At 51.3% G+C, this 282,692-nt stretch overlaps 4 protein-coding genes across 12 annotated transcripts; 2 read left to right on the top strand and 2 right to left on the bottom strand.

The window, feature by feature from the left end:
• The first annotated feature begins 50,111 nt into the window (after nt 1–50,111).
• On the top strand, nt 50,112–60,692 carry CFAP161 (cilia and flagella associated protein 161). 2 transcript variants are annotated; one of them, XM_008275291.5, is made up of 7 exons: nt 50,112–50,275; nt 50,848–50,937; nt 52,404–52,636; nt 54,275–54,359; nt 57,528–57,686; nt 58,755–58,828; nt 60,116–60,690. In XM_008275291.5, exons 1-7 carry the CDS (start codon nt 50,207–50,209, stop codon nt 60,309–60,311), a joined length of 906 nt encoding a protein of 301 aa, XP_008273513.2. In that variant the 5' UTR covers nt 50,112–50,206; the 3' UTR covers nt 60,312–60,690. The 2 variants fall into 2 exon arrangements, with proteins under 2 accessions (XP_008273513.2, XP_089165644.1); XM_089309518.1 differs by lacking the exon at nt 50,112–50,275 and adding an exon at nt 50,306–50,543 and having other exon boundaries at nt 60,116–60,692.
• A 25,666-nt stretch (nt 60,693–86,358) lies between these two features.
• On the top strand, nt 86,359–216,135 carry IL16 (interleukin 16). 8 transcript variants are annotated; one of them, XR_016217648.1, is made up of 20 exons: nt 86,359–86,433; nt 86,842–86,950; nt 117,684–118,096; nt 172,618–172,723; nt 177,915–178,057; nt 180,100–180,210; nt 182,323–182,437; nt 186,166–186,239; nt 186,900–187,119; nt 188,242–188,359; nt 188,972–189,104; nt 193,559–193,646; nt 196,149–196,636; nt 201,544–201,756; nt 204,462–205,539; nt 206,963–207,128; nt 210,349–210,450; nt 213,098–213,356; nt 213,590–213,715; nt 215,684–216,135. XR_016217648.1 is itself a non-coding variant. In XM_008275284.5 (19 exons), the coding sequence occupies exons 1-19, from the start codon at nt 86,911–86,913 to the stop codon at nt 215,872–215,874; spliced, it is 4,122 nt and encodes a 1,373-aa protein (XP_008273506.4). In that variant the 5' UTR covers nt 86,530–86,910; the 3' UTR covers nt 215,875–216,135. The 8 variants fall into 8 exon arrangements, 7 of the variants coding, with proteins under 7 accessions (XP_008273506.4, XP_089165649.1, XP_089165648.1 ...); XM_008275284.5 differs by lacking the exon at nt 86,359–86,433 and having other exon boundaries at nt 86,530–86,950; nt 201,544–201,694; XM_089309524.1 differs by lacking the exons at nt 86,359–86,433; nt 86,842–86,950 and adding an exon at nt 101,891–102,038 and having other exon boundaries at nt 201,544–201,694.
• Nucleotides 214,026–228,108, bottom strand: STARD5 (StAR related lipid transfer domain containing 5). Its single transcript, XM_008275283.5, has 6 exons — nt 227,892–228,108; nt 227,264–227,313; nt 226,525–226,657; nt 223,277–223,394; nt 222,558–222,651; nt 214,026–218,530 (listed from the first exon to the last, which is right to left on the bottom strand). The coding sequence occupies exons 1-6, from the start codon at nt 227,988–227,990 to the stop codon at nt 218,383–218,385; spliced, it is 642 nt and encodes a 213-aa protein (XP_008273505.4). The 5' UTR covers nt 227,991–228,108; the 3' UTR covers nt 214,026–218,382.
• Nucleotides 228,109–239,063: 10,955 nt separating this feature from the next.
• On the bottom strand, nt 239,064–282,397 carry TMC3 (transmembrane channel like 3). Its single transcript, XM_002721468.5, has 22 exons — nt 282,153–282,397; nt 280,782–280,928; nt 276,754–276,829; nt 272,502–272,583; nt 268,502–268,608; nt 267,716–267,814; nt 267,463–267,605; nt 266,151–266,298; nt 265,357–265,400; nt 264,450–264,597; nt 261,660–261,769; nt 259,123–259,201; nt 257,557–257,802; nt 256,819–256,947; nt 255,558–255,625; nt 253,679–253,807; nt 250,421–250,531; nt 248,962–249,087; nt 248,487–248,565; nt 247,115–247,157; nt 244,190–244,445; nt 239,064–241,814 (listed from the first exon to the last, which is right to left on the bottom strand). The coding sequence occupies exons 1-22, from the start codon at nt 282,239–282,241 to the stop codon at nt 240,989–240,991; spliced, it is 3,285 nt and encodes a 1,094-aa protein (XP_002721514.3). The 5' UTR covers nt 282,242–282,397; the 3' UTR covers nt 239,064–240,988.
• Nucleotides 282,398–282,692: the final 295 nt, after the last annotated feature.

Here is a 282,692-nt window from a genome sequence, read left to right as displayed (position 1 = left end):
AGCTGGATTGGAAGAGGAGCAGCCGGGACTAGAACTGGGGCCCATATGGGATGCTGGTGCCGCAAGTGGAGGATTAATCTACTGCACCACAGCGCTGGCCCCAAAAAGATCATTTTTTTTAAAAGAGAGATTTGTTTTATTTATTTGAAAGGTAGAGTGACAGAAAGGGACAGAGAGAGAGAGAGATCGATCTGCCATCCACTGGTTGACCCCTCAAATTACTACAACAGCTGGAGCTGTGCCAGGCTGAAGCCAGGATCCTGGAACTTCATGAAGGTCTCTCACATGGGTGTCAGGGGCCCAGGTATTTGGACCACCTCCTGCTGCTTTCCCAGGCACATTAGCAGAGAGCGGGTTTGGAAGTGGAGCACCTGGGGCTTGAACCAGAGCTCTGGAATGGGAAGCTGGCATTGTGCTCGGTGGCTTAACCCACTGAGTTGCAACACTGGTCATAAAAAGACTGTTCTTTTCCTATTGGATTATCTTGGCACTTTTGTCAAAAATCAACAGATCTCAAGTATGAGGGTTTATTTCTGGACCCTTGATTCTGTCTCCTGGGTTTTATGTCTCCTTCTGCCAGTACCAGAGTCTTGCTTACTTTTTTTTGTGTGTGTGTGGTAAATTTCAAAATCTGGGCATGTGAGTCCTCCAACTTTGTTTTCCTTTTCAAATTTGTTTTGGCTGCGTTAGGTCCATTGCATTTCCTCACGGCTTTTAGAATCAGCATGTTGATTTCTGTGGGGGGGGGGTCATCTGAGATTTTGATAGAGATTGCACTGAATCTGTAGGCTGATTTGGGAATACTGCTATTTTCACATATGAAGTTTCCAATCCATGAACATGGGATGCCTTTTCATGAATTATGTGTTGACATTTTTTTCAATGATGTTTTGTAGTTTTCAGTGTACAATGTTGGACTTCCTTTGCAAAGTGTGTTGCTAAGTGTGTTATTTCTCTGATTGTTGTGGCTAATTTTTTTAGTTGATTTTCTAATGTTCTTTTTTTAAAGATTTATTTATTTATTTGAAAGGTAAAGTTACAGAGAGGCAGAGGTAGAGAAAAAGAGAGAGAGGTCTTCCATCCATTGGTTCACTCCCTAATTGGCCATGACAGTTGGAGCTGAGCCAGACAGAAGTCAGGAGCCAGGAGCTTCTTCTGGGTCTCCCATGCAGGTGCAGGGTCCCAAGGACTTGGGCCATCTTTTACTGCTTTCCCAGGTCATTAGCAGAGAGCTGGATCAGAAGAGGAGCAGCCAGGATTTGAACCGGCGCCCATATGGATGTCAGCACTGCAGGCAGCCACTTTACCCGCTATGCCACAGCGCCGGCCCCATGACTCATTTCTTCAAAGAACAATCCACTCATTCCAGAGGTTTGGGTGGGAATGATCCACACCCTCCTGGAATGACCTTTGACCCAAGCTTAGCCCGTCAGGGTTCCAAGTTCTCTCTGGATTGTTTCGGGGATGTGCATCTGTCCCGAGCAGAGCCCGGGAGGACCCACCTTGGAATTTTACTACTGCTATGTGGGGAGAAATGGTCTTTCTTTTTCTTTCTGCTCACCAGCTGTGTGTGTGAATTAAGCCAGAGCGTCTCCATCATGTTTCTGTGCTGTTCGGAGAGAGCCATCTGCACTTGGAAGAATGAGGCCAACGTTAGGCTAGTCAGCACTGACCTCCTTACACGTTGGTTTCCAGCCAGGTCTAAAGCAAAGATTCAACTTTTCAGATGTGGGTCAGCGAGTTGAGTTTTATTTCTCATAATCAGAAGTCCTCAGAGGTTTGGGAAAACAAAGCATTTCTACTGCATTGAGGGTGGACAGAAGCTATCCTGTTTGGTTTGATTGTTCTAGAAACGGAGAAAACTCACTGGAGTGTGTGAAGTGCCTGCCAGCGTCTTCGTATGCTTTCTCTCCTCTGATTTGTTGACATGATGTGTTGTATTAATAGATTGCCTTGTACTGAGGGGTATTAAAATAAAAAAAATTACTTTCATTTTATTTGAGAGGCAGAGAGATGGAGAGAGAGAGAGAGAGAGAGAGAGAGCCAGGAAAAGCGAGAGAGAGAGATACAGAGATACAGAGATTTTTATCTGCCAGCTCACTCTCCAAATGCCCATATACCCACAACCAGGGCTGGGCCAGGACAAAGCCAGGAACCTGGAAGTCAATCCAGGTCTCCCACATAGGGACCCTAGTACTTGAGCCATCCTATGATGCACATTAGCAGGAAGCTGGGTTGGAATTGGAGGAGCTGGCACGTGAACCAGGCACTCCAATATGAGATGTGGTAATCCCAATCGGCCACTTGGCCACTGTGCCCAAATGCCTGCCCCTGGCCTACAGAGATGGGTCTCACTGAGTCATTGTGATTCTTCTTCTAATCGACTGCTGAAACTTATTTTCTGACTTTTAAGAAAAGATTCTGGAGCCGGCGCCGTGGCTCAATAGGCTAATCCTCCACCTTGCGGCGCCGGCACACCGGGTTCTAGTCCCGGTTGGGGCGCCGGATTCTGTCCCGGTTGCCCCTCTTCCAGGCCAGCTCTCTGCTATGGCCAGGGAGTGCAGTGGAGGATGGCCCAGGTGCTTGGGCCCTGCACCCCATGGGAGACCAGGAAAAGCACCTGGATCCTGGCTCCTGCCAGGATCAGCGCGGTGCGCCGGCTGCAGCGGCGGCCATTGGAGGGTGAACCAGCGGCAAAAAGGAAGACCTTTCTCTCTCTGTCTCTCTCTCACTGTCCACTCTGCCTGTCAAAAAAAAAAAAAAAAAAAAAAAAAAAAAAAAAAAAAAAAAAGATTCTGGGTCAATATTATGTGAGTTTAATTTTTCAATGGGAAGGTGTCAGAAATTGATGGATCATGGGCCACGTTCTGTTGGCTGAAACTTTGTGTTTTGCCCACGAATGTTTCAAAATTGGGGCATTAACCACAGACATTCAGATTCATGGCTTTCCTTGAACATCCACGTTGGTTCTGTGGGCCCCAATGGCTGGGGGAGGGCAGTGGTCTACTCAGACCATGTGTGATCTTCAGTCTTCCCAGAACCCACCAAGCTCAAATGTGCCCTCACCTACTTTTGGTTGGTTGGTGTCACACATCTGAGTCACCTGCCCTGCTTGTGAAGTGATTCAAACCTGTGACTCCTCTAAGTTCTCTCTGTAGATATTCATGGCTCTGGGGCAGGTTCATGAGCCACAGGATGAGGTGTTCTTGGGGAAGCAGGAAGATTTCACCCATGGAAATATCCCGGCTTGGTGCTGATTCATTCTGCTTCTTCCAGGACTCTTTTCTCCCTGACTTGTCTGAGCCTGCTGGCCGTCCATGCACAGCCACAGCCTTGAGAATGGGCTCCAGGGTCCTCTACCTGCCCATGGCCTGAGGGTAGGGGATGGGGAGGCAGGGATACCAGGGACTTTGTGGGCAGCCCCACTCAAATACCTCCACTTGGCTGTGACCTGAAGTGTGGCTTAAGGAAGCATTGCAGAGTACGACTTGTCTTTGACCTTGACCTTCATGTGTCATCCCTCCAACTCAGCTCTGAGCTCTGGAGGGTGTCTTGACAGCTGTTCCACGGGCTGCCCGCTCACTGAGACTGGCACACACCCACACCCAAACCTGGGAGCCAGGAACCCCATCTGGGTCTCCCACATGGGTGGCAGGAACCCAAGAACTTGGGGCTATCGTTTGCTGCCTCCCAGGCGCATGAGCAGGAAGCTGGATTGGAAGCGTGGAGTAGCTAGGACGTGAGCCAGGTACTCGGATATGGGGTGCAAGTGTCCCAGGCATCGCAAGTGGCAGCTTAGCCTGCTGCAGCACAGCGCCCACCCCCAGCAGTCTGCGTTTGTGGAAGTCAGTGTCGGGCAGCACATCATACGTGTTTTTCATGGTGGGATACTCTGAGTCGGTCCCTCTCGCTGGAGTGACTCTCACTTCCCATTGTGGGGAGCAACTCGGACTAGACTAAGTTACTGGAATTAAGACTTATTCTATGCATCTGCTCTCCCACAATATGGCGCTGGGAGAGGAGAAAACAGCTTCTACACAGCTGCCTCCAGTTCAACCAATAAACTGTAGGACCTGCTCCTGATTGGAGGAGGGCAGCGTACTCGGCGTGTGGGTAGCCGAGTTGGGATTGGTGGAAGAGGACTATAAAGGAGGAGAGAGACAACATGCACCAGGAACATCTAAGGGGAACACCTGAGGAACATCTGAGCAGCCCCCGAGAGAGCCGACCGGCGGTGTGCCGTTCCCCCGCGGAAGTGGGGAAAGTGGCAGGGGGAACCGCCCTTCCACGGAGGTGGAAGGGTCAGTAGCCAACCCGGGAAGAACCAGCAGCAAACCCGGGGAGGGCCGAGCAGACAGAAGAACAATGCGGGGTCCTGTGTCGTTCCTCCACGAAGACGGGGAGCGACATCCCATGCCCTCCCCTTTCCTTCACCGCCCCTAACCCCTTCTAGTAGAACTGTTGGGCATTTTCTTTTTTTTTCTTTTTTTTTTTTTTTGACAGGCAGAGTGGACAGTGAGAGAGAGAGACAGAGAGAAAGGTCTTCCTTTTGCCGTTGGTTCACCCTCCAATGGCCGCCGCAGCCGGCACACCGCGCTGATCTGAAGCCAGGAGCCAGGTGCTTCTCCTGGTCTCCCATGGGGTGCAGGGCCCAAAGACTTGGGCCATCCTCCACTGCACTCCCTGGCCACAGCAGAGAGCTGGCCTGGAAGAGGGGCAACCGGGACAGAATCCGGTGCCCCGACCAGGACTAGAACCCGGTGTGCCAGCGCTGCAAGGTGGAGGATTAGCCTAGTGAGCCACGGCGCCAGCCGGGCATTTTCATCTGTCTTTGTTCGTTGGCGTCAGGTCCGTGAGAGCAAGGGCTGGTTTTTGCTTTCTGTTCTATTGCTGCCACCTGAACTGGTGCCTGTTCAATGACTGTTTGCAGAATGAATGAGAATAAATATCATGCCTCACTTCTTTTTCTAACACAAGAAATTCGATGGGAAAATAAGGCGAACAAAACAAAATGAAGCTGTGTACCCAGTTAGCACCCAGAGTTTATATATATTGCTAGATGGGTTAAATGCAAATCTGGATTTTAGCTTTTAGCAACCAGTGTGGAAAAGGAAAGCAGCTTAATTGTAGAATTCATTGTCCATTAAAAAAGTAAAAGTGTGGTGTAGTTGTTTGGGCCATTAAGAGCCCTCATCCATGTCCTGGCTCTTGGCTGGGTACCTGACCCTGGCTCCTGACTTCAGCTTTCTGCCAATGTGCACCCTGAGGGGCAGTGCTATGGCTCAAACAGTTAGGTTCCTGCCACCCACCTGGGAGACCTGAATTGAGTTCACGGTCCTAGGTTTGATCTGGCTTCCTCTATCATAGCCATTTAGAAGGTGACCCAGAAGATGGGAGATCTCTCTCTGTCTCATTCTGATTTTCAAATAAACTAAACAAACAAACAAAAAAAGGCACTCATGTGAGTGAAACAAAATTATTTCTAATATACATATATATTAAAGATTTATCTATTTATTTGAAAGTTAGAGTTACACAGAGAGATAAAGAGAGGCAGGCAGACAGAGAGAGAGAGAAAGAGAGAGAGAGAGAGAGAGAGGTCTTATATCCACTGGTTCATTCCCCAATTGCCTGCAATGGCCGGAGCTGTGCTGATTTGAAGCCAGGTGCCAGGAACTTCTTCTGGGTCTCCCATGTGGGTGCAGGGGCCCAAGGACTTGGGCCATCTTCCACTGCTTTCTCAGGCCATAGCAGAGAGCTGGATTGGAAGTGGAGCAGCAGGGACTCGAACTGGCACCCGTATGGTTTGTCAGCACTTCAGGCAGTGGCTTTACCAGCTATGCCACAGCTCTGGCCCCTCTAATATATATTTTTTTTTTTGACAGGCAGAGTGGACAGTGAGAGAGAGAGACAGAGGGAAAGGTCTTCCTTTGCTGTTGGTTCACCCTCCAATGGCCACTGCGGCTGGTGCACCGTGCTCATCCGATGGCAGGATGCCAGGTGCTTCTCCTGGTCTCCCATGGGGTGCAGGGCCCAAGCACTTGGGCCATCCTCCCCTGCCTTCCCGGGCCACAGCAGAGAGCTGGCCTGGAAGAGGGGCAACTGGGACAGAATCCGGCGCCCCGACCGGGACTAGAACCTGGTGTGCCGGCGCCGCAGGCGGAGGATTAGCCTAGTGAGCCGCGGCGCCGGCTTCCCTCTAATATATTTTTGAAGATTCATTTATCTGAAAGAACAACAAAGATGGGAGAGAGAGAGAGAGAGAGAGATCTTCCATCTGGGTCTCCCACGCGGGTGCAGGGGCCCCAGCACTTGGACCATCTCCCGCTGCTTTTCCAGGCCATCAGGAGGGAGCTGGATCAGAAATGGAGCAGCTGGGGCTCGAACCTGCAGCTACATGGGCTGTCAGCGTCATAGGCAGCCACTTAACCCACTGCACCATCGCGCCAGCCTCTACGTCTAAGGTAACAAAGCACGTGATAAGTTTAATCATCATTAGAGTGCGACGCTGTGAGAAAGTGAACAACAGCCCTACGATAAACACTGAATTGCAGAGTTCTCCCATCCCTGGAGGCCGGGCTGGTTGTGTAATGGGAATGCTCTAGTTTGCTTCTGCCAGTGTCTGAAAATTTACATGAGACCTTTAGCTAGATAAAACAGCATTTTCACAATTCCCCTGGCCTCCAGGCCTTTGCACACTTGGTCAGCAAGCCCTCAGGACAGGAGAGGGGACACTCAATATAACTGTCAAAGGATTTCAGCTCCTCTGCAGGGGGTCACCAATGTCCCGGTTTTCCCAGGACACACAGGACTGCCTGTGCCAAATCCAGGGCAGACCGGGTTAAGTGGAGCAGGCTGGTCACCTGCCTGCTTGTCTCTGGCTTGTTGGTCGCCCTTGCCGTCTCGCGAGGTGTGTGGAGTTGAGACCGGGAGGTTTCGCGTCTCTGGGGTCAGTAGCACGCCGTCTAGGCACACTGGGCTCTTGTCTTGTTCTGGTTCACATTTGGATAAAAGGAGCCGAATTTAAAGGTGCAGAGCCCAAGAGCAGGAGGAATGAGCTGGCAGGGTTGAAATGCACAGGCCTGGAGTCGGGCTTAGGGAAGCCAGGCAGCACGCGGTGAGAGCAGGCCGGGCTCCAGGGGGCCCAGGAAGAAGAGGCGGCAGGCAGGAGAGCGAGAGGGAAGGGAGCATGCGTCTGATGGCAGATGCCGCCTTCCTCCCAGCTCTGAACAGCGGCTGCTTAGCACAGGCCCGTTCTACACCTCTGAGATCTGTCCTGAGGGGTAGGCGTTTGCATCAGCAGTGACCACGCTGACGGCACAGCCCATATCCAGGGTTGGACTCTGGGCTCTGCTTCTGATTCCAGCTTCCTGCCAAGACACGTCCCAGGAGGTAGCAGGTGACGGCTCAAGATGCTGAGTCCCTGCCACCCACAGGGGTGACCTGCACTGTGGCCACAGCTCCTGGCGTCAGTGCCAGCCCCGCCCTGGCCATTGTGGGCATTTGGGGAATGGACTGACATAAGGGAGCTCTCTTTATCTGTCTGTTTGTGTCTCTGTCTCCCTAATAAATCATTGATTCAGTGATGTCTGTATTTGCCTCGTTAGAGCCCCACAGAGGATGAGCTCAGGCCGTCACAGCTCAGCTCCATGAATTCCAGTGTCAGGTTCTTTCCCGCGACTCCCAGAAAAGCCTGGGGATCAGCAAATTGTCCAAGGCAGGGCTCTTCCCTCTGCAGTTCACTTATAGACTTTCTAAAAATACCTGTGTGGTTACACAGAGCAGGCCAGATTCAATACCTTGCAATTTCCACAAAGCTGGAGGTGGTGTTAATAATGTAGTAGGTCTTCTGGTTTTGCACATGCATTTATTTGCGAGGCTGCTCCTAAAAGCTCATGGGAAAGGAGAATTAAGGATTTTCTTGGTTGCAAAAAAATTTTGAAAAGCATACATAGGTGTTCAGAATATGCATTTCCTTGGAACTTTTTTCTTTCTTTCTTTCTTTTTTTTTTTTTTTCTTTTTTGACAGGCAGAGTTAGACAGTGAGAGAGAGGGACAGAGAGAAAGGTCTTCCTTCTGTTGGTTCAGCCCCAAGTGGCCGCTACGGCCAACATGCTGCGCTGATCCAAAGCCAGGAGCCAGGTGCTTCCTCCTGGTCTCCCATGCGGGTGCAGGGCCCAAGCACTTGGGCCATCCTCCACTGCCTTCCCGGGCTACAGCAGAGAGCTGGACTGGAAGAGGAGCAACCGGGACAGAATCCGGCGCCCCGACCGGGACTAGAACCCGGAGTGCTGGCGCTGCAGGCAGAGGATTAACCTAGTGAGCCATCGCACCGGCCAGAACTTTTTTTCTTACATTCAGATTTTAATAAACTAGAATGACAGTCTGTAAAACAAGCATGCTAGCCTATAACGGATATAGTATACACTCCTTGAAACTTCTGAAGCTGTCCCCAAAATGCTTTCTAAGCATAAAGTATGCACAGAGATTCACAAAATTACAAGGCTGTTGTACACCTAGCCGAGTATTCTGCTTCCCATATGTTGTTGCTTGCCAACATTGCATCCTATTATTCTTAAATATGTTGGAAATATACTGCTTTTAGTGCATGATATGGCTTCACGTCGATGTGCAATGAGCTCAATGTTTAAGCGTTCCTTTTGGGGATTTCATCACTTGCTCATTTTTTTTTTTAAAGATTTATCTTATTTATTTGAAGGGCAGCATTATAGAGAGGGAGAGGGGGCAGGGAGAGAGAGAGAGAGAGAGAGAGAGAGAGAGAGAGTCTTCCATCTGCTGGTTCACTCCCCAGAAAGCTGCAAAAGCTGGGTCTGTGCCAGGCTGAAGCCAGGAGCAAGAAGCTTCTGGGTCTCCCACGTGGGTGCAGGGGCCCAAGCACTTGGGCCATCTTCTGCTGCTTTCCCAGGTGCATCAGCAGGGAGCCGGATTGGAAATGAGGCAGCCGGAACTCGAACCGGTGCCCATATGCGGTGCCAGTGTTGCATGCAACTGCTTAACCCGCTGCACCACAGTGCCTTATGTGTTGATTTAAATGCAGTGCTGGAGGGCTTTCTTCAAGACACCTTTGCCTGCCTCTCCAGGGCTTGCTGAGTTTCCACAAGTGGGTGAGGGACGACACACACATAGAGGCTGTCGACACATTAGGGGACAGCTGGCTGCCTGTTCAATGAGTAGGCTGTTGTGGCCGTCTACGGAGTGAACCAGTGGATAGAAGATTCTCTCTCTCTCTCTCTCTATTGATTCAACCTCCTAATTCTTTTTTAATGCAGATTTATTTATTTAGTTTTATTAGTTAAAGGCAGAGGAGAGAGAGAGCTCTCATTTGCTAGTTTACTTCCTAAATGCATGTTGCATTCAGAGCTGGTCCAGGCAGAGGCCAGGAGCCAGGAACTGCACCTGGGTCTCCCACGTGGCTGACAGGGGCCTGAGTACTTGGGCCTCATCTTTGCCTTCCCAGGTGCATGAGCAGGGAGCTGACTTGGAAGTGGAGCAGCCGGGACGTGAAACAGTCACTTTGATATCAGGTGCAGGCATGCCAAGTGCTGGCTGAAGCCCCTTGGTCACAATTCCCACCTCAACCTTCCAATTCTCTTAAAAAATTACTTCTTTATTGGAAAGGCAGAGAGAGAGAGAGAGAGAGAGAGAGAGAGAGAGAGAGAGAGAGATCCTACTTGCTGGCTCACTGCCTCAAAGGCCCACACATAGCTCATGTTGGCCAGGCCTGGCAGGGCCCAGGTTGGGATCAAAGCTGGGCCTGGAGCTTGGACTTGGAACCCAATCCAGGTCTCTCAGTCACTGGGCCTTCACTGCTGCCTCCTCTGGTCCGTGTTCGAAGGAAGCTGAGGTCAGCCAGGGCTGGGTCTGAAGTGGGAGGTGGGTGTCGGACCACAAAGCCGAATGCCTGCTCCTAACCTAATTCTTGCCAGAGTTATACACGTTATCTTAAGAGAATATGTGCCAAGTTGATGAGTTAAATAGGATATTTTAATCTACATTTCTTTAATTAATCATGGCTTGATTTTTAAATATTTGTTCTTATTCTTCTGTGAATAACTCTTTTATTTTTGTCCATTGTTTTTTCTAAGTAGACTAGTGATTTCTTTAATTAGCACTTTATGAATTATGAATATGAAACTCTTTGTTGTTTTGTTGTATGGTTGCTATTAAATCCAGAATGTTTTTTTTTAAAGATTTATTTATTTCACTTGAAAGTCAGAGTTACAGAGAGGCAGAGAGAGAGAGAGAGAGAGAGAGACATAGAGGGAGATCTTCCATCTGCTGGTTCACTCTATGATTGGCTGCAACGGCTGGAGCTGAGCCGATCCGAAGCCAGGAGCCAGGCACTTCTTCCAGGTCTCCCACGCAGGTGCAGGGGCCCTAACACTTGGGCCATCTTCTACTGCTTTCCCAGGCCATAGGAGAGAGCTGGATCGGAAGAGGAACAGGCGGGACTAGAACTGGCGCCCATATGGGATGCCGGTGCTTCAGGTCAGGGTGTTAACCTGCTGTGCCACAGCGCCAGGCCCCGATTTACGTATTTTTAAAAAAGGAACAGATCCTTTCTTAGTGTATGCCTTCTGCAACTCTCCCCACCAACACCCCCCCCTTTTTTTTTACGCTCAGACGGGATGTTTGAGATTTATCCATTTGGATACTTCGATGTAGTTTATCTGTTGTTGGGTGAGAACCCAGTGAATGAATACAGCCCACGTTCCCAGTCTGATTCCCTGCGGGAGCGCCTGGGGGGCACCCTGAGCCCTGACCTTCATCTGCCCCCTCCACCTACCCTACACTCAGAACAACTGCTCCCACGGGGGCTGCCAGTCCAGACTTGTGGGGGGTGGGCTCTGGGCTGGAGACCGGCAGGCAGTGAGTTTCCTGAGGGCATTCTCTTGGGACTGACACTGGTGGGAGACATGGGACGGAAGCAGGATAGGAAAAGGGGGAGAATCCGAGCTTTGATAGAGCCCCGGGAAGCTGCAGTGAACCCCACCTTGGGCTCTGGAGCTGGATGCACTTCAGAGTCCGCAGGAAGAGGCGTGTGCCTCTGGTCTTAGACCCCGTCACTAACGGTTCCTGGATGTGAGCCGCCCTTGGCGGGGCAGTGGCCTTGGACAGCGCAGCTGAGCGTCCTTGCAAAGGCAAAGGGCTTGACCAATGCTGGCAGCCCGTCCAGCTGCTGTGGGGGGGACCTGAGCAGCGCATCTTGGTCCCACTGCTGTGGGCTCCTCCGAGCAGGTGCTTCCTGCGATTGTTCCGTGCGTCTTCAAAGTTTCCAAGGGAAACCTGCCGACGGCTTCTCCTCCAGCTCCTGCTGACCCAGGCCGGGGAGGATTCGGGGACCTGCTGCAGGTTTTAATCGCTTACCACTCAGGAGTGTCTTCTCCCTGATATGTCCCTGTCTGTACTGAGTCTTCCCAGAGAAAAAGTCTGCAGTCATTGGCATGTAGATAAACTGAGCAAATCATTCATTCATTCACAAATATTCATTCACAAATATTCATTCATTCACAAATATTTACTCATTCACAAATATTCAATGAGCATCTGTTTCAGGGGTTGGAGACATAGTAGTCAGAATTTATATTTTACTGGGAAAAACAGATAGCAAATAAACATACACATAATTTAATGACAGATAAAGATGAGCTTGGGGCTGTCGCCATGGTGTAGCAGGTTAAGCTGCAGCCTGTAGTGCCGGCATCCTATGTGGGCACCGGTTTGAGTCCCGGTTGCTCCAGTTCTGATCCAGCTCTCTGCTGATGCACCTGGGAAAGCAGCAGAGGATGGCCAAAGTGCTTGGGCCCCTGGACCCATGTGGGAGACCCAGAAGGAGCTCCTGGCTTCAGTCTGGCCCAGCCCTGGCCATTGTGGCCATTTGGGGAGTGAACCAGCAAATGGAAGACCTCTCTCTCCGCCTCTGCATTTCCCTTTCTGTAACTCTACCTTTCAAACAAACAAATAAACAAACAAATCTTTAAAAAATGTTAAGTTTTTCAGTGCTGGGCCCACTTTCTTATTTAAAAAAAATGCTGGTGCCAGTGTTGTGGCATAGTGGGTTAAGCCACTGCCTGCAACGCCGGCATCTGTTATGGGCACAGGTTTGGGTCCCAGTTGTTCTACTTCTGATCCAGCTCCCTGCTAATGGCTTGGGAAAAGCAGCAGAGGATGGCCCAAGTGGTTGGGCTCCTGCACTGCACGGGAGATGGAGAAGAAGCTCCTGGCTTGAGCCTGGTGTAGCCTTGGCTGTTGTGGCCATCTAGGGAGTGAACCAGTGGATAGAAGATTCTATCTATTTCTCTCTCCATCTCTATCTATTTCTGTGTCTCTCCTCTCTCTGTGTAACTCTGCCTTTCCAATAAATAAATACACCTTACAAGAAAAAGCATATGCCAAGTGAAATAAAACTAGGTAAAGGGGGCAGAAAATGGGGGGTAGTGGGGATGCTCTTTTAAATAGGGACTTTGGAAGGGTTTTCTGACAAGGTGCTACCTGAGCAGAGACCAGAAGGAAGTGAGGAAGTGACAGGTGTGAGTATCTGGGAGATGAATGTTCTAGGCAGAGGGTGCAGCCAAGGTCCTGGGGCAGGAGAGAGATCCTGGAGAGGCAAGGGCCATCAGAAGGGTCCCTGTGGGCAGCGTGGAGAAGTCAGGGAGCTGTGGAAGGGGTGAGGCCACAGAGGTAGCTGGAGCCGCGTGCCCACTGGCAGGATTTCTGTGTATTAGTCCGGTTCTTGTTAGTTTAGCTAAAATGCCCGGGGAGGGGAAGGTTCGTCTTGGCTCACGGTTGGAGGTCGCAGGGTCAGCAGGCCCCCATGGAGCTGGCCTGGGAGGTGCAGAAGGGACCTGTCACAAGGTGAGGCAGGGAGCAGAGTGAGCACCTGGGCTGAGTTCAAACAGGCAAACCTCTGGGGAGAGCAGCTCTCCAAGGACACGCCCCGCCACGGCCCAAAGACCGCCCCCACTTCTCAGGGGCCAAGGTTAGACCCAACCTCCACCCTTCATCCATTCACTACTAGCACAAAGACGTCAGAGTTTCCACAGCCGTGCGTGTGAGTTTTGGGGTGACGAATCCTGCCGTCACCTTAAGAGGAGGCAGTGACAGGATCTCACCGAGTTTCACAAACAGCACTCTGGCAGCTGGGGTTGGGGGAGAAGGGAAGGCAGAGGGCGAGAGTGAGAGCAGGCACTAACATGCACTGGACAGATGTGGCTTGGGGCCCGGGGTCTAAACAAGCTCCACCAGGGCTGGGTCCCGCGTCCCCCTGGCACGCAGCAATCAGGAAGAGAGGCCAAGGGCGAGCGGTCCTCCTTAAGAGGGGCATTCGACCGCCGGCGCCGCGGCTCACTAGGCTAATCCTCCGCCTAGCGGCGCCGGCACACCGGGTTCTAGTCCCGGTTGGGGCGCCGGATTCTGTCCCGGTTGCCCCTCTTCCAGGCCAGCTCTCTGCTGTGGCCAGGGAGTGCAGTGGAGGATGGCCCAGGTGCTTGGGCCCTGCACCCCATGGGAGACCAGGAAAAGCACCTGGCTCCTGGCTCCTGCCATCGGATCAGCGCGGTGCGCCGGCCGCAGCGCGCTGGCCGCGGCGGCCATTGGAGGGTGAACCAACGGCAAAGGAAGACCTTTCTCTCTGTCTCTCTCTCTCACTGTCCACTCTAACTGTTAAAAAAAAAAAAAAAAAAAAAGAGGGGCATTCGGGAGGAAGCATGCGGGCACAGGGAGCTCCCTCCAGCCCACATGGTTTTTTTTTTTTTTTCTTTATTGAAACGCAGTCTCATCAAGTTTTTGGCGGGACCCCTGGGCCTCTATTTCTTGGCAGTGATGTTGTCTGATGAAGCAAAGGGGGAAAGAAGTCAGAGCTCTTCACATGGGCTCCAAAGCCGATGCTCGCTGGGGCCTCTCTTGCTGCCTTTTCAAAAATGGTGCATGCCTTTCGAAGTTATTTTCCTGCACCTAAATATACTGAGCTTTTAATTCTGTTTTCTTGTGAGCTTTCCTCTTAAAAAAAAAGATTTCTTTATCTGGAAGGCAGAGAGTGAGAAAGAGAGAGAGAGATCTTCCATCTGCTTGTTCCCTCCCCAAATGACTGCAATGGCCAGAGCTGGGCCAGGCTGAAGCCAGGAGCCAGGAGCTTCCTCCAGTCCTCCCATGTGTGGGTGGCAGGAGACCAGGCCCTTGGGCCATCTTCAGCTGCTTTCCCAGGCGCTTTAGCAGGGAGCTCAACTGGAAGGGGAGCAGCCGGGGCTTGATCCAGCACTCATGTGGGATGCTGGCATAGCAAATGGTGACTTAACCCACTGCACGACGATGCCAGTCCTTTTTGTGAACTTTTTCAAGTCTCCTGATATTTGGAACTGTCTGTTTATTTTATTTTATTTTTTTGAAGATTTATTTATTTGAAAGAGTTACAGAGAGAAGCAGAGACAGAGAGAGAGGTCTTTAATCTGCTGGTTCACCCCCAAGATGGCTGCATCGGCTGGAGCTGTGCCAATCTGAAGCCAGGAGCCAGGTGCTTCTCCTGGTCTCCCATGGGGTGCAGGGCCCAAGCACCTGGGCCATCCTCCACTGCACTCCTGGGCCACAGCAGAGAGCTGGACTGGAAGAGGGGCAACCGGGACAGAATCCGGTGCTTCAGGCCAGGGATTTAACCTGCTGCACCGCAGTGCCAGCCCCCATCTGTTTCTTTTTGTTTGGGAGACATAAGCAGCCTAACCTTTCTAGGGCTCAGAGTCAAGCTCCCCCAAACCACCGCCTCCTCCAAGCCTCCTTCCTGGAGCAGACGTGAGCCCTGTGTTCCTGCTAGTGCTGGCGGGCTCACATGCCACAGTGCCCTTGCTTGTGTGTTAACAGAAGGTGAGACACGGCCTCGGAATGTGGGAAAAGGATAACATCACACTTTGGGAGAGAGATGGAGGGCCTCTGTGGATGCACGATTTCGGGTATTTTGTGATCAAGCTCACCTCGTGTCTTCAAACCCTCCCATCAGCTCACGTGGGCTGCCAAGGTCCCAGTCAATTAGAAAACGCTTTGTCCATCTGAGATGAAAGGTGTCTGGGTTCACTTTTGCTTTCCGGGAGAGCTGGGGAATTTCCTAAGGAGCGGTGACTCTCGGTGCAGGAAACACCTTGGAGAGAGGCGTTTGATGAGGACAACGCCCTCTGAGCTGAGCCAGCAGGATCGGGTCCAAGGAAGCATGAGGCTGCCCGGCACCATCTTGCTGGAGAAGTTTGAGTTTGCTGGTGGTGGTGGTGGGGGGCTCCAGAACTCCAGAGGGAAGCATGCAGGAAGCCGACAGGTGCTCAAGAGCAGACACTGGCCGAGCCGGGTGACTCATGTTCCTCTGCCCCATCGTCAAACGGTCGCCAACAAACTTGGCCCGGACTCCACGTGGCTTCTTCTCGTGGATCTCTCAGGAGGGAGGCAGGTGATCCAGCCAGCAAGAAATGAGGCTGATGGTTATTTGCATGTGGAGAGAGAGCCACCTTGGGGCATTTTGACAGCTACGTGGAGTCGGGGGAGTGAGACAGGGAAGAAAACCAAAGGTGCTTTAGCAAGCCAGCTGCCATCAAGGGTAACTATAGCTTCATCCAGCAGAGGGAGCTCTGGAGCCAACGTGAAGGCACAGCTCAGAGTGGGCCGCTCCCCAGGGGCAAAGGCACTGGGGCATTTGTGCTCTGGTTCCATCAGGCATTGGTTGGGGGCTGCTCTCGGGTGCAGGTGAGGGTGAGCATCATTTGCTGGTTTTCTGTCTTGTTGCAGTGGTGGCCAAGAAGGTTTGCAGGAACCAGAGAAAGCCTCCAGTCAAAAACCACGGGGGCTGGCATTTGGAAGTCAGCAGGTGTTGACGTGGTTAGGGTGCGCGTACCACAAACAATCAACTCTGCTGCTCCACACACGGGGGAGCCCGGCAGCCTCTGCAGAGCCTCAGAGGATCTTGGGTCACAGGGTGGGAGGGATTGCAGTCTCTTGATCGCTTCTCACTCTGGATTCCCGCCCGTGGGATTTTTCCTTGTGACACTTGCCAGTTTCCAAGCGCTGTGTTTTGCAATGGCTGTTTTTACTTTGCGTCATTAAAAGCGTGGCCCAGCGCCTTCCCTGGCATGCTCAAAGCACTGATAACACCTGTGTTTGCAAGGAAGCTTGGCTACAGATCTGGGCTTCTTAGGAGGGGCTTAAAGAATAGCCCAGAAGAGGCAAAAACTAGCGGCCCCTGGCCCAGACCTCCTCATGAGGTTCTGCTTTCTGGACCCTGCACTGCTATCGTGTAGCTGGGTCATTCTCTGCAGGGGACATGTCTCTGTCCGTCCTCTTCATCAAGGCTTGGGGACCCCACAGCCCGTTTCTCTCCATCGTGAGGAAGCGATTCCCAAATTCCCGTTCGTCTGCTCTGCAATTCACTTTCTATTTATGTCTGCCACTCCTAGCTGAAGAGAATCCACCAGTGTTAAACAGAATCATTTCTCCGTCAACCAACAAACGGGAGCGACTCCAGTGGTAGCCAGCTTTGAAGCACAAATTTCGCTTCCCTGTGACAAATGGCTAAAGAGGCATTGCAGAGTGCATTTTGTCAGTGGTTCTAATGCTGCCCCTGGCCAACTACACCCACAACGAGAGACGTCCTTTTTTTTTTTTTTAATTTTCTGTTCCCAGGTGTTCTTTTTTTTATTTTTTATTTTTATTTTTTGACAGGCAGAGTGGACAGTGAGAGAGAGAGACAGAGAGAAAGGTCTTCCTTTGCCATTGGTTCACCCTCCAATGGCTACCACGGCCGGTGTGCTGCGGCCGGCGCACCGCGCTGATCCGAAGGCAGGAGCCAGGTGCTTCTCCTGGTCTCCCATGGGGTGCAGGGCCCAAGCACTTGGACCATCCTCCACTGCACTCCCTGGCCACAGCAGAGAGCTGGCCTGGAAGAGGAGCAACCGGGACAGAATCCGGCGCCCCGACCGGGACTAGAACGTGGTGTGCCGGTGCCGCAAGGCGGAGGATTAGCCTAGTGAGCTGTGGCGCCAGCCTCCCAGGTGTTACTTCTGTGTTGAAGGCCAAGTGGGGGCTTACCACTTACAGTTTCTGATTGCATGATACACAAGTTTTTTTTTTTAAATATTTATTCATTTATTTGAAAGTCAGAGTTACACAGAAAGAGAAGGAGAGGCAGAGAGAGAGAGAGAGAGAGAGAGAGAGAGAGAGATAGGTCTTCCATCTGTTGGTTCACTCCCCAATTGGCCGCAATGGCCAGAGCTGAGCTGATTCGAAGCCAGGAGCCAGGAGTTTCCTCTGGGTCTCCCACACGGGTGCAGGGACCCAAGGACTTGGGCCATCTTCTACTGCTTTCACAGGCCATAGCAGAGAGCTGGATCAGAAGCAGAGCAGCCAGGACTCGAACTGGCACCCATGGGGGTGCCGGCACCACAGGCGGTGGCTTTACCTGCTCAACAGTGCCGGCCCTGGTACACAGTTTTTATTCACGTTCATTTGACACCTTCTGGGCTCCCATGCCAGGGCCAGTAACAGGTGCTGGGAAGGCAAGTGTGGAAAGATGGTGTCACTGTCCTTCAGAGCTACTGAACAGAAAAGGGGACACAAAATACTTATGACTGCTAAAGCTGACATAAGCACAAAACTCGCTTGGGATCAGGAGACCTGGGTTTGAGACCTAGGTCTGCCTCTTGCTAATCTAGAAACCCTAGAAATCAATTAAAGGCCTTGCAATCAGCATCACATTTGTTGGGTTTCTTATCTCCAACACATCACACAGAGTGCTTGAGACGCAGGAAGGCAGGACCCAGAAAGGTAACCGTCGACACCTTGACTCCCAGCAGGGTAGGACCTGGAGCCCCCACGTGCCGGTGGACCATTAATGTCCCTTTCACTGGGGCTTACGCCTTCGCGCCCCTTAGATGGCCAAGCGAATTCCAAAAGCAGAAAAATCGTTGGCAATCTGACCTTGTCCTTACACTGGCAAGGCTTATATATCATCAAAGTTCAACACACCCATTTCTTTTTAAGCATTGTTTTTTCCTGCCTACCCCTCTGATGAATAAAACAGAGATTTGGGGACCAACACTTTTCCACTCGCTGGGGGAAATCATTAGACTGAGGGCAAGAGTGGCAGCTTCGTGCCAGCCCAGCTGTGGGCTGTGCCTGAGAGCAGAGACAGCACTGCTACATTGTAGCTTTTCAATCCCTTTTCGTTCTCCAGGCTTATTATGGATACTTTATGGATCAGACGAAACTTGTTCTTGGAGTTTTTCTTTTTTAAATTTTCTTTTTTACCTTCAACCACATATGGGAAATCTCTCGTTGTTTTCCCTCTGTGGCATTTCAGGCAAATCTGACGCCTCAGTTTAAACTCCAGAATCTCATTGATTTCGACACTTGCTTCCTCCTTCCTGAGCCTGGCTGCAGCCTACGGGACCTGAGATGCACAGGCCTGGGCTTCTCCTCTGAGTCACTTCTCCTCCGTTGTGCTGGGGATTGGCAGTGCTACAGTCTTGTCTCTGCTGATGGCTGCATCTTCCCCGTCATGACCATCTGGGTCGCAGCTGTTCAGACGGTGACACCGCTGGGGGACCCACATGCGAGTCTCGTAGAAGGCCCTTTGGGAAGTGGCCTCTGATCTGCACCCTCTCCTGATGTGGGAGATCCATTCTGTCCTCGCCTGACCTCTCTCGACCCCAACCAACTTCCACCTGCAGGTGCATTCCAGAGCTACCCGTGCTGAGGCTGCCTCATCCGCTGGCCATGCCCCCAGCAGCAAACCAGCTACAAGTCTCTACCCTGGGATACTTTCGTGCCCATCACTGCATGGGACACCCACATACACTTGGCCTTTCAAGTTGTGGGAAGTCAGACTGCCACCGACGGCTCCATTTGCCCCTCCCATTCCTCTCCATTTCTTTCCTTCTTTGCTCTGGTTGGCATGGAAGCAGCTCACCACTTAAGAACCACTCAACCAGGAGTAAGCTTAGTTTGCCCTTCTATCTTTCTTGTGTTTGTTAGAGCATTTAATTTATTTTTTTCAAAGGCAGAGTGACAGAGGTAGGAAGAGTGGAGAGAGAGGGAGAGAGAGAGAGAGAGAGAGATCTTCTATTCGCTGGGCCCTAAATGGCCACAATGGCCAGGGCTGGGCTGGGCCAAAGCCAAGAGCTTCTTCCAGGTCTCCCATGTAGGTGGCAGGGGCCCAAGGACCTGGGCCATCTTCCACTGTTTTCCCAGGCACATTAGCAGGGAGCTGGATTGCAAGTGGAGCAGCCGGGACTTGAACCTGCGCCCATATGGGATGCCGGCACTGCAGGCAGCAGCTTAACTCACTGTGCTGTGATCCTGGCCCTAGTTTCCCCTTCTTTGAAGCCACATAGTCACTTGGCAATAGGAAGGGAACCCCCCCCCCACCAAACTTCCTAAATGTTTCAATATCTTTTGATTCCAGTGATCAACATTTCCTCCCCTGCCCTGCCCCCATTGTTGTCTATAGAATACTGATGCTCCTTGACTTATGGTGTCCCAATGAATCCACCCTAAGCTGAAAATATCCAAAGCAAAAAGTGCATTTAGGGGGAGGCATTGTGGTGCAGTGGGTTGAGCCTGGGATCCAGTCCCACCTCCGCTTCCGGTCCATCTTCCTGCTAACGCACGCCCTGCGAGGCAGCAGATGATGGTTTAAGTACTTGAGTCCCTGCCACCCAGGTGGGAGACCCACACGGAGTTCCAGACTCTTGGCTTTGATTGAGCCCAGCCCCTATTGTTGCACAGTTGTAGGATGGAAAAATCTCTCTCTCTCTCTTTCACTCTGCTTTTCAAATAAATAAACTTCTATAGAAATACATTTTACACACCCAGCCCACCCAGTATCATAGACGAGCACCACATTACCCTGTAGACTGTCTGCATGTACCCAGTAGGGCTGCAGCTCCCAGCCCCCTGCCCAGCATCACGAGACAGTAACCACACAGGCTGGCCTGGGAAGACATCACGTTCTAAGTGTTCTTTTTATTGGGTGCATGCTGCTATCAAACCCTCGTAATGTTGGGAACCCATCACGTTGGGGAGGTGGGGACCGTCTGTATAGACCAGAGGGGAGGGTGGGCTGATGGGTGGGGCTCCACTTCCCTCAGTCATCTCTAGGTGGGACATGAATGATAGTGACTCGGGTTCAAAAACCTGTTCTCAGGGCTGGCACTGTGGAGCATCAGGTTAAAGCCAGCCTGCAGTGCCAGCATCCCATATGGATGCCAGTTCGAGTCCCGGCTGCTCCTCTTCCAATACAGCTGTCTCTGCTATGGCCTGGGAAAGCAGTAGAAGATGGCCCAAGTCGTTGAGCTCCTGCACCCACGTGGAAGACCCAGAAGAAGCTCCTGGCTCCTGGCTTTGGATCAGCCCAGCTCTGGCTGTTGTGGTCATTTGGGGAGTGAACCAGCGGAGTGGAAGACCTCTCTCTCTCTGGTTCTACCTCTCTCTGTAACTCTTTCAAATAAATAAAATAAATCTTTAAAAAAAAACCCTGTTCTTAGTGTGATTTCTCCAGTTGCAATTAAAAAACATGTTCATACAACACCCTGTTATAATTAAGGCAATTAAAAATTCTCACTACATAGGAGCAGGCGTCTCGCCTAGCGGTTAGGATTCCAGCCCAGATTCGCACGTTGCATTTTCGAATGCCTGGATTCCGAGCCTGGCTCTGGCTTTTGGCTCAGCTGCTAATGTGCAGTCTTGAAGCAGTAGCGATGGGTTCAAGTAATTGGATTCTGGCTCCCAGCTTTCACTGCTGGGAGGGGGGGAGTGAACCAATGGGTCAGAGCTCTTTCCCTAGCTCACTGCCCCTGTCTTTAAGTAAATAAATACAGAAAAAATTCTCACTGTATCAAGTCACCATATGAATTAATTCAAAATGATACACAGATGAAGAGAACGAAGCTTAGGCCTCAGGCGGCTGTGATATAAACTCAAGGAATCTCTCCAAACGAGGAAAATATATTTTTTTAAAGATTTATTTATTTATTTGAAAGTCACAGTTACACAGAGAGGCAGAGAGAGAGAGAGAGAGAGAGAGAGAGAGGTCCTTCATCCACTGATTCACTCCCCAAACCGCTGCAATGGCTGGAACTGCACCGATCTGAAGCCAGGAGCCAGGAGCTTCTTCCAGGTCTCCCATGTGGGTGCAGGGGCCCAAGCACTTGGGCCATCTTCTGCTGCTTTCCCAGGCCACAGCAGAGAGCTGGATCGGAAGTGGAGCAGCCGGGACTCGAACTGGTATCCATATGGGATGCTGGCACTGCAGGTGGCAGCTTTACCCGCTACACCACAGCACCGGCCCCCAAATAAGGAAAATAAGTCTTGGTTGCAGTTTATGACACAAGTAGCATTGACTCACAAAGAGGACTTTTGTCTTCTCAGGAAAATTGACAGTTTCTCAAATTTGCCAATTTCCAACTTTGATGTGATATTGATCATGGTGAGCTGTGAAGCTGAAGGAAGCCTTTAGAAGCTCTGAATTATAATAAACAAATTGTGATCAGTCACACCGGAGGAGAGTCTGGGTTTGCTTTCTGGTCTTTTGTGGGGAAAATGATAGTGAATGGCATGATCATATGAAAAGGAGGCCCATGAGTAGGCAGCCAGAATGTGGGGGAAGCCTGGTAGAGGCCCACCCAGCACTTAATTTATAAAAACTGTGAGTTCAGGGCTGGCACTGTGGCATAGTAGGTTAAGCCACTGCCTACGGTGCCGATTTATGTCCCGGCTGCTCAGCTTCTGATCCAGCTCTCTGCTAAGGCCTGGGAAAGCAGTGGAGGATGGCCCAAATGCTTGGGCCCCTGCACCTGTGTGGGAGACCAGAAGAAGCTCCTGGCTCCTGGCTTCAGATTGGCCCAGCTCCAGCCATTTGGGGAGTGAACCAGCAATGGAAGACCTGTCTCTCCGTCTCTCTCTCTCTCATTGTATAACTGCCTTTTAAATAAATAAATAAATAAAATACGTTTTAAAAAATTGTGATTTTCTTCCCTCCAATCTGGTGAATTTATGACATTTGTGGCTTTTTAAACATTTGTGATTGGTTTGTATTTTCCCCCCTCATCCACAAAAGTCACTCTGGGATCTGCTTTTGTCTGGGTGATTTTCTGTTATTTTTCTTGAAGACAGCTGCTTAGCTGCTTAAGTTTCAGGTCGCATCAGCCTGGGCCGGCGCTGGTCCTCTGATGTGGATTTGGTGGAATGAGGTGTCGTTGGAGATGCCGGAGTTGCTGACTGCATGCAAAAGTTTTTTTTTTGTGTGTGTTTTTTTTTAAAATATTTATTCTATTTTTATGTGAAAGAATAAGAGAGAGAGAGAGAGAGAGAGAGAGAGAGAGAGAGAGAGGTCTTCCGTCCGTTGCTTCACTCCCCAAATGGCTGCAACGGCTGGAGCTGAGCCTATCCGAAGCCAGGAGCCAGGAGCTTCCTCTGGGTCTCCCACGCAGGTGCAGGGGCCCAAGGACTTGGGCCATCTTCTACTGCTTTCCCAGGCCACAGCAGAGAGCTGGATCAGAAGTGGAGCAGCCGGGACTTGAACCAGTGGCTGTATGGGGTGCTGGCAACTCAGGTGGTGGCTTAACCTGTTACGCCACAGCGCTGGTCCCTTCACGTAAGCTTCACAGTCTCATGAGAACAGTAGCTCTTCCCCGTGGAGGAGTGCTGTAACGAAGCCGCTGCCTTCCCATGCTCTCCCACACCTTGCTGCTGGTGTGCTACGTGGCCCAGGGAGTGTCACTGGCTGGAACTTTCTAGGGTTTGACAAGACGCATCAGGAGCCAAAAACAGTGTCTGACCCTTGATGGCACTCCTGAGAATTTAGCCTAAGCAAACAATTCATAAGAAGAAAAAGTTCTAACCAGGGTCGCTTAAAATGCAGTGAGGCTGCTTAGACAACCCAACCCGCAGGGCACCATTCGGGAGATGAGGCTGTCTCCATTGCCACCAAGGTGGAGACACGCTCGTGAGATCAGATGGCGTGAGCAGACGGTGGAGGGATGGCACACAGTCACGGCGGCCTGCCAACAGCACCTGCATTCGGGCAGTGACCGGGTGGGAGCATGGGGGGTGTGCAAGGCAAGTGAGAGGACGCAGGAAGATTTGAGTTTCTGTTTTTGCTGTCCGCAAAGGGCGCAGCATCCAAACCCTGCCTCCACTCTATCTTTCCTTCTGCACATTCTGATATCCCTGATCCGTGCACACAGGGGCACAGGCGCATGCACACTGACACGCTGTTACACACACACACATGTGTCATACCTCCACGCTCACACTCACACACGTTCCTGCACACCCGCTCGCACCTGCAGAACCTAGCAACTCCGCTCTCCCTGGTCTCTGACATCTGCAGTGTTTGCCCCAGAAACAAAACGGGACAGCCCAAGACCCAGGCATCCAGCCCTGCCAGGGCCGAGTTTTCCGGCCCGAGCTGAGCCATGGGCTTCTGGGTGTTCGACTGCCCTTGGAGGAGCTGCCTGAGTCCATCACTGTTCTGTGAGGAATCTCTGGCTGTCTCTGACTCCCTCCTGGCCCGTGCGATACCTGCATACAGCAGATCTGCAAGGGCACGTCTGTTTCTGGACGTGTCCGGAAGATTCCGTTCAACTCTCCAGGCTAACTACAACAGTTCACCAGGCACCGCTTCCTTAAATGACGGCTTTGTGGCTGTCATCTTTCCGCCAAGTGCGTACGGTGCTGATTGCTTGCTGTGAGACCCGGGTAAGCCACCTTCTCTCGGGTTCTTGTTTTAAGGAACAGGAGTTGCACCTGCAGGCTTGGGCTAGCCTCTGCCTCTGAGTCCATGAGTTAGACCCTTGCATTAGTCCTGTGTTGCCGTCTGCTGGCTGACGCTGCCCAGGGGGAAGCTTTTAGGAGTGGTTGGTCAGGCGACAGCTGAGGGACTTTGGGGGGGGCGCGGCGAGGGTGTGAGTCCCTGCCTCGTGAGGTCTAGGGCTCTAGGTCAGCCGTGTTCGGTACAAAGGGTGCTTGTTCATTTTGGCTTTTGAGTGTACAGCAACCTCACGAGGCTGAAAATCTGCTAGTGGATACAAATCTTCCCTGAAGCGGAAGAACTTAGGAGCTCTTGTGATGAGGGGGCCAGACTTCCAGCATGGAGCCATGGAAGTGAGACAAGCAGAGGAAGCTTCGTCCTCCCACCCAAGGCGACGAAGGGAACCGGAAGCATGGCCTCTGGGGGGTGGGCGTCTCAGGGAAAGCGGGCCGGGGGGAGGAGGGGAGGAGGAAGGCTCAGTGAGACGTGTGCTTTGCTGATGGGACTATGGCTGAAGAATGCGACATAAAGAAAATGGGAGACTTCCTGTAGGGGCCTCAGTATCCCTTTCTCTTGTGTTAAGTACAGTCCAGCGAATTGGATGTTCAAAGTGCTTCTCTGGCCGAGACAAGGGACAAGGAGCGGAGAGGGGACTTGTGGAGGCAGCCAGATGAGATGATGGGGTGGCGGGGCAGTCTGCGACAGAGAGCAGGTCCATGACCTTGGAGGGGTCAGGGTTGTGGCGCAGAGGTTTAAGCCACCTCCTGTGATGCCGCCATCCCATGTGAGCACCGGTTCGAGTTCCGGCTGTTCCACTTCCCATCCAGCTCCCTGCTAATGTGCCTTTGAACCCTGCATCCACGTGGGAGACCCGGATGGAGGTTTTTTTTTTTTTTTTTTTTTTTTTGACAGGCAGAGTGGACAGTGAGAGAGAGAGACAGAGAGAAAGGTCTTCCTTTTACTGTTGGTTCACCCTCCAATGACTGCCACGGCCGGCGCACCGCGCTGATCCGAAGGCAGGAGCCAGGTCCTTCTCCTGGTCTCCCATGGGGTGCAGGGCCCAAGCACTTGGGCCATCATCCACTGCACTCCCAGCCACAGCAGAGAGCTGGCCTGGAAGGGGGACAACCTGGACAGAATCCGGCGCCCCGAGTGACCGGGACTAGAACCCAGTGTGCCGGCTCCGCAAGGCGGAGGATTAGCCTAGTGAGCCACGGCGACGGCCCCGGATGGAGTTCTTGGCTCCTGGTTTCCTCCTGGCTTAGCACTGGCTGTTGTGTAAGGGGAGAGAACCAGCAGATCTCTTTCTTCTCTCTCTGTGACTCTGCCATTCAAATAAAATAAGCGAATTGTTAACAAAATGATTTTGGAACAATTCAGTGGATGCACTTTCCTCTGATGCTCTATCTCTCGTCCTGGGGCCCAGATTTACCAAGGATAAGACAGGCTGTGGTCGTGGAGCCATCAGAGAACCTGCAGGGGCCCAGGACCAGGAAGGAAACATCCTGGTGTGTGGGGAAGGAGGGGCCAATGCTTCTGGGGACTCTCTCTTATTCATGCCCAGTCTGAGTCACTGCAGTTCATCGATTAACTAATTGGTTATTTTTAACTGGGAATTTTATTTCATTTTATTACTTAAGAAAGAGGAAGACTCCTATACAGTGGTATACTCCCCAAAATACCCACAATGGCCAAGGCTGGGGCAAAATGCAGGCGCTCAGAGCTCAATCCAATGGGGGCTTGGGCGGTAGGAACCCAAGCAGTCAAGCAGGAGCCAGAGTTAGGACTCGAACCCAGGCACTCCGCCAAAAGCCCTCTTCTATTCATTTACTTATTAATCTTTATCGAGCCAGGGCTTAAGCTGGATGTTAGGGCTATAGTGTTGCTGCGTCTTTCAAAAAGCTCTTGAGAGCTTCTTTGAGAAGTTCTGTGACCTCCCAGCACGAGGTCCATGCAGGACAGGCAGAGGCACAGTTCACTGGTCCCTCAGGGGAGCTCTGTGCACAGGCGCCCCAGGCGAGGACACCCCCCGAGGGGACACAGCTTGCTAACACACTCACACTCTCCAGCCAGGACAATGAATCTGCCGAGGACACACAATGACAAGGCTCAAAAGCTCATTCGCGCTCCACTCAGAGTGTGGAGGTTGTGACAGAAGCCCGTGTTCCATGTCGACCCTTTCAGAACTGGGCCAGACAGCCCCCGCGTCGGGGGACCACACAGCGGAATAGGAGCCCTGTTCTTGTTGAACCATTGACCAACCGCTGGCGGCCTCGCTGGGGGGAACGGTGAAGACGTTGGCTCGCGTTGTAATGAACAAGAATTCAGAGTCCTTGTAGCAGGACTCATCCTCACGCAGTCGCTAAAGGGTCTGCTGGCCGTTTCAGAGAGGCAGCGAGTTGGCATAAGGAACGCCACGGCAGGAAGCTGGATTGAGGAGCTTCTGCTTGGACAGTGTAACAGGGATCTCCATGGCCTTGTTTGAAATCTTCTGTGCCAATGGGCGTAGGGACAAAGACCCAGAATAAAGGCTTCTTCCTGCTCAACTTAGCTCGAAGGGGCTTGGACAAGAGAAACGTACCTGGGACCACCTGGGGCCTGCAAGCCCTTGAGGATTAGAGTCTTGTCCATGTCCCGGAAGCCATGATTCCACTTACCTGAAGCTAAGAACTAGCAAAATGAATTTTTTAAAGAAGATTTGTTTATGCATTTATTTCAAAGATAGTTACAGAGAGAGAGAGAGATGGAGTCTTCCGTCTGCTGATTCCTTCCCCCACTTTTTATCTTGATTTCCAGAACTTATCAAATCACAGACATGGTGCACTTCCCTGCACATAAATTGAACCTCATTAACATATAGAAAGAGTAGGGGACATGTAGGAATATTTCCAAATGGTCCATACTTCAAGAAGGAAATCATATATCTGTATTAGCTTTTTTTTTTTGTTTGTTTTTTTTTGTTTTGTTTTGTTTTTTTTTGACAGGCAGAGTGGACAGTGAGAGAGAGAGACAGAGAGAAAGGTCTTCCTTTGCCGTTGGTTCACCCTCCAATGGCCGCCGCGGCCGGCGCGCTGCGGCCGGCGCACCGCGCTGATCCGATGGCAGGAGCCAGGAGCCAGGTGCTTTTCCTGGTCTCCCATGGGGTGCAGGGCCCAAGCACTTGGGCCATCCTCCACTGCACTCCCTGGCCACAGCAGAGGGCTGGCCTGGAAGAGGGGCAACCGGGACAGAATCCGGCGCCCCGACCGGGACTAGAACCCGGTGTGCCGGCGCCGCTAGGCGGAGGATTAGCCTAGTGAGCCGAGGCGCCGGCTGTATTAGCTTTTCATTGCTACAGTAAATACCCGAGGAAATTAAGTTTGTAAAGAGAAAAGGTTTGGAAAGTTCAAGTCCAAGACCAAGGGGCCCCACTAGGTTTGTGGAGGAAGGGCCATGTGATGTGAGCTGGGAAGCAGAGAAAGAGGCTGGGCCCCCATTCAGGCTTCATACCTAACCCCCTCCTGAGAGCTGCCTCCCAAGACCCTAAGGACCTCCCACAAGGCTCACTCCCTCAACACCATAACTGGATTAAGCCCCTCCCTCTCACCCAGATACCATTTACTTAGGAGTTTGGAGGGCAAATTATATGCATTCATTCATTTATTTAAAGATTTGTTTATTTTTGCCGTGCTGTGGCTCACTTGGATAATCCTCCGCCTGCGGCGCCGGCATCCCATATGGGCACCAGATTCTGTCCCGGCTGCTCCTCTTCCAGCGCAGCTCTCTGCTGTGGCTCAGGAGGGCAGTGGAGGATGGCCCAAGTGCTTGGGCCCCTGCACCCGCATGGGAGACCAGGAGGAAACACCTGGCTCCCAGCTTCGGATCAGTGAGGCACGCCGGCTGTAACGGCCATTTGGGGGTGAACCAATGGAAGGAAGACCTTTCTGTCTCTCTCTCTCACTGTCTAACTCTGCCTGTCAATTAAAAAAAAAGATGTGTTTATTTTTGAAAGGTAGAGCTAGAGCGAGAGCGAGAGAGAGAGAATCTTGCATCTGCTGGTTCACATCCCAGATGACTGCAATGTCCAGGGCTGGGCCAGACCAAAGCTAGGCTCCAGGAATTTCTTCTGGGTCTCCCATGTCGGGTCAGGGGCCCAAGACTTGGGGCATCTTCTGCTGCTTCTCCCAGGCCATCAGCAGGGAGCTGGATTGGAAGTGGAGCAGCTGAGATACAAACCGGTGCCCACATGGGATGCTGGCATGGCAGGTGGCGGGTTTACCTTCTACGTCACAATGCTGGGCCCTGGAATTAAATTCAAGCTATAGCAACATCCTCAGGGTACGGCCCTAAACTTTGATGGTGAGCTCACAGGGACCATGGGAGACGAGGTGTCGGAAGCTCTGCCGGCCTTGTGTGTGGAATTGTCTGGTCCCCTTTATCCGCAAGTGAGGGGAGATGTGCAAGGAGACTGTTGAACTCCGGAAGTCGTGTCCCCACTTTCCAAGACTGAGACTGCACCAGATGACCCAGAGGCGTGACCTCACTGGGCGATTCTTGTGATCTGAATCTCTTCCACATGTCTGACGTCATCCCCAGGCAGGCAGCAGGAGAGCACCGGCAATCTGATACCTCCAGGAAGTCCGCTGCTTCGCAGGCGCAGTCGTTGCTAAAATTAGAACCAGGCTGCAGCTTAGATCAAGGCTGTGGCTTCCCCTGCCCTGCCTCTCGGTGAGCTAACTCCTCTCCCCCACCCTGCACCGTGCAAATGTGCCGGTAATTATAGCAACGTGCAGGCCAGAGGATCTCCAGACAGAGAGCAGAAACAAGGACACAAGAGCATGAGAAAGGAGGAAAAAAAAGAAAAACAAAACAGGAGAAGGAAGAAGTGAAAAGAAGGCAGAAGCAGGGACGGGCATTCCCTCTGCAGTCTGCAAGAGGACGTGGCTGGACACCCAGGTCGTCTGTACTTTCTTTTGCTGCTGTCCCCAGACGGAGCAGCCGCCAACCCACAACAACCCAAAGTGTCCCCCAAATGAACTTCCCATGGTGACTCTGGGGGCTGGACCTCAGTAGCCTGCCAGCCGGGAGCAGGGGCCAGAGCCGGGTTTGGATCCTGGCTTTGTTACAGATCAGCCGCACTGCTGAGCAGTTTCCCCAGTCCTCTGCAAACAGCTCAGCAGAGAGCTCTCCCCCACAGCGCAGTGTGCAGAGGAAGGGTGGGGGGAATGTGTGAGAGGCGTCCAGGCAGGTGGGCCCCACCTCGCTTCAGCTGAAAATGTTTACAAGAGACTTCCCAGTCTGGGTGGTCTTTGATTCTGCGTTGGAGCTGAGGCTCGCAGGAGCAGAGCGAGACTCCGGGTGCACCTGGCCCCGCCCTCTCCTTTCTGATTGACAGTGGAGCCTGGGCCGTGCTGCCCAATCTCCCAGTGCCATTTCTCCCACTGTGAGAGGGGCGGGATCTGCCCTGTGGGGCCGCTGCAGAGACCAGATAGATGCCGGATCAGATGTGCTGTGCCCCTCACCGTGGTGCACAGAGTGGCTGAGTGGGACGAGTAACCCAGAGATTTTTAAAAAATTGTTTCTTTATTTGTTAGTTTGTTTGCTGCCCTGGACATTTCAGCAGAAGAAGGACATCATTTTCTCAACCATCCCGGGCCCTCCGGTGGTCGTGCCCTGTGTCCATGAGCCCTGCATGTCCCTTTCCCATTCTCAGCCCCGCCCCCCCTCTGCCCAGCTTGGCCCCTAATTGCCAGTATTCTGTGCCCAAGGGCTTCCGGCCATTTGGGGCCCACGCTGTCCCCTCCCGGCTGGAAGTTTCAACCCAAGACTGACAAGTGTTGGGGCCTCAATGCCCCGGCTCCCTCCCCGGGTGGGAACAAGCTGGGGTTCGTGTGCTGTGCTGTCTCCTGGTGTAGCCCAGGGTGGGCAGGATCCTGGTCAGGTGTCCTCTGGAGACATTTTCCAATCCCTGGCTCCCTCCCGGCTCTCCTATGGGATGCCCTGGGGTTGACGTGGTGGGGTGGAATGACACATGCTTATTGCAGGCTCTTGTCACCTACGAAGACACATATAAAGTCGATCTTATGCAGAAGATGGAAAAGCCAACACACACACACACATACACACACACACAGAGGGATCTGTCACGAGTGGGCAGTAGTCCTAAGGGTTGGTGGTGGCCCCAGGTGACCATGGAGCATCCCACCTGGAGTGGGATGTGTTGAGGACTGGCCTTTCTTCCTAGCCGGGGACAATTTCAGAAGAAAGGGCCAGGCTTTGGAGTCACTGAGCGAGAGGGACCGAGCCAACCTTTCAAAGCAATAAACACCAGAAAGGACTGCCCAGAGAGAGACACTCCTTCTAGACGTAGAATCTCGTGTTGAAAACCCGGGGACACCTTGGCAGCCGGTCCCCTGGTCCCAGAAGGCTAAGAGCATTCCCGTCCGTGCAGGCACAAGCAGCTGCCTCCGAACTGGAGATGGAGCGAATTTATCGGCAGCAGCCACAGAGGCGAGTCCTTGGGTGTGCTTCTCTCTCTGTGGACTTCCACTCCTCCTGCCACCAAGTAGGGAGGCCACTGGAGACGGTCACACCCACCTGTCTGTCCTGCCTCTGAATCTCACAGATGGACAGCCCAGGGCTCAGCCCCACTGGAAGCAGGGAGTAGGCATCCTTGTCTTCCATCTTGGTTGGTCCCTGGGCCCTGGTATTGTCATCCTCAACTGTGTCACCCACCCCCCGATCTCCCACTGCCCTCCGTGACATCTGTGAGGCCTCGCTGCTTCCTTGAGACTCCTTTGAGGCCTGCACATGCCCTCCTGATGTCACCTGGAGCAGGCTCCGCGGAGAGACCGACACCAGCTATTGTGGGCGCAGACCCCTGCCTGCCTTGGCGGGCCCCTCTCAGATCTGCTCTTGGCAGAGCTGGTCCTTGTCTCGCTCCCGGCTCTGCCTGCCTGGGGTTGTTGCCGGCAGATCACCGGGATCCCTACAGATCACCGGGATCCCTACAGATCGCTAGGATCCCTACAGATCGCTAGGATCCCTAGGGGGAAATCTAGAGGTGGATATTGAGGACTTAGGAAACAGACTTAGGCCAGCTTTTCTTTCTGATGGGTTCGCAGGCACAGGGAAAAGCCCTGGATGGGAGCCACATTGTATCCTTTGCCTGCAGAAGGGGGGTTGGGGGGGGTCTGTCAGCCACCGTGAAACACAGGGATTGTTCGTCTGCAGTCTGTCTCCTTTCCCACAACCCCTCCCGTGTTTGGCAATGCCAGGACGCGCTTGATACATTTCTCCTTGAACACGGTGCCAGGAAACAATGCCTCCTTCCCATCTGATTCCAAAGTTATTGTGCAGTGAGGAGCGCGTGTGCCAGCGGGTTCCCCTTGCATCCGGGACACACAGAGGTGAACCCAGCCGTCAGCCATAGTCAGCGTCTCATCCTGGGCGCCTGGGCACACAGCGTCATTTTATTCCCACAAGTTCCTCTCTGAGCTGTGTTCTGCTCTTAATTTGTCCTTGGTGGGGAAGAAGGAGGTGTGAATTTTCCCCCACGTAAATCCATGCATACAAACGCATGCACTCTGCGGCTCCTTTCTCACCATCACCACGGCCATGGCTAAACAGCAGACACTGGGAGCATTGCCATAAGTCACTCTTGGCAGGTCTCCCGGGGCGGGGGTGGGGACAGGCTTGTGGACAAAGAACTTGACTCCCAGGTGGAATAGGGTTGGTGTTGAACCTGGGGGACAGGGATAACGTGAAAGCGTTCGGAAGAGGGGTTGATTCTGGAAAGAGAGCTCCTGGATGGGGGAAGGCTAGGAAGGGGATTTTACCTTGCCTGGGAGGGAAGAAGATGGTTCTGAAGGCAGAGATGGGGGAGGGAATATGTCTCTGACCGAGGGCACAGTTTGAACAAAGACTTGAGCGGGACAAGATCTATGAAGTCCCATATTGGACAAAAAGCTGCAGAGCTGAGTTTAGCTGACATGTAAGAGACAGGATGGGGGCCAGTGGGGGCTCAGGATCACCCACTTTGCAACTGATAAACAGAATTTGGTTTGGACGCATCCTTTTTACCAGCAGCCCTGTGAGGTAGGCAGGGGAGAGACTTCCTTGTAGGGGTCGGGTCTCCAGGTTAAAGAGCAGGTAAGGGAACTCCTTCTCAGATACAAAGTCTGGGAGTGAGAAAAATCCAGTCCTCTCCCCCTGCCTCTACTGCGTTAAATTTTATCCCTGGAAAGATCGGAGGATGGGGTTTGCCGGGCCACGACGCTGAAGCTTACCTAGTAAATAAGCATATTTTCCCTCCTAAGAGCTGGGTGGGGAGGAAAGGCAGGAGGCCCTGAGTGTAATTTCAGCACACGCTCAGATGGACGAACTTCCGAAAGGTCTGCCTCCCTCTTCCTTTCCTGTCCCCTTCTGAACAATGAGGGAGTGAGGGATACGTGGTGATGTTTATCTTTCCAGCTCTGAACTTGTAAATGCTGGAATCTCCCGGGCGGCATTGGGGAAGGGTGGGAAGAGGCACTTCCTACCACCGCCCAGGGATGGGAGATGCCACAGCTCCCATTTGGGTGGGGTGTATGTGTGTGTGTGTGTGTTGTGAGGGGGGTGACTTCCTCCCTAAAAGGAAGTGTCTGTCCTGAGTGGGAGGCCACAGAGAACCATCAAGGACTTATCTCCAGCAGCAGACACTGGAGAGGGGCCCTGCCCAATCCTTTACCTCTAAGGGGAGGCGCGGGCTGGAGGAGGAAGACGGTCACAGCCGAGAGGCAGCCACTTTGTGTCCATGAAAACCTGTCCCTGCACCTGGGTGCGCTGCCCCAGGGTCCCGGGAGCTCCTCCCAGGGCACGGATGGAGAGCAAAGTGGAACTTTTGGTCCAGGCGTGGATGGAGCACAGAATTCTGGGAGGAACATCTCAGCTCTTGCCCACGTCGCTTTGGGCTTTCCCAGGCTCCACAGGAGGTCCCCGACCGACAGGGCTGTTCGCTTAGACGAAGCATCCCTTTCCACGCCTGTGATGGGGCGACAGGAAGGAAGTCCCGGCCCCTTTTCACAGAGAGGCTCAAATAGCCGCAAGGTTCCTTCCAAACGTTTGTGGGAAAATGGAATTAAAAGAGACATTTATTTCAGGGCAGCAAGTTTAGAAACTCCTGGCTGCACAGGAGCTTCCAAAAGTTCACAGAATCCACGTGTTATGAAAATGCTACAGATTCGTGCTCCTCTCTCCGAGGAAGAAGGCTGGCTGAGCAAGTCAGTGTTCCATACTTCAGTGCTTCGGCTTGGTTGGTTTTAAAGTAGGAAATTGGAAACATCCCTAAATCTGTACATTTGTTTTTTTTTTTTGCTGCTGCTGCTTCCCTGGGGCCGAAGTTCCTTCATGTAGTTTCTGGCCAGTCCAGCCTTGCTTCTGTGAGTGGGTACACACAGGGTTGGTAACCCAACTAGGTAACCGCATGGCCTGGCTGATCGGGAAGGGGACCCTGCCGGGCCGTGGACTCTGTTGTCAGATGATGGTGGTGGTGGTGGTTGGGGGTGATGGCTGGGTGATCTACCAAGGAGAGGCTAGGGAGGTGGCTGTGGCACAGGGCCTCTGCATGTATGCTAACCGTAGTGGGAACGTGGCGGTGTGTGCACAGTGGAAGCTGCCCCCTGCTGGCTCTCTTGGTGCCTCTGCTTGGTCTCCACCTTTCAGGCAGGGATGCGTTGATTGGGAATGGCATTTGCCTCTTCTCAGGACAACGACAATGACAGGACATTCTCCAGGAATCCAAGCTTGTGCCTGACCCGCTGGCCTCACCATGTAATTACGGACCGTGCCTTGGCTCCCTCTCGGGACAGCAGGTGCTGCCGTGAGGCTATGCTCATGGATGGCAGTACTGAGCTGAGCTTGGCGTTTGATTGTTGCTGCATCTCACCCTACTCTAGAACCGAGCCAAAGAGTGGCTCCTTCACACAGCGGGCAAACTGCTGGGAGGACGGTGCCAGGGAGCACAGATTCGTTCAGCTCTGAATATTCTCACACAGGGAGAGGGACTGGGAACACAGCGGCTCTGATCTTAGTATCTGAGCTGCTGGGTGAGGGCTGGGTCTGCGAAGGTGTTGGGACTAGGCCAAGTTCGAGGTTTTTTAGGTCACTCCCTGCACAAGATCTCTTGCAAGAAACTCAAGGGGAAGTGGCATAGAAACCTATTCACAGAATTGGGTCGTAGGAATTTTTATAGGTGTTAGAACTGCCGCTGGAGAGGGTGGACTGGTGTCCTTGACCCACTAACCCAGAAGGGCGTTTGGTATAGTTCACTGACTATGATCGGTGATCCACCAAGATCCAAGGCACGGATGCCGGGAGCCGTGATGGCGTAAGAGACGTAGTTGCTGTTGGATCTTTAGATTGCTCGTTAGTTTGTAAGGGGAGAGTCTGACCTATGGTGTTGAATACTAACAGGAGATTCTGTAGGCCTGGAACCTCCTGAAGGTTGAGACTAAAGGCTTATTGGGACTTTGCCAAATGGGCTCTTGGGGAGGGGCCAGGCTGAAAGGTCAGATAGCCCAACGTCATTACAGGAAGTGCGTTCCGAGGGCGCACGCTGTGATGGTGATGGTGGGGGTGTCTTCCTGAGCGCCTGGTGACTCTGGTGCTGCTCTAATGGATTATCTGTATCAACCACTCCACTAGTTGCACGAATGGACAAAGCAGGTAGTCCTTCCATCTCCATTTTATAGATGAGAACATAGAGGCACAGCAAGGAGGGGGAAAATCCACGCACCGCCACTCAGAAGCTAGTACATGGGAGAGCTGGTTGTCAAGTTCTTTTCTACTAGGAAGGAGTGGGCAGGCTGGAGTGAGTGCACGGCCGACAAAGCGGCAGGATTGAGCATGAAAATCAGGCCTTGGGGCCGGCGCTGTGGCGTAGTGGGTAAAGCTGCCACCTGCAGTGTCTGCATCCCATATGGGTGCTGGTTCGAGTCCCAGCTGCTCCACTTCTGATCCAGCTCTCTGCTATGGCCTGGGAAAGCAGTGGAAGATGGCCCAAGTCCTTGGGCCCCTGCACCTGTGTGGGAAGAACAGAGGAAGTTTCTGGCTCCTGGTTTCAGATTAGCTCAGCTCCGACCACTGAGGCCAATTGGGGAGTGAAACAGCGGATGGAAGACATCTCTCTCTCTACCTCTCTGTAGCTCTCTCTACCTCTCCCTCTCTCTCTGTGTAACTCTGACCTTAAAATAAATAAAATAAATCTTAAAAAAAGAAAGAAAATCAGGCCGTGGCTCCATCAAATGCCGCCAGGAGGCAACAACTCAGAAACTTCTAGCCGTGTTGCTCCAACACTTCTCCACTCTCCCACGGGGGCAGTGAAGCTGGTGGGAGGCAGAAAGCCATGGCAGCCTGCACGGGCTGCGAGATGGCTCCTAGACTTTCCCCAGCCTTGCTGGCGGATGCAGAGGCTACGGAACCGACGCCACAGGAAGTGCGGCAGCTCCATGTGCGTCCACGGGGCCTCAGACCCTTAGTGGAGGAGGCTGAGTACAGATGAAGTCCAAGGTCACCCCCACAGTTAGCAGCAGGGGAGGGCAAGTTGAGGCCTTGCAGCGGAGACAAGGTGTGCCTTTCCAAAAAGGGTTTTGGATCGGAGACTCCGGCCAGGGTCACCCTCTAGTAGGTCCAGCTGTGCTCAGTTGCTCCAGGCAACTGCTCCCAGAGAGGCTGCTTTGAGGACCCAAGCCTGCCCCTCTTAAGTTGGCAAGATTGAAGGCAAAGAACCCACTGTGTCACAATGCTGGCCCTGCTAGGACACCCCTAAGAAGCAAATGTTTTATCTTGGTTTTTTAAGATGTATTTATATTTTTATTTGAAAGTCAGAGTTAGAGAGAGAGAGAGATATCTCTCTGCTGGTTCATTCCCCAAATGACCACAATGGCCGGGGCTGGGCCACTCTGTCACTTAACAGGTGTCTGTACAGCAACCACGAGTGTTAATACAGAACCTTTTCCCTGGGTAAACATGCAGGCTTTTCTTGAGTTCAGCAGTGGGTCTGCGTGTTGCACTGGGTTTCCCTCTGCTTGGGAGCCGTGTGCATGCAGGGGGCAGGGCCACACACGCTTCAGGGCCCATCTGTGCTGGCGCTGCAGTCACAGTGCAGGAAGGTCGCTAAAGACAGCAGTCCAGGGCCGCCCTGGCATCCCGGATTGGAGCGCAGGTTTGATTTCTGGCTGCTCTGCTTCTGATCCAGCTCCCTACTAACGTGCCTGCAAAAGCAGTGGGAGATGACCCCGGTACTTGGACCTCTGCCACCCACCTGGGAGACCCAGAGGGAGTTCCAGGCTCTCGGTTTTGGCTCTTCCTCTGCCCCCACTGTGCCTTTTCGATAAAGAAAATAAATCTTTAAAAAAGCATTTTGATCCTCTTAGGATGTAAGGCGAAACAGTAGTATTCACAGGCGCAGACCTGAACGTTACAAGTAGACAGGGACTAAATAGGCTTTTGCCATCTGACCAGCTCTGGAACTCACTGTTTGTTGTGGCGAGGGGGGACTCACTGTCAGCTGGGGACTGGCTCCAGAGACTTGATTGTCACTGCGGGCTTTTGCTGGCACAGATAAGACGCTGTGCCCATGACCTGCCACACGAGGGCGCAATTGCCCACTCATGGAGTCAAACTGGGTCTTCCCAGGAAAAGTCACGGAAGCCCTCGCCCGTCTTTCTGATCACTCCTGGGGGGTGGGGGCGGGGGGAGACATGATCAGTGCGTGTGAGGAAGACTCCCGAGTGAGTCTGAAGATTGCACACTGCTGCCGACCCAGGCGCCTGGAGAAAACTGAGCAGAGGCGCTGGCGCTGTGCTGTAGTGGGTGAAGCTACACCTGCGATGCTGGAATTCTCTGAGCGCTGGTTCGAGTCCCGGCTGCTCCACTTCTGATCCTGCTCCCTGCTAATGGCCTGGGAAAGCAGCAGCAGATGGCCCAAGTGCTTGGACTCCCCCACCCACCCACCCACCCATGTGGAACATCTAGATGAAGCTCCTGGCTTCAGACCGCACCAGCTCTGGTTGGTGCAGCCATCTGGGGAATGAGCCAGGGGATAGAAGACCTCTATCTCTCCCCATCCCCTATAATTCTGACTTTCAAATAAATAAAGAAATCTTTTAAAAAAAAGAGAGAGAATCAAGCAGGAAGCCAGCTCCTGGTCTTGGGCTGATGGAGAAGCGACATCCACTGAGTGCCGAGCCGGTCCCGAGCACCGTACCACCCCAGCCTGTTAAATATCACGGCAACAGCTGTGTGGCCGACCAGGAGGTGGGTGTCAGAGCTTCTTCATTTTCTCAGAGAGGTTGTGAGATTGCCCGAGGGTCACACAGCAGTCGAGTGAGTGTGGCACACATACCAGGGGAGTCCTCACCTCGTGGAGGACTTGCTGATCGACTGCTCAGAGTGGTCAGACTCGAAGACAAGGCTGTGCGTGGCCACTGTCTGGGCCAGGAAGACTGGGAAAACTCAAGGCCCTGGGTTTGAGGTCTTGTGCTAGGTTTGAGGTCTTGTGCTGGGTTTTGGGGTCTTGTGCTGGGTTTTGGGGTCTTGTGCTGCGGCTCCTGTGCTAACTTGGGCATGTCCCCTAATTGCTCCGTGCTTGTTTCAATGTCTGTGAAAGGACGATACACCGTCTCTCCCCAGCCTCTGAAAGGGAGCTGGAAAAGCTGACGTTCTGGGGGAAACGTGCTTTTGTGTCGCTATCCTCCTGTGTGCATTTGCCCCGGATCTCCGAGTTCCTGGAACCCAGCCGTACCTTACTTTGCCCTGTCGTGTGGTGTTTCTATGATGCTATCCCTGCCAGAAGGCTTGCATTACTGGCTCTTAAATTGCAAAAATAAAAAAAAATTCAAAAAAATTAAAAAATTAAATTTAAAAAGGCAGGAATGGACTCAAACAGGTTCATTCTTGCTACATTCTGAATCTTGTGTCCACAAAATCCTCCTATTTATATTTTTGAGCAGCCTTGAAGACAGCTGTAATGTATTTTAATTAATTAATTTGCATACTGGCCATGGGGAAAAGGAGAATGGGTCGCTGGGAAATGGATGAGGGGTCTGCAGTGGGGGCCAGGTGAGGGCTGGGGAGTTGTGGAAGCCCCCCCGCTGAGCACCAGGTGCCGTTCATCTGGTCGCCGGGTGGGCTGGGGGCCCTGGGTTATTTGGCCCCTCGTTTTGTTTTGCAGGTTCCGAGGGTCCCTCCCAGGGCCAGGGTGGGAGTTTGGGGCCCACTATTTAAGTCAATCCTGGGACCACCGCCGTTCTAATCTAACCTGTTCCATGAGGTTGCTTTGTTGGAAGGGGCTCCCCCACCCCGTTTTAGAAAAGGAAGACACAGCTTGAGAGAGAGTTCTGGTTATTTGAGAAGAGAATTTCTAGGGTCCTGCACTGAGTCCCAGCAGGCTAAGCCTCCACTTACGGCACCAGCATCCCGTATCGGAGCGCAAGTTCAAGTTCCAGTTGTTCTGCTAGTGCACCTGGGAAAATAGTGGAGGATGGCCCTGGTGCCTGGGCCTCTGCATCCATGTGGGGGACCTGGAAGAAGCTCCTGGCTCCTGGTTTCAACCATTGAGGCCATTTGGGGAAAGATACTTTCCCTCTCCCTCTCCCTCTCCCTCTCCCTCTCCCTCTCCCTCTCCCTCTGTCTCTCTCTCAAATAAGTGGATATATCCTTAAAGAACATTAAAAATAAATAAACCTTTAACAAATTAAAAAAAATAATACCTTGGGGTAGGCATTTGGAGCAGCAGGTTCAGCCGCCATTTAGAATGCCCGAGTCCCATATCCTCTACCCCATACCCCGTGTCAGAGTCAGTTGTCCTCTCCGGGTTCTTCCTCCTGTTTCAGCTCCCTGCATTTGCACAGCTCAAGTACTTGGGTCCCTGCCACCATCCTAGGAGGCCGGATGGAGTTCCCGGCTCCTGGCTTTGGCCTGACCGTGCCCTGGCCACTGTGGGCATTGGAGGAGCGAACCAGCAGGTGGCACTGTTCTCTCTCCTTCTGCCTTTCAAACAAACCGGAATATCCCCTTGGAACCAAAAACATCCTCCTTAAAAACCTTGGATATCAGGACTCCCTGCTTTTTGCAAAGACGGCTTGAAGCCCAGCATTCATGGTAGCAGGATCCCAGTGCCTGCAGGGTATCTGGGTGTCCCAGGGGGGCTTCTGTTCCCCAGGGGCCCCCGGCCTCTGGGCTCTTGCTTTTCCTGAATGTTCCATGCCTACGGGAAACTCACCTTCTGTGCCCTCTCAGGCAGCATCATGTGGCTCTTCCAGTTCCTGTAGCCGCATCCTGCTCCGAGCTCCACCTTGGCATTTCTAAGCCCACCACCATCTGCTTCTTCTATATTTTCTATTTTAAAGATTTGAGGCCCTCCATTAGGTGCAGCAAGTTAAGCCATAGCCTGTGATACTTGCATCCCATGTGAATGCTGGTTTGAGTCCTGGCTGCTCCACTTGCAATCCAGCTTCCTGTTAATGTGCCTGGGAAAGCAGCAGAAGATGGCCCAAGTGCTCAGGCCCCTGCCACACATGTGGGAGACCTGGTTGGAGTTCCAGGTTCCTGACTTCAACATGGCCCAGCCCTGGCCCTAGTGGCCATTTGGGGAATAAACCAGTGATGGAAGATGCCATTCTCTCTCTCTCTCTCTCTCTCTCTCTCTCTTTCTGTGTCAATCCACTTTTCAAGCAAACACAGTAAGCCTTTTTTTATATGCTAGCCCCAATTAATCTTTTTTTAAAAATGGTTTGGGCTGGCGCCGCGGCTCAATAGGCTAATCCTCCGCCTTGTGGCGCCGGCACACCGGGTTCTAGTCCCGGTCGGGGCGACGGATTCTGTCCCGGTAGCCCCTCTTCCAGGCCAGCTCTCTGCTGTGGCCCGGGAAGGCAGTGGAGGATGGCCCAGGTCCTTGGGTCCTGCACCCACATGGGAGCCCAGGAGAAGCACCTGGCTCCTGGCTTCGGATCAGCACAGCGCACCGGCCGTAGCGGCCATTTGGGGGGTGAACCAAGGGAAGGAAGACCTTTCTCTCTGTCTCTCTCACTGTCTAACTCTGCCTGTCAAAAAATGTTTTATTTGAAATATAGAGAAAGAGAAGCAGTGACAGAAAGAGTTCTTCCATCTACTGGTTCTCCTTATGAATGGCCACAATGACTGGAGCAGGGCGAGGGTGAGGTCAGGAGCCAGGAACTCCATCGGGGTCTCCCAAGTGGGTGACAGGGGCCCAAACACTTGGGCCATCTTCTTCCACTGCGCATTAGCAGGGAGCTGGATCAGAAGAAGAACAGGTGGGACTCGAACCAGGGCTCCAATAAGGGATGCTGGCTCTGCAAGCATCAGCTTAGCCCACTGCACCACAATGCCGGCCCCCACCCACATCTTGCCCAGAACAAAAGAGCTTCCTCTGAACAGGGTGCCCCATCTTTGGAGGTCAGAGAAGAGTAGTAAGTCAATTTCTCCCGCTATTAGTACTGGTAGATGCATGTGAGCGTATCTCTCATGTTGTTGGCTGTCACTGGCCGGGGACTACACGTGTCAAAGGCATTTAAAAGGGACACTCAGCAAAACAAGCCCCTGGGAGTGAGTGCTGGGCTCTGGAAGAAGGGGTGCTGCTGGGGACGGCTTCCTCTCCTGCAGGGGTCAGGTGCAGGCAGAAGGGAGAAGCAGCTGGAGGTAGGAACGACCGGGAGGAGACGCCTTTCTGTCCAGACAACAACCTGCCTGCTTCGGTGAGACAGAAGCAGATGTCCCTGATTGAGGAGACATTTAGCAAAGGATTCTGGGGTCCCGTTGGGCCACGCTGCCCGCTCTCTCGGAGGGCAGCTATTGAAGGGGACAACGTGTGCCAGCTTCCTTCGGGAGAAGCCTTCCCTGTGCCATCCCTCTGACGTCACTTCCTCCTGACCTCCATAAAGGCAGCCACCACGCCTTGCTCTCTATCCTGAGCTTGGACCTTGGCCCACAGGGAATCGTGGCTGCACAAACAGTTGAATAGGTTCCTCCATTGCTTCGGTTTTTCCAAGACCTGACACTAGGGATGTTGATTTCTCTCTCATTCACTTCCGCCTCTCCATCCCCACTGGAGCTGCATCAAACACTCAGCAGTGCTTCTCCTAGCTGGCTTCTTGCCCCCATGCCCCGCTCCAGCCTGCGAGTCGCAGATCCACGCAGCTGCCTCCAGCCCCAGCAAACCTCCAAGGAAATGGGAAATGATCCAAGTCTCTCCCCTGCTTAGGGAGGAAACGCATGGCTCTCACCTGGATGCCAGAGCCCCATCCCAGCCTCCCCACTCTCTTTTCCTGGCCCCCTGCTCCTTGCTGGTCTTTTCTTCCTTTGTGTCTGTGCTTGCCTCACTCTGCTTTCTCTGCCTGGGGAGTGGGTACCGCTGTTCTTTTACATGCATGTCCAGACCCTACTCACGTTCCATATTCCTATGCCAGTTAAGTCTCATAGAATCTCTGAGCCTGCATTCCTTAAAATATGGGTCTTATAAGATGATTCTTCCAAGTGTTTTTGAATATTTATTTTTTATTTATTTGAAAAGCAGTGTTACAGGAAGAGAGAGAGAGAGAGAGAGAGAGAGAGAGTCTTCCATCCACTAGTTCACTTCCCAAATGGTTGCAATGGCCATGGCTGGGCCAGGCCAAAGCCAAGAGCCAGGGCCACTTGGGCCATCCTCCACTGCTTCCCCAGACACATTAGCAGGGAGCTGGATCAGAAGTAGAGTGGCTGGGGCTTGAACAGGCACCCGTATGAGGTGGTGGTGTTGAAGGTGGCGGCTACACCTGCCACGCCACGGCGCTGGCCCCCAGGATGATCCTTTAGAGAGAATTCCGTGTTGAGACAGACTGGAGAGGCCCATTGTGCAGACCCACAGCAGACGCCATTGCATTCAGGGCTCCGAGCATGCCTGCACCAGGGGGCTGACTCAACTAAGCGTTTCCCGTATTTCTTCAACAACGACCTCCTTTGGAGCTCTGAAGGCATTTCCAAAAGCTTGTGGGAGATAGAAGTAAAAGATAAGGTTATTCTGGTGCAAAGAATTTGTGAAATCTATGCTTTTTTTCATAATACACATTTTCTGTGAGTTTTTTAAAAGATTTATTTATTTATTTGAAAGGCAGAGTTTTAGAGAGGCAGAGAGAGAGAGAGAGAGAGAGAGAGAGAGAGAGAGAGAGGTCCGTCTTTCAAAAATCTGCTGGTTCACTCCAGATGGCTGCAATGGCTGGAGCTGCACCAATCCAAAGCCAGGAGCCAGCAGCTTCCTCTGGGTCTTCCATGTGGGTGCAGGGGCCCAAGGACCTGGGCCATCTTCTACTGCTTTCCAAGGCCATAGCAGAGAGCTGGATCGGAAGAGGAGCAGCCATATGGGATGCCGGCACAGCAGGGGGGACAGCTTTACCCAGTACACCACAGTGCCAGCCCCTCCACTGCTCTTTTCTAAAAGTGAGTATTTCCAAGTATTTCTTTGGATTTTTCTTTTCCTGCCAGATGTTTTACAAGTAACAAAAGGCCCCAAATTAAAAATTTTCTAAGAGCCTCATCCAATAATTATAAGAGTACAAAATAAGCTTTCTAGTATGTAGCTGATTTATGCTAAAATCATAACAACTGGAAAGTGAAGGAGGCTGGTGTTGTGGTGTCACAGGTTAAGCTGCCACCTGCAGCACCACATCCCATACTGGAGCACTGGTGGACGCCAGCCGTCCACATGGAGACCTGGATGGAGCTCCAAGCTCCTGGCTGCGGCCTGGCCCAGCCAAGCCATTGTAGCCATTTGGGGAGTGAACTAACAGTTTGAAAATCACTTTTGTTTAAACTCTCTTTCTCTCTCTGTCTTTCTGCCTTCAAATAAATAATAAATAAATATTTTTTAAGAAAAAATGTGGAAGAAGCCGTGTGGCCCGATTTTAAGGAAGTACTTACTGCTCAGTGAGGACTGAGTACATTACACAGAGGCAGCAAAAACACAAGAGTGTATTGGTGGGGCCGTCGCTGTGGCATAGCTGTAAAGCCACCACCTGCAGTGCCGGCATCCCATACAGGTGCCGGTTCGAGTCCTGGCTGCTCCTCTTCCAATCCAGCTCTCTGCTGTGGCCTGGGAAAGCAGTAGAAGATGGCCCAAGTTTTTGGGACCCTGTACCCATGTGAGAGACCTGGAAGAAGCTCCTGGCTCTTGGCTTCCAATCTGTGCAGTTCCAGCCATCACGGCCAATTTAGGAGTGAACCAGCAGATGGAAGACCTTTCTCTCTCTGCCTCTCCTCTCTCTATGTAACTCTGACCTTCAAAAAATAAATAAATAAAAAAAAAGAGTATATTGCTGTTTGAATCTTGGCTTTGAGGGTTTTTGAGGCATGGAAAATAAAAACTTTGCATAATAATATATAAAATAACTATCATAATTTAAAAAGGCAAAAAATCATAAGTTAAAAACCTTCTTGCATATTCCTTTATCATTTTTTTAAATTTGACAGAGTTAGACAGTGAGAAAGAGAGACAGAGAGAAAGGTCTTCCTTCCGTTGGTTCACCCCCCAAATGGCTGCTACCATTGGAGCTACACCAATCCGAAGCCAGGTGCTTCCTCCTGGTCTCCCATGCGGGTGCAGGGCCCAAGCACTTGGGCCATCCTCCACTGCACTCCTGGGCCACAGCAGAGAGCTGGACTGGAAGAGGAGCAACCGGGACTAGAACCCGGCGCCCATATGGGATGCCAGCACCGTAGAGGGAGGATTAACCAAGTGAGCCACGGTGCTGGCCCCATTTCCTTTATAATTTTATGAACCATCTGGCTTTCAACTTGGCTGCATGATGAGCAGTGAGCTGCTTCCTTCCGTCACTTTAACACATCCAGATTCTCTGGGAGGCTCAGGGCCACGCCCACTGATACATGACATTGGATTCTGCACACCGTGCAAGCACACACCTCAGCAAACTCATCCAGCTGGCAGAGCATGTGGCAAGCCCCAGCCCCACCTATCAGTTAGCAGGCTGAAAAAAAAAAAACCCAAGAGCCAAGGTTGACTGCTACCCATGCTATCCTCATCATATTGCATTAGCATAGTAAAAATCACTCCGCCTCCTGCCATGACAGTTTATTATTGCCATGACTACCTATGGAAATAACCACAGAAGGAAAGAGGTGGATCCTTAATTCCTGGAAGTCGCTGTCCCTTTTTTAGACAAAAGGATGACCTGCTCTGCCCAGACACTAGCATTTCCTGGCCCCTGGAAAGGTGGGAGTCCACCTGCACACAGGGCTCTGCCTTCACCTTGCTTCTCTGTGGCTCATGGCTGTCTCTCCTCCTGGGGCCCTGCTGTCCTGTATCAGAGCTGAGACCACTGAGGTGCTTTCCGACCGCAACAATTCTCCGCATGAGGTGTCCCCAAATACCACTCAGTCTGACGCTGCCTGGGGTTAGTGTCCCAGTCCACCAAGGGAAGGGCTCACTCCCACTGGACCACCTGCGTTTTGGACACTGGAGGCCAGCCCTGGGCTCCCCATGCTGCTGACTGAGAAGCCATGGATCCCAGGCTCATGCGCCTCCCCGCCTCAAATTTGATAACTTGACTCTCAGAACACAGGAAACCCTTCACCTACACCTACACCTCTGGATTTATCACAGAGGATACAGATCTGGAATAACCACAGATAGGCAGTGCAGGCGTTAAGGGGCCCAGAGCTCCCTGCCTTTCTTATTTTAAAGATTTTATTGTTTATTTGAAAGGCAGAGTTAGAGACAGAGAGAGAGATATTCTTGCATCTGCTGGTTCATTCCCCAAATGGCTGCAATGGCCGGAGCTGCACCTATCCAAAGCCAGGAGCCAGGAGCTTCTTCCGGGTCTCTCACATAGATGCAGGGGCCCAAGGACTTGGGCCATCCTCCACTGCTTACCCAGGCCATTAGCATGGAGCTGGATTGGAAGTGGAGTAGCTGGGACTCAAACCAGCACCCATATGGGATGCTGGAGGTTTAATCTTCTATGCCATAGGGCTGGCTCCACTTCCTGCCTTTTCCAGCTCTGCCACCTCTCTCTACCTTGATGTCTTTGCCAACCTGGAAGCACATCAAATATCACTGTTCAAAATGTTTATGGATCCAAGATCTCCAGCCTCCCCCACCTTTCCTGGAGGTCAGCGAGTGGGGCTGAAGTCTAACCTTCTAATCACTTGGTCTTTCTGATAACCAGCCCCATTCTGAAGCTGTCCAGGGAGTCCACACTCAGTCGCCTCATTAGCATAAACCCAAGTGTGATTAACAAATTCTGCTCCTGGTGCTCAGGAAATCCCAAAGACTTCAGGAGCTCCGTACCAGGGACCAAGACAAAACATTGATTTCTTATCATTCCACAGTCACTGGACAAATGCACAAGTAAACAAACCAACCATAGCCAGCACTCAGAGTTGAGAATCAGTTCGTAGAGTTGCTATAATATATTATTGAAAATTTCCAGTTTTCAACAGGAAATTATAAGACCCGAAACAAAATAGGAAAGTGTGACCCGTATGTAGGGAAAACAAAGCTAAACACAAACAAGGCAACAGAAACATCCTTGAGAGAGCCCAAATGTTGAACTTAGAAGACAAAGCCTTCAAAGCAGCTGTTACAAACATGTTCAAAGAACCAAGGGAAGTCGTGATGAAAGAATTAATTAAAGGAAGGTATGCAGGCAATATCTCATCACATATTGAATATCAATAAAAGATAGGAGTTAGAAAAGAGAATATATAAATCCTGGAGATAAAAACATAATAACCAATAAAATGAAAAATTCATTACATGGCTGGAATATATATATGTTTAATTTATATGTATTATTTATAATGTATCTGAAAGGCAGAGTGTCAGAGGAGGAAAAGACAGAGAAAGATCTTCCATCTGCTGGTTCACTTCTCAAATGGCTGGGACTGTCAAGGTTGGGTCAGCCTAAGTCCGGGAGCCTGGAGCTCCATCCTAGTCTCCCACGTGGGTGGCAGGAGCCCATGCACTTGACCCATCTTCTGCTGCTTTCTCTGGCGCTTTAGTAGAGAGCTGGGTCTGAAGTGGAGCAGCCAGGACTTGAGCCAGTGCTCCAGTATGGGAGGTGGTGTTGCAGGCAGCGGCTTAACTGGTTGCACTACAATATGAGCCTCCCCTACTTTTCAATTGTTATGATGTTAGCATAAACCAGCCAGATACTAGAAGGCTTATTTGTATTATTATTATTGTTGTTGTTGTTATTGTTATTGTTATTATTATTACTTGATGGCAGGGGTCCAAGTACTTGGGCCATCTTTCACTGCTTTCCCAGGTGCATTAGCAGGGAGGTGGAGCAGAAGTGGAGCAGCTGGGCCTGGGAGCAGCTGGGACTTGAACCAGCGCTCTGATATGGGACGTGGCATTGCACGTGGCAGCTTCAGCAGCTGTGTCACAACGTGACATACATTTGAACTGGAAAAGAAAAAAAAATTTCCACAAATTGGAAGATAAATCAATAAAAATGATGCAACCTGAAGAACACAAGAAAAAAAAAGACAAAATGAATGATGGTCTCAGAGAAAGGTGGACTATCATTGTGTGCACCAACACACAGGCCAGGGAAGGCTCACAGAGACAAGAGAGAGGGAAAGGAGCAGGAAAGACTGTAAAACAGCAGCTGAAAACTTCCCAGACATGGTGAAAAGAACGTTAACCCATGTCTCCAGGAAGTGTAACAAGTTCCGTGTTGCATAAAAGTCAAGAGATCAACACCCAGACACATCACAGTCAAAATGTTCAAGGACAGAGAAAATCCAGAAAGCAGCCAGCAAAGCCCAGTAACAATACCTGACTTAAACAGTAGGCAGTAGGTGGCATGTTTATTTTTAAACATTATTTATTTTTTTTTATTAGAGAGATAGACAGATGGAGAGGGTTACAGAGGAGAGACCCTCTATCTGCTGATTTACTCCCCAGATTCCCACAATGGCTGGAGCGTGGCCACGCAGAAGCCAGGAACTAGGAACTCAGTCCAGTTCTCACACATGGGAGGCACGAACCCAAGTACTTGAGCCGTAACCTGCTGCCTTCCTACGTTGGCAGGAAGCTGGAGTTGGGAGCTGAAGTCAGAGAGTGAACCTGAGAGAGCGTGTAGCAAGCGCCAGCTGCACCCACCAGTTAGAGAGAGAAAAACAGGATTCCAGCCAGGGAACTGTTTCAAATCAGTTGAAACCAGCATGATCTCCCCAGAACCGCTACTTGACCTCCTTCATGCAAAAGTGTAGTAAAAGTCACTGCCCCTTGGTACCCTGATGCTTTATAGTTGCCATGACAACTCACAGCTGTGACCATGCAAGGAGAGAAAAGAGGTGGGTCCCTGATTCCAGGAATTCACGCCCCCCTTCTCCAGAAGTAAGAAGACCACCATTCTGTGCAGATGCTAACACTTCTTGGACCCTGGAAATGCAGACCCCCCCGCCCCCATCCACGCATGGGGCCCCTCTGTCCACGGAGCAGCTTGCTCTTTGCTGCTGCCTTTAGTAAAACTCTCTTATCACCTTGCAACCTTGTGATTGATTTAGGTCTCTCACTGAAGCCAAGGACCCACACAGGGGTCTCCAGCTGTCCTGTATCGAACCCATGGACCCAAGTATGGACCTTAGGTGTCTTAACCAGCATCTTACCAGCTGGAGCAAACACCTGCCCTTGGAAGCATGTTCCAAGGACTGACACAGGGGTGGCTATTTAGCCCAGAGGCTAACATCCCACATCAGAGCTCTTAGGCATCATACCTGGCTCTAGCTCCTGGCTACCAGCTTCCCTGAGGGGCAGCAGTGATGGCTCAATGATTGGGAGACCTGGATTGAGTTCTGGGCTTCTCGGGCTGTAATCTTGGCCAGTGGTTGTTGTAGCCATTCAGGGAATGAACCTGCTAATGGAGCTCTCTCTCAAAAATAACTAAATAAAAAAGGCAAAGGATTGAAAGACAGAAACCTATCAACCTGGAGTTGTGTGTCTAAAGAAGCTAGCTCTCTGGAAAAAATGAAATAAACAGGTAAGCAAATACTCCAGAGTGTGTTGCTAGCACACCTGAGTTAGAAGCAATGCTAAAGGAAGACCCAGTGGCACCAGCAGCAATTTGAGCAATGAGCAACCAGTGAAGGTAAATTACACAGGTGATTACGAGAATGTAATTACACACTTTTTCTGAATGATTAAAAAGCCACTGTGTGAAACAATGTGTAGGTAATGTTGGGTTTATAATCCACAGAAATTGACATGTATGTGTCAAAAATAGCCCAAGGGAAGTAGGTGAGAGTAAGACTCACTGAGTAAACAGGACCTTATCCAACCCTGTGGAGAGGGCTGGACTTTTGTCCTGGCTGTTGGATGCCTGTGTCTCATATCAGAGCCTGGGTTTGAGTCCTGGCTGTGGTCCTAACTCCAGCTTCCTGCTAACGTGGACCCTGGGAGGTAGCCAGGTGTGACTCCAATAGCTGGGTCCCTGCCCTCCATGGCGGAGACCTGCATGGAGTTGCCAGCGCCCAGTTTTGATCTTTAACCCTTTGGGAAGTGAACCAGCAACTGGGTACTCTAAAATAAAATAACTGGCTGGCTCTAAAATAAACAAATGAAGATGAAAAATAACTCAATAATATGGAGATCAGAGTCAATTTCACAGGAACTATGAACATACTTAAAAAAAAAAAAACAAACAAACCATGGACCGTGAAGTCGGGAAATCTGGGTTGAGTCCTTGCTTTGGGATACAGCCATGCAATGCCTGACCAAGGGGGTCCACTCTGAGAAATGTGATTTCATCCCTAGGCAGAACTCAGAGTGTCTGGTCTTCAGTCTGGGTCACAAGACATCTTCTCCCCGTATGTGAACCGGGCCGCCTGCGGGTTTCTGATAGCGTCACTGCCTTCGGTGAAACCCATCCTTGAACGGCGTCTGTCACTTTGTCCTTGTTCATCAAGTTCACACCGTGGCTCTGCGGGAACAGGACATCCCTCACCGGCAAGCAAGAGCCACTGCTGATTTTTCTGCCTGTGTCATCCGTAATCACTGGTGATGCTGTGTCCAGGGCAATCACTGGGTGGGGCACCTCGCTGGCAACTTTAGCGATGGACTTTGTACATGTGGGGGCCCTGGCACAAGGGAAAATAATGTACCGAAGAGGCAAGATCTGTGAGACTGCTTCCTGCCTATCCTGTCTTACAATAAACTATTCTTGATTCAACAGAAGGAAGACACTGGAAGACAACACCAATATAGTATAGTTAATGCACAAACTGCTGACATGGCTGCTTAACCCTTATTGAGTATTATGTATTACACTTAATTGTGCATGCTATACTTTCATAGGTGGTGTGCAGTAGGCTTGTAGGGTCAGCTCTAGTTTCTTTGAGCCTCATTTTCTTACTCGATCCAGTGCAGGGAGTGGTGTGGTTTCTGACCTCACCTCCTTTGTCCGATTCATTCCGTGCACTTGTAGCCAGAGCTTGGGGAGTCACAAGTATGTGCAAATATCTGTTAGTCTCCCAGGCTGCAGCGTGCCAGCTCGAATCCACCCGAGTTCAGCTCCAAAGCTCTCCCCAAACCCGGACCGCCCCCTCCCACCAGACCAGCCAAAGGCCACCAGGTGCCCATTCTCACTGTCCTCCAAGACAAAACCAACCCTTCCATAAACTGCCCGGGCCCTTCAGGGGTGCATCCTACATTGCACTTAGGACAACTCCCCTGAATTATCTTCTCTCTAGTACACTGGCAGCTGAAGGGAGGGAAGGTATTTCCCATTCACAGAACCCATTCAATATGCAAATGCCCCACAGCAACTGTCAGTCCTGGCTCATAACATCTCGTCCGGTTTAAGATGCGTTACTTAGGGCGTATTTCCGCCTTGTCAAGAGTTCTTGGAAATCTCGGGGGTGACGAGGAGACGGAGGAGGGCTGCTGCATAGCCCATAAAAACGCGGACGACTTCGGAAACATTGGAAACACCAATAGGATCTGTTTCTTACTTTCAAGGCCATGCGGTTTTAAGCAACTCCCCTCCTCTTTCTGCTGTGTCGTTTTGATTTTCCCATTTCTACCCCGAGCATGGAAATTGCTTGCTGATTATAAAAACAGGCTACAGGCAAGCTCCGCTCCCATTTAAAATCTCCCTGCTGCCTCATTTGAATCCTTTCTTGATTCTTCTTCGGACAAAGAAAGTGTTTCTGTTCTCTCTGGGGAGCCTGTAGGACAGGGAGGCCTGCCCCTTTGATGTTCACTCAGGCTTGCCTTGCCGGGATCTCAGAGGTGGAAGGCAGGCTGGCCGCACGGACCGCCCACCGGCCGGAGGAACTGACCAATCACCCCACCCCGCGGCGTCGCCATGGCGACAGGGCACGCTAACGCCAGCGCTGTACCAGGCAGGCCGGCTCGCTGGGCAGCTGGAGACCATGGCGCAGAATCTGTACGGCCCCCGAGTGCGGATGGGCAACTGGAACGAGGACGTCTACCTGGAGGAGGTACGGAGGGCGCCGCCCGGCCGCCCCGGGGGGCTCTGAGCGCAGCCTCCGCTCCTGCTCTGCACCCATGCAGCCCCCTGACCCAGCGCACACCTGCCGCCCCGGGATCCCAGCTTTCCCTGCGCGCCCAGGTGCCTTGGCTCTCAGTCCCTTGGCCTGCGGACCCCCGCTGCGTCTACAGTCCCACTCGGTCCCCTCTGCTCTTGGTCTTCCGGTCCGGAGGCTGCAGAACTCTGCTCCGTGCACCCCGCAGCCAGCCCTGCCTCGCGTGCGCCCCCGGGTGTCGCCTTCACTGTGTCTGATCCTCTGCCTTGTGTGGTCCCGAGCTGGTGTCGCTTGGGCCCCGCGTGCACCTGTCTGCGTGGCGCGGGGGTGGGGGTGGGGGTGGCCTGGCTGTGACAATCTCTGGGGACAGTAGGAGGTCGTGTTCCGTCTGTACTAAAGCAATGCTCCCGGAGTCGCTGCCAGCCCCGTGCTGCTCAACTTCCCTTTTCTGTTCTCAATTTTTACTTTTTCAACGTCGGGCCCGAGAGCTTGAAGCCCGGGGTGTCATTTGCCTTCTCTTCCACCAGGAGCGCATGAAAGACTTCCTGGAGAAGAGGGCCAAGGGGCAACTCCTCATCCAGAGAAACAGACGGCTCAAGAGGAATCTTCTGAGACCGGTACCTTTAAGTCCTTTAATTCCAACGTGCTTTTTTTTTTTTTTCTTAAGATTTATTTATTTTATTTGGAAGAGTCACATAGAGAGAGGAGAAGCAGAGAGAGAGAGAGAGAGAGAGAGACAGAGAGAGAGAAGTCTTCCATCCGATGGTTCACTCCCCAGATGCTGCAACGGCCGGAGGTGGGCCGATCCAAAGCCAGGAGCCAGGAGCCTCCTCCAGATCTCTCATGTGGGTGCAGGGGCCCAAGGACTTGGGCCATCTTCTACTGCTTTCCCAGGCCATAGCAGAGAGCTGGATCGGAAGTGGAGCAGCTGTGTCTTGAACCGGCGCCCATATGGGATGCCGGCGCCTCAGGCCAAGGCATTAACCCTAACGTCCTTTTCAAAGGCCTGGTGAATTAAGTGCACATAGATGTTAAATGGGGGAAAAAAATCCATAAATGAATCACCATTTAGAAGATAAAGTAAAATATAAAAAATAGAGTTCTTTTTTAAAATCTGAAAGCCACAGTGTTTAAAATTCTATAAGATTTTTTTTTTAATAAAAAAAATTGTATTTACTTAGAAGCATTCAGAATGTCAACAAAACAGCTGCAACTTTTTTTTTTTTTGCAATTACAGAGTGGTATTCAGTTAACAGAACAACAATTATTTCGTATAAGCTGCATCAGAGACAACTGAAGATGAAAAAACTACCGTCCCCATATATAACTAATTTGTGCTGTGCACCAACAAGAACCTGCTTTAAATTTCCATGCCAATTTACAACCCCCATACTGTAAAATTCTATAAGATTTTAGAAACATACAGAAGCCCGCTCTTAACCCATTGGGTCCTATGTTTTCTTTTTTTTTTTCTTTTTTCTTTCTTTTCTTTTCTTTTCTTTTCTTTTTTTTTTTTTTTGACAGGCAGAGTGGACAGTGAAAGAGAGACAGAGAGAAAGGTCTTCCTTTTGTCGTTGGTTCACCCTCCAATGGCCACCGCGGCCGGCACGCTGCGGCTGGCGCACTGCACTGATCCGATGGCAGGAGCCAGGTGCTTCTCCTGGTCTCCCATGGGGTGCAGGGCCCAAGCACCTGGGCCATCCTCCACTGCACTCCCTGGCCACAGCAGAGAGCTGGCCTGGAAGAGGGGCAACCGGGACAGAACCGGCGCCCCGACCGGGACTAGAACCCGGTGTGCCGGCGCCGAAAGGTGGAGGATTAGCCTAGTGAGCCGCGGTGCCGGCCGGGTCCTGTGTTTTCAATTCTGCAAATATTTCAATGACATAATATTTATTTCAGAGTGACCCTAAGTGGTAGATTTATTGCTCAAATGAACTTTTTTAAAGATGTATTAATTTGAAAGGCAGAGAATTGGAGACAGTGGGAGAGACAGAAAGAGAGAGGGAAAGGGAGAGGGAGAAGGTGAGGAGAGGAAGAGAAGGACTTGCACAGTTGGTTTGAAAAGTTCCCATTAAAATTGTAGATGCAGCTCTCCGTGTCTGAAGACGGGTACATCCATTTTGGTGACAACGTGATGCTTGTCAATCCCGACCATCCCGAGATGGAAGCCGAGCTGGTGCTGGCCGGCGACCTGAGCCTGTGCATGACCCCAGATGAGATCAGAGCCCACCTGAGTGATGAGCTGGAGGTGCCGTGTGGCCTGAGTGCAGCTCAAACCAGGACCCCGGTAGGCAGGAACACCTTTGCTATTCTAAGGTAGAGTGACCTTGACGTTCAGCCCGTTTTCATCATGAATATCCAATTTCACTTTAATGTAAGAATGCCCTTGGGTTGGAACAGTGCCCTGGGCTGGGTAATTTGTGCCCCACGTTTCTCTCTCACTCACTTACTTGGAGAAGTGTTGTCAAGGGACCCCTATAAATCTTTTCACTTTAGACAGCAAGAGTAGTGATCATTTCTGTACAATTCAAAATGCTTAATTCATAAGTGTTAGATGTATTAGAATTAAGTGAATTTGCTGCCTGGAAGCCAAACGGGTTTTCCAAATATCATCCTGGGATGCTTTGAGCTCATTTGAGTGTTTTCGTGGTTTTTGCTTTGCCATGCTATGTTCTCACAATAGTAGGCAGTTTCATATGAGGTGGCATTGGAGGAGACCTGCTGTTTTAAAATGAGTTGTCCATTAAAAATATGCTCAAGGGAGTTTTGAAAATGGACAATTAAATCCTTAGAGGTACAGATACATTAATGCAATAAAATGTTGCTTTCACTTTTCAATGTATGTAGTGTAGCAATGTTTACAGGCATACAGCCCCAGTGCCTGAAGTCCTTCTGTTAGATTTTTTTTAAATAAAAAGGTTTATTTTATTTACTTGAGAGGTAGAGTTACAGAGAGAGAGAGAGGGAGGGAGACACAGAGAGAAAGGTCTTCTATCCATTGGTTCATTCCCCAAATGGTTCCAACAGCTGGAGCTGGGCCCATTAAAAGCCAGGAGCTTCTTCCCAATGTCCCATGTGGGTGCAGGGGCTCAAGGACTTAGGCCATCTTCCACTGCTTTCCCAGGCCACAGCAGAGAGCTGGATCAGAAGTGGAGCAGCCAGGACTTGAACCGGTGCCCCTATGGATTGCCGGTGTTGCAGGCGGCGGCTGTACCCGCTACACCACAGCGCTGGCCCCTTAGATTTCTTTTGAATACAGATGACTGGCATGAAGATAACTAGAAAGGGGTCACAACTCCTGTTCCCTGGAGGCCTAAAGGGCAGACTCTATGGCATGGCTGCAGATGCGCTACGTTAGCTGTCTCTGAAGGTGTTGGTGTCCTGGAAGGGAACTGCTTCCTGTCCATTGGCTGAAGCCACTCTAGTCAAAGGCTGCCCCAGAGAGGGTGCTCCGTGTCCTGTTCAGGGCAGGGATTATTTTTTTAAAGATTTATTTTACTTATTTGAAAGAGTTACAGAGAGAGGGAGAGACAGAGAGATAGGGGCCTTCCATCTGCTGGTTCACTCCCCAAATGGCTGCAATGGCCGGAGCTGAGCCAATCTGAAGCCAGGAGCCAGGTGCTTCTTCTGGGTCTCCCATGCGGGTGCAGGGGCCCAAGGACTTGGACCATCTTCCACTGCTTTCCCAGGCCACAGCAGAGAGCTGGATCAGAAGTGGAACAGCTGGGTCTTGAACCGGCACCCATATGGGATGCCGGCACTGCAGGCCAGGGCTTTAACCCGCTGCGCCACAGCACCAGCCCCCAGGGCAGGGATTTTAAAGGCATGCTGTCACGGTGTGTGAACACACACTGTCGAGAAAATTGATGGTAAACAAAATTGCCCGCGTGAAAACCAGAGCTGCGCGCTGATTCTGACGCCGGGGCTGACGCTGCTTCTGTTCTGCACTCACAGCGCAGGTGGAGACGCCGCAGGTCAAGTCCTTCGCTACGGGCAGGACTTCTGCCTCGGGATGGCAGGGGGGTTTGACAACACGATGGTGAGTCGCCACTCGGCAGGGCCACGTTGGGCCAGTTGCTTTGGTTTCCAAAAAGGGGATGACAGCCACTAGCGGCGGGCAGGAGCTCCGTGCACCTGGGTGCCGTCCCTGGCTTCTTCCTGGCTTCAGCCCCAGGTTTTCCAGGGCAGTCGTGAGCCAGTTATCACCCCCCCCCCACTTTGACAATTATAGAACATACACCCTTAAGACCTCAAGACTAAGGGAGGGGGGCAATTTTTTTTTTAAAGATTTATTTATTTATTTGAAAGTCAGAGTTACACAGAGAGAGAGGAGAGGCAGAGAGAGTTAGAGAAAGAGAGAGAGAGAGAGAGAGAGAGAGAAAGGTCTTCCATCTGCTGGTTCACTCCCCAATTGGCCGCAATGGCTGGAGCTGTGCTGATCCGAAGCCAGGAGCCAGGAGCTTCTTTTAGGTCTCCCACGCAGGTGCAGGGGCCCAAGCACTTGGGCCATCTTCTGCTGCTTTACCAGGCCATAGGAGAGAGCTGGATCGGAAGTGGAGCAGCTGGATCTCAAACCGGTGCCCATATGAGATGCTGGCACTGCAGGCTGCGGCTCTACCTGCTACGCCACCGGCCCCTGTTCCATGTATTTTTTTTTTTTTAAAAGATTTTTTTATTTTGAAAGAGTGATAGAGAGAGAGAGAGAGAGAGAGAGAGAGAGAGAGAAAGATCTGTCTGCTGGTTCACTTCCCAAATGGCTGCAATAACCAGGACTGGGCCAGGCTGAAGCCAGGATCCTGGAACTCCATCTGGGTCTCCCATATGAGTGGCAGGGGCCCAAGCACTTGGGCCATCAACTACTTTCCCAGGTGCACTAGCAGGGAGCTGGATCAGAAGTGGAGCAACTGGGACTAGAACCAGTGCCCATATGGGATGCCAGTGCTGCAGGCGGAGGATTAACCTACTGCACCACAGTGCCGGCCCCTAAATTTGGGTTTGAATTCCAGATGCATACCCATGGGATGGAAATTTGAACAAATTATTTAACCTTTTTGAGTCTGTTTCTCATCTATAAAATGGGAAGTCTCTCAGCTACTTACTTTGAGGGTGCTTAAATATGTGGGGAAACTAAAAGCCAGTGATCATTGTCCATGAATGCAATGCTATGAAGACCCTTCTTTTTTTAAATAATTATTTTATTTATTTGAAAGACACATTTATAGAGAGAGGTAGAGCCAGAGAGAGAGAGAGAGGTCTTTCATTCTGCTGGTTTATTTTCCAAATGACTGCAACGGTGGGAGCTGCACTGATCTGAAGTCAGGAGCCAGAAGCTTCTTCTGGGTCTTCCACATGTGTGCAGGGACCCAAGCACTTGGGCCATCTTCCACTGCTTTCCCAGGTCATAGCAGAGAGCTGGATCCGAAATGGAGCAGCTGGGGCTTGAACCGGTGCCCACATGGGATGCTGGCACTGCAGATTGGAGCTTTAACCCTCTGCACCACATCACCGGCCCCATGAAGACCCTTTTTACAGAACAACGCAGTGTTGTTCAGGCTCCACACATGCGACTCCCATAGACCTCTCACCAGTTCTATTGGCTGGGGACTACTTTGTCTCTGTTGTCCTGACGGGGACACTGAGGCACATAGCAGGTCAGTGATGCTGCCCCCGGCCCTCCACCAGTAAGTTCTCTGCATACCATTTTTCGTTGACTTGAAGGTTCCCTTACTGCATGATGTAGTTTGCAAGTGGAACTGTGACAGCTCATGATGGCGAGCCACAGCCTGACTGTAAATGCAGCACCAAGGGGCCAGCACTGGGGAGTGGCCGGTTAAGCCGCAGCTTGTGACACCAGCATTCCATATCCGAGCGCTAGCTCCCATTCCAGCTGCTCTGTTTCCCATCCAGCTTCCTGCCACCACACCTGGGAAGGCAGCAGGTGATGGCCAGAGTACCTGAGCCCTTGCCAGCCAACTGGGAAACCTGGATGGAGTTCCTGGTTCCTGGCTTCTGCCTGACCCAGCCCCAGCTGCTGTGGCCATTTGGGGAGCGAACCAGCGGGTAGAAGATCTCTTTCTCATTCTGTCTCTCTGCCACTCTGCCTTTCAAATAAATAAAATAAATCCTAAAAAAGAAATGCCAATACTGAATCATTGAAAGAAGGAAGTGAATGGCCATTGTGTTTTCTGGAGTTGATCGCTCTGCTAACATTTTCCCTTACTGCGCATTTGTCTTTCTCTATATTTTTATTTATTTATTTATTTATTTATTTATTTATTTATTTTTACAGGCAAAGTGGACAGTGAGAGAGACAGAGAGAAAGGTCTTCCTTTGCCTTTGGTTCACCCTCCAATGGCCGCCGTGGCCGGTGCGCCACGCTGATCCGATGGCAGGAGCCAGGTGCTTCTCCTGGTCTCCCATGGGGTGCAGGGCCCAAGCACTTGGGTCATCCTCCACTGCACTCCCTGGCCACAGCAGAGAGCTGGCCTGGAAGAGGGGCAACCAGAACAGAATCCGGCACCCCAATTGGGACTAGAATCCGGTGTGCCGGTGCCGCAAGGTGGAGGATTAGCCTAGTGAGCCGCGGCGCCGGCCTTCTCTATATTATTTTAAAAAACGTAGCGTGTGATCACAGCGAGTATCCAGATAGGTTATGTGTTTCTCAAGGTTCTTTGTGAGAGGAACGTTCAGTGAACGCATGGCAGAATCCTATTTGCCAGGCGTTAGAGACTCTATCCTGATGACAGATCTTATTTGGCATAGAATTGCTGAGTCAAGGAATTTTATGGATGAGGATATATGTAAAAGAATTGACACACATATCAACATTATTTGTAATGGTGCCATTTTGTACTCTTAGGTAGGATAGATAAGAATAACCACCTACTGCTTCATTAATCATATTACATAGCATAATCAAAACTATTCTAATTTGATTAAAAATATAGAGAGTTGATATACTTCAAAAAATTTGTGGAGAAGCAGAATTAAAAGATGCTTATTTTGGTGTAAAAAGTTTGAAACCCATGCGTAGCTTTCAGTAATACCCAATTTCCATGAACTTTTGGAAGACCCCTTTCAACATTTTTTTGTACCAAAGTAAACTTGGTTTTTAATCTAATTTTCCCTGAGTTTCTGGAAGTACCGCGTATTTCCCCAGGCCTTGGAGTGGCTGGGGCTCAGTTCACCCGAGCGCTGTCATTTCCAGTTGTATTTATCAAGTGACCACAGGACCCTTCTGAAGTCATCCAAGAGGTCCTGGCTGCAGGAGGTGACACTGACCGATGACGTCTCGCACCTGAACTGCTGGCAGGCCACCTTCCTGGACCCCCAGCTGCGCCTGGAGTACGAGGGCTTCCCCATCCCGGTGAGCACAGCCTCGGGAGGACGCGGGTGCTGAGCCTGTGGAGAGCACGCCGCTTACCACACCTGTCCAATGGGGGTTTCTCGTAGCTCACAGGCCGCAGGTGTGTTCCCTCCTCTGGGTGCAGGTGAGAATCACCCAGCCTCTGACATCAGCTTGTCACCCCTGCCAGAGGGGTCAGAATGGCTGCCACACTGCTTGTGCGCACACGGTTTTCATTCAGGCCTCTCAGGAGCTTCCTCTGGGTCTCCCATGCGGGTGCAGAGGCCCAGGCACTTGGGCCATCTTCTACTGCTTTCCTAGGCCACAGCAGAGAGCTGGATCGGAAGTGGAGCAGCCGGGACTTGAACCGGCGCTCATGTGGGGTTCTGACACTGCACCGCAGGCAGTGGCTTTTACCTGTTATGTTAAAGCACTGGCCCCCACTAGGGGGCGTTTATCAGAACCCCGGCCTCTTCTGGGTCAACCTGTTGGGCAAAAGCACAGGACGGGACTTGCTCCCTCTCCAGCAAGGGGCTTGGCAGTTCCTGAGGGCTCAAGCAGGTGGAGAGTGAGGGCTTGTGGGAGGAAGTCACCGGGCCGGCGTGGGATTGACAGGAGTCACAGAGCTGGCTGGCTGAGCTGGCCTCCCACGGCCACCACTCCCTGTCCATCACCCTGGATCTGCCACTCCCAGAGGACCTGCTCACGAGCCCTGCCGGAGGGTGCTGGTGGCATATGGTTCTTTCTCATAGCTTGGAGGACATTTTTAATTGTGCCTATACATACACACACACACAGAGGGAGACTTCACAACATTCCTGGGCAGTGGAATTAAAAGTTTATCAGTTTTTGCACCTGAGGGGTCTTCAAACACTTCTTAGAAAATGTGTCTTATGAGAAATATGTAGACAGGGGTATTTTGAAGTTTTTGCATTTCCCAGGAAGGTTGGGTGTGCCCCTGTAAGCACCTCCCTCCGGCTCCTTCCCCTTTATAAATGGGAATGAATGTAAAGTGTGTTTCCCAAGTTTTGCCTTTAGGGAGCGGCAGGCCTTAGGTCAGAGACTGACCGCAGTTCCCTTTATCCGAAGGCCAACACAAGGATCCTCATCATTCACCGCCACACCAACCGGGCTCTGGCCGCCCACCGGCATCTGTTTTTAAGGTAGGGCATCGCGGAGCGGGGACAGGGCTGGGAACGAGCTGTGGGCGTAAGATGCAGAGTTCACTTTATTCGCTTATTGGTTTAAAGATGTATTGATTTATTTATCTGAAAGGCAGAGTGAGAGGGAGGCAGAGAGAGAAAGAATGAGGGAGAGAGGATCTTCTGTCTGCTGGTTCACTCCCCAAATGCCCATAACAGCTGGGACTGGGCCAGGCAGGAGCCAGGAACTCCATCCGGATCTACCATGTGGGTGGCAGGAGCCCAAGTACTTGAACCATTTTCCACTGCCTTTGCAGGTGCATGAGCAGGAAGCTGGATCGGAAATGGAGTAGCTGGGACTTGAACTGGCGCTCTGATATGGGACGCAAACATCCCAAACTTGCTGTACCACGATGCCCATTCCAGGAATTTGATTAAAAAGAAAAAGATTGATTTATTTATTTGAAAGGCAGAGTTACAGAGAAAGGGAGAGACAGAGAGAGAGAGAGAGATCTCCCATCTGCTGGTTCATTCCCAGATGGCCGCAATGGCCAGGGCTGGGCCAGGCCAAAGCCAGGAGCCAGGAGCTTCTTCCAGGGCTCCAATGTGGGCAGCAGGGACCGAAGCCTTAGGCCATCTTCCACTGCTTTTCCCAGCCCATTAGTAGGGAGCTGGATTGGAAGTAGAGCAGCCAGGACTCGGACTGGAACCCCTATGGGATGCTGGGGCTGCACACGGCGGCTTAACCCACCATGCCACGGCTCTGGCTCCAAAGGGATTCAATTTAAAGAATATGGCCAGACATCCAAAAAAAGTCCTTGAATGATGAAATATTGTTACATGGAATATTTACAGTGAGAAAAATCCTATTGGAGCCCTATTCATCTGTTTATTTGAGAGGCAGAGAGAGAGAGAGAGAGCATTTCCCTTTGTTGGTTCACTCGTCCAATGCCTGCAACAGCCAGGACTCAGCTGGGCCCTAGTTGAGAGCCAGAAACTCCCTCCAGGTCTCCCCCGTGGGTGGCAGGGAGCCCAGTACCTGAGCCACCTCTGCTGCCTCCCAGGGTCTGCATAAGCAGGGAGCTGAAGCTGCGTGTGCAGCCAGGTACCCTGATGGGGGACATGGCGTCTTAACTCCCAGAGTCCCCCTCTTTATCGCAAGTCAATCATGAGAAGCCCTCCCCCTCTCCCCCCACCTGTTCTCTGCCCAGAGCAGGTGCGATTTCCCCCTCCCCCAGCTCTCTGCCTCATTAGGTGTTGCTGGATGCCGCACTCGGTTTCCAACCAGAATTCACTCTCCCACTCCAGCACCTACTTTGGAAGGGAGGCCGAGGTCGTGGCTCACACGTACCTGGATTCGCACAGAGTGGAAAAACCGAAGAACCACTGGATGCTGGTGACCGGGAACCCCAGGAATGCCTCGTCCACCATGCTGGATCTGCCCCAGCCACCAGCCGAGGACACGCGGGCCATGGAGCAGACCATGGGCCTCACCACACAGTAACACACCAGGCACACGCGTGTTCTCTCGGGCCCTGCTCGCGTCACACTTAGCTTTAATGGAAATAAACAGGCTTGGCCGTGCCTCGAGGTATCTTTAAGTGAGGCAGAGAGCTCTGATCACTCTATTGCAACAAAGCTGTGTTAGGATTATGGACACAGCCGCAGGTGCCTGGGACACACAACAGAACTGCTCTGGGAAACGTAGTCAGGTTTCTGCCCCTGGCCAGGAACCTGTGGTTTTGTACTGATTTTCAAGCTACAGAATCCTTCCATCTCTGTCTTCTCTTTGAAACTTGGTCTATCAGGTGTGGCCCCCATGAAGCTCCTGGCAGAGGAAATGAAATAAAAACTCTTCCATCTATCTGCCCAAGTGCTCGTTCGTCCTCGAGAGCCTATGATGTGGGAGGTATCCTACCCAGTCTTGTGGGCACAGGAGGGCAGGGAGGCTGATTCAGAAACAAACACAGGTGCTCAATGATGCGTGTGTGTTTTAACCAGGAGCAGCGACTGCTCCGCCATTGCCCGTTCCTGGGATCTGTGCTGGGGGAACCCTGACAACTGCTGATGCCTGAGTCCCAGCCCAGAGATCCGGAGATGCGGGAATGTGGGGTGTGGCGCTGGGCGCTGGTTCTGGTGTGCGGCCCAGCCGGAGGCCTGCTGCACGGGCAGGTGGAGGAAGGAGCCGGTTTTCCTGGCGGTACATCAGAATCCCCTGGAGAACCGTGGCACAGCCCATGTGCAGCCTTCTCGCGGGACCATCCTGGAGTAGGGCTGCACGACACACAGGTGCGCGCACTCATCTCCAGGGAGCCTTGGCTCACGGTTTGGAGCACAGTTCAGGTAACGGATTATGGCGTTCCGATTTGGGGTGCGGGTATTCAAGCAGCAGCTAAACCCTCTGCCACAGCGCCAGTGCCCTAATGCTTATTCCCATAGTCTCACCTGCTGCCTCGTGTCTTCTGAGACATCCACGCTGAATGGACAAATAGGTGGGGACCTCCCTTTTCAGAGGAGGTGAGGAGTGAGGAGAAGGGGCGTGAGTTGGGCCAGGTCTCAGGGCACCAGCAGCAGATCTGGGCCAGGACCGTGTCTGGTTCTCCAGCTTTCCTCTAGGCCCCGGACTCCTGATTGCGGCTTTTTTTTTTTTAATCTAGCTAATTCCAGTTGTGAGGATGTCCTGTGCATTGTAAGATATTTGTCACTGTGGCATAGCAGATAAAGCCACCTCTTGTGACGCTGGCATCCCATGTGGGTGCCGGTTTGAGTCCCAGCCGCTCCGCTTCGGATCCAACTCCCTACTAAATGGCCTGGCCAAGCAGTGGAAGATGGCCCAGGTCCTTGGGCCCCTGCACCCACGTGGGAGACCCAGAAGAAGCTCCTGGCTCCTGGCTTCAGCCTGGCCCAGCCCTGGCCATTGCGGCCATCTGGGAAGTGAACCAGCAGATGGAAGACCTCTCTCTCTCTCTCTCTCTCTCTCTCTCTCTCTCTCTCTCTCTTTCTCTCTCCCCTGCCCCCACTCCATCACTCTGACTTTGAAAATAAATAAATCTTAAAAAAAAGATGTTTGTTGGCATCCCGAGACTGCACCCAGTGGGGGATAGACTCGCTCCCCCACTTGCCCGTCCAAATCTCTGGACACTGCTCCGTGTCCCCTGGGGAAATCTGCCACTGATTGCCACCGGCTCCGACCTTCCAGATCTTTCTTTGCCATTTGCAGGGGATGCCATCATGGGCTCTCTTTCGTCTTTCTTTTTTGGCCCCATAGAGGTTAGAATGTGTGGTGCGTAAGACGGGTTCCAGGTAGGTTAATGGGCTGATCTGAGTCTCCAGGCTGCGCTTTGATGGAAACCTAGAATCCTGGGAGGTGTGGACCTGTGTGCAGAGTGGCACCCAGCACCTCAGCAGGGACCCCTGGGATGGCCCCGTTGAGACATGGGAAAACCTTAGACCCTGTGCTGACATCATTGTTTTATACTTTACAATGCATTAACATGCGTGCACATACTATTCAAAGTATTATTTTATATGCTTAAGATTTTAACCTAATAGGCACATGTAAAATTGATCATAAGAACATGCACATATGGTGTGCATGTGTGCTGTGTGTGCACGTGTGCTGTGTGTGCACGTGTGCTGTGTGTGCATGTGTGAGGTGTGTGCACATGCGCTGTGTGTGCATGTGTGCTGTGTGTGCATGTGTGTGTGTACATGTGTGAGGTGTGTGCACGTGTGCTGTGTGTGCATGTATGGTCTCTGTGCATGTGGTGTGTGTGCATGTATGGTGTGTGTGTGGTCTCTGTGTACATGCATGTGTGTGCATGTGGTGTGAGTGCATGTGTGGTCTCTGTGTACATGGTGTGCATGTGGTGTGAGTGCATATGTGGTGTGTGTATGTATGTGGTCTCTATGCATGTGTGTGTACATGTACATGTGTGGTGCGCGTGCATGTGTGGTCTCTGTGTACACGCATGTGTGTGCATGTGGTATGTGTGGTGTGTGGTCTCTGTGTACGTGTGCATGTGGTGTGTGTGCATGTGTGGTCTCTGTGTACACGCATGTGTGTGCATGTGCTGTGTGTGCATGTGTGGTGCGTGTGTACGTGTGTGGTCTCTGTGTGCATGTGTGTGTGTGGCGAATGCTCAGAATCTGCAGGGGGTGTGCGCAGTCACAGATTGTGGAGACCGTTCCAGGCGCTGGGGTTTCTACTGCGAGGGCTGCGTGGCTTTGTCTTGAGTCTCGGGCAGCTGGCTCTTCCGGCTCTGTGGTTCACTTTCATCCAGGGGTCTCCACGGTTTCCTGGGGCTGGTGCTCTTGCTGGGGTGGTGGAGACAGTGAGGAGCCAGGACCTGGGAAGTGGGCGAGAGGGGAGAAGAAGAGCAGGGTGAGGTACACAGGGCTGGCGGAAGCAGGAGGGGGAGCGGAGAGGGCGGCCCACCCCTGGCCCCTGAGCTGGCAAAGGCCTGAGCCTGCCAGGCATAGGAGGTGAATCTGCCAAGGCCTCGATCATGTCCCCGGGGTGCAGGGATAGGCAAGCTCAGAATGGGCTGTGTGCAGAGCCAATTGTCACCGCTTCACCCAACAGGCAGTGCTGGCTGTCACAATACTGGTTGACAGATAGCAAGGCCCCAGGTGCCCCCTGTAGCTCCTCCCTGGTGACCCCTGCACTTCCCTGCAGGCCAGCAACTTCAGAGTTAACGTCCAACCCCGCAGGGAGCCCGTGCTGTGGACAGAGCTCCTCTTCTTTGGCTGCTGTCCAGTGATACGTGTGTCACGGTGTTGAACTTGAGCTTTGCCTCGAGTGTGATGGGCAGCCTTGGAAAGACTCCGAGGAGGAGAGTGGCGCGATTTTGCTTTAGCAAGTGTAGGAGAGAGGCTCTGGTGGAAGGCGGTGTCCGCAGGGCTTGGGCTCACTCCAGGAACTGGTAGATGCAAGACCAGGAGAAGCCGTGGTGGTGGACGCTCAGGTTGGAGGTGTGTGCCCGTCCCCTGGGAGCAGGTCGGGGCTGATTGTCCTGAAAATCCTCCAAGGACTGGGAGAGGGGAACCGGGTGACTACAATTCCTGCAGGTTTTGAAGTCTGGAAGGGGAAGGTGTTTCTTGCCTGACGTTCGGATGTTGCAATTCTGCTAAATGGCCACAAGGTGTCAGTGTTATCAACACCAGCAAATCAACGCTTGCTGTCACTCAAGGGTTGAGCCTTAATTATTTGTTGAACAGTATTGTTGGAGGTGCGTTAAGCCTGTGATTATAGAGCAGGTTGAAATTACATTTTTGCAAAAATTAAAGAAAAAAAAGGAAGCAGGAAGGAAGGCGGTTGGTGGAGGGAGGGGAGAAGGAAATATGGTTATCTTCCTAGAATTATATAAATGAAATCTGGTCCCTTTATATTAATAAAAAGCTTAACAAATAAAATGAAATAAAATTTTGAAAATAAAACAGGAGCTTCCGGTTTAGAGGAGAAAAACTGTAAAGGTACTGTGGTCAGGGCATTATTATTATTATTATTATTTTTTAATAAAAAGAGTGTTGGGGCCGGCATTCTCCCGGGGCAGTGGTACCCTGAGCCTGCAAGACCCGAAGTGGCCTTTGTGCTCCTGACCAGCCTCGGCTGAGTCCCCTGTCCTCGTCCAGCCCCTGTTTTCTGTCCGGGCTCAGAGCTTCCCCCCGGGGCTGTTGAGAAGAGTAACTGATGTGGGATGATCCATGAGAGAGAGAGGCAGGCGGAGGTCGGGAGTCAGACCCCGCGGTGTGGACGTGCATCGCTGCCCTTGCGAGACCATCACACCTGCTAGCGCCTCATTCACTCATAGGCCAGCAGAGAAAAGCACTCAGATGCTGCCCATCTCGTAGGCTGGCTGTAAAGACCAAGTGGGATTATGTAAGTAAGCACTCCACGTCCAGTGTAGACCTGGCTCACAACCCTAAGACTTTGCTTTACTACTTGGGTCCCTAGTGCGCGTCTCTCCACTTCACTTGCATTGCACATTCCAATTTGTAAATCTTCTCCTCCCCATCACCATAAAAGCCCCTGAAATGGGGCTGCTGCCCGGGTACATACATGAGTTTCATCACTTTAGCTTCCATGTCCATCACAGGGCTTGGCTCACATCCACAATTGCTAGTGCTTTCTTCTCCATCCTTGGGAGAACCCCACCAGCAGGGAAGAGGAGGAGGCAGCGCTGGGAGGTGTGAGGGGACCCTCTGGGGTGGCAGGGAGCCGCGGATGGGGCCGTGGAGAAGGACCGAGAGCCACCCCTGCCGTCAGTCTGTGGCGGGACAGCAGGCATTTGCATCAGCTTGGACCAAGCTGAGGACGTCATGCTAAGAGGAATAAGCCAGACACAGGCAGACAGACGCTGTGTGAGCTCAGGGACTCGTGCAGTCTGAACAAAGGGAGCTCGTGGAAGTGGAGAGGTAAAGGGGCCCACCGGGGGCAGGGAGGCTGGGAAATGGGGGGTGGGCACTGGCCTGAGGCTTCTCACTTGCAGCTTCAAGATGAGTGGGTTCTGGGGTGTCAGGCACAGCGTGTGCCAGGCTGGCCCATGGCTTGCCTTCATTAACTACCATCTGCATCTGTCAGCTGATAGTTTAGCAAATGCCAAGAAAAATAAAGTGGCACCCGGTTTCCTGGGGACCCCTGAAGCAGCCCCTGCTTACCCGGGACCTCAGGGGCTCCCTGGTTTGGTGCACAACACAAGGGCTCTGTCTCATACAGCAGCTCTGACCATGAGCTGAGCGGGTCTCAGTGCAAGATGCCCCCATGTGTCCAGGAGGGCACCATGGGCCACATGTCAGCCAGGCCCACCCAAGGGAACACCCAGGTTCCCATGGCTTCCCCAGGTCTCCCCCGGGGGAGCCAGGCTGCCTGGCACTCGGCTGTAGGCTGTATCCTGAGACCTGAACACAGCAGGCTGCCCGGGGCCATCAGGGCTCCTCCCTGGAACCCTGGCACTGCGCGTCCCGGGCTCTAGCTCATGGCATACGAATCACACACTGGTTCCCCTCCTGCCCCGCCCCAGCCCAGAGGGGCCGGAGCCCGGGTCTCCGATGGCCGTCCCCAGCTGCTGGGCAAATCTCCTCCCTTCCTCCTCCCCCGCTTTGTCTCTGAGCTGTGTTGTTGTTGGCTGATGGGAGAGGATTGAACATCTGCCAAACATCTGCTCATGTCTCCGTAGCAGCCGGGCAGGAAGCAGCACCGCCCTTGAGCCGCACTGCCAGGGCCTGGGGCTGCCACACCAGGACACCGGGACTGGAGATCCCCTGAGAGGAGACCGGGCCTCTTGCTTGGGTGGGAGGGAGCTGTGGACTGGCAGGTGGGGCCGCGTGGCTCTGCCTTTTCCCGGAGGATGGTGCTGTGGGTTAGTGACACTCCACAGGGCTGGGAAGAAGGCAAGTTAGAGTCCCTCTGGAGACCAGGGAGGGAGGAAGTGGCCTTGACTCCTGGGTGGACATGGGCAGGAGACCAGGGTGTGAGTGCAGGCAGCTTTTGAGGGAGGTAACGAGCTAGGGAAGAGAGGGACGTGGGTGCAGGTGACACTGGCAGCAACCGTGACTCCACCCTATTGTGCTTCAGCCCCTGGAATGAGCCTGGAGCCAGAGCTGTCCCGGCCTGAGGGCCCCAGGCATGGTGCCTCTGCCAGCTCCCTGCAGAGAACGCCATCAGGTGGGGGTCACAGGGGCGTTTGGGCACAGTCTGCCCTGCCCCAGTGACAAGGGGAAGTGAAGATAAAAGGCAAAGAACAGCAGGAAGCCAGGCCTGGGGCTTAGTTCCTGCTCACTCTCTTCCCACACCCTGGTCTCCCCCTCCCCCTCCCCCTCCCTCTCTCCCTCCCTCCCCCTCTCCCCTTGGGACCTGTCCACCTGACCCCGCCTGCTCCCAGCAGCCTCTCTCCTGTGCCCTCTCCCCTCTCTCCAGTCTCCCTTCGGCCTCTCACCTTCTCTGCTTCTGCTGGCCTCTCTTCCTTATGTTGCCTGGAATAGACCTGAGAGTGACTTCCCTCCTGTCTCCCGAGGAGGGCCCTTGAGTCCCGTTCTAAGGTGCTGGCTCCTGCCTGTGCCCTGGAGGAGCACTGAGACCTGGGCCCACCTTAACAGCACAGCCCCAGGAGAGCTGGGCACCTGCCCTTCCCTCCCTGTTGGAGCTGGAGTGGGGACACAGCTCCCTGCCACTTTTCTCCGGGTGACTTCATGTCATCTCTAGCTGCTGACTTTTTCCAACCTCTCTAAGAGCAGCAGGAGTGGGTTTGGGTCCCTTCTTTTGTAAATGCTTCCAAGGGAGGGTGATAGCATACAGCTCTATCCAAACTTACTTTTGTTAAAGAAAGATTTATTTATTTGAAAAGTAGAGTACCAGAGAGAGAGAGAGAGAGAGAGAGAGAGAAACAGGGACACCAAAAGAATGAGCTTGTCCATCAATTGCTTCACTCCCCAAATGCCTGCAACAGCCAGGGCTGGGCCAGGCTGTTGGACAGGGGCCAGGAGCTTCATCTGGGTCTCCCACGTGGGTGGAAGGGCCCCCAGGACTTGAGCCATCATTCACCGTCCTCAATGCGTCAAGTACATTGGCAGGAAGCTGGACCATAACTGGCACTCATCTGGGCTGTGGCAAGCAGGAGCCTACTGTGCCACAAGGCTGACCCCTACCCAAGCTTATTGGATCAGAGTCCTGCTGGCATCATGCCAACATCTGGGACCTGAGTGGTGTGCAGGGCTCCTGGGATGGCTGCTGTCCCCCCAGGTCTCACCCGACTTGATGACTCATCCATCAAGGCTCAACCCAGTCACCCCGTCTTCTAGGGAGCTCCCCATTGACTTCTTCCAGTAGAAGGCACCGCCTTCTCCAAGTTCCTGCCGTGTCCCCTCATCCCACGACAGGAGCTCCAGGGCACGGGGCTTCTTGCTGCCTGTGCAGAGGGCTGGATGGCTGGTCCTGGCAGGACGGGGCCTGTAAGGCCCCCACGTGGGACATTGGGCCTTGTGGTCAGCGGCTCTGCTTCCCCTTGAGCCGTGGAGAGGACAGAAGCGCTGACCTGCAGGGCGAAGGCTCCCATGTGGCTTGCCGTCACTGATTTGGAGTGCTGGGATCCCCAGGGGCTCGTTCTCCTCCCTCTTCACTCAGTGCAGGGCTCATTGGAAACACATTTCCTGATTGTGTCCTTGTTGCCAGGTCTTCCGTCAACCCCCCAAGCTTTCTGGTCCCTGTTCTCCAAGCTTACAAAGTAGATGCACTTTAAAGAAAAACCTGTTCATAAAGGAGTGTTGATCTGATGGATTGGCCACAACCTTGATCTTGACCGTGATTTCCATCATCTCTAACTATGCAGGAAACAGGGTGGTCCAGGGGAAGGTGTTGGAAATAAAGTACGATGGGAACCCGACCGAGTGGTATCCACATAGTTAGAAAATTGAGGGGAGATCTAAACATCCCACATCCGCATCGGAAGCTGAACAACCTGCTTTGCCCCCTGATTTTACCCATCTCTATCTCTGCCTCTCTTCCTCCCTACAGGCAGATAAGCCTCAGGCTGTCTAAGGAAAGGATGGAAAGAGGAGTGCCACAGAGAAAACACGTCAATAGATTTTAAAATAACAGACGGTATCCAGATGCTGAAATTGCCCAATAGTAGTTGTGGCGCAGTGAGCTAAGCTGCCAACTCCCAGCTGCTCCACTTCCAATTCAGTTCCTTGTTAATGCTCCTGGGAAGGCAGTAGAAGGCGGCCCATGTACTCAGGACCCTGCCACCCATGTGGGAGACCCGGAGGGAATTTGGGGCTCTCGGGCTTAGCCTGGACCAATCCTGTCTGTTGGGGCCATTTGGTCATGAATCAGTGGATGAAAGATCTCTCTCTCTCTCTCTCTCTCTCTCTCTCTTTCTCTCTCTTTCTTTCTCTGCCTTTAAAATGAATAAATAAATCTTTAAAAAATTATTCAATGGCCGTGCGGGCAATCATAAGAGGGAGAGACCCAAGGATATTCTGGGAATCTGTGAAGACCATTCCAGGGTGCAGAAGGGCCCACACAAGCATTGCAATCATTTTCAAAATATTTATTGATTTTGCAGACAGAGAAAGAGACCCAGAGAGATATACACAGACAGAGTCAGAGACCTCCATCTGCTGCTTCTCTCTCCAGTGCCTGCAAAGCTGAGGCTGGGCTGGGCCCAAGACCGAAGCTGAGGACTCCATCCATGTCTGTCATGAGGGTGGCAGGGACTCAGCAGCCTAAGCCATCACTTGTGGCCTCCCAGCGTGCGAGGAGCAGGCAACTGGATCAGAAGCAGAGTCAGGATTCACACTCGGGTCTCCAGGGCGGGCTGCTGGTGTCGTGCGTGGCATCCTAACCCTATGACAAACACCCACCCCACAGTTCTGTGGTCCTGCAGGCTTGCTTGCAGACTGTGGATTCTTGAGGACGAATTAGTTGAATTGTTCAGAACCGTCCCCCTCAAACAATGGAATCCCCCGGTGACCTCAGCATTTGGAGTTTTCTTCTGGGTAAAAAGGGACAAATGCTCATTGTGGAAGCAGAGATAACTATTGCTAACTTTCAGGGGTCTCCTTAAAGTATATATTCTCTATGCCATCAAGAGCGTGAGCCAGCAAGCAACTTCTGTGAAGCCGCCGGCTGAGGGATTACTCTGCACTTGCTGTGGTTTGAACGTGGCGTCGCCCCAACACGCAGCTGAGATTGGATGCCACATGCTGCAGTGTTGAGGGGTGTGTGTGTGTGTGTGTGTTGGGGGAGCTTCCGAGGCATCTGGGACACTCAGGATGATCTCCCAGGGCTGGGGGGGGGGGAGCTCTGGCGGGAGTGAGCGAGGTCTTCCTCTCGCGGGGCTGGGTTAGTTACCTTGGGAGCAGGGGGCTGCCCTTGTGTGCTCCGTCTTCCTCTGCTTTAGTCTTCCTGCTGAGAGTGGAGGCAGCACAAAGCCCTCACAAGGCCTCCAGAACCCCGAGCCCAGGCAAATCTCTGTTCTATTTTTTAATGTGTACTTACTTATTTTCATCTACTTGGAGAGAGGGGGAGGGGAGAGAGAGAGAGAGAGAATCTTCCTCCCACTGGTTCCAAATGGCTGCAACACCCACCCCAGGGCTGGGTCAGGCTGAAACCAGGAGCCAGGCTCTCCCTCCTGGTCTTCCACGTGGATTGCCGAGGCCCAAGCACTTGGGCCGTCTTCTGTTGCCTTCCTAGGTGCATTAGCAGGGAGCTGGATCAGAAGCTGATCCGTTGCTCTGATCTGGGATGTCAACATCTCAAGCAGTGGCTCAACCTGCTGTGTCACAACTCCCATCCCTAAACTTGTATTTGCCATGAATCATCCAGTCTCAGGTATTCTATGGTGGAAAGAGGAAACGGGGCTAAGACAGCGACCATGATATGTTCTGGTTTGTTCCATAATGCATTGGGTAGTAGAAGTGGATGATACTGTGGCAGAAAACTAAGGTGTATGGTACTGGCAGGAAAACAGCAGCAAGGAAACAGAATACAGACCAGAAAACTGGCAGCTCCCATCACCTATCCGTGAAATACTCATGTTTGGAAATTAAATAACTTTTGAGGTATGGGAGAGAAAGAGAGAGAGGACAAGCAAATTCCCATCTGCTGATTCCCTCCTGGAATCAGCCTGGATTCCAGCTGGACCAGGCTGAAACCGGGAGGCTTGAACTCAATCCAGGTCTCCCATGGGGGTGGCAGGGAGCCAAGGACTTGAGCCTTTGCAGCTGCCTCCCGGGGTCTGCAGTAGCAGGGAGCTGGAGTTAGGAGCCGGAGCCAGGAACCAAACCCAGGCACTCCCACGTGGGACATGGAAATCTTAACTGCGTGCTGAGCCCCTGCCTCTTGTAAACTATTTATAAGACCAGCCTGCAATGACTTGGGGCCATTTGCTTCTGGACGATGAGGAGACGTGGTTAGAAAAGACTGCTGTTTGTATGTGCTGGTTACTGCTGGTTCTGAGATGGTCCAAAGATGAGACGAACAGAAAACATAATTGATTCGACTGGCAGAGTAATGAAAGGAACAGAGAACAGCTAGAAATAACAGCAATGCAAAATGGTGAGATAGAGGACTAAGGCTTTGAGTGGCCAAGGGAAAAAATCTCAGATGTACTGCCCAGGTAAAATCAGGTTAAAAACCAAGCTAAGGGTGTGGCTCTCTCACCTATTATTAGCATTTTGCTCTGTCTTAGAGAAATAGGAAGATGATGGGGCTGTGGTTTAGCTGGTGGAGCCGCTGCCTGCAGTGCCAGCATCCCGGTTCGAGTCCCCGCTGCTCCACTTCTGATCCAGCTCCCTGCTGATGTGCCTGGGAAAGCAGCAGAGGACGGTCCAAGTGCTTGGGCCCCTGCACCTGCGTGGGAGACTTGGAAGAGGCTCCTGGCTCCTGGCTTCGGATGGGCGCAGATCTGGCCATTGTGGCCATTGGGGAGTGAACCAGCAGAATGGAAGACCTCTCTCTGTGTGTCTCTCTGCTTCTACCTCAAGAACTCTGCCTTTAAAAAAAAAGAAGAAGAAGAAGAATATGAGATGAAGGCTGAGGCCTTTGCCCCTAACTGCCCCAGATTGCTAGAGGAAAGGCACCATCATACAGAGTGAATGTAGAGTGTGGGCAGAGAAAAGAGAAATAAAGCAGCCCTGGGACCCACGTCTGCAAAGGACAATGGCTGTGGCTGCAAGAGGAGCTGACCACTGATCTTTGAGAGTCACCGCCAGCCCCGCAAAGCAGCGGTCCCCACCCCAGCCCCTGGGATTCTGACCTCACAGAGCCAGTAGCGACTTGGAGCTTAGAGACTCTTACCATCCATGGGCTGCAGAGAGGCTGAGAAAGCTGCAGCCCCCAAGCCAGTCGCGGTGTTTTCAAGGCCCAGGGAGGAGATGGAAAAGGAAGAAACTTCTGCAGCGTGTTCTCTAAGAGCAGCAAGCAAAGGCGTGCCTTCCAGCCAGCAGGATGAAGGAGTAACCAGGGGACACCCACCTCCCTGCAGTAGGGTGTCACAGACCCTGGGGGTCTCCGTTCTCCTCTTTGAATGGGAGGGTTTGTAATCACCACTGCCCTGCACCTGTTCCATCTCCGAGCCCCGGGGATGCAGAACGCAGGTGATGTGGATTTCCAAAGCAGCAGCCTGCCCATGGCCAACTGGAGCCCGCTTTGTGGATCAAATTGCCCAGAGCACCGTTGAGTGCACCATTTTCAGGCTGTCTCTGGCTGCTTTCTGTACTTTGACGGCAGAATTGAGTGTTGTGATGGATCTTCTGGTCCGCAAGTCTGTTTGCTTCCTGACCCTTTAAGAGAAAGTTTGCTGGGAGGGGGCATTGGGGTAGAACAGGGGTTAAGCCACATGCTTGGCACGCCCACAATGCATGCGGGGATATCGGTTCGAGTCCCGGCTCCTCTGCTTCTGACCCAGCTTCCTGCTAATATGCCTGGGAGACACCAGAGGATGTTGCAAGCACTTGGATCCCTGCCACCCACGTGGGAGACCTGGATCGAGTTTCCTGGCTTCTGCCTTTAGCATGACTCAGCCTGGCTTTTATGAGCATTTGCTTGCGCGCACGCTCTTTCTCTCTGTCAGATAAATCATCTTTCTTTTTTTTTAAGTTTCCCAATCCTTGTTCTAGACTAATAATCCTCTGGCCCTAGAGGAGCCAGAGTCGACCATGCAGTAGATTCTGATCTGTCAAACTGGGTGCTTTGATTGGAGTGAAATGGAGACTTTTGTTTGTTTGTTTCTGGTTTTGTTGTTTGTTTATTCATTTAGGTGGACCAGACAATCGTTGAGATATTGAATGTTCATTGAATATCCGTGTGCTCTTGTAATTGGACACAATCAGAAGAGAAGTTCTTTTATGTGAATTTTAAAAAAAGATTTGTTTATTATTTATTTGAAAGTCAGAGTTACACAGAGAGAGGAGAGGTGGTGAGAAAGAGAGAGGTCTTCGATCTGCTGGGTCACTCCCCAGTTGGCTGCAACGGCCAGAGCTGCGCCCATTTAAAGCCAGGAGCCAGGAGCTTCTTCTGGGTCTCCCATATGGGTGCAGAGGCCCAAGCACTTGGGCCATCTTCCACTGCTTTCCCAGGCCATACCAGAGAGCTGGATCGGAAGTGGAGCAGCCGGGTCTCGAACCAGCTCCCATATGGGATGCCAGCGCTTCAGGCCAGGGCGTTAACCCACTGTGCCACAGCACCGGCCCCATGTGTGAATGTTTAAATTCACTTATTCTATTTGTTTGCAAGGCATAGAGACAGAGACAGAGAGAAGGAGATGATCTCCCACGTGGTGGCAGGGACCCAGCCCAGGGTGCATGTCAGCAAGAAGCCAGGATGGGCAGCATAGCTGGGATGCAAACCCAGGCACCCACATATGGGATCCGGGCTTCCCAAGGGATATCTCAGCTCCTGTGCTAAATGCCATCCTCCCCCGCCCCAAAAAAGCCATGGAAAATGACACTTTTTTTTTTGACAGGCAGAGTGGACAGTGAGAGAGAGAGACAGAGAGAAAGGTCTTCCTTTTGCTGTTGGTTCACCCTCCAATGGCCGACGCGGCCGGCGCACCGCGCTGATCCTAAGGCAGGATCCAGGTGCTTTTCCTGGTCTCCCATGGGGTGCAGGGCCCAAGCACTTGGGTCATCCTCCACTGCCTTCTCGGGCCACAACAGAGAGATGGCCTAGAAGAGGGGCAACCGGGACAGAATCTGGTGCTCCAACCGGGACTAGAACCCGGTGTGCCAGCGCCGCTAGGCAGAGGATTAGCCTGTTGAGCCACGGTGCCAGCCATGAGTCACTTCTGACCCAAGACTCTAGAAAGCCCTGGTGTAATTCCTCTTGTTCTTGCCCTCTGTCGTGTGGCTCGGGAGCATTAGGCCGGGGCGGGGGCAACAGAAGATGGGGAGTCCCCGCACTTCTGTCACCCTCTAAGTAAACTGATTGTATGCTTGGGCTCCATCTATATTCAGCAGTGCAATTTTATATTTACATTATTCAGTTTCCCATACTGTGTAAACTGGTCCTAGAGAACACTGCTTTCCATAACCTTATAATAGTCCACTGGAATATCTCCTTGTAATGTTATTTTGTAAAAGATGTATTTATTTATTTGAAAGTCAGAGTTACACAGAGAGAGAAGAAGAGGCAGACAGAGAGAGAGAGAGGTCTTCCATCCGTTGGTTCACTCCCTAGTTGGCTGCGACCACCAGAGCTACACCGATCCAGAGCCAGGAGCCAGGAGCTTCTTCTGGGTCTCCTATGTGGGTGCAGGGGCCGAAGGACCTGGGCCATCTTCTACTGCTTTCCCAGGCCATAGCAGAGAGCTGGATCAGAAAAGGAGCAGCCGGGACTAGAACCGGCGCCCATATGGGATGCCAGTACTACAGGCGGCGGCTTTACCTGCTATGCCACAGCGCTGGCCCCTTGATAATATTCTCTGCTTGGCCAGATCTGGTGAGATAAACAAATTCATTCGCAGCATAGGAAGATATTTTGGCACCTTTTTTTTCTGAAATGCAAGCTAACAAAATGTTTATCCTTTTTCATCTAGTCTTTGGATTTCTGGAAATTTATTCTCAGAAAATAAAAGATCTGGGCAAAGGTTTCTTGACAGAGATTGTTATTTCAGCTTTATTTGTGATTTCAGGATTGGAAATAACCTAAATGTCCACCAGCAGCCAGCCAGTTACATAAATGACAACGCATTTCCAGGCATTGCCTGCTTGGTGATGTGGCTTGCTTAGCACCAAGTGCCTGGAGCTGGGGACACAGAACACGGATCTGATCCAACCGCTGGTAGATTACCTCTGTCTTTCACACTGGTTCCCTGCTGGCTGCCCTGGATTACGGACGGGGCTGGCCGAGGCTTTCCTCTTCTGAATTTTCTTGGCAACGCGCGGCTGCTGGCTGCAAAGACTTCAGATGGTCTCTCGGACATCAAACAGCCACAGCCCCACATTTGGTTACATAAAGTGCACATGAATCATAAACATGAGGATCGTGTTTCCGTTCAAATACACAGGGATTTCAAATGATGGGAAGTGGACGACGCGCTGTACAAATTGGCACTGGGTCTGGGGAGCTGACGGGACTGGGCAACAGCCTTTGCTTTAATCGGTTCCTCTCCCTGTGCCCCAGGCCTCTCTAGAAACGACAACCAGGACTGCCGAGAGCCAGTCACTCCTCCAAGAGAGAGCACTGGGGCCACGTGCATTGGCTGAAGGATCCCACGACGCGTTTGTTTTATCTCAGAGCTAGGAACGTCTAAGCGACGTGCGGGACGGGTCTTCCCTCCCCGTCGGCTTCTGTGTTGGAACTGACTTCATTTTTGTCTGTCTTGGGTCTCTGTCTTGAGGTTGTATTGTTTCTTCTACTGCTTGCCTATTAAGGGCTGGGTCTAAGGCGCCGGGTTACTTTTTGCCCCAGTATTTGGCTGCAGCTACTTCCTGTAGGCTGATGGCACTCAGATTTCTGTCCCCAGCCCAGATCTCTCTCCCAACCTCTAGTTCCTGCCTCTGTACGCCCACTGAGAACCGCAAAGGCCCCACACTCTCCACGTCCAAACTGAACTCATCATCTTCTTCCTCAGTCCCGCTGTTCTCCCAGCGTCCACAGTGTTAGTAGCTGGAAGAATGAATTTTTCAATCAGTGCCATGCTTTGGATGTGGTTTGTCGCACCCAGGCTCCATGTATTGGGAGTTCAGTCTCCAGGGTGGCACTGCTGGGAGGTGTTGGAAGGTACAACTGGAGACAGGCTCTTGGCAGGGAAGAAGGTGTCTCTTGTGGGACCCTACTTGGTTTTTTGTGAAAGCCTTCTCTCAAAAGCCAGAGCCTGGCATTACATGGTCGCCTTTGCTATCCACTGTAAGGCAGTGTAGCCAAGAAGGTGTCTACACTATAGCCTGCACCACTTTGGAATTTCACGCTCTTTCAGCCTCAAACCTGAGAACTACATAGACCTCTTTTCTCTAGAATTAGCCTGCCACAGGTATACTGTCATAGTCACAAAGAGCTGACCGTCATCTGTCATCGTTTAATTAGCTCAGAGAATTCTGAGTTCTCACAGTATGCTAGACACTGAGTTAGACACGAGGCTACACACATAAATGAGACCTAGCTCTTGGCCTCGATGCGCTTGGAGCCTAGTGGACAAGATGGACACAGAAATGAGAAAGTGCAAGAGAAGCAGCCATGAATCACATTGGCTGTGGGGGCGTTCAAAGGAGGGTTCGCAAGAGTCCTCCCTGAGCTGCAAATCAAGAGGTGAACTGGGGAGAGGAGGAAGGAGTGGGCCGTGCGTGGAGCGTGGAGGTGAGAAGCAGCAGCGTGGGAGTGGACAGCCCGACTTCAGATTTGCTGGGCCACTGCGTTTGGGGCAGGTGAGGAATGCGTTGTGGCTGGAGGAGTGCACGGGGCCCAGCTTCCCTCGGTGGGAAGCTTGGGACAGTGTCAGATAGTCAACGAGGAAGCTCAGAGGAGTTGAGGAGCAAAGAGAAAGGGGAGACGCTGCGTGCGGACTTGGACTGAGAGCAGAGATAAGGAAGAGGGCGGGGAAGAGCATGGGTGGTGGGAATTGTGACGGTGCTGCCACGGAACGCAGAGGCCGGCTCGGCAACGTTCCCCGCGGGGCCGGGCGGGGGGGGCTTGTGGCTCCAGTTTCACGACCCTGTGTCCTGAGGCATCCTCGTTCCTGGGGCTCGAGCTTGCTCACCCCACCCCCTTCCCCATCCGGCTGACTCACCTGACCACTGATAGGGTGGGTGGGTCCATCGGAGCCTCCATGACCACACTCACTGGAGTCCATGTCCCACTGGTAGGCTGTAGCCCCCAGACTACCCTATCACAATGTGCCTGCCTCTGTCCCCTCCCCCATTCCCTGAATAGAAGCTTCCAGAAGAGAGCTGTGCAATTGCTCTCTGCGTCACAGGGAGAAACGCAGGTCATTCTTGCTGGTTACGGCATCAGAGTCCCATGCATGCAAGAAACAAGGATGATAGAGAGGGAAGCCAACCCTTGACCGTTCGCTGGTTGTCACCAGCGTGGTGTCAGGGGAAGAGGCGGGGTCAGGGAGGTGGGCGGCATGGGCTGCGGCTGTCTAATGCCATGACTTAGAGCCAGGGCCTCTTCTCTGGCACAGCACAGGGAGCACTAGTGGTCTCAGCTGGGAGAACGGGGCCGGTGGTGGGGAACGCAAGGTGGCAGCAGGGAGCCAGAATGAGAGGAGCTCACTTTAGGCAGGACTTTAGGTGAGTCACAAAGTCCAAGTTCAGAGTCAGGAGCAGGCAGAGGCTGGAGCAGGGGCAGGAAGAGGAGAGGAGAGCAAGGCCTCTAGGTCCACAGCATGGAGACGGCCACCCAAGTGGGCACCACGTCTACAGCGGGGGTGACACTGGGCCTGGCAGCCTCACCGTGAGAGCTGCTGACTCTGTGACCAGGGCCGAGGAAGGGGGAGTGTGAGGCGGCCCTGGAGACAGCTGGGACGCGGCCTCGGGTGCCTTCAAGCCTCAGCTTCAGCCATCTGATTTCTCAACGTTGGACTTCCTGTGTCTTTTGGAGCTCACCCTGACCCCTGAGGCCTCCAATCCACCCCCACACTCTGCTCTCAGCTCCTGATGCTCTCTCTGCTGGTCCTTCCAACACAGGGCTGAGGTCCAGTCTTTATAACTTGGTTCTTGGCCCCCCTTGGGAACTAAGTGCTGGCCTTTTGTGCCAAGTCTCTTTTTTTCTCAAATTGCCTTAGAGAGGAGAGCTGGCCTTGGGAGGGACCATTGGCCTCCCCCAGTGGGCATCCATCCCAGCACATCCAGTTACCCCTAGAGGTGGGATTTGGACAGTGGTCCTTTGTCTTCCTGGACACATCCCTCTCAGGATTCCTGGCCTCTGCCTCCTCCAGCTTCCCTTAGATGGACCCCTGAGTAATCCTCCAAGACCAAACTGCTTAAGACAAGGAGAGCAGAACCCGCTGCACCCTCCAAGTGCTAACCCTGTTACACATCTCCCCTCCTCGGGAAGAGAAGACAGGATGTCCTGGGACTTCTGTGCTGGTTCCGGTTCCCTGGCACTCTCGAGACCCACCTGCTACTCCGCAGGCCCCAAGTTGCTTCCCAGGCTCATACTGGACTGACTCCAGCCTCACTGTACGTCTTGTACTCTTTACCGTGATTGATAGTCTGGCTGCACCTGCGCGGTCTGTCGGTCAGTCAGAGGGCAGCCACCAGTGTCGGTGGACAGACTGTGAGTTCCTTATCTGCCTTCTTGTTTAGACTGGGGGGGGCAACCAAGCTGTGGTGACAAATGTGAAGCATTAGCTGTGCGGCTGGTCCTGAAAGTAATCACTTGGGAAATGGTCTTTGTTGTCACCATCATCACCACCACCACCACCACCATCATCACTACCACCATCATCACCATCACCACCACCATCATCATCACTACTACCACCATAATCACCACCACCACCATCATCACTACCATCACCACCACTACCACCACCACCATCACCATCACTACCACCATCATCATCACCACCACCATCATCATCACTACTACCACCATCATCATCACCACCACCATCATCACTACCACCATCATCACCATCACCACCACCATCATCATCACTACTACTATCATCATCACCACCACCACCATCATCATCATCACTACCACCATCATCACCACCACCACCACCATCATCACTACCATCACCACCACTACCACCACCACCATCACCATCACTACTACTATCATCATCACCACCACCACCATCATCATCATCACTACCACCATCATCACCACCACCACTACCATCATCACTACCATCACCACCACTACCACCACCACCATCACCATCACTACCACCATCATCACCACCACCATCATCATCACCACCACCATCATCACTACCACCACCACCATCATCACCACTACTACCACCATCATCATCACCACCACCATCATCACTACCACCATCATCACCACCATCACCACCACTACCACCACCACCATCACCATCACTACCATCACCATCACTACCATCATTATCACCACCACCATCATCACCACCATTACCACTGCTATCATGGCCACCACCACCATCATCTCCACCATTACCATTGCCATTGTTCATACAATCTCCTGTATAGGACTTCTCCATCTCTTAGTGTCCAGGCCCAATCTTGACTGTCACATCCTCTTATAAAACTCAGGGCAGCTGGTACCCTAACTCAAAGAGTCTGCTTCATCCCTCGAGACAGAGGAACTAGAGCCCAAGGAGGAAGGTCCTGGAGTCTAGGGGTCCCTGGGTCCTGTCCATCGATGCTCAATTTTGAAATGGGAAGAAGATGGAGAAAAACAGTAGGGCTGGGGCCACAGGGGCAGAGCTAACAGGGAGCAGCTGGAGCAGTCGACAAAGGGCTGGCAAATGCTGGTGTCCTGTTCTACCTCTGAGGACACATTGCTGGTGCACAGGCATAGGGACTGTCCACCCTGGTAACCCCACAGCATGGCTCCTGGCTCAGTGCAAGCGCCTAAGAAATCTCGGCTGCACTGGACCGACTTCCTGATGCCACACGTGACCGTGTGTCGCTCCCCTGTGACCCGTGCTTGCTGCTGGGAATGCATCTATAGTCAACTCAGCATTTGTGGGATTTCTCCATTGGCCCTAGAGAAAGAGGAATAAAATCTATGTCTATGCATGAGAACAATAAAAGGCTTCCAGAATGCAAGGCGACATTTTTATCTGGGGGTCTGCAGAAAATATTGATGATAAATTAAAAACACAAGATGAGATAAGGCATGCATGAAGGTGCTTTCAGAGTACAAAGCGGATGAGAGATTGATGGAGCAAGTTTCACCCTGCCCTGGAATTTGCTATGTCTCCTTGCCTGGGAGCCCCTGTGGGCCAAGGGGACCCCACCCCAGTCCCACTCTGGGCTCTGCTTTCCAGGCTTGGCAGGCAGCAGAATGATCACAGCGGAAGTGCTTTCGACTTCTCTGCCATCGGCCGGCAGGTGAGTTGGAACCCTAGTGGCAGAGGTGTGGTTGGTGTGGGTGATCTTCCAAACCCTCACTAGTTCTGTCACTCTTTGCCCTAGGGCGACTCATGCTAGACCTCTGCATTCCCAGGTGCATGGTGGCAGGGCTGATTTAGGGCAAGGATTTCCATGAAGGGCTCAGCTGAGCTCCGGGGGCCTGGGCTGGAGGGGGAAAGGGGAGGCCAGGGGCCATGGCGACAGACTGGTCACCTGCTTTCAGCCAGGGTGAGATGTCTCATTTATCTGGCACTTTTCTGGTCTTTACATGAGAATTTGGGGGCATAAATCCTGCCCCTGTCAGTTCTCAGCTCTGAGACGTTGGGCAATCCCCCAACCCCTCTGAGCCTCTGTTTCTACATCTGGGAAATGGGGAGATGACAGGATCGAGCGACGATGTGGGTCATAGGGCAGTTCTTGGTAACAGGCAGCACGTAGGCGTATTGACCGTCCTTGCTAAGCAGTTAACAGTTAAGCAGGTGTCGTGGCTTCCAGCACATTCCAGATGACCTGAGGGCATCTCTGGATTTGCCGCTGAGATCTGGGATTGCCAAATCTCCCACGTTAGAGGGGGTAGACTGGACATTTTTGTTTTTGGCCCTCCCTTGAACATTGCACAGGGCTCCGTCCATCCTTAACGTGAATGTTGAAAAATCGGTAAAGCGTTTGCAGCATTGTCCATTGGTATCAGAAGCTGTCTGTATAATTTTGCGAAGGCAAAAGATAAGTGACGGAGGCAGTGACGATTTGAAAATGAATGAGCATTGGCTTTTGTAGGTGCATTTGCCATCTGCAGAGTTGGAGGTGTCTGGGTTAATGGTTATACGGTAGACTGAAAAGTGGCTCACGGCTTTCCCTGAACTAGCCGGAGAGGGTCAAGGTTCCCACAAGCCCTCACGTGTCATGCCATGTGGTGTGGCTCTGTCTGTGCGTGTGCTGATGTCTCTGGCTACAGAGCTTGCAGGGTGCTGCAGGCCAGCTGCTGTACGGGGAGGCCGGAGGATGAAGAAGGGAGGACTTAGAGCTTGGTGACCTTGGGGTGAGACGTGGGCACACAGTGGCTCCACGCTCTCTGAGGTGTTAAGTGTGAATTGACATCAGCTGGGACCTCAGAGATCCTGCAAGGGGACCTGGGAGGAAGCTGGCTGTGAGAACATCTCCTGAGGCTGCTGTAGGCCTGGCCCTCAGAGAACACCCTGGGACGTTGTATAACAGGGTGTGGAGTGGCTGGGTTCCATGTGGGCTGTGTGCCCTGGGAAGTAGTGGGATTGGAATCAGAAGGGCAGCAGCCCGTGGATTTGGGAGAAGGGAGCAGGGGCGGGGTGCACGGGCCGGTCTCCACGCCAGAGGCCGCCAAACCAGACAGAATGTGCAGCCCAAACAGGGATCAGGGCAGGTCCTCAGGGCATGGACAGGCCGGTCAGCGAAAGTGAGAGGCAGGCTTGGCCCACACACGGAGCCTGCGTGGCCTCCAAGCATGGCAGATTTTTTGCCCACAGCCGTGGGGGTCCCTGTGGGCCTCTCCGGCCCAGCTCTCTTGGCTCTCCTGGCTGCCTGGTCAGGATTGGCCTAGGGCTGGGTAGGGACCAGCCTGCAGCTGGAAGTGGCCATAGCCCCTGAGCGGCTGGAGCGGGAGTGGCTACAAGGACCAGCCAAGGAAGCGTAGCTGTTCTCAAGTGAGCTCAGCCCAGGGTCCTCCTGAGTAGATGGGGACCTCAGCAAGTTCATGGTCTCAGGGTGATAGCCCTGGATGGCCAGTAGGGGGTGCTGCTGGGTGAGGCACAGTCAGCAGCCAGGAGGAGGACTGAGAGTGGCAGGGTGGGTGGTTGAACCCAGGTGGGTTCACCCATGAGAGATGGGACCTCTCTTTGTGTAACCTCCTGGGTGGCTGTGACCCAAAGATGCAGGCTCTGTCGCTTGGGTGCAGAGAAAGGGTGGCAAAGATTCAGATTTGTGGCTGGGAACAGGTCACAGAGAAAGAATGGGGAAGTGGACCAAAGGCTCCCACACTCTAGCTCTTCCCTTAGGATCTGTGATGGGAATCCAGAGGGTGCCACGTGACCCCACCCCCACTCCCTTCACTCGCGTTGGGGCCACATTTTAATAGGCAGGAGTTGTGCAAGGAAGCATGGTGCTTGGGGAGGGAAGAGGGGGCTTCTGCTTGGAGCTGGTGGTGGCCAGAATCTGAGAAGTCGGTGCCAAGGGTCTTCCATCTCAGACACATGTGCACGGGACCCTCTAACCGAGGGACCAAGAGCCCTGTGCTTGCAGCTCTGTCCTAAGTTCACTGCTGCGACAAACCTCGGAAATGTCAGCTTCAAAGGACATGGTGTTGGGCTCCCAGGGCAGCATCCCTAACGCCCCACCAGATTCCTCGAGCACTCAGGATGGATGAAGACCTCACCAATGCCAAAGTCTGGGCTTTCCATCATCTTAAAGGCGTGCGCATTGGTGGACGAAACCATTGTGCAAATATTTTTTGAGTATCTGCCATGTGCCACGTTCTAGGCACTTGGGATAAATCAGGGGACGAAGCAAAGATCTCTTGCCCATTGGGAATTCAGCATCTTCCTCTACGCATAGATTTGATCTCCCAAGGACTATAGCTCCCTATTTATTTAAATATTTCCTCCTCCTTCCCCCGCCTCTCTCACCTCCCACAAGATAAAGCAGAATCTATTCCTTTTGGAGCAGCCACCTCGGGTAGTTCAGAGAAGAAGCACCGGCACTCATCGCCTTGCCAGCCAGAGAGAACCTCTGTTCACACTTCGGTGTGTTTACAGAGACCACGTCTGAAGGTGCAGCCTATTCTATTTCTCTTTACTTGAACTTCGGACAGGCAGTGTGAGAGAGACAGAGAGAAAGGTCTTCCTTTTTCGTTGGTTCACCCCTCAAAATGGCTGCTACGGCCAGCGCGCTGCGCTGGTCCCAAGCCAGGAGCCAGGTGCTTCCTCCTGGTCTCCCATGCAGGTGCAGGGCCCAAGCACTTGGGCCATCCTCCACTGCCTTCCTGGGCCACAGCAGAGAGCTGGACTGGAAGAGGAGCAACCGGGACAGAATTCGGTGCCCCAGCCGGGACTAGAACCTGGGGTGCAGAGGATTAGCCTAGTGAGCCGTGGTGCTGGCTCTGTACTTGAACTTAACACAGATTCTCCCCACCCCCATTTCTGGAGAATACGGAAAATTAACTCTGTCAATTCAAAGCAAGTTTAGTCACTCCTGATTCAAAACCCAGTATTCCCCCGTAGGCATCCTATCAGCTCAGGACTCGCCCTGCCTTGGAGCGATGGAAGATGGTGGCATTGGGCAGGGGCGTGTGGCTCCTGGGGGACCTCTTTGCTGGAACTCTCTGCAGATGGAATTGGAACTGTCCCCAGCCTCTCCTGTGTTCTGGGAGGGTCCATTCTTGTCACAAACTCTGTGTGGATGCTGACCCACCAGCTCTGAGTACCCCTGTGAGGCACAGGAGACCCTCAGCGGCTCTCCTACCCCTGAGGGCATCCCAGTTTGTCCAAACATCCCAGGGGGACGCCTCACTCCTGATGGACCCATGCCACTCAGATGAGGCTCTTTTCTCCCAGGACCTCGGGCAGGAAGTGGGACACGGTTTTCTGATTCCCAGCTCCTGTCTTCACTGTCCACCAGAGCCCCAGCCTGTATGTAGGCTGTGAACCCTGTCCTCCTCCAGTTGGGTAGGCTTTTAACTCCCTTTGAACGAGCAAAGCACATTTCGGATATTAGCCCGCAGCCTTCCAAAATCTGTATGTTATGATATCAATTCTGTGCTTTGAGTCCTTCGGGCTTTTGTCTTCATGATGAAAGCCAAGGTTTTGACATCAAAGAAACAAGCAAAATAAGAGCCCGGGACAGTGGTGGAGCAGGTAAAGCCAATGCCTGTGATGCCAGCATCCCACATGGGCTCTGGTTCAAGTCCTGGCTGCTCCACTTCTGATCTAGCTCCCTGCTAATGCACCTGGGAAGGCAGTGGAAAGTGGCCCACGTGCCTGGGCCCCTGCCATCCATGTGGGAGACCAGGAAGGAACTCCTGGCTTCCGCCTGGCTCAGCCCTGGCTGTTGGGGGCCACTTGGGGAGTGAACCAGCAGATGGAAAATCTCTCTCTCTTCTCTTTTCTCTGCCTCTCCCCCTTTCTCTGTAACTCTGACTTTCAAATAAATGAATAAGTAAATATTTAAAAAACAAGCAAGCAAAATAAAAAACAAATTCAAGTGTATTCACCACCAGTGTTGCTGCTTCAAACGACAAGGCGTTGTGTCACAGTTGGGTGGATCAGAAATCTACGTGTTGGGGGCAGGTGCTCCTCCCCGGGGGCCTCCTGCGTTCCACTGCTTGCAGCCTCTTCTCAATCTGTAAAGCCAGTGTCAGCATCGCATCTTCACGTCTCTCTCTCAGCTCTTCTGCCTCCCTCTTCAGGACTCTTGTGAGCACATTGGGCCCATCTGGATGACCAAGTTAATCCCTTTCCTCTGAGGTCACATCCTTAACTCTAACTGCAATCTTCCCTCCCCAGCATGTGACACAGTCACGGGACCCTGGGATCAGGATGTGGACATCTCTGGATAGACCATGACTCCGCCCACCACTCCCAGCAGCCACTCCCTTGTCAAAGGCTCCTTCTTAGGATCAAAGCCATGGCTTTCAACATTGCCATTTTCACTACTGATTTAACAAAGTCGGCTTCAGAATTCACAGCCCACGAGTTGACTTGATATTTTTTTTTTGGACAACCCTTAGGCAATTTATTTTTTTAAAAGATTTACTTATTTATTTAAAGGCAGAGTGAGAGTGAGAACGAGAGCAGAGCTTCCATTCACCGGGTCACTCCTGAAATGCCCACAAACAGCCAGTGCTAGGCCAGGCTGAAGCCAGGGCCCAGGGACCCCATCTGGGTCTCCCATGTGGGTGCTGAGGCCCAAGCAGTTGGGCCAACTTCTACTCTCTTCTCAGGTGCATTAGCAGGGAGCTGGATCAGAAGCAGAGTAGCCAGGCCTGGAACAGGTGCTCCGACACAGGATGCTGGCATCACGGGCAGCAGCTTAATTCTCAGGACCACAATACTGGCTGCATTTTTTTTTTTTAATTTAAAAACACATCTGTTAGGGTTGGCATTGTAGTGCATCGGGTTAAGGTGCTACTTGCGACACCAGCATCCCTTCCAACTCAGCTCTCTGCTAACGCGCCTGGTAAAGGAGTGGAAGACAGACCAAGAGCTTGGGTCCCTGTGCCTACATGGGAGGCCTGTTGAAGCTCCTGGCTCCTGGCTTTGGCTTGGCTGAGCCCCAGTCATTGTGGCCATTTGGGGAGTGAACCCATGGTGCTCTCTCTCTCTCTCTCTAACTCTGCCTTTCAAATAAATAAAAATATCTTTAAAAAATGTTATCATCTTAAAAATGGCACGAGTTGGGAACTATTGCTATCCCTTGAATTGTGAGGGTAACAGGATGATCGTGGGAACCCCAAAGGACACCGGGAAGCTCGTGATGCAGATAAAAACAAAAAAACCAGCTGCTCCACTGAACCAATCCAGTTTTCTCTCTGCTGGTGCACCATGCTGTACACCTGTTTTGTAAGCTGTTCTATTCATCTACAAGAGAACACAGGCAGCTTCCTGCGACAGTTAGTCTTCCTCTATGATTTTGTCTCAGTTTCTGCCACTCATGGCCTGTTCCTCCAGCTTATTTCCTAGTGTTGCTGCAGCTGGGGGTGACCGAATCCCAGGGCAGAGTCTGGTTCTTGTGCTCAGGGCACAGCCATGGCACCTGCTGTCGCATAGCCTGGGCTGGCACCAGGAAGCCCTCGCTCGGCACCCATCGCTGCCCTGGAGTGAGGGCCACTCTCGGGGAGTGTTCCAGCACCCTCATTACTTACCGCAGGTCTATTTGGGGACAGGGACAGTCACTGTGTGGCCCTGAGTGACAGAGTGACATCAGTCAGACAAGTTTCCACCCAAGAAGACCTGGGGCTCTTGGCAGGGACAGATGACCCAGGAACAAAGTCAGGGTTGCTGTCACTGGCTTCCCTAGTGAGTTTTTTTTTTCCTTTCTGTCTCCGCCCAAAGAGAGGCTCTCTCTTTCAGCCAATGTCCCACCACCATGTCCAGAAAGCCCCAGCACCCTTGTCACAGCACGGCTGTCACTCTTGCCTGGGTTCCAGCTCTGCCTGCCCACTCCTTCAGGCTTCTCCCGGTCTTTTCAGATTTATTGAACCCAGCAGCCCAATCGACCGTTTCAAATACTAGTGCTTCTTGTCCAAAAATAAAGTTTGCTGGAAGCAGAGGGCAGGCAGGGGGAAAGTGGGCAAAGCATGTCACAGCAGCGTCCGTCCGTCCATCCGTCCCCTCTCCTGGCCTCCCCTGCGCGCCCTGGCGAGGGGGTGGGGGCCCAGGCGCCTTCTGTGTGTCTGGCCCAAAGTCAGCCTCCACCTCCCACTGCCCTTCTCGGGACACAGGCTGCATTCACCAGCCGTCGCCCCGTCCACGCCCCAGGAAGATTTTATGAAAAGCGTGTTCACTCGGACTCCACAGGGGCTGTGTTTGTGTGTGGTGTGTGCGAGGGAGAGGATGAATCACTTCGATTCTGGGCAAGCAGCGGAGGTGTTGTGTTTGTCCCCTGCCATCGCAGAAACACCCCAGGATGCAGTTAAAAAAAAAAAAAAGGCAACACGTAGGGGTGGGGGGTGCCGAGACGGAGGGCTTGGCAGGGGTGGGACCAGGGAGTGGAAGGATGTCCACACAGAGCTCCGCGTCCCAGGGAAAGTCTGAGGTTTTGCATTTCTGTTTGTGGTGCAGGGAAGGGCTTGAGCCAGTGAAATAGCATCGCCTTTATACATATTGGCTTCCCAAGACGGGCAGGAGCTGGAAGCGGCCGTTGTGAAACGTTAAAGATTTTCTGGCAGAGAGAGAGGATTTTTTTTTTCTCCCTCTCTCCCTGCTGGGGAAAAACAGTTCTAACGAGGAGTTACTTTGTAGTTTTAAGTCATATTCAAATCCACCCCGTGCTAGGGGCTGCTGGGGATCCCCCCACGGCAGCTGGATCCTGGAGTGCGGGGACTGGACCGTGCCCGGCTGGGCATGAGTCTGCAGCGGAGGGTCTTCCCGAGAAGGGAGAACGGTAAGAACCGGGCGGGGAGGGGGCCCGGGGAGGTGGGACGCGGGGGTGGTGGTGGGGGCTCGCCTTGCCTCTCTGACCTCCTAACACAGGGGCGGGAGCCTGGCTTGCGGTGACCCCGTGGCGGGTGAGTGTGTGTGCGCACGTGTGAGTACGCGTGTGCACACGTGTGAGCCTGGGCGTGCACACGTGGGCGGTGCAGCAGGACCCGGCGGGCGGTGCGCGGAGGGCTGAGGAGCGCTCACCGCACAGGGTGGGGGGCAGTGGGGCCAAGGATCGGCACGGAGATGGGACAGCTTTCTAAGTGCCCTCACGTCCTCTTTGAGGGTGGCTGGCCACGCCCAGGGCCAGGGGAGACTCTTAATGATAGAGTTCTTGGGGTCCCCACCGGCTGAGCTCCGGTCAGTTGGAGGGGGGCTGTTCGGCTCCTGGAGGGGACAGAGTCGCGGAGCAGAGCTGGTGGTGGTGGGGGGAGCCCCTGGCTTCCAGCAGGTACGGACTGATAGATGAGGTCATTTCTCAGAACAGCCCCCTCCCACCGCCGCCACCACCACCAGCAGTCTTTCATTTTCGCTGGGAAACGTAAGCAGACATCAGGGCGAAGGATTTTAACCCTTTGGCGCAAGCTTTCAAGTCCACCCTGGCAAGACTTCAGTGCTGCTGTAACTTTGGCAATCGGGAATAAACACATGGTTTTCTTTAACAAGGAGAGAGAGGCAGAGTCAAAGGCACAGCCTGGCTTTCCAATCCAGGCAGATGCGGCGGGGGGCCACGGCGATCTGGGCCAGTGTCCAGCGGAGCCCCCCTGCGAACTGGGACGGGAGGCCGGCGAGGGGAGGGGGTGGCGCAGGGGACCCGGCTCTGGGACCCGCTGGCCGCTTCCTCTCGGGAGAGGAATTCAACCTCTCTGCGGCCACCATACATTCCCACCTGCCGGGAAGTCAGGAGCTGAAGGAACTGGTTTTTAGTTTTATTTATTTGAAAGGTAGAGGGATAGAAAGAGAGAGAGAGAGAGAAGAGAGAGGAGAGAGAGAGAGAATCTTTCACCCACTGGTTCACTCCCCAAGTGCCATCAACAGCCAAAGCCGGGAGCCAGGGACTCCATCTGGATCTCCCACGTGGGCAGCAGGAACCCAAATGCTTCAGCCCTTGCCTGCTGCCTCCCAGGGTGTGCATCAGCAGGGAGCTGGATCGGAAGCAGAGCCGATGACGTGGGAGGCGGGCGTCCCACGCGGCAGCTTAGCCCCTGCAGCACAGTGCTGTGAGCTCTCTTTCATGCCCAGGGAGGCCCTACAGGCCCTGAGCAGGTTTCCCAGATAGCAGGCAGGTGTGTGCATGGGGATTTCCCCGGAGGGTGCCAGCAAGGGGAGGGAGGCAGCACTGGACACGGGCAGTGGATCCAGCCAGCCCACGGGGCTCTGTGCCCCTGTGCCCGGGGGCTGGGGCTGAGGACGGTTCCTGGAGAGGTACTTGGTTTGGAGCTGTCCAGGGAGCCCTGGTGTCAGCTGTGGGAACCAGTGCCTTACCTAGTGCCTAGTGAGGTGGGCTCCCCTGGGCGCCCCCCTTCCAAATCCCACTCAATGCATTTCATCAGTGGGGTGGTGTGTTAGGTCACTGGCATTCCCCATGGACCCTGATTCGAGTCCCAGCTGCTCCGCTTTCTGATCTAATGCACCTGAGAAGGCAGCAGATGATGGCCCAAGTCCTTGGGCCCCTGGACCTGCGTGGGAGCCCTGGATGGAGTATTGAACTCCTGGCTTCAGTGTGGTCCAGCCCCTGGGTTGTGGCCATTTGGGTTGTGAACCACTTGATAGGCAACCTCTCTCTCTTCTCTTTTTCTCTCTCCCTCCTTTCCACCCTTTCTCTGTAACTGCCTTTCAAATAAATAAGTAAATATTGAAAAAAATGAATTTCACTGAATGCCTTCTTCTCTCTGAGTTCAGCTGTCAGGAGATCGGGCGTTAAATGTTTGGATAGACACCCGTCTGGTTAAACTGTTAGGCAGTTCCATGACCTTGGATATGCCGCCTCCCTAGGACTCAGCGTGCCCATCTGTAAAGTGGGTGGAAGCAGGGTGAACTGGAGATGCCTCCCGAACCCCTCCCGCTCTGCCATCGCACATGTGCAGGTTCTGAGCACTTGACCCTGGGACTGGGCGCGCCCCCCCAAAGGTCACAGGGCCACCAGTGCCACGGTTCCTGCCTCTGGGGGACCTTGTGACAGGGGCCAGCTGTCAGCAGGGAGGGGCTGGGCCTGTGGGAAGCAGAGGGAGGCCGTGCCTGGGGCTGGGCAGTGGGGAGGGGACTTTGAGGAGTGGGCTGATGCTCGCCGCTCCTCTACCCTGACATTCCTCTCCTGGCAAAGGTGACCCCCCACCCCCGAGACACCGCCATGTGTCTCTGATCCTTCAGACCCGTACGATGCCGTAGGATGCCGCTCAGGGCAAACACGGATGTGGCTGCGTTTCACTCCCCTCCTCCCCGACCCGTACGGGTTTCTCTTTATTTTTCCATGCGCAAAGGATGAAGTCACTTTCTCGGTCACTTGGAATTCATTTTCAACAGATTGTTTGTTGAGAGCATTCTGTGCTGCAGGCGCTGGGCTGGGCTCTAACGGGACACATTGAGCCGACAGGGGCACGCACATCGACACAGCGGCCGGGAGGGTTCCGAGCTGTGGACGGCTCTGCTGGGGGAACTGAGCTGGTCTGGTGGATCATGGTGGACTTCCTGGAGGAGGTGCTGTTGGGGAAGGGTTCTGAAGGCGGAGTGGGAGCTAGGTTGGGGCAGGGGTGGAGAATTCACCAAGCAAATCTAGAAGTGGGATGAACAGGGCTTATTCTGTGCGTTCTGTCAATCTTCTTCCATTCGGTCTGTTTTACTAGCAGCGTCTTTTATGAAAATAACCACAGTGATTTCTTAGCTTGGGAGACAAGAGCTTCTTGCTGGTAGGACAAGGTTCTCTCTGTGCCCCAATGTGCTGCCTCCGTTCCCACACCTGGAGGCAGGCCCCCAATTGCACGTCCCTGGTTGCAACCCCAGGAAAGCCCCCTGCCCCACCGGCAGCTCTGCCTGAAGCAGGTGGTGACGGGCAGGGCTGAGAGTTGAACCCATTCTGCTCCATTCTTTTTTTTTTTTTTGACAGGCAGAGTGGATGGTGAGAGAGAGAGACAGAGAGGTCTTCCTTTGCCGTTGGTTTACCCTCCAATGGCTGCTGTGGCCGGCGCACTGCGCTGATCCGATGGCAGGAGCCAGGTGCTTCTCCTGGTCTCCCATGGGGTGCAGGGCCCAAGCACTTGGGCCATCCTCCACTGCACTCCTGGGCCACAGCAGAGAGCTGGCCTGGAAGAGGGGCAACCGGGATAGAATCCGGCACCCTGACCGGGACTAGAACCCGGTGTGCCGGCGCTGCAAGGCGGAGGATTAGCCTAGTGAGCCGTCATGGCCATTGCTCCATTCTTAAGGCCGTGCTCTTCGTATGCAAGGCTGGTGTCACACAGATGCACGGAAAGCCACAGTGGCACCTCCGCGTGCACATCCTACCCTGCAGGCTGCTGTCCCCACTGAGACTTGAGCTCCGGTAACTTCTCGGTGGCTCCCAAGTTCTCAGGAGCCACCGTTCCATAATTGACTGAACTGTCACCTGCTTTAGAGCCTCCTTAGTGTCCCTTTGACTTTACTGTGTCCAAAATATTATAAAAAACTCCGAACAGAAATGTGGAAAGCCAGCAATGCAGTCGGCTTGCATAGCTGGGCTCGCTGGATTTTCACAGGTGACGTTTACTGTATATATCCAGATCTCTATCCCGCCTCCACTTTATTTATTATTTATTTTGATGCATTTCCAGCTAAGTTTCAGCCATCAGCTTATGATGAACTCGAGTTCAATATTTGTTCACTGTTCTACTTGTAGGTAAGATTCACATACAATGAAATGCACCTACCTCCCACAAGCCATTTGGCTGAACCATATACTCCTGTGTAAGGCAAATGCCTAGCAAAATGTAAAACATCACCATCACCCAGGAAATTTCTCTCAGACCCCTTCTCAGTTGAGCTCAGGACTTCCTGCTGGCATGCAATGTGTCGCTGAATCGAAAGGCCTGCTTCAACAAGGCCTAGTGCCTGCTTTGTCTTCCCAAGGCCGTGAAGGCCCCAGCTGTGGTGCGCAGGCCTCACGATGGGTTCAAGGGCAGACTTTGACTGGAGCCTGGGCTAGGGGAGCGGCAGCACCAGCAGGCAGTAGGTTGTTCTGAGACAAAGGCTAAAGGCAAGCAAAGCTGGGTGTTATCGTACAGCAGGTTAAACTGCAGCTAGTGCCTGGGAGGGAGTCCCCTGTCAGCCTCCAATCCAGCTCCCTGCCAGTGCACCTGAGAGGCAGCAGGAGGTATACCAAGTTCTTGGCCACCCATGTGGGAGAACTGGATGGAGTTCCTGGATCCTGGATCTGACCTGGCCCAGTTTTGGCTATTGAGGGTATTGAAGAGAGAACCAGTGGATGGAAGATCTCTCTCTCTCTCTTTTCACCTCTCCCTCTCTCTCCTCTCTCTCTGTCACTCTGCCTTTTAAGTAAACAAATAAGACATTTAAAACAAAGTGGTGGTGGTGGGAGGTGGGGAGCAAGATAGAGCAGTGCAGATTCTCACTGGCATGGGGGCAGGGTTGCAGCTCCAGGTTCTGACAGTGGGGTTGAGAACAGGCTGGGCAGAGGGAAAGAACAGGTGCCGCGTCAAAAGAACCAGACCCCTCGTGATGAGAATGGTCCAAGGCTCTGGGTACACTCATGTGTCCTGGCAGCCTTCTGTGGGTCCCTGTGGATCCTGAGACAGGTGATGGTCGCCAAGATGCCCCCTCCAGGGCTGCTCTTGCACTTCCTGCCACGGTTCAGGCTGGCCCTGGGGTCTGGAGACAGTGAGTGTACCTCTTCTTGGCCTTTTGGCTAAGATCGAGTGTGGAGGCAATCGGTCCCATCTCCCACTGGTGAGAGGCAGTGAACACTGGGTTGTAGATGTGTAGGGTGGCTTTGATGCTAGGGCACTAAGATGGAGGGGTCCACGGGCTCCTTGCTCCATGCCTCACTGTGTTCTACTTCCCCACGCAGAGAGCTTACAGGGGGCACTGCAGGGGTGGGGAGGGGGAGGCAGAGCGGGTACTTGCTGAACCACCACTGTGTGATGGCAGCCAGAGCTGCCAGCATGTATTTAAGTCTTGTAATAACCCCCTGTCCAGATGAGAAGCTTGACGCTTTTCCCAGGACACACAGCAGCTCAGGCCGCTGGACTCCTGGACCGGCGCTGTGTTCAGTGTGTGCCTTGCTCTCGTACTGGGTTGTGCACGCGCCCACTACAGCGAGCTGGATTCCTGTCCACAGGAATCCCTGCACCATGATGTTCATAAAAAACAGGATTGAAAGACAAGTGTATTTGGGGGCAAATAGTTTTTTTAGTAAAATATTTATTTTACAGGGAAGGTTATGGAGAGAGGTAGAGACGAGAGAGAGAGAGAGAGAGAGAGAGATTCACTGTTGCACTCTGCAAATGGCCAGGCCAAAACCAGGAGTCGGGAACTCCATCTGGGTTTCCCATGTGGGTGCAGGGGCCCTGCGGGCACGGGCTGCACCCACTGCACAATGACACCAGCCTCTGTGTGCAAATAATTCTTGAAGTCTGTGCATGGGAGGCTGCCTTCCAAAAGTTCATGAGAAGCATACATTACTGAAAACAATACACGGTTTTCAACATTGTCTGCACGCGGACTTAACCTTTCGTTCTATTTCCTACGCGCTGTTGAAAGACCCACCTGATATGGGTACATCGTCTGGGTGTGTGCAGCGGGCACGCAGACACCCCCCCCCCTTTTGTGTCTTTTGTGCCTCTCCCTCCTCCCCGTCTCTTCCCTTCCCCCAACAGCTATGTAGCACACACATGCCCAGGCTGACTGGGACGTGAGACCCGGTTCTAGGCCTCCAGAGCTCACAGTGGCAAGGTGAGGCAGCCTCATAGATGAGAGAACTCAGCCCCAAAGGGGCAGCTCCCAAGTGAAACTGTGAGTTGGGTGGGGCTATCTGGGAAGGCTTCCTGGAAGAGGTGACTGGGGGGGGGCTTGAAACACGTGACAGCCAGCTAGGAAGCAGGGGCAGAGCGCTCTGACCTGCGGAGACAGAGAAAGTGCAGGCACGGGAGAGATAGGCCCGTGACCTTGGGGTGGGATTGCACATTTCTGCCTACTGAGTCAGCGTTGTCATGAGAATAACAAATTAAGGAAAGAAAGGAGAGATTTCTTAACCTTGAAAAATGTGGCTTCCAGAGGCAGGGCAGGACACAGCATTGCCCAGATGCTTGTGTGGGTAGAAAGACAAGAGGGCCCAGGAGCTGCCTGGCACGGCCTGGCCCGGCCACCGCGGCTTCTGCCCTTGGCTGCTCTGCAAACACACGGGAGGGGCTGGGCCCACGGCTGGGGCATCTGTGGCATCCCGGCAGGGCTGGCAGAGATGAGGGGCTTGGCTGCTCCCCACAGCCTTGTAAAAGGCAGGGCCCTGAGCAGAGCACACGGGTCCCACCGCTGCCCTGCAGGGTGGAGACACCCCTCACCCCCGCCCCGAGTCTCCCCTGGGTGTGCCCTGCATCAGTCCCCACCCCCTCCGTGTCAGCAGGTGCTGGTGCCACATGACCCATCCTAACCTTGGCCTTGACATAGCAGCAGCCGAGCTCCGGCCACTCCCTGCAGCTTGGGTGTTTAGCCCTTGCTGAGCCCACGTGTGTGGTGGGCAGGGGGAGCCGTCCCCCAGTGCCCAGCTTGGGTGTGTTTACGAGGGGCCTTCATAACACTCATGGAATATGTGTGATGGAGAGAAGGTACCGGAGTTTCAAAACATTTTTTAAAGGTTTTTCTCAGGGTCGGTGCCATGGTGCAGTAGGTTAAACCTCCGCCTGCAGTGCCGGCATCCCTTATGGGCGCCGGTTCTAGTCCCAGCTGTTCCTCTTCCGATCCAGCTCTCTGCTATGGCCTGGGAAAGCAGTAGAAGATGGCCCAAGTGCTTGGGACCCTGCACCTGTGTGGGAGACCCAGAAGAAGCTCCTGGCTCCTGGCTTCAGATCAGCACAGCTCCGGCCGCTGTGGCCAACTGGGGAGTGAACCAGCGGATGGAGACCTCTCTCTCTCTCTCTGCCTCTCCTCTCTCTGTGTGTAATTCTGACTTAAATAATAAATAAATAAATAAATAAATCTTTTAAATTGAATTATTTTAAAAGGCAACCAGATGACAGAGAGTGAGCCCCCCGCTGCTGATTCACTCCTCAACTGCCCACAACAGCCCCGTGTTGGGCTGAAGCCAGGAGCCAGGAACTCCATCCAGGTCTCTCACACTGGTGGTAGGGACCCATGCGCTTGGGCCATCCTCTGCTGCCTCCCAGGGTGTAACGTTAGCAGCAAGGTGGAATCAAGCAGAGCAGAGACTTGAATCCCAGCCCTCTGATACGGGACGCGGCTGTGCTGTGAGCTCCCTGAAGTCCCCGTATGACTCAGCTCTGTTGGAAGGACCAGGAGTGCCTGGGCTTGGTCTTCAGATACACTTGGGCTCCCCTCCTGCCTCTGTGTCTTGGGAAAGTTGTTCCTCTTCTTCTGTCTTCGTCATGCAGATAACGATGGCATCAACCTTGCAGGTTTCCTGTGGGGACATCGGGTCAGGCCCCCAGCGGGGGCTGCACAAGTGGCTCTTGTTTCTGTGGGTCAGCCAGAGCTGTGTGTCTCCAGCAGCATTCCTCTCGTCCCATAGCTGGGGCTTGGCCACGGGACTGCGTGTGTCCCTTCCATACGGTCATCAACGCTCTTGGTGCCTAACTCTGTTTCCCCCCTGTCTCTTCTGTGGCCACAGGGAATTATAGGACTGAGAGTGCTTTTTAAAGATTTATTTATTTATTTGAAGGGAGGAGTTACAGAAAGCAGAGGGGGGGGGGAGAGAGAGAGAGAGAGAGAGAGAGAGAGAGAGAGAGAGATCCATTGGTTCACTCCCCAGAGCCAGGAGCTTCCTCCATGTCTCACACGGGTGCAGGGGTCCAAACACTTGGGCCATCTTCTACTGCTTTCCCAGTCCATAGCAGAGACCTGGATTGCAAGTGGAGCAGCCGGGTCTCGAACCAGCACCCATATGGGATGCAGGCACTGCAGGCAGTGGCTTTATCCGCTATGCCATGGCACCGGTCCCATGGATGCGCTTTTAAAGCTCCATTTAAACCCGAGCCTGCTCACATAAATGAGTCAAAGGAGATGTGTGCAAGAGCTCTTTGTAAACTCTGAAACACAAACAAACGCAGCAAGCCGTGACCGGGCCCTGGTCATTTATTTATTCCTTCAGTTATGGGTTGATTCATTCACTCACTGTTTATGGGACCTTTCGGGGCCAGGCACTGCTGGGGACGCTGCAGTGGGCGAGACTTGGAGGTCCCTCTTTGGGGAGCTCATATCGATGGTACATGCAGACCAGCAAGACACTGGCAAAGGGGGAGGCGATAGGGAGTGCATGGGGCTGGTGTGGCCCGGGTGGCCTGTGTATGTCCCATGTAGGACACAGAGGCAGGAAGGAGCCAGGCACGGAGAGGTCTGGGACCCGAAATGTCCTGGAGGAGGCAGCAACCAAGCCGTGGGGTGCCATGCACTTGGCTGTTTCAGGAATGAGCTCGCGGGGGCCGGTGTGGAGGCACGGCCGGTTAAGCTGCTGCCTGCAACCACTGGAGCACCGATTGGGGTCCCAGCTGCTCTGTCTCCCACCCTGCTTCTTGCCGGCGTGCCAGGGAAGGCAGTGGAGGATGGCCCAAGTACTGGGGCCCCTGCCAGGCACAAGGAAGACCCCTAAGGAGTTCCTGGCTCCTGGCTGCATCCTGGCCCAGCCCTGGCCGTTGTGACCATTTGGGAAGTGAACCAGTGAATGAGAGATTCTCTTTCACTCTCTCTGTCACTCTACCTTTCAAATAAATAAATATTTTTTAAAGAAAGAAGGAAAAGCACATATGGAATAAGGCTCTGGGAGGGCCAAGCTTTTCTAATTCTGTTTCCTCCCTGCCTCCTCTATGTTACTCCCAGTGACTTTGGGTGGTTGCACCCCCAAAAGAGACTTCACCTTCTCCCTACTGTGGCCTCCACAGGCAACCAGGTGGATCTCTTGAAATGCAAATGGCATAGAACCGCTGTCCTGTGGCCAAGTCTCAGGGCCCCTCATTGCTGTTCAAGATTCTCTTGAGGGGCTAGTGCCATGGCTCACTTGGTTAATCCTCTGCCTGCGGCGCCGGCATCCCATATGTGCACCGGGTTCTAGTCCCGGTTGCTCCTCTTCCAGTGCAGCTCTCTGCTGTGGCCTGGGAGTGCAGTGGAGGATGGCCCAAGTGCTTGGGCCCTGCACCTGCATGGGAGACCAGGAGGAAGCACCTGGCTCCTGGCTTCGGATTGGCGCAGCGCCGGCCACGGTGGCCGTCTGGGGAGTGAGCCAATGGAAGGAAGACCTTTCTCTCTCTCTCTCTCTCTGTAACTCTACCTGTCAATAAAAATAAAAATAAAAAAAATAAAGAAAGAAAAGGTTCTCCTGAAATGCTGAGTCCATGTGACTTTTCAGAGCAGATTCAGGTTTCCAGAAAAGTGGTTCCGAAAGCCCTCACTTTCCAGGCAGCCCCTCCCCACCCCCACACCAGATGTCCCCTCCGCCATCCTCTGGCTTTAGCAGGGTCATGAGCTGCTGTGAGACATGGTCGCTTTCTGGGGCTCAGGCTTCCGTGACAGTTCCTTCTCTGTGCTCTGCATTCCAAGGCTTTGCAAAGTGCCCCGTGCAACGTGTGCCCTGTGCGTTGTACACGACAGAGCCTGTTGATGGCCAGGCGATGCCCTGGGCTCTGCCTCCACGGCCCTTACCCCAGACTTTGCATTGCTTTTTTCAGATAACGCCCACCTGCCTCGCCACACTCTTTTTCTCTCCTTACCCTGGCCTTCTGGCTCTTTAATTAATTAATTAATTTGAAAAGCAGAATGACACTCCCCAAATGGTCCCAACAGCCGGGTTTGGTCCAGGCTGATGCCAGGAGCCAGGAGCCAGGAATTCCATCTGGGTCTCTCATGTGGGTGGCAGGGACTCCAAGCACTTGGGCTATCTGCTACCGCTTTCCCAGGTGCATTAGCAGGGAGCTGGATTGGAAGCGGAGCAGCTGGGAATCGAACTGGTGCTCTGATATGGGATGCCGGTGCTGCAGGCAGTGGCTTAACCCACTGCACCACAATGCCAGCTAAGAACTTTACAGGGTGACCTTACTTAACCTAACAGCTGCTCTTGCAAGGTTAGGTGCTCACGCGGTAACCATCCTGTCCCTGAGAAAGCCACAGGGAGGCACCACTTCATCTGCCTGTGCTGTGCTCCTGGCCTGGGACAAGCCTGCGTGAGGATGCCAGGAATTCTGGCTTCCAAACCCATGTCTTAATTCCTTGACTTTTTTTTTTTTTTTCTGGCTTGGGCAGTTGGTGGGTGTCTGTGACAATCACCAAAACATGGACGTTTGGGAAAGAAAGACGTTTTGCTTCAGGGGAAATCAAGTGTGACTGTGGAAGATAGTGAGTGAGTGGTAGGGAAAAAGAGTTAGAGTTCAGGAAGATGCCCATGCAGGGCTGGGATGGGAATTCGGGAGTCGTTGGCAGGTGCATGGCGTGCCCACCTGTGGGGCTGCCTGCAGGGGCTTGATGTTCCTGTACCGTACTGGGAAGGCAAATGACTCTGCAAGGAAGCAGGCTAGGAGGGGGCAAGTTGGAAGAAGAGAAGCCAGCAAGATGGCGGCATGGCTGAGATGGAGGTGTCCTTGTGCCGCTGAGCCCCGAGCATGGTGGCATGGGGGCAGGGGGAGGGAAAGAGCCCTGGAGGGGGCACTCCAGCTGCATGACCTTGAACATGCACGACCCTCGAGGCCCAGCCTCAGCCAGCTCTGCGAGCTGAACCTGCTAAGTGGTTAGCGAATGTATCCTTATGCCAAGACATTACATTTCTGATCGAAATGGTTACATTTTATTCTGCATTATGGCAACACACATGGGGTCCTCAGGTTCACAACATAAAGAATTGCCCGGGATGTTTAAAGCACTCCGAAGACTTCCTGCTTAGACCACCGAATCGCCTGGTCAGATTGCTGGGGGATTGTCCATTGTGTGGACCTGGAGACTGAGGCTCCGAAAGCTAACAGGGCCTGCTGAAGCGCACAGAGACGGTGGCAGGAGTGGACACTCGACGCTGCTGTGAGCGCAGGCTCCCTCGTGGCTCCTGCTTGATCAAAATGGGCCAGGACCCCACTGTGTTGTCTTAAAAAAGGACACACTTTTCCCATTGCTGTCTGAGAACTGTCACTGGCTACAAGTGTGTATTGCTTCTATAATTAGAAAGGGGAGGGGAGGAGAGGTGTTGGCCTAGGAGTTGAGACACTGGTATAGCTGCCATCTAAAAACCCAAATCCCGAGTTGGCTCACCTGTTCCCAACTCTAGCTTCCTGCTAATGCTGGCCGGGGGAGGCGGGGCCGATGACTCAGTACCTGGATCTCCTGGAGACCTGGATTGGGTTGCTGGCTCCTGGCTTTGGCTGGGCTGTTGAGAGCATTTGGGAAGTCCAACCAGCAAATGGGAACTTTCTCTGTCTCTCTGCCTCTCAATTACATAATTAATTAAAAAAGAATAAAATAAGGGGAGGGTATCATTTAAAAACCGCAAGGGTGTTTCAAAAGCCCGTGGAAAGTATATATTAAGAAAAACTTAGGCACGCATTTAAAAAATTTTGGCACCAAAAGAAGCTTATGTTTCAATTCTCTTTCCCCACCAATTTCTGAAGTCCCCTGCTGTCGTGTGATGGTTATAAAGCTTCATCAAGCATCAGAGTCACCGCCGAAGAGATTTCCAAAGCTCCATGGGCTAGAGCGGCCAACAGGGAGCCGCCTTCCCTGGGATGTCCCCTCTTCCCAGGCCTCCCGGGCAGCATTGCCCGAGACAAAGTCAGCACTCAGCTCTGATGCAGGCACACAGACGGGTTTCACTTGCTGCTCTGCCTCTCAGCAGCCATGTGCCCCAGAGAGGTAAGCTGCTTGTTCTCTGGGCCTTGCTCTTTCCACCTGTGAAATGGGTGTCAACTCAGAACCTGCCTGGCTCATGGTGTTGCTGAGAGGTTAAGAGGAGAGGAAGTGCTCCCCATCTGCCAGTGGTCACCATCCTTCCGGGATTGGAAGCTGAGCTGTGTCCCGGCACGAGTACCATTAGGGATGGCCACGTGGAGGCAAATTTTGATTGATTTTCACAGTGAGGAAAAATTGCAATCGTGAATGGAATGCTTGGATATATATATATATATATATATATATATATATATAGACAGGCAGAGTGGACAGTGAGAGAGAGAGACAGAGAGAAAGGTCTTCCTTTTGCCGTTGGTTCACCCTCCAATGGCCGCCGTGATAGGCGCGCTGCAGCCAGTGCACCGCGCTGATCCGATGGCAGGAGCCAGGTGCTTCTCCTGGTCTCCCATGGGGTGCAGGGCCCAAGCACTTGGGCCATCCTCCACTGCACTCCCTGGCCACAGCAGAGAGCTGGCCTGGAAGAGGGGCAACCGGGACAGAATCCGGCGCCCCAACCGGGACTAGAACCTGGAGTGCCGGCGCCACAAGGTGGAGGATTAGCCTACTGAGCTGTGGCGCCGGCCGGTTATGTTTTTTAATAAAAGATTTATTTATTTGAAAAGCAGAATTAGAGAGAGAGAGAGAGAGAGAGAGAGAGAGATCTTCCATTTGCTGATTTACTCCCCAAATAACCACAACAGCCAGATCTATGCCATTCCAAAGCCAGGAGCTTCTTCTAGGTCTCCCATGTGGGTGCAGGGGCCCAAGCATTTGGGTCATCTTCCACTGCTTCCCCAGGCACATTAGCAGGGAGCTGGATCGGAAGTGGAGCAGCCGGGACTTGAACCGGCACCTATGTGGGGATGCTGGTGTCTCAAGCAGTGGCTTTACCTGCTATGCCACGGCACCGGCCCCCACGCAGTTGTTTCTAACAATTGGGGGTGGGGACTTCCTCCTCTAGTCTGTCTATCAAGGACACTGCGGGAGGAGATTTCTGGTGTAGTCTGGCAGGTGCACAAGCTAAAGCTGCAGTGTGATAAGCTGGTGCAGAAGACACTTGACTGTACCCCTAGTGGCACTGGGATGCCCAGCTCTAACTGAGGAGGGGTGCTCCTGGCTGTGTCTTCCCCCCCTTTCTTCGGGCCAGCAGCCAGCTGGCCTCGGGGTGCTGGGCATGGGGGAGACTCCCTTCCTTTCCTGCAGGAGGTCCTGGAAGGCACAGGTGCGACAGAATTCCACCTCCAGCTGCACATCAGCCTGGTTCTCGGAGGGAGAGGTTGGGGCAGGGGCTCAGCCACACTTTGGAACAAAGTCATCTTCGGAGAGTAAGAAAGGACACAGGCGTTGCGCGCCAGTGGAGGGAGAGGAGAGGCAGGCGCTGGATTCAGGTACAAGTGACACGAGGTGGGGGGCTGTGGGACCTGCCTAGACCTCATGATTCAGGAAGGTTGGGGCTGGCCTCCCCAGGCCTGGGGCACCCCATCACCCCTCTACCAGCCCAAGACAGCCGTAGGGATGGCGAGAGAGGCGGGGGGTGTGGGCCGACACTGCCATCCCGTGCTCTGCACTTGAGAAATTCCTGGCCCACAGTCCCGATTCCGCCCTGTTATGGGGCACTGTCCTTCCAGACCTGCGGACAAAGGTGGCTTTATCCTCCTTCCTCGCCCCCAGGCCTCGCTTGTGACCTCGGCCTGGGGTCCTACAGAGGTTGGTTCTCCCAGCCTCAGCGGCATTTCAGGGCTTCCTACGGGCTGCACCTACACCCTCATTATGCATCCCCTCCCCTGCCAGGTAGCGCCGAATGCCAGGAAACACAGCCCCCGTAAAGAGAGAGTCCTAGAGGCTGTGCTCAGGAGAGACATGTGGGAGGCTCTCTGGGGGCAGCTGGGTTAGATGTCACCCTGACATACGGCCCTCTCAGGGGCCCGTGGGTGGGGGAAAGGCACTCTGAGGCCAGGACAGCAATTCCAGTGGGACCCACGATCCCAAGGGGACGTACCCAAGTGTGTCCTCTCTGGGCACTGCTGTTCTCAACACATTTGGAACGAGTTAGGTCTTGAGCACGCACCAGGGGCACCGGGAGGGCCTGTGAAGACAGCGCGGGGCCCGAGAATCTGCATTTTCAGCAAATGCTGGCTTGATGCGCAGCCTTGAGGACTGCTGGGTTCCACACACTCTCGAGAGCCGCTCTGGTGTTGTGAGACCGAGAGACCAGGGCTGTGGAGCCAGAGGGCCGTTGCTGGCTGTGTGGCCTTAAGAAAGTTGCCTGACTTTGCTGAGCCAGTGACTGGCCACGACCAAGGTCACCCATCACGGTGCGTGGTAAGCAGGCGCTCAGCGAAATTTGGTGCAGCAATATCTTTGACTGTAAAATGGACATGGCAGCTCCGGCTGCACCGATGGTGGTGGTGTTGGGGGTGACGGTTATGAAATAGCTGGGCACACTGCAACCCTGAGAGCAGTGCTTGTTCCCTTGTTGCCTTTCCAGTGGCTTCCATGTTGCCCACGGAAGGCCAAGCGGCTTGGAGCTGGCCCAGCGCTTCAGTGTGGCTCCGCGGCTCCGGGCTGGGGCTGGCTCCCCGGGGTACTCTGCGGTGCGGCAGATGGTGGCTGTGTTCCGAGGCCGACCTTGCCAGCGCCGGCAGCCCCCGTTTGGACGGATCCTTCTCACGTGGAGGAGTCAGATGGCTCCGGTGGGGAGTCTCCGAGCAAGTCCATGCCAGCTTGGACACGTTTGCTCCGAGTCACCGGTGCAGAGCAGGTGGGGAGGGCAGAGAGGAGCGCAGAGTTGCCGCCGTGAGAGCTGGGTCTGACTCCGAGGCTTGCCTTTGAGAGCCGAGCTGGCATTTCTCATTCTTGGGCCTCCAGCGGCAGGATCGATGGTGCTGCGGTCCCTGCTGGGCCACTGGCGGGAGAAGCGAGGGAGGAGGCAGTCCCGGGGGGCTGTGCGTGGGGAGGTAGGTGGGCAGCAGGTGAGTGGATGTCCCCGGGGTGGCTGGCCTCTCCGAGGTGAATGAGGAGGGTCTTGGTTGCTAGGACTTGCTTTCGTATTTGGGAGCTATACTGGATAGGGGCAGGAGCAGATGCCAGGGGCGCTAGGGCACGGATTGCTGTGCCACCGCGTGTGACCCCGAGGTGCAGAAGAAAGCCCCATCTGGAGGTGGGGGCGGGCAGAGAGGTGCCATCTGCCCTGCACCTGTAGCGCTGGAGGGTGCGACCCCAGGATTTTGACTTTGCAGCCTGCTTTCCTCCCTGGCCCTGGGCATGTGGAAGGAGGTGGAAGAGAGGCGGGCAGAGGGAGGCCCAGGGCAGCGAGCACTGTGGGGAGCAGCCCCGATGCCTCTGCCCGCGGTGTCCTCCCTGCCTGTCAGTCACTTGGCAGTCGGTACCCTCCCTGATTGCTGCGCTGCGTCAGGCCTGGGGTGGGTGAGGGTTTGGTCCCGAAGTCTGTTGGCTTCCTGCTCTTGGAGGACAAGATCACCGAGCTGAAAGCCCAGATGTGTTCCCTGGGGACACAGAGAAGCACCTGCTCCTCTGTCAGGCGGAATCTTTCCGTTTCCTGCTGATCCATCCCCAGGGCCCCCCAGTTCAAACTCCCATGGGACTTCCCTAAGCAGCTGTGCAAGCTGCTGTCTCTGGGGCTCCCCTTCCTCCTGCTCCAAGCTCCCTAGTGCAGGGCTTTGTCCCCTTTGCCCCTTCCTCTCTGTCCTGCAGTTAAGGGGCATCCACATTTCTGAGCACAGCTGGCCACAGGGACAGGAGAGGGGCAGGAGGCTCTCCGCGTGGGTCGGTGGTTGGCCTCTGGTCTGTTCAACCCCCAGTGAGGCTTAGGAATGACACTTGGAGCCCCGCTGCTTCCTGAGCCCCGCCGTGTCCCAGGCACCTGCGGAACCCTGACAGGCACCACCCCAGTGAAGCCCTGTGAGAGCCCTGATTTCGGTGGAGCCTCCCCCCAAAGCCCGAGTGACAAGACCTGCCCAGATCACCCAGCCAGCAGGAGCATAAACTCCAGCCTGTCTGACGCCTAACTCCGTGCCCAGCAGCCATTTGTTTCCTGGATACAACGATGGCCACGCATCCACAGGGCTGCGGAGGAATCCCTGTTGGGTTGCAGTGACCTGTCAGCCCTCTGTTCTAATTCTTTTTATCCATGGAAACCATGCTGGATTCCAATCTTCATATAGGGGAGTTAAGATGACTCTTGCTCCTCTGCTTCCAGCTCCAGCCTCCTGCTAATGCGCACCCTGGGAGGCAGCAGGTGGTGGCTCAAGGACTTGGGTCCCTGCCACTCGTGTGGGAGACCCGGATGGAGCTTCCAGCTTCAGCCTGGCCCAGCCCCAGCTGCTGGGGGCATTTGGGGAGTAGGGGATAGATCTCTGTCTGTCTGTCTCTCTTTGTCTTTCAAATAAAACAAATTGTTAATCTTTCATGAAAACCCACATAGAAGGTGTTAGGGCAGAATTGTTCCAGCAGAAGGCAGCCAGGAGGGTAAGCCTTCCCCGCCTTCTGGGGTCTCGGCACGGCCCATGGGTGAGCAGCAGGGAGATGCACCTGGAGCTGGAGAGGGTGCTCATTCCCTAGGGGCCCCGAGGGTCCTCCGTGACTGCTCATCAGCCAGACTCGCTGCTCCGCTGCCCCAACAGGTCTGCTCTGACCTGAGACTGAAGGTCTCCCTGCCCCCCCCCCCCCCAAGCCCCTCACACATCCTTTGTGCCTCAGCTCATGGTTTGGTTCCTGGGTAAGGCCATCTACAAAGTCACTTCAGTCTGTGGCACTTGACTCAGTCTTCTATTGATTTATTTGTTTTAAGCATTTGTTTTATTTATTTGACAGGCAGAGAGAGGAGAGAGAGAGACCTTCCATCTTCCAAATGCCCACAGTGGCTAGGACTGGGCCAGGCTAAAGCCAGGTGCCTGGAACTCCATCTGGGTCTCCCACTTGGGTGCAGGGGCCCAAGCACTTGGGCCATCTTCTGCTGCCTTCCCAGGCCACAGCAGAGAGCTGGATGGAAAGTGGAGCAGCCGGGACTCGAACAGGTGCTTATATGGGATAGCAGTGCCACCGGCAGTGGGCTTAACCTGCTGTAGCATAATGCTGGCCTTTCAAACTTTTATTTATTAAAAACTTTAAAATACATTTATTTGAGAAGAGAGAGGAGAGTGAGAGAGAGCAGAGAGAGAGAGAGAGAGAGAGAGAGAGAAGAGAGAGGGAGGTTGTTCCTAACTGCTGGTTTACTCCCCAGATTTTCTCTCCAGTGGCTGGGGCTGGGCCAGGTTGAAGCTGAGAGCCCAGGAACTCAGTCCGGGTGTCCCACATGGGGGTGGCAGGGACCCTAGGACGTGAGCCATCACCGCTGCCTCCCAGGGTCTGCAGGGGCAGGAAGCTGGCGTCAGGGGCTGGAGCCAGGCATTCAACCGCGGCTCCCTGAAGCCGGCTGTCGGTGTCTCACTCACTGGAGGAAACACCCACCCCTCAGACCTTTATCGTGGACCATGCCACACTAGGGATGGTTCCCTTCACACATCGTCTTCTCCAGTAGATACAGGGGACCACGTCTGCATCCCTGACACCGCAGTGCCCCACCCCCACAATGAATCTCAAGAAATGTCCACTGCAGAAGGGAGTGATGGCAGCAAGAGTTCTAAGGATAACAGTAACTCCTGTGTCTGCATTGTCTGGGCTGGCAGTACGCTTTTACATGTAAGACATATTTAGTTACATTTAAGATTTTCCATCGACATAGCACAACTGTGCAGATTTATGGGGTACTGTGTGATAATTTGATACCTGCATATGAGGTTTAATGATTGAATGAGGGTATAAGCATGTCCGTCTCCTTAACTGTCTATTTGTGTGTGTTGGGAAGATTCGAACACCTGTTTCCAGCTCTTTATTAGATATAAACGAGATCTTCAAAAAGTTCATGGGAAATGCGCATTAGAAAACCTACTTGTGGATCTCAAGAAAACCTTGGCATCAAAATAAACCTGCCTTTTTGTTCCATGAACTTTTTCCATGAACTTTCTCCAGTACTTCTGTATGCTACATTGTTGCGTGCTGTTCCCACTCTGTGTAGAATGTGTTAAGTCTTCAGGTATTTTTTGATTGCAACCCAATTTGCTGTGACTAGCCACACACTCCTCTACCTGGGAAGAAATCATCTACGGATGTGCAATAAGTACGTAGTTCAGGGGCTGGGGGTTAGAGTGAGGAAAACAGCTAGAATCCAGACACGGTCTTCCTCCTGAACCCAGGGCAATTTCGTGTCAACCTTGTAAGCCAGGCCAGGCTGCCCAGCGCGTGCCAGAACCGCACAGCGCTCTCTGCATGAAAGAGCACGGAGCAGATGGAGGAGCCGAGCACAGCTTGCGGACCAGCCCGCCGCCTGGGCGGGGGGCAGGGCCCGCGGGAGCCTCGCTGCTCGCCTCGCTCCGAGAGGCGGGGTTGAGAGGTTTGCGTGGGCTGCGAGCAGAGCAGCTCCTAGGGCTGGGCGTACCTCCGTGTGGTCCCTCGGAGGCCAGGGAACCCGCAGAGCAGAGATGGCATAGGTCTCGTCTCTGGCTTAGCCCTGGCATGCGTTGTTGGGCCAGAAATGTCCCTATGGTGAGGGGCAGCGACAGCAGCTGGGACAGAGTGGCCGCTACCCGCGTGCTCTTCAGCCTCCCCTGGACTGGCGGCGCTCGGCGACTCTGGCTGGCAGGGGGAAGCTGGAGCGGCCGAGCCCTGCACTCAGTCTCTGCAGGTGCAGGATTCTCGCGGCTTCCAGGGCCCATGCCCGCCCCCAAGAAAAAAACCAGGGACACCGATGAGCTTCAGCGGCTCTGAGCAAGGGAACTAGGTGAGGAATCGAGGCAAATATCTGATGAGATTCCTGCCAGAAGTCAGGGGAATCGTTCAAACTGCAGTTTTCCAACATGCCCCCAGTGGGCTGCCAGCCGATGTAGTAGGTCAAGACCAGCATTTTTAAAATAAAAGCAGAACAGGGTACGGCAAAATGCATGGGATTTTTAGAAAAACCATGTGTTACTTTTCCCCATATTTTTATTATACCATAGTAAGGGTATTGTTTCATGGGATTTTGGTTATAATTATATATATTTATGTTTCTAAATATATATTTTATTATAGCATAATGTAGATATAATGTATACTTCCCTTCATGTAGCAAATATTTTATATATTGTATAAATATTTTTATACAAGGGTACTGTAAAATGTTTGTGGAAAATGGAATTAAAAGGGAAGTTTAATTTGGTGCCAAAGAGCTTGAAACACACACACGTTTGCCTGTGAACATTCATATGCGTGTACATTCCGTGTGGGTTTATGTGGCCCGAGAAACGAATTCTCACTGTCAGCGCGGAGTTGGAACGTTTCGGAAGCAGTCCCGTGGGATGCTGGTAGCGTTTGGAGTGATGGAGGTGTGGAAGGAGAACGTTTTAGGCTGGAAAAGTCTCCCGTCTTCTCCCTGCCATCCGAGGGAGGCGCCTTCCACCAGGTCAGCGGGAGCCCGAGTTCTCTTCCGCTGCCCTCATTCCTTTGTAACTGAGTGGGGGACGCTGTGAGCCATGGGAAGAGTTGGAGGAAGCAAAAGGCAACACGTGAGAAGGAAGACACGTCCACGAAATGTGCACTAAGGTCCCACACTCAAAAGAAGACTTGTAAGATGGGGAGACACAGAACCCTTGAAGAAATAAACCCTCCCAATCCAGTTCTATCCCACCGCGCCCCCAGACACGTGCTGAAAACGAAATCACACAAAGTGAAAAACAAAGCGATGACAAACACAGATTCCAGGAACAACTGGTCACAGTGAATTTTGCAAGACAAAATAACAATTAAGTAGACCGCGAAGGTACTGCTTACAAAATGCTAGGAAGAAAATACAACGAGGATATAAAACCCAGAAGACTTTAGGCACCCAGTAAGTGTATTGAAATACATAAAACAAGAATGGTTTGGGATTTCCGCAACTGTGTGGTGTCAGATTTCAATATAGACAGCTATGCTTCAGAAGAGCTAAAATGTACATAAAGAGTTTGAGGTTTTTAATTTTTGTGCCTTACAAAGTTGCATGTGTGTTTACCTATGTGTGTGATAGCACGTTGGAATATACACACATTTAAAGCAGCAAACTATTCTCTCATAGTCGCCCTTTTCAAACACACACAGAGCCCTTAAAATACCCAGGCCCATCTTACACTGGCGTGCAAAGTAAACCTCAACAGATTCCAGCAAATAAAAATTGTCCACGACACATCCTGTGGCCACAATGCAATTAAACTGGAATTTTCTAATAAAAAGTTGCAAAGGCAACAAGCCTTGCAATCCTGGAAACACAACCAAATGAAATGAACGACGGCCCCGGCAGTGTCCTAAATAACGCAGCTTCAACTGGAGTCAGAGCTGCCAATACAGACCGTTACTAAAATAACAGCAGTTAGGACATCATCCTTCAGGATTCAGGGGCTGTGACCACAGGGGTAGTTAGAGGAGACTTTGAACCACAGTGACAGCGGTGATGACAATGGTGACGATGGTGCCTTCCAATGCATTGTGCTAAGAGATTGACATTCCCGACCTCAACTGCTGATCGCAAGATTGCTGTGAGGTGGCTGCTAGAATCATACCCATTATACAGAGGGCAAAACTGAGTCACAAAAAGGGTTGAGAGATTTGCAAGGTCAGGCGCCATAAAGATTGGAGCCCAGGGGTGCTTGGGTTCTAAAATCAGAACACGCAACTGATACCTGGTGTACTGTCGTTTCTAAAATGGAAAGACTGCGCTTGAGGGAAGTAGATTCTGAATGTTGGAAGGCAGGAGAAAAGGAACAAAACCAATCTAAAGAAAATATGCAGGAAGGCCGGCGCCATGGCTCACTAGGCTAATCCTCTGCCTTGCGGCGCCGGCACACCAAGTTCTAGTCCCGGTCGGGGCGCCGGATTCTGTCCCGGTTGCCCCTCTTCCAGGCCAGCTCTCTGCTGTGGCCAGGGAGTGCAGTGGAGGATGGTCCGAGTGATTGGGCCCTGCATGGGAGACCAGGAGGACGCATCTGGCTCCTGGCTTTGGATCAACACGGTGTGCCGGCCGCAGCGGCCATTGTGGGGTGAATCAATGGAAAAGGAAGACCTTTCTCTCTGTCTCTCTCTCTCTCACTGTCCACTCTGCCTGTCAAAAAAAAAATAAAAATAAAAATAAAAAGATGGTCCCATTATTATTATTATTTTAAATGAAGAGAACAATAACAAAGGAAACAGTGGGAAAGCTTTTTTTTTTTTTTTCAAAGAACTACCTAGAAGTGATGCCAGATCTTACAGAAAAATTCTTTCAAGTCTTTATGGATGAGATGTACGAGAATATTTCAAGAATTTGTAGAACATGGAATTAAAAGAGCAGTTGGCTTAGGTGTGACACCTTTGCAATACATGCATTTCTTCATGAACTTTTTAAAGACTGCTCATAGGCATGTATTTCAGAATATTTTTGCATGAAAATATACTGATCTTTTATTTTAAAAAAAGATTCTTATTTATTTGTTTGAGAGGTAGAGTTACAGAGAGAGGGAGAGACAGAGAGAGAGGTCTTCCATCCGCTGGTTCACTCCCCAATGGCCAAAACGGCTGGAGCTGAGCCGATCCAAAGCCAGGAGCCAGGAGCTTCTCCCAGGTCTCCCATGCAGGTGCAGGGGCCCAAGGGACTTGGGCCATCTTCTGCTGCTTTCCTAGCAGGGAGTTGGATCGGAAGTGGAGCAGCCAGGACTGGAACCAGTGTCCATGTGGGATGCCGCCAGAAGCTGAGGCTTAGCCTATGATGTCACAGCACTGGCCCCTAAACGGATCTTTTAATTCCATGCCCTTGAACATATTGAAGCAACGTCATATTCTAAGCGGCTTGTTTCACCAAGCAGAAAGAAATGCCCAAGCTGGCTTTTTTTTTTTTTACATGAAGGTAACCCAGAAGGAGATGATGGATCATTTCTATGTGGGACTAGAGATGCAAGAATCCTAGACAGCGTGTTGGCAAACTGAACCCAGGTATCATTAACCGGAGTGCACCTTGCGATCGAGGGGGACTTGATGACAACTCGCAGGGGGCTCAGCCTTCAGAAAGCCGTTCATGTGTTTCTTCAGTTTGACAAATCAGTAGAGGAAAGATACATGATCATGCCCAAGAGCTAAAAAAAAAAAACACTTAACAAACAACAACCTATTCTTGATGGACATGCTTCCAAGTCACAATTAGGAAACCATAGTTCCTTAATGTGATAACAAGGAATGTCTCAGCATCGCCGTGCACATCCCACTTGCCAGAAGATGCTAAAGAAGCTTCCATTAATGTCGGAGAGAGACACGGAAACCCTGTACTGCCTTCGGCACTTACTAATGTTCTGGAAAACTTGAATACAATGAAGTCAGGGAGATGGATATTTTTAAATGAAGCAAGGTTATTGGCATCCAGACGTCCCATGGCTAAAAACTCCAGGTAGCCATGGAACAGTTACTAGAATGTAAGAGGGCTGTAATATTGCCAGTTAGGGAATGAACACGAAAATATAAAATATGCAGATCATAAACAAGTAGAAAATATAGATTGGAAATGATTCAATTCAAGATGTAAATAAAAATGTTCAGGAACAGATGTAATTAGAGATGTTTAGAACCCATGTGAAAAGAATATGGTATTTGATTGAAAGGAAAATCTTTTTTTTTTTTTTTGACAGTCAGAGTGGACAGTGAGAGAGAGACAGAGAGAAAGGTCTTCCTTTGCCATTGGTTCACCCTCCAATGGCCACCGTGGCCGGCGCACTGCGGCCGGCGCACCGCGCTGATCCGAAGCCAGGAGCCAGGTGCTTCTCCTGGTCTCCCATGGGGTGCAGGGCCCAAGCACTTGGGCCATCCTCCACTGCACTCCCTGGCCACAGCAGAGAGCTGGCCTGGAAGAGGGACAACTGGGACAGAATCCGGCGCCCCGACCGGGGCTAGAACCCGGTGTGCCGGCGCCGCAAGGCGGAGGATTAGCCTAGTGAGCTGCGGCGCCAGCCATGAAAGGAAAATCTGAACACATATAAAAATATTTGGATGGGACATTTGCTCCCTAAGTTTGTCTATCAATCAATCCAAGCCTATCCCAATCGAAATCTCAGATGTGCTAGAATCTAAGCAACTTAACACCAGTTGATAAAAATTAGCCATATATTTGCATTTTGTTTTGCCAAATACAAAAGTCTCTATTTTTTTCTGATTGCAATTATTATGTGCAGAGTACACAAATGTAGGAAATTGTGCAGTTGACAGAAAGGGCTTGCTGTAAGGATCATTCCCCCAGCACCTTGCTGTTCCACAAAATTACTCATGGTTTAGTGTTTATTTCTGCAAGTGCAATTTTTTTGTTAATTAAATTATTTCAGTGTACTCATCATAACAGTATATGCACACCTCTGATTCTTATTGATGGCTGCATAGTATTCCATTGTACAAATGTCCTGGGTTCTACTGAATGAAATCTCCCATTGAGGTGCAGGTAGGTTGTTCCCACTCTTATTTTAGTCTGTGCCAGGCAATAAGCTAAGCCCCGCTCAGAATTCTCTTTGTCAGTCCTCAGGTTGTTATGTCCGTGTCACGGATGATGAACTAAGCCTAGAAAGTTTTACACACTCCACCTGAGACTGGACGGGTGCTAAGTGGCAGGTCTGGCAAACAGATCAAGGTCGCATGCAGAGTTGGAGCCCTTAACCGTGTGTCTGTACTCCTCTTGAGTCTACGCAGTGCTGTGTGGCCATCTCGGGGGCTGGCTTTGTGCATTTGACTTCTCTGGTTACTGGGTGTCTGGGCTGTGTGAAGCCTGCGCTGGGCCCTGCAGCATTGCGAGTCCTCCAGAACAGCGCGGGGCGGGCGGGTGTGCGTGTGTGTGCGTGCGCCTGTGCTGACTTGATCCTGATCCCGCTGGAGGCTCTTTGACCAGCTGGAAGTCGTGCATGTGAGGGGGCCAGTCCTGACTGACCTGGGTCCTGGGTCTTGTTTCAAGGGCACCCTGATGGCCCCGCCGTGCTGGGCATTGAGGGATCAGAACCACGGTCAGGGTCACGTTCCACGTGCTAAAGGCCAGTGGCCAGCGTGAGGGGCTCCTCTGGAGGTCTCGAGGGCTTCTCCAAGGAGCAGCTTCCAGATCATCCCTCCTGGTGGCTCTGACTGGTCTTCTGCTGTGAGGTCGCGGTCACCTGTTTCCCTGCGGTCCTTTGTTCTGTGGTCCTAAATGGGACAGCGGCAGGTGGGAGGGGGCCCTGAGAGACTCGCCCCCTGCCATTCATCTAAGCTGCGAAGGTGCAAAGCCCCTTCTCTGTGCTGAGCCCCTGCAAACTCTGGGGATACAAAATGAATGAGACGCAGTCTCTCCCCTTTGGAAGGTTCACAGGTACAAAACTTCTACACAGTCTGCTCATGTGTCCAGCTGGGACACCGAGGCCAGGGGCGCTGTGCCACAGGTCTTTGTCATCCTGAGCCCAGTGGGGAGAGACAGACACAGAGACAGTCCCAGCTGCAGGTCCCCGTGGGCGCCTATCCAAGGGACTCTTTTAGAGAGAGAAAGGACCATCCTTTCTTCCCTTCATTTCTTATCACTGAGTCATTCTTCAGCAGGAGACAAAAGCTCCCCCCCTGGGTGGCAGTGACCACACTTGAAAACCTGCCTTTGCTGTAGGACGTGGCTGGAGAATGCAGAAATGGGAAATGCGTTATAGCCACTGTTCCCTCTCTCCATCTGGCGATTTCTCCTCTCCACGTCCTGTCCTCCCGCAAGTTAAGTGCCGCCACCACACCTCCAGCAGGGCAGCCTTGACCTTGACCATAAGGACTGTCCCACAGGAGCTCCCCAACAAGTGCTTGCAAATGTGCAAATGAAGCAACTCAGGAGAAGGCGGTGGAGGGAGGGAGGGAGGGAGAGGGGGCGCTTGTCACGCTGCACCTGTCTGTGTGTGTGTGCGGTCACAGCTAGTGTAGTAGGGAGGAAGGAAGTGAAAAGGGAGGGATGGGAGTGATTAAGAAGGAAGGGAAGGAGGAGGGAGGGGAGGGGAGGGGAAGGGTGGGAGGGAGGGGAGGGGAGGGGAGGTTTTCCTGTGCGCCCCAGCACAGTCTGGAACTCCCTATCGCTTTGCCGTTCAACTCCATCCTTTTGGCTATGAGCTGTCAGCCCTGCAGCCATCACAGTCCACTGAGTGTCCCTGAGCCAGTCCTCTCCCCTCTGTTCCCAGTCTCTCCAGCATGATGGGATGGGGAGACCCTTCCCACCCCAGCGTTCTATAGGAGACACAGCCACAGGGCAGATCCTATCTGGCTTTGGGTAGGAGAGATCCTTTGGGTTTTTCTACATGGAAGCGGAAGCAGCGAGTCCCCTGAGCTTGGCCATGCTGGGAACCTTCTGGGTGCCTCGGGGAGGACCCAGGAGCAGACCCCTGGGCAGGTGCCACCAGGAGCAGAGTGGGAGTCTGGCAGTGCCTCCTCTGCCCGGGGCAAAGTTCAGGGCCTGTCCTCTCTCAGGAAGCTGGAAGGGAGGAGTGGGGGTGGGGGGCAGGGGGCGGGGGTGTGGCTTCCGGCTCTGCCCACAGACCCGAGTTCCTTCAGGGAGCAGCAGCTGTCCGGCTGTCCTGAGCACATAGCCCAGGCTAAGCCGAGCCGCGTGACTGTGGTGCACAGGGTGTTTCCAGTTCTCTCTCTTCTTTCTGTCTCTCTGTGCCAGGCCCGGAAGGGAAGATGCTGTCTCCTGCAGGAGTCCAATTCTGGCTTCCCCTCTGCAGCCCTTTTGCAATTGATCTCTTCCATTTGTACATTTGCTGCGATGGCAAGGCTCTTTAAAAAAAAAGATGTATTTATTTGAAAGGCTGAGTGACAGAGAGAGAGAGAGAGGGAGAGAAGACGGTGGAGAGAGAGAAGGAGAAACAGAGAGAGAGAGAGAGAGAGAGAGAGAGAGAGAGAAAGAGAGAGAGGTCTTCCATCTGCTGGTTCACTCCCCAAATGGCCACAGTGGCCGGGGTTGGGCCAGGCTGCACCCAGGAGCCTGGAAGGCGGTTTGTGGTGGGCTGGGATCAGCACGGTTTTCACCAGGGGATTTGATCCCTCTGCTCCCCCAGACGCTGGATGCAGGCAACTCCCCACTGAGTGAAGCCTGCAGCTGACACCTGGCCCAGGGGCCCCCAAATGTTATTTACCCTGCAAAATGCCCAGCGGGTGACCTTGCCATTCCTGAGCCAACCCCTGTACATGTGCACATGAACTTCCAATATGCATCCAAAGAAACTTGGCTTTTTTTTTTAAGATTTATTTATTATTTGAAAGACAGATTACAGGGAGAGAGGAAGAGATAGATTGATCTTTCGTCTGTTCATGGAGTCTGCAGAAGTTGCAATGGTCGGGGCTGGGCCAGGCTGAGGCCAGCTGCCTGGAGCTCCATCCAGGTCTCCCACGTGGGTACAGGGGCCCAAACACTCGGGCCATCTTCTGCTGCGTTGCCAGGTGCGTGAGCAGGAAGCTGGGTTGGAAGCCGAGCAGCCACTAGTGCCCATACGGGAAGCCCGTGTCACAAGCAGTGGTTTAACCTGCTGGGCCATGACACGGCTCCCCAAATCTTATCTTTTAATTTCATTTTTCCATGAAATGTTTGGAGTCCCCTCATAGGTTGGGAAAAGATATGGAGGAGAAAGAGAGGTGGGTTTGCATCCCAGGAATCTGGACGGCACCTGACCCCAGTCCCTCCCAGACCTATGAAACTCAGTGGTTTCCGGTCTATGTGTTCCTCCCTCCTCTCCATCACCACCTCTATGAATTCTGCCCCTTTAGCCCTTGTCACAGGGTGACCCCAGCAACTCCACCCTCCTAAGCCTCCCTGTTATCACCGGCAAAAGTCTAGAACGATCTTAATACAAAACTGATCATCTTTCAAGTTTCCAAAGGCTCAGTGGACTGGTGCTAGCCATGACCAACACACACACGCACTTCCTGCCCCATGAGCTGCAGGTGTGCTGCCCGCGGTGCTGTCAGAGGCTCGGGTGTGTTCGTGCCTGACCTGGCACTGGTGTCGGCACAGGTTCTGAGAAACTGAACTGGCAGAATGCCAAGGGACACCCATATTGGGGGTTGGTGGCAGATGACCATTGATAGTTTGCATTTGGTAAATGGCACCTGGAGCTAAAGGCACGCAAACTGCTCTGAAACTTGAACCCTGCACCCTTCAGCCAAGACATTGAAGCATTGAGTTACTAGGGACGAGTCTCAAGGTGTAGCAGGTCCGACCTCTGCTTGGGACTCCCACATCTCCTATCAGAGTGCTGTTTTGGGTCCTAGCTACTCCACTTCTTATTCTTCTTTTTTAAAAAATATTTTATTTATTTATTTGAGAGGTAGGATTATAGACAATGAGAGGGAGAGACAGAGAGAAAGGTCTTCCTTCGGCTGGTTCACTCCCCAAATGGCCGCAACGGCCAGAGCTGCACCAATCTGAAGACAGGAGCCAGGAGCTTCCTCCAGGTCTCCCACATGGGTGCAGGGGCCCAAGGACTTGGGCCATCTTCTACTGCTTTCCCAGGCCATAGCAGAGAGCTGGATCAGAAGAGGAGCAGGTGGGACTAGAACCAGAGCCCATATAGGATGCCGGTGCCACGGGCAGAGGATTAACCCATTGCACTGTAGCACCAGCCCCTACTCCATTTCTGATCCAGCTCCCTGCTAAAGCACCTGGGAGGCAGCAAATAATGGCTCAAAGGCTTGTGCCCCTGCCACTCATATAAGAGACCAGGATGGAGTTCCAGGCTCCTGGCTTTGGCCTGGCCATGCTCTGGCCAAGCCTTCGAGGAGTGAGCCAGCAGACAGAAGGTCTTTCTGCCCCTCTGTCTTAAAGTAAACGAAAATATATAAATATCTTTAAAAAATGCAGCAGATTTTAACTAAACAGGCCACACCCCCTATCTCCAGACCTGAGTTTCATAGGTCTGGAGCCAGAGCTGCAGAACTGAACAAATAGAATTCCAGGGGTTGTAGGGGAAGGAAGCTGACTCTGGGCTGAGATGGGGAGAGAAGAGAAAGTAGAGTGTGTGGAATATTCAAGAAGATTCAAAAGACATGGACAGACGGTCAGTCACAAGGGAAGGGCATGGAGCCAACATGCGGTTTCTATTATTTATTTTTAAAGATGTGTTTATTTATTTGAATGGCAGAGTTACAGAGAGAGGGAGAGACAGGGAGAGATCTTTGATCCTCTGGTTCATTTCTCCAAATGTCTGCAATGGTCAGGGTTGGGCCAGACCAAAGCCAAGAGCCTGAAACTCCATCCTGGGTCTCCCACGTGGTTACAGGGACCCAAGTACTTGGCCTGTATTCCACCGATTTTCTAGGTGCATTAGCAGGGAGCTGGATGGGAAGTGGAGCAGCCGGGACTCAAATCTGAGCTCATATGTGTCACTGGTGACACAGGTCTTGTTTTAACCTTGCTGTGCCACAGTGCTGGTCCCAACACATGGTTTTTAAAAGATAAAAATCATTTGAGGGGCCGGTGCTGTGGCGCAACTGGTTAAAGCTCTGGCCTGAAGCGCCAGCATCCCATAAGGGCACCGGTTCTGGTCCCAGCTGCTCCACTTCTGATCCAGCTCTCTGCTATGGCCCGGGAAAGCAGTGGAGGATGGCTCAAGTCCTTGGGCCCCTGCACCCATGTGGGAGATCCAGAGGAAGCTCCTGGTTCTTGGCTTTGGATCGGCGCAGCTCCAGCCGTGTGGCCATCTGGGGAGTGAACCAGCAGATGGAAGACCTCTCTCTCTGTCTCTACCTCTCTCTGTAACTCTTTCAAATAAATAAAATAAATCTTAAAAAAAAAATTTGAGTGTGTTCGCCTGCCAGGGATAAGCCTAGCACAGAGGGACAGACTGCTGCTAGAGCCGAGGCGTGATCGTAAGTGGCCATGTGCAGCCGGGGTAAAGGTGCCAGTGTTGGACCGTGTGGCTGACTTTCCAATTTCACCAAGTCCCAGCCGTGCTGTGTGATCCAGACAAACTTTCTCAACCTCTCTGTGCCTCAGCCAACTCGTCTAATAAGACGGGGTTATTGACAGCCTGCCATGGCCACCATGAGGACTCAGTGGGAAAGTGGAGCCATGCCTAATCCCCTGCAGTGGCTGGTGGTTGGGAAGGTAGGATGGGGCTAGCCGTGCGTGCAGCTCCCCCGTGGGCTGCAGCTGGAAGCCCGCCTGGTGTCCAGGACTGTTCGTGGTGGTGAGAATCCGCTCAGGAGTGAGCGTGGCTCCTGCAGGGCTTGGAAACCTGGGACCAAGCGTGGAAGTCAGGAGAGAGCTGGATCCACCTGTGGCTGGCGTCTTTCTGTCGTTAGCGATAGGGAGACGCGGCGTGCGGGGATATCGGCGAGAGGGCGCTTGATGAATCGGCCTCACCTGAGCTGATTTGCACAAAAGCAGCTGGCACTTGCCTGCTAGGTGCTGGGATTTCAGACACTGCCTCCTTTTAATTTGTCGCTCATCGGTACTAGGGACGGTTGGTAGCTGTGCTTACAAAGTCGGAGGGCTAATACAGAGAGAAGTATTACATCTGTACAGCTTACGGGATGAAGCCCAGTGTCATTTCAAGAAGACTTTCTCTTTGGGCTACACCAAAGGGCTCCTGGGCAGTCTGAGCTGCACAAGCAGAGGTACCAGTGGGCCAGGAGCATCTCACCATTGGTTACCCTGGCAACAGACTCTGCCTTGTGGCTTGGGCCTGAGTCAGAACGGCCTGGCGCACAGCCTCAAGGCCCCTTATGCCACCTGCTTCATGGATGCTGAGTCCCTGGGAGGTGCCTCTTGGCGTGGCCACGTTGGAAGAGGCCGTGCCGAGCTGTGCTCTGGCCTCCATATGCGAAGGCAGGCTTTCCCCCATCAGAGGGGGAGTGTTTGGCCCAGTGGAGATAGGAGACTGAGCTGGGGTCCCTGGGATCCGCTAGGGCAGTAGGGAGGCCTGGCTTTGGGCCCAGGGCTGGCCCACGTGCTTGCCCAGGGCCTGTTAGGTGGCGAGCCCTCTTGAACTTTCCCTTCCACTCACATGCACCTGGCAGGTGGGTATTGGGGAAGACACCCAGCCTTTCCGGTCTGTGACTGGAGGACGGGAGACCTCAGTGGGCTTCTGCGGGGGCTCCCTGGGTTCTGCTCCCCAGGGCAGTCACCGGGCACCCAGCAGGGGGAGCTTCGTCCTTCTGTGTCCCCTCCTTGGTCTGCGTGAGTTTCCTGTAAGCTTTTGTTTGAATGGCTCCCAAGTTCAAGAACCCTACAAAGCACTGGTCTCTGTGGGCCCTGAGCTCTCTCTGAGCGCTGGCTCTTTCACCAGCCCCGGCGTTCACACACCTGTCTCGGAGCCCCAGTTGACAAGCTCTGGGACCAGGTCTCCACGAGGCTGGGAGTGGAAGGGGCGTCAACCACCTGGGCTAACCCGAGTCTTGGCAAACCGGAAGAGCCAATGACCCTGCAGCACCATTGGCCCGTCTGCGCTGCTTCCCCAGGCCCCCTGGTCCCCGGCCCTGGCGGCTCAGTTCCAGGACCATGTGCCAGCTGCCAGTCATCACATTGCCTCTTCACGTTTCCTCTTTTCCTCCAGGCATTCATGAAGTGGCTGCTAAGCCCAGTGCGCTCGCCACCCGTCAGCCCCGGGCCCGGGAGCAGGAGAGGAAGAAGGGCAGCTTCACCTCCTCTCTGAGGATGGAGCCACGCGGCCGTTCCGGGAAGAGCAGAAAGTCCGCAAAATTCCGCTCCATTTCCCGGTCCCTGATCCTCTGTAATGCTAAGACCAGTGATGATGGCTCTAGCCCTGATGAGAGATATCCTGACCCCTTTGAGTTGTCGCTGGGCCAGGGCGAGGAGGGGATTTTCCACTCATCCGTGCAGCTGGCAGACACGACGGAAGCCGGGCCCAGCAGCTTTCCTGATCTAGCGCTGGCCTCCGAGGCTGCTCCACTGGCAGCAGCTGGGAGCGATCGAGGCAAAGCCTGTAGGAAGATGCTCTTCACGAAGGTATGCCTAGTATTTGTGGGGCTGAGACAGCCTGGCGGTTGGTTTGTGGTGCTGTGAACCAAAGCCTTAAACCCATTTAGTCTTTATAAAACGCAGGAAGCCAAAGAGTTCGGATTCTGACCAACAGCAAGGAGAAGGTTGAGGCAGCTTGGAACTGTAGCAGTGAGCATGGGAGGACAGGGAATCAGGCTCAGTAGACGCTCTTGCTTGAGGGACTCAGGGTGATGCAGTATCAAAGGAACACTGAGCCTAGATCCCTTATGGAAAGTGTCAGGTGTAAAAGCCAGTACATTGAGATGTTCTCGTCTCGAGATAGGCGACCGTGGGTACACCATGGGCAATGTCGTAGAGACCTACAGAGATGGGTGCACCAGGGACTGGCATTGTGGTGCAGCGGGTAGAGCCGCCGCCTGCAACACCAGTATCTCACATGTGTCCCGGCTGCTCCACTTCTGATGCAGCTCCAAGCTAACACGCATGGGAAAAATCAGCAGAAGGTAGCCCAGGTGTTTGGGGCCCTGCTACCCACACGGGAGACCCAGATGAAGCTCCAGGCTCCTGGCTTCAGCCTGGCCCAGTGCTGGTCATTGCAGCCATCTGGGGAGTAAACCAGCGGATGGCAGAGCTCTCGCTCTCGCTCTCGCTCTCTTGCTCTCTCTCTCTCTCTTTCAAAGTAAACAATTAAGTCTTTTCTAAAAAGAAAAGAAAAAGGAAATGGGTGTTCAGGGCCCTTGTAGAGGAGGGGGGATCTCAGGGCAAGACGGGTGGGAAGCAGAGGATGAGCGAGCTCGCTACCGAGTGCTGACCGTGACCATAGCCGGTTACCCCTCGGCCAGTTTCAACGTGGGCGTGGGTGCTGAGGTCAGCAACACAAGCCGGAAGTCGTACAGGGGGAACTGCTGGGATCTGGGAGGCTTCCTTTCGGTCAGGCCCTATTACAAGTGCTTTCATTGTTGTGGTGAGATGGAAACGGCAAGGAGCTAGGAGACGCAGGCTGACCTAAGGATCTGACCCTCCAATGACCCTCCCAGCAAGCACTCGCCTCGGTGCCTTCTAGAAAAAAAGGGATTTCTCCAGGGTCCCCAGGAATTTCTCCAGGGTCCCCATGGCCTGGAGCTTGGGGTCAGTGCTGCTCGCTCGGTGACGGCCCACGTGGCTGAGGAGTTCCAGTGCCTTCGGAACACCTCCAGCATCTTTGTACATCTTCGGCGGGAAAAGCACTGTCTAACCCTATATAAGAACCCCGAGTGGAACTCCGTGTGCCAACGGGGACAGCCCCAGTGGCCTCCAGACGACTCCTGATGCCCCAGCGGCTCCCCCACCCACGACTGGCCCCCTACTGGCCAGTGCTGAGCTCACGCGATCACAGCCAACCTGGTGGGTCTGGGGGAGGCTGGCCAGGCTCCCAGGCTGCCCTGGGTGTTGTGGAAATGTATAGCCTTGTACATAGTTGGGTTTATCAAGTACACCCTGAAGTGAGCCAGGTTTGAGCTCAGCCGCTTAAAACTCAGCAGTCTCTCCACGATCCCGACCCTGGCAGATGCCTGCAAGATTGTTTTTTTTTTTTAAATTTTTTTTTTTTTGACAGGTAGAGTCATAAACAGTGAGAGAGAGAGACAGAGAGAAAGGTCTTCCTTCCGTTGGTTCACCCCCCAAACAGCCAGTATGGACGGTGCGCTGCGCCAATCTGAAGCCAGGAGCCAGGTGCTTCCTCCTGGTCTCCCATGGGGTGCAGGGCCCAAGCACTTGGGCCATCCTCCACTGCCCTCTCGGGCCACAGCAGAGAGCTGGACTGGACGAGGAGCAACCGGGACTAGAACCAGCGCCCCTATGGGATGCCGGCGCCGCAGGCGGGGGATTAACCAAGTGATCCACGGCGCTGGCCCCGACCCCAAGATTGGTTTTAACCACTCAATTGTTTTCTGAGCACCTGCCTGGGGCAGGTGCTGCTGCAGGGAGGGGGCAAAGCAGCCTGGGCTCCTGCCCTCACACAGCTTTTATTCTGGTTTGGGGACACAGATATCGGCTACACATGGAAGGATGTTAAATAGCGAGACTTCTGAAGAAGTTGCAAGCAGGATAAGGGGAGAGAGAGAGAGAGAGCAATGTGGTCGCACGGGTCGGCACGGAGACGCCTCCGAAACGCAGCCTCTGAGCAACAGCCTGCGTGAAGCAGAGGAGTGAGCCGTGGTGCCCCAGTGGGAAGGGCGTCGCAGCAGAGGGAACAGCATGTGCAAAGGCAGGAAGGGAACAGTGTGTGTGAGGAGCATGGAGGAGACAGCATGCGTGGAAAAAGGGGGCGGAGGGGCAGGAGACGGAGTCATGGCTGCAGCCAGGAGCAGGGGCAAGGACTGTGGCAAGGACCTGGAGTCTTATTCTAAGAAGGCTGGGGAGCAGAGGAGGATCGGATTTACTGCTTAGAGGGGCACTCGGGCAGCTAAGCCGAGGTCGGGGCACACTGGGAAGCTGTTGGGGGGCTGTGGCGTAACTTCAGGTCAGCAAGGACGGAGCTGGGGTCCGGGATAGGGGGAGGTGTTGGACACCCCGAGAACCATCAGGGTGGGGGCTTATTTTCTGGGAGAAGCCGACAGGACTTGCCGATGGAAGGAAGTTGTGTTCTGAGTACCCTGGAAGGAAAGAGGTACCAGTGTCCAAGCATGGGCCCTAGCAGGGGCTGGGACAAGTGACCAGGCAAAGATGGGAAATGTGGGCTGTTTCCTGAAAGACCCAGGCTTTTCCTCGGTGGGGGTGGGTGGGCAAGAACTCCCACCGGAGGCATTCTGCACAAGCAGAGACGTGTGCTCGCCACGGCACACGTGAGCAGGTGTGAAACTCCGGTCCCTGCAGCCGCAGAGAGAAGCCGGGTCCCTGCAGGAAGCCAGAGGGCAGCGGGTAGGCGAGGGCATGTGGGGAGGCACCTGGGGGGGCCAAGGACAAAGTCCTCCTTTTTTATGTCTCTTTGTGACCCACACATACACTCTGGTCCATTTACAAAGTGCTTTTTGTCATCGGTCCCCTTCCTACCATTCCCGGGAGGGCTGTGGTCACAGCAGCAGCATTATCTCTGGGGACCACATGGCCCCAGGCATGGGGCTTGGGGGGTTCAGTCTGACTGCCCGGTGTGGACCTCAGACTTCTGGGTGGCCTTGGGGACCATTCCCTTTGCCTCTGGATGCCTCCATTTCTTCCCTGTTACATGGAGAAATGTTACTGATACCCTTCAGTCCCTAGGGGTTGGATGAAGGTCTAGTTCTAAGCATTTACATGGAAAAATCCACTTTTAGCAGTACAGGGCATACAGTAAGTGCTCAATAAATATCATTAGCTTCCTATTCTAGTACGAGGACGCTGATTCTGAGTGACGAAGGAATTAACAGGACCAATACCATTTTATGAACTGCTCTCAGTGTTTCTAAGAGTCATGGCTTTGGAGGCTTAAAGACGTGCCAAGGAGATGGTGGTGCCGATCAGCCTGGTTTGATGAGATAAGCTGAACACCTGTGTGGACTTAGCGTCCTGGGCCCCATACCTAGGCACGATTATTTCATGCTAAGCAAAAATTCAGTAAGAAGGTAGATTAATAAAACGAGAAACGGAGCTGTTAGCTTTAACAAAGGCTCAGAGCTCACGAGGGAGATTGGAACAAACCAGGTCATTGGGATTTCAGAGGTGGTCAGAGCATGGGTGCAGATGCGCCAGGGAGCGCACAGGTGCACCGAGGCAGGGCGGGGCCAACTCGGTTTGGGGAGGGGCGTCCTGGAGGAGGCTGACTAGGGAAAGCAGGATATTCCATCCAGGAGAGAAGTCCAGGTCCTAGTGAGAGGTAGGAAAGCACACAGGCGTGAACAGGGGCTCGAGGGCTGGGAATGGTTTTGTGGAGGAGGAAGGGGTGGTGTCACAGGTGAGCTGGGTTTGAGGCAAGGATGAACAGGGACGGAAGAGAGGCGAGGTGTTCGGCCCTGAACCCCAGATCTTTGACTGCTTTTTTAGAAGCATGGGGTTTTTTCAAGGTCGATTCATGAGGCCAGCATTGGAGTACCATGGGTTAAGCCATTGCTTGTGATGCAGGATCCCATACTGAAGCACTGGTTCCAGTCCTGGCTGTTCTGCTTCCGATCCAGCTCCCTGCTAATGTACCAGGGAAAGCAGCAGAAGATGGCCTTAAGTCTTTGGGCCTCTGTACCCATGTGGCAGACCTGGATGGAGTTCCAAGTTCCTGGCTGTTGTTGATATTTGGGGAGTGAGTGAACCAGCAGATGGACACTCTCTCTCCCTCGCTCTCTCTGTCTCTCCTGCTCTCTCTGCCGCTCTGCCTTTCAAATAAATTGATTAATTACACACACACACACACACACACACAGATCCATTAGTGAATTCTGAGCAGGTCTAGCCAGAGGGGCAGGCTCAGAAAGGTCAAAGGTGACAGCTGCTGCCAATATTCTTGCGGGGTCGCCCCCAAGCTGCTCAGCGACACCCATCCACTCGCATATCCCTCCCTTGGGGACACTGTTGTCCCCTCCCCAGGGCTGCCTCCCCCCCTGCCCTCCCCCCTCCAGGGTGTCCCCCACCCAGATGTGACTCAGTTGGCCCAGATGGGCGCCTCAGCCTCCAGCAATGCCATGGTTACACCGATTTCAACACAAACTCTGGATGGAGGCCCTGTGACCTCAGCCTTTCCTCTAGAAATGTCTAATACGAAAAGCCAAGAAGAGGAAGTCAGCAAACAGCCAGCTCTTTTTTTTTTTTTTAATTTTTCTGAAGCCTTATTTGATGGGTTGTGTTTGGCACACGCCGGGAGTGTGTTATGTGCCAAAGGGCACACACCCGCAGGTGTCATCCAACAAGCCGGGCGTGGATGGGCGGAGTCCCAAGGAAGGATTTGCATCTGTGCTGTGCAGAAGGCCGTGGCCGGGGAGGAGTTAGCAGGAGAAAGTCACAGCCAGGCTTTCTCAACTGACAAGACAGACAGAGGCCCAGAGCTCTGAACAGAGGGAAAACATGGACCCCCTGGCTACATCACACACTCCTTCTCTGTGTACAAATGGGAGGAAGCTTTTTAAATTTATTTTTAAATTTTTATTTATTTATTTGGAAGAGAGAGAGAAGAGGCCTGCCATCCAGTGATTCATTCCCCAAAGGACCTTAACAGCCAGGGCTGTGCTAGACTGAATCCAGAGGCGCAGAACTCCGTCCTGGTCTCCCATGTGGGTGGCAGGGGCCCGTCGCCGCTGCCTCCCAGGGTGCACATGGGCAGGAAGCTGGAGTTGGAGAACAAGGCTGGGACTTGAACCCAGGTGCACCGGTCAAGGCTGTGCGTATCCCAGGTGGCGTCTGAGCCCTGCACCAGATGCCCGTGCTGAAGGAGGGTTTGTAAAACCCTCAGTATCCTTTGAGCAGGATACTAAGGGCGAAAGGGAGGAAGCTCAGCCCAGCTCTCTGCTTTGCCCAATATCTTCTCCTTCTCCCCCTCACTCTTTCTGTCTCTTCAAGTATTGGCCAGCGCCTCTTACACACCATCCTCTGGGAATAGAGACACGTCTGGTTCTGTGCCCTCGGGGAGCATGCATTTAGAGGAGGGGACTTGTGCGGTGGGCACTGTGGCACAGAGCGCACGCTGCTGCCACTGGGGACACGTGCCTCCCTCACAAGAGAGCCTGCTTCGAGTTCCGGCTCCCCCACTGCCAGGCCAGCTTCCTGCTAGCCTGCATCTTTTTATTTTTAATTTTTATTTTTTTTTGACAGGCAGAGTTAGGCAGTGAGAGAGAGAGAGAGAAACGTCTTCCTTCTGTTGGTTCACCCCCTAAATGGCCGCTACTGCTGGTGCACTGCGCCAATCCGAAGCCAGGAGCCAGGTGCCTCCTCCTGGTCTCCCATGGGGTGCAGGGCCCAAGCACTTGGGCCATCCTCCACTGCACTCCTGGACCACAGCAGAGAGCTGGCCTGGAAGAGGAGCAACCGGGACAGAATCCATGCCCCAACCGGGACTAGAACCTGGTGTGCCAGCGCTGCAGGTGGAGGATTAGCCTAGTGAGCCGCGGCGCCTGCCCTAATCTGCATCTTGAGAGGCCGTCGGTGAAGGCTCCAGTACTTGGGGCCTTGCCACCATGTGGGAGACCTGGCTGGAGTGGAGCTCTGGGCTCCTGGCTTCAGTCCGGCCCAGCCCTGGCTGTTGTAGGTCTTTGGGGAGTAAACCAGAGAATCAAAGCTCTCTCTCTCTTTCTCTTTCCTCTTCTTCTCAATCTCTCCCCCACCACCCGTTGCTTTGCCTTTTAAATGAGTAAAAATAAATAAACATTAAAAAAAAAAAAACAGAAGGGAATAGGTATAAGCATAATTCATCCTGTCCATTGCCACTTCAAACTGTAACTTTGTTCAGTTTTTTGTAATAAGATTTATTTTATTTATTTGAAAGAGTGACAGAGAGAGAAGGGAGAGACAGAGAGCGATCTTCCATGTACTAGTTCTCTCCCCAGATGGCTGAATGGCCAAGGAACTCCATCCGGGTCTCCCACATGGGAGGGGCCCAAGCACTCAGGCCATCTTCTGCTGCTTTCCCAGGCTACCCACAGGGAGCTGGATCGCAAGTGGAGCAGCCGGCAGGCAGTGGCTTTGCCTGCTGTGGCCCCTGTGAGATTCTTAAGGCGAGGCCCCAGTTTTTGTGTTTTTCACCCTCGATTTCACAGGATAGCCTACTGCACGAGGTTGGACAGAGGCAGTCAGAGCAGGCATCTCTGTCTCATTCTCGATCTCAAGGGGAAATCCCATTATTGCTGCATCATTAAGTCTGATGTGTGCTGTGGACATTTGGTACATATTCTTTCTTGGATTAAGGAAGTTTCCTTTTATTTACAGCTGGCAAAAATATTATTTTCAAGAGAGAGAGAGCGAAAAAGAGAGAGAGGGAGAGCTTTCTCACCTGCTAGTTCACTCCCCGAGGGCCTGCAGTGACCTGGGCTGGGGCTGGGAGTCAGACCACAGTGCAGATCCCCAACCTGGGTGCCAGGAACCCGGCAGCTTGAGCCATTACCGCTGCCTTCCTGGGCTGCATTAGCAGGAAGCTGGAGTCAGGGACCAGAGTTGGAGTTCAAACCCAGGTACTCAGATACGGGACAAGTGTCCACACCACTGGGCCACACGCTCGGGGACTAGAGTGTCCACACCACTGGGCCACACGCTTGTTACCTGGCAGAGTTTTCATTCCCTCCCCCTCCCCACGAATTGCTGTTGACTTTTATTAAGTGATTTTTTCTGAATTTGATACAATGACCATATGGATGTTTTCTACTTTTTTCTTGTTAATATGGTGAATTACTTTGATTGACTTTTTTGAACATTAAAAAAATCTTAGATATCTGGAATACATATCTTTCAAGATCGACTTAATTATGATATTATGATATGATATTCAACTTAATTATGATATATTACACTTTTGACATAAATATGAACTTGATGTGCTGGTGTTGCATTAGAGTTGTTTGTGTTTATGGAAGGGTATGGCCTAAAATTTACCTTCTTTAATATCCATGTCTGGATTTCATATTATGAGTACTGTGACTTCCTGAAATGAGTTAGGAAATATTTTCTCTTTTCCATTCTTTGGAAAAGTTTGATGAATATTGTGCATTAAGGAATGGTCGGAAGAATTTACCCATGAGCCATCTGGTCCAGAGATTTCTTTCGGGAAAAGTCTTCAATGACCACTGAAACTATTTAACAGACACAGGACTCTCCAGATTTTTAATTTCTTCCAGTATCAGTTTTGGAGAGAATGTCTTTTCATTCTGGGAATTTGTTTCTTCTGGATGTCTAAATTGAATAGCACAAATTTGTTCATAAAATTTTTATATTTTTGGTGAAATTTTATTGAGGCCATTTTCAGATTTACGTGGATTTATAAAGCTTGATAGAAAGCTAGAAACCCTTTCTCAATTTCCTGCGAAGCAGTATTCACAAAACTCCAGCGTAACGTCACAGCCAGAGTACTGCTCTTGATACAACCTGTTAATCTTTGGTCGCCTCGTATGTGTGTGCCTATCCGTTTGTGGGTATGTGCATTTCTCTCTCTCTCCCTCTCTTTCTTTCTCTCCCTCCCTCTCTCAACTCATTGGTTCCTAAACTATTTTGTAGATAAAGAAGAGAACCACCTAGAATGAATGTGTTTTTTTTTAAAGAGGGAAATTTATTTTATTTATTTTATTTATTTTTATTTTATTTTTATTTTTTTTACAGAAAGAGTGGACAGTGAGAAAGAGAGACAGAGAGAAAGGTCTTCCTTTGCCGTTGGTTCACCCTCCAATGGCCACTGCAGCCAGCGCGCTGCGGCCGGCGCACCGCGCTGATCTGATAGCAGGAGCCAGGTACTTTTCCTGGTCTCCCATGGGGTTCAGGGCCCAAGCACTTGGGCCATCCTCCACTGCACTCCCTGGTCACAGCAGAGAGCTGGCCTGGAAGAGGGGAAACCGGGACAGAATCCGGTGCCCCGACCGGGACTAGAACCCGGTGTGCTGGCGCTGCAAGGCGGAGGATTAACCTCGTGAGCCGCGGCACCGGCAGAATGAATGGTTTTAATCACTGGAGATTTGTGGAGAGAGAACACACACACATGGACACATGCAGACACATGTGGTTGTTGAATGCAATGCTCTATACCTGTCCAGTAGGTCAAGTTTGATAATCATATTTTCCAGATCTTTTTTTTTTTCTTTATCAGTTTCATCTAACGGTTGCTGTGAGAACTGTGCTCACGTCCCCTGTTAGGGTTGTGGATTTGTGTATTTCCTTTCCTAGTTCTATCAGCTTTTGCTTCACACAGTTTGAGTTTATGTTGTAGGTTCCTAGACCAGCAGACACTGTTTACATGTAATTTCAGATGTGTTTGGATCTATAGCTATTCTTTTAGTATTTGGGTTCTATTTATTCCAAGTGTTTTTTCTTCTTTCTTCTCTCTTCTTGCCCTCTTTTTTTATTAATATGTTTTATGACTTCATTTTCCCTTTCATTTCTTTGTTAGTTGTAATTTCTTATTATTATGCTAATCATTAAAATATACAACATCTGTGCTTAATATATGAGTCTCATAGAAACTAATACCTTAAACCAATTCTGTTTTTTTAGAAAGCCTTTATTTAATAAATACAAATTTCATAGGTATAGCTTTTGGAATATAGCAATTCTTCCCCCCAAACCCACCCTCCCACCCCCACTCCCACCCCACCTCCTACTCCCTCTCCCATCCCATTCTTCGTTAAGTTTCATTTTTAACTATTTTTAGATAACAGAAGACCAACACTATACTAAGTAAAGATTTCAATAGTTTGCACCCACATAGACACACGAAGTATAAAGTACTGTTTGGAGACAAGTTTTACCATTAATTCTCATAGTACAACTCATTAAGGACAGAGGTCCTACATGGGGAGCAAGTTCACAGTGACTCCTGTTGTTGACTTAACAATTGACACTCTTATTTATGACATCACCCGAGACTCTTGTCATGAGCTGCCAAGGCTATGGAGGCCTTTTGAGTCCACAAACTCTGTCAGCATTTAGACAGGGCCATAAGCAAAGTGGAAGTTTTCTCCTCCCTTCAGAGAAAAATATGTCCTTCTCTGATGGCCCCTTAAACCAATTCTTAGACAGTGCTAAGCCCTTGGAATACATAAGTGCAGTGGCATCTGTCCACACTTTTTGTATCATTGCCATGCACTTTAATTCTGCATATACTTAAAACTCCAAGACCTGCAGTTATTATTATCCTACAGAGTCAAAATTCATTTACATTAATTTTCATTCTACTGTGGCCATCCTTCTTCCCTCCTGCATTTGTGTGTATCACTGAGAGCAATCCTTCTCAGCCTGAAGCAGGCATGCCTCTCACATGGGCAGGACCTGGGCAGGGAGGTCTACAGAGGACGTCTACGTGCCAAGTGTCCAAATATTTAGAAGTTATAAATCAGGGTAAAATCTAAGTTAAACATTTCAGTTCTGCCTTCCTATCTTGACAAACACACCTTCAACAGATCTGGGATGACTGAGTTCAATCAAGTCCTCAGATTTGTCCCAGTTTGTTTTTAAAATTTTTTTTTATTTAAAGATTTATTGGGGTTGGCGCTGTGATGGAGCTGGTAAAGCCGTCACCAGCAGTGCCAGCATCCCATATGTGCACCGGTTCGAGTCCTGGCTGCTCCACTTCAGATCCAGCTCTCTGCTATGGCCTGGGAAAGCAGTGGAAGATGGCCTAAGTCCTTGGGCCCCTGCACCCATGTGGGAGACTTTAGGGAAGCTTCTGGCTTTGGATTGGCACAGTTCTGGCTGTTGCAGCCGTCTGTGGAGTAAACCAGTGGATGGAAGACCTCTCTCTCTTTCTCTCTCTGTCTCTCCTTCTTTGTCTATAACTCTACCTTTAAAATAAATAAATAAACTTCAGACCCAGGAGTTGAACACAAGTACTCAAATATGGGATGTGGGCCTCTTAACTGCTGGACTAAATGCCTGCCCCGCCTGCAATTTTATTTATTTGTTTGTTTATTTTTAATATTTATTTATTTATTGGAAAGGTAGAGTGACAGAGAGAGAATGGCTGCTAGCTCTGGGCCAGGCTGCAGCCAGAAGCCAAGAACCCCATCCAGGTCTCCCACATGGGTAGCAGGGGCCTGAGCACTTGGGCCATCTTCTGCTGTCTTCCCAGGTGCATTAGCAGAGAGCTGGCTCAGAAGCAGAAGAGCCAGGACTTGAACCGGTGCTCCCGTATGAGATGCCAGCACCACAAGTGGTGGCTTAACACTCAGCACAACCCCAGGCTCCTGCCTGCAATTTTCTAACCGCCACCCCCAAGCCCTAGCAAGCAGCCCCCCTGGCACCACCCCAGCCGTGGATTCCAGTGGTCTGATTTGCTCTTGATAGCGTAGGCTCAGGGGAGAGAGGAGGTTGGGGGAATGAACTCCGGGGAGAGAGGAGGTTGGGGGAATGAACTCCGCTGATAGAACACGATGCCTCTCACCGCCCTCGCTTCTCAGCTCCTCTCTAGTTAATGATAGACCTGTGGCCCTGTGTTTACACATGGTGGAGTCGGAGCTGGTGCTTTTGTTCATGGCACTGTGGGACACAGGAGGCAGTGAGACTGGGAACTGGCATGCAGTAAAAGCTCTATAAATATTTGTGGGAAGAATGGTTGCATACATGGGCATAGTGAGTCCACCCTTAAGACAGAGAGTCTACTGAATTTGCATTGGGTGGCTTTTTTTTTTTTTTTTTTTGAGCCAACACATGAGTTTATACTGGACGTTGCTTAGGGCACTTCTCCTGGCTGGGATTTGGAGTTCCTGGGCTCTGACCCTGGGTAAAGGATGGCTGCAGATAAGAACAGACCGGTGGGAGAGTCCCCCTCCCAAAAGGCTGTTACAATACGATGCTTTCGTCCACGTGGTAACGTCTTCTATAGTGTGGAAAATCCTGCTTTTCTTTATACATTCGAAATCCTGGTTGGGCAAAGTCACCGCCCCCGGAGCATGACTCAGGATGCAGTGAGGTCAGACCAAATGTCTGCAGCTCCGGCGTGCGCGCAGGGTGGAGGGAGGCTGCTCAAGGTCGACTTGGAGCCCAGTGAGCAGCTCAGTCTGTGGCTTTGAGGCCTGGGCCTCCTGGGCGAGTGGGAAACTCAATCCTTTGGCCGCTTGCCTCTTCCTGCCACAGAAGAGCAGCCTGGGGATGCTGAGAGCAGCCGCTGGGACCGAGGCTGGGAGCTCCAGGACTCCCACGGAGCCGACTGCGTCCCAGGATCGTGTGGGGAGGGCGGGGGGGGGGGGAGGCATGGGTGGTCCATGTGCAGAATGTGGGGAGGGGCTGCCCACAGGTACCATTCGTGTTCTCTCTCTGACTGTCCCCGGACTCGCGTGGTTTCTACTGCTGTTTCTGTGGCCAGAAGACATTTGGAACTATTTTCCTAGAAGCTGGTTTTGTAAGTTGGCCTTTTGAATCTCGCCGGCTCTGTCTGGCGAGACACCGTTTGGTTAGCATAAGGGGCGTGTGCTGGAAGGGTGCACTGGGAGGAGTTAGGATACTCTCTACCTTTTTAGCTCTCTTTGTCAACGAGGCTCTCCCTTTGCACCTAACACCTGGGCTTCAACCATTCTATTTTTTTTTTTTTAAGAGTTCTTTGTTTTATTTGAAAGGCAGAGTTAGAGAGAAGAGTCAAATAGAGGGAGATCTTCCATCTGCTGGTTCACTCCCCAAATGGCTGCAACAGCCAAGGCTGGGCCAGACCAAAGCCAGGAGCCAGGAGCTTCTTCTGGGTCTCCCAGTGTAGGGGCCCAAGCACTTGGATCATCTTCCACTGCTTTCCCAGGTGCACCAGCAGGGAGCTGGATTGGAAGTGGAACAGCTGGGACTTAAACTGGCACCCATATGGGACACAGGCACTGCAGGTGGAGGCTATAACCCGCTGAGCCACAGCGCTGGTCCAGCTTCAGTGTTTCTTAACATGCAGTCACAGGTCATCACCTCCATGTCCTTGACTGTGCCACTCCCTGGCCTGGAATATCTTCCTCCCCTTCATCTTCATGAACCAGAAGTCACCCCCTAAGGCTTGGCTTCAGCAGAATGTCCCCCATGCAGCCCTCCCTGATCTCCCCCTAGGTCATCCCCACTGATTTCCACCACCCCTACTTGAAACAACAAACAATAAAAATTATATTATATAAGAATAAATGGATAGGGGCCAGCGTTGTGGCTTAAGCAGCATTCCACAATATCTTAGTGCTGATTTGAGTCCCGGCTGCTCCATTTCCAGCCCAGCTCTCTGCTAAAGCACTAGGCAGGCAGCAGATGGCTCAAGTGCTTGGGTCCCTGCACCCACGTGGGAGACCAGGATGGAGTTTCTGGCTCCTGGCTTCAGCCTGGCCCAGACCTGGGCATTGCCCCCATTTGAGGAATGAACCAGCCAGTAGACGTGGAAGATTCTCTCTCTCTCTCTTTCTGTGTGAGAGAGACTCTCAGCCTCTCTCTCTCTCTGTTTCTATGCCTTTCAAGTAAATAAATCTTTAAAACAATAAATTTATAAAAGGCATGCATGTCAAAAAACAAAGATACCCCTGACACCTGCATTTCATTCATCAAGTCTGAGAAGCAAACCCTGCCACTGGCTTCGAGGTCCTGCATCTCTTCCTGATCCCATCTCATGTCTGTCCCTCTCAGAGGCAACTGCTATTCTTAACTCATTTTGTTCCATCGTCCTATATGTAGGCCACCTGTAAAGCTCATATTGGGAAATAAATGTACCGCTTAGGGTAACTTTGAAATAAACAGTATGTGGTTGAGATATTCTTGAGTATATCCTTTGTATCATCCTTGGCTTCTGTTTGTAGTTTACCACAGCTGTTTGCATGCCTGAAGGATGTATAATTTGATTCCATTTACTTCTGAATTAAATTTGCATAATTCCTTTTAAAAAAAAATCCTTTGACTTTCAGTCTACTGATGTAATCTTTGCAGTGAGAGTACTGTAGAAAGCATATAGTCGGGTCATTGGTAATCTCATCCGTTCCGCTGGTCTGTGTATTTTAATTAGTGTATTTAGACCATTTGCATTTTAGGTGATGAATGTTAGGCTTTCACATCTGTTTGTCATTTTCTTATTTGTTTTCTATTTGTTCCCTCTGTTGATGGCTCTTCCCATTTCTTTTCTCTTGCTGTCCTGTGCATTACTTGAGTATTTTTTAAAATTCTACTTTGATGTATTTACAAGGCTTTTTTTTAAAAAAAAAAAAAAAAGGTTTATCTATTTATTTGAAAGGCAGAGTCACAGAGAAAGAGGAAGAGACAGAGAGTGAGGTCTTCCATCCACTGGTTCATTTTCCAAATGGCCACGGAAGCCAAAGCTGAGCCAGGCCGAAACCAGGAGCCAGGAGTATCATCCATGTCTCCCATGTGGGTGCAGGGGCCAAGGACATGGGCCATCCTCCGTTGCTTTCCCCAGCCATTAACTGGGAGCTGGACTGGAAGTGGAGTAGCTGGGACATAAACTGGTGCCCATATGGGATGTTGGTGTTGCAGGCAGTGGCTTAACTCGCTATGCCACAATGCCAACCCCTATAATGTTTTTGAGTCTATAACTTTCTATAATCTTCATAGTGGTTGTTGTATGTTGTATGTATTGCCACCTCCCACACACAACTTATCACTCAGTCTCCTTGGTACTAACATTTTTTACTACTTTAAATGAAGTACAGAAGACTTAGATTTAGCCCCGTCTACCCTCCTCATGTCTTCAATCACACCGTCTTGAGTATTTTCTCTGACTCCATTCAACACCCCTTCAGGTGATGTTGTAGTTTTTACTACAATTTTAAAACAAAACTGAAGGAACGTGGAAGGGGAAGGGTGATCCACTCTGTGGGTATCCAGGGCAACCTGTTCTGCTATTCTTTCCTTCTGAAAATTCCTGCTATTTTATAATTTTCTTTTTATTTGGAGAACTTTCTTGAGCTGGTCTTTAAGATTTTCAAATGTTTTGAAAACATTAAAACATTGTATGAATAATAATTGTACTTATGTGCAGAGCAGAGTGTGACGTTGTCCTGATGAATCAGGGTCATTCACATTGTCCTCTCTCTGTCGCCGCTGTGTGATCAAAGTCTTGGCATCTTCTCTCCTAGTTCCTCAGAAAATGAGTAATAAGTTCTGTTGAGCTGCGGTCATGCCCTGGGTTATGTCACGCTGGAGGACGAACCCTGCCATTCCACTGTCTTTGATGTGCTACCCATTAGCCAGCTGCCCCCATCTCCCGCCCATGCACCCCTGCCAGCCTCTAGTCAGTGCTATTCTGTGTTCACGTGGACTTTTTTTTGGCTTCCATAGGCGAGGGAGAACTTCCTGTGTCTGGTTGATTTCACTTAACATAATTTCCTCCAGTTCCATCTCGCAAAAGAACAGGAGTTCACAACTTTTTAAAGGCTGAATGATATTCTGTTGTGTATGTATAACACACTGTCTTTTTTTTTAAGATTTATTTATTTGAAAGAGTTACACAGAGAGAGAAGGCGAGGCAGAGAGAGAGAAAGAGAGAGGTCTTCCATCTGCTGGTTCACTCCCCAGTTGGCTGCAATAAGCCACAGCTGCACCAATCCGAAGTCAGGAGCCAGAAGCTTTTTCCGGGTCTCCCACGTGGGTGCAGGGGCCCAAGGACTTGGGCCATCTTCCACTGCTTTCCCAGGCCACAGCAGAGAGCTGGATTGGAAGTGGAGCAGCCGGGACTTGAACCGGGACCCATATGGGATGCCGGCACTGCAGGTGGCAGCTTTACCCGCTACACCACAGCGCGGCCCCCATAACACATTGTCTTTATCCATGCATCTGATGATAGACACTTCGACGAACTCCGTATCTTGGTTACCATGAACAGTGCTGCAATCTAAATGTGGGGGTGCAGGTGTCTCTTTGATATAATGGTCTTATTTATTTATTTGACAGGTAGAGTTACAGACAGTGAGAGAGAGACAGAGAGAAAGGTCTTCCTTCTGTTGGTTCACTCCCCAAATGGCTGCCATGGCCGGCGCTGCACTGATCCGAAGCCAGGTGCTTTCTCCTGGTTTCCCATGTGGGTGCAGGGGCCCAAGCACCTGGGCCATCCTCCACTGCTTTCCCAGGCCACAGCAGAGAGCTGGACTGGAAGAGGAGCAGCCGGGACTAGAACCCTGCACCCATATGTGATGCCAGTGCCGCAGGCGGAGGATTAACCAAGTGAGCCACAGCGTCAGCCCTGATCTCATTCATTTTTTTTGGACAGGCAGAGTGGACAGTGAGAGAGAGAGACAGAGAGAAAGGTCTTCCTTTGCCGTTGGTTCACCCTCCAATGGCTGCTGCAGCTGGCCCACCATGCCGATCCGAAGCCAGGATGCCAGGTGCCTCTCCTGGTCTCCCATGGGATGCAGGGCCCAACCACTTGGGCCATCCTCCACTGCACTCCCTGGCCACACAGAGAGCTGGCCTGGAAGAGGGGCAACCAGGACTAGAACCCGGTGTGCCAGCACCACAAGGTGGAGGATTAGCCTATTGAGCTGCGGCACCAGCTTCATTCATTTTTGATATAGACCTGGTAATGGGATGGCTGGTTCTATCCCTAGTGTTTTTAAGGAATCTCTATAGTGTTTTCCACAGTGGCTGTACTAATTTACATTCCCTCTAGCAGTTCTAGGGGTTCCCCTTTCTTTAGCTCCTCACCAGTATTTGTTACTTTTTAATTTTTCAGCGTATTTGATAATAGCCATTCTAACAGGGGTGGGGTGGTATCTCATTGTGTTTCTCCAATGGATAGTGATATTGAGCATTTTTCCATGTACTTGGCTACATGTGTTTCTGCTTTTGAGAAATGTCTGTTCAGATCAGATCTTTTGCCCATTTCTTAACTGGATTGGTGGGATTTTGTTGTTGAGGCTTTTTTTTTTAGTTCCTTATATATTCTGTATATTGATAATTTATCAGAGGAGTAGCTTGCAAATACTTTCTCCCATTCTATCTGCTGTCTTTTCACTCTGTGGATTGTCTCCTTTGCTATGCAAAAGTTTCTTAGTTTAACATAATTCCTTTTATCTAGTTGTGTTTTGTTGCCTGTGCTTTGGGGATCTTATTCCCCGCAAAAACTCTTTGCTTACATTAATGTTTGGAAGTGTTTTCCCTAAGCTTTCCTTTAGCAACCTCAGTTTCAGATCTTACACTGAGGTCTTAAATCCATGTTGAGTTGATTCTGTAAATGGTAAGAGGTGTGGATCTAGTGTTGTCCTGCCAGTTGGACAATGATGCCTCCCAGCACCATTTATTGAAGAGACTGTCCTTTCTCCAAGGTATGTTCTTGGCATCTTTGTCAAAAATCAGTTAGCTGAAGGTGGGTGTTTGGGCTGGCGATGAAAATGTTGGCTGGGACATGCTTGAGAGAGTACAATCCTCTAGCCCATGGCCCTCTCATCGTTGTTGAAAAAAACTCCCACAAGCCTTGGTAAAGAGATGCCAAAATGACAAATGTACACGTTCTTTTTTTTTTTTTTTTATCACCAACCCTATTCATAGTAATTTTTAAAAGAATAGCTATGTAAGTAGAAAATCTATAGAGTATATATCAAGCTGATGCTGAAAAATCAAATAACCTGGATATCAATCCACATGAGACTGATTTAAATAAATCACAATATGCGAGGCTACATCACGAAATACATGAAATTAAAATATATACTAAAGACAGGGTTTTTGTGCAGTGGTTAAAATGCCACCCACATCCCATTTGGGAGTGCTAGATTCCATCTTCCACTTCTCATTCCAGCTCCCTGCAAATGTCAGCCCAGGAGGCAGCAGGTCATAGCTCAAGTAGTTGGGTCCCTGCCACACACATGGGAGACCTAGATTGGGTTCCTGGTTTCTGGCTTTGGCCTTGCCCAGACCCAGTCATTGAGGGCACTGGAGGAGTGAACCAGTGGATATGTTTGTACGTGGATCTTTCTATCTGTCTCTCTCGCTCCGTCTTTCAAATAAATAAATAAATGTCAGTTGGCTGTCCATATGAGGATTAATTTCTGGACTTTTCTATTGTGTTCTATTGATAAATGTGTCAGTTTTTATGCCAGGATCATGGTTTTTTTTTTTTTTTTTTTTTTTTTGACAGGCAGAGTTAGACAGTGAGAGAGAGACAGAGAGAAAGGTCTTCCTTTTTCCATTTGTTCACCCCCCAAGTGGCTGCTATGGCTGGCGCTGTGCCGATCCGAAGCCAGGAGCCAGATGCTTTCTCCTGGTCTCCCATGTGGGTGCAGTGCCTAAGGACTTGGGCCATCCTCCACTGCCCTCCTGGGCCACAGCAGAGAGCTAGACTGGAAGAGGAGCAAAGGGGACAGAATCCGGCACCCCAACCAGGACTAGAACCCGGGGTACTGGCGCTGCAGGTGCAAGATTAGCCTAGTGAGCTGTGGTGCTGGTTGGCTCATGCTGTTTTAATTACTACCTTTTTGTACTATGCTTTGAAGTCATATATTATGATGCTTCTAGCTTTATTCATTTATTTCTTTTTTGCTCATGATTGCTTTGGCTATTCCGGATTTTTTAGTTTCATTAAATTTTAGGCTTGTTTTTTTTCTGTTTATGTTAAGAATGTCACTGGTATTTTGAGGGGAAATGAATTCAATCATAATTGTTTTTGACTAGCATAGATATTTTAACAATATTAATTCTTCCAATCCATGAACATGTAATATTTTGCCACTTTTGTGTGCATTCTCTATGATTCCCATCATAAGTGTTTTATAATTTTCATTGTAGAGACATTTAATTTCTTTGGTTGAATTTACTCTTAAGCATTTAAATTTTTTGTAGCCACTATGAATGGGATTGCTTTCTCAGTTTCTCTTTCAGCAAGTTTGTTATAAAAAGTGTTGCTAGTTTGTGTGCATTGATTTTGTATCCTGAAACTTGACTGAATTAGTTTATCAATTCCAACAACTTTCCAGTGGAGCGTTTGGGTTTTTGCATATATAGTGCTATGTTGTCTGCAAACATGGATATTTGGACTTTCTCATTTCTAACTTGGATGCCCATTACTGATTTATCTTCTTTAATTACTCTTGCTAGGACTTTCAATACTATAATGAGAGTGCACATCCTTGTCTTGTTCCAGATCTTAGGGGAAACATTTTCCATTTTTCTCCCTTTCAGTGTGATATTGGCTGGCCTTTTTTCACATGTAGCTTTATTATTTTTGATGTGGTTATCCTATACTTAACTTGCTGAGGTTTTTTATCATGAAGAATGTGGAATCTTATCAAATTCTGTTTCTGCATTTACTGAGATGCTCAAGATGGCTTCTATTCTCCATCCATGTTCCCCATTCTATTCTCCATCCATGTTCCCCATTCCATTCTCCATCCATGTTCTCCATTCTATTGATGTGATTTCTGTGACTATTGAACCATCCTTGCATCCCTAACATAAATGCCCTTGTTCATGGCATATGATCTTTTTGGTGTGCTATTAGATAAACCTTATTGAGAATTTCTGTGTCTGTTTTCATCAAGGATATCAATCTGTAGTTTTCTTTTTGTTGTATCTTTGTTTGGTTTTGTAACAAAGTAACACTGACTTCATACAAAGAGTTTGAAAGAATTCTATCATTTTGAAAATTTTTGAAAAGTTTGAGAAGGACTAAAATGAGTTCTTCTTTAAATGTTTTATGGAAGCCAGCTGTAAAGCCACCAGGTCCTAGACTTTTCTATAATGGAAGACTTTTAATTCCTGCTTCAGTCTTGCTACTTGTTATTAATCTGTATAGATTTTCTATATTTTCTTGATTCAATCTCGGCAAGTTGTACGTGTCTGGGAATTTATTTCTTCAGGTTTTCTAATTTGTTAGCATCTAGTTGTTTACAGTTGCTTCTTATGATCTTTTGTATTTCTGTGGTTTAAATCATAATGTCTCCTTTTTCAGCTCTAATTTTATTTATTTGAGGTTTTTTATCTTCTATTTTTTGTTAGTCTGGCTGAAAGTTTGTCTATTTTTTTCTAAAAAGCTAGCTTTTCATCTCACTGATCTTATTTTAGTTTTGATTTTGCTTATTTCTACTCTGATCTTTATTATTTCTTGTTTCCTACTAATTCTGAGTTTGGTTTGCTCTTATTTTTCTGGGACCTCTTGATGTATCATTAGATTGTTTATTTGAAATTTTTCTCATTTTTGATATACGCATTTATTGCTATAAACTTCCTTTTAAATACTGTTTTTGTTGTATCCCACATATTTTGATATGTTGTGTTTCACTAATTTGTTTAAAGAAATAATTTTATTTCCTTTTTAATTTTTTAAATGATCCACAAGTCACTCAGGAGCATGCTATCCAATTTCCATAGTTTTGTAAATTTTTCACAGTTTTGTTGTTGATTTCTAGTTTTGTTCCATTGTCATCTGAAAAGGCATATTTGACTTAAATGTTAAAAATGTAAATGGCACTTGAGGTGGGTGTTGTGGCGTGGTGGATTAAATCATAGCTTGGCACACCTGCATCCCATTTCTGAGTGCCTGGTTTGAGTCTGGCTGCTCTGCTTCTAATTCAGCTCCCTGCTAATGCATCTGGGTGTCAGCAGATGATGGGCCAAGCACTTGGGTTCCTGCCCCCCCAAGTGGGAGACCCAGGTGGAGCACCTGTCTGCTAGGTGTAGCCTGGTCTAGCCCTGGCTGATGTGGGAATTTGAGGAGTGAACCAACAGATGCAAGATACCTCTCTTCCTCTGTCTCTCCCTTCCTCTATGTTACTCTGCCTTTCAATTTTTAAAAATTTTATTGAGACTTGATTTGTGACCTAGCATATGGCCTATCTTGGAAAATGCTTCATATGTTGATGAGAGAAATGTGTAACCCGTAGCTATTCGATGAAATACTCTGTACATATGTGTCAGATCTGCTTGGTCTATAGTATGGTTCAACTCTGATATGTTTGTTGACTTTGTCTGGATGATCTGTCCCTTTAGGACTGTGAGGATGTTGAAGCTACCAACTATTCTTGTGTTAGAGTTCATCTCTCTCTTTACATCTAATAGCATTGGCTTTATGTACATGGGAGGTCTGGTGTTGGATGCACGCATGTTTACATGTGCTGTATCTTCTTGCTGAATTGATTCTTTTGTCCATATATAACATTTTTCTTGGTTTTAAAGCTTCTGATTAATGTCTGTTTTATCTTATATGACTATAGTTGCTTCTACTGGCCTTTGGATTCCATTTATATGGATTTTTTTCCTAATACTTCTATATCTTTTGATTGGGGAATTTAATCCATTTATATTCAAGATTATTATTTTGGTAATTATTTATTGTTTTATATATAACTTCATTTCTTTGTGCCTCATTTATTTTTGTATTTTGATAGCTTTCAGTTGCTATTTCATCAAATAGATTTTTGATGACTTTTTCTGTCTCTTCTCCTTTGGATATGTTCTCTTAATGGTGTTTAATATGTCTCAGAGACTTTATTATTTTCAATTCTTTGTTCTTTAGTTTTAACTGACTGGATTGTTTCCAAGGACTTGACCTCAAGGGCTTGGTGATTTATTCTGTTATTGAGACTCTAACTTGTATTTTTTGTTTCATTAATTGAAGTTTTCAGCTCCAAGATTTTGGGTTGATTCTCTTTTCCAATTTACATATTTTTAAAATTATATAAAATGCATTATCTTCCTCAAATCCTTGAATTTTCTATACATATTCTCTTGTGTCTCATTGAATTTTCTTGGGGTCATTATCATGAACACTTTTGCAGGAATTTCACAGATTTATTTCAAATCAGGATCAGTTTATGGAGAGCTATTGTGTTCCTTTGGTGGTGTCATGATTCATGTTTCTTGTGTCCTTATGTTATCAATATCCATGCATCTGATGTAATACTTGCTTCTTCTTTAAATATTTCTTTCATTTACATGGAATACAGTGTATCATTTGGATAATTGCTTTGACTTTGGTTCCAGGTGAGGCCAGAAGTGTAACCTCTATGTTAGCAGTGTCTGTGAGTGCTGAAATTATCTAGGCTGCACCAATTCAACAGATAATGCTGTGACTTTGCAGCGGGCATGGGTTTCCAAAGATGTGTATCCTCAGGCCCCAAACAGTCAAGTGTCATTCACACTAGGGCTTATGATGGCAGCAGGCATGTTTCTGGTGCTGCAAGACACAGACTGCTCCTAGCTCCACCCAAGCAGGCATGATGATGCTCAGGCTTGTGGCACTGATAGCCACGGCTCTGGATCTCTGGGATATGGAGGGCGCTTTTCGAGATCCTGATCAGCAGGTGTGGGTGCTGCTGGGGCTTGTAGCACCATCACAGTCCTAGCACTGGGCAATGTGAATCTGACCATACTCAGATCCCATCAGGGGAGCACAGTGTTGGGGATTGTGCACTGGAGAAGTAGAACTCATACAGGGCTTTGCCGTATGAAAGGTCCCGTGGAGTGAGCATGGTAACTGAAGAATATAGCATCAACAGTCAGTACCAGAGTTGATGGACCTGGGGAAGCCCTTACCCAGGTCTGATGGGGTGAGTGTAGGTAAGGCTGGGGATTGTGCAGTGGGCCTGAATGGGGACTTTCCCTGGCCCCATGGAGACAAGTGTGAGTGTCTCTGGGAATTGTAGCACCAACGACTGCAGTCCCAGAGTTGCAGGATGTGGTTGTGACTTTACTCAGTTCCCCCAGGGCAAGCACAGGTTATATTTGGGATTGGGTCCTGGAAGCCTTGGGCCTGGAGTAGTAGAATGGCAACAGGACCTTCCCCAGGCCCCATAGGGTGAGCACTGGTGTCTCCAGGGCTTATACCACCAACAGTGCTGGTCCCAGGGCAGCAGGAGGCAGAGGTCGCTTTACTCTGGTTATACTAGAGAATGTGCACTGGCAGCCATGGGCCCGAAGCTGCTCAACACAGACAGGGAGGGTCTTCCCCAGGCTCCACAGAGCCAGTATGGATGACTCTGGGCACCGTGGCACCAACAGTGGAGTTGTAGAGCTGCAGCACATGGAAGCAGTGAGCCTGGGTAACGCTGGGGCTCGCTCCACCAACGGTTGTGGCCTCAGAGCTACAGGATGCAGAGAGGTATTCCTAGGTTCCACAGGTGAGTATGGAAGGCACTAGGGCTCATGACACCAACAGTTATGGTCCTGGAGCTGTGGGACTCAGATGGTACTGAGTTTAGATTCCACAAAGCGGGCTTGAGGCTGTGGGTCATGGATAGGGCCTTTCTTAGGTCCCATGGTGAGGGCCACTGATGCCAGGGCTTGCGCACTGTTAGCTTTGGCCCCTGAACCACAAGACACAGATCCCACAGGTGAGCAAGAGTGGCCACAGGGTCTATACGCTGGCTGCTGAAGACCCTGAGCTGTGAGGCGTGCAGGTGGAGGTGCACTTCCCCAGCTGCCACACAGCAAGTCAGCGGTCACTCTGGCCTGTGCACAGCAATCTACTGAAGGATGACTGATGGGGCCTGTCCTTGGCCCTGGGAGGTGCACTTTTGGGGGCTTCCAGCCATGTCTGGGTTTACCGACTATCCCCTAAGAGTGGAGTACAGCAGTAGCTATGCTGCAACAGCTCGGGTTCTGTGGGGTGGGGGGAGGGCAGGAGCGGGGGCCCGTGTGTGCCTTTTAGTAGAGCAAGGCAGTCTTGCAGACCCCAATCACCTTCTCAGCCTGGACTTCCATCCTATGAGGACTGCGGACCTTCTGTAGTTAAGGCTGCTGGCTCGTTGTGGTTTCCCGCTTACCTTTTCCTGGCAACGTGCAGTCCCTCCAGCCCCCGGGCTGCAGTGCCAGGCTAGGAGCTGCACTGGGCTTTGTTCTCTCTGTTGGCTTTCTGACTCTCGACTCTGTTTAGCACTCCTGTCCCTTCTTAACGGATTTCCAGGGCTCAGTCTCCTGGAATCAGGGCCCCTCCTGCACTGTTCTGGTTCTTCCGTGGGGGCAGAGCTGAATGGCAGGTGCCTGTGTTCAGCCATCTTGGTTCTATCTCCCCTTCAGTGTTTCTTTAAGGGCAGGTCTGCTGGCAACAAATCCTCTTAGTTTTTACTCATTATCATCTTTCCTTCCATTCCTGGAGGACAGTTTCAACAGCAGCAGGATTTACGGTTCACATTAATTTTCCTGCACTTGAAAAATGATGTTCTCCTCTTCTTTCTTCCTTCTCCTCCTCCTCCCCCTCTTCTTCTTCCTTTTTTTTTTTTTTTTTTTGCATGCTAAGTATGCTAGCCCAGTTTAACAAGGAGAAATAATGAAGAGAGCACACCTGACAGACCAGGCGGGCGTCTCAGGAAAGAAATGAGAGCCACGGGGCCTATGCTGTAGCGTGGTGGGTGAAGCCACTGCTTGCAGTGCCGGCATCCCATGTAGGCACTGGTTCGAGTCACGGCTGCTCCACTTCTGATCCAGCTCTCTGCTATGGCCTGGGAGGGCAATAGAAGATGGCATAAGCACTTGGGCCCCTGCACCCACATGGGAGACCCAGCTCCAGCCATTGCAGCCATCTGGGGAGTGAACCAGCAGATGGAGGACCTCTCTCTCTCTCTGCCTCTCCTCTCTCTGTGTAACTCTTTCAAAATAAATAAATAAATCTTAAAAAAAAAAAAAAAGAAATGAGAGCCACGCCTTCCTCCTGTTCTCCACGTGCTCAGATGTGAAATCAGCTGTCGTCTGAATTCTCGTGTCTTTACAGGTGACGCGTCATCCTCTCCGGCTGTTTTGGAGAATTTTTTTTTTCTCTCTTCATTTTTAGCATTTTAATTATAATAGAGCTGGGTGTTGACTTTTATGGGATTCAGTTCTGTATCCTCCATTCATTTCTTTTTCAAAAACTTGTATTCCTTTGTGGCTGTCTTGTAATTTTTCATTTGCTTCAAGAGAATTTGTCAATGGTCACAGAAGCTTTGAAAGCCTTGTCAGATCCTCCTAACATCTGGCTCCTCTCAGGACGACCGGCAGCTGATTGTCTCTTCCCAGCTGAATCGCGAAATCCCAGTGTTGGATGTTACACATGACTTCCAACTGTATCTTGAACACTTGATGCCTGTGTTAGAGGCCTCCGATCCGGTGTAGATGGTCCGTTGTCACACAGCCTCTCTGTTTAGGTGCAGCATGTGGTTCTACGCCTGTGCGCTTTCGTTGCAATGGCATGCTAGCTTGTAGAGCTCTTGCAATGCGATTCTGATCAGATTCCCAGCACTCCTGCAGGGCTTGCTCCGCCCCTGAGTCATGCCTCCAGACATTCCCTGGACTGCCTGCTGTTTCTCGGTGGACATTTGCTGTTTGGGGTACGGGTGGAGGGAAGCTGCAGGGCCTCTTTTGCCACAAGGTCGAGGGCAAGGGAAGGAAGCACTCAGCTGATGCTGCTGTCCATCAGGTGGGTGGGCAGGTCGCTTAGCCCTGGTGAGGGAGTAGGCACAGGGTTAGCCTGGACTTGCGTGCTGCCACGGCAGGTGTCTCAGACCATGACCTGGGATGCCCTAGGTGTGGATTTCCCCTCTTTGCTGGTGTTTTAGCCAGGTCAGAGGGAACAGGCACCTGTTCCTTGTTTGTTCATTCTTGTCTTTGCCTAGTGATAGATCTGGGCTGCAGGCCTCTCCAACCTGCATCTGGAACATAGAGCAGACAGAAGGAAAACCCAGGGAACCAGCTGGAGTGTTGCTCCTCGCATCCTAAGATGCCTAGCAGTGCTTCCTGAGCTCGAGAATCCTTGTACTGTCCCTGGAATGATTTCCAGCATCTTGAGTCAGGCTTGGCGGAGAGGAGGAAAACGAGGCTTTGCCGCCTTGTCCTGGAACTGGTTATTCTGAACACGAGACAAGTGCAGTTGTCGCTAGTAGTTACCGTTACGTCCAAGAACTTCATTCAGTGGTGTCTCATTTTGTTGTAGCTCGTCTTGATTTTTGCCTCCAGCCCTGTGGTACTCCATTGTGTGAATGTGACACAATGTATTAATCCATTCTGTGTGTTGGGGCTCGGGAAAATGACATCCCCAAAGACGACACCTTATCGTGCTGATTATTTTAAAGGAATGATACTTGGTGATGAGGAGATGCTAGATGGGGCTCTTCTCTGAAGTTTCCTTAAAGACCAAAGTCCTTCAGGTTCTTCTCAAAGACCAGACCCAACAAACACAATTGACTTCAATCTATGTACTCAAATCTTAATGACCAAGGAAGATTAAACTCACAGCACAGAGGAGGAGACTGACAGTCAAACAGCACACCCACAGCCTGGTTCACTGTCTACTTTTGGGCCCACACATTTCACCCCCACTGCCACTGCCACCAACTCATTTGCCACCTTCCTGAGATTGCCTGTTTCTTCCATCTCTTTCTTCCCTATAAAGAAGGGTCCATAAGAGTCTGCATTTCATTTGGGTATTTTGTGCTCGCCTTCCTGTGTTGATTCCATGCAGATCGATAAATGGGTATTCTTCTTCTACTGTTGATCTGTCTATTGTTACTTAATTACAGTGGATTTAGAATCTCTAGCCTTCAGGAGAGAGGGGTAAATTCCCTTCACTCTTATATGCTATTTTTTAAAGATTTATTTTATTTAGTTGAAAGGCAGAGTTACAGAGAGAAAAAGAGACATACAGCGAGAGAGAGAGAGAGAGAGAGAGAAAGAGAGAGAGAATCTGCTGGTTCACCTTCCAAGTTGCTGCAACAGCCAGGGCTAGGCCATGCTGAAGCCAGGAGCCAGAAGCTTCCTCTGGGTATCCCACGCAGGTGCAGGGGCCCAAACACTTGGGCCATCTTCCACTGCCTTCCCAGGCCACAGAGAGCTGGATAAGAAGACGAGCAGCTGAGAACCCATATAGGATGCACAGGCAGTGACTTAAACCGCCACAGCACTGGCCCCTCCTACATACTACTGATAGACATTTGGGATGTTTGCCTGTTTTTAACCTTGAAATAAGAGCCTGTCCTGCTATGGTCATCCTTGTGCATACCTCCTGGGACATCTGAGCACATTTCAGCAGGGTAGAAATCGAGATGTGGAACTGGGGAGCCAGCGGGTGTGGACAGCTTCATTTGTACTAGATAACAGCAAATCATTTTCCACAGTGGCTGTGCCAAGCTACCCTCCACCAGCAGGTATGATTTCTTGGTTCCTCTGCACGCCCATCTTCTTGATATCATCAGGCTTTAAACTTCTCCCAGACTGATGGCTATTGATTTGCATTTCCTTGATTACTAATAAAGTTACACATGTTTCCAAATGTTTATGGAACTTCCAAATTCCCTCCTATGTGATATGTCCATCCAAACCTTTTTCTATTTGTCTTTTAGGTTACTGGTCTTTTCCTGTTCCCATCTTCTCACATTTGTCAGTTGAGTCTTTTAACTGATGAGCAAACATTTTTAATTTTAATTGGAATTTATGAATAATCCCAGGGTGGGTATCTAGCGTAGTGGTTAAGTTGGATACTCACAACCCATATTGGAGTGCCTGGTTAGAGTCCTAGCTCTTCTGCCTCTGCTTCAGCTCCCTACTAATATGCCTGGGAGGCAGTAGACGGCGGTGCAAATACTTGGGTCTCTGCTACCCACGTGAGAGACAAGGATTGAGTTCTAGGCTTCTGGCTTTGACCTGGGCTAACCTAGCTGTTGTGGGCATTTGGGGAATAAAACAGTGGTTGGAAGATTTCTCTCCATGTTTTTGCCTTTCAAATAAAAGAATAAAAACTTTAACCACATGTATATTTTTAAAAAATTTTTCTGTGTAGTTTATGCTTTTGCATCTTTTTAAAACATTTTTTAATTTTCCTGGAATAATCACCATATTCCATTACAGTGTCCATCTTCTCTGTTGTCTTCTGAACATTTTATATTTCTGCCTTTGGATTTACATTTTCAATCCATGCAGAGCGGGTGCCTGTGAAACACAGGATTAGAGTCGTTCCACGTGGTTGACCAGTTGTCCCAGCACCCTCTTGACGGGTCTCTTCCCCACAGATTCATGGTGTTAGTTCTGTCACAACTCAACTTTCCTCTCATGAGTCTGAGGCTGTTTCTAGGTATTCTTTTCTATGCCATAGGCCAGTCTTCTAAATCCTTAGAGCAGCATGTTCCTATATTGTTATTTTCTATATTGTGTTTTATGAGCGAGCGAGAGAGCTAGCGAGAGAGAAATTGATCTCACTTACTGGTTTATCCCTCAGATGACCAAGATCTGGAGGCTCCCTGGTGACAGGGGCTTAACTGTTTAAGTCACCCCCCCCCCAGAGTGTATATTAGCAGGAAACTGGAATGAGGAGTGGAACCAGAACCCAGGTACTCCAATATGGGTGCTGGTGCCCAACCAATGGCCTCACCGCCAAGCCAAATACCTGTCCCCAAATTGCTGTATTTCAGAATAAGTATTGTTCTCTTGTATGTGTGTTTCTCCCTCTTTGTGCTTATTGAGGAGTGTTTCTTTATTGGAGATCCTTTATTTCTTGCCAAAAATTTAGGATGAGTTTATACTCTCCAAAACACCTAAAATTCTGCTTGGCACTCATTAAATTTACAGGTAAATTTGGGAAACAGTTAATATCAAAGTCTTCTATTTTCCTAAGCGTGGCATATCTGCATTATTTAGAGATATTATTTAATGTATTTCAGTACATTTTATACTTTTGTTCAGAAAGAGATTACATAGCTTTTTTTTTTCTTTTTTTAACTGAGGAGATTTCTTTTTATTTTATTTTTTTTTATTTTTGACAGGCAGAGTGGACAGTGAGAGAGAGAGACAGAGAGAAAGGTCTTCCTTTGCCGTTCGTTCACCCTCCAACGGCCGCTGCGGCCGGTGCACCGCGCTGATCAGGAGCCAGGAGCCAGGTGCTTCTCCTGGTCTCCCATGGGGTGCAGGGCCCAAGCACTTGGGCCATCCTCCACTGCACTCCCGGGCCACAGCAGAGAGCTGGACTGGAAGAGGGGCAACCGGGACAGAATCTGGTGCCCCGACCGGGACTAGAACCCGGTGTGCCGGCAACGCAAGGCAGAGGATTAGCCTATTGAGCCGCGGCACCGGCTGAGATTACATAGTTTTTCCATTAGGTTAGTTCCTGGGCATTCTTCATGTTTTGATGCAACTGTAAATTTTATCTTCTCGATAATTCAGTTTTCTCACTGTTATTTGCTGGCTTGGAGAATGTGATTTTTACATAGTCTTTTTAATTAGACACTTTATTTTGAGATTGTTATGGAGTCACATGGAGTGGTGAGACAATAGTACGGAGTGATCTTAACCCAGTTTCTCCCACGGGTAACCACCACGTTTTCTAACAGTTTTATATGTTACATGGAAGTCCCTTTTGAGTTGATTTTTGTGTAAGGTGCGAGACTTGGGCCAAGCTTCTCTTTATTCCCCTGTGGATGGCTGAGCACTACAGGCCATTTGCTGAAAGGGTCATCTTTCCTCCACTCAATGGCTTTTCCTCCACTCCATGGCTGGGCATGTATGCAGAGACCTCTGTCTGGGTTCTCTGCTCCATGTGTATCTCTCTCCTCCAACACCACACAGTATTGATTACTGTAGCTATGTTGAGTAGACTGACTCTTCATTTTTAACTATTCTAACTCTTTTTATGTCCATAAATATTGTAACAATAATGTTCTCAATTGTCAGATCTACTAAAAGTCTTGCTGGAATGTTAGTAGGAATTGCATTGAGCCTGTATACACACCATTTTTGGAGAATTTTTATCATGACGAGTTTTCCAAGTTATGAATGAGATATGTCTCCAGTTATTTAGATCATCTTTGATTTTCTTCATGTTTGTTTTTGTGCTTCGCTGCATACAAGTCCTGTACATGTTTTGTTAGATTTATACTGAAGTATTTCTCTTTTCTGGGGTAGGAGCGATTACAAATGGAATGCACTTTAATGTGGTTGTCCACATTTTCATTGGTAGTAGATAGAAATCTGATTTAAGATTGTTTATTTTGTATCCTGCAAATTGCTGAATATCATCAATTTTGGGAACTGGGACTTTCTATGCAGACAATCACATAATCTATAAACAAGAACGGTTTAATTTCTTCCGTTCTGATACATACGCCTTGTATCTCCCTATTGCAGTCGGTAGAACTTGCAGTGCTTACGCTGAGTAACAGTGCTGAGGTTGGAGCATTCTTGCCCTGCTCCCAGTCTTAGAGGAAAAGCCTTCAGGTTTTGTCATTAATTATGTTAGCTGTTTTTACAGATGTCCTTTAGGAGTTGAGGCTGTTCTCTTGTCCTAGTGGACTGAGTTTTTAATCATGAATCTAATCATGATTTAATCATAGGGATTTAGTTTTATCAAGTGTTTTCTGCATTTTTAGATATAATCATGCCATCTTTTTCTTCATTCTGTTAAAGGGTGGATAACACTGGTTGTTTTTTTTTTTAATTTAAATTTTTTTAGATTATTGATTTATTTGAGAGGTAGAGTTACAGACAGAGAGAGGGAGAGACAGAGAGAGGTCTCCCATCCTCTGGATCACCCCTCAAATGACTGCAAGGACTGGAGCAGAACCAGTCCAAAACCAGGAGCCAGGAGCTTCTTCTAGGTCTCCCACATGGGTGCAGATGCCCGAGGACTTGGGCCATCTTCCACTGCTTTCCCACCCATAGCAGAGAGCTGAGTCGGAAGAGGAGCAGCCAGGACTCGAATCAGTGCCCACGTGGGATGCCAGTACCACAGGCAGAAGGTTAGCCTACTAGACCATAGCTCCAGCCACAGTGGCTGGTTTTTTAGTATTAATTATCCATGCAATTCTAGAGTAACTACACTTGGTCATCACAAATGATTCTTTTTATATATTGCTGATTTCTATTTGTTAATATTTTAGGAATGCTAGCATCTATATTCATAAGGGATATTAGCCTGTAGCTGTTTTTGGTACTATATTTGTATGCTTTTGGTTACAAAGTCATATTAGCTTCACAAAGTTAATCTGAATAGTTGTCCAACTTTCTGAAGAAATTGGAGACAACTGATGTCAATTCTTTAAATTTTGATGGAATTTTCCAGTAAAACCATCTGGCCCTAGTGATTTCTAGCTTGGGAGTTTTAAATTTACATATTCAGCCGGCGCCATGGCTCACTAGGCTAATCCTCTGCCTTGCGGCACCGGCACACCGGGTTCTAGTCCTGGTCGGGGCACCGGATTCTGTTCCAGTTGCCCCTCTTCCAGGCCAGCTCTCTGCTGTGGCCAGGGAGTGCAGTGGAGGATGGCCCAAGTGCTTGGGCCCTGCACCCCATGGGAGACCAGGAAAAGCACCTGGCTCCTGGCTTCGGATCAGCGCAGTGCGCCAGCTGCGGCGGCCATTGGAGGGTGAACCAATGGCAAAAGGAAGACCTTTCTCTCTGTCTCTCTCTCTCACTGTCCCCAACAGTTATAGAATTAGTCTTGATTTTAAGTTTTCTCATTTCTATGTTTATCCTTATTACTTATTTCCTGCTCATTTTGGGTTTATTTCACACTTCTTTTTCTAAATTATTGGGGTATGAGCTTAGATGATTATTTCTCTAAAGCTTGCATTTAGTGCAATTAAATGTCCTCTCAATACTGCTATTTCTGTGTCACATAAAATTAGATATATTTAATTTTACATTTCCTTAAGATTAATGTATTTTTATTTATTTATTTATTTTATTTATTTAATGAATATAAGTTTCCAAAGTACGAATAATGGATTACAATGGCTTCCCCCCATACCGTCCCTCCCACCCACAACCCTCCCCTTTCCCACTCCCTCTCCCCTTCCATTCACATCAAGATTCATTTTCGATTATCTTAATATACAGAAGATCAGCTTAGTATACATTAAGTAAGGATTTCAACAGTTTGCTCCCACACAGAAACATAAAGTGAAAAATACTAGATGATTTTTTTTAAATGATGATGAAATCAGATCAGACCTATTGTCATGTTTAATCCCAGTGAGAGTCAAGTTGGGAGTTGATAGTTTCTTTTTTTTTTTTTTTTTTTTTTTTTTTACAGAGGATCAGTTTAGTATGCATTAAGTAAAGATTTCAACAGTTTGCACCCCCATAGAAACACAAAGTGAAATATATTGTTTGAGTACTCGTTATAGCATTAAATCTCAATGCACAGCACATTAAGGACAGAGATCCTACATGAGGAGTAAGTGCACAGTGACTCCTGTTGTTGACTTTACCAATTGACACTCCTGTCTATGGCATCAGTAATCTCCCTATGCTCCAGTCATGAGTTTCCAAGGCTATGGAAGCCCTCTGAGTTCTCCGATTCTTATCTTGTTTAGACAAGGTCATAGTCAAAGTGGAGGTTCTCTCCTCCCTTCAGAGAAAGGTACCTCCTTCTTTGAAGACCTGTTCTTTCCACTGAGATCTCACTCACAGAGATCTTTTGCCAGAGTGTCTTGGCTTTCCATGCCTGAAAACTCTCATGGGCTTTTCAGCCAGATCCGAATGCCTTTAGGGCTGATTCTGAGGCCAGAGTGCTATTTAGGACATCTGCCATTCTATGAGTCTGCTGAGTATCTCACTTCCCATGTTGGATCACTCTCCCCTTTATTTATTCTATCGGTTAGTGTTAGCAGGTACTAGACTTGCTTATGTGCTCCCTTTGACTCTTAGTCCTTTCATTATGATCAATTGTGAACTGAAATTGATCACTTGGACTAGTGAGATGGCATTGGTACATGCCACCTTGATGGGATTAAATTGGAGTCCCCTGGTATGTTTCTAACTCTACCATTTGGGGCAAGTCAGCTTGAACATGTCCCAAATTATACATCTCTTCCCTCTCTTATTCCTACTCTTATGTTTAACAGGGATCACATTTCAGTTAAATTTCAACACTTAAGAATAACTGTGTATTAATTACAGAATTAAACCAGTCATATTAAGTAGAACAGACAAAAAAACTACTAAGAGGGATAATGTATTAAGTTGTTCATTAACAGTCAGGGCTATGCTGATCAAGTCACCGTTTCCCATAGTGTCCATTCCCCTTCAACAGGTTTCCTTTTTGGTGTTCAGTCAGTTGTCACCGATCAGGGAGAACATATGGTATTTGTCCCTTTGGGACTGGCTTATTTCACTCAGCATGATGTGTTCCAGATTCCTCCATTTTGTTGCAAATGACTGGATTTCGTTGTTTCTTACTGCGGTATAGTATTCTAAAGAGTACATATCCCATAATTTCTTTATCCATTCTACCGTTGATGGGCATTTAGGTTGGTTCCAGGTCTTAGCTATTGTGAATTGAGCTGCAATAAACATTAGGCTGCAGACCGCTTTTTTGTTTGCCAATTTAAATTCCTTTGGGTAAATTCCAAGGAGTGGGATGGCTGGGTCGAACGGTAGGGTTATCTTCAGGTTTCTGAGGGATCTCCAGACTGACTTCCATAGTGGCTTGACCAGTTTGCATTCCCACCAACAGTGGGTTAGTGTCCGTTTTTCCCCACATCCTCTCCAGCATCTGTTGTTGGTAGATTTCTGAATGTGAGCCATTCTAACCGGGGTGAGGTGGAACCTCAGTGTGGTTTTGATTTGCATTTCCCTGATTGCTAATGACCTTGAACATTTTTTCATGTGCCTGTTGGCCATTTGGATTTCCTCTTTTGAAAAATGTCTATTGAGGTCCTTGGCCCATCTCCTAATTGGGTTGTTGGTTTTGTTTTTGTGGAGTTTCTTGATCTCCTTGTAGATTCTGGTTATTAACCCTTTATCTGTTGCATAGTTTGCAAATATTTTTTCCCATTCTGACGGTTGTCTCTTCACTCTCCTGACTGTTTCTTTTGCAGTACAGAAACTTCTCAATTTGATGCAATCCCAATAGTTAATTTTGGCTTTGACTGCCTGTGCCTCCCGGGTCTTTTCCAGAAACTCTTTGCCTGTGCCAATATCTTGAAGGGTTTCTCCAATGTTCTCTAGTAACTTGATGGTGTCAGGTCGTAGATTTAGGTCTTTAATCCATGTTGAGTGGATTTTTGTGTAAGGTGTAAGGTAGGGGTCTTGCTTCATGATTCTGCACGTGGAAATCCAATTTTCCCAGCACCATTTATTGAATAGACTGTCCTTGCTCCAGGAATTAGTTTTAGATCCTTGATCAAATATAAGTTGGCTGTAGATGTTTGGGTTGATTTCTGGTATTTCAATTCTGTTCCATTGGTCTATCCATCTGTTTCTGTACCAGTACCATACTGTTTTGATTACAACTGCCCTGTAGTATGTCCTGAAATCTGGTATTGTGATGCCTCTGGCTTTGTTTTTGTTGTACAAGATTGCTTTAGCTATTCGAGGTCTCTTGTGCCTCCATATAAATTTCAGCACCAATTTTTCCAGATCTGAGAAGAAGGTCTTCGGTATCTTGATTGGTATTGCATTGAATTTATAAATTGCTTTTGGGAGAATGGACATTTTGATGATATTGATTCTTCCAATCCATGAGCATGGAAGATTTTTCCATTTCTTGGTATCCTCTTCTATTTCTTTCTTTAAGGTTTTGTAATTTTCATCGTAGAGATCTTTAACGTCCTTGGTTAAGTTTATTCCAAGGTATTTGATTGTTTTTGTAGCTATTGTGAATGGGATTGATCTTAGAAGTTCTTCCTCAGCCATGGCATTGTCTGTGTATACAAAGGCTGTTGATTTTTGTGCATTGATTTTATACCCTGCTACTTTGCCAAACTCTTCTATTAGTTCCAATAGTCTCTTAGTAGAGTTCTTTGGGTCCCCTAAATAAAGAATCATGTCATCTGCAAAGAGGGATAGTTTGAGTTCTTCCTTCCCAATTTGTATCCCTTTAATTTCTTTTTCTTGCCTAATAGCTCTGGCTAGAACCTCCAGAACTATATTGAATAGCAGTGGTGAGAGTGGACATCCCTGTCTGGTGCCAGATCTCAGTGGAAATGCTTCCAACTTTTCCCCATTCAATAGGATGTTGGCTGTGGGTTTTTCATAGATTGCTTTGATTGTATTGAGGAATGTTCCTTCCAAACCCAGTTTGCTTAGAGTTTTCATCATGAACGGGTGTTGTATTTTATCAAATGCTTTCTCGGCATCTATTGAGAGAATCATATGGTTTTTCTTCTGCAGTCTGTTAATGTAGTGTATCACATTGATTGTCTTGCGCACATTAAACCATCCCTGCATACCAGGGATAAATCCCACTTGGTCTGGGTGGATGATCTTTCTGATGTGTTGTTGCATTCTATTGGCGAGAATTTTATTGAGGATTTTTGCATCTATGTTCATCAGGGATATTGGTCTGTAATTCTCTTTCAGTGCTGCATCTTTCTCTGGCTTAGGAATTAAGGTGATGCTGGCTTCATAGAAAGAATTTGGGAGGACTCCCTCTTCTTCGATTGTTCTGAATAGTTTGAGAAGAATTGGAGTTAGTTCTTCTTGAAATGTCTGGTAGAATTCAGCAGTGAATCCATCTGGTCCTGGGCTTTTCTTTGTTGGGAGGGCCTTTATTACTGTTTCAATTTCTGTCTCAGTTATGGGTCTGTTTAGGTTTTCGATGTCTTCTTGGTTCAATTTAGGTAGGTTGCATGTGTCCAGGAATCTATCCATTTCTGATAGGTTTCCCTGTTTGCTGGCATACAAGTCCTTGTAGTAATTTCTGATGATTCTTTTTATTTCTGTGGTGTCTGTTGTTACATTTCCTTTTTCATCTCTGATTTTATTGATTTGGGTCTTTTCTCTTCTTTTTTTAGTTAGTTGGGCCAATGGGGTGTCAATTTTGTTTATTTTTTCAAAAAACCAGCTCCTCGTTTGGCTGATTTTTTGGAATGTTTTTCTTGATTCAATCCTGTTGATTTCTTCTCTGATTTTAATTATTTCTCTTCTCCTACTAGATTTGGGTCTGGTTTGCTGTAGGTTTTCTAGATCCTTGAGGTGAATAGAAAGCTCATCTATTTGGTGCCTTTCCAATTTCTTGATGTAGGCACCTATTGATATAAACTTTCCTCTTAACACTGCTTTTGCTGCGTCCCATAAGTTTTGGTATGTTGTGCTGTTATCCTCATTTACTTCCAGAAAGTTTTTGATTTCTCTTTTGATTTCTTCTATGACCCATTGTTCATTCAGGAGCATGTTGTTCAATCTCCATGTGTTTGCATATGCTCTAGGGATTCCTGAGTTGTTCATTTCCAACTTCATTCCTTTATGGTCTGAGAAGCTGCATGGTATGATTCTAATTCTTTTGAATTTGCTGAGACTTGCTTTATGGCCTAGTATGTGGTCAATCCTAGAGAAGGTTCCATGTACTGCTGAGAAGAATGTAAAATCTTTAGCTGTAGGATTGAAAGTTCTGTATATATCTGTTAGATCCATTTGGGCTATAGTGTCATTTAAATCTACTGTATCCTTGTTGATCTTCTGTCCTATTGATCTGTCTATTTCTGAGAGTGGAGTATTGAAGTCCCCCAGTACTATTGTATTGGGGTCTAAGTCTCCCTTTAAGTCCGTTAACAAATCTTTTAGATAAACCGGTGCCCTGTAGTTAGGTGCATATACATTGATAATTGTTATATCTTCCTGTTGAATTGATCCCTTAATCATTATGTAGTGTCCCTCTTTGTCTCTCTTAACGGTTTTTGTAGTAAAGTTTATGTTGTCTGATATTAAGATGGCTACACCCTCTCTTTTTTCATTTCTGTTGGCATGGTATATCTTTTTCCAGCCTTTCACTTTCAGTCTGTATGGATCTTTGTTGGAAAGATGTGTTTCTCGTAAGCAGCAAATAGATGGGTTTTGTTCCTTAACCCAATCAGCCAAACGGTGTCTTTTAACTGGACAGTTCAGGCCATTCACGTTCAATGTGACTAATGATAAGTGGTAACTTTGCCCTGCCATTTGCCAAAGATAAGTTCTAATATATGCTTTGAATTCCCTGTGATCTTTTGCTGTGAGGTTTCCTTCCTTTACCTTCTTTCATATTGATGACCGTGTTTCTTTGTTTCTGTGTGTAACACATCTTTAAGCATCTTTTGCAGGGCTGGACGAGTGGCAACAAATTCTTTCAATTTCTGTTTGTTATGAAAAGTCTTTATTTCACCTTCATTCACAAATGATAGCTTTGCAGGATATAATATTCTGGGCTGGCAGTTGTTCTCTCTTAGTACCTGGGCTATATCTCGCCATTCCCTCCTAGCTTGTAGAGTTTCTGATGAGAAGTCAGCTGTGAGTCTGATTGGAGATCCTCTGAGAGTAATCTGACGTTTCTCTCTTGCACATTTTAGGATCTTTTCTTTATGTTTCACTGTGGAGAGTTTAATTACAACGTGTCGTGGTGAGGATCTCTTTTGGTCGTGTTTATTAGGGGTTCTGTGAGCTTCCTGTACTAGGATTTCTCTGTCCTTCTCCAAACCTGGGAAATTTTCTGCTAATATCTCACTAAAAAGGCCTTCTAATCCTTTCTCCCTCTCCATGCCTTCAGGAACTCCTAGAACCCGAATGTTGGGTTTTTTAATAGTATCCTGAAGATTCCCGACAATATGTTTTAGATTTCTAATTTCCTCGTCTTTTCTTTGGTCTGACTGTATCCTTTCCTGTTCTCTGTCTTCTAAGTCTGATATTCTCTCTTCTGCTTCTCCCATTCTGTTTGTAAGGCTCTCTATTGTGTTTTTCATTTGATCTATTGAATTCTTCACTTCAGTCACTATCCCAGTTTCCTGTTGTACTAGTTGTTTCGTTTCATTTTGATTCCTCCTTAATATTTCATTTTCACGAGAGAGATTTTCTATCTTGTCCATTAAGGATTTCTGTAGTTCAAGAATTTGTTTTTGAGAACTTCTTAATGTTCTTATCAATTTTTTGAGATCTGCTTCTTGCATTTCTTCTATGTCATCATCCTCATAATCTTGAATTGGGGTGTCTTTTTCATTTGAGGGCTTCATGGTGACTTCCTTGTTTTTATTACCTTGGTTTTTGTGTTTGTTATTTGGCATATTGGAGATATTTGGTTTCTTCACTGTGGTGCTTTTTCTTGTTATACTATGACTCTAGATTAAGTGGACTATTTGTTTTTGATGGAGCCTTAGGGCTTGAGATGGGTGTGGCCTGAGAGCTCTGTTTGGTGTGCCAAAGGTGACACTCCCAGGTTGGGCGTGGTAAACCTCTCTCTCTCTCTCTCTTTTTTTTTTGATTCAAAAGGGAAGTTATTCTGCACAGCTGAACGAAGTTGGAGGTAGTTAGCAGGCAAATGATATACCCACAGGAGCCAGAGATCGGAAGCTCTTTCCCAAGGACCACACAGGGAATCTGTTCGGCCCTCGGAGTGGGCTCAAATTCTCCTTCAGTCTCCCACTGGGTTGCCAAAGTTACAGAATTGTAGCGTCTCTGGAGAGTGCTCATGTGAATTCCGTTAGTTCTCTCCCCCACCGTCTCTTTTTTCACAGTCTCAGTTCAGTAGCACCACAAATTTACTAGGTCCTAATCTCCCCGCCCAGAGTCAGGTTTTTCTGCTAGGCTCAGGGCCGGTGCAGACCTGAGGTCGCTCTGCTTATGACGTATGTCCAAGATGGCGCCTGCTCTTTGTCTTGCTCGCCCTTGAGAGGTGAGCAGAGAGAGAGAAACCCGTGTCTGTACCAGTCACCTTTTTTTTTTTCCCCTCTCTCTCTCTTCCAGTTAGCTTGGTGAAGTCCCCCCCTCCCCGGGGGTCGTTCCCTCTAGTCTCCTCTCTCCGCTTGCCTGCCGGTGTCTCGGGTTATTGAGGTTCGGCTCACCTCGCGTTCCAGCGCTGGTGTGTTGAGTCTGCCACTGGTGTCCCGAACTGTGGGCTCCCACGCTCTCCACGCAGGTCTGCTCCCCTTCCAGCGCGATGTGTGGACTCGGAGCCCTGGACGTCCCAAGTCTCCCCGCTGTTGCACTCCCCTTCGAGCACTTGCGCGCAGACCCTGCAGCTTGCGCAGCTCGGTCCCGCGGCTCGGTCCCGCGGCTCAGTCCCGTGGCTCGGCTTTCGCGCGCGGTGGGCGACCTTGTTCTCCCAGTAGGTCCTCCGATTTACGCCCACTGGATCCAGAAGAGTTTCGTCTGCAATATTTTCCTGGTTCTTTTTTCTGAGGCTACCGTAACTCCCCTTTTATTAAACTAAATTTTCCCGGACTATCGGTGGGCGCCCTCACTATTCCGCCATCTTTGCTCTGCCCCAGAAATGAGTCATTTCTCACCAAGATTAATGTATTTTAAAAATTCCCTTCAAGGCTTTCTTTTTGATCTATGGGCTTTTTAAAATTCATTTATTTACTTGAAAGTCAGAGTTACACAGAGAGAGGAGGAGAGACAGAGAGAGAGAGAGAGAGAGAGGTCTTCCATCTGCTGGTTCACTCCCCAATTGGCTGCAACGGCTGTAGCTGCGCCGATCCAAAGCCAGGAGCCAGGAGCTTCTTCCAGGTCTCCCATATGAGTGCAGGGGCCCAAGGACCTGTGCCATCTTCTACTGCTTTCCCAGGCCATAGCAGAGAGCTGGATCAGAAATGGAGCAGCCGGGATTCGAACCAGAGCCCCTATGGAATGCCGGCACTATAGGCAGTGGCTTTACCTGCTACGCCACACGCTGGCCCCTGGGTTTGGTTTTTTTGTTTTTTTTTTTTTTTTTTTTTTTTTTTTTTTAGTGTTATTTAGTTTCCAAGTGTTTAGAGAATTTCTGTTCTGTTACTGATTTCTAGTTTATTCCATCGTGCTGGAACGCATTCTGAGTGATTTCAATTCTTACAAATTTGTTGTGGTTGGTTTTGTGGTTCAGGATTTGGTCTGTGGGCACTTGGCAAGAATATGGACGCTGCTACTGGTTCTGTACATGTTGATTGGATCTTGCTGTTCACTTCCTCTACGCCCCTGCTGACTGCCTGTCTAGTTTCTGTCAACTGTTGAGACAGGGTTTGAAGTGTGCAGTTGCACTGGTGGATTTATTTGCTCTTCTTTTCCATTGCATCAGTTTCTGCTTCTTATATTTTGCAGCTCTATTGTTGGGTGGTTACACATTTAGTGCTGCTTCTTGATAACCTGTTCAGAAGTCCACTTTACCTGCCGTTGACACAGCCACTCCTGCTCCCTTGGGCGAATATTTCCAAGGGGCAGCTTTTTCCATCCTGTTATCATCTGCTTATGTCATGACATTTGAAGTCAGTTTCTTGTAGACAAAATATAGTTGGATCATGTTATTCAATCTATTCTTGAAATCTCTTTTTTAATTTATTTTTTTCTTTTTTGACAGGCAGAGTGGACAGTGAGAGAGAGAGACAGAGAGAAAGGTCTTCCTTTTGCCGTTGGTTCACCCTCCAATGGCCGCCGCAGCCGGCATGCTGAGGCCGGCGCACTGCGCTGATCCGAAGCCAGGAGCCAGGTACTTATCCTGGTCTCCCATGGGGTGCAGGGCCCAAGCACTTGGGCCATCCTCCACTGCACTCCCTGGCCACAGCAGAGAGCTGGCCTGGAAGAGGGGCAACCGGGACAGAATCCAGCGCCCCGACTGGGACTAGAACCCATTGTACCAGTGCTGCAAGGCAGAGGATTAGCCTAATGAGCCGTGGTGCTGGCCCGAAATCCCTCTTTTTTTAAAGACATTTATTTATTTAAAAGTCAGAGTTACACAGAGAGAGAAGGAGAGGCAGAGAGAGAGAGAGAGATAGAGAAGTCTTCTATCTGCTGGTTCACTCCCCAGATGGCCACATGGCTGGAGCTGTGCCAATCCAAAGCCAGGAGCCAGGAGCTTCCTCCAGGTCTTCTTGGGCCATTTTCCACTGCTTTCCCAGGCCATAGCAGAGAGCTGGATCAGAAGTGGAACAGTCAGGACTCAAACCGGTGCCCTTATGGGATGCCAAACACTGCAGCTGGCAGCTTTACCTGCTATGCCACAGCACCAGCCCTGGAAATATCTTTTAATTAATGCATTTAAACCATTTATAATTGATATAATTATTAATATATCAGGACTTACATCTGCCATTTTATATATATTTCCTATTTGTTCTTTCTATTTTCTTTTTTCTGCATTCCAGTGAGCTACTGAACATTTTTTAGGATTCCATTTTGATTAGTTTACACTATTTTTGAGTATCTCTTTGTATAGTTTTAAATTGTTGTGTAGACATTACATTATGTGTGCATAAGTTAGTACAATCTAGCAGTGATCTTGTCATCAGTTCCACTGAACTACAGGAAATTTACCTCCCATTAATGACCTTCAGTCCTTCCGTACTTTTTATATGATTGTCTCCCATATTTTCTCTACACCCTGTATGTTTAGAATCACATCACGGTGTTGCAATTTTTCCCTCAACCATCAAATATAATTTAGAAAACTCAAGAGGAGAAGGAAAAGACCCTTTACTTAAGAACAATGTTTTTTCTAGACAAAAGATTCCAGAGTTTCTCCTCCTCTCTCCTCCTCCTCCTCCTCCTCAAGCCAGTGCCCACATGGGATGCCAGCATTGCAAGGTGCGGCTTTTTCTGCTACGTCACAATGAACGACCCCATTGCTTCATTTTCTAATTACTGATTCTCCCCCTGTCTTCTGTGTATAGCCCTTGAGATTTTTTCCCTTTTTTTGATAATTGTATTTTTCAGTTTTACAATTTTCACTCAGTTGTTTGTATCCTCTGTTTCTTTGATGGGTTTTTCTATATTTTTCTTCATTTTATAAAAAAGTATGTTAATAACAGTTCATTGGAATACTCCACGATGGTTGCCCTCAACTCTGTGATAGTATTCCTGCTGCCTCAGTGTTCACATCTGGTGGGGCTTATCTTTCTGGGTTTTGGTAGGCTGAGTGATTTTTGATTGTATGCTGGACATTTTTGTACCATTGTTATTTGTTTCAGTCTCCTGCTTTGCTGTCTCCTGTTGACACTGTGCCTATAGCAGCTCCTCCTGGCTGCCGAGGGACCTCTGACTTGCCCCTCTGTACGTGATCTCCACCCACACTGCCAGTGCAGAGGTCTCTGACAGATGGCAGGCTCCCGGGCTCTACACATCCATCTCCAACGCCACCCTAGCAGCAAGGCTGGGTCACCTGGTTACAGCCTGGCAAGGGCAAAGGTCTATGTTTCCCACTCAGCCATTGCTAGCAAGGGGTTGGGATGCAGCCACCAGTTTTCCATCTTGCTGACCTGCCCCTTTCATAGTTGTCTGGCTAGAGAGCTCAGACTTTTGTTGTTGGTTTGTTTAGTGTGCACTTGCCGGAAGCTATAGGTTGCCTGCCACCTTTCTGGGATATGAGAGGCAAAAAGCATTCCCAGGGGACTGTCCATCTTGTCATTCCTTAGGTCCCAATATTCCTAAGTGTCTGTCTTTTCTATGCCTTTCAAAGTCTTCATATGAACTGTCCAGGATTTTGAGTTGGTGTTTGGGGGGAGGGGAAGGGGAAAGTATGTGTACTCTTCTCACCAGCATGGAACTACAATTCATTCTGAAATTGGTATTATATGCAGCATACTTAAAACTTTTTTTTAAGATTTATTTTTATTTATTTGGAAAACAGAGTTACAGAGAAAGGTAGAGGTCTTCCATCCACAGGTTCACTCCCCAAATGGTCCCAGTGGCCAGAGCTGGGCTGATCCGAAGCCAGGAACCAGGAGCTTCCTCCAGGTCTCCCATGTGGGTGCAGGGGCCCAAGGACTTGGGCCATCTTCTACTGCTTTCCCAGGCCATAGCAGAGAGCTGGATCAGAAGTAGAACAGCTCGGACTTGAACTGGCACCCTTATGGGATACCGGCACTGCAAGCCATGGCTTTAACTCGATGCACCTCAGCATGAGTCCCACATTTAAAACTTCTATTCAAACTATATTTGATCTATAGATTTTGTTTTCTTTTCTACAATGTGTAATCGTGACATCTCTAAATACTGATGACATCGCTCCTTCTCTTCAACCTCTTCCAGGCCTCTTGTATTTTTTATGTTCATTCCACTTTATAAATCCTTTTTGTTTCCTTGGTGTAGGGTTCTACAAGTTTTAACCCATGTGTAGGCTCCTGAGATCAGAACTACGGTCAGGAGCAGAGGAAATCCATCACCTCCCAAAGCTTCGCTGTACTGTCCCTTTGTAATCTCACCTTACCCCCAGCTGGGCCCAGGCAACCACTGGTCTCTCCTCTGTCTTTATAGTTCTGTCTGTTCCAGAATGGCATGCAAAATGAATTCACATGAAGGCACTTCAAAAGGCTAGTGGCAGGGGTGGGGATTAACCCAGAGATTAAGATGCAGCCTAGGATGTCCAAGTCCCTTATCAGAGTACATGGGTTCAACACCAGGCTCTGGCTCCTGACTCCAGCTTCTTGTTAATGGGGAACCTGGGAGGCAGAAGTAGTTGGGTTCCTGCCACCCAAGTCAGAGACCTGAACTGAGTTCCAAGCTCCCAACTTTAAGCTTGGGCCCTGTACTGACTATTGTGGGCATTCAGGGAGTGAATCAGCAGATGGAAGCACACACACTTTCTCCCTTGCCATTTCTTGAATAATAAAGAAAAGTTCATGAAAAATGCAAATTTGAGAAAGTATGTCTTAATTTCAATATTTTTTGCACCAAAATAAATTTATCTTTTAATTTCCTTTTCCTTGAATTTTTGAAGTACCCCCATATACTATGTAATCTTTTTAAGATTTTTTTTCTTTAGCCTACAGCAGAAAATTATTTCATCTATTTCCCAATGTTAAACAGTTCTTCAGTTCCTTGGCTTCAGTTGATTCTTGTATTATTTATGAGTTTAGGCCCACGAATGTGATGGCTTGGGATTTCCTTTCCTGTGCTGGTTCCAAGGTTGTGCTAACCTCACGCTGACATCAGAATTTCTTGGCTCTTTCCTTTATTGGCATCCAGGTTTTCTTTACTTGTCAGGTGCCTTAATTCTCTAGCCTTACCCAATGTGAGGTGTGGTCTTTCTGGAACATTCTGTCTGTGTTGGGAATTGTTTATTGAATGATTTGTAGGACTTAGTCTGAAAAACCATGTCACATTTTCCATGTGGAAAGATCTGAAACCACTCAGTTACTTTGATTTTTATAGGCCTTTGAAGGTTTCCAAGTTTTTCTTGAGTTGGTTTTGATAAAGTTCATTTTTCTCAGAATTTCCTCATTTAATCCAATTTTTCAAATGTATTCTCCAAGCTTGTTTATAATTTCTGATCGTCTTTTAAATCTTAACTGCATCTATAATTAGGTCCACTTTTGTCCCTCATCTTATTGATGTCTTTTCTTGAATTATCTTGCTGAAGTGGCATCAATATTTTAATACCTTTTCACAGACCCAACCTTGAATTTTTATTTATTTTTTTTAATTTGAGAGGCAGAGAGAGAAAGAGGCAGACACACAGGGAGAACTCCCATTGACTGGTTCACGCCTCAAAAGCCTGCAACAGCCGGGGCTGGGCCAGCCCAAAGCCAGGAGACAGGAACTCAGTCCAGGTCTGGCCTGTGGGTGGCAGGGACCCAGTTACTTGAGCCACACCTGCTGCCTCCCTGGGTGCACGTTAGCAGGAAGCTGGAATCAGGAAAGGAGCTAGGACTTGAACTCTGGCACTCTGATCCTGCATGTGGGCATCCCAACCAATATCTTAATTGCTAGGTCAAAGATCTGCTCCCTGCTCCAACTTATAATTTGTCACTATCCCTCTGATAGGTTTGATTTTATTTCACAAATTTTGCTCTTCTTATTATTTTCTTGATTCTACTTTCTTTGATCACTGTTTTTGCATTTTTTCTATTTAAATACAAGCATTAAAGACTACACCTTTTCCTCTAAGCATGGCCTTAGCATGAGCTGTGTTCCACAAGATTTGAGATACAGCTTTTCATTCTCCTTCAGTTCTAAATGCTCTAAACTTGCAGTATGATTTCTTCTTTGACGCTAGAGTTATTTAGAGCTATGCTTCAACTTTTAAATATATGAGCATTTTACGGTTATCTTCCCCAAAGCCCCTTGTGTCTTTGGAAATGATCACAGATTCAGATTCCCCTGTGCCCTTCATCAACTCCCCTGAGGGTCACGTCCTACATAATTATGGTCCAAAAGCCACACATTTGACATCACTACTATGTGTGGGGTCTGTTCTGTCATCCCTTGTGTAACCACTGCTTCGACCAAGGTACCCCTGTGCACCACCAGCGCACAGATCTCCCTACTGCTGCCCCTCGGTACTGGTGCCAGCTCCTCCCCCCTCCCCAATCCCACCATCCGTAACCTCTGGCAACAGGAATCTACTTTGGTCTCTTCAGTGAACTTTCTAAATGACTGATCATTACTTGTGCTGTCATCATCAGAAAATGAAGTATGTGCCATTCCAGTTCCTGGAAATTATTGAGAATTGTTTGGTGGCCCTGTGCAGTAGAGGACTATTTTTGTTAAGTATTTCCTTGAGGAGATATTGTACTCTGTCATGACCCTTGCTCATTTTTGTGTCCTTAACTATCAATAGCTTATGGGGTCAGTTAAAGATTCCCTGCTAGAAATTTCTCGCAGTCAGTTTTATGAGGCTGTGTTACAAAGTGGCAACAAATTTAGGATTGTTCTATCTTCTTTGTTAAGGGAAGCATTTATATTATATGGTAGTTTCATTTCAATTAATTCTTCTTGTTCTAATCTGCATTGTCTGTAAGTGCTCCCAACATTATCTTGGCTAACATTTGTCCTATCTATCTATAACTTCTATTTAATTTTTACTCTATTGTTCTCAACTATGCATATACACGTGTATGTCTTCTTATGAATTATTTCAGTGTTATTTGGCTTCTGTGATGGCTGTTGAGTCATGAGCTGTAAGTTTAATTATTCCCAGTTTGAAGCTGCTCTGTCATTGCTCTCTGAATATTTTTGTCAGTGGCAATGAGGGTGCTTCAAAAAGCTTGTGAGAAAACGAAATGAATAGTGAATTTGTTTTGGTGCAAAAGTTTTTGAAATCCATGCAGTTTTTCATACCATGCATTTTCGGTGAACTCTTTGAACACTCCTCGTGTATGTTTCGGTGTTTGGTTATTTCACTAGGAACTGGCTAGAGGCGTCTTTCTTTTCATTTTCCTAATTTGGAGTTTGTATTGGGTTGGATGAATTTGCGCACTGGTTTCTTTCTTTGGGCCTGGGCTATCATTAGACCTCACATGAAGGATGTCTCCTCCTCACTGCTTCAAGCCCCCCTTTTTGGAGCTCTGGAGGGTGTTAGGCTTTGCCATTTCATCTTTTATGTTTCCTCTCTTCTGTATTTTACATCTCTCTGTGTTGCCATGTAGGCATTGTTTCAGATCTATACTCCAATTCTCTTAGTCTCTCTTCAGTGCTGTCTAATATCCTGTTCAATTTCTTTACTTCTTCATACTAATTTTATTATTCTTTTTCATTTCTGGGTCCTTTATCAGGCCTATTGATGAAATAATATCAACTATATCTATTTTGCATTCTGTGCCTGCTCACTCTGCAATGTAAAATATTGCAGGGCTGATTCTGGTGCGTCTAACTCTTTATGGTTCGAGCTTATGGCATCCTGTTTCAACATGGGTTTCATTTTTGTTTTACTTTCTTCTCTAAGAGTTCCTATGTCCTGTCACTTTGTCTGTGGGAATCGTTGTGACCTATGTGAAATCTGGCTCTCCCAGAAAAAATTTAGATTCGCTTCTGCCAGATAGTTGGGACACAACCAGCCTGGAACCACTTTAACAGAATTCTGGTCTGGAGGATTTTCAAGACATCCATGTGGTATGAGTTAGGGTTGCCAGCGTGGTGAACGCCAGCTGGTAATTGTTAATTCTGGGGGGATTCCCCCCTTCCCTTCAGGACCGTTTCCAGACTAATCATTTTCATGCCGTTCCTGAGGGGTGGAATAGGCTTATGCCCAGTTCACATTGAAAATGAGAATATAGTCATTTGGGGCTTCCTCTTCTTAGGCAGGAAGAAAGTGCCCAGCTCAGGAAGGAATTGGGATTTCTGTTCTGCTCCTTATCACCCATAAAGGTGTGGGCTGTAGAATGTGGGCATCCCAAATGCCAGCTTATCTGCTAGACAAACACCCACCCCATGAACTCACACTTTTTTAAAGATTTATTTATATAGTTCAAAGTCAGAGTCATACAGAGGGGGAGAGAGAGAGAGAGCGAGAGAGAATATCTTTCATCTGTTGGCTCACTCCCCACATGGCCGCAATGGCCAGGGCTGGGCCAGGCTGAAGCCAGGAGTCAGGGGCTTCCTCTGGATCTCCCACATGAGTGCAGGAGCCCAAAGCACTTGGGCCATCTTCAGCTTCTTTCCCAGGCATACTAGTAGGGAGCTGGATTGGAAGGGGAGCAGCCAGGATATGAACCACGGCTTGTATGGGACGCTGGTATCCAGGCTGCAGTTTAACCCACTGTGCCAGAATGCTGGCCCCTCCGAATTATTAAAAAAAAAAAACTTTTTAACTAGAAAATTTAATTCTATAATGTGCTTAGAAAAACAAACAAGTTGTGATGAGAGGGTTAAGCTGCCATTTGCAATGCCAGCAACCCGCATCAGAATGCCTGTTTGAGTCCTGGCGGCTCTGCTTCCAATTCAGCTGTCTGCTAATGTGCTTGGAAAGGTAGGGGAAGACCCTTAAATGTTAGTCTCCAGCCACCCATGTCGGAGACTCAGATAACAGTTCCAGGCTCCTGGCTTGAGCCTAGCCCAGCCCTGGCTGTTGCAGCCATTAGAGGAATGAACTTGTAGATGGAAGTTTCTCTTTCTTTGTCTCTCCCTCTCTCTGTCACTTTCACTTTCAACTAAATACATAGATCCTTTTTAAAAAAGAAAATCCGGGATGGTGCTATGGCATAGTAGATTAAGCCTCCACCTGCGGCACTGACATCCCACATGGGCAACGGTTCATGTTTCAGCTGCTCCTCTTCTGATCCAGCTCTCTGCTTGTAGCCTGGAAAAGCAGCAGAAGATGGCCCAAGTGCTTGGGCCGCCGCACCCACATGGGAGACCTGGAAGAAGCTCCTGGTTCCTAGCTTTGGATCGGCCCAGCTCTGGCCATCGTGGCCGTCTGGGGAGTGAACCTATGAATGGAAGACCTCTCTCTTGTCTCTCCCTCTCTCTGTAACTTTCTCTGGAATAAATAAATAAATCTTTTTTTAAAAAAGAAAAGAAAAGAAAAAGCAGCATGTAACAATAGTGGGGAAGAAGAACAATGAATGGCTGGCCCTATGACATTAAAACAGCTGTATTCAACTGCTGAGGCTTTAAAAAAATTTATTTATTTATTTGAAAGTCAGAGTTACACAGAGAGAAGAAGCAGAGAGAGAGAGAGAGGGGTCTTCCATCTGCTGGTTCACTCCACAATTGGCCACAATAGCTGGAGCTGCGCTGATCCGAAGCCAGGAGCCAGGAGCTTCTTCCAGGTCTCCTACGTGAGTGCAGGAGCTCAAGCACTTGGGCCATCTTCTACTGTTTTCCCAGGCCATAGCAGAGAGCTGGATCGGAAGTGGAGCAGCCGGGTCTCGAACCAGTGCCCATATAGGATGCCAGCCCTGCAGGCCAGGGTGTTAACCAGCTGCGCCACAGAGCCGGCCCCCCGCTGAGGCTTTACGCCTTCCTCGGATGTGACTAGCAGAGTCTGTGGTGTTCTGGACAAACGTAGTGACTCACAAAGGGATCTGGAAGGACAAAGACGAGCATGGAGGATGACAGCACCAAGTGGACACAGCACACAAGCCAGAAGCAGGGTTCCCTGGAAGGCAGTGGGTGCAGAGGCTTGGGTCAGCCTGGGCGCCTCAGAGGAAGAAGGACCCTGAATGGCAATGGCGGGGAGTTTGGTTTCGGTGTTGAATCCATCTCAGCGATTGCATTAGAGTGTCTCCTGGGGCATTTTTACAAAATCACGTTGGCGGCCGGCGCCGCGGCTCACTAGGCTAATCCTCCGCCTAGCGGCGCCGGCACACCGGGTTCTAGTCCCGGTCGGGGCACCGGATTCTGTCCCGGTTGCCCCTCTTCCAGGCCAGCCCTCTGCTGTGGTCAGGGAGTGCAGTGGAGGATGGCCCAGGTGCTTGGGCCCTGCACCCCATGGGAGACCAGGAAAAGCACCTGGCTCCTGGCTCCTGCCATCGGATCAGCGCGGTGCGCCGGCCGCAGCGCGCCGACCGCGGCGGCCATTGGAGGGTGAACCAACGGCAAAGGAAGACCTTTCTCTCTGTCTCTCTCTCTCACTGTCCACTCTGCCTGTCAAAAAAAAAAAAAAAAAAAATCACGTTGGCATTAGGGTGCAGAGGGATTTAAGGGAGAAAAGATAGGGGGAAGGGGAATTGGGAAAGGACTATAACTATCCCATCTTCAAGAGCTTTATTAAGATGTAACTCACATACACAATTCAGCCATATAAAGGTGTTACATTGTGTTTAGATGACTTACAGAATTGTCAGCCATCACTGCTGTCTGATGTTCGAATATTTCCATTGCCCCTGCAGGAAACCTCCCACCCCCAGCAGTCTGACCTCACACCCCGACCTGTGCTGCATCCCTAATTATTCACTAGCCCACTTTCTGGCTCTACAGATTTTCCTGTTCTGGACATATTTTCTTTTGTTCTGGACATTTAATATCAATCAAGTCACATGGAATGTGGTCATTTGTAGCTGGCTTCTTTCACTTAGCTTAATGCTTTCCAGTGAACCACGCATTAGAATTGCATTCCTTTCGATTTCCAAAATTTCCAATTGCATGAAAGTGCCGCATTTTGTTCATCTGTTTGTCGGGTAGTAGACACGTGGGTTGTATTTTACGAATAATGCTGCTTTGAGGGCATTTGACAAGGATCCACATGCGCGGACGCCTTCGTTTCTCTCGAGTGTATACCTAGGTGTGGAACTGCTGTATAGTGTCATAAACACTGCCTGTTCTCCCAAGCAGTCGCGCCCTTTTCCCATCTCCACCATCCGTATCTGGGGCTCCCAGCTCTCCCAAACCTGCCTGGGTTAGTGGGTGTGACCACAGCCGTCCCTGGGGGGGTCTGAAGCGGCCTGCGTTGCCTTTCCTTGCTGGCTCGTCATGTTGCACTTGCATGGGCTTCTAGGACTCTTCTGTCTCTTCAGGTGCTTTGCTGATTTTTAAAAATTGGGTGATGTGTCTTGTTATTATTGAGTTACAAGTATTCTCTACACAGTCTAGACACCAAGGTCCCTATCAAATATACAACTTCCAAATATTTCGCCAACCCTGCAGATTGATTTTTCGTTTCTTTGATGGCGTCACAAAAGTTTCAGATTGTAATGAAACCCACATTCCTATTATTTCTTTTGTCAGCTGTGCTTTTATTGTTGTATCTAAGTTTCTCTAACCCAGGGGCATGGAGATTGCACCTCCATTTTCTTTGAAGGGCTTGAAAGTTTTAGCTCTTACCAGTAGACCTGTGATAAGGTTTAATGACTTCTTCTGTTTAACGAAAAAAGTGTGATGGGGCTGGCGCTGTGGCATAGCAGGTGAAGCCGCAGGCTGCAGTGCAAGCATCCCATATGGGCGCTGGTTTGAGACCCAGCTGCTCCACTTCTAATCCAGCTCTCTGCTGTGGCCTGGAAAAGCAGTGGAGGACGGCCCAAGTCCTTGGGCCCCTGCATCTACATGGGAGACCTGGAGGAAGCTCCTGGCTCCTGGCTTCGGATCGGCGCAGCTCTGGCCATTGTAGCCTTCTGGGGAGTGAACCAGCAGATGGAAGACCTCTCTCTCTCTCTCTACCTCTACCTCTACCTCTCCTTCTCTGTGTAACTCTTTCAAATAAATAAATCTTAAAAAAAAGAGTGAGACAGGAATCCACATTCATTCTTTTGTAGGTAAATATCCATTTATCACAGCACCATCTATTAAAATATTCTTTTCTAAATCTTTTTTAAAAAAAGATTTATTTTATTTATTTGAAAGACAGAGTTACAGAGAGAGGCAGAGACACACACAGAGAGAGAGAGAGAGAGAGAGAGGTCTTTCATCAGCTGGTTCATTCCCCAAATGGCTGCAATGGCTGGAGCTGAGCCAATTCAAACCCAGGAGCCAGGAGCTTCCTCTGGGTCTCCCACATGGGTGCAGGGGCCCAAGACTTGGGCCGTCCTCTGCTGCTTTCATAGGCGCATCAACAGGGAGCTGGATTGGAAGTGAAGCAGCTGGGACTTGAACTGGCACCCAAATGGGATGCCGGTGCTGCAAGCCAGGGCTCTAACCTGCTGTTCCATAGCGCCGGCCCCGAAAAATATTTTCTAAAAACAGCTTTGCCTGATATCCGCCCTTCCCCCAACATTGGCCATTGTAACAGTCCACTCTGTAAGGAATACTGGAAGCCCCAGCAGAGACACTGAGAGAGGATGTGTTAGGGAAGTCTGACAAAGTGGACCAGAGGGGCTTGGGGACTGTCCAGGCAGGGACTGAGAGGCGGGAGGATGTGAGGAGGACCCCAGGGATCCTGTCCCCCACCTCCCCCTCTGCAGCAGGAGGCGGGCAGCCACGTGGTCCCACATGACCTGTGGCCGTCCCAGAGCCCATCTGCTTGGCCTTCTCTTTATCCCCCTGACTTAGAGATCAAAGCGATGGCTTGATCAGCTCAACCACAGGAAGCAAGCCCCAGTGAGGACGGTCGGATCGGATTTTGTGGTTCCCCTCGGGCAGAGCATCTCAGTGCACAGAGCAAACAGAGACGTTTGTGTTGCTGAGAGCGGGTTCCACACACACTGGAATCTTCAGGGTTCTGTCGCTAACTCCAGCAGGGCCAGCCAGCGGGTCTGCGTACAAAGCAAGCTCCCCTCACAGAGCAATGGAACTTTCCAGCCCCGGGGGAGTTTAGATGCTGGAAACATCTTGCCTGCAGGACCCACTGCCCCAGAATTTTGCAGGTAAATGCAGATGAGGCTGCCCAGCTGGCGACGGGGCGCCTCACTCACAGAGCTGATCCCCAGGGCTGCGGGCTCGGAGGAGAACAAGGGGACGTGTGTTCAGAGGTGACTGTGCCAGTGGCATGGCCTCGCTGACAACCCTGCAGCTTCGAGGGCAGCCCTTTGTGTTCCGTTCTGCGTGTGCCCTGTGCAAACGTCCCAGCCCCAGAGGCTGCTCCAGATGGGAGACCAACTCCACCCATCAGTTGTCTTTGGTCTGATTATGAAATAATCAGGCTCACTACTGAAAATATGGAAACTATAAAAAGATACATGAAAAGCCACACCCACAACCCCATCACCCAAGCACACTCTTGCTTATCTATGGGAGCGGGATTTGGAGTTTCTCATCTACTGCCATCTCCTCCGAATCGGAATAGCTCCTAGGACGGAGTGTTTGATAAATGTTTGTTGAATGCATGAGTGTTAGTATTTTGGCCTATTTATTTCCAGTCCTTTCTCTTTGTAAGCTTCTTCACAGTTTGCATTTCTCATGCACTTCTGGAGGTGCCCTCGAGGTGAGGCGTGAAATCTGTTTTTAATCTACCAACACAAACGTGCCTATGCCACGAAGATCTTCTGTTAACACTACTTTTAAAGACGCCAAGTATTCCACATCTCGTGTATTCCTTACTTATTTACTTTCATGTTAATACATAGTTTGGGGGAAATACATGTTTCAAAGGCACTTCGGGAGTGAGGCTTGCCCTTGGACGGGTAGACCAGCTGGCTGCTTCACCGAGCTCCTCTGTCTTCTGTGGACCTAGAAGAGTTGCTGAAACCACCGTCCATGGCTTCCCTCCCCTGTCTCACTGGGCTGTACACAGGAGTGGAGACCGTGCCAGAGGGAAGTCTTGAAATTAGAATCAGAGCATGATCTCGTCCGACCATTGCAATTGAGAAATACTTTTTGGATATTATATTGTATGAAGCAATGAATTCAAAGAACTAGTCATGATGCTAAATCCTGGAAATACATCTCCAGAGTCCAACAGAAGTCAGTCACCTTCTGCGTAACCCTGACTTGCCTTTTCACTCCCCGGACTAGCCTGTTACAGAGCGTTCTATTCGAGTTAACATAGCGCCATCTGTCGCTGAAGAGAAAAATGAGTGCCTGGAATTCCCCCTGTGGAGTTATCTGATTGGAAACACCTTAGAGGAGAATTACATGGGGATTGATGTGTGGTTTCCTGCAGGGTCTCCTTGCCCGCACTAGATACACTCTGCCTCCACGTGGGTACCCAGCACACTTTATTAGCTCCTCCACCTGTTAGAGACTTCTGGCAAAACTCACAAGGATTGTACAAATAGGGAACCATGAATGTCAGAACAGGAAACCACGGAAAAGGGCCAACCACATTCTGGAACCCATGAGAACTTTCTGCTGACGCGGCGCAGGTGAGGTGCGGTTGAGGGAAGGCTCATTAGCCCACGGTCAACCACACAGGGCGGAGAAGCTAGGGAAGCACCCGCAGCAGATGCCCACGACTGCTGTTTAATACACGGCATCTACACCCAAATTTCCAAATTGCTAGTATAAAAGAAGGAGCAAGACTGGCCTTGTGGCTTAGCGGATAAAGCCGCTGCCTGCAGTGCCGGAATCCCATATGGGTGCTGGTTCGAGACCTGGCTGCTCCACTTCTGATCCAGCTCTCTGCTGTGGCCTTGGAAAGCAGTGGAAGACGGCCCAAGTCCCTGGGCCGCTGCACCCGTGTGGGAGACTGGAGGAAGCTCCTGGCTCCTGACTTTGGATCTGCACAGCTCTGGCCATTGCAGCCAATCAGGGAACGAACCAGTGGATGGAAGACCTCTCTCTCTCTCTCTCTCTGCCTCTCCTTCTCTCTCTGTGTAACTCTTTCAAATAAATAAATCTTATAAAAAAAAAAATGAGTGAAGTTGACTGACATGACAGAGTAGAAAAAGAACTAAGAGAACCAGAAGCAAATTTGTCTTGGCGATACTGATTTTTTAAAGGCCTAAATGAAATCTTTGCAGATAGAAATCCGCAGAATAATATTCTCAAGGATCCACGGATGGTTCCATATTTTAAAATCTGTTTACCCAACATTCATTCAACAGTGCTTGTGGGAGGGGCTGCTGTGTCCCCGAACAGGGTAACTGATTCATCAGCTCCTCGCGCTCACGCGTCCCTGGCTCCCTGCTCACGTCCCTCTCCAGGTCTCCCCTTCACTGTCACTGTGGCGCTCTGAGATCAGCTCGCATCTCCACCGGTTTGCTTCTTGTGGCTGCTCAGCTCCCCAAGGCTGATGTCCTCGTCTGTCTTGTTCACGTCTGCAGCCCCAGTGTGCAGCCCAGAACCTGACACCTATTAGCCAACTTACGCATTCAGTATTTTGGACATCAGTTAAAAGTCTATGTAATATCGGCTGGCGCCGTGGCTCACTAGGCTAATCCTCCGCCTGCGGCGCCAGCACACCAGGTTCTAGTCCCGGTCGGGGTGCCGGATTCTGTCCCTGTTGCTCCTCTTCCAGGCCAGCTTTCTGCTGTGGCCAGGGAGTGCAGTGGAGGATGGCCCAAGTGCTTGGGCCCTGCACCCCATGGGAGACCAGGAGAAGCACCTGGCTCCTGCCTTTGGATCAGCGCGGTGCGCCAGCCGCAGCGTGCTGGCCGCGGCGGCCATTGGAGGGTGAACCAAAGGCAAAGGAAGACCTTTCTCTCTGTCTCTCTCTCTCTCACTGTCCATTCATTCCATATTTCCCTCAATGAATATGGGGCAGGCGTTTGGTGCAGTGTAAAGACATCATTTGTGACATCCACATCCCATGCTGCTGTGCCTGGGTTCAAGTCCAGGCTCCAACTTCCTGCTGATGTGTCCCCTGGGAGGCAGCAGGGGATGACTCAAGTCGCCGGGTCCCTGCCACCCATGTGTGAGACCTGGATTCTTTGCTTCCCAGTATTTGAGGAGTGAACCAGTAGATGGAAGCTCTTTGTCTTTCTCTTTACCTTGCAAATAAGTCAAATAAAGAAATAAAGATGGGATGATGAATGCATGTCTATGAATGAATGGATACCAGGGGCCCTAAGCCCCTGACCTTATAGTCCCTCCAGTTTAAGGGAGACAGACAATTCAACAAGGCATTCCACAGCCAGGACCAAAACCCCACCCGACGACGTGTGTATCTCTATTCTAAGTTGCTGAATGAAAGACGGGAATTGTTTTACAGGAATCCTCTGCAACTTCCTCTCGTGGAAAGCCAGGAAAACCAGAGGCACAGAGTAACTTCCTGTTCCCTAAGGCCTGCCACCACAGGACACGCAGCAACTCAACGAGTGAGTGTCTCCCAATGCGTGGGGCGCAGCTGCTCCCTGATTCCAGGAACCTCAGGGATGGGGGGAGACTCGGGGGAGGGCATCTCTTCTAAACTAGTTGGGCTGACCCAAGCTGGTGGCCTACTGGCCACCCTGGGCACATTCTTCATTGTATGCCTGTCTTGGTCCACTAGGGGGCGCTGTATTGGCCATCAGGGCTCTCGTGGTCAACTCCTGTGACTGAGCTCCAAGTGCCAAGCGTGGACCACCTGGGCCTGGAGGCTGAGAGACAGGTCTTACTTCTGCTGTGACTTCTACTCCCTCTGCTCCTGAATAATTCGCTCTCTCTCTCTCTCTCGGGTACCTCGCCCACCCACACCTCATCTGTAACATGACTGGGGGGAGTCTAGAAGACCTCATGATGCGTGGGTATGGCACGTCAAATAGCACAAGGCCAGAAAAGTGTGAAGAATGCGGAAAAGCATTAAGAAATTAAAATCACGCCAAGCCATAAAGGTGGGGGAAAGTGTGTTACACGTTTCGCTGTAGAAATACACATAGGCTAGCGCTAGCCAACTCCCCAGTAGATATTTATGCTCTTCTGCATTTTTTACAAGCATCAGCAATGCCACCAAGTCTGTTCGCAAACTTCCTGTGTGCCTGAGATGATTCCTTTGGAGAAATACACATCCACAGACTCCATCAGCCACAGACAGAAAAAATCATCGTGTCTGAACTGAACACACACAGGCAGGCTGTTTTCCTGTTATGATTTCCCCTCAAACAACACAGCCTAACAATGATACACATGGCACTTATATTGTTTTAGGTATAATAAGCGACCTAGCCATTATATAAAGCTTATGAAAGGATTGCATGGGTTATATGCAAATACTATGCCATTTTATATAACGGCCTTGAGACTTTGCCACCCACACAACACCCGGGGTGACTGTGCAAAAGGCAGTGGGCTGGTGCCTGGTTCAGAGATCCTGCTTGGGAACCAAGGCTCTTGGATTTGGATCCTGCTTCTGGAACTAGTCATCTGTGTGACCTCGAGCAAGTCCCTGCAAAATCTCTAAGCCTTATGTTATTCCGTTGGAGATAATTTCAGGGGCCGGCATTGAGGCACAGTGGGTTAAGCTGCTGCCTGCAGTGCCACCAACCCATGTGGGCTGTGGTTCGAGTCCCAGCTGCTCCACTTCTGATCCAGCTCCCTGCTTTGGCCTGGGAAAGCAGCAGAAGATGGCATAAGTCCTTGGGCTCCTGTACCCGGGTGGGAGACCTGGAAGAAGCTCCTGGCTCCTGGCTTCAGACTGGCTCAGCTCTGGCTGTTGCAGCCATTTGGGGAGTGAACCAGTGAATGGAAGACCTCTCTCTGTCTCTCAGACGGAGAGGTCTGTAATTCTCTTTCTCAAATAAATAATCTTAAAAAAAAGTAAAAGAAGAAAAAAAGATAATTGACACTTTCCATGAACTTTTTGAAGCTCCCTGGTATCCAGAATTGTCATTTGTTGGTCTTCTGCCTCTTGCTAACTGGGACATTTGTGTGTGTGTGTGTGTGTGTGTGTGTAATTTTTGCAGTGATTTGAAAGATTTATTCAATTTTTATTTTCACTTCTGGTTTCCTTTAAGTTTAACTCAGCTAACTAAAAATCAGGCTTAGTCAATTAACTAATACATTACATGTCCCAGATTTCCACTTTATGAAAGATGAGCCGCTTAGGGGATGTTATTCAACTCTGGTCCCTCTTCTTAATGTTTCTTCCATCTCATAATTCAATTTAATCTTGGCTATTACATAATCATCAAACATGATTTTGTTCCTCTTTCAAAAATCATGTTGGCCTTTGAATGGGATTTTTAACCATATTTTCAGTTAACACACTCGGTGCTGTAGGATAAACCAGCTTGATGGGGGAGGCGGAGCCACTAGTGATTGTCAGGGAGAGCGGGTTAGGGGGCTCCGGGCAGCTGGAACTCTGCACACTGACTGTGTCCTGACTTTGGCCCCCATCCTGGGCCCCTGCAGATTTGCACCTGCAGTGGGACCAGCAGCCACCAGTAGCCTGTGGGTGACCTGGGTCGGGGACATGTGGGGCTGCCTGTGGCCGAGCTCCGTGCCCTGAGCGCTCCTTGCCCTGAGCTTGCTCTATGAACCATGCCCGGCTGGCAGCCTCTTGGCTCCTTACTTCCTCCTCTGGACCCCAACTGAGCCCTGGCACACTGCTTCCCATCACGGCTTCCCTGTGCTGCTGCAGGCAAAGAGGGGGACCCTGGGACCCTGGATCCTCTCGTGAGGTGCTTGTAACCCCCCTGAGCCTCCACGTCCTCTCTGATAAAGTGAAGAGTGAAGTCCAGCAGCCCCCAACCAGAGGACCAAGCATGAGCCGGCTGGCTCCCCCCGGGAGCCCTCTGTCCATCTGTCAGGAGGCACAGCATCTGTCTGCTTATAATTCACCCCTCAATGCTAAGAGGCGCAGGGGATTTAGATCCAGCCTCCAACTTCTCTTCCCAACCCCACTCTGTGACCCTCTGCCCTCTATTTCCCACGTGTGCCTGTGCCTTCCCCTTCCTCTTCCTGTGGGTCTGCCCAGGAGCAATGGATCTGTGTAAATCATGCAGGGCCTCCTACTGCCAGTCAAGAGCGCTCCCGTCCCTACCTCACCCCGTCCTTTTCCTCGGCCCCCTGTGGGGCCTCCCAGGGATGCTGGTCCTTGCCTATTTTCTTCTCAACCTACCCTGGCCTGGGCCTTTCTCTCTTAAGCCTATACCCTAACTTTAAGTCATTCCCATCCTGAAAATAAAAGCAAACCAAAGGGGCCTGCACTGTGGGTATAGGGAATTAAGCTACCACCTGCAGTGCCACCATCCCATATGGGTGCTGATTCCAGTCTCAGATGCTCCACTTCCAATCCAGCTCCCTGATAATGCATCTGGAAAATGGCCCAAGAACTTGGGCCCCTGCCACCTATGTGGGAGACCTGGATGGAGTTCCTGGCTCCTGGCTTCAGCTGGTTGTGGCCATTTGGGAAGTGAACCAGCGGAGGGAAGATCCCTTTCTCTCTCTCTCTCTCTCTCTCTCTGTCACTCTACCTTTTAAATAAATAAATCTTTTTTTTTTTTTTTTTTAAAGCAGGGCCAGTGTTATGACATTGCAGGTTAAGCCTCTATCGTGTGGGGCACCAGCATCCTAAATGGGCACTGGTTTGAGTCCCGGCTTCTCCACTTCTGATCTAGCTCCCTGATAATACCCCTGAGAAAGCAGTGGGAGATGGCCCAAGTGCTTGGGTCCTTGTGCCTATGTGGGAGAAGAAGCTCTTGGCTCCTGGCTTCGAGTCAGCCCAGCTCCAGCTGTTGCAGCCATTTGGGGAGTGAACCATCAGATAGAAGATTCTCTCTCTCTGCCTCTGCCCCTCTGTAACTCTGCCTTTCAAATAATTAAATCTTTTTTTTTTAAAAAGATTTTATTTATTTCCTTGAGAGATAGAATTATAGACAGAGAGAGGGAGAGATGCAGAGAGAGCACTTGGGCCATCTTCCCCCCTGCTTTCCCAGGCCATCGGCAGAGAGCTAGAGGGGAAGAGGAGCAGCTGGGACATAAACCAGCACCCACACTGGATGCTGGCGCTGCAGGCAGAGGCTTGGCCCACTATATCACTGTGATGGCTCCACTGAATCTTAAAAAAAAAATCAAAGCAAACTGAAAACTCTGCCCCATCCTGTGTCCCTTCTGAACTGTGGCCAATCTCACTTTTCCTCTGGAAAAATCCTGTGCCCTCACCCAGCTCAGGAATACTAGCGAAACCGGATCCCTTTCCAGCCTGATCCACTGGCCTGGGTGGCTCTTGAACACTTGAAATGTGGCCCAGGCAAATGGAGAGCCCTACAAGTAGGCAGAAGACGCACTGATGCAGAAACAGCCCAGAAACAGGAAGTAGGTCTCATTGGTGGCAATCGAGGGATAATTTGTGCGTTGAAAGGACAATAGTTTAGATACACAAGGGGTCTTTGAGAAGTTCATGAACAATGGGTACTAGGAAAAAACTATGCATGAAGTATTTTTGCACTTGAATAAACTTACCTTTGAGATTTTTTTTTTATTGAAAGGCAGAGTGACAGAGAGAAGGAGAACCAGAAAGAAAGGAGAGATCTTCTGTCCACTGGTTCATTCCCCCAAATGATCTCAGTGGCCAGGAATGGGCCAGGCTGAAGACCCATCTGGGTCTCCCATATGGGTGCTGGGGCCCAACTACTTGGGCCATCTTCTACTGCTTTCCCAGTTGCATTAGCAGGAAGCTGGATCAGAAGTGGAGCCGCTGGGACTCCAATGTGCACTCTGATACCTGACGCTGGTCATGCAAGTGGCAGGCCTAGCCCACCATGCCATAATGCTGGCTCCCAAATGAACTTATCTTTAATTCAGTTTCTCCACTAAGTTTTTAAAGTACTTTTGTATTAAGCTGGAAAAAAATCATCTCACCTGTTTCTCTTCCCTTTTCTGAAAATGCAGCGAGTAGGCACGTCTCAATGACACTTGTGGCTAGCGCATGCCAGGTGGGATGTGCTGCTCTAGACAGCTGTCAGTCAGGTCAGATCATCCCTGGAAGTGCCCCCAGCTGCTGCGATGGTGGAGGCGAGCCCCCGGCTGGGTGGAAGAAAAAACTCTGGGTTCCCTCAAAGAAAAAGCCAATTTCTTTGCATTTCCTTAGATCTCCAAAGAATCAGAGTTGTGTGTTTGGGGGTGTGTGTGTGTGTGTATGTGTGTTTGCGTGTGAACCCATGTGCAGAAGAGGCAGCCAGAGAGAGCCCCTTCCTCCCCATCCACATGCAGTCTCCTCCTGCGCACCCTCTGTGTGGCACCTGTTCTGGGACTTTGTGCTGTCCTTGTGTTCACTGTAGTTAAAAACTCCCTTGCAGCCGGCATTCAATGTGACGTGGCATCCTGTGAGAACTAGGCACCCTGCTCAACCTGTTGGACACACAGCCACCTCTTACTGAGCCTGCAGCACAGCAGGCATGGATGGAGAGAGAGGATAACCTGTCCATGCCCCTCTGTGGCCACTTCTGCCTGCATGGGCAGTGGGTGCTTCGTGCCCACCCCGGCACCAGGCTCACGCAGGGGCATTAGGCTGGGGTGGATCTCGGTTTCCCCTGAGCTTTGTGTTTTGAGAGCCCTGGTGATTTCTTCCTGTTCTTCCTCTCGGTTTAGGTGTTAATCCCTACTGCACTGGAGACATTGATTTTCCCACGACCAAGAAATCTGCAGCATTGGCAGACCGGCAGCCTTATTCTCTGTGTAGTAACAGGAAGTCCCTCTCGCAGCAACTGGACTGTCCAGCAGCAAAGGCCACGGTAAGAAAGAAGGCAAGAAAGGGGAAGACACCTCCTTGTCCTGCTAACCCACGTAGCTGGACAGTGGGTCTGGCCACCACGTTAAGAACAGGCAGCTATCGAGCGCCCCCTTGTGCCGGTCACTTGCAACTGTAGCCACTTAACAGGCTCTAGGGCTGAGAACTTCGAAAAGTTCATGGCAAAATGAAGTCAAAAGTGAAGTCTGCTTTTTATTGAAAAACAAAACAAAACAAAAAAACAGGAAATCCGTGGATATTTGGGAAAAAAATTTTCCCAATACATATTTGCCATGAACTTTTTGAAGACCCCCTACTTGCAGAGAATACACCATAAACACAGACCCTAAACGGAGACTTTACCTGCACAATAACCTGACAGGTAGACAAAGCCAGTGGGGCTCAGACAAGTTAAGGAATCCATGTGAGCTCACGCCGCTGGTAAGGAACAGGCAGGGAGTGGGAGCCGGATCTTTATGTCTCCAAGCTTGTGTTCCAGCCCCTATGGTGCAGTGACCCGCATTGACTCCCTGTCTCCAACCAGCTTAGAAAGGGGTGTGTTGCCAGGCTTGTTCTACAGGGGGAAAACTGAGCCTTGGTGAGGTGAGTGACTATCTGAGCTCGTGCACCTTAAAACCTAAGGGTGAATCCACCACCAGCAACGTCCTCATCCATTTTGGTGCCGATTGAGTCCTGGCTGCTCCACTTCCCATCCAGCTCCCTGCTAATGGCCCAGAAAAGCAAGAGAAGATGGCACAAGTCCCTGGGCCCCTGCCACCCAGGTGGGAGATCCCAGATGGATGCTGGCTCCTGGCTTCAGACTGGCACTCCCCAGAATGTTGCAACCATTTAGGGAGTGAGTCAGTGGGTGGAAGATCCCCCAAAGCCCCCTATCTCTCTTCTCTCTTGCCCTTTCTGTCCCTAACTCTGCCTTTCATAGATATTCAAAGACAAGAATGTGAGGCACTAGAATTTGGATCAAGCCCTATGGGGCTCCTCAGACCACACCCTTCCCCCTACCTGGCATCAGCTTGCGGGCTGTGAGCCAAGCAGATACAAAGCAGAGGGTCCCTTTGTCTCGTCACCCCACCTGCCATTGACACTCCCTCCCATGGTTTCTTTCCAAATGCCTCAGGCAGCCATTTGTCACCGCACAGCGCCCTCTGTCTGTAACATCCCAATTAGCAACCCCAGCAGCCTACAAATGCCTTCCTGACACTCCCTTTGTCCGGATGCTCTTCTGAGCCCTGCAGCCGTGCAGCCCTCACATTTATCCAGATGCCCTGCGGGAGGCGTCTGACCCTCCCTTACGTGGCTGACCCAACCCAAGATCGCTTACGCCAGTGTCCTATCCCCCCCAGCAATCAAGAGCTCTCCAAGCGCAGGCTCCCCGCTCACGTGTTGTTTGATGTGCCACCTGGTACATGGAGGACGCTCAGCACAGTTCTGTTCTCTCTTCCTGTCCCCTCCTGAGTCGCTGTGCATGTTATTTGCAAACTGGGAATGAGGTTTCCCAGTGTCATAAACAGATGGCTTCCGCAGTGACACTCTGAGCCGAGAGCTTGCCCAGTCCTGGCTTTTCTGCATATCAAGGCCTGCGGCAGAGCACAGGGGAACACTGTAGCATCTTCTGAAGCCAGCACTGGGCAACTAGGGCTTGGGGTGGTGGGGGCGGCTGGCCTCCTGAACACAGCTTACAGAGGGCATGCTTGGCAGCTCGCTTCTGAGCCTTGGCTTTCGCCTTTGACTAGGGGGACTCATTCTGGGAGCAGCATGGTCTGCGAACGTCACTTTAAGGAGCCCTGGTGGGCTTTGTGCTGCTGGCCAGTGGAAAGATCGAGGCCAGCCAAGCTGGCTCCAGGTCCACCAACTCCACTGCTCCCCACCTGCATCCTACCAACCGTGTGCTGGTCTGGACACTGCGGAGCCCTGGGAGAGAGGGGCTCTGGCTGTCTCCGTGGCTGGCTGGGCTTTCCTCCTTCTGGGGGAGCTGTGAGCTGTTCCCCTGTGTTGCTCAGCCGTTGCCACCCTGGCTGTTCTTTGCAGGGCACGTCACGACCAACGCGGTCACTGAGCACGGCCCAGCTTGTACAGCCGTCTGGGGGTCTCCAGGCTTCGGTCATCTCCAATGTTGTGCTGATGAAGGGCCAGGCGAAGGTAAGAAAGCACCATGGCCCACAGGAGGACCCAGAATGGTATCATTGTGTTGGGGGAAGGGTAGAGAGCCACTGTTGGACAGAAGCAAATGCAAGCGAGCTCGGTCTTGCAATTCAGAACCCGCTGAGTCTCAAGCGACATTCATTCTATGAAGCAGACCAGGTGACACTTTTCAAACAGAGGTGCCTACTGCATACCGACTGCCTTTCAAAGCTCATTCCTTCATTCATTCCTGGCGTGCAGTTTTCCAGAGTTTACCGTTACCTGATACGCAAATCAAAACCATCGGCGCAGGTTTCCGAGTCCTGGTTTCACCTCTACCATTCAGCTGTTGCCATAAGACAGCATGGACCCAAATATCAAATTTTTAAAAAATATGGATCTGGCCTTGTGGCATAGCAGGTTAAGCTGCCGTTTGCAATGCCTGCATCCCATATCGGCGCTGGTCCATGTCCTGGCTGCTGCATTTCCAATCCAGCTCCCTGCTGATGGTCTGGGAAAATCAGCAGAGGATGGCCCAAGTGTTTGGGCCCCTGCCACCCAGGTGGGAGAGACCCAGATAAAGCTCCTGGCTTCAGCCTGGCTCAAAACTGGTTGTTGCAGCCATCTGGAGAATGAGCCAGTGGGTAGAAGCGCTCCTCCTGTGTGGGGTTGACATTCAAATGAAAATAACTGAGACAGACACAGCAGGTTGTCTGAGTAGCCTAAGCCACCCAGGTGCAGACGTAAGGAAAGGCTGGATTCTCTAACCCGCCTGCTATAACCTCAGTGGTGCGAGGGACAGCTCTCGTTACTACCTAGTGCCTTTCGAGAGGAGAAGCGTCCAACCACACACCTGCTTTCGTGTTCCTTCTCTCTCCTGGGAGTGCGGTAGGGAGGGAAAAAGAGAAGACGATGCGGGAGTGGCCGGGATGCAGGTCTCTCTGATTGCAAGGAAGTCGCTAACTCTCCCAGACAGTCCTCACTTTCTGATTTCCGAATCACAATGCTTTTGCCCCTTGAATTTAGGAAGAAGCACTTGAAAACAAAACAAAACACTGACGTTCAGGTTTTTTGCACTGCTCAAGAGAGACTAACATGGGAAAGAGCAGCCAAACTCATGCAAGGATGACCCAGCGTGGTTTGAATTCTCCCGGTGTGTGTGTGAAATGGACATTCAGTAACCACTGTTGGTGGGGAACAGGGAGAGCGTAGGATGAGTAGGAAACTTGGAGCCCAGGAATGGGGAGACCTCCCCCCACCCACCTGATGTGCCTATGTGCCCAAGACCTGGTTATTAACAGGGGCACCAGGTGGGGGTGAGGTTGGGGTTGAGTCAGAAGGAGGCATTAGAACCGGAAACATCAGCAGGTGCCTGAGGTCAAGTCAAAGTCGAATCACACAGTCCACCAGCTCCCAGATCCCAGACGCTGTGCTACGGGGTCTGCCTGGGGAACAGAAGCCCTGTTGTGGTCCCCTTTTATTGAGGTGGGGACCAGAGTCCGGGAGGTTACAGGACTCGCTCTGGGGCACTTGGTCAGCGGACAGCTGACCCAATGTGGTGATCCCAGACTGCCTGGGCCCTGGGCCCTGTTCTTAACCACTATGCCACCCTGCCTCTCCAGGATGGGTGAGAAGTAGCATCTGGAGGGCTTATTTCAGGAAGGAGCTGGTGGCTCGAGGAGGAGCCCTGGGGCCGCTGCTCGCCCACGCCCTGCCTAAGCTGGTGCTCCTCCTGCTGACCATTCGTCTCTCCCATCCCGGCACATGGGTCATGTTCACGGGGCTCAGAGCTGTTCACCTGGCCCCGCCGGTGCTGATACCGTGGCAGCCCTCACTTGAAGCGGGGGAGGGGGAGTCTGTCCTGGTTCCTACCTGGCACACACACCAGAGGCAGGAGGAAATTTCCCAGAATTATCAATCGGAGGGAGGAGAGAGCCAGGGCACTCATCTCCAGCCAGCCTCCTCCCAACCTCCAGACTACATGGCCCAGGCTGACTTTCATGTCACTGCTCTCCCACTCCTCTGTCTGGCCCAGAGACCCACAGCACAAAGGGTCACTTCTCTCCTCCCCGATTGCTCCGTTCCAGGCTGGGACAATCCTCACTCCCCCTGTTCCTCTTCCTTCCCCAGGGCCTGGGCTTCAGCATCGTCGGGGGGCAGGACAGCATCTATGGCCCCATTGGGATTTACGTCAAAACCATCTTTGCTGGAGGAGCCGCTGCTGCCGACGGACGGTTACAAGAAGGTTGGTTTTGCAACCCTCGCCAGACCATGGTAGGGAAGTCAAATGCAAGATCTGGCACAGTTAGACCAGAGCCAGGGGTGCACAGTGTCATCTGGGGCTTTCAGAAGACGGCTTGCTGGGACCTGGGGTTCAGATGTAGACTCTGGAGCCCGCCAATGTTCGGAAAGTAGCTGAAGTTATGGAGCGCGTGGAGACAGGAAGCAGAGGGGCCAGGCTGGCTGCTGGGGCACCAGCTGAATTAAGAGGCAGGCTGAGCACAGGAGCCCAGGAGAGCAGGGGAGAGAGGTGGGCTCAGAATCCAGAGTGTGCTGTCTGCTGGCTTCCTGTCTTTCGTGTTTGGACATGGGTAGGGTAGGGCTTAAGGCCCCCAGGAAGGAGGGCAGTTGTGTTTTGTTTTATGCCCTGGATGCCAAACTGCCCCCAAGTCAAGCTTCATTATTTTTCTTGGGTACTTGTCTCAAGTATTAGTGATATAGTAACCACAAGACACTTAAATTATATATATGATGTGATGTAATATGATTTAATGATATAATAAACACAAAACACTCAGCTTCCTCCTAATTCTAGCCTCCAATCACTGGCCCAATGGCATCTCATAGCTTAGAAAGTAAAGCTTGCGCTCTTAAGTTCTTTGGAGGGGGGGATGCATGAGCTGTAACAGAAGTTTGGTGCATGGGCTGAGGCTACTGATGTCTCAGATCTGTTCCCCTTCCAAAGAATGATTGATTTGGCGAAACTCAGGACAGTCAGTTTCCACCAGATGTAGCCAAATAAGGAAGAGACACAAGTCTGTGGGAAGTGCCTATCACGAAGAAACGATGCATAGATTTAAAAATGCTTTGGCACCAAAACAAACTTACCTTTGAGTCGCATTTCCCACAAACCATTGAGTCCTTGTGTATTCTGGAGGGTGCGAGGCCGGGCTACGTGCCCCGTGAAGATGGATGTTCTAACAAGGGGAAGTTCAGCCCTTTGTGCACTTTAGAGTAGACATTCCGAAATGTTTTCTTTGTCTGGCTTTTCTTGAGCACACACTTGATTCTAATTTGATGATTCTCTGAACATGTCAGTTTTCACTCCCAGACTTCCAGTTTCACAAGGACAAGGGCTGGGTCCTTTCATTTCTCAGTTTGGTCCCAGTGACCCACTGGCGTGAGCAGGTTCCAATGCCCTCCCTGCCCTGCCTGCACCCGCTATTTCCAGCACACACACACACACACACACAGGCTGGGTAAAAGAGGACATTCAAACCCAAAAAGAAATGTACATGCCCAGCCGCCAGAAAACACAGAAACAAAATCTAAGTGTGACAAACTCAGGAGGCCTGGAACTGCTGACTGTTTGTAGACCCACGGGGACAGGCGCTAGGATACGAGTGCCACCTAGAGACAGGGACAGGGTTTGGGTCCACATGAGGCTCTGAGAAGCTGCATGAAGCCTTGATACCAGAGGGGCAGCCCCTTGTGGAAGGCTAATGGGCAGGGAAGCCACAGGGAAACTCAGCTTTGTCCATCGCTCCTGATGCAAGTGAATCCCAAGGCCCGTCTCACATACGAGCGTGCAGGCCTCCTTTGTAGTCCTTGTAGGGCACACAGATCCCCAAGCGTAGAGGTGAATGCAGAAGCTAGTCCCAACCCCCGAAATTCTTGTGGTGGCTTGGGAAGGAAACAGAAGCAAATGGCAGTGACCTAAGTCTTAGGGGAATCCTACAGCAGGATAGAATACTCTGAAAAATAATTTCACAATAAGAAACAAGTATTGGGGCCAACATTGTGGTACAACAGGTTAAGCAGCCTCCTGCAATGCCAGCATCCCATATGGGCATTTGTTTGAGTCCAGGCTGCTCCCCTTGCAATCCAGCTCCCTGCTAATGCACCTGGGAAAGCAGCAGAAGATGGCCCAAGTGCTTGGGATCCTGTACCCACCTGGGAGACCTGAAAGAAGCTCCTGGCCCCTAGCTTCAGGTTGGCCCAGCCCTAGGCTGTTGCAGCTAATGGGGAGTGAACCAGCAGAGGAAAGATCTCTGTCTGTCTGTCTGTCTGCTTGTCTCTTTCTCTCTCTGTAACTCTGCCTTTCAAATATATAAATAAATCTAATTTTAAAAACTCAGCAATGGGCTAAACAGCAGATTAGATGCAGCTGTAAGGAGAATTAGTGAAGTAGAAATTATCCAGCAGTGCACACAGAGAGAGAAGAAAAAAATTAGCATTAAAGGGTCATGGCGAGTAGGTTGGAAAGGTCTGAAATGTCTAATGGAAATTTGAGAGAATCTAGTGAGAGGAGAAAGGCGATAGACAACAGAGACTGTGGCTCAGAATTTCCTGGGGTTGATTCAAGACACAAAGCACAAAGAGCTTCCTTCCATCCTGGCACATTGCAGCGAGACTGCAGAATATCAGAATCACAGAGAAAAAAAAATGGAGGCAACCAGAGAAAAAGGATGGGTTATCTACAATGGAATATAATCCCAATGGAGAAGCCACTGTGAAAATACTGCTCACAGCCGGCGCCGCGGCTCACTAGGCTAATCCTCCACCTGCGGTGCTGGCACACCGGGTTCTAGTCCTGGTCGGGCACCAGATTCTGTCCCGGTTGCCCCTCTTCCACGCCAGCTCTCTGCTGTGGCCAGGGAGTGCAGTGGAGGATGGCCCAAGTGCTTGGGCCCTGCACCCCATGGGAGACCAGGAGAAGCACCTGGCTCCTGGCTTCGGATCAGCAGCGCGCCGGCCGTGGCGGCCATTGGAGGGTGAACCAACAGAGGGAAGACCTTTCTCTCTGTCTCTCTCTCTCACTGTCCACTCTGCCTGTCAAAAAAAAAAAAAAAAAGAAGAAGAAGAAGAAGAAAGAAAGAAAGAAAGAAAGAAAGAAAGAACGAAAGAAAGAAAGAAAGAAAAATACTGCCCGCATATGAGCTGCCCAGCACACGCTGAATACACAGAAGATGCTCCCTGTGTGTGTTCCACAGATGGAGTGGGGGAGAATGGGCTTTCATCCACACAAGAATTCGTTTCTGGTGTACAGTTTGGGAAGAAAGGACTTGGAGCCCAAAAACCTGCACCGTGACCCCCTTTACCATATCATTCGGGACTTCTCCACATTCAGTTTCCTCCACATCTGTAAAATGAAGCCTGCATCGCATCCTAGGAGGGTCACATGAGCCCCATCCAGGAGCGCTGTGTAGACTTCCCCAGAACTGGCCCTGGGGAGGTATCGTCTGACAGGCCCCAGTCCTGGTCCCCAGGGAGTGACTTCCGCAGGTCACTGATTATCAGCCTTTGTGACGAGCTCTGTGACAGTTGTAGGTACTGGGTTCCAGGAGCACACAAAGCAGCTAAGGGAAGCCTGGCCTGGAAGATTAAGAAGGAGCAGGCAAAGAAGGTAGGAGAGTAGACACTGGGCTGCAGAGACCACTGTGGAAGGTGCAGGTCGCATTGCATCAGGAAATGATACTTGATGAGACCCCAGGTTAGGGGCGGGGGTAGGAGGCAGGAGGCATGGAGGTGAAGCAAGGAGGGGGACAGGAACCAGGTGAGGCCAGGCCTTGATCTTGTCCTGGAAGGTAGGAGGTGCCAGAGGAGGCCACCGTGTCTGCCCTGCTTGCTTCCTGGGGGAGCCAGTGCGCACCCCCCACATCTGTGCAGTGGGGAAGAGTAGAGTCCAAGGTTACTGGATGTCCCTCGATTGGGCACCGCTCTTCTTAGCCACAACTTTCTGTCTCTCAACAGGTGATGAAATTGTGGAACTCAACGGGGAGTCCATGGCTGGGCTGACGCACCAGGATGCCTTGCAGAAGTTCAAGGTGAGTTTCTTATCAGCATCGCCCAATCTCCAGGGCCTTCAGGCTCAGGAACCACGCCCCCAGCATCATCTTCTTGTACCCAAACCTGTGAATTCAAAAGCATGAAACCCTGTCCATGGGAAAGCTGGCTGATGTTCAGTGTTAAACCTGTACTCAGACAACAACAGTGCAGGGGCCGGCATTTTGGCACAACACGTTAAGCTGCCGTCTGTGAAACCGGCATCCAACATGAGCTGTCCTTGAAGTCCTGGCTGCAACCGCCAGGGCTGGGTCAGGCGGGAGCCAGGATGCAGGAACTTCATCCTGGTCTCGCACGTGGATAGCAGGGACTAAGTCCTTGGGCCATTTTCCGCTGCTTTCTCTGGTGCCTTAGCGGGGAGCTGGATCAGAAGTGGAGCACCAGGGACTTGGACTGGCACTCAGATGTGGGGTACCCGTATCACAACTGGTGGCTTTAACCCATTAAGCCCCAACACCTGCTCCTCCATGAGTGCTCTAAAGACTTTTCCTATACGTGGGCTTCAAAATGTTTTGTACCAAAACAGACTGAGGTTTTAATTCCATTTCCCGCCAGAGTACTCTTGTATATATCATAGGTCTAAAATATACATCCATTCATTCTCTCTCTCTCTCTCCCCCCCTCCCCCACTTTCCTTCCAGCAAGCCAAAAAGGGGCTCCTCACCCTCACCGTGAGGACCCGCCTGACGGTGCCGCCCGCGGTGTGCAGCCAGCTCTCCCCGCCGCTGAGCCGCTCCCTGAGCTCCAGCACCTGTGTTGCCAAGGACAGCGGCGGCTTTGCCCTGGACAGCCCCGCGGCCCCTGGCAGCAGCACCATCAAACCCAACTACAGAATCATGGTGGAGGTGTCTCTGAAGAAAGGTCTAGCTGTGGGCGGGGTCTCCTGGGCAGGGCAGGGCAGTGTCATTTATTTGCTGGTTTACAGCGATGGCTGGGCTGGGCTGGGCCTGGCTGGGCAGCGAAGCCCTGTCCGGTTTGCTTATTATAGAAGTTTATAGAAGTTCAGGATAGCCCATTCACACCCAGTCAGTGTAGTCAAGGTGCAGTCCAGGTCTCCCATGTGGGTGGCAGGGACCCAAGTACTTAATTTGTCACCAGCTGCCTCCCAAGTGGCATATTGGGCAGGAAGATGGAATCGGGAATGGAGAGTTGGGATTTGAACCCAGGCACTCTGATATGGAATGTGGGTAGTATCCTTTTTTTTATTTTTAAGATTTATTTACTTATTTGAAAGGCAGAGTTACAGAGAGGCAGAGGCGGGGGGGGGGGAGGTCCTCTGTCCAATGGTTCACTCCCAAAATGTCTGCAATGGCCAGCACTGTGCTGATCTGAGGCCAGGAGCTTCTTCCGGGTCTCCCACATGGGTGCAGGGGCCCAAGCACTTGGGCCATCCTCTGCTGCTTTCCCAGGCCATAGGAGAGAGCTGGATCAGAAGAGGAGCACCCGGGACTCGAACCAGCGCCCATATGGGATGCTGGCACTGCAGGTGCCCACTTTACCCACTATGCCACAGCGCTGGCCCCATGGATAGTGTCTTAACAGCTCTGCTAAATGCCTGCCACTGTTTTCATGTGTTGGATCTCTGCATTTCATCCCTCACCAAGTCTCCCTTCCACACGTGCTCTGCACACACCCATCTCACTCTGTCTTCACCGGCAGCACGGGTCCAGCCACCACGGTCTTGCTCAACCAGGTCCTCTGACCTCGTCTCCTTATTCCTGTTGCTGGCCGTGCACAGCAGCCAGCCATGTCACTTCCTTTGCCCCTTGACCTCACCACCTTTTGTCTTCCTTTGGATGCTGTTCTGACCCTAAGCAGTGCCTGCACACCGTGGATGCTCTGTGAATGTGGGTGGAGTGAAAGCTCAGAGAGACCAGGGACACTGGGACATTGACTGGTCCCCGACCAGGTCTGCTGCACTAGCGCGCCCCCGGGGAAGCTGGGTAACTGGTCTCTCACCCTCCACCCCGTCCTGCCTTGCAGAGGCTGGCGTTGGCCTGGGCATCGGCCTGTGCAGCGTCCCGTACTTCCAGTGTATCTCAGGCATTTTTGTGCACACGCTCTCACCAGGCTCTGTGGCGCATCTGGATGGACGGCTCCGGTAGGTCCTCACTCCTGCTTTGGAGTAGACCCCGACTTGGAAGCAGGGAAGGGAAACCTTGGGGAGTCAGGAGATGGGTCTGCAGAGGAGGTGCTGAGAGGGATCCTGGCACGGCCCCGAGCCTTGTTTCTCAAACTCTGGTCCCTCGCCACAATGCCCACCCTTCTCCTTATTTTCTGTTGTTCCTTCACTACCTTTGAGCATGTCCTGTTTCGTCTGTCCTCCTAACCATTCTAGCTATTATCTACAAGGACACCAAGGCCCCCAAAGAGGGGACAACCATGGTGTGTTTGCTCAAGGTTAATCAGTCAAATTGACGCAGCCCCGTCCCCCTGTGTTGGCTGGGTGCAGCTGAATGGGAAAAGGAGGGTTTCCAAACAACCTTTGGTTCATGTGAGCCAACTACGGGTGTGATACACCTGCCACTGCGTGGTCACACAGTGAGAAAAGCAATTCTTGAGGCTGCTGTGTTCTGAGTTTAGGTCAAGAGGGTAGGCAGCTCCACTTACAGATGTTTTAGACCTCAGCAGCCCAGCCAGGGGTAGCCCAGGAGTGACCCTCCGAGGCCACAGGGATCGGCTCTCTGACGGCTTCCTGCTGGTGCCCTGGCAGGTGTGGCGATGAGATCGTGGAGATCAACGACACCCCTGTGCACTGCCTGACTCTCAATGAGGTCTACGCCATCCTGAGCCACTGCAGTCCCGGTCCAGTCCCCATCATCGTCAGCCGACATCCAGACCCCCAGGTAACACCTCCCGGCTTACTCTGTCCGTCCAGGCTCACTCTCTCTGCCAAAATTGGAAGAAGAAATGGATGGAGACAGAAGCCTTTCTGGGTTTGGGCCTGAATTCCCAAGAGCCCATTCCCAGTCTCTATGGCAACAGATGTTGGCAGCAGAGAGCCATCACCTAACTCCTAGACATCATAGGCAGCTGGCATTGGCTTATGGGAACTCTTTGCAACTGAGCTCTATGTTCTGAGGCAAGGAAGCAGAGATCCAGGATCCCAGCTAGTAGGTGCTATTTGGAGCTAAGTGCTGAGAATCTGGAGACTGGCAAGTGCATGGACCTGCCTTCTAGAAGCTCCTGGCTTCCATAAAGAAACTGACATAGAACTGAATGGAATACAGAGAGGCAAGACTAAGGGGATTCAGGAATACAAGCAGGGAAAGGGTTATAAAGTGAGACAACGAGAGTGCTGCAAAAAAGTTTATGGGAAAAAACTAAGTTTTCGGTTGCAAAAAATTTTAATCTATTTTCTTTTTTAACCTATTATTTAATTTTTAAGATTTACTTATTTATTTGAAGTAGAGAGAGAGAGAGAGAGAGAGAGGTCTTCCCTTTGCTGGTTCATTCCTCAAATGGCTGCAGCAGCACTGGGCCTGGACAGGCTACAACCAGGAGCCTGGAATTCCCTCTGGAGCTCCCACATGGGTATCAGGGGCCCAAGCACTTGGAGAATCTTCTGCTGCTTTCTCAGGTGCATTAGCAGGGAGCTGGATTGGAAGTGGAGCAGCTGGGACTTGAACTGGTGCTCGTATGGGATGCAGTGTCACTAACCTACTACACCACAATGCCGGCCCCCATGATACACATTGTCCATGAACTTTTTGAAGCACTCTCTTATTAATCTTCTCCAGGCAAAGAATTTGAGGAAGCTCATGCCAGGCCATGGGGACCCAGCATCCCAAGGTAGATGTAGGCAGGGACCTGTCATAGAAAGAGCCAGGTGGGTCATGTGGGGCTGGGGTGTTGGGTCCCAGATGACCCTGGTGGACTGGGGAGGTTGGTGAGGCATTGAGTTGATGCTTTTGAGGGCTTTCTACATGGAGCCAGAGTTTACATTTGTTTTGTGTATAGTGAGAAACTATGGGAGGGCCAGAGCTGTAGATAGAACGTGTTTGTATTTTATTTCTCTTAACCTTTGGTTGCCCTGCAGAGGACAGAGTGAAGTGGGTGGAGTGTGGAGTTGGTAAGAGGAAGGAAACAGATGGTGGGGGCCTGAACAGAGGGTGAGAGGGAGGAGCACAGGGCATATGGGGCAAGAGGAGGCAACACTTGGGTACAGACAGCGACGTCTGCTGGCTGGGAGTGAGACAGAAGCAGGTTGGAAGATGGGGTGATGGGAACAGCATCAGAGAACAGAAGAAGGGGAGTGGGCTTGGGAGGACTGACAGCGACCCCAGTCCAGTGAGAGGAAATTTCCACCTGCAGACGCCCAGTACAGGGTTAGGTCTGGGGTTGGTTGAAGCTGTCAGTGACATCCAGGTGGGAGTTACACCTCTGAGTGGAAGCCTCGCCCAGGTGAGATCACTGGGGAACTTGGTGGCAGTGGCCATCATGGCTCACTTACGTAATGTTTGCCACTTAGGTGTTGTACAACCTTATGAAGTCCGTGTGATTTCCATCCCTGTCCCCAATTCATAGATGAAAAAACTGAGGCTTAGGAAAGAGAAGGAACTTGCCCCCTGCTGGAGCTGCTGTGGGGAGAAGCCCAGATCCAAACCCATGAGAAGCAGAAGCTCTTAGCTCACCGATGCCCAGACTCCCAGCAAAGATAGGACTGAGTGGGAAAATGGGGAAGAGTAACACACACCTGGCGTCATGTGACTCAAACGCAGCTCCATGTGCGCACCAAGGCTAACCACAGTGGAGACAGCAAACTTCTCGCTCATCATAAATATGCAAATAGCTGGGAACTCATAGAATGGGTCCGCGTGAATTCAGCCATGCTTCTTGCTGCCTTGAGGACTGGGGCAAGAGGACCAGGATAGGAGACGCACGTGGAGCCCTGGCTCTAGAGAACTTGCATGCTGGCTGGAGAGATGAGGCAGATGCGGGGACACTCTCAGGGGCGAGGGGCCCTGGACAGCAGCTCGGAGGAGGCAGCCAGACCAGGCAGCGCAAGCAGGGTCTGGGGCGACAGAGAGGCAAAGGCATTGCACGTGTGGGAAGCCCTGTGGGCCAGGATGGCTCAGGGTGGAGAGGAGAGAGCCCTGGGCTCCTGTCTGGTCTGCTGGCTGCTCTTGGTGATGCTGGGCAATTAGTCTAACCTCACAGAACCCCTGCTTCCTCCACTCTGAGTTGGGGGTGTGGTCTTTGCCTTGCAGAACTGCTGTTGATGGCACCGCCTTCGTGTTGAGGGTTTACCACTTGCCAGGCAGCAAGTCCAGCACTTTATGGGATGGATTTTCTGTTTCTGTCATTGTGGTGACATACACTCAGCATAAAATTTACCCTATGATCCCGCTGAAGTGTACAGTTTTGTAGCATTAAAAAAAATCACTACTGTCTCTAGGAATCTTCCCGTCTTATAAAACTGAAACTCTGAATGCATTAAACAACACCCTCAGCCCTGGTAATCAGTGTTCTGCTTCCTGTCTCTGATTTTGACTATTCTGCCTGCCTCACCTAAGTGAAATGCTACTAAGTTTGTCCCTTCATGGCTGGCTTATTTGCTCAGTGAGATGTCCTCCAAATTCATTTATCTAGTAGCGTATTGTGGCCTTCTCTCTCTTTTTTTTTTTTTTGACAGGCAGAGTGGACAGTGAGAGAGAGAGACAGAGAGAAAGGTCTTCCTTTTGCCATTGGTTCACCCTCCAATGGCCAGCGCAACCAGCGCTGATCCAATGGCAGGAGCCAGGTGCTTCTCCTGGTCTCCCATGGGGTGCAGGGCCCAAGTACTTGGGCCATCCTCCACTGCACTCCCTGGCCACAGAAGAGAGCTGGCCTGGAAGAGGGGCAACCGGGACAGAATCTGGCGCCCCGACCGGGACTAGAACCCGGTGTGCCGGCGCCACAAGGCGGAGGATTAGCCTAGTGAGCCATGGCGCCGGCCATGGCCTTCTTTTTCAAGCCTAAGTCACACTCCACTGAGGGCATCCACCACACTGTGTTTATCCATTCATTGGTTGATGGAGACTTGAGTTGCTTCTAACATTTGATTGTTGCAATAATGTTGCAAGAAACATGGATGCAGTTGTCTCTTTGAGATACTGATTATAATTCTCTAGGGTTTATACCCAGAAGTGGAAGTGCGTGGTAACATGGTAATTGCATTTTTAATATTTCGAGGAACCCCCATCCTGGTTTCTCTCAGAGTTGCACCATCTTATGTTCCCATCAGCAGAGCATGAGGATTCCAGTTTCTCCACATCGTTGCCAAGAATTGGTTTCATTGTTTTGTCTAATTTTATTATTTTTTATAGCAGACATCCCGATGGATATATATATATATATATATATATATATATATATCTCCCTTTCATGTATGGTGGCTGTGGTTTGCATTTCCTTAAGATTCATGGTGTCAAGCATCTTTTCATGTGTTTATTTTCCATTTTTACATCTTCTCCAGTGAAATGTCTATTCAAGTTGTTTGTCCACTTTTAAATAGAGTTGTTTGGTTTTTGTTGTTGAATTATAGGAGTTCTTTCTGTATTAGGAATTTACCATTTACCATATTTGCAGGTATTTTCTCTCATTCCATGGGTAGAGTTTGCACTTTGTTGATTGTATAGTGCGATGCAGTTTTTAATTTTGGTGTAGATCAATGTAACTATTTTTTCTTTTTTCTAGTCTTTTGGTATCAAATAATTTATTTTCAAAACATCCTCTATTCTTAAAGAAAACAGGTTTTTCTCTTGCCACTATTTCACAGAGGAAGACATTTAGGCCTAGAAGGTTAAGTAATTTGTCTACAGGTGTCCAAGTTGAAGGGGGAGGACCTGGGACTTGAACATAAGTTTGTTTGACTTTACCACTTGTTACAATTCATTATTTCTCAAAAGAGACGTTGGCCTGTGAGGCACAACACAGAAGGGGTAATGGTGATGGTGAGTGTTACGACACTGTTGACGTTAATGTTGATGATGTTGGTGATGATCATGACGCTCGTGAGAGCGTTGCCAACAATGCAGCAGCTCGTGGAGGTGACTGTGCAACAAGTGAGTTTTGCAACAAGTCGTGGGGAGAAGGTTGGAGAGTTGGGAGGGGCCCCCTTACCAGACCTTGAACTTTGTCTAGGAGACGCCGGGGAACTATTGATGCCCAGGGTGTTCCTGGAATTGGAATTTGTCAGCTGTCTACAGAATGGGGTGGAAAGAAAGAGAGCAGAATCCCAGTACGCAGGTGCACACGACGCAAAGCTCCACGCAGGAGTTTCCACTCTGTGCGTGAAGAGGTGACTGCTGTTTTCTAGGTGTCTGAACAGCAACTCAAGAAAGCTGTGGCTCAGGCTGTGGAGAACTTCAAGTTTGGAAAGGAGAGGCACCAGTGGAGTCTGGAAGGTACGGACAATGGTGGGTGTGGACTTGACATACTTCAGCCTTCTTACAAAGCCCAGAGCCTAGCAATTAATTCACGACCAGTTCCACAGACAGTGAGAGCAGCCATTGTAGCCAACCGTGGTGCATGGGCAAGGGTCCAGGACCCCCAGCCCACTCGCTCACTCTGGCTCATGTGTTTGCTTTGTTGGGAAGGCACACGATTTGAACAGCATCTCAATGTGACTTGTTTTAAACCTGGTAGACGTCAGCATTCCCTTTAGTTTATGACAGGTTGCCAGTCATACCACTGCCCTACAGACAATGAAATTTGCAATGCCTGCTCTACAACGTTAGAAGCTTGGGAAATACATATTAACATTCATTCGGGCATGATTCGACTAACTCAGCACATCTAAATGTTAGGCACAATTTAGAGGAAAAATGCCCTGCAAGGCTCCTTTACCCAAAGTCACAGCCCCAGTACACAGAGGATCTGAGACAGGGACCCTCCTGCCATTGGCCAAGTCATCACGGGACAGTCACATGATGGAACAACATGCAGCCATTGGTATGGACACTGCCAAGGCAGGTAAGCGGCCTGGAAAAACACGCATTCCAAAGGCAGAGCACACAGTTTAATCTCAACCATGTTGTGTCTGCATCCACCAGCCCTACATGTGTGTCAATGTTCTCAGGTGAAGTTGTAGAGAAACCCATCCAAACGTGGCTGTGGTTATTTCTGGCTGATAGGACCGCAGGTGAATTTTCACTTTCACTTCTTTTTGTGACTGAGTTTTTTTCTTTTAAGATTTATTTATTTATTTATTTTTTTGTTTATGTGAAGGGCAGAGTTACAGACAAAGGAGGACAAAGAGAGAGCGAGAGAGATCTTCCATCTGCTATTCACACCTTAGATAGCAACAATAGCTGGGACTGGGCCAGGCCTAAGCCAGGAGCTGGGAGCTTCCTCCAGGTCTCCCATGCGGGTGCAGGGGCTCAAGCACTTGGGCCATCTTCTAGTGCTTTCCCAGGCCATAGCAGAGAGCTGGATCAGAAATGGAGCAGCCAGGTCTCGTACCAACACCCATATGGGATGCTTAACCTGCTACAACACAACACCAGCCCTGAGTTTTTTCTAAGGAGGATGCATTTATTTTATGGTTGCAAAAAGCAAGAGGATTTTTTTTTCCTTTAAGGAGTATTTGCGTTATGAGTTTAGCTTGCCTTGAGTGTCTCCCATAGCCTGTGGGACCCTCCTGGCTCTCCCAGCCTCACAGAATGAACTGGAGTTCAAGGAGACCAGGACTTTCCCACTCCCGTGAGCCATGATTCTAGGAAAGATGCACTTTGATCATTTACTGCTGGAGAGAAGGGGCTCTCAAGGGTTCCCTAGAGCAGGAAACTGGTGGGGTGGGAGCCAAGAACCAGAAAGAAGGGCCGGGACAGGAAGGAGAGGAGAAGGCAGGGTCCAGCCAGGAAACAGTGGCTTTCTGGCCTTGCTTTGCCTTCATCTGGAAAGAAAACATAGCCTTGCAGGATGAGGCTCAAGGGACCTGCACAGGTGCTCTCTCTCCCTGATATTAAGCCTCAAGGTTGCTGGGATTTTTAGTCTCCATTTTACAGGTGTGAAAATGGAGTGTTGAGGATTAGCTTCCCCAGGCAGCCAGCTCTGAGAGGGGGTTTAGCACACAGGGTGTTTTTTTGGGAGGTATTCTGGGGTCAACACCTGTGGGAAGGTGAGTAAGATGCAGGACCGGGCAGAGGGAGGAGTAGAGCAGAGACATGCACCTGGCTGCTTTGGGTGCAGTTTTTCTGAAATTGATACATAGGGTTCTCCCCCACCCCCACATTTCTACAAAGTTTCTGAAGATACCCAATTTCAGAATTTTTGCACCAAAATAAGTTTATCTTTAAATTCCATTTTCCATGAACTCTTTGATTTCACACTTGGCCCCTGTCCCTTGGTTGCTAAACAAGGTGGCTGTGTACAGCTGAGGCAGTCTCCTGGGGGCACGAGAGCCTCTGCCATCAGACTGGCAACTCCACACGCACCAGTACAGCTCAGAAGGGTTGGATGGGGTGGATGTCGTGACGCAGAGAGTCAAGTCACTATTTTCAATGCCATCACCACGTATCAGAGTGCTGGTTCAAGTCCCAGCTGCTCTGCTTCCAACCCAACTTCCTGCAAATGGGCTTAGGAAAGCGGTGGAAAATGGCCCAGGTTCCCTGCCATTCCCATGGAAGACCTGGATGGAGTTCTGGGCACCTGGATTCACCCTGGCCCAGTCCCAGCTGTTGTGGACATTTGAGGAATGAATTAGCAAATGGAAGATTCCCCCCACCCTCTTTGGGCTGTACCTTTCAAATAGATAATAAAATAAAAGTGGGATGATTTTCCCAAAAGTCTGAAGTCATAGAGCTCCTCAGGGACCACACCCAAGACTGCTGGCCTGCAGACCCAGAGGGACTGCAGCGGTCACATGGGAGGCTCAGCTGTGGACGTCTCCCTGTGCTCATGTGCAGGCGTCAAGAGGCTGGAGAGCAGCTGGCACGGGCGGCCCACCTTGGAGAAGGAGCGGGAGAAGACCTCGGCACCCCCCCACCGCAGGGCGCAGAAGGTCATGATCCGCTCCAGCAGCGACAGCAGCTACATGTCCGGGTCCCCGGGGGGCAGCCCCAGCAGCGGCGGCGGTGGCACAGCGCAGCAGCCCTCCGATCAGGAAGTCAGCAGGCACAGCCCCAGCCCGCGCCTGAGCCAGGAGCCAGGGGCTTCTCCCCCAGCCTCGTCCAGGCCACCCCAGGACAGCCCGCGCCTCTCTGAGAGCCCAGACGAGCACCCGCCAGTGCGGCTGAAGAAATCCTTCGAGATATTTGTGAGGAAGCCCACATCCTCCAAGCCCAAACCTCCACCCAGGAAATACTTCAAAAGCGACAGCGACCCTCAGAAGAGTCTGGCAGAGGCCGAGAACGCCACGAGCCCTCCTGGGCATGCCTTGCCCGCCTGCGGCCAGGTGAGAGGGTGTGTCCAGGTCACGTGCGGTCACTGTTGAGTATCCACTGTAGCATCTGTCGGGGCAGAGCCCAGGTTCCTCCTGTATAGCTGGGAGCAGCGGAATCTTAGGACTCAGGGTGGGACAGGGCTGATGCTCGGCAGATCCCAAAGTCCAGTCCCGACTCATGGGCTTCTGGGTTCCCCCATAACATTTGGGGGTGCACAGCCCCTTCCCGTGGCTCCTTCTCCACACTGCCCATGGTGGGTAAGCACCTGTGTTCCTGGAGGGTCACTCCATGGAGGAGAAGGGGTGAAGGTCTCTTCCCAGAGGCCATCTGTGGTCAGCTTGGGGGGAGGGTCTCATTTGTTGCCTAAACAAGCCCAAGGGGTCCACACTAGTCATCCTTTCTGCTGGGGATAGGCAGGTGTGATTGTGGGTCCTGGCTGCTGTTTCTTCCCTCTTCCTTAGGCATGGAGTCTCTGGGGAAACCAGTGTCTCCAAGTCTAGATTTCCTGAGCTGGGAATTGAGGCTGCATTTGGTGGCCCCCACGAAGAGCTGGTGTGGGTGGGGGTGAAATGGAAACAGTGAAGTGACGTCCCAGGCACAGTCAGGTTCATCGCTGAGGCACTTCCTGCACCTGCTCCTTCTCTGCCGCCCACTGTACCCCCTGGAAGGCAGGCAGATGGAGTGACAGGTGGCGGCTCTGGCTTGAGCCCGTTTCCTGGGTAGACACCTGTACTAAGCTCTTGCATGGAAAGTGCCTTAGCCACTCCTCACGACAACTGGGAGCAGTTGCTCAAAGTCACAGGGCTTGTGGGAGCCTGTCAACCCCTGTGCCTGCTGTCTTTCCCGTCCTTGCCCTGGTGGCTGCTGTCACTGGCTGGGTGGGATGGGCTGTGGAAGTTTCTAGAACAATCCCTTTTGAAGGCTAGCAAAACTCTGGAGGGTAAGCAACCCCAAGTGCTGATGTCGGAGGAGTTGGGGTGCAGGGAGAGGGGAGTATTGAGAAGAGGGTGAGAGTGAAGGTGGGGAGGCGGAGCCAGGTTAACAAGAGGAAGTTCAGGGTTGCGGAGAGCGGAGGATACGGCTGGCTGGCAGCACATTTTTTGCTGGGGGCTGGGGTCTGCTCCCCCACCTCCTCCTTGAAGAAAATACTTCATTTTCCTCTGGGCTCAGTCCCCTGAGTCCAGAGGGACAGATCTGGCACAGGCAGGCCGAGAACCCAGGCTTTCTGGATGAAAGAGAAGGAGAGCAGTTGCAAAGGAGGTGCGCCTTGGGGATGCCCCTTGCACCTCCAGACCAGGCAGGGCCATATAAGGGCAAGGAGGAGCTGCAAGCCAGGCAGCTGTGGGAGGAGGAGGAGGCGGGGCTTGTGCAAGGAACTTCTTCACAAGCATCTTCCCCTGTCGTTGGTTGGTGCCCTGCCCTGCCCATCAGAATCCACCTCCTCCTCCTGCCACTGTCCCATGCAGCATAAAGGTCACACTGTGGCCGCTCTGCTCTGCCCATGTGGCCAGCAGCTCCTTGTCCTACCCTTCCCCCACAAAACACAGAACACAATGTACGTGTGCTGGGACCCAGGAGTCACAATGAAAGAACTTTAGCATGAGAGACAGCAGGAAGCAGGTGGCTTGACATCACACTTCCTAAAATTCCCTTGACCACTCCCAGGCATTTCACAGGGAAAACTCCTCTGAGGCTCCAGTGAGCACGCTTTCTCCCCTCCCTGCCCCCTCCCTGCGGTCTTTACTCTCCAAGGTCCTAAGGACAGGCCCCAAGTCCTTCCGGCCTCCTGTGGCTCAGGGGCCTTAGCTTCCTGATCCGAGATGACCTTGGGCATTTTTTTCTTTTTTACTTTATTGGTACATCCTAACTGTATGAGTGTGGATTGCTGGGTTCAGATGTGTTGCTTTAATGCAAGGATACATTGTATAACGTTTATGTGGATACATTGTGTGATGCCGACATGGGTATACCATGTGATTTTTTTTATTTTTTTATTATTATTTTTTTTTGACAGGCAGAGTGGACAGTGAGAGAGAGAGAGACAGAGAGAAAGGTTTTCCTTTTGCCGTTGGTTCACCCTCCAATGGCCGCCGCGGCCGGCGCGCTGCTGATCCGAAGCCAGGAGCCAGGTGCTTCTCCTGGTCTCCCATGGGGTGCAGGGCCCAAGCACCTGGGCCATCCTCCACTGCACTCCCGGGCCACAGCAGAGAGCTGGCCTGGAAGAGGGGCAACCGGGACAGAATCCGGCACCCTGACCGGGACTAGAACCCGGTGTGCCGGCGCCGCAAGGCAGAGGATTAGCCTAGTGAGCTGCGGCGCCGGCCTCCATGTGATGTTTACATGGATGGATACATTCTGTGATGATCAAATCAGAAGAATTAGCAGAGCGAGCACCTCAGACAGTCATCCTGTCTCTGTCCTGAGAATCTTGGAAATCTCTTCTAGCTGTTTGCGCTGCATGCTGCATTGCTGTTAGCTCCCGGGAGCTTACTGTGCAAGGGCCACCGCCACTGATTGCTCCTGTCAAGGCCACTTTGTACCGTTGGCTGGCCTCTCCTCAGCGCTTCTCCCTGTCCCGCCACAGCCTCTGCTCATCACTGTACAACTCTCGACCTCTAGGAGATCTTTTCGATTCCACATAGAATGAGATGCTTTGGGATTTGTCTTTCTTCTTTTTTAATTGTAACTTACATAAGATGTTTATTAGGAGCTCCAGGTCACACGATCCCAGCAGGAACCAGACAGTGAAGGGGGGTGAAGGAGCCTCCTGCTGTCCAGAGTGTCAGAGCGATGGGGCAGCTTCCCAGGATTTGTGTCTCCTTCTATGTGACATCTGTCAGGCCCGTCCTCGTCACCAATGACAGGATTTCATCCACATTGTGGCGAGTACTAGTCCACGGTGTAGATACACTGCTGATTCTTCGTCCATTCATCCACTGGTGGGTGTTTAGGCTGATCCCCTGTCTTGACTATTTTGAGTACTGTTACCATAAATGGGATATGTTATTTAACAGAAAACAGATCCTTTTCTTTCTAGAAAATCCATTCATACTATCACCTACATTTTTAAAAAAAAAACTCACTCTGTTACCCCCACTCCCTTCTAGGTCCACTTCTCTGTCCTTTTTGTCCTCCTTGCCTGACCTGTTTGCGTGTCCACAAAGCTGAGAACCAAAAACACAAAACCAAAAACAAAAAAACACACCACACTGCTCAGAAACATTTGTGTACAATCAAACTTATTTCAGGGGCTAAATGAAGAAGCCTCCCACCAAGAGGCTGCACCATCCAATGTGTTGATTCTAACATACGTGTGTGTGTGTGTGTGTGTGTGTGTGTGTGATTTTGTTGCAAGGTGCATAGCTACTTAGATTACTGCAGCCAAAGGTGCCAACGATTCACGCACGTAAACAGAGGTCACAGTAGAGAGCTCCCAGGCAGGGGAAGCCAGACTTCAGCCACGTGTCATTTTCCCTGCGCCGTGAGAGTCTTGAAGCTTCCGTAGACCTTTTCTCCCCAAAGAGCGTGCTTTGTGAATGTAGATCTCAGGCTGTGGACATTGGCCAGTCTGTTTTTAGTCCCAGATGATACATTTTTCCTTCTTTCCTCCCCAGTGGAAGGCAGGCAGCAGCCTGGTCCGATGGCCCTGTTATTACCCGACTCTGGAATGAGCAGAATGCGGAGGTCACTGCAGCACACCCAAGCGCTTCCCTTGCAGATAACCAAATCCAGGAGGGGTTCACTGGGTCGACCCCTGCCTCCTCGGTCTTCTTTGCTGGCTGGGTATCGCGCCTGATGGGTCCATCTGTCCAGGGCAGTCTTATGCTGCCTGCGTGCCTGGAACATTCTTAAGCTGCCATCAAGATCTCATTCTGGAAACAAAAAACACTTCCATAGCAAAGCCTTCTCTACCTGTGGGATGGGACCGGTGCCCTCTGCTTCCTCTGAGCCCTGAGAGCATCTGGATCATATCGGGTGATAAGTCTCACCCTGTTTAAGTCTCACAGGGGCACACAATATGACACAGCGGGCTAAACTGCTGTCTGCGATGCCAGCATCCAATATTGGAGCGCTGGTTCAAGTCCCGGCTGCTCTGCCTCTGATCCAGCTCCCTGCTAATGTTCCTGGTAAGACAACAGAAGGTGGCCATGAGCTTGGGTCCCAGCCACTCATGTAGGAGACCTGGATGGAGCTCCTGGCTCCTGGCTTTTGCCTGGTACATTCTCTGGCATTGCAGCCATTTGGGGATGGGGAGTGAACCAGCAGATGAAAGATCTCTCCATCTCTCTCTCTCTCTTTTTTCCTCCATCTTTCAAATAAATAAATTTTTAAAAAAGTCCTATGTAGTAGGACTGCAGCCAAGCTCATGGGGGAAACAATTCCACTATGACTGATGACATCACCCTGGGTGCTGAGGCGAGAAGCAGCAGCACAGAGCCTTTGCAGGTTAATCATTAAAGCTATGATTAAGGAGCCACAGTGAAGAAAGCCACGGACCAGCATTTTCCCAAGTGCGTGCTAACCTTAACTTAGGGGTCAGATGGCAGTTTCCCTGCCTTCTTTTCTACACCACTCTGTACCTTGCTGGTAGGGATTCAGCTGGAAACAAAGCAGGGCCCGCCCCTTCCGCATCCCTGGCCTCTTGTCCTTGTCAGAGAGAGCCAGGATCTTCCCATGTGTGTAGAGCAGGAGCCCATGCGCCGGACTCTACTGCAAGCCAGACACACTGTGGGTTTGCAGGAGGTGCTGTCCGCCTGGACAGCCCCACAGAGGTGGGACCCAGTTTTGCAAGACTGCAGATGAAATTCTCATTGCAGGCAGCTCGCGTCTGCTCTCCGGTCCCAATCAAAGTGCGCCCTCCTTCTCACAGCTGGAGGCTACGGTTTTGACACGATCTTGCTTCCTGTTTACACCACAGGAAGCCAGAGAGCTGCTGCCACTGCTGTCGCCGCAGGAAGACACGGCAGGGAGAGGGCCCCACGCCACCGTCAGCTGCCCCGGAGCTGGAATCGACCCTCAGGCTCCGTCGACCACGGAGAGTGAGCCAGGAAGGAGGAGGTCCAGCCCAGGTGAGCTTTGCACAGAGATCCTGCAGAAGGAAGGGCCTCCTGGGAACAGGTTCTGGAGAAAGGTAACTGAACTTGGCCTGAGACTAAGGGGGTCGCGCATTGACCTCGCTGCTGGATGGGGCCGAGGAGAATGGGGTCCTGGGCATGGGAGTGGTGGGGTGAAGGAGGTGCTGTCCAGGGTTGAAAACCTGGCTGGATGGGTGGCTCTGTGGTGGCCATGGTGGAAAGACAGGCTGGTCCAGACGGTCAGCGGGAGAATGAAGCTCTCTGGAAGCCATCCAAAGACACACCCACCCAGCCATCCTGGGCAGCTGCCGCAAGGGTGCCAACACCCTAGCATTCTGTGTTTCCAGGTCTGAGCACACAACATCTCAGGGGGATCAGTGCCTTTTTGTTGGTGGTCACCACCTCCCTGGGGCGGGGGGGAGACAGCAAGGATGATGTCCCTGGGGCACACCTGGCCATGGTAAGACGTGCCTTGACTATGAGGTGGCTTGCTGGAAGCACGTAGGATTTGGGGCCAGGGAATCCTGGAGACACCCGTCATGCACCGAGTTGCTGGGCAGCTTCCTTTGCCTTTCTGAGCCTGGATTCACTCATCAGCAAGGTCTGCGAAATCATCTAAGTTCCGGCATATGGTTAATTCATCAAGCGCACCTTCAACGCTGGTTCTGTGTACAGAGGACAGAAGGCGGGTGAGACAGGCCAGTCCCTGCTCCCATCAGGAACTCACTGTTGTGGAAAAAAAAAAAAAAGACATGTATGGTCGATGATAAACCATGCAAGGATCCTGCAGGGAGTTGGAGGAAACTGGAACTAAACGATGGGCTTATTTTCATGAAAGTTTTTTGAAATGGATGCATATGAGGGGTTTTCATAGAAGTGCATATTATGTAAAGATTATGCATGGATTTCATTTTTGGGGGCACCAAAATGAACTTATCTTTTAATTCTATTTTTTTCTACTATACTTTGGCTGTACCTTTGTGTGCTTGTTCTGAGGAACAAGCCTGCAGAAAGAGCACACGAAAACCTCCTGGAGTGTTAAGGGACACCATGAATAGGAAGTTCTAGTACGTCCCATCAGAGCAGCTTCCCTAGCTGGAGGCTGCTCTGTTTCCACTCTCCCTTCCTTTTAATTGAGGAACCCGCCAGGCAGTGCCTTGCTGTACCAGTGGCAAGAGTTCCTTGCCCCCGTTTGCAAAGAGTTTTGCTATAGATTCTCTGCCTCTTTGATTCCCACAACCTAGTCTCTTAGAGAAAAGCACTTCGTGAATCAGAAACAGGCTCAGAGGGCTGGACTCACATGTCAAGGCCCTGGAGTCAGGGGCACCCACCCATATCCCCTAGATAGCTCGATAGTGCAGAGGTTCCCCCCACCTTGTTAAATTTTTTGAAATGGTGGGGGGGGGGAGAGAGAGAGAATCTTCTATCCTCTGGCTCACTCCTCAAATTGCTCCAGTAGCTGGGGCTAGTCCAGGCTGAAGCCAGGAGCCTGGAACTCCATCTGAGTCTCCCACATGAGTGGCAGGGGCTCGAGTGCTTGAGTCATCTTTCCCTGCATTGGTGGGGAGCTGAATCAGAAGCAGAGCATCCGGGACTCAAACTGGTGCTCCGATATGGATGCTGGCCTCGCAGGGCAGCTTAGCCCGCCATGCCACACCACTGGCGATGCCGAGATCCTCTCTGACGTCAAGGTCTGATGCTGTGCACGGATGGGCATTGAGAGGAAGTACAGGGAGATCCATGTTCCTTCAACAGGGCTGTGCCCCCCCAAGTATCAAGCATCCCCCCCAAAGCACACAGCCTGGCTTCCCTCTCTGCCCATGGGAGAGAGAGGCAGACAGAGTCTTCCAGTTCAGTGCTATTCTGATAAAGACCCCCATGCACGGATCCCTGTGGTGAAGGGCTGAACTTGACCGGGCATGCACAGAGCAGGTTGCCCACAGGATCACCCGCAGGGCTTATGGAATTCCTGAAGGCCAGGCTGCATCCCAGTAAGAAACTGGGGGCGACCATCTGCACTTTTAAAGTCTTCTGGATTCCCCCAGAACAGGTGGCCAAGGCTGAGAATCATCGTCAGGGTACTTCCTGCCTGGACCCTCTCCATCAGCTCTTCCCTAGGGCAGACACACATTTGCCATGCAAGCCAACCAATGATGTGTGCCTAGGGAGAGCAGCAGGGACCAGGCAGAGGCAGGAAGGTGGGAGATGCTGGCCGGGGTGGGAGAGGGAGCATAAGGGGCTGTTCCAAGCAGGGCGCCCCCTATCTGTGGGCATGCACATCCACTAAACTTGTGGATGACCTGCGTAGTCTCAGACACATGGCAGCAATGTGCGACCTTTAGCCTGAAAAGGTAAGAGCATCGCTTGGCCTCTCGCCTTTTTGATGCGTTTCCTGGGGAGCTGCCTAGTGCAGCGGACAAAGCTGGCAGTGGGCAATGAGGAGCCACGGGGCCTTGCCTTAGCTCTGCCATCTGAGAGCCCTCCCCGCTTTTTGAACACTGGAGTTGGCAATTGCAAAGTGCCAGAGATGTGACTAGTCTGAAACCAGGGCTGTTGAGCTGTTAGCTCCCCTTCCTGGTCCTTGGATCCCTGCCCGTCATCTTCTCATTTAGGTAATGGCACCTGGCACTCACCTGTCTCAGAGCCCACTGCTTCCGCTAAGCCCTCCTCTAGTCCTTGCCACTGAGCTTTGAAATTACATGGTAGGGAGAAAGATCCCAATGCGATGCAATGCCCAGCTGCCCCTGTTTCTGTTCCCCAGTGACCCAGACGTCCCCACTGAAACACCCCCTGCTGAAGCGGCAGGCTCGGATGGACTATAGCTTCGAGACCACCCCCGAAGACCCCTGGGTGAGAATTTCCGACTGCATCAAAAGCTTGTTCAGCCCCATGATGAGTGAGAGCCACAGCCACCTGCCCCTGCAGCCCCACGCCAGCCTGCGTGAAGAAGACGGGCAGCAGGGCCACTTGGAGGGGACCTGTGCCCCGAAGCTGGACGCTGCTCATGGCGCTGCCAAAGTGCACAAGGCAGCGGACAGCGGCACTGGGAAGAAGGGGCCCCCTGTGGCCCCCAAGCCAGCCTGGTTTCGCCAAAGCTTGAAAGGTTTGAGGAGTCGCGCTTCGCCAGCACAGCCAATAGCTGCCTCCTCCAGGGAGCCCCCCGGGCCACACGTGCAGGCCTCCTCCTCCTCCTCTTCCTCCATCAAGCAGAGAATCAGCTCTTTCGAGACCTTCGGGTCCTCTCAGCTGCCTGACAGGGGAGTCCAGAGACTGAGCCTGCATGCGTCCCCTGGGGAGGCAGCAAAACCTTCCGGGAAGCAAGAGGGGGGCCGGTTCTCTGGCCTCTTGGGGAGAGGGGCTCCGCCCACCGCCGAACCCCGGCAGCAGGAGCAGCATCAGCTGTCCCGGGGTTCCCCTGCAGCCCCAGAGGCCAGTGACCCCGGGGTGTCTGAGTCCCCTCCCCAAGGACAGAAGCCCCGTCCGCAACCCCTCCCCACCGAGCCGGACCCACTCCAGAGGCTGCTGCCATCCCGGCCCGAGGCATCTCCAGGGCCGGTGCTAAAGGTGCCAGGCCAGCGGGCTCGGAGTTTCCCCCTGACCAGGACCCAGTCGTGTGAGACGAAGCTCCTGGACGAGAAGAGCAGCAAACTGTACTCCATCAGCAGCCAGGTGTCGTCGGCTGTCATGAAATCCTTGCTGTGCCTCCCGTCCGCCGCGGCCTGGGGCCAGGCTCCCTGCAGCCCCAGGGAGGGGGTGCCGCCCAGGCCGGCCTCCCGCGAGGACGCAGCGCCCGACAGCTCTGCAGAAGCCCCCACCTCGGACACCGGCTTCTCTCTCAAGTGAGTGCTCACTCCCTGTGTTTCTCTTTGGCTCTCTCATCTGGCTTTATCATCCCGTGGGTCACTTACGAGATGACAGGTGTACCAGTTTTGGGGCTGTCCCACTCACTGTTTCATGAAAGGGAGAGTGAGAGAGAGAGAGAGAGGATCTTCTTCCAGCCTTCTAAAATTCCTATTAGGGGGCAGGCATCTGCTTGAGGAGTTAGGATGCTAATGGAAGTGCTAGGGTGCCATACCCAGCTCTGGCTCCTGACTCTAGCTTCCTGCTTGTGTGTTCCCTGGGAGGGAGCAATTGGCAGGTTCCTGCCACCCTTGTGGGAGACCTGCATTGGGTTCCTGGTTCCAAGCTTTAGCCCAGCCCCAGTCAATGTGGGCATTTGGGGACTGCACCAACAGATAGGAGCGCGCTCACTCTCTCGCTCTCTCTGTGTCTCCATATTCACTAAATTTAAAAAAATATAAGAAAGAATGAAGCACAGGAACAATTAAGATAAATAAGATAAATAGATAAAGCCCACATTATTAAGGGGGCGTTCTGACAACACCTGGACTCAGGTATTAGCAGGTGGTAGGCGGGGCTGGCCCCCTGGTGAGTTACCCATGGAGGCCAGGAGAGCAGCTCTTGGGAATTCTTGCTGACCCCAACCTCACTTACTCACATTTTAATGAATCATTTGACAGGTAGAGAGACAGAGATGAGGCTGATATGGAGAGACCCTCCTTCTGCTGGCTTGCCCTCCAGTTGCTGCCATAGCTAGGGCTAGGCCAGGCTGAATAAAGCCAGGAGCCCAGAACTCAGTCCAGGTCTCCCCTGTGGGGAGCAGGGGCCCAGGTCCTTGAGCCACCACCTGCTGGCTTCCACATTAGCAAGAAGCTGGAGTCAGGAGTGGACACCGCTGTGTCCAGTGTGTGACCTAGACACACCGTGTGTGATATGGGTATCCCAAATGGCATCTTAACATTAGGCCAAATGCCCAACACATTTTATTGATTGGTGGTGGTGGTGGCCAGGGTTGGGGATAGGAGGAGGTTGAGTTCTGTGCTCCTAGCTTTGGCCTGGCTCAACGCCAGCTGTTGTGGGCATCTGGGGAGTGAAGCAACAGAGGGGTGCCTTCTCTCTGTCTCTCTTTAAAACAAAGCAAATAAGTAAGTAAATTAATTCATTACACAAAGAACACGGACGTTGGAACCAGCAACACCATGATCTGTGAGTCTGAACCTGGATCACTTTGGAGTTCTGTGGCTCTGTGGCTCCCGTGGCCTCCCTAAGCCCCGCTTCCGTGGCAGGAGGGGTGGATTTACTGCCTCAAGCAATAGAATGCAACTGGAAGCGGGGTGCTGAGCCTGGAGTGGAGTATTCAGCGCAATAAGCATGACTGTTCCTGCTGTGTCACTCACACCGTTCCCTCTTCTCCCCTGCAAGTCTGGCGGAGCTGCGAGAATACACGGAGGGCCTCGCGGAGCCCCAGGACGCCGAGGACGCGGCTCCCTGCCCACAGTCGGGGCAGTCTGTGATCTCCCTGCTGAGCTCCGAAGAGCTGAGAAAGCTCATCGAGGAAGTGAGGGATCTGGATGAAGCAACCTTAAAGGTGGGTTTCCTCCGTAGGCAGCGGCAGTGCCAAGGGTGTTGTGTGGACTGTGTGGTCACTCAGCTGGCTCAGAGGAGAAGCAGCGGCAGCGGCGCCCAGAACCTTCTTTTTTTTTCTTAAGATTTTATTTATTTGAAAGGCAGAGTTACAGAGAGAGAGGGAGAGACAGAAAGGTCTTCCATCTGCTGGTTCACTCCCCAGATGGCTGCAACAGCCAGAGCTGGGCCGATCCGAAGCCAGGAGCCAGGAGCTTCTTCCAGGTCTCCCATGTGGGTGCAGGGCCCAAGTCCCTGGACCATCTTCTACTGCTTTCCCAGGCCATGGCAGAGAGCTGGATCAGAAGTGGAACAGCCAGGACTCGAACCGGTGCCCACATGGGATGCCAGCACTGCAGGAAGAGGCTTAGCCCACTACACCACAGCCCCAGCCCCTCCCTGCTCCTTAAGGAGCTCACACCAGACCCCTTCCTGCCACGGTAGAGGTCGTGGTATCCCTAAGCTGCAGGAAGACATGCTACATGGAAACAGTTTTTATGAAGCAATTTCAATAGGTTGACTTCTTGCCTCTTTTGGACGGTTTTATACATCAGAAAGGTGAGGCTCGGGGTTGCAGAATCAAGGTTTCCAAGTTCAGGGTCGGTGCTACATCCACTTCCCATAGACTAGGGGCCTGGTGCAAGCCTGCAGGGAGAGGCAGCATGGGAGTGTACGCATGGACCATTGACCGTGCACCGTGCGACAGCTCCGGCCCTGGAGCTCTCCTTCCTTCTGCTGCACACAGGGAAGTCCTCGCCCCCAGCTCCCAAGGGCCCCTGGGCCTCGGCCGACTCATTCTGAAACTCCCACTTCCTATATGTTTTGAGAGCAGGGCCCTCGGTGTGAGGAGATGCAGTGGCCTGGCAAAGCTGGGGCCAGCAGTCAGCTGTGTGTGGGCTGGTGGGCCTTGCACCATCTGGGGCTGCCTGGGGTCCACACAGGATTTTTGCACTGGGATAATTCATGCTGCAGCAAGAGGACAAGGAGACCCTCCTTGTCTATACACGCAGGTGTCCTGCTGCAGTTCTGAGGGTGAGGATGTGGGTCAATCTAGTGAACACGGAGGCCCTGGGCCACAGCCCCTCCTCTGTGGCTCCCAGGACCTGAGGCTGAGCCATCATCCCTCTGGTCTTGTTTCAGCTCAAGCAAAGTGGCCCAGGCAGCAGTGAGTAGGTTTTGAAGATCTGTCCAGCCCAGGGTGGTGTTGGGAGTGTGCGTGCCGTCCACCTGACCAGGGGCCAGCCTGACCCGTGGATGACAGCTGGGAGGTCTGGGACAGTCAGGTGCATTGGTCTCTTCTTCTCTCCTGGCTCTCAGGGACTCAAGTCAAAGGGACTGCGCAGGGCCAGGTGCTGGTCAGGTGCTCGAGGGGTGCCCGAGCAAGCAGGCTCTTGGAAGTTTGCTCCCTAGTGCAAGGTTCAGACTGGGACCTGCAGGTGCGTTTTCTCCGTCTGCTTGGTGGTTTTTGAAAAGCGTTTTGAATTCTAAATACTGGAAAACCTGAATCAATCAAAGCCTGCATGCCTGATTTGCTTTTCTGTTGTAAGGGAGTGATCTGGTAGCTCGGGGTCTGCATTCGCACGGAGCAGCCGACCCTACGCGCTCTTGGGCTCTCTGTGGTTCCTGTCACTCCCGTCAGCTCCTTTTGCTCAGGGAGGTGTTCGGCCTGTAGGCATCTGAGTCAGGGACCCCAGCTCCAGATTAGAAAGAGAATCTCTGCTTTGGATGATGTGCGGAGGCCATCCTGGCTCCACAAGAGCCCCTGTCCAGGCTGGAGAAGACCGAGTGTGCCTGGGTGTGCCTGCATGTCTGGGTGTGCCTGGGTGTGCCTGTGTGACTGTGTGTGACTGCATGAGTGTGCCTGTGTGTGCCTGGGTGTGCCTGCATGACTGTGTGTACCTGTGTGTGTCTGTGTGTGTGACTGTGTGTGCCTGCATGACTGTGTGTGCCTGTGTGTACCTGTGTGTGTCTGTGTGTGCCTGCATACATGTGCCTGTGTGTGACTATGTGTGCCTGTGTGTTCCTGCATGCATGACTATGTGTGCCTGCATACCTGTGCCTGTGTGTTTCACTGCATATGCCTGTGTGACTGCGTGTGCCTGTGTGTGTCTGCATGTGTGACTGCATGTGCCTGTGTATGACTGTGTACGCTTGCCTGTGTGACTATGTGTGTGATTGTGTGTGCCTGTGTGTGTCTGTGTGGCTGTGTGTGCCTGCCTATGTGTGCCTGTGTGACTGCCTATGTTTGCCTGCATGCGTGACTACGTGTGCCTGTGTACATGTACCTGTGTGTGTGACTGCGTGTGCCTGTGCAACTGTGTGTATGTGACTATGTGTGCCTGCATATGTGTGCCTGTGTGCTACTGTGTGTGCCTGTGTGTGCCTGTATGTGTGACTGTGTGTGCCTGCATATATGTGCCTCTGTGACTGTGCCTGTGTGACTATGCCTGTGTGTGCCTGCCTGTGTGACTGTGTGTGCCTGTGTGTGTGACTGTGTGTGCTTACCTGTGTGACTGTGTGTGCCTGTGTGTGCTTGCATGTATGCCTGCATATGTGTGCCTGTGTGTCTGTGTGACTGTGCCTGTGTGTGCCTGCATATGTGACTCCATGTGGCTGTGTGTGACTGTGTGTGGCTGTGTGTGCCTGCATGTGTGACTGCGTGTGCCTGTGCACCTGTATGTTCCCCTGTGTGTCTGCATCTATGTGTGTCAGCATGCATGTGCAAGCACATATGAGCCGCCTTCCCTTCACTGCCATGTGCCCTGTGGGGTGCCAGAGAGGAAGAAGGGGCTAACAACTACAAAACAACACAAAGAATCCTGGCTTATGTGACCCAAAGTCCTACAGCCTGACCGCACTCTGACCCACATCCCGCAGCCCACTGGGATTTCTGGCTGACTTTACACTGCTAGCCCTGCCTGCCTGTGTGTGGGCGTGTGCAGGGTGAGACAGAGAGCCATGCTCGCTGCTTCGCACACCTTTTTTTCCCTAAGCTTCCCATGAGTCGTGAAGGGAGAGTCCTCTCCTTATAGATGACGAAACTGAAACTGGGCTTTGAGGGGGCGGCGAAACTTGGAGCCTTGCCCGGGGGTAGCTGGAGATAGCAAACGCATCAGATAAAGCCCTCCTGCATGCCTCGCGCTGTGGCAGTGTCATATTTTCATCAGGTGCACTGTCTCTTGCAGCAATTGGACAGCATCCACGTCACCATCCTACACAAGGAGGAGGGAGCCGGCCTGGGGTTCAGCTTGGCAGGAGGGGCGGATCTGGAAAACAAAGTGATTACGGTAAGTGGCACGGTGATTACGGTAAGTGCAGGAGCCAGAGCTGAGGGCGTCAGGCGGGGGCCGCGCTTGCCAGGAGGGGTTCTTGTGCTGGGGAGCGAACAAATGCACGACCCCAGGCTGAAGGGCAGGCTGCTCGGACGGCTCTCCAGGGACAGCCCTCACCATCCCCCTTTCCGGGCAGCCCGGAAGGTCACGAACAAGACCCCGCAGTCGACCTTGATCACCAACCTCAATTTAACAGACGATCTCTGTGCACGCCAGTTTGACTGCCTTAAAAGAAACCTGCATCCCCCATAGAACAGGTGTCTCTGCTTCACACCTGAACATTGACATCCGAATTCTGTGAGGCTGAAGCCCTCACACCTGCAGTTTTGAAGGTACTGGGGGTGGGGGGAGATAGTTTAAAAACTTCAAGCCACGTTGTATTCCCCGTCACATCTCTTCCTTTGGAACCGTAGGCCTGTCAGTCTCTGAAATTTAGAACCAGAATGGTTTGTGATCCCCTGGGGCATTTGGGGAAGTTCGCGCGACCAGGATTGAAGGTGCGGCTGAGACTGACACAGCAAACCTGGATAGCAGAGTTGCGCTCCTGGCCTTGCTCACCTGGTTTGTAAGAATGTCTACCTGGACAGTTGCCACGCGGACCTGGTGGTTGGTTGAGAGCAGGTGGCCAGCGACCACACCTCTTCACAGACCATGAACCTCAATGCACACCCTGGGGCCTCAGGTCTCCAGGCCCAGCCCCCAGTTCATCAAGACATGCTACGGTCTGTTTTGGGAGCTTGGGGAGGGCAGCACACAGGGCCAAGTGCCTCTGTTCCTGGGGACTCTGCTCCTGTGGCCCCTACAGTCTGATCAGCACTGGCAGCTGCTGTCCCCACGCAGGAGGGTTCTGATCCCCCAGTCTTCACAGACCATGAGTGCATTGTAGCCACCCCATGGCTGTGCCGTCTTGGTGAACCCTCTGCAGAGCCTGTGCCGGGCTCATTGCGATTTTCCTACACAGCGGCAGACAAAGCCTCCGGTTCACAGCATTGGCTGGCATTAAAGCCACCAAGGAGTGGGCATGGCGGTGCAGCGAGTTAAGCCACCACTTGGGATGGCGGCCTATATCGGAATGCCTGGTTTGGGTCCTGGCTATTCCTCTTCCAACCCAGATTCCTGCTAATGCAGTCTGGGAGGCAGCCGATAATGACCCAAGTGCTTGGGTTCCTACGGCCCGTGTAAGAGACCTGGATGGAGTTCCAGGCTCCTGGCTTTGGCCTGGCCCAGCCCTGGCTGTTGCAGGCATTTGGGGAGTGAACCAGTGAATGAAGGCTTGCTCGCTCGCTCTCTCACTCTCTCTCTCTCCTCTCTTCTCCTCTCCTCTCTCTCTGTATAGCTCTGATTTTCCAGTAAATTAAAATAAATAAACATTAAAAAAGAAAGCCCCCATCCCCCCTGGTAATGGTAACTTAGCACATTTCTGGCAGTCAGTCCAGAGCAAACACACACGAGCAGGAGCTCCCTTATTTCTGGGTCAGCTTCTCTACTGCACAAGAGACTGTGAGTGCAGAAGAACCATTTCTGTTGCTGAGCGCATAGCTGGGTGTGACAGAAGGGCTCCTGGCTGGGCGCTTCCCCTCTGCTCACAGAGAACACGGTCTGCTGGTGGGACCCACACTCCGGGTCTTCTTCTCTACCCATGGGCAGTGACGTCTCCACCCCAGGTGGGGGGGGGGGCGCCCTCCCCTGAGACACTGCAGCTGCTGGGCCCCGGAGCCAGGAGGAAGTGACACTTGGCGGCCAAGCACACGCACACACAGGACTTCCGCTTTCTCTTTCTCTTCCTTTCCAGACTCATTAAAGGAGACTTAGGTGGCGCCCCCTGCAGGCCTGGAGAAGCTTCCCCCACGTTAGGTGGAGGCATCCATAGTGCCTGCACTGCTTCTAAGAGCAGGCACCGGGATGCAGGCGTGGGGCTTCCAGCCTGGGCCTCCTCGCCACCTCTCAGAGCTTTCCTAACACCGAAGCCATTCAGAGAGAGCAAGAGCCTTGTTCAGGTCATGGCAGGGAGCAGAATGACCCAGAGCACATTCTGGAACCTGCCCATGCGTCCTGTCTTTCAGCCCTCTGAATGGCAGGGACCCGGCTTGGACAATGTCTAGACGCCCTAAGCAGGTGTCTCTCAAAACGCATTCTGCGGAAGCCGGGGCCCGAGCATTTCCCTGGGAACCCCCGTCCTGTGCGGCCTGTCCCTGGGGCTCCGACGTGGCCAGTTGCCTGGCAGAACTGGACTTTTTCAGAGCTTTGGTTTAACCCTGCATCCTGCGGGTTTCTGGTTTTAGAAACCGGTTCTCACACACCACCTACCAATACACCACTGAATGGAGATGTCAAGAAGACTGCTTTGGGAAGGGCTGGTGGGGGAAAGTAAGGCAAAGGAAACCAGATGGGAAGCCAGCGGAGACACCCGCAGGCACGGGAGGGAGAGGATCCTGGGCTCTGGGTGGAGGAGGGGAGGGGATGCTGGCCTCTGAGCCTGCAGTGCTGACCCGGGACGGCGTCAGGCGCCGTGTGCCCTCTGGGGCTGACCGGCACAGGTCTCCTTCCTCCTGCAGTCTGGCCTGGCTGGTTGCTGGGCCCTGAGCGCTCCTTCTCTGCTTAGGTTCACAGAGTGTTTCCAAATGGGCTAGCCTCCCAGGAAGGCACCATTCAGAAGGGCAATGAGGTTCTTTCCATCAACGGCAAGTCCCTCAAGGGGACCACGCACAACGATGCCCTGGCCATCCTCCGCCAAGCGCGAGACCCACGGCAAGCAGTGATTGTCACAAGGAGGCCGGCTCCAGAGGCCTCGCCTGGCCTGAGCCCCTCCAGTGACTCTGCGGCAGCACCCTCTGCAGCCAGCGATGTCCCTGCAGAATCCGGTGAGTTCTCCCAACTCAGCAGGTACGGGGGATGGGAGGATGCGTCAGAGGCAGTCCTGGGGGCTGCCCGGTCCTCTGTGGCCCTGGCGACATGTGTCCTACCTCAACTGTGGCCACGATGCATGCCACTGCTTGCCTAGGGGCCCAGGACGGCAGGCAGCGTCCCCCAGGCTCGGTGCCATGGCCCTGGGAGAGAGGGGCGGGTCTCTAACCAAGCCCTGTGGTTTCCCCAGCAACGGAGGCTGCCATCTGCACCGTGACCTTGGAGAAGACCTCAGCAGGGCTGGGCTTCAGCCTGGAAGGTGGGAGGGGCTCGCTGCGCGGAGACAAGCCCATCACCATCAACCGGATCTTCAAAGGTGCGCGTCTGGCTCGAGCTGTGGCCATGGGAGCAGGTCCCAGAGTGGCCTGGGTGGTCTCTCCACCACCTCCACCCAATGTGAGAGGCGAATGGGCCTATTGAGTGAGGGCCAATTCTGCCTTTTCACCCTTTCCTCCTTTGCTCGGGTACCCTCTGAACCCCTCTGCTTTGTGGGGTCCTCCTAGTGACTGAGCCCTGGGCTTGGTTCAGCTCAGCAGGGCTGGGACTGGAGTGAGGCAGGCACGAGAAAAGCGGAAGTGGGTTTCAAAGCGCACAGAAGTCGAGATCAGTACAATTTCGAGGCAACATTTTTTTTAACAGGATTTATTTTTATTTGAAAGGCAGATTGAGAGAGAGAGAGAGAGAGAGAGAGAGAGAGAGAGAGAAATATCTTCCATCCACTCATTTATTCCCCCAAATGGCTGCAATGGCCAAAGCCAGGAGCCAGAAACTCCATGTGGGTGCCAGGGCCAAGTGCTTGGCCCTCTTCCGCTGCCTTCCCAGGAGCATTTGCAGGGAGCAGAGCAGCTGGGATTCGGGTTGGGATGCTGGCATGGCAGGCAGTGGCTTAACCCACTGGGCCATCACGCCAGCCCCTCGAGTCAATATTTTAAAAACTCAAAAATGAATTTTTAAAGTCCATAGTGAACAAAATATTTAGGTAGAGTCAGCCTTCCTTGGTCCTGGATTGGCCTTCACTGAAAATGTTGACACTTTGTTCACGATTGGGGTGCAAACCAGTGCCTTTCCCCTGGAAATCATGTGCCACCTGCAGCCATTGTGGGAAACCGCCCCTCCCCCGACCCCTGGCTGCTCCTCAGGCCGGAAGCCCCCAAGGCCCATGCAAGGGGTTGTGGACACAGGGACACTGGATGGGGAGTCCAGGGGTCAGGGGCCAGGCCCCTGCTGTTGTCTCTAACAGGCTCAGTGACCTTTGCACTCCAGGCCCAAGGCTCCTCAACCAAAACAAGGGGCCAAGGGGCACTGGTGCAGCTGGTGGCTCTCAAAACTGGGACCCAAAAGGGCCTCCTGCTCCCTGTGCCCCACAAGCTCTGGCACAGGACCGGGTTTGTTGGAGGAACCGTCTTTGACATGGAGGCCCAGAGGGAAGCCTGGGGTGGATACAGTGGTTCCCCTAGAACCCATGTCCCCCCGCAGTGGAAGATAGTTCTGATTTTGAAGTTGGGTTTGGAATGATCTTGTTAGTTCCAAAGTCAGAAGACCTGGACTGCAGCTGATTCTGCCATCGTTGGCACCATGACCTTGGGTTAAGTCTCAACAGCATCCTGGGCCCGTTTGCTTAGATGGGGAAGCCCCCACCTGCTGCAGGTGGTGTGGTACCAAGAGATGGCCTCAGGGAACAGGAAGGCTGAGTTCACACCCAGGCCCTGCCACCTAGCACGGAGATGAGCGATGGAGGTTGTTGGTGCAGAACACGGCACAATGCCCGCGATAACAACCGCCCAAGACACCCGCGCCGCAAGTCCTGACTGCCATCACCTTATACTCTTGCTCAGTGTTGGTGTCAGACAGACAGGAAACTCCCTGTCGGCATCCACAACAAAACAGCGCGGCTTCCCCAGGAGGCCGGGGAAGAGCAGGTGCCGCTCACCAGGGCCCAGGTCTCCTCTCCAGGCTGCCCACAACCCACCAGTCTAGCAAGGCCACCGAACAGGAATCTCTCCAGCTCTCTGCTCCTGCCTCCCCCCACACAAGTGACCAAAATCTCCCTCCCAGGGGGAACGGCACGGGCTGTACCTTGCCAAGAACCAGAGAGCAGAGGCTGCTGCCCCCTTCTCTGTGGGTCCCCCTTCCCCGAGACGCCTGGTGGCAGAACCCACACCAAGCCCCCAAGGCAGGGGTGCTCTGCTCTCTTGCAAACCGTGCTGTGTCCTTGGACACCGAGGACAAGCCGCTTTCCGTGTTCCCCGAGCACCCAGTGTCACTGTTTCCTCCCTCACTGCAGGGGTAGCGTCGGGACCGAGTGCGACACTCCAGCCGGGAGACGAGATCTTGCACGTGGCCGGCACCGCCCTGCAGGGCCTCACCCGCTTCGAGGCCTGGAACATCATCAAAGCCTTGCCCGACGGACCTGTCACTGTTGTCATTAGGAGAGGCCTCCAGCCACAGGGGACCGTGGCCACTGGGGACCCCTAGTGGACAGCACCAGTGCTGAAGCCAAAGTCAAGAGCATGCAGCTCCCATAACCCCAGAGCGGATTCTCAGGGTCTCTCTGCACACCCCACCCAGAGGGCTGGAGCCTTCCCGCTGGCCACTGCCCAGGGCCCCAGCCAGGGGGTCATCCCAGAAGTAAGAGCAAAGTTACACTGGGATGGCCGGTACAGACTGTTCAGAGAGTGCTTAATGCCAATACTGTGGTGCCATAATAAAGCAGATCTCTCAGAACTTGGTACAAAAGCCACGCCCTGCTTTACAAAGTCTCCCAAGTATTCGGATCCAGCCCAAAATGGCCACACCTCGGTTTTGCTCATGAATCGTGGGCGGGCCTTGGAGAATACCCCTCCACCTGGCCTCAGCTGGAGCCACACGAAGGTCTGGGGCTGTCAATGCTGGTGGCAGCTGCAAACAGCCCTGGCCCTCACACTCACGGGTGGCCTCTCCCTGGGGCCAGGGTGCCCTCCATCCCAGTGTGGGTGTGTGGACTGCCAGGGTCACGAGCATCCCAGGAGTGTGAAGGCCAGGGAGGTCGAAGCTGCGCTCCTTGCTTTGGAAGTCCCATGGCACCACTTGTCCTGGACTCAACAGTCACAGGTGGTATGGATGCAATGCCTGGGTTTAAGGGCAGAGGAAATACGGATGGATGGGGACAGTTTTGGAAAACAGTGTCCCACGGAATGTTTACAAAATGGCTTGGTTGGGTTGGGGAAGGCGTTAGGACCAGTAGGAAAGAGTGCAGGGAAGCTCCAGGTGTGGAGAGCTGTGCCTCCCACATAGCAGCCACCACAGCTCCTGCTCCACCAGCCACAGAGAGGAATTCATGCCAGGGCCCCTCCCAGGCAGCCCTGCCCTTGGCTTTGCTCGCTCAGGCCTCGCAGGGCTTCTGCTGATCCCCCCGAATTGGGCCGCGCTGGGATTGGTATTCGGGTCTCTATTTTCTGTTGAATTAGTGCAGGCAGAGATGCAGAGAGTGACTGCCCAGGGGCACCGTCTCTAAGTGGCAGGGCTCAGAGCAGGCATGTTTCCTGGCTCCTTGTCCAGCACTCAAACCAGTCAGACATGATGCGGGCAGATGCGTGTGGGTGCAGGGCACACACAGGGCTGCAAAAGGCAGCCCCGCCCTGGTAAGAGAAGCTGCCAGGGTCTGGGCCTCAGAGAAGCAGCATCAAAGCTCCCTGTGGCAGGTGCACCCGGCCCTGGTGGGGCTTGGGAGATGCACTCATGAGGCGTGGATCCAGGAGCGGTGCTTGGCAGAGTCGGGACACCGTACCCACTGAACGAGCTCTAAGTAAATCCAGTGTCCGATGAGGATGGCTTCCCGACATGGGTTGGTTGTGGGGTGAGCTTAATGCACGCTTGTGCGACAGGAGCTTCTCTTGCCTCTACTGTAAGCGTCCGTGTTCGGAAGCCGGCTCACATCTAAGCACATTCAGGACCCCTGGGGAATCCGGGTGGTCACCATCACACCGGGAGGGCTTTCCCACTTGGAGGAGCTCAGGCTTGGCCTCCAGGGAGTTCGCTGCACAGGCAGTTACAGGCAGGGTCTGAGGTCGGACACTGGGGCCACATCCCCGCCAGGACGGTGGAGGGCCCGAGGCGGCCCAGGGCACTGTTCGAGGGTCGGGCAGCCCTGTGCTGGCTTCCTGCTGAGACCTCTTCCGGGTGACAAGGCTGTGCTCCCTGGTCCTGCCCCTCAGGGTGGCCCAGGCAGGCTCGCAGCAGTGTCCAGGACTGGGGGGTGAGGGGTGGATTCCAGCCAGGGCTCCGGCGGGAGGAGGGAGAGCTCTGGGCTGCGAATGCCTCCTGGAGAGGAGCTTTTCTCCCCAGAGTCCCACATGCAGCCAGGTGCGGCTCGCTCCATTTCAAATCCCATCCGAGAGAACTCACTCCTGGGGTGGCGGATGGGGCCTGGGGCAGGTTCTCGCTGCTGAGTTTCAGTGCAGATCTGCCAGTTAACTCACACAGCGGGGCAGAAGACAGCAAAACAGCTGGTTCCGGTGGCAGATACAAGAGGAGAAGTGGAAGTGTTTTTCCGTCATTGTTTAAGCCATCGTTTTCCAAGCTGACATCCTTTCAAATGAGGAGGGAAATCTTACATGTATTAGAAACACATACGAGGGCCACATTAGAAAAATATACTGGGGGTTCTACAGCACGGGTTGGTCAATGTTCTAGATGTTAAAAGCGGCAGGACTTGGCTTCCGGTGTTGAGGACCATGACAAACCGCACGACATCGGCACATAATGGCCTATGACCCAGTGCATCACACGGGGCTGGGCGGAGTCCCTGCTGGTGCTGAGCTGAGGCTGGAGGAAGAGGTGTGAGTGGAGCCGTCCACACCCGCCCCGAGAAGGAGCAGGAGCAGGAGCAGGGGAGGGGGTGCTGCCGGCCCTGGCCACAGGTGTCTGGGTGCTGGCAGGCTCCCTGGTGCCCCTACACCCGGGGCTCCTCCTGGACTGCTGGGAGTTCTTGGCCACCAGGTTATGTCAGGCATGGAATTTCTTCACTGCCTTCTGGAGGTTGGCGTAAAAGCTGGCCATGCTGCGGGGGAAGAAGGAGTCCACCACGCTCTGAGGGAGGTAGCCACTGAGGTCGGTCTGGAAGAAGGTGACCACGCGAGTCTTGTCCGGCTCCCTGGGAAGACAAGAGCAGAACTTGGCCCAGAGAAGCACACATGACGGTGACCACACCTATCCCCTCCCTGGCGTCACTGCCCAGTGGGCCTGTTGGACCTGCTTTTTTAAGATGTGTCTACTGGGGCTGGCGCTGTGGCGTAGTGGGTGAAGTCCCAGCCTGCAGTGCTAGCATCCCATATGGGTGCCAGTTTGAGACCCAGCTGCTCCACTTCTGATCCAGCTCTGTGCTATGGCCTTGGAAAGCAGTAGAGGATGACCCAGGTCCTTGGGCCCCTGCACCCACGTGGGAGACCTGGAAGAAGCTCCTGGCTCCTGGCTTCAGATTGGTGCAGCTCCAGCCATTGTGGCCATTTGGGGAGTAAGCCAGAGGATGGAAGACCTCTGTTTCTCTCTCTCTCTCTCTAACACTGATTTTCAAATAAATAAATAAATCTTAAAAAAAAAGATGTATCTATTTACTTAAAAGACAGAGTTACAAAGAGACAGAGACAGAGAACTCTTCCATCCCCTGGTTCATTCCCCAAATGGCTGCAACAGCCAGGGCTGGGCCAGACTGAGACCAGGAGCTAGAAGCTTCTTCCAGGTCTCCTATGTGGGTGTAGCAGCCCAAGCGCTTGGGCCATCCTCTGCTGCTTTCCCAGGTGCATTAGCAGGGAGCTAGAAAGGAAGTGGAGCAGCCGGTTGTTGAAGCCACGTTCATATGGGATGCCAGTGCTGCAGGTAGTGACTTAACCTGCTACACCACAGCACTGGCCCCAACCTGTTTGCTTTCTTTTTTTTTTCCAAATTTTATTTAATAAATATAAATTTCTAAAGTACAACTTTTAATTATAGTGGCTTTTTCCTCCATAACCTCCCACCCACCCACAACCATCCCATCTCCCACTCCCTCTCCCATCCCATTCTTCATCACGATTCATTTTCAATTATCTTTATATACAGAAGATCAACTTAGTACATACTAAGTAAAGATTTCAACAGATTACACCCACAAAAACACAAAGTATAGAGTACTGTTTGAGCAGTAGTTTTACCGTTAATTCGCATAGTACAACACGTTAAGGACAGAGATCCTACATGGGGAGTAAGTGCACAGTGACTCCTGTTGTTGATTTAACAATTGACACTCTTATTTATGATGTCAGTAATCACCCGAGGCACTTGTCATGAACTGCCAAGGCTATGGAAGCCTTTTGTGATCACAAACTCTATCAGTATTTAGACAAGGCCATAAGCAAAGTGGAAGTTCTCTCCTCCCATCAGAGAAAGGTACCTCCTTCTTTGATGGCATGTTCTTTCCGCTGGGATCTCACTCACAGAGATCTTTCATTTGGGTCATTTTTTTTTTCTTTTTGCCACAGTGTCTTGGCTTTCCATGCCTGTGAAACTCTCATGGGCTTTTTAGCCAGATCCAAATGCCTTAAGGGCTGATTCTGAGGCCAGAGTGCTGTTTAGGACATCTGCCATTTTATGAGTCTGCTGTGTATCCTGCTTCCCAATGTAGGATCATTTTCTCCTTTTTAATTCTATCAATTATTATTTGCAGACACTGGTCTTGTTTATGTACATGCTTGTTTTCAATGGATGCAGCCCCCTGCCCCTCCAGGCAGGGAAGAGTCCCTCCTTCCAGCCCAAGGAAGAGGTTCCCTCCTGCCTGACGGGTACAGGGAGCACCACCAAGAATGTGCCCCGTGGGGCAAGTGCTGTGGTGCAGTGGGTTAAGCTGCCTGTGACGCCGCATCCCAGATCAGAGAGCTGGTTCAAGTCCTGGCTGCTTCACTTCCAAGCCAGTTCCTTGCTAATGGCCTGGAAAAGCAGCAGAGGATGGCCCACAAGCTTGGGCCCCTGCACCCATGTGGGAGACCTGGATGGAGTTCCAGGCTCCTGGCTTCCGCCTGGCCCAACCCTGGCTGTTGTGGCCATTTGGAGAGTGAACCAGTAGATGGAAGACCTCTCTCTCTTCTCTCTCTGTAACTCTGCCTTTCAAATGAATTCAAATGAAATCTTAAAGACAAAAACAGAGAGGCACATCTCCCTGGACTGGTCCTTGGGAGGAAGAGACCACAGGTGCCGCCTCCCATTACTGAGGTCAGAGGTTGCCAAAGGGCCTGGGGGCTCCCAGGATGCTTTCAAGGGGTCTGCCAGGTCGAATCCATTTCCATAGCAACATGAAGACGTGCTCTGCCCCTTTCACAAGAGTCTCTCACGAGCACGTGGAGGCGACCCTGGGGGCTACCGGACATGTGACACCGCAACAGACCAGGTGTGGAAGCAGATGCTCCAGCCCGACATGAGAGGGATTTGCAAGGATGTAAAACGATGACGCCCTTCTCTCTGCTTTTGCTTGCAAAAAGTTAATTTCCAGAAAGTGTGTTTTACGGTACATAAACGTATTATCTTAAAGAATAGTTTTCCAATTGCCCAGTTTGAATTTCAAAGATATTAAATGGTGATAAGTCTGACCCACACCACCGAAAGCTTTTTCAAATCCTCAATGAAATTTAAAGCACCTCACGAAGCCTTAGACCAAAAAATGTGAGAACTGTTGCTTTAGACTCGAGGACTGACAAATGGCTTGAGCCTGGGGAAGGGGAGGGGACAGGGACATGGGCCAGGGCGTAGCAGAAGCTCCCAGGGAAAGAGAGGAGGGGGCATGGTGCCTTCTGCTCTCAGCGCACGCATCCCATCTAGGTGCTGGTTCGAGTCCCAGCTGCTCCACTTCTGATCCAGCTCTCTGCTATGGTCTGGGAAAGCAGTGGAAGATGGCCCAAGCCCTTGGGCCCCTGCATCTGCATGGGAGACCGGGAAGAAGCTCCTGGCTCCTGGCTTCAAATCAGCACAGCTCTGGCCATTGTGGCCATTTGGAGAGTGAACCAGCAGGTGGAAGACTTCTCTCTCTCTGTGTCTCCCTCTCACTGTCTAACTCTATCTCTTAGATACATAAAATCTTTAAAAAACAACAACAAAAAACTCCCACACTAGCCTCCTGGCCCCATCCATGCTGAGGCACACGAGGTTGTGTGTTCCCTGACCCCATCTCCAGAGAAGACAGCCACAGGGCTCAACTCCTCTGGAGAAGAGGCTCAAAGGACGGTCCCAAAATTCAGTGCGTGCACGCCTGTGTGTGTGTGTGTCAGACTGTGTGCATGTGTTGCTTGTGCACATGTGTGTATCATGGTATGTTCAAGGCTGTGTTCGAGAAAACCATTTCGCAACATGTTTGGAAAGTCAGCTTAGTAAACAGAGTGTGCCCCGGGGCACCAGCTCTGGGCTGTTAGGAAAACCCAATGGCAGCCAGGAGCGCTTCCTGGGACCATGGCGGGAACAGCCCAGGCCCTTGCTATCATCTGCAAGGGGCTGCAGGCCACCCCAGGACACACAGCAGGTGCAGCCTGGGCAGTTCCCAGGATCAGCCAGTGACCTGTATGCAGAAAGCTTCCGGTGCAAACTTGGCCGTGACCTGCGGGAACACGGGAACTCAGTTCTGAGGCGGGCTCAGTGTGGTCACAAAACAACCTTCTGCCCGGAGCTCCAGCTCAGCCCTGGGCAGTGGAGGCGGTCACTGCGTGGAATGCTGGCTGGGGACCTCCGGCCTCAGAGCCACTCCCGACTGGTGGCCGGGCCGGGGACAGCAGGGGAGAGCAGCCTCAGAGCTCAGACCGTGTAGTGCTCCCCGCCTGGCCTCTGACGCCGGCCACCTCACCTGACCTCCCCAAACCTCAGCATCCTCATTTGCTAAATGGGACGGTGGCATTTGCCCAACCTGCCCTTACAGAGTGGCAAGGATTTGCCGCAGCAAAAGCAGGAAGAGTCACCCCGTCCACTGGCTTAACCGGTCACCGGTGTGTGTGTGTGTGTGTGTGTGTGTGTGTGTGTGTGACGGCGGCACTGTGCAGCACCCAGGCCTGAGCACCCTGAGGCATTCTTCTTATGCTCACTTTGCACAAAGCACCCATTTTCCAGATGCCCACCGTGGAGCCCATCAGCCTTGGGATCTGCAGCTCAGCCCAGGAGCTCGTCCTTACCCCGGCACAGGTTCGCAGAAGCAGCCACACGGGTGGTTAAATCCTCTCACAAAACCTGCCCTCGGGGGGCATGCGGGATGTTCCACGTGGGTGGCTGGAAGACAGGGCAGAGGGGCCATGAGCAGCGGCTGCCGACACTGAGGGCAGCACCACGCAGGCCGCCCCACTCCCTCGGAGTCCCGGTGGTTGGAATAGGGCTCCTGCCATGCAGCCACGGTGGAGTTCCTTCCCACCCCCAGTGCCCCTTACGCTCACTCCCACACCAACTCCCACGCAATGCACACACATGCCTGCTCACGGCTTCCCCAAGCCTGCCAAGATAGTGCAGAAAAGAACCTTCCAGAATGCCAGGCTCAGGGGTGGGAGGAGGGAGGTGTCCGACATCTCCCCCAAAGTGGGAGACTCAGAGGAGGGACAGGACAGAAGGGAATGGACAGCTCCCCACCCTCCTGGAAGTTGAGCCCCGACGTGGCGGGTCACTGCGCAGATGCTGGGTGCTGCTCCATGATTGCCTGCACGTGCACGGCACCAGCTGTGAGCCTTGGCATTGGGGTGCTGACAAAATCTGCGACTCAACAGTAACAGGACTGGAGCACTGACTCTCCCACTCCAGACCCCTATGGCATAGGACCCCTCCAACCCAACAAGGCTCTGAGCCAGGGTCCCAGGGCCGGCTGGAGGAGCTGGGGGAGTCTGGAGCACCCCGGGCCGTCACTCACCGTTGGAACTGATGGTCCCGTCCTCATACGTCTTCACTAGCACCACATCCACAAAGTCCCTGGGAGAGATGAGCTTCATGGCGGCCGAGGGGGTGGAGGTCCTACTCACGCACAGGGTCTGTCAATCAAAGGGGCTCCTTGTGGCACCTGCTGGCCAGATGGCTGCTCCCCACCCCCACCGCCACCCCCACAGCCTGGGTCTTGCAAGGGAGGCCACACAGGGCTGTTGTGGCGGCTGTGGGCCCAGCCTCCAGGGAGGTAGGTGCCCAGGGCTGAAGATCCTGTGACACTTACTGTGACACTCACCTGTCCTACACAGGCACTGACATCGGCCAAAGCCCTGAGCATCTCGGAAGTCCCTACTGTGACTCCTTTCTACTTCTTTTTTTTTTTAATTTTTTTTTTTTAATTTTTTGACAGGCAGAGTGGACAGAGAGACAGACAGACAGAGAAAGAAAGGTCTTCCTTTGCTGTTGGTTCACCCTCCAATGGCCGCTGCGGCCAGCGCACCACGCTGATCCGATGGCAGGAGCCAGGTACTTATCCTGGTCTCCCATGGGGTGCAGGGCCCAAGCATTTGGGCCATCCTCCACTGCACTCCCTGGCCACAGCAGAGAGCTGGCCTGGAAGAGAGGCAACCGGGACAGAATCCGGTGCCCCGACCGGGACTAGAACCCCGAGTGCCGATGCCACAAGGCGGAGGATTAGCCTAGTGAGCCACGGCGCCGGCCAACTCCTTTCTACTTCAAGGCCCTAAAAGCACCCGGTGTCCTCCAAAGCCGTCTTTCACATTTTCGGGCACATTCCAGGTGCCTGGTGCACACCCTACCGTAGGAGCAGCACCTGCACAGACAGGTGATAAAGCCTCGGGGGTCACCGCATGCTTCATTCATTTCAACGCCAGGACCACTGGCCCCAGAGCAACCGAAGCCTTGGGACTTTAACCCACGACCTGTGTAGGAGCTTGTTCTGTCTGACCTGCACCTGTGTAGCTCGTACCCACCCCTACCTGTGGTGACAGGAAACTCCCCTCTTACACACGTCCGTTTCCCCCCAAAATAAGACACCCAATTTCCCCAGCTCGGTGAGTCATGGCTTTGCAAATCATCCCCTGTGCCCTCCTTATTTGCTGCCAGCAAGTCACTGATAAACTTGAACTTGGCAGCCCTGGGGACCAGCCGTTCCAGCCTTGGCCACTGGACTCCGTGATGACTCCCGTGGTGTGTTCCTTGGAACTCACCAGGCAGCCGTTCCCCAATTTTGAGTGGGTGAAGGCACCTGGCGCAGCTGGGAGCCTGGAGACCTGGAGTCACCAGGTGGCTCTGTGACTGCCACTTGTGGGAAACTGGATTTCGCCCCCAGGGTTGCAGGCCAAGGGCTCTGGGCAGGGAGCACAACATGAAACTGGCCTGGATAAGGATCCGCCCAGCCACGAGAGCAGCTGGAGGAAACAGCTCAGCACACCCCGCCCCAGCGCTGCCCCTACAAACTCCCAACCCTGGAACTCGAACTCACGCTCCTAGCAAAGCTAGATGAAAATATTCAACACAGCCGCCAGTCATCATCTCTGATGGCTTCCCGCCTGTTACAGTATCACTATAGTAAAAGGACCCTGGCTGCCACTCCCGCTCCCATCATGCACCTGCGGCCATGACCCTTCTGAGACTTCCAAAACAGGCCAGAGAATCGGCAGTCACCCAAGTCCCAGAAATCTTTACTCTCTCCTAGAAAACTGTGCCTGAGGGACCACCTCTTATGCCTTCAGAACACATACAGGGACCCCAGATAGTGTGGGTTGCAGCTCAGTGGAGCCTGCCTGCCCTTTGTCTTGAGTGTGTGCTTTCGCTCTGCCAGTAAACCTCATTCCTCTGCTAACCTTTATCTGCGTCTCGTCCTGGAATTCTTTCACACACTGCAGGCAAGAACCTGGATCCCTCAACAGCACACCACATTTAACCATGTTTATGGCAGCTTCGGCATCAGCCTATGGTTGAGCCCTGGGCCTTTCATGCTTTCTCCTGCCCCACCAAATCTTGGTAGAGGAAGAGTCAAATATGCTAAAAAGACGCAGCCACCTTTACTTTCAAAGAAAAAATTCTAGGCATTACGATATTTGTATTACACCTTAAAGGGCATGAATCCGTCTCCTCAACTTTAGTCTTAATTTGTGCACAGTTATTTGCATACTCTTTTCACAATTGTTGCTATCTCTGGTAGCACCTATCTTGTTATTATTCACTTCTATGGTTCTCTAACTCAATTTTTGAAACTTATAGATACACTGAAAGGAGACCATTTCAGTCTCAGGTCCAAAAATCATGTCTGGTACCCCACAGTCCGGGCCCCATCTTTTAAGAAACACTGACACAAGCGCTGGAGGAGACAGGAACAGGAACAAAAGGTAGAATGTCAGTTCTTGGTCAAGACGTGAACGGCTGGTCCCCAGGACTGCCAAGTTCAAGGCACTATCTGCGTGAACACCCACAAGGTTACAGGGTGCAGAGGTCAACACCAGGACTCCATGCAAGCCAGCAGTGAACAACATCTCCCCAGGCAATGCTCTTTAGTTTTGGTCATGACTTTTTTTTCCTCCTGAACTTCTAGACTGAAAATAAGGCAGGATTATAAAGCCACAGATGACCCCAGGGCTGGCTCATCTCTATGTCAGGTGGATACTTAAATTTATACCCAGCGTGGTTAAAAGTAAATAAAATTCACAATTCATCTGCTCAATATCAGCACCTTCAAATGCCCTGTGGTCACCACACTGGACGGGCAGCTGTGGGTTTCCAACCAGGCAGAAAAAGTTGTGCTGGGCAGGGTTAGCCAGCGTGACACACAGTGTACCAGTAGAGACTGTCACGCAGAATCTGTCACCTGGCATAGCCCCATAGCTGGCAGACAAGCCCGGCTCCGTGGCCAGGGTTCTCGCGATGCATTATCACAGCCCCATCAAAGAACATTCGGCGCAGACTAATGAGCCAAATCCAGGCCCCATCTCATGTCCTCCGAGTTCATTCTGCACTTCCGCGTCACACTCTCTGGGCTCAGTTTAGGGCTTCTGGGCCTCTCCGAGTCACGTGGCTTCCCACCCGTCCCTGGTCCACCGTGGCGGGGCTGGAGAGTGACAAGCAGTGCACAGCCCGTGTCTGCAGGGCCCCCTGCTTGGCACAAGGTGTCAGGGACCTCCTCCAGAGGGGACAGGGTCAGGGACCCTGCACAAGGATGACACGCTTGCAAAGACTAACCTCAGTGATGCTCTCGATCACTTCAAAACTGGTCACGTTCTCATCCCACTTCTCCCGCAGGCCCCCCGCAGCCGGCCTGACACAGTCCCACACGGCCTCCGGGGTCCCGTGCACGATGCCTTCTCCTCGGTACCTATGGCATGGAGAGGAAGGCGACCTCAGGCGTCACTCCAACCCGATTCTCTGGGGACTGCACCTCGGGGGGGGGGGGGGCACGTGGACCGGGCCAGGTCCCTGGCTGCTCTCTCGCACAGGCTTCCGGGAGGGGCAGAAATTCAGTCCCCCTGGCCCGCACAAACGGGCAGCCAGCTTTCTTGGGCATACGGTTTGCTGGAAAGGATTTGGTTAAAAACACAAGTGAAGGCTGTTCTGGTGGACTATTGATGAGTGGATCACAGGGTGGAGGGGTTTATTTATTGAAGACTTATTTAGTTATTTGACAGGCAGAGTGAGAAAGAGAGAGAGAGAAAGAGAGAGAGACTGGGTCACTGCCCAAATGGCCTTAATGGCCAGGGCCGGGCCAGGCCTGGGTGCTGGGTCCCAAGCTCTTGGGCCACCCTCCACTGCTCTCTCAGGCGCAGGAGCAGGGAGCTAGGAGCCGGGCCAGGAACCAGCGGCTTCACCCGCGGGGCAGCAACGCGGGCCCCTGGTCGGAATCGTTTAGGAAGCAAGACCCGAGAGCCGGCAGGAAGGGCGCAGGTGGCACCCCTGAGAAGCTCCGGGCGAGGCATGCACTTACAGGTTCCCTGCAAACGCCACAGATGGCCTCCAGGAAACTGAAACTCCATTCTGTCAAAAGGCACAGAATCGCAGAAGTTTAGCGCTGGGAGGGCTCCCGGCTCACCTGGGTCAGCCCCGTGTAGCACAGCACTGGGGACGGAGGCCTTGAGGCACGCGGCTCTCCGGGGTCGCCGCGGGGCCGGGCGCGGCTGGCGGGACCGGGAAAGAGCGAGCGGCGCTGCACCTGCGCGCCCCACCTCCGCGGCGGCTTCCAAACCACCTGGAAGGCCACCTGGCGTTCTGCTTCCTACAGCTCCGTGAGACTCCGGGATAAAATTCACAGGCAGGGAGGAAGCACAACCGCCCTCCCCCACCCCCCCACCCCCCCCGCGCCACGCCTCTCTCCAGGAGAGCGAGGAGCGGGGCCCGGCTTCCGGACGTGGTCTCAGCCAGGTGACCTTGTGCCCGTCTCTCCATGGGACCTCCCGGGATCGCTGCGATCGCCAGGGGCCCAGTGCTTCCCAGGGAGGCCGCCCGCCGCGGAAGCCCTCGCGGTGCAGCCTCCTCCCTCCCCGGTGCGCCCAGAACAAGGCGACAGGTAGGGCTGGGGGCTTCAGGGACTGTTCCCCGCCCAGCTCTTCACTCACGCCTTCCCGGCATATCTTCCAGCCCGACGCGTCTCGCCGGTACCGGAGCACCTTCTCGGCCACCTCCTGGCCCATCTGTGCGGCCAGCGCTGGGTCCATGGCGCGCGGAGAGGCGCCCGGCTGCGCGGCTGCGTCGGCTGCGCTGTCCCTGGGACGCCGGAAAACCCGGGCCGTGGGCGGAGCCTGGAGCCCGGCCCCCTCCCCAATATCGGCCCCGCCTCCGCTCCCGGGTTGGTCCGGGCCCTCCGAAGCATGCCGCTCCCGGCGTGGGATTGGCAGGGCTAGAGGAGGCGGGGCCTGGCTCTGCAGGTGGCGTCATCGCCGGGGCGGGTCGCTGGGGCCCCGCGCGCTCCAGGCGCGGTAGGGCGACCCGCCGTGTCCCGGGTCGCGGGCGGTGTCATAGGCTCGAGGGGGGACTTCCGTCCTGCGGTCTCAGCGATGCCCCAGGACGGTGGCTGCAGAGCCCCGGGGGAGAGCGAGGGCGCGCGGAGGCTGCGCAGGTGGAGGGGAGAGGGGGCCTGGCGGGGGCCTGGCGGGGTCTGGGGTCTCAGCGGCTGCCGCGCAGCTGAGAGAAGGAGGCAGGGTCCCAGGTCCCGCTCCGCTGGGCTCGGCCTGGATGGGAAGGGGTGGGACTGGGCATGCTTGGAGATCCCCGGGCGGAGACGCCCAGGGGCGCGGCCCCAGATCCTCGGTTCGCACGTCACTCAGTACACAAACCCACCCTGTAAGTGAGAAACCTCTAAGCAAGCCGAGGCTTGCCAGGCAGCCAGTACCGAGGAAGCAGCTCATTACACTTTAATTTTGATTTTCCAACCAGACTCCGGCTCTTTGAGCGGACGTATAAGCTTGCTCACTGTGCGGAGTGCTCCAACACATCGCATCATCTACTTGGCGGAAAAAAAAAAAGTAGTGCAGCTACTGCAGGCGCAAAAAGACGCAGAACCTCACTCAGAGGACGTCGCAAATTAAAACAAAGAGGCTCCTTTCACTGGTAGGAGAAGTATACCCTGTGTTGATGAGAGGGTAGACAAATGGTTACACGCAGTGAATGGAGAGTGTAGGTACGCGCTTCTGAGAGCAAGCTAACAGCAAATTGACTTGTTTTGTTCTTTGCTCCAACAGTTGGAGCTAAGTTGGGTAAGATCGCTCCTGCAACTGGGAACTTTCAATCGATTTGGCGAGGTATTCAATGGCGTTACAGGGCATCCAGCTGGTGGGATACTATGTAGCCTTTAAAGTAATATTGTGTACCCGGCAACATAACAGTATGTAGCCAGTGAAGAACAGCTGAAGCCAAGTAGGACTGGGGCAGGCGGGAATCGCCCCGCAGAGCTGAGGCGGGCATGGGAGTAGGTTGCTCACTCTCTGTAAAGGCGTGAATTGTGTCTGAGACCTAACTGAATACTGCCTAAGTTCTTACCTTTCCCCAAGAACTTGGTTTATGTATGGAGAATACTTCAAAAGTTTCATGAAAAAAAGAAATAGAATTCAAAGACAAGCTTATTTTAGTGCAAAAAGAACCCTTGAAATCCATGGGTTTCAACAAAGTTTTGCACTAATATAAATTTATCTTTGAACTCCATTTTCCACCAACTTGTACTCCGGTGTGTGTGTGTGTGTGTGTGTGTGTGAGCCTGGAGTGTGACGGACGGGCAGCAGTACGTAGACAAAAAGGCCGAGCCTTGGTTGCGCTGCCTGCTTTCCCATCCCAGAGGCCTCCTACTAGCCATGACCTTGGCAGCTCAGTGGCCAGCTCAGACTTTAGCATCCTCATTTGGAAAGTGAGAAATACAGGAGTACTGACCCATAGGCTTGACATGTGGCTAGATAATATTTTTGCTTTTTTTTGTTGTTGTTGTGACAAGCAGAGTTAGACAGTGAGAGAGAGAGACAGAGGGAAAGGTCTTCCTTCCATTGGTTTACCTCCCAAATGGCGCACTGCACTGATCTGAAGCCAGGAGCCAGATGCCTCCTCCTGGTCTCCCATGCGGGTGCAGGGCCCAAGCACTTGGGCCATCCTCCACTGCCCTCCGGGGCCACAGCAGAGAGCTGGCCTGGAAGAGGAGCAACCGAGACAGAATCCGGCGCTCCGACTGGGACTAGAACCCGGTGCCCATATGGGATGCCGGTGCCACAGGCAGAGGATTAACCAAGTGAGCCACGGAGCCTGCCCTGGCAAGATAATTTAATATGTGAATAACAAATAAGTATTTGGCATACCGTAAACCTTGACGTATGAGGGCACTACGAAAAGTTCATGGAAAAATGGAATGAAAGTAAACGTTTATTCAATGCAAAAATGTTGAAATTTCTGCAAAAGTGGGATCTTCAGAAGTTTGCGGAAGATGCATATTATGAAAAAATCTGTGTGTGGATTTCAAAATGTTTGTATCCAAAGAAACTTATTTTTTAATTCAATTTCTGTGAACTTTTTGAAGTACCTTGGTATATACATATATATTTTATTATATATATATATAATGTATGTGTGTATCTTGAGTTAGAAAGAATTAGATGCTTATATATCTCTATGTCTTGTATATAGTTTATATATGTATATGTTTAGAATATTTACTTCCTGTAAGGTATAGAATAAGCTGTTAATAGTGGAGAATAATGCCAAAAGACATTTTCTTTTCATTTTATGTTGACACATACCGTTTAATTATTTATTAACATGTAGGGTTTTTAATGAATAAAAAAGCCTCATTAAACAGTCCAAGAGTGGGCATTTGGCCTAGCAGTTGGCATGCTGATAGAGCATATCAGGGTGCCAGGGTTTGAGGCCCAGGTCCACTCTCAGTTCCAGGTTCCTGCTAACACAGGCTCTGGGAAGCCATAGTGATGGCTCAAGTAATTGGGTCCCTGCCATCGACATGGTCTATGCAGGCACAGGCTTAGCCTACTATGCCACAGCACTGGCCTCCAAGCCCAGAAGCCTTTGTCCTGACTCATTTCTACTTTCTGTCCCCTGGAAATTAAATGTTTACTGTTCGCAATCTGCAGCCACCCTGGATGGCCCCACACCCTACTGTGAGGGCCACGCCTGCACAAATGGGGCAGGAGGCAGCAAAGGTCGCCCACACTGCCTTTTCCTGCCAAGATCTCCCCACCCCGGCCCAGGGAGCTTAGGCCTTCTTACTGACCTGATCACATGGGTGTGTTAATTTTCTTCCCATGTCCTCGCCTCTCAAGGAGACAAGCGTTCTAAGGAGCAGATGCACAAAGCGATAACAAAATGTATTCCAAAGTTGAGAAAGTGAACACACATGCACACATGAGTGTGAATTGCCCTGCATGGAGAAATACCCATTATGAGAGGGCTGGAGGATTGCCCGAGGGGAGAAGGGGTGGGGGGAAGAGAGAGAGGTGGCACCTGTGCAGTCCCTGGCTGAGAGCCTCCTTCGAGACTGGCCCCTGTCATGAGGAAGGGCGTGGTGCCTCTACAGGTGTGAAGCTACCTGGGAATTTGGTGACACCTCCGCAAGTTCGACATGGAGCTCAATTTCCAGATTTTCCTCTCTTAGGTCCCAGATGAAGCAGGTGCTTCCTAGGAAAGGGGGCATTTTGATTGACAAGTAGGAGGATGAGAGTATATCTGGGGACTTGCAGTGACTTCCAGCTCACGCAGGCCAATACCAGCTGCCTGGTTGCACCATGCCGTTACCATACCCGTGATACACGTCAAGACATGTTTCTCGGCTGCACCTGCAGGAGCTGTAGCCATGCGTATGTGGGATGAGAACTTCCCTTCTTGCCTATTCATTTCCCCCTAAAACAAGCAATGTTTGTTTCCTTTGCTCAGTGTGTCACTACTTGAGAAGTCTCCTTATTTGCTGTACATAAAGTAGTTTCAGTGGAAATTCCTTGGGCTATTTCTTGATTGAACTTAGCAAGAAGTGGGGTCACGATTATGGGTGGGCTGCAAGATTATTATATTTTGGCCAGCAAGTATAGGAAAAATGTTCAATGTCCCTTAGCCGTTGGGGAAATGCAGTTCAAACACACAACGAGCTCACCTCACCCTGGTTAGAATGACTGTTAGAGAAAAGTAACAGATGATGGCAAGGATGTGGGGGAGGGTGAACTCATACACTGTTGGTGAGGATGTAAGTTACTATGGAGAGCTGTATGCAGATTTCTTTAAAAACCTAGACATAGACCTGCTACTTGATCCAGCAATCCCGCTACTGGGTCTATAACTGAAGGACATGAAGACATTGAATCATCAGAGATGCTGGCTCCTCCATAGTTAATTGTAGCACTATCGGCGTTAGCCACAATATGGGACCAACCAAGGCCTGACATCAGATGAATGGATAAAGAAAACAGGGTAAGCACACATAATGGAATTCTATTCAGCCACAAAAAGGAATGATGTTCTGTCGTTTGCGGCAAACTGGGTTGGACTCAGAGGACATCAAGTTAAGGGAAATAAGCCAGACTCAGAAACACAAATACTGCTTGTTTTCCTTCATGTGGGGAAGCTTAAGGAGCTCAATGTGGGGGCCAGCCTTGTGGCGTAGTGGATTAAGCCGCCGCCTGCAACACCAGCATCTCACGTGGACGTTGGTTCGAGTCCCAGCTACTCCACTTCTGATTCAGCTCCCTGCTAATGTGCCTGGAAAAGCAGCAGAAAGGTCCAAGTGCTTGGGCCCCTGCACTCACATGGGTGACCCCGATGCAGTTCCTGGCTCCTGGCTTCAGCCTGATCCAACATTGCCAATGCAGCCATTTGAGAATGATCTAGAGGATGGAAGATGAGTGTGTGTGTGTGTGTGTGTGTGTGTATGCATGCAAAGCTTTCAAATAAATAAAATAAATGTTAAAGAAAAAAGATAAAAAGAACCTGGTGGCTGGCATTGTGGCACAGCAGGTCAGGCCAACACCTGCATGCTGGCATCCCATAGGAGCACTGGTATGAGTCCTGGCCTCTCCACTTCTGATCCAGGTCCCTGCTAATGCGCCTGGGAAAGCAATGGAACATGGCTCCTGGCTCTTGGCTTTGGCCACAATTGTAGCCATTTGGGGAGTGAACTGATGGATGGAAGATCTCTCTCTCTAATTCTGACTTTTAAATAAATAAATAAATAAATAAATAAATAAATTCCATCTGAACACAGAATGGTGATTTCTCAAGGGTGGGAGGGGTGGGGAACATGGAGGGAGCCTGGATAATGGGGTCCCACAGCAGAGCTGAATGAGAGGAACAAGTCGCTGGCACTGCATAGCAATGCAGTCACAGAAATTTGGTATAGATGAGCTGAGCAAGCGGAAGAGCAGAGCCCCAAGGTTCCCACCACAAAGCAATGACACAGAGGGGAAAAATGCTCTTAGTCTGATTTGTTCAGTACAAATTGTTTATGTGTATTGAAATGTTGCAGGGGCCAGCACAGTGGCGTAGTGGGTAAAGCTGCTGTCTGCAATGCCGGCATCCCATATGGGCGCCGGTTTGAGTCCTGGCTGCTCCATTTTTGATCCAGCTCTCTGCTATGGCCTGGGAAAGCAGCAGAAGATGGCCCCCCAAGTCCTTGGGCCTCTGTACCCAGTGGGAGACCCAGAAGAAACTCCTGGCTCCTGGCTTCGGATCGGCACAGCTCCAGAAATTGTGGCCATCTGGGGAGTGAGCCAGCAGATGGAAGACCTCCCTCTTTGTCTCTCTGCCTCTGCCTCTCTGTAACTCTGCCTTTCAAATAAATAAATAAATCTTAAAAAAAAAAAAAAAAAGGAAAGAAAAGAGGAGCCGGGACTGTGTAGTAGCAGGTAAAGCCACCGCCTGCAGGGCCGGCATCCCACATGGGCGCCGGTTCAAGTCCCGGCTGCTCCACTTCTGATCCAGCTCTCTGCTGTGGCCTGGGAAAGCAGTGGGGGATGGCCCAAGTCCTCGGGCTGCTGCACCCCCATAGGAGACCCAGAAGCAGCTCCTGGCTCCTGGCCTTGGATTGTCCTAGCTCCAGGCATTGTGGCCATTTAGGGAGTGAACTGGCAAATGGAAGACCTCTCTCTCTGTCTCCCTGCCTATCCTCTCTGTAACTCTGATTTTCAAATAAATAAATAAATCTTAAGAAAAATAGAAATGTTGTATTATAGCTCATAATATGTACAATTGTTGTTACTAAATGGTTTCTCAGAGATTATTATACTAATGGAAACAGAACATGGAGTATAGGTTTTTCATATTTTAATTTTTAATTAGTGTTTGACAGATTCAATACAGTTGGTAGACAGAATTCTTATTTTCTTGAAAGATTTTTTTTATTTGAAAGAGTTATAGAGAGAGAGAGGAGAGAGAAAGAGAGAGATCTTCCACCTGATGGCTCACTCCCCAAATGGCTGCAATAGGACGGGTTGGACCATACCAAAACCAGGATCCAGGAGCTTCTTCTGGGTCTCCCACATGGACGCAAGGGCCCAAGTACCTGGGCCATTTTCCACTTCTTTCCCCAGTGCATTAGCAGGGAGCTGGATGGGAAGTGGAACAGCTGAGACTTGAACCAGTGCCCATATGGGATGTCAGCACCACAGCCCCGGCCCCAGACACAATTCTTCTGTTGGGATTTTCCTTCCTCCATCTCTCCCTCTCCCTTTGTTTCTTTTCTTTTCTTTTCTTTCTTTTTTTTAAATTTTTTTAGATAACATCTTTTAAATTTACAGAACAATAAAAAGGCTTAATGCAAATAAGAAGTTTAACAAGTAAAAAGCAAAAAGACTCTAATTTAGTGGAAATATAGACAATGTCTATAAACCGAATGGAAAAATGACCACTTTACCCATGTACAGTAAATTTTAAAATAATCACAGATCATTAAAACTATAGTAGTATAAGATTCCTAATTATTTGTTTGACAAAGCTCAAAATAACATTTTACAAAACTGTTTTGCAGCAATACTGATACACACAGGCATTTTTGTTTTTTTTTTTTTTTTTTTTTTTTTTTTTTTTTTTTACAGGCAGAGTGGACAGTGAGAGAGAGAGACAGAGAGAAAGGTCTTCCTTTGCTGTTGGTTCACCCTCCAATGGCCGCCGTGGCCGGTGCGCTGCGGCCGACGCACCACGCTGATCCAAAGGCAGGAGCCAGGTGCTTCTCCTGGTCTCCCATGGGGTGCAGGGCCCAAGTACTTGGGCCATCCTCCACTGCACTCCCTGGCCACAGCAGAGAGCTGGCCTGGAAGAGGGGCAACCGGGACAGAATCCGGCGCCCTGACCGGGACTAGAACCCGGTGTGCCAGCACCACAGGCGGAGGATTAGCCTAGTGAGCTACAGTGCCGGCCTGTTTTCTGATTCTTTAAAAATGTAGCTCCACATATAGCGGAGAACATGCGGTATTTGTCTTTCTGTGTCCAGCTTATTTCAGTCAACATGATGTCGTCCAGTTGAGTCCTTCTTGCTATAAATGGTAGAATTTCCATTTTTTATGGTTGAATAATATTCCATTGTGTATATATTCCACATTTTCTCTGTCCATGCATCTGATGATAGATGATTGATTCCAAATTTCGTAAACAGTGCTGCTATGAACATGGTGGTGCAGGTATCTCTTTGATACATTGTGTTCAATACTTTTGGGTGTATACTTTTGGGTATATATTGCAGGATTCCTGGATCACATGGCAAGTCTGTTTCTAGCTTTTTAAGAACTTGCTACACTGTTTTCCACAGTGGCTGTGCTAATTTGCATTCCCACCAACAGTGCATAACTGTTCCCCTTTGTCCACATCCTGGCCAGCTTTTGTTACTCTCTGTGTGTTGGATTTTAGTTCTGACAGGGGTGAGGTGCTGTCTCATTGTGGTTTTGATTTGCATTTCCCTGATGGCAGGTGATGTTAGGAATTTTTTTCATATATTTGTTGGCCATTTGTATTTCTTCTTTTGAGAACTGTCTGTTGAAGTTCTTTGTCCATTAACTTAACTGGGTTCTTTGTTTCTTTTGAGTTTTTAAAGTTGCTGATAGATTCCGGAGATTAATCCTTTGTCACAGACACTTCTTCCCCATCCTGTTGGGTGTCTCTTCACTTTATTGATTGTTTGCTTTGCTGGGAGCACAGTTTTAATCATACTTTGAAATGGAACATCCTGGGTGCACCAAGTATTTGGAGAGGCAAACTGTCCCCAACGTCTGTCAAGCTGGCAGCAGGAGAGCAGTGAGGTCATGACCGCCTTGAAGCAGGTACAAATCTGTTTTCCACGGAGTTCAAGCCAGGGCAGAGCAAGCCTCCGGTTGGAGCAGAGGGGGCTGCCCACGCAGCTGCTTGCAGGGCCTGGGCTGTGCATTCTTCTTGAGGCCATAGTTGGGAGCTGGAGGGAAAGGAGGAATGAGTGAGCTCAGTCCATCTGGTGAGTCAGAGCTCCTCCCACAAGAGCTGCAGGCCTACAGCCAGCCACATGGCTGCAACAGACCTCACTCAAGTCCGGAGGGAATTTTACATCGGGATACGTGGAGGTCAGGGGGCCAGCAGATTCTCACCGAAACCACCATAGCCACGGAGGACACGAGCCCTGGTGTCCAAGTACTTGAATCTTTAAAAACCACCAGGGATATTAATTGGACAGCTAAGCTTCATTTTAAAATCAGTAAATCCTTGGTATCCTGAAAACGATTTAGGGTGGGTGCTATGAGTGGCAGGGTGCCAACCACCTGGATCATCCTCGGCTGCTTCTCCCAGGCCACGAGCAGGGAGTCAGATAGGAAGTGGAGCAGCCGGGACTCGAACCGGCAGCCACATGGGATGCCAGCATTGCAGGCGGCATCCCTCAAATAAATAAATTTTCCAAACCTGTTTTTAAAAAGAAAAATGAGCAAAGGTACTGAAGAGGCAACAATTCACAACAAAAATGCAAATAGCCAAATGACTTAGGAAAATACAATAAAATATTCAAATTTATTCAAATAACTTTGGTGTCTTTTTTTTTCAACAGACTGGGGAAAGTTACGGGGCTCCTGAGAACTGGGGACAGAGACTAGGGTGGTCAACATCCACGTCTAAGTCATCTACAGGTGCTTAGATGGGTTGTTTTTAGTAGCAAAGAGGTAGAAATAATTCCAGTGCTCATCCAGAGCAAAATGGGGGTGAATACATTAGTTTGTTCGTATGAAGCGATCCTACAGCAGTTACAAGCAGTGAGTTTGATGGGTGCATTTCTCTGATAGACCTTAGAACACAATCACACACAATGGTGCACGCAGTATAGCAACATTTACGTAGGTGAGCCATAATGAGATACAATGTATTATTGTTTACATCTATCTATGCATCCATGATCCTAACCAATCGATGGAAGGGATGAATTCCCGATGGCATGAGGCGGCCAAGGATCAGTGTGAGGGTCAGAGCGAGCTCTGATGACGTCTGCGCTATCTTCTGTATCATGCTTGGCAGCATTGACCCTTGTGGGGTGGGAGCCCAGGGCACTGGTCACATGAGCCTTTGTCCTAGGCTGCGACCCATGGATTTTTCTACATTACAGGCATACCTAAGCCCTGGGGTGCACGTGAGCTATGCTGTGCCCTGGAAGGCAGTACTGGGTGTACACGGATGACTCTCAGCTGTCATCCTCCCCACCCCCCACAGGCGCAGGAGACCTGCAGGTGGCGGGAGAGCAGGGCCAGGCTTCCTACAATGCGTTTTGGCATCCAGGGAGGTGTCAAGGCCACCACCTCACACTCACTGCCGGGAAGAGAGGGCCCCCATGGTGCCTCCTGTGGACCCCAATATCCCAGGAGGACAGTCCCAGGGTGTGGCAGGATAGTCAGCCCTAAATCTGTCATGGCAGACACCAGGAAATGTCTTGAGCAAGCAGAGCAGTGCTCCTCCGCGGGTGCTTCTGCAATGGCAATATTTGCACCCGACTTTTTCTCTCCAGGTAAGTTGATGGTAATTCTTGGAACACAATCCTGGGGCCACACCACCTGTGATTCACCCATCTGTACACTCCATTCTGTTCTTTATCGAGTCATTCAATTTCAACAGACATTTATTTATTTATTTATTTATTACAGGCAGAGTGGACAATGAGAGAGAGACAGAGAGAAAGGTCTTCCTTTTGCTGTTGGTTCACCCTCCAATGGCCGCTGCGGCCGGCGCACCGCGCTGATCCGAAGCCAGGAGCCAGGTGCTTCTCCTGGTCTCCCATGGGGTGCAGGGCCCAAGCACTTGGGCCATCCTCCACTGCACTCCCTGGCCACAGCAGAGAGCTGAACAGGAAGAGGAGCGACCAGGACAGAATCTGGTGCCCCGAATGGGACTAGAACCCAGTGTGCCAGCGCCGCAGGTGGAGGATTAGCCTAGTGAGCCGCGGCGCTGGCCCAACAGACATTTATGAAGTAGCTGTGGTGGGGGGCAACATTCTTGTGTAATCCCCCCCGTTGGGGGTGCTGGAGCAGCTGAGCTGGATGGATTTCACGCCCATGATGAGGTTATGGTGTAGCGTGCAGGTGGGGTGATTGTGCCTCCTTTTTAAAAATGTGTTTTTATTCTTAATTGATGCATATTAATCACATAGTACTTACTTACAGTTACAGTGGGGCACCCACTCCACGGATGCAATGGGAATTGATCCAATGAGAACTGGCAGATGGATCTCTTCATTTACCATTTGTTGATGTGGAGAACGTTCAAAACTCTCCCTACTGGCTGTTTTAAAATATTCAGTTGTCAATCAGATTTATCGCCCTGTGCTTTGGAGCATTAGGAGTTATTCCTCTTACCCAACCACACCACTGTATCCACCACCAACCTCTCTCCGCCCTTCCCTCCCCCACAGCCTTCCACTTCTCTGAGACCAATGTTTTGGCTTCCATGCATGAAGGAGCGCATGCAGTGTCTGTCCTTATTCCTGTATCTCTCTCTCTATTTTTTTTTAAAGATCTATTTATTTATTTGAAAGGCAGTTACAGAGAGGCAGAGGCAGAGAGACGGAGAGAGAGAGAAAGTCTTCCACCTGCTGGTTCACTCCCCAATTGGCCGCAATGGCCAGAGCTGCACCAATCCAAAGCCAGGAGCCAGGAGCTTCTTCCAGGTCTCCCACACAGGTGCAGGGGCCCAAAGACTTGGGCTATCTTCTACTACTTTCCTGGGCCATAGCAAAGAGCTGGATTGGAAGTGGAGCAGCCAGATCTCAAACCAGTGCCCCTATGGGATGCTGGCACTATGGGCGGCGGCTTTACCCACTACACCACAGCACCAGCCCCACAGTATCCACTCTTTTGAGTCTGGCTTATTACAGAAAGTATAATGTCAGCCAGGTCCAACTGTGTTGCTGCACATGCTGCAATTTCATTCTTTTCATGGCTGAATAATATTCCATGATATGTAAAGACAATTTCTCTACACATTTATCTGTCAATGGACACCGAGGTTGGTTCTGTACCCCTGCTGCTGGTCTCTGTTCAATGCCCATTATAAAGAGGGTCCCTGGAAAAAGATGTGGAGCTGAAAGGACACCCTCTAAACGGCTCCAGAGAAGCAGATGGCCATGTCACAGAGAGGGAAGGAGCTCTGCTCCACACTCACGGGAGTGTGGGACAGCACCTGGGGCCCTTGTGAGGTGCCAGCTATGGCTGGCGACCTGGTGACAGCCTGGGGAGACCCAGCACACAGTGCCCACGTGAGCTGGACTCCTGGCTCACGGAGATGGTGAGCTGACAAGTGCGTGCTGTTGTAACCCATGCTAGGGGCTGTGCAGCCTAAAACTAGAATCAAAGCAGAGCTGCCAAGGTCCTGAAGGGGGAAGGGGGACTCATGCCCACCTGCCCGAGAACAAGAACTATTGCAACCACAGCGGTGGACAAAGGCCACCGGGGCTCCCTCAGAAAATACTTGCACAGGGACATCTGCCCAACCACGGCCTCTCAGCCTTTGCTATTAATCTCATAGCCAAGGACATTCGATCTGCACTTGCTTACGCAATCCTCATTTTTGCCTTTAAAGACATCCACGTGCATCAGACTCTGAATACGCTCAGAGACCATTAGGTCAGGTGCACTGCCACAGCAAGGCTCGAACGTGTCCTTCTGCGAAGACTGTGTCTTGTTATTTAGGTTGGCATCAGCCATGGAAGACAACCGTCATACCCCTCGGGTGGCTGATACAGGGGCTGCAGGAGGGAACCAAGCTCCACTCTTGCTGCAGGGATTCTCCCAGTGTGGGAAGGAGATGGAACCATAACAATGGCCCAAATCAGAGCAAAAAGAGTTGCTGGGGAAATACAGAGCAGGCCAGGGTCCAGTCGGCATCATCCACACAAAGGCTTAGGAGTGCAGCAGGTGCACCGCCTGGAAAGGAGAGGGGCCCGAACTGTGCTGGGCAGCTCTGCTCTCTTCTCTCCGCTTGTTGGCCGGCCAGCTGGGGTAAGCCTGGAATGGCCCGAGCCTGGCCATTTCTTTCCCATCTGCCATGGGCAAGAGGTAGGGTAGCAGCAGGAGAGAGTGGGATCAAGAAAGACAGGCGTGGAGGAGGGAGGAAAGGCAGAAGTTCCTGAAGATTCTTAATGCCCTGGCTGGCCTGAACCCACCTTGAGTCTCTTCGTCTCAGTGCAAAAGAAAACAACAAACCTTTGGGATAAGCTCTGGATTATTCTCAATCCTACTGGCCTAAGAGCCCAGGAAGCAGAGTGAAGGCAGCTCTGGCTAAATTCTAGTTACTCTGGTCACTGTGAAACCGAGGACTGCCTGCCCACTAGCATTGTGCAATCCTGAAGGGTGCTTGCCTAATTTCTGGGTGCTTACTGGCGAGGGCTGATATTGGGGTTGGAAGGTAGCCTCATGGTGCAAACAGTTCACTTGCATTGTTTGAGACAAACCTCCAGGGAGGCTCCCGTGGGCGGGGTGAGTTGTCCGGCTTGCCGGTGACTTGTGGTCACCCCTCAGGAAGGGAAAGGAGTGACTTTCCTTGAAATGGTGACCTCGTGTGCAAGGAGACCCCAGAAATGACCCACTTGTGTGTAGCCCCAGGAAGCAGCTCATGGACACATCTGGGTGTGCCCCACAGGTCTCTAATGCCTCCCCCACCCCAGACATGCTCCTGTCCCTTTGAAGAAGGGGAGAGGCTGTGCTGTCCCCAGGGTCCTGGTCTCTGCACATAGGACAGCAGAAGAAGCCTAGACATTTGAACAAATCAGGTCGGTGGTCAGCTCCCGCCTGGACTTGGCCTTCCGCCTGCCCAGGTGGCCTGGAGACCTGGGGACCTTGGCCTGGCTGTGGAGGATTTGCAGGCACTGGTCGGTGCTGCCATTCTGCTGGTCACTGCTGGACGCCGCCGACATGGAATCAGATTCCGTGAAGGACGGCTCGAACTTGGGCTTGACCCTGGGCTTTGGAGGGTACTGGAAGTTCTGGGAGCGCGGCTTGCTGTACACATACAGGGGCCTGTCCGGTTGAACCCCAAAGCCATCATGCCAGGACTTGTGATGCATCCGTTCATAGAGCCCGGGGGCCAGGGTCTGACTTTCTGTACTTTCTCCAGTATAAAAGTGGGGAGCCCGGCGGAGGTCCGTCAGGGAGCGTGGTGGGAAAGGCCCTTTGATCAGATCTCTCCTCCAGGTCTCCTCCTCTTCTTCACTCAGCGGTGGGGAGCATTGCTGGCGGGGGGCCCGAGTCATGTAGTGTCGCGTGTTCCTTGGGTACAGCTCCACTATGTCACCTGAGGCGTCAATCTGGAAATGTCTTTCTGGCCAGAAAGCAGGATACATCTTCTTCTGAGCGTCTCGCTCATCGATGATGTAGTATCTGGGTGCCTGGGGCCGGCGGCCGCCGGGTCCCAATGCCCGGACTCCTGGACCCCGGAGAGGAGGGCTGATGGGCTGAAAGTGTTTTCGGAAAAGAGGTGCTGAGCGGACATCTTCCATGTGCCTTGTCAGCGTCACGGGTGTGCAGGATCTGGTCTTGTGGAGATCACCTGTGCTTGCACTCGGGCCGTGGGCATGCCTTTAGGACACAGACGGGTAGGTAGTTAGAGCCTTGGTGGTCCAAGGGCTAGGGCAGGGGTTCCGCATTCTTACTGAACCTGATTTCTCAGTGTTAGTGTGTGTTCTGTGTGCACTGTGTGCACCGAAACCTTTTGGGAGGGGTCCAGCATCTGGTGCAGCTGTTAACACGCTTCTTGGAATACCTACATCCCATAAAGGAGTACCCCAGCTTCCCGCTGACACACATCATGGGGGGCAGCAGGTGATGGCTTAAGTGCTTGGGTCCCTGTGACCCACGTGGGAGACCATTTTTGGAGTTCCTGCATGCTGGCTTCAGCATAGCCCAGCCCCACCTGTTGTGGGAATTTGTGGAGTGAACTAGTACCTGGGAGAACTCACTCTCCCTGTCTCTCTCTGGCTATGTAGCTCTCTCTGTTTTTCAAATAAAATGGAAATTGAAAAAAAAAAAAAAAGGAATGCTTTGGGGAACTGGGCTCCACAGGTTTCTTATGGCTAGAATGCTCAGATTCTTGATACAGAGATGAGCATTGCAACTCTCTATGAGGGCTGTTTTCATCCAGGAGCACTCATTTGGTTGAGGAGCACCTGAGTGGCCGGTGTTGGCGGAGCACCTGTTAGGAACCCTGTGCCTCCTCACCTCTGCTAAGCAGCTGTCCAGCCTTTCCTGGCACTTCCTGGAGTGCCCACTAGGGGGAGGTATACACACAAGAAATTCTTCCCCATAAAGGGAAGAGCCTGCCTTGGGGCTCTGGTGTGCTCCCCATGCCCTCCCCTGTAGGGTTTGAATTCCCCTCCCCCTCTCTGTTAACTGCCTTTCAAATAAATAATAAAAACTCTTTTAGATTTATTTTATCTAAAAGGCGCATTGTTTATTTGAAAGCCAGAATTACAGAGACAGAGGGAGAGAAAAGAGAGGGAGAAAGAGACAGATCTTCCAACCACTGGCTCACTCTCCGAATGGCCACAATGGCAAGGGCTGGGGCAAGCCAAATTCAGGAGCCAGGAGCTTGTTCTGGGCCTCCTATATGGGTGCAGGGGCCCGGGCACTTGGGCCATCTTCCACTGCTTTCCCAGGCACATCAGCAGGGAGCTGGATTGGAAGTGGAGCAACCAGGACTCAAACTGGCACCCATATGGGTTGCTGGAGTTGCAAACAATGGCTTAACCCACTGCATCACAGTGCCGGCCCCAATTTCTCTCTTTTTAAAAATTTATTTGAGAGTCAGACAGAGAGAGGGAGAGAGAGTCCGTCCATCTGCTGGTTCACTCCCCAGGTGCCCATGAGGCCAGCATTGGGTAGCAGCTGAAGCTTGGGGCCAGGAACTCAATCCCCATCTCCCACATGTGTGGCAAGAATCTAACTACTTGAGCTGTCACCTGCTGCCTCCCAGGGTGTGCATGGCAGGAAGCCGGAGCTAGGTCTGCAACCCAGGCACTCTGATACAGGACATGGGGGTTGTAACTGACATCTTAACCGCTGGGCTCAATTCCAGCTCCTGAATCCCTCCTTCTCGCAAGATCCCATTGAGACATGAAGAAGATTGCTATATGGCACACTTCCAAGTTCTTTGCTAACTTATGGAAACTACCCAAAACCTAACACCCCAAACAGTGTGCATTTTACCAGTACTACTTCCACTGTGCTACAGTCAGATCACCTAGGAGGGTGCTTCCAAAAGTTCATGGAAAATGGGATTAAAAGGCATCAAATTAACTCCCCTTTTAATTCTACTTTCCATTTTTTGGTGATGCAAAAACATCAGCATTCAAGCATTAGCTTTACAATACGCATTTTTTATGAATTTTGAATTTGTTTGCACCAAAGTAAACTTATCTTTTAATTCCATTTTTTCATGAACTTTTTGAAGCACCCTCATGCAATTCTCCAAGTGAATTTGGGTGCCTGCAGGCCTATCCCCCCTCTCCCTGTTATCTCCCTCCCCTGCAGGAGGCGGGTCCTGCTGCTTCCTGTTACCCAAGACAAAAGCAATTGAGCCCAGACAATGCAGACATGACCTCTCCAACAGCTTGGCCTGCCTAGAGCTTCCGTAGGGACCATCTGACCAATAACATGGCCAGTCTGCAACTAAGAAACGAAAAGAAGAGAAGTTCAAAGGCGTTTGAGTTTCTAAGGGTCTGTCCTGCTTCCCAAACTCTGAGCCCCACCCTCCACACAGCGTCCAGTGCTCAGCACCAGATTGGAAGTAGAACAGCCAGGACTCCAACCAGCACTCTGATATGGTCTGCCAGTGCTGCAGGTGGTGGCATTACCAGCTATGTCCCAACACAGACCCCTCTGCCTGTGCCTTCCATGGCCCTTGGGCCATCCCCGGCACCACACTCTAGGAAGCCAGGTTTCTTCCTGTGTCTCACCTGTTAGCATTCGGCTCTGGCCTGGACTTGGGGACTCCAGGAGGAGGCGAGCAGGGGCCCCTCTGCCGTGGCCTGGGGCTCTGGGGCGCAGCCTGGGTGACTGTCTCTATCCTGCTACTCTTGCTGCTCAGGGAGTCGAAATTGAGCACGGTGCCGTTGTTCTGGGGTGTCACGGGGTGTGCAGAGGACAGCGGGCTGACGAGGTCACTATCCTTGGGAAGCCGCTTGGTGCTTTCCTCCTGGGTCTGGATCCGGGCTGCGGGCAGAGGAAGGGCCTGTGAGAAGACAAGCTTCAAAGGGCGACAGGTGTGCTGAGCCCCAAGGCGGCTGGGACTTCCGACGGCTGGGCCTGCAGACAACTGGGTGCACTTGCAAATGCCCCCAGCCCGGGGGTGTGCCAGTGCTGTTTCCCAGGGTCTCATCACAGAAGGGGCCTGGCCATGAGCCATCTGATGCCCCTCCCTCCCCCCCGCAGGGACAGGGAACTTCCCGCCCAAGGGCCTTATAAGGCCATGAAATCATCTGGCCTGGCTCTGCCAAGGCCACCATAGCCTGGACTCAAACATCAATCAATTTACAGCAGGCTCATTTTCACGTTGATCATTTTGTTTGGCCGTGAATGATGTTAGGAATGTACAAACGACTTGGTAGAAAAACAGATTCCCCAGCCCTGCAAGACGGATCCCTTAACGGCTTGGGGGCTCTGCTTCTTTAGCTAAGACTAGATCTTCAAAAAGTCCATGAGAAAAAGCAAGTCAGAAAAAACTGGGCGTGCATTTCAGAGATTTTTGTACCACATTAACTCATCTTTTAATTCCACTTTTCAGGAACTTTATGCCATTCCCCTGCATGCAATGAATATTATAAAGATGGCGCAACAATTATGATTTTTTTTTTTTAGCAAACAGTCAGAAATGAGACGCATGTGGCCCTGAACTGACAAATGACATTTAGACAGCACCACTGTTGTCCCCGGAAAGTCTACAGAGAAGCCCAGGTTTTGAAGGTGATGGAACTAAGCCTAACCATGCTCAGCTGGAGGGGGGAACCCTTGACAGTCTCAGGAGGCTTTGCAGCAGGAGCCACTGTCGGCTTGGCCAGGCTCCTGTCTGCAAGGCCAGGCAGGTCAGCTTAACCTGAGGCCCCCTGCCTCCCACGTAGGCATTTTCCTGGGGGGCAAGAGGTTGCCTCCAATTAGCTCTGGATCCCAACAGCTTCAAGCACAGGCTCTGAGGGCCTCAATCCCTTCATTTTCTGAAGGAGGGTGGGACCTATGTCCCCCCCTTTAAATACTGTATATTAAAAATTTTTAAAGTTTATTTTTCTTTTATTTGAAAGGCAGCCAATAGACAGATATGTAGAGATCTCTCATCCACTGGTTCACTCCCCAGATGTGCACACAACAGCTGGAGCTGGGCCAGGCCCAAGCCAGGAGCCCAGATCTCAACCTGGGACTCCCAAGTCCGAAGCAGGGACCCAGGTATCCGGGGTATCACCGGTATCACCTGTCGTCTCCCAGGGTGCACAATGGCAAGAAGCTGGGGTCAGAAGCAGTCAGAACTCAAACCCAGACACACAGGGGATGCAGGGGTCTTAACAGCTGTGCCTCACGGCCACCCCAGGCTGTGCCTTGTGGCTCTCAGGGTGCTGTCCCTGGTCCCTCATTTCCTTGAGCTGCAGCTGCGCCCCATCCCCCTCTCTCAAGCCTCTGCTCCCGGGCCTGCTGTCCTTGCTGGGAGGCAGCCCCCCCCCACACACACACACCCAGAGAGTGCCCAGGTGGTGCTGCCTTACCCAGCAACCTGTTCTTGGGGCTGGGCCTGTGCAGCCAGCATCGCTCTGCGGGGATGGGACAGAGAAGGCAGAACCTAAGAAAGTCGGGCCCCGGGGGAGCAGAGCCCTGGGAGCGGAGGCCAGGGAAGGGCAGGGCACAGGAAGGTGGGAGTGCGGGGTCCTCCAGACTCAAGTGCTATTTTCCCCTCCTCCAAAGCTCCCTTCTGGTCCCTGGGGATTATTCACACAGGAGGGGGCGTGATGGAGAAAGGGAGGTCCCAACCAGCACTGGCAGCCGCAGGTTGGACTTCGCTGTGCCCTGTGAATTTTGAATTTTCCACAAGCTGTGGGGCACAGTACCTTCAAGTACTTTCTGCAACCGGTCTATGTTCAAACGGCCAGCAAGAGAGATGAGGACTCTGCACATGTTAAATTTTAAAATTCACATAAAGGGAACAAATGTCCTGTGTTTCATGCACATGGTTTGAAGAGCATACGGGTACTTCCCACCTTGCCCTCTCAGCCTCCCTCACTCTACCTTCCTTTCTGATTTTTCTTTTAATTTTTACCATGATGGATGCTCGATTCACTCTATAATCCCAAGCTTAACCCTCCACTAAATAAAGAATTCAACACAGGGGCTGGCACTGTGGTGTAGCAGGTGCCTGCAGTGTCAGCATCCCATATGGGTGCTGGTTCAAGTCCCGGCTGCTCCGTTTCCGATCCAGCTCTCTCCTATGGCCTGGGAAAGCAGTAGAAGATGGACCAAGTCCTTGGACCCCTGAACTCGCATGGGAGACCCAGAGGAAGCTCCTGGCTCCTGGCTTTGCATCGGCACAGCTCCGGCCATTGTGGCCAGTTGGGGAGTGAACCAGCAGATGGAAGACCTCTCTGTTTCTCTCTCTGCCTCTCCTTCTCTCTGTGTGTAACTCTGACTTTCAATTAAATAAATAAATTAAAAAAAAAAAAGAATTCAACACCTAGGAAGTAGAAAAACCACAGTTCCTCAAGAGTAGAGACCAGAGCTATATACAATAATCAAGTCTCAAATGTTGATTTTCCTCGCATGCAGTACATTTTTTTTTGGTACTGTGCTTATTAGTGACCACAAAGAACACTGCATTAAAAAAAAAAAAAAAGGCAAGGGCTTACCTTCTACCAGTTGGGCAACCTTTTTCTTATCTTCAGATCGTGCCTAAAAGACACAAATGATTATCATCATGTTTGTTTTGGGGTTAGCAGGAACCAGGAGGAAGCACCACACTGAAGGGGAAAACTAGGTATATGTCACTGGGTGTCGTCCCCTGGGGCTGGGCTGCTCTGGGCTCAGGCCCATGACTTGAGTGAGGAAATCCAGACAGCTATGAACTGGGTGTTCCCACCATTGTGTGAGGGGACAGCTAGTGCCCAGGCCATGTGCAGATCCTGCCAATCACAGCCTGATGAGGCCTAAAGGAAAAAATGCAAGGGGAGACTTCAAAACACTCATGGAAAATGGGATTAAAAGACAATTTATTTTTTAAAAAAAATATTTACTTATGTGTTTGAAAGGCAGAGTGACAGAGTGAGAGGGAGGAATGGAGAGAGACAGAGATCTCCCATCTACCAGTTCACTCCCCAAATGCCTGCAACAGCAGAGGGCTGGGCCAGGCCAAACCCGGGAGCCAGGGACTCCATCCGGGTCTCCCGTGTAGTTGTCCGGAGCCCAAGCTCTTGGGCCATCTGCTGCTGCTTCCCAGGAACCTTAGCAGGGAGCTGGATCACAAGCGTATTAGTCAGGACACAACCCAGCGCTCCCATCCTCAGTGGTGGCCTAACTCACTGTGCCACATTACCTGCCCCAAGATAAGTTTATTTTGGTGCAAAAAACAAAACAAACAAACAAAAAAAAAACAAAAAAAAAAACCAAAAAAACTTAAACTCACTTATAGTTTTCTATACGAGGTGGGTCTTTGGGTGTAAGCCGAGCTCTTTGGCTCAGATGCCCACGTTGGCCCAGGGTGGAGAAAGGACCCTGTCTCTCCCAGGGCCTGCAGGGGCGCCTGGCACACTCGGGGCTGCTGTGGCCACAACATGAGCCGTGCCTCAGCAAGGTTCCTTGCACAGGACGACAATCACAAGCTGGCCTGTCCCTGGCAGCTCTGAGCTGGCATCGGGCAGTCTCAGACGTTCCTCTGGAGGTCTTGGGGGGTGGTGGCCAGGAGCCACAGTGACTTGAAAATACGACCTCACCTTACCAGGATGCTTCCACAAGTTGATAGAAAAAAATAAAATTAGAAGATAAGCTTACTTTGGTGCAAAAAATTTGAAATCCACGCATAGTTTTTTCCTAAAATGCATTTTCCATGAATTTTCTGAAGACTCCTCCCATGCACGGGATTCAACATTTCTGCCTCAAAACAAGCATTATCTGGTAATTCCCTTTTCCGTGGACTTTTGGACAGGGTCTCCTGGTTCCCCGCCGGCGAGAGCCCAGCGCGTGGTGGACACGTGCCGAGCACGGCGAAGTCCCCGGGATACTTGCGTTTTGGATCTGCACTCTGAGCTGCTGGTTGCTGAGCCTGAGCGAGCGCGCGATGCTCTGAAGGTAGTAGATGAGCATGCTAAGACAGAAAGACACAGCGTGGTGACTGCATGGCTCCCGCACCTTCCCTGCTCCTGTGGCTTGGCGGCAACGAGGGGCCCCTGCACCAGACGTGAGCTGCCCCCGGCACCTCCACCAGGAACCAAATGTATGGCAAGTCCTCAAGCCCCAGGAGGCAGCTGTGGGACCTGGGGGCTATATCTTTGCCACACAGTAGCCCGTGACTCTGGGGGGGGGGTGCAACTTGGAGTCTGCCGAGGTCATCAGGCCCCCCACAAAGGATTTTTGCAGGAATGAATGGATTTGATAAAATCACTAGAAAGCAGTGTTGTGCTGTTGCCTGAATCCTGAGAAGTCTTCCCACCCCCACCCCCACCCCCACCCCACCCCCCAAGCTGGCAGGTGTAGTACTCACAAGAGAAGCAGCACGGCGGGCAGGATGACCACAGGGCTGCTGACGTAGCCAACCACGGAGCCAAACCACGCGGGGAAGTCGTTCTCGATCGTTTCCGACACGATGTCATACATTTTCTCCTGTCCACTGTGAGAAGCAGAGAAACGTGGCTCCAGCGATTACTGCTTCTGGCGGAAGGATGCTGCCACGCGATATCAGAAGGTGGCTGGATGCTTTGAGGGCGATTCTCCAAGAGAGTTACAAACCCCACACACAGTGTCCCTAAGACGGCTTCATATGAAGCAGCCGTTTCATGACATCACAGGCAGGGTTGGGGGGGCAGTGATGACGCTGTGTGCGTGTTGTGATCATGTACTCAAAGGGACACTCTACGTATCACATACGTGCTTTACTCAGATTCCAGTAAAACCAACGCTAGGTGCAGGTGACCTTTAGGAGTTTCGGTCTGGGCACAGCTAGAGAGTGTAGAATCAAACATGATGTGGACTCTGTTTTAATAAAAGCTTCCTGGGTTTTGATCAGGTAGAATTTCGCTCTAGCATAGAACAATGCTGTTGCCTTTTTTGTCCTGGTTTTAAAAAGAGCTATGTCTTATTCTTAAAAAAAAATTATTTGAAAGGCAAACAGTGAGAGAGGGAGAAAGAGAGAGAAAAAGAGAGAAAGAGAGAGAGAGAGAGAATGAATGAGATCCCATCTGCTGGTTCTCTCTCCCAGTGCCTGAGTGCTGAGAACTCAATCCAGGTCTCCCACATGGGAGGCAGGAACTCAACTGCATGAGCCATTGCCTGCTGCCTCCCTGGGTCTGCATTAGCAGGAAGCTGGAATCCGGAGCCAGAGCCATGACTCAAACCCAAGTACTCCAATATGGAAAGTGGGTGTCTTAACCGTTGGGCCAAATGCTTGCTACCTGGGCTATATCTTTTTTTTCTTTGACAGGCAGAGTTAGACAGAGAGAGAGAGAGAGAGAGACAGAGAGAAAGGTCTTCCTTCCGTTGGTTCACCCCCCAAATGGCTGCTATGGCCAGCACGCTGCACCGATCCAAAGCCAAGGAGCCAGGTGCCCCCCACCTGTCTCCCATGCGGGTGCAGGGCCCAAGCACCTGGGCCATCCTCCACTGCACTCCCGGGCCACAGCAGAGAGCTGGACTGGAAGAGGAGCCACTGGGACATAATCCGGTGCCCCGACCGGGACTAGAACCCTGGGGTGCCGGTGCCGCAGGCGGAGGATTAGCCTAGTGAGCCGCGGCGCTGGCCATGGGCTATATCTTTTTAACACAAGCAGAGATGATTATAATGGAGAGTGGCTTGCTCTTAGGGAAAGAGCACTGGTCTTGTATTCAAAGGAGCTTTTTTTTTTTTCTCCTATGCCATGTAGCCATTCTGTGACTCAGGGGGAAGTTCGGTATTCCGCTAGGTCACAGTGCCTGCAGGCAGAGCTGATAAAACTGAAACACCTCACCTGAACGGCCCGCAGTTGGGAGACGGCTTGTACCGGACGATAGCGAAAACCGTGGGCAGCATGCACAGGAACAGCATGAACAGCAGCGTGGCCAAGTAGAAGTTGTTGGACCTGCAGAGGAGACCAAGGAGTGCCCTGTGCTGCGTGCCGCCCACGGCCACCTGCTGAGGACGCACATGTCCAGAGCAGTGACCCCAAAGCTCCCACCCCCAAATCTCTGCAAGCAAACACACACACACACACACACACACACACACACTCACTCAACTTGCTGCTCCTAGGAATGGTTGTGTCGAAGATCACAGGAAGCTTAGAGACCTCCAATTGGTGCCCTAAGGGCTCCCCAGACCCTCCCACCTGCCTGCTAACACTTGACGAGCACCTGTCCACTGCCAACCAGGAGAGCCGTGAGCCTGCCCTGCGCCCAGGGCTCCTCCAACAGCAACTCAATTTATGGAAAAATCTTAGAACCGCTGCCCATCCACCTGGGTCCTCACCAAATGGTTCCCTCACCTGTTCCCAGCCTTGACTTTGCCTCTCATGTCTCAGGATGCTTTGGCTCTGTTGCTATGATTCTTGACTCTCTCACTTGGAGGAGCTCTGGCTCTCACTGCTGGCTGCTCAAGTGATGCCTTGGTATTAGGGAGCCTGGTTGTGCAGGCCTCCCCTGAGGACAGCTCAGACCTGTTTGGTGGGCAAGGTTCTGTCCAGTGTTCTGAGCAGGGAGTGAGTGGCCAGTCAGTCTGGTGGTACCCAGCTAGCACGCCCTCTGCCCATCGGTTTCTCTCTCTCTCCTTTTCTTGCTCTCGCTCTCATTCTTTCCCTCTCTCTGTCTCTCCCCCTCTCTCATGAAGTAGACTGGGCTTGAAGGGAACGGACAAGGTCAGGGGTATAGAGTACAGAAAGGGCTAGGTGCTAATTTGTGATTCCCCCCAACACACTCCAAGGTCTTCAAGGAAAATTATTACTATTTAAAAATTATGCAAGGATTTCAAAGTTTTTACACAAAAATGAATCTTTCATTTCTATTTTCCATGTCTTTTTGAAGTGCCTCATGTGTGTGTGTACACATAGACACACACACACACACCCCTAAAGATTATAAATATAAACATAAAAAGCATGCATATGTGAATATATAAAACCCATCAGCCTTCTACATCCATGGGTTCGCAACCTTGGATTTCACCAAGTGCTGATCAAACTTATTGAAGAAAAGTTCATCTGGGGGCCAGTGTTGTGGCGCAGCAGGTTGAGCTGCAGCCTGCAGTGCCAGCATCCTACATGGGCGCTGGTTTGAATCCTGGCTGCTCCACTTCTAATCCAGCTCCCTGCTAATGTGCCTGGGAAGGCAGCAGAGGATGGCCCAAGTGCTTGGGACTCTGTACCCACATGGGAGATCTGGATGAAGATCCTAATTTTGGCCTGGCTTGGCCTTGGCTGTTGTGGCCATCTGGGGTGTGAACCAGCAAATGGATGATCTCTCGCTCTCTCTTTGCCTCTCCCTCTCTCTCTGTAACTCTGCCTTTCAAATAAATAACTGCACCTTTAAAAAAGTTGCACCTATACTGAACATGTACAGAATATTTTCATGTTCCCTAACCATTACAGAATCACACCAATCCCATCATATTTACATTGTCCTAAGCATTATAAATAGCCTAGAGATGATATGGAAGGAGGTGCATAGGTTATACATAAACACTATGGAATTGTCTAGAAGGGACCTGAGCATCCATCCATGGATTTTGCTATCCACAGGGGGACAAGGACCAATTTTTTTTGCATATACCAAGGAATTACTGTATATCTCAATGCAAACAGGTGCATGGACTGGTCGCTAGGTGAAATGCAAATACAAGAGATCTTCAGAAACTTCATGGAAAATGCATACTGTGAGAGAGCAATGCATGGCTTTCAAAAATTTCTGCACCCAAATAAACATCTTTTAATTCCATTTTCCCTACAAACTTTGGATTACTCCCCCCCATGCATTGTCACCAAGCTCATAGCTAAAAAGTTTAAAAATCATCAATGCGGACACACATAGCTATTGAACTATTATGTTAAAATAAAGCAACTGAGCTCTAATGAAGGTGTTCAAAATGTGTTAGGAATTCACCAAAAGGGCTACAGCGAAAAACACAGAAATGGACACATTTGCACAGCTGTAAAAGAACAAGAACTCCCAGGTGGTCCTGGTGGACGAGGAAAATGGCCCAAGCACTTCGGGAAACTTTTCGGTGCTGTCTATTGTAGGCGAGCATACGTATGCCCTGTGATGCAGTAATTGCACTCATGGGTGTAGACCCAACAAAAGACACCTATGAACACGTTCAAGCCAGTGTCTCTCATTGTGCCAAGAGTGGGAAATGCCCACCGGCAGTAGCACGGACACAGACATTCCAATGAGCTGAATCTCACAAACACTACGCTGAGGGAAAGGAACAGAGCCCAGGGGAGCGTGCTCTCTGTGCGACTCCACTGACACCCAGGAAAATGTTCAGTAAACCAGATCGGGCCAGTGGAAGGCAGGAGTGACCGGGATCTAGCACACGTAGGCAGTGGTCTGGGTATCGTCTGGGTTCTGTTTCTGTTTGCTGGGTGCTGGTTACATACTTGTGTTCAGCTTGTGAAAATTTGTGATTTACCCATTTTACCTAAATGATTGTTACACTTCAGTAAAAGGTTTTTAAAACAAAATTTGAGGGCCAGTGCTGTGGGGTAATAGGCTAAGCCTCTGCCTGCAGTGCCAGCATCCCATATGGGCACCAGTTCAAGTCCTGGCTGCTCCACTTCTGATCCAGCTCTCTGCTATGGCCTGGGAAGGCAGCAGAAGATGGCCCAAGTGCTTGGGCCCCTGCACCCACGTGGGAGACCAGGAAGAAGCTACTGGCTCCCAGCTTCAGCTCTGGCCATTGCAGCCATCTGGGGCATGAACCAGCGGATGGAAGACCTTTCTCTCTGTTTCTCCATCTCTCTGTCTGCAACTCTGCCTCTCAAATAAATAAATAAATCTTTTTTAAAAACTTCTGAAACCAATTATGAGCCGAAAAGCAGCAACAATGAATTCCAAGGTGAAGACAATGGTTGCACCAGGAAAACAAGACAGGCGGCAGGCAAGGGTTTTGTTGGAGAAAGAGCTGGTGTGTGTGTGTGTGTGTGTTTGTGTGTGTGTGTGTGGTGTTTGCCCCTGCTGCAGGACCCGCCTGCAGAAAGACTACATTCTCTGCATGAGGTGGACCTGGTCTTACTGACCTGGACGCCCGAAATACTTGCTGGTGGGGCACGTTGCAGGTCAGCACAGCCCAGCTCCGCAGGTACATGAGCCCGATGAGCTTGAGAACGTTGAATGCTGGGAGACAGGGCGAGAAGAAGGCGCCCATCCTAGAAGCACAAGGAAGGTCTGTGTGCACGCGCCCTCCTCCACTGATTCTCCCGGGGCTGTGGTCCCAGGTCTGGAAGCCCCGGGGACCAGAAGCCCCAGGGAAGAACCTGGTTCTGAGACTTTGGGGGTTTGCAGCTCATGCTCAAAGATCTAGAGGCACCGTCAGAAGGTCTGAGACCCCTGCCTTCTACCTTTCCGAGTAAGAGAAGTCACCGCAGATGCAGCGTCCCGATCCTACTTTGGAAAGAAACAGTAAACACTGGTCTCTATCTTTACAGCTGAGAGGCAACGACCCCCCCTAGAGGCAGTGGGAAGGCCGATCCTGGGCTGCTACAACTTAGGGAAAACCCGGATTTTCCTGCATGTGGCTAACAAGTTCTACACCTTCAGGTTGGATCAGCATATGGTGATCAGCTACTTTGGCTGGACATCGTGCTGAGCAATTCTGCACATCTTAGCTCATGTAAGTTTCTGTGTTTGTGAAAGGAGGGGTGAGTGTTCAACGTTACATGGAAGGCAAGCTGAGTGATTTGCCCAAAGATGTGCTACTGCTGGAAGCACGCCCCCTTGGGATCTCACGTGGTACACGCATGGGAGTCCGCAAGCTGGGCTGAGAGATCAGCACTGGACCATCCCAGTCACCCTACAAACAGACGCCAACTCAGGGCCAAATCTCAGGTCATCCGACTTTGAGTTTAAATCACTTGATACTGGGTGTGTGTTTGATATAATACTTGATATACTTGATGCAGCTCTGGCATCCTATAGGGGCTCCAATCGGTGTCTCAGCTGCTCCTCTTCTGATCCAGCTCCCTGCTGCGGGTTGGAAAAGCAGTGGAGGACGGCCCAAGTACTTGGGCCCCTGCACCCACGTGGGAGAGTGGGAAGAAGCTCCTGGCTTTGGATTGGTCCAGCTTTGGCTGTTGTGGCTATTTGGGAAATGAAACTGTGGATGGAAGACCTCCTCCTCCTCCAGCCCGCCTCTCCTTCTCTCTGTGTGTAACTCTGACTTTCAAATAAATAAATAAAATCTTTAAAAAAAATAAAATGGGGAAAATAATAGTGAGTCACCCTGTGGAGTTACATCAGGGTTACATCCGCCTCTATGGGTACAGAGGTGCCTAATCTGTACCGCATATTAAGTAAACATTGCACGTGACTTTTCAAGGTGTATTTGTGACAATGCTCTGTGAAATGCAGGAGATGATAAGAACATGGCATTTGACCAGAGGGAATCTCCTTACTCCTCTCAGATCTGCACACACTGATTCTGAAGAGAGAGTGTTCTAATTTCTCTCTGCTAGCTTGTGTTTGCACCACTCGCATTATTGGTGGTGCAATACATCAAACCAGAGATGGTGACATCACTTACGGAGTGCTCCTGAGCTCAGACACGTGGGCAGCCGAGGGCAGCAGGGGCCAGATCCCCCCAGCTGTGACCCCCAAGCTCCTGAAGTTCCCCCCGGGGAAGAGGCAACCTCCCTCCCCAAGGGTGACTCTACTGCTTCCTGGGCAGATTTTTCTGTGACCAATAATGGCTTAAAAACGGATTAATCCCTCCATCCGTCGCATCTGCAAAACCCTCAGGAAACCACTAATAAAACAACTGCACACATGACACGGCCCATTCAGACACTCCTGTCTGAATGCCTAAGGCTGTGCTGATCACGATCATGTCCCATGCAGACTAATGACCGTGCGAGCCCAGATGGTCTGGAAGCCCAGGTAAGAAGCAGCGTTGGTACCTACCAAATCATTCCTTGGTTGTAGACTAAATGCAGCACATTCTCTGCTATCTTGAATTCCCCATACTCAGGCTGGAGGAGAAAAAAAATGAGCCTCTGCATTAGGAAAAAAAAAATTGTCTAAGACTCTTTGCACAAATCAGTGCATCTAGTCCCATTCAAAGGCATTTCAAATGGTTCAAGGAATTAAAAGGCCATTTTATTTTGCTCTAAAACATTTTTTTGGAACCCATGCATGGATTTCTGTTAATACACATTTCCAGGAACTTTTTGAAAACTCCTCTTGGGCATGGATTTAAACATCCTTTTGTGCTGAAATAAACTTAATCTTTCGGGACCGGCATCTCATACTGAAGTGCTCGTTCTGGCTGCTCCACCTCTTTTTTTTTTTAATTAAAGATTTATTTCTTTATTTGAAAGTCAGAGTTACACAGAGAGAAGAGAGGCAGAGAGAAAGAGAGAGAGAGAGAGAGAGAGAGAGAGAGAGAGAGAGAGAGAGAGAGAGAAAGAGGTTTTCCATCTGCTGGTTCACTCTCCAATTGGCTGCAACAGCTGGAGATGTGCAGATCTAAAGCCAGGAGCCAGGAGATTCTTCCAGGTCTCCCATGTGGGTGCAGGGGCCTAAGGACTTGGGCCATCTTCCACTGCTTTCCCAGGCCACAGCAGAGAGCTGGATCGGAAGTGGAGCAGCCAGATCTGAAACTGGTGCCCGTATGGGATGCTGGCACTGCAGGCCAGGGCGTTAACCTGCTGCGCCACAGCGCGTCCCCAGCTGCTCTGCTTCTGATCCAGCTTCCTGCTAATGTGTCTGGGAAGGCAGTTGATGATGGCTCAGGAGTTAGGGCCCCTGCACCCATATGCAAGACCCAGTTGAAGCTCCTGGCTCCTGGCTTCAGCCTAGCCCGGCCCTGACAGTTGCAGGTATTTGGGGAGAGAAGCAGCAGATGGAAGATTTCTCTCTGTCTCTGTTTCTCTGTCTCTCTCTATTGCATTGCCTTTCAAATAAATAAATAACATACATCTTTAACAAGAAGTCAACTCAAACTTTTAATTCCATTGTCCAGGAATTTCTTGAAGTACCCTTTGTATATGGTGTTCTTTGCCCCAGTGGGAGAACGGTGCCTGTGTGTCCACCCCAGCAGATGGCAGTATGAGAAGGCGATGGCACTTAGCTGTGTATGCCCCTCCCTGTACCCTGACCAGTCTTCTCTGCACAGGGCCCCTGTCAGGCCTCCCCAGGAAGAAAGACCCAGGGCTTTACTTACAAACTTGCTTTCCAGGTCCCAGCACCAGTAGTCACTCAAATACCGAACAAAAAGCCCTCGGAAGAAGTCGATGAGCAGGATGCTGGCCACGGTGAACAGCATGTCAATGATGGACAGCTTCAGCATCTCCTAAAACACAGGAGTGTCCTCCCATGCCGCCAGCCCTGCCTTGGGCCCCTCCTACCGCCCGCCCCACCCATGGGGGAGGGCCCAAGCCAGTGGTCTCTTTGCACTTCACCGGTGCTCAATAGCTATTTGTCAATTTGCGTTTGCGTGTTGGTATCCCAGGCAGCATCACACAAAATGAGGGAAGAGTCTGTGGTCCTGGGCCTCAGAAACTTCTGGAAGCTCACAACTCATAGCCAGCAGACAATGTCTCCTGGGTGAGGGTTGAGGGCAATTGTACAAGATTAAGACTCAAGGGCAAAGGGCAGATTTGGAAGCAAGCGGTCAGTTCTTCATTCTTTAGGACTGGTGTCATTGGGCAAGTTACTCAATCATTTGTGCCTCAGCTTCCTCCTTGTGGCTTTTAGGGTGATAGAAATAGGACTCTCAGGAGGACTGAGCTCCTAGGACAGTCGGTGTCGTGCGAGTCCTTGCACTGACTGTTAGTATTCATTTTGAGAGCTGGGAAATCATAAACCTCACTGAACCTTAGGGACAATGACATCTGGGATTGTTGCTGGGGTCAAGGGACAGGAGGCACCTGGAGGGCTTTGTTAGGGCTAAGGGAAGCACCTGGCCCACGTATGTTTCCCAGCACTGGCCTTGCAGACGCTGGGGGTAGAGCGTGGTCTTGTTGGCCTTGGTGAGAGGCGTGGTGGAGGTGGGAATGCCGGTCTCTTCCAAGGCCCAGGTGCTGTTTCTCCTGGGCTCTACGCCAGGCTGAGCTGTGGACCAGCTCCCTTCTCCAGGACCTGTCCTGGTGGCCAACAAGGCGGGAGGATCCATCCAATAACTTGCGTTATTTTTGGTAGCAGTTTCCTACGGAGAGGAGGAGGAAGGGATGAAGGGAAGGAGGGACAAGGAGGCGTTCACGTGTCTGTAATAAGACTCCATCACAGGGGCACGAGTTCAGCATAGTGGTTAAGCTGCCACTTGGGGGCGCCACACCTCATACTGGAGTCCCTGGGTTGCAGTCCCAGCTCCATTCTTGATCCCAGCTTCCTTGGGAGGCAGCAGATGATGTCCCAGGTACTTGGGTTCCTGCCACCCAAATGGGTTATCTGGATTGAGTTCCTGGCTCCTGGTTCCCCATTCTTAGCCCTGGCCTGACCTATATTCCCTCCCCATCCCCACTACCATGGGCACTTGTGGAGTGAGCCAGTGGATGGGAACTCTTTCTGTGTCTCTCAGATAAACAAAAATCAGGTTAAATAAAAATTAAAAAAAATATTCTGGACACCAAAGCTATCACTGCATTGCTGGCGAATCCTCTCTCTCTGTGTCTCTTTGTCTCTCTCTATCTATCCCTCCCTCCCTCCCTCCAGCTACTTGATTGCTATCAGCCCCCACAATCGCATAATGGAACAAAGTGGGGCAGTAGCCTCTATTGGTCCCAGTAGGTGTCAGATGCTGTGCTGGGTACCACAGGGTATCTCTTCTCACACTTCACAAGAGTTTCGGGTAAGGATTGTCACCCCATGTTCACATGGGGAGACTGAAACCCTGAGTGAAAGTCCAGGGTTCAAGGCTATGTTGCTTGTCGGTGACAGGAAGGGACCCAGGTCTGTCTAACTTCAACTCGCTGAGTGAGAAAGCATGAGTCCTATGGCTTCCTCTGCCTGTGAGCCTTGAAATGGGAGGCGAGTATGATATTCCTTGGACAGACAGCCCTATGGAGGGTCTCTTCTCCCCACTTTGTATTCTCCAGGTGGACTAGGGTGAAAATGGACAGCAAAGCTCCCCCAGGCTGGGAATGGAGGCTCCTGCTAGGCAGGGATGGTGGGGGCCTAGGCTGATCTAATTCTCATGAGATGGTTCTCCTCTCCTGGTTTTCTGAGGGAGTCCCACGGCCTGTCACTCCTCCCAGCATCACTTGCAGTAGCTGTCGGTTGGTTCTCTTATCGGAAAAGGAGACGCAGTGGTGTGATGCAAAGAGACATGGATTCGGCAGCCTCAGGCTCTTCTCTGAGCTTTGTCTGTGTGGCCTCGGTTTTTTTTTATCTGGGAAATGGGGTGCTTTTTCTATCCTCACCTTAAGAAAACCACAACCTCGTTTGGACTTGACGCCAGCAGTGAGCCTGGGGGAGGGGAAGGTTGGCAGGGGTGGGCCAGGGTGCAGGTGCAGGGTGCAGAGCTCACCTCCATGCTCATGCTGTTCACTTTGTCCAGGAGAGCAATGATGAGACTGTAGAGGTTGCCCAGGTACAGCACAAGGACCCTGAAAGCACAAGCCCACCTTGAGAAACAAGACCACCACGTGCAAGGTCACGGTTCTAGACCATCACAGATAGACCGAGACAGTGGCTGCCACACTTGGCTTCCTTCAGGATCACCTTGCAGGCATTTGAAACACAGAATTCCAGAATGCACCCAGCTCCAGTAGCTCCGTGGGCCACTGGGAATCTTTCCACAGGCTTCTCAGGGGTTCTACCCTCAGCTCTGCATTTTAGCAATACAAGAGTAGAGGAAAAAGTGTGGCTTTATGAAGCAGCTCTCTGAAGCGTGGGGTGACGAAGTGTGTGCTCCGTGCCACACTCTGGCTTGTCCAGATTTCCCATACAGGTTTATTCAGTCCTCACAACAGCTCCGTGAGGTACACATGGCCCCACACCACTCCAATTATAGGGCAGGTGGCCTGAGCCAGGGAGGAGTCAAGCGACAAGCTCAGGTTCACGGGGTTAGAGAGAGCCGGATACAATCATTGGAGCTCAGTGCTCTGCCTCTGTGATGCAGGCTGGACGCCTCCGAAGCACAGAGCGACTCTGAGGACAGCTATGGTGTGGACAGCTCTCCACGAAGGGGAGCTGCCAGCGACAGCCTGTGCCAGTCGGGGGCCCACGACTTGATGTCAGTTTCCCTAGACTTGGAAGGCGCTGAGAAACCCATCATTGGGATGGCCCAAGATGCAGCCTTGAGTCTTAAGTTTGGGGAATAGAGAACAGAAAATGGCAGGCTTCCGAATGTTCAATGGGGCAACAGTTGCGCTTGGGGAATCATGCCATTGTCATCATCAGTTGATAGGGGATGACAAGGTGGCCATTCCTACAGGCTGAGCCATCTCTTCTCCAGGGTGGAGGCTTCTCTGTGGGACATCACGGCAACTCACTGTGACTTTCCCTCTTGGGGGCAGTGCCCGGATTCTAGTCCTGTATCCACAGTGTCCAGCACAGGGCAAGGCCCTCGGGGTGCACAGCAAGTGAGGGCTAAAGGAAAGACCACGTCAGTTTCACCGCCTCTGTCTTGGCATCACCATTGCTTTTGGTTTCACTGTGCCTCTCATTGAAGGCACCATGATCCGCGGGGGAGTTAATGGCACCAAAACGCATCTCGCTCTTATTTCCAGACACCGGCCTAAATCTCTTGATGTCTCTGTTTTCCTTGTTTTGATCGTGAATAACGAGGCCAATCTGCGTAATAGGATTGCTGTTTGACCAAATGCAATCATGGAATTGATTCTCCCCCACTGCTTGCTAGTGAGGAAGGAGCCGAGGAAGGCATACCAGGCAGAAGAGGAGGGCAGAAAGACCCAGGGGTAGGAGCCAGGGACCAAGAGCCTGGTCCCCGATCTTCTCTTGACTGTGAGATTTTTCCAACCTTTTGCTCACTCTACTCCTATTGTTTTGGTCTTTGAAATGATGGTTGGATTCCGGGAGCTGGCAAGCTATGGCCTTCCAGGCTGGGGTAGAACATGGTTGCACCCTCTCCTGTGTGTATTGCCCATGGCGCCTTCCGTGTTGGCATTGAGTAACTAGGACAGGCTGTACAACCCATAAACCTAAAACATTTACTGTTGGGTCCTCGCCACCAGATGCTAGCCGACTCCTGGAGGAGGGCAAGTCTTCCCAGAGTGGTCTGCGGCAAGCTGCCAGAATGTTCTCAGGTGTCATTTGAGAAAAGCCAGCGAAACCAGTGTAGATGGCGATGGGAGTTGGGGCCAGGTAGCCGAGGCTCTGAACTCCCTCCTGGGCTCCAGCCGAGGGAATACCCCACCTAAACTCAATCCAAGGGCTCAAGGCACAGATGCGACCAGGGTCCTGGAGGGGGAGGGGAGAGCGCTGAGGCCAGCACTACAAATGATGCAGGTGCCTTACACCTGTGTATGTGTGTGTGTGTGTGGGGGGTCCCAGGCCATCCCCTCGGATGCAACTGGCCTGCTGCTGCTCAGGTCTGCCTATAGCACCTGCTGTCGGGGCCACCAGCTGGTCTGGATGACTCCAGAAGCTTCTAGGCATATCCACAAGAACCTCTGTGAGTCCATGCTTTGGGGATTTTGTTATCAAAACAAGAACTGCTCCTCTCATGTATGGAGAATGGCAGGGTCCTCTTGCACTATGCATAGCCAAGCCATGAGAAAACTGAATGAGGAGGGAAGCCAGACACATTCCATCGTCTCCTTGGCTCTCTTCTCTATCTACTCCTCCCTTCCCCTCCTCCTCTTCCCCCTCCTCCTCTTCTCCAGGACCTTTCAATCCATTCCTTATCTCCTTGTCATCTGGCTCCTCCCCTTCTCCCGCCATCTCCGGCTTCGCTCCCGTTGCACGCACAGGTAGAGTCCTGTGCCAAGCATCGGGAGAAGAGAAGTAAAGGCCTGGCTCTGGAGGGACTTCCACGCCCATGGGGGCTGGGCAGATGGGGGAGCCACCACGTGGTGGCACTTCCTGCCCCGGCTCCCTTACCTGGCCAGCTGGAAGCGCAGCGTGGTCCGTGGATGGTACATCTCCAAGGCGGCGATGAGGTCGAAGGCTGACGGTGCTAACATGGTGACCAGGGACACCACCACGCTCACCTGCCAAGAGAGCACACACCACCCCCTACACTGTGGCTGCCGGCCCCCAGCACAGTCCAGCCTCTTAGCTTAATATTCCATCAGGCTCAGGCCATTCTGAAGTGGACAATCTTCCTCAATCTCAGCTCAACACCCCTCTTTCAAGAGGCCAGCACCGCTTTGCCATGGGTTTTGTCGTCCTTGGAACTCTAGTGACTATTCGCACATGCACTGGGCACTCGCTAGCATCTTTACCACATTTTCCAATTACAACCTCACACTATTTATACTTTGCTGGCTGTGGTTGGAAGATGAAAATAACTGCAACCATTATGAATAGAGAAAGGAAAGCAGAGAAGTAATTTAATATTCCTCTGTACACGGAAAATTAATTACCCAGGGCATATGCCTGGCCCTTCTTCTCTGTGCTTAGGGCAAAATAAAGAGGAATTTTAGCTGGTACGATGAGATGTGTCTGCTAACATAGGACATAATTTTGTGACATTTCTGTTTTAGAAAAAAGCTATCCATCTATCTGTAAACAAACAAATATTTACATAATGTATTTAGTTGGCAGGAAACAGAGGTATAGGAAAAAATGGCCTAGTTCAGTGTCAGTTTTTGATAAACTGCGGTACGTTGATTGATACATATGGGGGAATTGATGACCCAACTGCTGCCTATGCGTTTGGTATTTCGGAGCCCTAAAGCTGTTCAGCATTTTCACGAAATGGTACAAGAGTGGTTTTTGTGCTGTTTCTCTCTCTCCGAGTCTTTACAGATTAACTGAGGCAAACTTTCAGAACAACAGTCTAATAGCAAATGTTAAGAATTCTAAAATTGGGCCCGGCACTGTGGCTTAGCAGGTTAAGCCACCATCTTCAGCACCGGCCATGCCAGCATCCCCTGTGGACACTTGTTTGAGTCCCGGCTGCTCCACTTCCAATCCAGCTACTCTGCCATGGCCTGGGAAAGCAGTAGAAGATGGCTCAAGTGCTTGGGTCCCTGCATCTGCATGGAGGATGGGGAAGAAGTTCCTGACTCCTGGCTTCAAATGGGCCCAGCCCTGGCCATTGTGGCCTTTGGGGGAGTGAACCAGCAGACAGAAGACCTCTCTCTGAATCTCCCTCTCTCTCTCTGTACCTCTGCCTTTCAAATAAATAAATAAATCCTTATAAAAAGAATTCTAAAGTTGCCCCCGGCCTCCCACTTGGTACTTTTTATGTAGGGGGATATTCACACAAGCCACTCGGAATGTGGAGCTGGTTCTGGAAGCCTTAGCTGTAACGTAGAAATACAGAAGCCAGGGTGGATGTTTGCTCAGTGATTTCCTGGTCTCTCATTGTGGTGCCTCGATTTGATTTCTTTTCTTTCTTGCTTTCTTTTTCTTTCTTTTTTTTTAATTTGACAGGCAGAGTTAGACAGAGAGAGAGAGACAGAGGGAAAGGTCTTCCTTCCATTGGGTCACCCCCCAAATGGCCGCTACGGCTGGCGCTGTGCCAATCTGAAGCCAGGAGCCAGGTGCTTCCTCCTGGTCTCCCATGCAGGTGCAGGGCCCAAGCACTTGGGCCATCCTCCACTGCCTTCCCGGGCCACAGCAGAGAGCTGGACTGGAAGAGGAGCAGCTGGGACTAGAACCTGGCACCCATAGGGGATGCCGGTGCCGCAGGCAGAGGATTAATCAAGTGAGCCACGGTGCCGGGCCCATGGATTTGATTTCTAACTCTGGCTCCAGCTCTGGCTCTTGAATCCAGCTTCCCACCAATGCAGCCCCTGGGAGGCAGCAGTGATGGCTGAAGTAATTGGGCCCTGCTATCCCTGACGGAGACCTGGATTGAGTTCCAGATGCCAGCTTTGACCTGGTCCACTCCAGCAGTTGTGGGCATTCAAGGAGTGAACCACCAAAGGGCATCTCTGCACCCCCCCCCCCCAATCATCTCTCTCTCTCTCTTTTTAAATGATTTATTTGCTTGAAAGTCAGAGTTACAGAGAAGGAAAGACAGAGGAAGAGACAGAGAGCAAGAGAGATCTTGCATCCACCAGTTCACTCCTCCAATGGCTGCAATGGCCAGAGCTGAGCCAGGCCAAAGCCAGGAGCTGGGAGCTCCATTCAGGTTTCTGACGTGGGTGCAGGGGCCCAAGCACTTGGGCCATCTTCTGCTGCTTTCCCAGGTGCATTAGCAGGGAGCAAGATCAGAAAAAGTGGAGCAGCCGGGACTCGAACCAGCACCCACAGGGGATGTTGGCGCTGAGGCGGCAGCCTTATCTGCCACGCCACAGCACCAGCCCCTATCTCCCTCTCTCTCTATCTCTCTGCCTTTCAACTATATTAAATAATAAAAAAATATGGAACCACCTAAGTGCTTAACAACTGGCTTCTGACATGCTGTGGAACAGTGAAGGTGTCAGAGTCCACTTCTAGAAGCCATATGTGAGGGAGAGCAGAGCCCAGATGGCACAGAGAGAGAACAGTGGGACCACCTGAGGCCATAACCCTTCCCCACCAACACTAACAAAATCATCCAGCCAAGCCTGGTGCTGCTGCCCGGCTCAAAGCCCTCCTAGTCCAAGTTCAAGGACAAGAAGACTGAACCTTCCCCTGGAGGTATCCCCACCGGCCCGCCTGAGAGCCAGGGGCGCAGGCCCCTTCCGCGTCCCCCCCCCCACCCGAGGGCGCATGCCGGTTGTGGGGTGGGGCTACCTCATTTTTTTCCCAGAGTGTCAGCTCCTTCTTGGACTGCTCGAGCTTCTGGGACCGATCCACCACGAAGTAGATGAGATAGATGCTCCCAGCCAGCGAGAGGAGCACCAGGACGTTGGCCACAATCCGCAGACAGATGGTCACTGCCCTGGGGGTGAGGACAGACACAAAGACATGCAGGGGGAATGGGGGACACCCCGAGTCTGCCTGTCATCCCACAGGAAGCACCTGACACGGCGCGGCATCTCTTCCCTGGAGACCGTGAGCTCCCACACTTTGGTCCGTTTCGTTGCTATGACTCAGCTGCTGGAATAGATGTGGCCCACAGAGCTACCTGCTAGCTAACGAGGAAATAGAGCAGCTATGAGCTGGGATGTGGGCTCTGCTCTTTCCTCACGTGGTCTCACCACCTGCGTGCCTCTTAGCGTGCGGGCAGCTCTTGGAATGCACAGTGATCTAGGTCCCAGCTCCATCCCCGACTCCAGCTTCCTGCTAAGTGCACGCGGGAAGTGGGTGGGGGGTTGTTTCCAACTTCCTGGCTTCAGCCTGACCCAGCCCCAGCTGTTGCCAGCATTTGGGGAGTGAACCAGCAGATGAGAGCTCTCTCTGTCTGTCTCTGTCTCTCTTTCTTTCATATAAAAGTAAATCAACAAATAAAAACATCTGTTTTGTTATCTAGGTCAGAGAGCAGGAAACTGGGCAAACTGGCTGATTGTGGGGTCTCTAGATGGGAGATACTGCTGGAGAACATGACTCCTGTGCCTTCGGACCTCGCGCCTGGAAGAGCGAGTATTACAAAGAAAGGAGAATTGCTGGCAGCTGTGAAAATGAGATGCAAACGCTGACGATTTTTGCACCACTCTGAAATAAAACAGCGCTGAATTCAGCCCGGGGCCTCGGTACCTACAGGTTTTTGCTCTTTTTCTTTTCCTGTTCTTCCAGAATCGCCTCCTTGAAGGAAAAACAGACACGGGTTAAGAGCTCAGCACCATCATGAATTAGAGTCCTTAGAAACGGCTTACCTAGCCCTTGAATGCTTATCCCTGATGGCTAAGACTTTGTTCTGGAAGATTCTGTGGATATCAACCACTTACATGCCAAAATGGAGGAAAAGGGAAGGGGCTCATTGGGATCATTCAAATCACCTGAATTTTTTTGTCTTTTTTTTTTCTTTTTGTCTCAAGAGGGCACCATTTAATTGTCTGTGTTCAGGTTTCTGAGTGCTTTGGACAGCAGTAACTTCTAAGTTAAAACTGGAAGGCTATGTCCTCACTTATGTATTTATTATTTACACATTATACAAAGGACTTTGAAAAAAATCAGGAAAAATGCACATTGCAAAAAAAAAAACTTCATGGATTTCAATTTTTTTTTGCATCAAAATAAAATTCCCTTTTAATTTTGTCTTTCCAAGAACAGTTTGGAGTCCCCTCCTATATGGGTAGCATGTTAAGACTCCATGATATAAGTGATCAAAAATACACATTCCAAAATGTGACGAGGGAAACATTTTAAAGATGAAAATTAAGAGAAGCTCCAATATTTTCTTCCCAGAACCCATGGGACCCTGGGCAAATCTCCAAGGGCCGCATTTGGTAGACAGGTGTCCTTGAACCACGAGCCTTGTGGGCATGGGGCGGTGCCCGCTCAGGTCCTGCGAACCGGCCCTCCAGACCGCCCTCTCCTGGCTCGCCCGCTCACCCTGATGCTGTTCACAATGGCTGCGGTCTTGCTCTCTGCAGCCTCAGGGTTCCCAATCAGATAATCCCAGGCGCAAAACACCCGCCAGCAGAAGGCGTAGTTGTCATGGGAAGCGCTGGCAAGGCTGGTGCGGGAGTTCTTGGCCATCCTGCAAAAGAGGACTCAGAACAAGGCGACCGGAAGAGCGTTGGCAGTGGGGTCATCCCCTGGGGCTGGGGCACACTCAGCCGTGGCAGCCGTGAGCAAAAAGAGCTGTCCCCTCTGGTAGGTACGGAGTCCTGGCCGGCCTTCAGCCCACACTTCCAGCTGGCCCTTTTGCATTGCATTAGCCACGGAGGGTGCAGCTGATGGCTGCGGGTGTGTGTACCCTGGGAGTTGGCCAGGCCACCTGTGTGCAGCTGTGCTGGTGGACAAACTGTGGAAGCTGCCTTCTTGGTGCTCATGCTACCCCCAGAAAGGCCGCGGAAGCTGTGGTCCCCTCCCCGACACCACCCTCCTTTAGATAGTCGAAGGCAAGAGTGAGGACCCTTCCCCGGATGCAACTGCCCTGTCCCCTAGATCTCTGGCTGTCATCTCCATCCACAATTCTTGCTCCCACCTGCCTCTCACAGGTCAACATCCAGTAAAGGGCCTATGTCTTCCAGGCAGGGTCCCGAGGCCGCCAGGAGCTAAGCCGAGAGCCCCAGATGAAGCGAAGGCCCCCGTCACCTGCTCTAGTCACAGGCTAATCTATGCTTTGCTAAATGCCACAAGCGGCAGGGTGCTAGAAGAGGGTAGCCCAGATCAGAGTCCCCAGCTCCTGGCATCAGCCTGGTCCAGCCGTGACTGCTACGGGCATTTGGGGAGTGAACAAGCAGACAGGAGCTCTCTCTCTCTCTGCCACTTTGCCTTTCAAATAAATACATACATACATAAATAAATACATCTTTTTTTAAAGAAAAGAACCTGTCCCAGGTCACAGGCAGATAGATAACGGATGGGTTGCTTTGCATTCTGCCACATCTGAAACTTATCATTCAACTCTCCATCAGTACAGCTATGACATGGCCTAAAATGGCATCAGTTGTCAAGTCTGTGTGATTCTTGTCTCTCTAGAACCCAGCACAGACCCTAGCACCAAGTTGGAGGTGTTCAGTAAGTGCTGATTAGAAACAACAGCAGCAACAACAAAACCTCCTGTAGCCTTGGTCTCCTCATCTATAAAATGGGTACAGCGACGCTTTAACCTCACAGGGTTGTTGGCATGACTCAGGGAGGTCAACCATCTCACGGGGGTTCTTGCCATGGCCTTGGAGAAACTGAGCAGTCGTACTTTTTTAAAAGGATGATGAAGCTGTAGGCAAACACAGCCATCCCCACCAGGAAGTACGCCAAGGGCAGTCGGTAGCCGGCTCTGCCGATCCTCCTCTCCCTGCTGTAGTAGCCGTAGAATAGGACTGAGTACTGCAGGTAGCCCTGGGAAGACAGCGCCCGGGTGGCTCCGATGCTGAGAACTCCCAGCCCCGGAGCTGCCGCCCATCGCCCCCTCCCGCCGGAAGGGAAGGGTGGGGTCAGCCCCGCCTCACCCCCAGGGACCAGACCGTGTCCAGGTCTTGGGCGGACGCCAGGAGCTCGCTGGGGATGGTCTTGCTGGCTGTGCTGCCGAAGGGCTGGCCTGCAATCAGCTGGGAAGAGAGAAGAAGGTGTCCTGGGGGCCCCGGGGAGGGGACCACACGTGGGAGTCCTCCGGGAGCTGGGAGCTGGGTCTCTGCTTGGCTCTCACGGGTGGAAAATCAGTCAGGTGGCCAGATTTCTGCCTTGTCTGGTGAGGGCCAGTTGGGGGGGCACTCTGAGTGAGACTGTGGGGAGTTATGGAGGCCATCGGGCATCTGTAGAACCATGGGGACATTGATTTGGAAGGATGCAGTTTGGATGAGAGATGGGTTATCTTTTTACCTCGGATTGCCAAACTGCCTGTTAGGTCCAATCAGGGCCCTGGCCTCTTTTGCTACGGCCAGGGAGCTAAGAATGATTTTTGCAGTTTTCAATGGTCCAAAAGAAAAAAACAAAAAATATCAAAGGAAGACTCCTATTTTTGTGATACATAAAAACAATGTGGAATCCAAACTGCCGGAGCCATCTGTAAAATGTTCGCGGGGACCCAGCTGCTCTCACGGTTTGTGTCCAGTCTGTGGCCACTCTGGGGCCACTCTGCAGGTCATAGTAGCTGTGGTGAGGAGGGAAGGGCCCTGAAATATGGACTGCCTGGCCCTTTGTGGGGCCCGCTCGTGAGCTCTCACTCCAAGCCCCGGCTCCCTCTTAATTCTGTTTTCAACGCGCGGTGCGTTGTCCTCGGCTGCTGTAGCTCTTACCTCGGGAAGAACGATGAAGGCCCCCGTCATGATGGTGAGCACGATGTTGATCCCAAATAACCATCTCAGGAATATGAAATAGGAGGCGACGCCTGAGCCGAAGTGGCCTGCAGAGAGGAGAGCGAGCGTGTGGGCGATCCCCGCGGGTCAAGGTCTCTGCCGAGTGACCCCGCGGCTCGTTCTGGACCAGTAAGACTGATGCTATTGCTGTTGTGTCTATCAGAGTGCAGCCTCCAGATACTAACTTAGATACACCAAGGGGGGAGCAGAGGGGGGCAGGGGTGGGGTGGGAGGAGTTGGGGGGATAGCTTTATAGTCCCTAAAATTCTACATCAGAACTACGGGAAATCTGTTCTCTGTAGAGTGATAAAAAATTTTTGAAAAATTACAAAAAGATTACATGAACACAATCTACAAGTTCTACCTGCAGAAAACAAAATCCCCAATTTGCCTACGATACAATTCAATGCCTATTTCCCTATTCCTTTAAATCATTCCTTGCAAATTAACTATGTCCATGTGTGTTAAGAAGCATGGGTATCTCTGGAGAATTTTGCTGCAATTCTTTCCTATTCTGCATCATTTTGAGAATTCCAAAAATCTTTCTGAGGGTCCTCGTATCTTAATTTCAAGATGAAAATTTTGTCAGGGTGAAAAACGAGGTTAACCTTCTCTCTGCAACTTTATCACCCATGTGCACTTATTCTAAAATAAACAGGGTCGTGAGGAACAAATGTTTATCTGTCGAGCATAGAGGAAGTTAAGAGAGCAGGCGCTAGTCTGACGATATTCTGCTGCAGGTGGATTTGTGTCGCCCTTTATTTAAAAAAAGCTCTTGGCTGGCGCCGCGGCTCACTAGGCTAATCCTCCACCTGTGGCGCTGGCACCCCGGGTTCTAGTCCCGGTCGGGGTGCCGGATTCTGTCCTGGTCGCTCCTCTTCCAGTCCAGCTCTCTGCTGTGGCCTGGGAGTGCAGTGGAGGATGGCCCAAGTGCTTGGGCCCTGCACCCCATGGGAGACCAGGAGAAGCACCTGGCTCCTGCCTTCGGATCAGCGTGGTGTGCTGGCCGCAGCGGCCATTGTGGGGTAAACCAACGGCAAAGGAAGACCTTTCTCTCTGTCTCTCTCTCACTGTCCATTCTGCCTGTCAAAAAAAAAAAAAAGCTCTTAAATATTTATAACAAGTTTCTGTTGGCCACATGAGTTGAAAAACACAAACCATCACAAAGAAAAGAAGTAAAAGATGCCCATTCCAAGGTCACTAAATTAAAATCACTACTATACGTAATTGCTAGTAGGCTTCTAGTCTAACCCTAATTATTCTGTATACATAAACTTTCGGGTAAAGTTGATATCGCTCTACAGCACGTTTCTCCCGTTATGAATAATTCTTCTATGAAATGGATCTTAGTGTTCCATGGCAGGGATTGGCTCCTTAGGTAGCCGCTCCTTGTTTGGTGAGTTCCCGGCAGGATGAATGGCTCCGCAGTGAACAGCGCCTCTGAGGTGGGGTTTCCTAGAACTGCAGGTTGAGAAGGGAAGCCAGCTGAGGGGTGGTGGGGGAAGGGGCCAGGCCAGTTTGGCTGGGGTCTCAGCTGCAGCCTTGCCCAGGCTGATCCTACAGCTATCATTGGAGCACAAGTTACAGGGGTCAGACTCGGCGCCCAGCTGTCAGGCATTGCCTCGCGGCCATTGGTGGGCTTGGAGGAGGAGGGCGGGCGATGCGCGCCTCGCAGGTGGGACCAGGTGGGCAGGGACAATGCTCTAGGGAAGGGGGCAACTGTGCACCCTGGCAGTGAGCGCTCTGCGTGGTGGAGGGAAAGACAGTGCAGCTTGCCGTTTAAATATTGAAAATGTTCTTCCAAATTCATCAGCTAACTTTTAGTGGTTTTGTGGATATAGAGTGTTTTTGGTTTAGCTTTTAAAAAGTGTTTAATTATTTTGATCTATTTGAAAGGCAGAATGGGGGGGGAGAAGGAGAGAGAGAGACAGAGAGAGACTTTACTCCCCTAAATGCCTGCAACAGCCAGGGCGAGGCCAGGCAGGAGCCAGGAGCCAGGAGCCAGGAGCCCACCCCTTCTCTAGTTCTCCCATGTGGGTCCCAGGGTCCCACGCACTTTAGCCATCATCTGCTGCCCCTAGGATGCACTAGCAGCAAGGCAGATTGAAAGCAAAGGAGCTGGCATTGTGCCCAGCATTCCCATATGGGAGGCGGGCATCCCAGAGTGTGGCTTAACCTGCTGTGCCACAGTGCCAGCCCTCCAAAACCGCTCCTTAAATATAATTAAATATCACGGGGCTGGCGCTGTTGCATAGCAGGTAAAGCTGCCACCTGCAGTACCAGCATCTTATATGGGTGCCAGTTCAAGTCCTGGCTGCTCCACTTCTGATCCAGGTCTCTGCTGTGGCCTGGGAAAGCAGTATGAGATGGCCCAAGTCCTTGGGTGCCTGTACCCTCATGGGAGACCTGGAAGAAGCTCCTGGCTCCTGGCTTCGGATCGCTGCAGCTCTGGCCATTGCAACCATTTGGGAAGTGAACCAGACCTCCCTCTCTCTGCCTCTCCATCTCTCTCTGTGTAACTCTGACTTTCAAATTAATAAATAAATCTTTAATAAATAAATAAAAAAACACAATACTTTCTTTGGTGATCTCTTTCTTTACTCCTAAAATTTTTCTATTAACTTACTATTTATTTTTTTCATTTGAGAGGCAGAGACCCAGAGGGTGTGAGAGAGAGGCAAAGACATACACACAAAGAGATCTTATCTCTGGTTCAATCTCTAACTGTCCCCAACAACTGGGGCTGGGCTGGAGCCAAAACCAGGAGCCAGGAAACAACCCAGGACTCCCATGTGGGTGGCGGGACCCCAACTGCTCGAACTATTCCTCGTGCACTGGCAGGGAGCTGGGATCAAACCCAGGCATGCCGAGGCGGGGCGTGGGCATCTACACTGGATGTGCTGAGTGCCCACTCCTCCTCCTTCTCTTTTATATTAATTAGATAGGTCCTCTTGCCAAAGCTGAAGTCACAGTGCCTATATTTTCTCCAGTTCCTTCGTGGTTTCCTACTGCGTATTTAGGCCTTTAGTGGAACTTTCAAGTGGAAGAACCAAGCTTCTTAAATAGTCGAATCAACTGTTCCAGCAATAACTCAGTAACAGACCGGCTGCAACAATGACCGCAACCGAGAGGTCTGTGTGCATTCCTACCTGTCTCTGAGTTTCTTTGCTTTTACCTTTGAATTGTCAGCCAATTTCAGCACAATCCTGTTCGGGTCGTAGCTTTTACGATGCAGTTTAACATTTTGGCCTGGCGGGTGCCGCAGCTCACTAAGCTAATCCTCCGCCTGCGATGTCGGCACCCCGGGTTCTAGTCCTGGTCGGGGCGCCGAATTCTGTGCCGGTTGCCCCTCTTCCAGGCCAGCTCTCTGCTGTGGCCCGGGAGTGCAGTGGAGGATGGCCCAAGTGCTTGGGCCCTGCACCCCATGGGAGACCAGGAGGAAGCACCTGGCTCCTGGCTTCGGATTGGTGCAGCGCCGGCTGTAGTGGACATTTGGGGAGTGAACCAATGGAAGGAAGACCTTTCTCTGTGTCTCTCTCTCTAACTCTGCCTATCAAATAAGTTAAAAAAAAACTCTGAAAATGCAGTCTTTCATATTTGCTTGTTGCAATACCCCCATGTGACTTTTTTTTCCTCCTTATTTCTCACTTGATGCTTTGGGGTTTGTGTTGAATGAGCTGGAGGGGGAATGTACCGGGAGAGACCATCAGAGCCGCCTTGGGAAGCCACGCAGAGACTGTTACCATCCTGGGAGGGGGTGGGACAGACCCGTGCCTCCCATCCCGTGTCTCCCGGGAGTCTGGGCAGCCCCAGCCATGCCAGAGCACCCAGCACTCAGTGTGAGGGCCAGGACCCGCCAGGTGCATCTGGGGCTGTGGATTGCGGTGCCACAGGTCCCGCACGCCCGCCCTCCCGCCCTGCCCCAGGTGCAAGTACTTACTCTCGATTTTCTTTATCCTCATTTCCCAGGGAATGAAGATGACCAGGAAGTTACAGGCGAGGCGAGCACATTTCTTCCAGAGCTGGGAGGGAGGAGGCAGCAGGATTAGAGGATTGAGGATGCCACTGGGGACTGCAGTCACCTGCTGGTACCACTGATGACGGAAGCCCTGGGGTAAAGTGGCCCCCTTGCCCTGACCAGGAGAGTGGTCGCCTGCCTTAGGCTCGAACGCCAGTATCTGCACTGGGGGACATGGAAGGTTGCCTTGCTCATACCGTTCCTGATGCAGGAACTAAGAACAGTGGAAATATTTCAGGAATGAAGTCAAAATACTCCCACGTGTCCCCATCATAGACCATGGTAGCTACCGGTCCAGCCCACTTCCCAGGTGGCTACAACTCACGTCCCTCACTGAGGACCCAGAGCCTCCCCTGATTCGAGCCCCACACTGCTGTGCCCCTTGCACCCTGCAGCACGGCTGGTTCCTCAGCCTCACTCCTGGCCAAGGCTGCCAGGGATAAGCCTGGAAACGCATCTTGTCTTGAGGATGAAAGACGCAATGGCCAAGAGGTCAACACAAATTTTTTTTTTTCTTGAAGGAGAGTAGAGAGTAAAGCAAATGACATGCTGACACGGGCTCTGCTTTCCAAGAAAGAGAGAGAAAAATCGACAGGTGTGCATTTTAGCACATGAGCAAGCTGGGCTTGGGTCAGAAGCACTGCAGGAGGACGGGTAACAAAGGCAACACCGAATTCTGCACCCTAAGGCGCCTCCTGGGCGTGGCTGCTAGGGCCAGACAGCTGCTTATAAATGACAATCTGCATTTTATCAGAAGTTGGGAGTGTTCATCTGTGCTAACAGCTGATATGCAAACACAACCTCTCCCACGTCACAGAGTCTCCGTAGTCAGAAACAGATTCGCTCTGTAAACTCTGAGCAATGCTGATCGCATCCCACCTGGCCTTACCTTTGCATCACCTGGCTTATCTCCTAGCCACTGAGAGAAAGACCAAGGCTGTGAGGTCCTTCATGCCCAGTGCTGTCCACAGGCCGGGGCTCAGACACCCCTTGCGAAGGTTTGGGGTTAGAAACCATTGGAGGAGCCAGCACTGTGGTGCAGCAGGTAAAGCTGCTGCCTGCGACACCAGCATCCCATATGGGTGCCCGTTGGAGTCCCGGCTGCTCCACTTCCAATACGGCTCTCTGCTAATGCACCTGGGAAAGCAGCAGAAGATGGACCAACTACCTGGACCCCTGCACCCACGTGGGAGACCTAGAAGAAGCTCCTGGCTCCTGGCTATGGCCTGGCTCAGCCATGGCCTTTGTGGCCATTTGGGGAGTGAACCAGTGGATGGAAGATCTCTTTCTCTCTGTGTCTCCCTGTCTCTGTGACTCTGCCTCTCAAAAAAAAAAAAAAAAAAAAAAGAGAGAGAGAGAGAAGAAGAAGAGAAAGAAAAAAGAATTACTCCCTTTACTCCCTTTTGTTGTCTTTGGAAAGGTTTATAAGTGGTTTATAAAAGGTGCAATTATTCACGGTGAGTGTCAGGTGCCTAGGCTGTGTTTCCTTGGGCCTGCAGAGGGTGAAGAAGGCATAAAAAGCACCAGCTGGAGTAGTTTGCTTTTGAGTCGAAGGGACACAGGGACACAGACATCAATGCCATGGTGAGTGACAGGCCTTTAGCTCTGGGGGAGAAGTGACTTAAGCAAGGTCAAGGGCCATCTAGCTGGGGAGCTTGTACTTGGGTCAATGAAACCCAATAGGTAGGCAATGGCCAGATCAGGCAGGCCATGGGAGACGTCTGGATTTAGTTCTACCTGTAATGGGAGCTATTATTATTACTGCCATTAGCAAGGGGTGGAGTGAGCGGTTTGCTCTTTCTGGCTCCTGAGCAGAGTTGAGTGGACCGAAGAGGGACCCTTTAAGAGGCCACCAGCATCTATTCCATCAAACGCAGGTGCTTTTAGTCCTGTGCAGAGCAAGTGTTCGTGAAAAATCACACCACGACAGCTCTCAGAAGGGTGAAATCGCTCGCTCTCTCTCTCTCTTTTTTTTTTTTTTTTTTTTTTTTTTTTTTTTTTTTTACAGGCAGAGTGGACAGTGAGAGAGAGAGACAGAGAGAAAGGGTTCCTTTTGCGGTTGGTTCACCCTCCAATGGCCACCGCGGCCAGCGTACTGCGCTGATCCGAAGCCAGGAGCCAGGTGCTTCTCCTGGTCTCCCATGGGGTGCAGGGCCCAAGCACTTGGGCCATCCTCCACTGCACTCCCGGGCCACAGCAGAGAGCTGGCCTGGAAGAGGGGCATCCGGGACAGAATCCAGCGCCCCGACCAGGACTAGAACCCGGTGTGCCGGCGCCGCAAGGCGGAGGATTAGCCTAGTGAGCCGTGGTGCCGGCATGAAATCTCTTGTCGGTGTCACGTGGGAAATGAAAGACACGGGATGTCAGAACTGGGAGAGTCTAGGAGCCAAACACGGGGGCTGGTGTGGCATAGTGAGCTCAGCATCGAGTTAGATCTGTAATCCACACTGAGTTTACTGTTAGTAAAAGACCTAAGACCTTCGCATTGCTTCCGATGGTTTTTCCTAGGATTTATTTTATTTATTTGAAATATAGAGTTAGAGAGAGAGAGGGGGGAAAAGACATGGAGAGGTTTTCCATCCGCTGGTTCACTCCCCTGATGGCCGCAAAGGCCAGGGCTAGGCCAGGCCAAAGCCAGGAGCTTCATCTGCATCTCCCACGTGGGTACAGGTATGCAAGCACCTGGGCTGTTTTCTGCTGCTTTCTCAGGCACATTAGCAGGGGGCTGGGTGGGAAATGGAATAGCCGGGACTCGAACTGGCTCCCATATGGGATGCCTGTATCATGAATGGTGGTTTCATACATTATGCCACAATGCCAGCCCCTGTTTAATGTTACACGCTGTCTGAACCCAAGTGAAGGGCCTGATACTACTTTTTAAATGTTGGCCTTGGGTCGGCGCTGTAGCATGGTAAGTAAAGCCACTGCCTGCAATGCTGGTATCCCATCTGGCTGTTGGTTTGAGTCCCAGCTGCTCCACTTCTGGTCCAGCTCCCTGCTAAGGGCCTGGGAAAAGCAACAGATGATGGCCCAAGTGCTGGGGCCTCTGACACCCACATTGGGAAACCCAGAAGAAGCTCCAGCTCCTGGCTTTGGCCCGGCCCAGCGCTGGCTGTCGTGGGCATTTGGGGAATGTCTTTATCTCTCTGTGTTTCTCTGTCACTTTGCCTTTCAAACACATAAAGAAATCTTTTTTTTTTTGTTAAAATTCCAAACCTGAAAAAATATAATATTCAACATTGGGGCAGATATTGGGAGGCCAATAAGTTCTTTAACTGTGGATGACAACATAAATGAAGGATTTTGAGAAATAATTGTAAAAAATACATCAGGAGTCACGAAAGACTTTGGGCCATGTGTTTTTTGTTTGTTTGTTTTTTTGTTTTGTTTTGGTTTTTTTTTTGCAGTGATCAGAGCTCTGACATTTAGCCTTCAAGGAATTACAAGACAGGGCAAAGTAGCTGTGGGCAGGTGTTCTTTACGGGAGTACTGCCGATAACGATGAAAACCCGGGAGCCATTTAAATCATCACCAGCAGACAGGTGATGAACTAAACGCTGTTCATTTATCTGATGCATCATTAAAAACACAGCGAGTGTCAGTGAGAAAAGAAGACAGACGTTTTTGGACAGTGGAGTCCCTGTGCTGATACGCAAGAGCACAGAGCCCAGGAAGTGGAGAAGGGAAAGTGTTTTTTTCTTTTTTTTTTCCTTTGCTGTCTGAGCACTTACTGAATGCCCTTATAGACAGATCAGTTCCAAGTCAACTTTGGCTTTCAGTAGCCGGGAAAATGAACCTCCCCTCCACCCCCCACGCACACCTTGGAGTTGTGTTGTGAAGAGGGCATTGGAACACGCCCACAACTGCATGCAGGTGTGGAGAAAATACAGCTTACACAGAGGGGGCCTGAATCCCACTTTCCACGAACAATGTATGAACAGGGCGAAGTGAGGGAAGAGGTTAGACCGTTCTCCCCAGGAAGACATCCCTCTCCTGGGCAGGAGGCTTATCAGGTTCTGATCACAGTTAGAAGCCTGGGGCTGAAATCCAGGCTCTGGGAAATTCACACTCTCCAGCTGCTGATGCCCCATGCTCACAGCCCAAGTCTCACAGCAAGTGCATTGGCAAACGCAACAGCCTGGGGATCCCAGCGAGGGGCGTTCGGGCTTTTTACCTCTGCACCTGCTGCTTGGTAGCCTCGGGTCCTGGTCAGCCTCCCTTCAAACTTCAGCACGATCTCCTTGGCTCGCCTGAGAGGAGAGAAGTGTGGGGGAGAAGGCAGAGTTGTGGAGCTGTCATTTTCTCAGAATGTGTGCAAAGGCAACGGGAGTCCCTGACCAAACAATGTAGCAAGATGCTGTCGCTTCGTTTCCGGATTTTTAATGAACTTTTTTTCTTTAACATTTAAATGGATCAATTAGTCTAGAAATGATGAAATCATACTAGAATTAGTTCCAGCAGATGTTCTTTTCTTTTTTAAAGATTCATTTGTTTGAAAGAGAGGGAGAGAGGGAGAGAGGGAGAGAGGGATAGAGAGAGAGAGATCTTTCATCTATTGGTGCACTTGCCAGATGGCTGCAACAGCCAGGGCTGGGCCAGACCAAAGCTGGGAGCCTGAAACTCCACCCAGGTCTCCCACGTGGGTGCAGGGGCCCAAGCACTTGCACCGTCGTTTGCTGCCCTCCCGTCTACATTGGCAGCAACTGGATTGGAAGCAGAGCAGCCAGGCCTGGAACCAGCGCTCTGATACAGGATGCTGGCATCACAGGCAGGGGCTTGCCCAGCTGTGCCACGATGCCCATCCCACAGCTGGTCTCCCTTCCTGATTCACTGGGAACCACTGGCCTTGGAAATCCAGCTGCCTCACTTAGTAATCTTTGTCTGTAGTCAGTTCTTGGGAAGTGAATCAGACCTCGGATAATACCCTTTGAGAAATGGGTGATGTCGTGAGCAGCCTGATTCAGCCCAGAATACTCTTGACACACTAGCCGATCCCTGCCTTGTGTGAGTTGACCTAACAGTTCCCCTTGAATGGATGGGAATCACTGGGATGGGTGCTGAAATCAACACCCAAATGAGCAACAGAGTTAGAAAATAAGTGTTAGTGACCATCTGGCCCTCAGAGACAAATGTCACCTAGCCACACCCACCGTGCTGCAGAGACCCTCCTGATGCAAGGGCGGGCGCCCTCTCTTGGCCGCAGTAGTCCGTGTTTAAGAACTTAGCTCTTCCCAGTCAGCCGATTTGCTGGTTCAACACATTTCCTTGTTTGGTTGTTCTGCACGGTGCATCCATCCCAAGTGACCTGCCAGTTACACCCACTGGGTTGGAGTCCTTTCTAGGAACAAGTGACCTCTTCAAAATAAGACCTAACCAGAGTGCCTGCTGTTGAACTCCTCTCCACAGCCCAGCCGATGCCCTGGTCTCACTCTGGTCAGAACCGGAAGCGCAGGTAAGAGTGAGAGGTGGCATCTTACCCTGGACCACGGCTATCACGTTGTGGTGTATTTTTCAGACACTACAAGCATCCGAAAACTAAAGGCCTATCAAAGTCAGATAAGAATTCGCTTGATTTATCTCTGCTTTGTTTTTCTTGCAAATATTTTCCAAACACCTATTTTGGGTCAAACGTGGTGGAACTCAGAGGTGCATTGAACGAATAGAGCTGCTGCCGTGCACAAAGACGATATCTGGATGAAGGAGACCCCAAGAGACAATGTGAATGACAAGGGCTAGGGCAGAGGCGTGTTCTGGTGGGTGGCAGGGAGGGGCGGACCTACCAGGACTGACAGTGTGCCTCCCTGCGGGGAAGCAGGTGCGTGCTACGTCTTTCCAGAGACGCGGGGTCTCTGTGCGGGGTGAGGCTCCGTCAATCCTCAGCGGTCAGAGTCCAGTGCTTTCTGCACTCTCCCCAGAGGTGCCGGGACGGACCTCAGCAGGTGCAATCAGTGAAGCGTCGCTCCAGTAGGTTCTCAAGGTGACGGGGGGCTGTGTGTGCGACGAGGGTGACACATGCGGGTGCTCAGAGGTGAGCCGCACGCTGAGAGCTCTGCCCTCTCCATGGCCTGGCCGGTGGTGTGGCCCAGCAGCGTGGCAGGGGGCCGGGTTTGCTTTCTGCCTCCCAAGGGCTTTGGCAAAAAAAGTATCCTTCCCCCTGCTCTGCCCACGAGGTTCAAAAGGCCTGACCTGTGATTCAGAGAACCATGACCCCATGCCATTTTCGAATGACTTAAAACTTATGCTGGATCACGTACCATTTTGTGGTTTTTTTTTTGATAAATTGCCTTGATGATGACTTTGGTAAAACAAACAAACAAACAAACAACAAAACCCCTCTGTTCTGATACAAAAGCACACTGGGCTAGGGGTCAGAGAGCCTAGGTTTCAAGCTGTGGGTAGCCTGAGTTACTCTCTTAATGTATCTGAGTATCAGTCTTCTCATCTGACAGATGGGCGTAATGCTCTCCTTACTCATACAACTGGAAGTGATGACAGATGGGAGGCAGAAGATGGAGACTGGAAACTTTCAAGAGTGAAGGCTGGGGCTGTCCTTAGGTCCATGCCGCAGCTGGCTCTGAGGGCGGGCTGCTCAGATGGGAAGCCCAGTGCCTGGCTGGAGGTCTAAGGAAAGGATGAGTCAGTGGGAAAGAAATGCAGGACGAATAGGTGGCAGACACGGGGAGAAAGGGATTTCTGCTTGGCAAGATCTGACCATGGTTCTGTCCACCAGCGAGTGCCCGATGACCAGGTCCCTCCTCCCCTAGGCTCCAGATCTCAGAGGCACAGCCCATGAACATCCTGCCACCTCCTTTGCTGTGAGCCCAGGCATCGGCATCGGCCTCATTCAGTATCCATCACTCTAAGTGAGCAACTGTTATGCACCAGACACAATGCTAAGCACGCCCATGGTTTAGCCTACTGAATCCTGTAATTGCTGCTTGCGGACCTCAAATCTCTGTATGCAAAAGAAACAGCCAGAGTGCGAGTTCCAGGTGCTGGGTTCTTTCCCAGAGTTTGATTCTGTTAAGTCTGAGGGCATCAGAGTTTCTGAGTTTTAAAGCCCCTGAGGGGGCTGGCGCCATGGTGTAGTGTGTTAAACCACCCTCTGTGACACCAGCATCCCACATGGGTGCGGGTTCAAGTCCTGGCTGCTCCACTTCCAATCCAGCTCTCTGCTGTGGCCTGGGAAAGCAGCAGAAGATGGCCCAAGTCCTTGGGTTCCTGCACCCATGCGGGAGACCTGGAAGAAGCTCCTGGCTCCTGACTTTGGTTTGGCCCAGGTCTAGCCGTTGCTGCCATTTGAAGAGTAAACCAGCAGGTGGAAGATCCCAATCTCCCTCTCTGTGTCTCGCCCCCTTTCTATAACTCTTTCAATTAGATAAATACATCTAAACAACAACAACAAAAAAGTGTCCCGAGGTTGCACCTGCTGTTGATTTGGGCTGTTCCTTACCATCCCTTCAGCTTGAAGAAGAAAGACACAGATGTTTAGAAACATGAATAGAATTACCCAAATAGCCCCTGGCTAGAGGTTGATAAAAGTGGTGTTGGATTCAGGCAACCTGTGTTCCCTCTCCAGTGCTAAGCTCTTCCATGGGCAGACTCTATTATGTGCTAAGCACCAGCGGAACCTGACTTCGCATAGAGTTTTCTCCTGCAGAGGGAAGTAGGAGCCAAGCAGTTACACTGAGCATCTGTTTTTATTCTGCCTTATTTTCCTGTTTCCAGTGAGTCTGAGGACTGGTGTTAAAATCTAGCTTTTTAGGGGCCAGATCTTTTGGGCAGCTGTGAAGATATCACATGGAATGCCCTCACCCCATGTCAGATTGCCTGGGTCTGAGTCCTAGCTCCACTTCCAATTCCACGCACACCCTGAGAGGCGGCAGGTGATGGCTCACGTACTTGGGTCCCTGCCACCCACATGGGAGACCCGGATGGAGTTTCTGGCTGCTGACTTTGGTCCAGCTCCACCTTAGCTGTTGAAGACAAATAGGGAGTGAGCCAGTGGATGGGCGACCTCTATCTCTCTGTATTTTGAATAAATAAACAAGAAAATTTTAAAAATCTAGTATTTGGAAAGGAAGCAGACCAGAAGCGTTCCCCAACACACACCTCCAGGTCAACACAGACACAGGGGCGTGGGTTATTGGAAAGTGTATTTGCAAGTTTGCCGTGCTCAGCGGTCCCTCCTGCAGTCCTTACCTCAGCGCCCTCAGCTTCTGTCCCATGCTCCAGGGTCTGCAGCGAATGTTGGCCACGAGTTCCTTCTGGGACTGTATATTCTGGAAGATTTGCTCCGGATCACTGCTGTCCCCTGTTTCATCCACATTAAAGCTGTCCTCCAGGCTGCTGGGTGGAACAGGGCGTGAAGGGGGAAATCGGATGAATAGAATTGCTTCCAAAGAAGAATTTCTTTCTCTGCGCAAGTTCAGCATCTCCCTGCCTCAAAGTCCTCAAGGTCGGTTATCCAAAGTGTGTGTGTGTGTGTGTGTGTGTGTGTGTGTGTAGGGATCCGTGGAGGTAGAGAGAGAATTTGGCATGTGAGCAGCCTGTTGAAATGTATTTATTGGATTCTATTATTTCAGTAGGTCAGTGCAAAAGAATGATTTCTCAAGGTGAAAGATAATCAGAAGACACAAAAGGAGACAACAAGTTTCTTATTTGCAACCCCCGAAGGGAAGCATCTTTGGTAAATGAAATCATTGCTTTTTCAGGCTCATTGAAATTATCAGCTAATTTTAACAGAAGTCCCTGTTGGTCCCCAACTCTGAATGCAAAGGAAATAAATGTAATAATCTAATACATGTAAATAACATTAATAAATCTAACAACTTAATAATAAATGTAAATGAAAATAATACATGCAAAATAAATAAAAACCAGATATCCTTCTCCGATCTCCACTGCAATTCATTCTCAGCCCCACATGACGGAGGCGAAAGCAGGCAGTGATGTCTGCGAACGAGAAATTAGCCAAGCAAAGTTCCACGGGCAGCATATATCAGGGAAATAATGACAATTTTTCAAGATGTCACAACATTTATTCCCAGTAATGGTTTCTATGCTAATTCTAACCCAACTTCCCAGGAGGCGGCGAGAGCATTTTCCGAGGGCCATTTGTTCATCTCTAACCCCGATCGGTTTTAATCACTCCAAGGAGAGTCACCTCTGATTTCTCCGAGGTTTTCACAGACCTTTGTAGATGCTTAACAGACACCGCTCACCCGCTTCTAACTGGTCTGAAGCCTCTGCCGGCTGGCACCTTATGGATGGTTATCTGCTCGCTGTTGACATTATGGATGCAGTAAACAGAGAAATCTTCTCTGTGGGTGCAGGCATCAGTCAAGCCAGGTTGGAAAGCAGGCTTTTACATCCTGGTCCCCACCCAGCAAGCCGCAGGTAGAGAGAGCGCCTTTTCGCTCTCTGCGCACGGCTGAGCTCACCTGAGCAAGTTTTGAGTTTAATCAGAAGAACCAAGTGGAAGAAGGACTTTGTTCCTGGCTTCCATGCCCCGTGCGTCCCTTCCTCATGCACCTGCCTCCTCTGCAAGTCCGGTGTTTGGGACCCACTCACCTGAGCAGCAGGGACTCCGGGTAGAGATGGCACTGGCTGGCATTGCGACGGACGCTTCTGTAGCGCTGGGATGCCTTGGAGGCTATCATGGTGCCGACCTCCCGCCGGTGATTCCTGGGGGCGGGCACGGAGCTGGCAGGTGAGGGTCTGTTCCTGCAGAGGGCTCTGGACGGGGGCTGCAGGCTTGCTCTGCGCTCTACGTCTCGGGAGCAGAACTGTGCCTGCAGCTGGTGCTGGGAGTGGGGGGAGAAGCAGGAGGCCGACCGTGCATATGTAATACTAGGGTGGCTGCACTGCACGGATTGGCTGGAGTCTGCACAGCCTAAGGCTTGGCCAGGTGAGCCAGGGATGAGCTGGCCCTGCCTAGATAATCCTGTCTTGTTGGGAAGCCCCCACGCTCAGACAGAGTGCTTGGTTTGCCCAGAACTTTGCGTGTATTACTGGGACCAGTGTTTGCAAAACACCAAAGCAGCAGCAAGAGAGGCAAGGCTTAGTTTTTGCATTTTTACCTCTCAGAGGCTTGGGAAGGCTCTTGCCCAT

The sequence above is a fragment of the Oryctolagus cuniculus genome, chromosome 12 (genome assembly GCF_051225735.1).
Source record: "Oryctolagus cuniculus isolate XC-2025 breed Fujian yellow rabbit chromosome 12, ASM5122573v1, whole genome shotgun sequence".
Lineage (NCBI taxonomy): Eukaryota > Metazoa > Chordata > Mammalia > Lagomorpha > Leporidae > Oryctolagus > Oryctolagus cuniculus.
Note: the sequence above shows the minus strand (reverse complement) of the source record. Positions and strands in the feature narration are given on the sequence as shown.

Excerpts from the sequence above, each read along its gene's own strand:
- TMC3 (XM_002721468.5), bottom strand. The coding sequence starts at position 282,241 with ATGATAGCCTCCAAGGCATCCCAGCGCTACAGAAGCGTCCGTCGCAAT. Across the intron at positions 276,830-280,781 it reads CAGAAGCTGAGGGCGCTGAG|GCGAGCCAAGGAGATCGTGC; the intron begins GTAAGGACTGCA and ends CTCTCCTCTCAG. Across the intron at positions 247,158-248,486 it reads TCAGAGTGCAGATCCAAAAC|GCACGATCTGAAGATAAGAA; the intron begins GCAAGTATCCCG and ends TGTGTCTTTTAG.
- STARD5 (XM_008275283.5), bottom strand. The coding sequence starts at position 227,990 with ATGGACCCAGCGCTGGCCGCACAGATGGGCCAGGAGGTGGCCGAGAAG. Across the intron at positions 226,658-227,263 it reads GTGGCGTTTGCAGGGAACCT|GTACCGAGGAGAAGGCATCG; the intron begins GTAAGTGCATGC and ends TCCATGCCATAG. Across the intron at positions 218,531-222,557 it reads TTCTGCGAACCTGTGCCGGG|GGAGCCGGACAAGACTCGCG; the intron begins GTAAGGACGAGC and ends TTGTCTTCCCAG.
- CFAP161 (XM_089309518.1), top strand. The coding sequence starts at position 50,343 with ATGCAGCCCCCTGACCCAGCGCACACCTGCCGCCCCGGGATCCCAGCT. Across the intron at positions 50,938-52,403 it reads AGAGGAATCTTCTGAGACCG|ATGCAGCTCTCCGTGTCTGA; the intron begins GTACCTTTAAGT and ends TTAAAATTGTAG. Across the intron at positions 57,687-58,754 it reads ACGAGGGCTTCCCCATCCCG|GCCAACACAAGGATCCTCAT; the intron begins GTGAGCACAGCC and ends CTTTATCCGAAG.
- IL16 (XM_008275284.5), top strand. The coding sequence starts at position 86,911 with ATGAGTCTGCAGCGGAGGGTCTTCCCGAGAAGGGAGAACG. Across the intron at positions 182,438-186,165 it reads CGACGGACGGTTACAAGAAG|GTGATGAAATTGTGGAACTC; the intron begins GTTGGTTTTGCA and ends GTCTCTCAACAG. Across the intron at positions 189,105-193,558 it reads GCCGACATCCAGACCCCCAG|GTGTCTGAACAGCAACTCAA; the intron begins GTAACACCTCCC and ends GCTGTTTTCTAG.